General features: G+C 44.8%; 12 protein-coding genes across 17 annotated transcripts; 4 read left to right on the forward strand and 8 right to left on the reverse strand.

Annotated features, from left to right (window-relative positions):
• Nucleotides 1-51,343: 51,343 nt before the first annotated feature.
• LOC139299694 (carbonic anhydrase-related protein 10-like) lies at nt 51,344-115,087 on the reverse strand. Its single transcript, XM_070922546.1, has 9 exons — nt 115,027-115,087; nt 112,231-112,305; nt 82,982-83,124; nt 62,238-62,423; nt 61,278-61,373; nt 60,988-61,060; nt 58,285-58,439; nt 55,959-56,133; nt 51,344-51,366 (listed from the first exon to the last, which is right to left on the reverse strand). The coding sequence occupies exons 1-9, from the start codon at nt 115,085-115,087 to the stop codon at nt 51,344-51,346; spliced, it is 987 nt and encodes a 328-aa protein (XP_070778647.1).
• Nucleotides 115,088-116,707: 1,620 nt separating this feature from the next.
• On the reverse strand, nt 116,708-125,271 carry LOC139299681 (cytosolic phospholipase A2 gamma-like). The gene is made up of 14 exons (XM_070922524.1): nt 125,236-125,271; nt 124,933-125,043; nt 124,660-124,802; nt 123,064-123,250; nt 122,834-122,939; nt 122,603-122,743; nt 121,261-121,326; nt 120,987-121,124; nt 120,579-120,725; nt 120,392-120,475; nt 119,519-119,673; nt 118,557-118,728; nt 117,359-117,529; nt 116,708-117,225 (listed from the first exon to the last, which is right to left on the reverse strand). Exons 1-13 carry the CDS (start codon nt 125,260-125,262, stop codon nt 117,360-117,362), a joined length of 1,647 nt encoding a protein of 548 aa, XP_070778625.1. The 5' UTR covers nt 125,263-125,271; the 3' UTR covers nt 116,708-117,225; nt 117,359.
• Nucleotides 125,272-129,427: 4,156 nt separating this feature from the next.
• Nucleotides 129,428-137,510, forward strand: LOC139299858 (cytosolic phospholipase A2 gamma-like). The gene is made up of 13 exons (XM_070922794.1): nt 129,428-129,622; nt 129,943-130,053; nt 131,047-131,189; nt 131,818-132,004; nt 132,771-132,873; nt 133,067-133,207; nt 134,236-134,301; nt 134,560-134,709; nt 134,816-134,962; nt 136,598-136,681; nt 136,776-136,930; nt 137,063-137,234; nt 137,338-137,510. Exons 1-13 carry the CDS (start codon nt 129,428-129,430, stop codon nt 137,508-137,510), a joined length of 1,827 nt encoding a protein of 608 aa, XP_070778895.1.
• A 14,285-nt stretch (nt 137,511-151,795) lies between these two features.
• On the reverse strand, nt 151,796-154,545 carry timm29 (translocase of inner mitochondrial membrane 29). 2 transcript variants are annotated; one of them, XM_070922549.1, is made up of 2 exons: nt 154,380-154,545; nt 151,796-153,116 (listed from the first exon to the last, which is right to left on the reverse strand). In XM_070922549.1, the coding sequence occupies exons 1-2, from the start codon at nt 154,471-154,473 to the stop codon at nt 152,440-152,442; spliced, it is 771 nt and encodes a 256-aa protein (XP_070778650.1). In that variant the 5' UTR covers nt 154,474-154,545; the 3' UTR covers nt 151,796-152,439. The 2 variants fall into 2 exon arrangements, with proteins under 2 accessions (XP_070778650.1, XP_070778651.1); XM_070922550.1 differs by having other exon boundaries at nt 154,281-154,415.
• Nucleotides 154,546-154,917: 372 nt separating this feature from the next.
• yipf2 (Yip1 domain family, member 2) lies at nt 154,918-159,189 on the forward strand. The gene is made up of 9 exons (XM_070922545.1): nt 154,918-155,093; nt 155,290-155,355; nt 155,707-155,882; nt 155,968-156,048; nt 156,169-156,256; nt 156,649-156,765; nt 156,859-157,025; nt 157,220-157,402; nt 157,493-159,189. Exons 2-9 carry the CDS (start codon nt 155,325-155,327, stop codon nt 157,580-157,582), a joined length of 933 nt encoding a protein of 310 aa, XP_070778646.1. The 5' UTR covers nt 154,918-155,093; nt 155,290-155,324; the 3' UTR covers nt 157,583-159,189.
• A 6,149-nt stretch (nt 159,190-165,338) lies between these two features.
• Nucleotides 165,339-182,245, reverse strand: carm1 (coactivator-associated arginine methyltransferase 1). Its single transcript, XM_070922523.1, has 16 exons — nt 182,104-182,245; nt 178,183-178,308; nt 177,147-177,253; nt 175,937-176,041; nt 174,970-175,080; nt 174,669-174,846; nt 174,451-174,541; nt 171,644-171,725; nt 171,451-171,536; nt 171,250-171,339; nt 170,995-171,132; nt 170,765-170,854; nt 170,514-170,626; nt 168,484-168,561; nt 166,841-166,909; nt 165,339-166,712 (listed from the first exon to the last, which is right to left on the reverse strand). The coding sequence occupies exons 1-16, from the start codon at nt 182,243-182,245 to the stop codon at nt 166,573-166,575; spliced, it is 1,746 nt and encodes a 581-aa protein (XP_070778624.1). The 3' UTR covers nt 165,339-166,572.
• Nucleotides 182,246-184,733: 2,488 nt separating this feature from the next.
• On the reverse strand, nt 184,734-186,652 carry LOC139299704 (guanine nucleotide-binding protein G(I)/G(S)/G(O) subunit gamma-5). Its single transcript, XM_070922558.1, has 3 exons — nt 186,560-186,652; nt 184,912-185,038; nt 184,734-184,792 (listed from the first exon to the last, which is right to left on the reverse strand). The coding sequence occupies exons 1-2, from the start codon at nt 186,650-186,652 to the stop codon at nt 184,913-184,915; spliced, it is 219 nt and encodes a 72-aa protein (XP_070778659.1). The 3' UTR covers nt 184,734-184,792; nt 184,912.
• A 1,556-nt stretch (nt 186,653-188,208) lies between these two features.
• On the forward strand, nt 188,209-191,697 carry clpp (caseinolytic mitochondrial matrix peptidase proteolytic subunit). The gene is made up of 7 exons (XM_070922547.1): nt 188,209-188,285; nt 189,194-189,295; nt 190,105-190,176; nt 190,281-190,377; nt 190,516-190,703; nt 190,795-190,900; nt 191,020-191,697. Exons 1-7 carry the CDS (start codon nt 188,274-188,276, stop codon nt 191,247-191,249), a joined length of 807 nt encoding a protein of 268 aa, XP_070778648.1. The 5' UTR covers nt 188,209-188,273; the 3' UTR covers nt 191,250-191,697.
• A 1,345-nt stretch (nt 191,698-193,042) lies between these two features.
• aldh3b1 (aldehyde dehydrogenase 3 family, member B1) lies at nt 193,043-198,863 on the reverse strand. 4 transcript variants are annotated; one of them, XM_070922532.1, is made up of 10 exons: nt 198,767-198,863; nt 197,788-197,957; nt 197,534-197,644; nt 197,129-197,249; nt 196,329-196,414; nt 195,878-195,959; nt 195,079-195,471; nt 194,501-194,667; nt 194,294-194,393; nt 193,043-193,816 (listed from the first exon to the last, which is right to left on the reverse strand). In XM_070922532.1, exons 2-10 carry the CDS (start codon nt 197,947-197,949, stop codon nt 193,629-193,631), a joined length of 1,410 nt encoding a protein of 469 aa, XP_070778633.1. In that variant the 5' UTR covers nt 197,950-197,957; nt 198,767-198,863; the 3' UTR covers nt 193,043-193,628. The 4 variants fall into 4 exon arrangements, with proteins under 4 accessions (XP_070778633.1, XP_070778634.1, XP_070778635.1 ...); XM_070922533.1 differs by lacking the exon at nt 198,767-198,863 and adding an exon at nt 198,589-198,686; XM_070922534.1 differs by lacking the exons at nt 195,878-195,959; nt 196,329-196,414.
• Nucleotides 198,864-199,456: 593 nt separating this feature from the next.
• LOC139299692 (serine/threonine-protein phosphatase 4 catalytic subunit B) lies at nt 199,457-204,603 on the reverse strand. 2 transcript variants are annotated; one of them, XM_070922542.1, is made up of 9 exons: nt 204,477-204,603; nt 203,477-203,780; nt 202,574-202,625; nt 202,433-202,483; nt 201,926-202,027; nt 201,524-201,697; nt 201,250-201,376; nt 200,932-201,121; nt 199,457-200,408 (listed from the first exon to the last, which is right to left on the reverse strand). In XM_070922542.1, exons 2-9 carry the CDS (start codon nt 203,584-203,586, stop codon nt 200,279-200,281), a joined length of 936 nt encoding a protein of 311 aa, XP_070778643.1. In that variant the 5' UTR covers nt 203,587-203,780; nt 204,477-204,603; the 3' UTR covers nt 199,457-200,278. The 2 variants fall into 2 exon arrangements, with proteins under 2 accessions (XP_070778643.1, XP_070778644.1); XM_070922543.1 differs by lacking the exon at nt 204,477-204,603 and having other exon boundaries at nt 203,477-203,813.
• A 2,647-nt stretch (nt 204,604-207,250) lies between these two features.
• On the reverse strand, nt 207,251-214,585 carry cln3 (CLN3 lysosomal/endosomal transmembrane protein, battenin). The gene is made up of 13 exons (XM_070922553.1): nt 214,502-214,585; nt 214,289-214,372; nt 213,948-214,027; nt 213,029-213,114; nt 212,102-212,174; nt 211,330-211,473; nt 210,717-210,856; nt 210,411-210,466; nt 210,259-210,327; nt 210,073-210,128; nt 209,889-209,982; nt 209,129-209,269; nt 207,251-207,462 (listed from the first exon to the last, which is right to left on the reverse strand). The coding sequence occupies exons 1-13, from the start codon at nt 214,559-214,561 to the stop codon at nt 207,346-207,348; spliced, it is 1,200 nt and encodes a 399-aa protein (XP_070778654.1). The 5' UTR covers nt 214,562-214,585; the 3' UTR covers nt 207,251-207,345.
• Nucleotides 214,586-217,234: 2,649 nt separating this feature from the next.
• On the forward strand, nt 217,235-221,807 carry LOC139299696 (tryptase-2-like). Its single transcript, XM_070922548.1, has 5 exons — nt 217,235-217,286; nt 218,454-218,631; nt 219,449-219,726; nt 220,370-220,509; nt 220,845-221,807. The coding sequence occupies exons 1-5, from the start codon at nt 217,235-217,237 to the stop codon at nt 221,007-221,009; spliced, it is 813 nt and encodes a 270-aa protein (XP_070778649.1). The 3' UTR covers nt 221,010-221,807.
• Nucleotides 221,808-224,039: the final 2,232 nt, after the last annotated feature.

The raw sequence follows: 224,039 nt of genomic DNA on the forward strand, positions 1-224,039 counted from the left end.
AACAGGTAAGTATTCTTGATTTACATTTGTATCAGCACAGTATTTTACATGCTTCCATTTTTTAGGTAATAAATATATCATAATGTATATTAATGTGAAAATTCAGGAATGTGTTTACCATGTGTTATTTCTGGTGTTGACTACTACTATATGATTTTATATTACTTACGCTGGTGTTGTTTCATGTGCTATTACTTGTTTGAAATTGTATACAATCTAATACATGTTGTTTGTTTATCTTTCTCAAAGAATTTAATAAGCACATAAAGCAAGAACTCAACATCACGACACCGCAGATGATCTACAGTTCAAACTTAATTTATTCGGAGGAACAGTTATAGTTACAGTTAACAGGTCTGGGAAACAATCACTTTTCAACATATCTAAAGATTTGGATGGACATATAGACAACCAGTATAACCAATCGAACTGTAGATGGTCGAGCCACTGCATGTATTGAAGACCAGTTTCTGCGCCAAAGGTCTTCCATGCCTCGCACACTGCACGCATGCAGATATCAATATCTAGGAAACCTGAGGAAACCCATTTAAATATAAATAAGTGGAGGCCTCGATTACATCCTTACATCCTGTTGACTAAACTCAGCTCCTGTAGGACCACTGAAGCTCTTCTTAGCTACAAGTGTGGGAGAAATGTATGAAATTCACTGTATTTTTAATAGTCCACCTGATTTAATTTCTAAAAAAGATTAATTTGAGGAAAGTAATCACACATTTAAAAAACTGAATGTTCTTGCATTGAATAATGTCACACTTACGGCTTGTGAATGTTCAGACTGGGTTGGGGGTGCTCTTCCTGCTTATTTAACTGAAATGCATCAACATTTACACAATATGAATTAGAGATGTAATTAATTGTAACTATATAAGTTTCAGCTACCTCGTTTGCGGACATTTTCAGGGTAGTGTCCCGTAAATTAAAGGCTAATCATTAGTAAAAACACTCACTTCACTAAGCAATCCAAATTTAAATTCAATATGAATTCAGGAATAAATCACCAGAATACAAAATTTACTGGTAATTTACCTGAAGTTTAAAGACAAAAATAACGAAATGTACATGGTTTTATGGCACACAGAGGACAAGACAAAGTGATACTTACTTGAAACCTCTTGTTTCTCATCTCTAATACATACAAACACGCACTTGGTTTTATTAGTTTAGAGATTCATCATTAAAAAGGGATAGACTCAGGCTGACTAAAAATATTGAAGAAAATGAGAAGTATCGAGCACAGCATATAAGAGTGTGTTCATAGTAACACCTACCTCAGGAGTTTTGTTGTTCAGAGACCTAGACAAAAGTTAAAATAATCATTTGGAGTCAAAATATAAAACTGTAATTTTTTTTTAACTTTACATGGTACGTGGTTATATAACTGTATCTTTACAAATTCTGAACACATACCTTTGAATTCTTTCCACCAGACTTTTAAAATTATAAATTGTCATTTGCTGTTGTTTGCATCGAAGAAGCAATCCTTGGTTGTCTTCCAGGACCTTATTCATCTACAACAAGGAAATATGACCTTGTAACTTCAAACACAAAGTTTCAGTCTTGTTGATAGAGTACTTTAGGCAAATACTTACCAGTGCCACTGATATGGTTTCCTTCCAATAACCTCCAAAAGCATCAGTCATTTCCTGCTTGAGGTCGTCAGTGTAAACCATTATTCTTCGCTTCTGAAAATGATATAGTACGTCGAACTGTTACTATCATATATATGCCACTTTTAATACCCACCAGTCTACATAGTATATTTTCTATCTATATTTTATTTTGTATACATTATATTCAATTTCTGTATTTTATTCTCTGCACTATTTCAGTCTCAGATTCTCCTTTTTACGTTTCATATATTTTGTATGAACATTGTTGGAGGAGCCTGAGAACAAGAATTGCATTGCCAACAACTGCTTCTATAATTGTTGTGCATGGCAAATGAAGAACTTGAATTTCATTCTTATATGTTATTAACATAATGTTTCAATTGTTGACAGAAAATATTACTTCTGTTGCCATGAACACACCTTTGAACAAATACCATGTTTTCTGGGAACAGTCCGAGGAAGGGGACTTGGAGCCTCCTGTAAAGAGAAACCTGAATTACACTTGACTCAATTAATGACAATAAACAATACACCAATTTTGAAATAAACAATGTGATGTACTGTAACCACTTCCAGTCCTTCCAGTGCATCATCATCTACATGTTGTTCTTCTGTTGTTTTTCCTCCTCACTCAGCATTGTCGCCTTCTATAACCTTTCTCCTTCCTTTAGTACTCATACTTTAGTGCTTTATACCTTAACAAGTTATCCAGTAGACTATTTGTCATGTACTTACGCTTTCTCCAGCAGAATTAACAGCCGGTGCATGGGTCGGAAGTGGGCTTATAAACTGTAATGAAAAGTTAAAGACAACAAGAATTCTAAATGTTTGACTAACATGAAATGTATGACTTTAACTTTGATTATCTAGTGATTTGTAAAAAGCTCAATAAACTCTGGCCTACCACCATAAGCTTTTCCATTATATTATTTGGGCTGTCATCTTCGCTGATTTCCCTCTCACTGTCCTCGATGTATTCAGTATGTTCTGCAGGCCTGGCCTGTTCCATATTACTTGTTGTGTCTAAATATTTTCTCAGCTCTTCAGATAACTCTTTTCTCTCCTGTCTGTCTCCATCTCCAACTCTCTCTCCTGCTGTGTCAGCTTCCATCCCCCTCTCCTCTGAGATTTTTCTTGGTTCTTCAGATAACTATTTTCTCTCCTGTCTGTCTCCATCTCCAACTCCCTCTCCAGCTGTATCAGCTTCCATCCCCCTCTCCTCTGAGATTTTTCTTGGCTCTTCAGATAACTCTTTTCTGTCCTACCATTTCTCTCTCTTCTGAGTCTCTTCTTGGCTCTTCATTCCTTCTCTTCTTTCCACTGTTCCCTTTTGCCCTTCGCCCCTGCCTGTCTCCATTTGGAACTCTCTCTCCACCTATTTCATCTACCATTCCCCTCTTTTCTGAGTCTCTCCTCTGTCCCTCTGTGCTTCTCTTTTCTCTCTCCTTCCCTTTTGCCTTTCTCTTCTGCCTGTGTCCATCTCCAACTCCCTCTCCAGCTAATTTACCTACCATTCCCCTCTTTTCTGAGTCTCTTCTTGGCTGTGATAATTGTTCATTTCCCTTTCTTCTGCCTCCAGGTCTTCTCTCTCTTTCTTGGTCACACTGTGTTGCATTCTTGCCAAACTTTCTTTTAAGCCCTTGAGAAGATCTCCATTTCTTGTGTCTGTCTCCATCTCCAAACTCTTCCTCTGCTGTTTCACTTTCAACACCACTCTTTTTAGTGAGCAGTCTTGGCTGTTCAGATTTCTTCTTTCCTTTTATAAATAGATAAAAATAGCATGATTTACACACCAAAAATATTATTTACATTTCAAATAGTTTGGGTCCCAAAAGAAGGATAGCCTAATTAAGTGAATAAAACAAAATACTGTTGTAACCTTTGATTTTGAATTGTTCTTCCAGTTCAGCATAAGTGACCCGAGATCATTGTTGAACGGTAACAGTGATATTGGGAATTCTGGGGGAACCCATTTTTCTTTGGGCCTTCTACAGTCTATTCAGACTGAGGTCAGACTGAGGTCAAAAAGCTCGAGGTCCTGGGATTTAACAACTGACTGTGCATGTGCATCCATGGCTTCCTCACGGGCAGACCCAAGGTGGTTATGGTGGGTGGAGACACCTCATCACCGGAGTACCGCAGGGCTGCGTTTTGAGCCCCCCACTGTACTCCCCGTCCACACACGACTGTGTAGCCACTTTTAACTGTAACACTATCATCAAGTTTGCTGCTGTGCTGTGGTGGGCCTGATGACAGGTAACAATGAAAAGGCCTACCTGAAGGAAGTAGAGGACCTGTTAGGACAACAACCTACTCCTGAACGTCAGCAAGACCAAGGAGCTGACAGTGGACTTTGGGAAGAAGCAGGGAAGCTACGCCCCCTTCAACAGGTCCTCGGTGGAAAGGGTGGACAGCTTCAAGTACATTCAAGTACAGTGTCTGAGGGCCTGCCCTGGGTGCTGCATACTTACTCAGTGGTGAGAAAAGCAAGGTACAAACTTCACTTCAGAGACTTGAGGAAATTACAGGTATCCACTCAAATACTGAGGAATTTCTACTCCTGCAACATTGAGGTCCGTCCTGACGGGGAACATCACTGCCTGGTAGGGAAACGGCACAGAACAGGACCGCAAGGCCCTGCATAGCATGCTTCGTTCAGCTGAACGTACAACAGGTGGTGCTCTACCCTGCCGAAAGGATATTTACACCAGGCGCTGAAAGAATAAGGCTAGGAGAATCATGAAGGATCCCAACCATCCGGATAACTGCTGCAAAGAAGGTACTGGATATACCAAGCAAGCACTGAGAGGCTCGGGAAGAGCTTCTACCGTCAGGCCACAAGTGAAGTCACAGCCTATCAAAAGTAATAGGGAAAACAATACAGAAAAAAATGGATAAAAATAAACCAAGATTTTTTTAAAAACAAACAGAAAAAAAGAGTAATGTATATGCAATAAATAAATACTTATTTGAATAAAATATATAAAGGAATATACAAAGAAATAAATGATCAAATACATGTAAAAATGAATGAAAATAATTATTCTTTTAAATGTTGTTATTAGTCTCCATACTTCCACATTTATTTTCTTATTTGTTTACAGATGCATTCTTTTTTTTATGGCACTCCTATGACTCCATAGAGTTGGGAGGTTGTCTGAACAGAAATAAGACGAAGAGATGTTTTACTTTTGGAGAAAGCAAATACTAGTTAACTATATTTAAAATGAATGCAGGCCAAAACCAGCTACAAGTTTAAAAGGATACAAATGCAATAATCAGAAATAATGAAGAGTTTAACAACATGTTTATTCTTCTGAAAATGTGGATAGGTGTGAGAGAGTTTTTTTTTTTTGGGGGGGGGGGGGGGGTCTATACAATTAAAACACCTTTCCAATGATATGAAAGAACTGCTACAATATCGGAAATATCTGAGGATGAAATACTACAAACAAATACAGCACAGTGTAAAGCAGGTTTTAGAGCGTTTTGCAGTGAGAATGAACCAAAACTGAAAGATGCTACGAAGCTCTGTAGAGTTGAGGGGAGGATAATGCAGAGGTGTTGATAATTTACAGTGGCTTCATCACTACAAGTGACCCCTGTCATATACAAGTAGTCATGTGATCGCTGGTATGAAAATATTGATTATATTTGCTTTAATTGACAAATGAACTAAACTAATGAACTCAACTCAATAAATCAATTATCATCATCACCATTCATCTAATCAGTCTAATTTGCTCTATTTGCTAATAATAAGAACTTAATCATGAATTTACACATCATTTCCCGAACAACAAAAACAAAAACATAAAAAGTAACAGCCAGAGAAATAAAAGGAAAAAATGACTCACAATATAACAAATTACAATCGGTGAATGAAAGCAGTGGATGTGGTAAATTGGTAAGTGAGTCACATAGTTTATGTGTGTGTGAGATCCATGATGTCACTGTTAAAAAAAGAATGAATATATCTGTTAAAGATATGAAAGATGCACATGAGCTAAATGACGAGAATTTCACCTTCCCCTGACTGTAACATACGCTTTCAGCTGAGAGAACTTGTTGTGTGAGAAATGAATGCGTAGATCATTTACGGCATCATCATTGGAGGGTACAGCTCTTCTTCTTCTTCTTCTCCCTCTTGACTGTGCTTTTCTTGTGGAAGACCTTTCCATCGGTCTGCTCCACCCATCTCAGCTTGACGTCATCACTCAGGCCGCGGTCCTTCACACTCTGATCAAACTGAGACACATAAAAGGGGTGCAGGCAAATGACCAGACTGTCCAAACTCACAGCAACATGTTAGGCTGTGATTCAGATCGCAAGACGGAATAAAGTACGGAGTCACAGAGTAATGTAGAGAGTGCTCTAAACACAGATGGGACTGGGAAACTGGAATTTAAGTGATATTACGAACTATTTTTAGTGCCCTTCCACACAAATGTTGCACCAATCAAATCACCAGCACCAACATAGGTCAGTACCAAAAATCAGTACCCCTGGAGATTTCTATGTAGGGGGGTGCTGTGATGACAATTTTGACCAAATAAGTACAAGAGTCAAAACAAACATCAGGGTGATCCACGATGTACTGATTTCTTATGTTTACAAGCCTTCAGAAAGTCTCTTGGCATCAGGCTCAAACATCATTACCTTCTGCAAGATGTCTTCCCTCAGCTCCTCCATGTCCACAGAGGAGTCCGTTTTCTTCAGCACCAACCGCACCACCTGCTTCTTCATCGTGTGAGCTGTTTCATATGGGGGAACAGAAAAAAAGAATTTGTAAATGTAAAATTAAACTGTAAAAATGAAAGGTAATAATCACAGGGCTTCTGTGGATATTGACAATATGCAAATCTGAACTCACCACTGTAACATACAAAGTACCGCTGGTTCTTGCAATCCTGGTTATACCATTTGCCAAAGTTTGAAACAGCACAAGAGTGTTTGTCTGTGTTGGATGGTGCACTTTGAGCCCAGTTACTGAACGAATTTGCGCTCCCATCCGACCATTTCCATGAGTCTCTGTAGAGGCCGAACCATGTGCGGGGACTCTGGATCATCATCTTCATCTGGTCATTCTCAGCTTGGTTCCTCACACTGGCCAGGTCAGTGTAATGCTCCCTGCAGTAGCTCTGAGCCTCAGTCCAGGTCTTGGACTCATTCACAAGGATGAAGCTCGATGAAGTGCCCTCTGATCCTCCTGTGGCTGAAAACACTGACACAATCAAGAGTTGCAATGTGGGAGGAGCAAATTTGGTCGCCATTGGTTCCGAAAGGAAAAGTCCCATTCATTTTACCAATAGCCAATGTTATGGGACTCACAGTTGGAACACTTCTATGGCTTAGATCGGCATGAAACTCCTGGTTGAATCATGAGTACAAAAGATTAAAGACTAATAAATATCCGGTTCTTTGAAAAAAGAACGAAGGTACATGCTTGTGTACATACAAAGTGTGAGGGAGACGTTAACCATGACTCCCAAGAAACATCCAATTAGCTCAAAAAGCTCAAAATTCTGTAGCGTGCGTCATCCAGGAGAGTCCTGTGTTTCTGTGTTTCTATATTATAATATATTAATATTGAGGAGATCGTTTAAAGAAAACATTTAAATGGGAACACAGAAAGGGAAAAACACTTCCAGAACCAGCGGCCCCTAACTGTATAACCCTATAAAGTCATCCGATTGTAAACATTTGCTCATTTACACATTCATTAGCATTCATTTATGTTTCCGTTCACCTGAAGTCCAATATTCACTCTCCTTTTAGCTCTCTGTTGGTTTCCACCAACCCCCTAGAAAAGTGTCTTTTCACTAGCTGGTTGCTAACTTTGTCTGTCAGCTGTTTGGTGCTGGAAAGGTAGCATATAGTAGGTTTATCAGACCTATCTTGCTGGACTTCCTGCTGCTACTGAAAACGATGCGGCCGAGAGCTGTTAGTCTGAACCAAGGCCGTAAAGTTGTGGGACTTAAAACCAAAACAATGAGCTGAAAGACGCTAAAGCGCTTTGTAGAAATGGCCGTAACTTCAGAGGTTGGTGATAATTCTCTGTGGGTTTGTCCTCTTTCTCATCGCACATTGTCATTTGATCCATTCTAATAAAATACAAATCTTGAGTAGAACTCGATATTGTCTCGATAATGTCCTAATGCTTCTGCTTTGAATGAGGTTTGAATGAGGTCCCCTTTCCAGTACTAACCACATCATTGTTGTTCATTCATCACCTCAACTTAAGGTCACAAAGTCTTATCTAAATTAATAGTAATAATAATCAGAGCAAATTATTGTTATTACTTTTGCTTATGTTGTTGTAGCAGAGGAAGCCTTGTGACTGATGACACACGGCATCAAACCATTTCCCGTCAGTGTTTATTTCCACACAAAGTTTGTGGTATTTTGGACCGCCATTGGGTTCACCAGCACCCCACATCCTGAACCCAGCCTCTCCTTCACCATAGTAATCCTGATTTTCCAGAGACCACCTCCATGCTTCATGGTCAGCGTGCAGTCCGATCCAGACGTTGAGTTTCCCCTCTAAAAGTTTCTTGAGCTCAGCCACGTCTGGCTCATTATGTACAGAGGCCAGGTCGGTGTACTTCCCCCTGCAGTAGCTCTGAGCTTCAGCCCAGGCCTTTGCCTCTTCAACAAGGATGTAGAGACGAGGAAAACACGCAGGCAGGAAACACAGTCCTGTGGTCACAATAAAGAGAATTGTTTTTGATGCGTTCAGTGATAAACTCACTTTACACAGTTTATGATTTAGATTTGAACTCAACTTTTCCTTGACATGTATTCACGGAGACATTTGGATTTCAGAGGTTTGTGGAAATAAATGACTCGTACTGACCTGACAAGACCATCACAGTAACTGTAGTCCCTGTCATGATGTACCAACGGACAGCTCGCTTGCACCTTCAATTGATGAATGCAGGTATGTTTATGTTATGTTCGATGGTGGGGAAAGCAGTCAGTTCCTTTACTTCAGTATGATGGAAATTATAACCAGAGAAACATAACAAGCAGTTTTTCAGGCAGACAATGAAATTTTCGTGTGTTTTCGTTCAAACCGACAACATTGTGCTCCATAGAGCTGTGCCTTACCTTACACTACTGTGGCACAAAATGACGGCCCTATAACAAAGAGGGCCTAAAAATATAAATAAATTCAATTCAATTCAAATTTTATTTGTATAGCACCAGCTCATACAAAAGCAAAACATGCGTCACATAAAACCGTAATAAAAAGATTTCTGGTCGGATTTCTTTTGGTCCTGGTTCGACATCGCTCAGTCGAGTCCCGGGTAAGTTGTATGGATCTATGGATTGCTTTGTTTGGAAGACTGGACAAAAAAAGAGAACTGCAATAGTGCAGCTCATGACAAATGCATGCGTGAGTCTCTCTGAGTCTGACTGGGAAAGATTTTACAAATGTTTCTGAGTTGGAAGAAGGCAACATGGCGATCTTTGGTTATTTTCTGTTTTCAAATATTGTCTAACAATAAACACTATCCCATTAATTCATAGAGTTGATAAACATTACATTTGTTAGTGATTGTAATGTACTTTACAATGTAGCATAATGTTGCTGTAATATTTAAGCACTCTACATTCAAAATTCAGTCACTATGTTGAATGTGTGTTTGTGGACTGACATGCAGCCTCTAGCATAGATCATTTTTTCAAAAAAAAGAAGGTGTGAATATTAAACCAAAGTAAGACATAGATGCAAGACAAAATAAATATCATATAATAAGAGAAATTCTGCACACAAAAAAATGATTTACCATGACATTGTGTAGAAACCTTTGAAACAGCTAAAAACTGCATTACATTTGATACGCGTGTACTCATAAAACCATCTGCAGCTATAACTTACTCATCAAGTAGTCAACACAAAGAAGCGCAGCGAGTGTTTGATCAGTGTCCTCGGACTGCAAAGAAATGTGCCTCTGCAGCTGCGCATCGCACTATATTAGCATGTGGAGAAGTCAGATCAGCGAGCACAACCCCCCCTTCACTCTTTTCTTTAGGTTAAGAGGAAGAGTCGTCCGAGCATATTTGTTTATCTCTTGGTTAGGAGACTATTTGAATAACTTCAAGCTATTTTGAGAGCTGTTGTGTGAGATGACGAGATGTTGTGACAATGTTTGGATGAAAGCACAAAAGAAACCACATGATTTAACATGCAGGACCTGGTCCTGGCTCGACTGTTGTATGTAAATGTGTCGTGAAATGACTATTGTTGAACCCTTAGGTCATCAGAGCGTACACAGTGACATCTGTGTTTTCAATGAATAGTTGGGTTTGGGGTTGCGACCTGCAGTCACCCATAACATCTTTGTCTGCGTGGGTTTCAGCTTAACACTACCACAAACATAGGCTACAGAAACACAGGGCTTAAAGGAGAATATCAGTACCTTCCTGTAGCTGACTTAACAGCCCATTTAATGAGGTTTACGGGGTCTTGGTCTCCTGATGGCTTCATTTTTATCTGTCTTCATATTGAGCTTGGATCCAAGTCCTGCGGCAGCAGCAGATGAAGGCCTGAACTGACGGGCAGGACACCTCCATTTCCAGGACCGGAAACAGAGGGGGCTGGAACCCGTAGGCGCACTGGAAGGGGGAAAGTCCAGTGGCGGAACTGGTCAAAGTGTTATGGGCGTACTCCACCCACAGTAGCTGCTGGGACCAGGACGAGGGGTGTTTGGAAACCATGCTGCGCAGAGCCGTCTCCATCTCCTGGTTGTTGCGCTCGGTCTGGCCGTTGGACTGGGGGTGGAACCCGGATGACAGGCTGACGATGGCCCCAACTAGTGTGCAAAACACAGAGGTAAATTGAGGACCCCAGTCGGAAACCATGTCGTTGGGGAGACCATGAATTCGGAAGACGTGTAGGAGCATGAGCTCAGCTGTTTCCTTGGCCGACGGGAGCTTGGGCAGGGGCACGAAGTGGGCCATCTTGCTGAACCGGTCTACCACCGTCAAGATGGTGGTGTGTCCCTTGGGCGGTGGCAGAACGGAAACAAAGTCGAGGGAGATATGCGAACACGGCCGATGGGGCAACAACAGTGGTAGCAGGAGACCAGCAGGAGCTTGGTGGGAAGACTTGTGCTGGTTGCAGACAGGGCATCGGGCTTCACGTTGCAGGACCCGGGTCAGTAAGACATGGAGAAGTTGGTTTCTGGTTGCTGGCCGACCACTGAGAGAGGACTGTCCCCACCCCTACGTCTGAGGCGTCCACCTCCACCACGAACTGTCTCTCGGGGTCTGGTACTTCGAGGATGGGAGCCGACATGAACCGAGCCTTAAGAGACAGGAAGGCCTCATCAGCAGCGGAGGACCACCGGAACGGAACCTTGGAGGAGGTCAGGGCCGTGAGGGGAGTGGCCACGGTGCGATAACCTCGGATGAATCGGCGGTAGAAATTGGCCAACCCCAGGAAATGCTGTAGCTGCTTGCAGGAGTCAGGAACGGGCCAGGCGGTGACAGCGGACACCTTGGCGGGGTCTATCTGTATGTTCCCTTGACCCACGATGTAACCCAGGAAGGAAACGGATGAAGAGTGGAAATCGCACTTCTCTGCCTTCACAAAGAGGGAGTTCTCCAGGAGCCGCTGAAGAACTGCCTGGACGTGGTGCACATGTTCCTCCTTGGTCCAGGAGAAGATCAGGATGTAGTCCAGGTAGACAAAGACGTGCTTGTTTAGCATGTCTCTGAGCACGTCATTGACCAGAGCCTAGAAGACAGCCGGGGCATTGGTGAGGCCGAAGGGCATAACCAGGTACTCGTAATGACCAGTAGGGGTGTTGAACGCCGGCTCCAGCGTTAAGCGCGTCAACGAACCTCAATGCAAGCTTGCTAAAAGAGCGAGTGTTGGCCTGATCAGTGCTGTCCTCTGACTTCAAAGAAGTACGCATCGCACTATTTTAGCATGTGGAGAAGTTAGATCGAGTTAGAGTCGTCCGTGCATATTTGTTTATCTCTTGGTTAGGAGACTATTTTAATAACTTCAAGCTATTTTGAGAGCTGTTGTGTGAGATGACATGAGATGTTGTGACAATGTTTGGATGAAAGCACAAAAGAAACCACATGATTTAACATGCAGGACCTGGTCCTGGCTCGAATGTTATATGTAAATGTGTCGTGAAATGACTATTGTTGAACCCTCAGGTCATCAGAGCGTACACAGCTAGTGAGGAGCCACTGCCTCTCCCAGTGCAACTGGCAAGACAACTTCTGTCTCACCTCCTACATGGATTTGGTTAAATGTAAATAAGCTTCACAGTTTACAGTTTATCGCAGGACTGCGTCTTGAGCCCCCCCCCCCCGCTGTACTCCCCGTACACACACGACTGTGTAGCCACTTTCAACTCTAACACTATCATCAAGTTTGCTGCTGTGCTGTGGTGGGCCTGATGACAGATAACAATGAAAAGGCCTACCTGAAGGAAATAGAGGACCTGTTAGGAATGTCAGCAAGACCAAGGAGCTGATAGTGGACTTTGGGAAGAAGCAGGGAAGCTACGCCCCCTTCAACAGGTCCTCGGTGGAAAGGGTGGACAGCATCAAGTACATTCAAGTACAGTGTCTGAGGGCCTGCCCTGGGTGCTGCATACTTACTCGGTAGTGAGAAAAGCAAGGTACAAACTGTTTCACTTCAGAGACTTGAGGAAATTACAGGTATCCACTCAAATACTGAGGAATTTCTACTCCTGCAACATTGAGGTCCGTCCTGACGGGGAACATCACTGCCTGGTAGGGAAACGGCACAGAACAGGACCGCAAGGCCCTGCATAACGTGCTTCGTTCAGCTGAACATACAACAGGTGGTGCTGTACCCTGCTGTTGCAAGGTGAGGTGCAGGGAAGCATGGTGAGACTCGAGGAGGACAAAAACATCACACAGGCAGGGAGTTATGCTGAAAAATTAGGTAGACTTTTATTCTCAGTCTCCAAAAACAAAAACAAAAAAAAAAAAAAGAAGAGATTCATCAAAAACACTTCATACTCATTCACAGCTCAAACTATTCTGGTGCTGCTCTTCCTTAACCAGCCCCCCCTCTCTCTCATTGCACTAACATATATTGTATGAGGGCCCGCCTTGCCAGTTCAAACTGGCCTATCAGGTCAGCCCTGCAGAATAGAGAGTTGACATGGTTAATAAAAATATACAATGTTTATCTGAGCTTGCTCACACCAACCAAGCCTCAGTTCATTCTTCAATATGTTTATCATCAATGCTATACCTTCAAAGTAAGCAAATCATTTGAACATCATACAATATTTGTCTTAATTACCTGTCATTCATCACACATCCTTTGACCAATCAAATCGGAGAACCCGCCCACTCATACACCACATAAAAGGGCTACAGAGGTGTGCTTCCTCTTTAAGCACCAGCACAAGATGGCCTCCACAAAGGACTCAAACTCTGACAGGTTATGGCTTTGATAACAGCATGCCTTAATATATTCTTAAGAAAAACTTACATCTAAAGATTTTAATGCTGAGTACAATTGTATGTATTTCTAAATGAATGTTGAAACCATAAATTAAATAAAGAAAAGAAAGAAAATTGTGTGTGAGAATTCTTTCCACCTTTCTTAACCAAAGAGGGGCTTTAGCAAATAGTTGGTGAGGGAGTTGGTGCTTCCTCACACCTGCCTAAAGGATATTTACACCAGGCGCTGAAAGAATAAGGTTAGGAGAAGGTACTGGATATACCAAGCAAGCACTGAGAGGCTCGGGAAGAGCTTCTACCGTCAGGCCACTAGTGAAGTCACAGCCTATCAAAAGTAAGAGGGAAAAGAATAAAGAAAAAAATGTATAAAAAAAAATACAAATAAATAAAGATTTTTTAAAAACATACGGAAAAAAAGAGTAATTTATATGCAATAAATAAATGCTTATTTAAATGGAATATATAAAGAAATATACAAAGAAATAAATGATCAAATACATGTAAAAATAAATGAAAATAATTATTCTTTTAAATGTTATTAGTCTCCATACTTCCACATTTATTTTCTTATTCGTTTACAGATGCATTATTTTTATTTTATTTAAAATGAATGCAGGCCAAAACCAGCTACAAGTTTAAAAGGATACAAATGCAATAATCAGAAATAATAAAGTGTTTAACAACATGTTTATCTTTCTGAAAATGTGTATAGATGTGAGAGAGGTTTTTTTTTTTGGGGGGGGGGGGGGGGGGTCTATACAATTAAAACACCTTTGCAATGATATGAAAGAACTGCTACAATATCAGAAATATCTGAGGATGAAATACTACAAACAAATACAGTACAGTGTAAAGCAAGTTTTAGAGCTTTTTGGACCAAAACTGAAAGATGCTACGAAGCTCTGTAGAGTTGAGGGGAGGATAATGCAGAGGTGTTGATAATTTACAGTGGCTTCATCACTACAAGTGACCCCTGTCATATACCAGTAGTCATGTGATCGCTGGTATGAAAATATTGATTATATTTGCTTTAATTGACAAATGAACTAAACTAATGAACTCAACTCAATAAATCAATTATCATCATCACCATTCATCTAATCAGTCTAATTTGCTCTATTTGCTAATAATAAGAACTTAATCATTTATTTACACATCATTTCCCGAACAACAAAAACAAAAACATAAAAAGTAACAGCCAGAGAAATAAAAGGAAAAAATGACTCACAATATAACAAATTACAATCGGTGAGTGAAAGCAGTGGATGTGGTAAATTGGTAAGTGAGTCACATGAGCTAAATGACGAGGATTTCACCTTCCCCTGACTGTAACATACACTTTCAGCTGAGAGAACTTGTTGTGTGAGAAATGAATGCGTAGATTTACGTCATCATCATTGGAGGGTACAGCTCTTCTTCTTCTCCCTCTTGACTGTGCTTTTCTTGTGGAAGACCTTTCCATCGGTCTGCTCCACCCATCTCACCCTGACGTCACCACTCAGGCCGCGGTCCTTCACACTCTGATCAAACTGAGACACATAAAAGGGGTGCAGGCAAATGACCAGACTGTCCAAACTCACAGCAACATGTTAGGCTGTGATTCAGATCGCAAGACGGAATAAAGTACGGAGTCACAGAGTAATGTAGAGAGTGCTCTAATCACAGATGGGACTGGGAAACTGGAATTTAAGTGATATTACGAACTATTTTAGTGCCCTTCCACACAAATGTTGCACCAATCAAATCACCAGCACCAACATACAGTCATGGAAAAATTATTCGACCACCCTTGTTTTCTTCAATTTCTTGTCCATTTTAATGCCTTGTACCACTAAAGGTACATTTGTTTGGACAAATATAATGATAACAACAAAAATAGCTCATAAGAGTTTAATTTAAGAGCTGATATCCATTTTCAGATTTTTTTTGACAGCCATTTTCCATGGTTTTCTTGATAATAACCAAAATCACTTAAGTTCTTACATCAATAGCTATGGCATTGTACTGCCAAAAACAGTGCTGTTAGGCATTCCATGTTTTCTTTTCTGTCTGTTTTAGTCACATGATACACACAGGAGTTAGTACTTGATTGCATAACCATTGTTTTTGATGACTGCAGCCATGCGTCTTGGCATGCTCTCCACCAGCTTCTGACATTGTTCTGCTGTCACAGCAGCCCATTCCTGTTGCACAAATTCAAACAAATTTGCTTTGTTTTTGGGCTTGTGGTTCTCCATTTTGAGTTTGATGATTTTTAGATCTGGTGATTGAGCAGGCCAAGGCATGGTTCGAATGTTCTGGTTCTCTATCCAGGCTTTAACTGACCTTGCCGTGTGGCAAGGGGCATTGTCTTGTTGGAAAATCCAGTCATTCGAGGCAGGAAAGAGTTTTCCAGCTGACAGTAGCCCTGTACATGACCTGGTTCATTCGCCCTTCACACAATTGCATTTGCCCTGTTCCACCCATACTGAAACAACCCCAGATCATCACTGATCCACCCCCATGTTTTACTGTAGGGGCAAGACAGTCTGGTTTGTAGGCTTCTCCAGGCTTCCTCCTAACCAGTAAGTTGGCTGGAGTGGGCATCAACTCAAAATTGGATTCATCACTGAAGAGAACCTTAGCCCAATCATCAACAGTCCAATCCTTGTGATCCCTAGCAAAGAGTAACCGGGCCTTCCTCTGCCTTTCGTTGATGAAGGGCTTCTTCCGTGCCCTGTGTGACTTCAGACCAGCTTCAAGAAGTCGGTTTCGAACTGTCCTTGCCGAACAAGTCACATTTCTCGACAGTGCCCACTCATTTTTAAGGTCCCTGGAGGTCTGACGACGATTCCTGACACAGGAACGGATGAGTGCACGGTCATCTCGTGGGGTAGAAAGACGTTTCCTGCCTCGACCAGCTAGCAATTTGGTAGTACCATGTTCGGCTTGTTTTTTCTTGGTGTAATGAACGGCTGTCTTGGAGATCTTCAGTTTTTTGGCTACCTGTCTCTCACTCATGCCAATTTCCAGCAGTGCCAAGATGGCTGCCTTTGTGGCTTCACATAATTCTTTTGTTTTAGGCATTATGTGAGAGCTGACAACTTCTGAGTTGTGCTACGGCTTGAATGTAAGCAGGAAACCACTCCAGGCCTTTGCATGTGCAGTGCTGCTTATGACATGAAATGGCCTCTTATATACCCTGGGAATACAATTAAGCTTAAGCATGTCGAATAGGACATAAATTATTATGTAATCAGCTGCATTTTTTGTCGTGTTCATTGTATTCTTCAGGTAATATACCTTTAGTGGTACCAGGCATTAAAATGAACAAGAAATTGAAGAAAACAAGGGTGGTCTAATAATTTTTTCCATGACTGTAGGTCGGTACCAAAAATCTGTACCCCTGGAGATTTCTATGTAGGGGGGTGCTGTAATGACAATTTGGACCAAATAAGTACAAGAGTCAAAACAAACATCAGGGTGATCCACGATGTACTGATTTCTTATGTTTACAAGCCTTCAAAAAGTCTCTTGGCATCAGGCTCAAACATCATTACCTTCTGCAAGATGTCTTCCCTCAGCTCCTCCATGTCCACAGAGGAGTCCGTTTTCTTCAGCACCAACCGCACCACCTGCTTCCACATCGCGTGAGCTGTTTCATATGAGGGAACAGAAAAAAAGAATTTGTAAATGTAAAATTAAACTGTAAAAATGAAAGGTAATAATCACAGGGCTTCTGTGGATATTGACAATATGCAAATCTGAACTCACCACTGTAACATACAAAGTACCGCTGGTTCTTGCAATCCTGGTTATACCATTTGCCAAAGTTTGAAACAGCACAAGAGTGTGTGTTTGTTTTAGATGGTGCACTTTGAGCCGAATGTGCGCTCCCATCCGACCATTTCCACGAGTCTCTGTAGAGGCCGAACCATGTGCGGGGACTCTGGATCATCATCTTCATCTGGTCATTCTCAGCTTGGTTCCTCACACTGGCCAGGTCAGTGTAGTGCTCCCTGCAGTAGCTCTGAGCCTCAGTCCAGGTCTTGGACTCATTCACAAGGATGAAGCTCGATGAAGTGCCCTCTGATCCTCCTGTGGCTGAAAACACTGACACAATCAAGAGTTGCAATGTGGGAGGAGCAAATTTGGTCGCCATTGGTTCCGAAAGGAAAAGTCCCATTCATTTTACCAATAGCCAATGTTATGGGACTCACAGTTGGAACACTTCTATGGCTTAGATCGGCATGAAACTCCTGGTTGAATCATGAGTACAAAAGATTAAAGACTAATAAATATCCGGTTCTTTGAAAAAAGAACAAAGGTACATGCCTGTGTACATACAAAGTGTGAGGGAGACGTTAACCATGACTCCCAAGAAACATCCAATTAGCTCAAAAAGCTCAAAATTCTGTAGCGTGCGTCATCCAGGAGAGTCCTGTGTTTCTGTGTTTCTATATTATAATATATTAATATTGAGGAGATCGTTTAAAGAAAACATTTAAATGGGAACACAGAAAGGGAAAAACACTTCCAGAACCAGCGGCCCCTAACTCTATGACCCTATAAAGTCATCCGATTGTAAACATTTGCTCATTTACACATTCATTAGCATTCATTTATAGTAATGTTTCCGTTCACCTGAAGTCCAATATTCACTCTCCTTTTAGCTCTCTGTTGGTTTCCACCAACCCCCTAGAAAAGTGTCTTTTCACTAGCTGGTTGCTAACTTTGTCTGTCAGCTGTTTGGTGCTGGAAAGGTAGCATATAGTAGGTTTATCAGACCTATCTTGCTGGACTTCCTGCTGCTACTGAAAACGATGCGGCCGAGAGCTGTTAGTCTGAACCAAGGCCGTAAAGTTGTGGGACTTAAAACCAAAACAATGAGCTGAAAGACGCTAAAGCGCTTTGTAGAAATGGCCGTAACTTCAGAGGTTGGTGATAATTCTCTGTGGGTTTGTCCTCTTTCTCATCACACATTGTCATTTGATCCATTCTAATAAAATACAAATCTTGAGTAGAACTCGATATTGTCTCGATAATGTCCTAATGCTTCTGCTTTGAATGAGGTTTGAGTAAGGTCACCTTTCCAGTACTAACCACATCATTGTTGTTCATTCATCACCTCAACTTAAGGTCACAAAGTCTTATCTAAATTAATAGTAATAATAATCAGGGAAAATTGTTGTTATTACTTTTGCTTATGTTGTTGCAGCAGAGGAAGTGATTTATCCCAGTACACCACTCATCTGACCATTGCCCGTCACTACGCATTAACACACAAAGTTTGTGGTATTTTGGACCGCCATTGGGTTCAGCAGCAGCCCACATCCTGAACCCAGCCTCTCCTTCACCATAGTAATCCTGATTTTCCAGAGACCACCTCCATGCTTCATGGTCAGCGTGCAGTCCGATCCAGACGTTGAGTTTCCCCTCTAACAGTTTATTGAGCTCAGCCACGTCTGGCTCATTATGTACAGAGGCCAGGTCGGTGTACTTCCCCCTGCAGTAGCTCTGAGCTTCAGCCCAGGTCTTCGCCTCCTCAACAAGGATGTAGAGACGAGGAAAACACGCAGGCAGGAAACACAGTCCTGTGGTCACAATAAAGAGAATTCTTTTTGATGCGTTCAGTGATAAACTGAGTGTTGGTCTGATCAGTGTCCTCGGACTGCAAAGAAATGTGTCTCTGCAGCTGCGCATCGCACTATATTAGCATGTGGAGAAGTCAGATCAGTGAGCACAACCCCCCCTTCACTCTTTTTTGTTGTGGAAAGGGAAGATGTCAAGGTGAAGGTCAGTCATCAGAATATATTTGCTTATCTCTTGGTTGGGAGACTATTTGAATAACCTCAAGCTGTTTTGGAGAGCTGTCGTGGGAGATGACATGAGATGTTGTGACAATGTTTGGATAAATGAAAGCGCAAAAGAAACATCATTCGACATGCAGGACATTTTCTCCCATGTTTTCAATGAATAGTTGGGTTTGTCCAGCTATTCATTGAAAAGGCAACTCATGCTAACTCCAACATGATCTAAACACGGCAACTGTCTGTAGTGATTATATAATATGGTAATAGCTTGCACGGGGGGGGGGGGGGTCAGTAAACATGCTGGCGATATGCTGGGCGAGGAATTCATATCAGCCAGGTAGGCCACCAGGCACATGTCATCCACGTACTTAAAAAGTGTCAGTTATTTATACATTGCAGATCTGAAACAAAAGACGGTGCCAATGTGGCGTCAAATATGTTACATTCATTCCATATTCCCAGAATTCCATTCAATATTCATTGAATCCTGAACGGCATGTCATTTTATATATTTACATACACACTGTACTTCAGTACGATTTTTAGGTTCCATTTTCACTTTATGCTTCTGCTCCAGTACAACTGAGAGGCAAATACTGTACTTTTAACTCCACTGCATGACTTTTACTTGTATATTTACTTGAGTATTTCTACACCGTGGTATTGGCAATTTTACTGCTTTTCTGTGCAGTTCAATGAATCAGCTTGAGGCCTTATTTCTTGGTCGTGATGTGCGCATTTTACTTTGCACTTTAACTATACACAAGTACTGTAATTGAAGAGTATTTTATTATTGCAAGTGTTGGGGTGAACAAAGAGATCATCCTCAGCAGAGATGAGAAACTAAATGTACAAATTAAAGAAAATCAATATTAATCAATATTCCATAAAATATCTGGACAACAGTTGGAAGGTAATTTAAAACCAAACCAGCCATCATTTTTGATACAAATGCAATACTCTACTTGCTTTATTTTCCATTCTAAGTATTTGCTAATAATAACTTAATAATCTATTTGTATATCATTTCACTAACAAAACATAAAAAGTGATAGAGAATAGCCAAAGAAATAACAGAAAAAAATTATATATGATGAATAAAAATACTTACAATATAACAAATTACAATCGGTGAATGAAAGCAGTGGATGTGGTAAATTGGTAAGTGAGTCACATAGTTTATGTGTGTGTGTGTGAGATCCATGATGTCACCGTTAAAAACAGAATGAATATTTCTGTTAAAGATATGAAAGATGCACATGAGCTAAATGACGAGGACTTCACCTTCCCCTGACTGTAACATACGCTTTCAGCTGAGAGAACTTTGTTATACAGCTGTGTTCACAGGCTGAGCAGAACTCCCTGTGGCCAGTCAACTGATCATCATGTGTAAAATGGGGTGCAGGGACATGGAGGTGATGGATGCCGAGACTACAGCCAAAAGCATCGCTGCAGTTAAATGCAGTGTGGTGTCGTGTGAGAAATGAATGCGTAGATCATTTACGGCATCATCATTGGAGGGTACAGTTCTTCTCCTTCTCCCTCTTGACTGTGCTTTTCTTGTGGAAGACCTTTCTATCGGGCTGCTCCACCCATCTCAGCTTGACGTCATCACTCAGGCCGCGGTCCTTCACACTCTGATCAAACTGAGACACATAAAAGGGGTGCAGGCAAATGACCAGACTGTCCAAACTCACAGCAACGGGTGTAACTGTCTCAGAGACATGGTTCATTGAGTTGTTTATTACAATATATGTATGTGTATATATGTTATAAATTCATGAGAGTTCATACTGTAATGTAAATGTTAAAGTGCAGCTTGAAATGACGGACAGATGTATGTTTGAAACTTTGTCTTGTCTGTTTTTGTAGTTTTCACGGTGTCTGCTGTCGAGTGTGAGAGAGAGAAATAAATCTTCAAAAGACATCTGTATGATGCGTGGCCGTTCTTTCACCGGACCGGTGTAGTTACAACGGGTAGTCCTATAGGGTCGCCCCTTGTCAGGCCAAAACCCCAAACGCTGCCAGACGGGTGAAGTGGTACCTTTTTTAGCGACCAAGTTTGTCGCCGCCGTAATGCAAGATTATTTGCCACGTCGGCTCGGCTGACTGCCGACTATTATTTGAAATATAGCTTAAGCATAGCCTTTAGGGAGGAAACGTGGGGAAAGGCTGCGTGAGTAGGTGAGGATGGGCTGTGATTGGGCTCAAAAGTGCAAAAGAACACGAACAAAAATCTGTACCCTTGGAGGACACTATGTAAAGGGGTGCTGTGATGCCAATTTGGACCAAATAAGTACAAAAGTCAAAACAAACATCAGGGTTATATACTACATACTGATTTCTTATGTTTGCATTTTACAAGTCTTCAAAAAGTCTCTTGGCATCAGGCTCAAACATCATTACCTTCTGCAAGATGTCTTCCCTCAGCTCCTCCATGTCCACAGAGGAGTCTGTTTTCTCCAGCACCACCCGCACCACCTGCTTCTTCATCACGTGAGCTGTTTCATATAAGGGAACAGAAAGAAGTGACATGTTGCAGTTACATTTACATGTAATCACAGGGCTTCTGTGGATATTGGATTGTTAGAATTCGGTAACAACTGACAGTATGCAAATCAGAACTCACCACTGTAACATGCGAAGCTCTGCTGGCTGTTACAATCCCGGTTATACCATTTGCCAGAGTTTGAAACAGCACAAGAGTGTGAAGCTGTGGTTGATGGTGCACTGGGAGCCCAGTTGCTGAACGAATGTGCGCTCCCGTCGGACCATTTCCACGAGTTTCTGTAGAGGCCGATCCATGCGCGGCGATCCAGGGTCATCATCCTTATCTGGTCATTCTCAGCTTGGTTCCTCACACTGGCCAGGTCAGTGTAGTGCTCCCTGCAGTAGCTCTGAGCCTCAGTCCAGGTTGTGAGCTCATTCACAAAGATGAAGCTCGATGAAGTGTCCTCTGTACTATTACCTACCACATACAGACATCAATGTTGTTACTGACATTCCTCAGTTTGAGATTGTAAGATCATGGGGTTACCCAAACTACCCAGACAGCGATGATCGTTACTTTTCAGCCACGCTAGCACTAGCAGCTTTATGGATGGTAATGTTGGTCTGTCGGTCACTTTGGTCCAGACTGAAATATCTCTGAAATATAACTGTTGCATGGATTGGGAATAAATGTAGAATGGATTTCATGAAATTTGAGAGACCAATGCGCCCCTCTGCGGAATTGTGTGAATTGTAATATCTTTTGTGATCCCTTAACTTTCCATATAGTGCCACCAACAGGTCAACATATTCATTTCTAACTAATAACATTCCCATCAGTCTCAATTGTACCTTGTGTTCAGTGCTATTTAGCAACTTTAAGCATGCTAAACTAACGGCCAGTGTACACAGGATCCGGTTGTGTCATGGCTGCCGAAGGCAACCAGAGGCCTGTACTACGAAGCAGGTTCAACATACCCAGGATATCTTTTCCTTATCTGGCTTCACTGAGCCTAACAACCGCGATCCCGCTAGGCGGTCACACGACGGTGGTTATCACCTTGGTGAGTCAACCCAGGGTTTCCCAATCGAGCCATGAGCGAGTTCACATAAAAAGGGGGCGGTGTTTGCAGCATCTGACCAATCGCAAACATGGACAAGTCTACTGGCAGCAGAGCGGCATGTTTCACAAATGAAGAGCAAACACATCAGTGTTTAAACACATCATCCAGGCTGAAAGCAAGACAGCTGCAGCTGACAAATGCAGGAAGGACAGCTGGCAAAAAATCACCACTGTGTGAAGACTTCTAATATCACTGCCCCATCATTAGGGCACGAGATCTGACTATAATTACTGTAATTGTATTCTATTAAATTAATGGGTGACAATTTTAGCTGCAACCCCGGTGTTTCAAACTGGACTGTGGAAAATAAAAAATAAATATACAAACATGATGAACAGCGGTGAGTAGGCTTACTTTCATATCTTACAACAAGTACAAGGCTTTAGTGCTTCAATCAGTCTCTGTTGTACGATGACGATCGGTATACAAAAGCACAATGAAATGGCTTTGGCGTACGACTCAAGAAGCTGACACGGATAAGTCATTCCCTCTGACCAGAATCTATATCTCTCATATCACAAACCGCCAGGGAGAGCCTCAGGGCTTTGCCGGTCTCTGAACACTCTGTTTCCGTCCCGAGCTCCACTGGATCTTCTGTGATGGGTGATGCCATTTTCCAAGAGAATTGATCGGTCAGTAGGCGGTGCTTTTGTACAAGTTGATCCGTTATCTCAAACCTAACCTGCTCCGGAGCAGCACAAGTTACCAAGGCGATGTAGCCCAGCACGAGGCGAACCACCGTCGTAAACCCGGGGTTAACCCTGAAGTTAACTCGCTAACCTCAAATCAAATCAAATCAATGGCTTAGCTGCCACTTGAGCTGGTGTGAAAGATGTTGGCAAAACAACTCTGAACAGTATGCTGCTGAAGAAGCCACATTTATAATATCATGCAAAAAGGTGAACATGGCAGACCCTATACCTAAACATGAGCACGATTGTACTGTCATTGTGAGCATGTTAGTTTGACATTAGCATTCAGCTCAAAGCATCGTGCCCACAGAGGCTGTGACTTGTGTGGCTGTTCTTACCTCTGTAGCAAACGAATCCCAATGACTTTGTGCACAGGAAATCCTTCCATTCACCATAAACTGAAAGTGCAGCACAAACTGTGTAGTATTTTGGACCGTCATTGGGTTCACCAGCTTTCCACAACCTGAACCCAGCCTCTCCTTCACCATAGTAATCTTGATTTTCCAGAGACCACCTCCATGCTTCATGGTCAGCGTGCAGTCCGATCCAGACGTTGAGTTTCCCCTCTAAAAGTTTATTGAGCTCAGCCAAGTCTTGGTCATTATGTACAGAGGCCAGGTCGGTGTACTTCCCCCTGCAGTAGCTCTGAGCTTCAGCCCAGGTCTTCGCCTCTTCAACAAGGATGTAGAAAAGAGGAAAACACGCAGGCAGGAAACACAGTCCTGTGGCAATGATGGAGAATTACTTCGGTGCATTCGGTGATAAACTGACTTTGTACAGTAACTCAGAATGGCTGCATAAATTAATTGAACCACATTTCTAATCAGCTCGCTCACCCTGGATTCAAGTCTTTTTCCTGTCAATTTGACTACATCAGCATCTCCACGGCACAAATGAATGTCAAAATATCTAACTACGACATTTGGATCTCGTAGTTACTCATACTGACCTGATAAGACCATCATTATGACTGCAGTCCCCTTCATGATGGACCACTGGACAGCTTGGTTGCACCTGTAGATGTGTTACTGTTATTTGTTAGTGTTACATGCTAAATCAGTGCCCCTTAAAACACACTTGTATATTGCTGCTTTTAATCCTTGATTCCGATGCTTTTATCTTTGTTCATTTGTCTCTCCTTACTTTTTAAATGAGCTTTTGTTTTATTCATTCCGATCGCTTTCATATTCATATACATAACTGTGCCTGTAATGCTTGCTTTGCCAAATGACACTGTCTTGTCTCCCCGTGTCTTTCATTGCTTTGCTCTGTTTTATGTATGTACAGCACTTTGTAACTCTGCTTTGAAAATTGCTACATAAATTAAGTTATTATTATTATTTATTGAGAGTAAAACCCCGCCCACTAACAGGGCCAGATCACCCCACAGAGTGGAGCAACGATGACATATGGTCCGTATTGACCCCCACGTTTCTCCCACTCTGTGCAAATTGTGTATGTATTAGTTAGTAATTAGCAATTAGTTCATAGTAGATTCATTAAGCACAAACTATATACATACTATGTATTTACATATATAATATGAGGCCTTAAAGGCCCTTATCATTTCAGTTTAGAATGTGCGTTGAGTCGCTAACAGTATTGCAGAGAAAAACACAACAAAAAGACGTTTTAATCAATTAAAGTACCAAAAAGGAATTACTGTGCAGTGACCCTGCAGCCTTTTGGTAATCCAGCCATGTCTAACAATGAATGATTTGACTCCCAGAAATACTACTCATTTGTCCCTATTACCTTTTGAAAGGAAACTTCAGAAATTTCTGCCTTAATTATGTTCCCTGGCAACATTTTTTGTAGTGTAGAAAATGCTACTTTTATGTCTGACGCGAGTTGTAAGGCGGTGGCTGTGCAAAGTGCAAGATTTGGATTCCGGAGACGGGTTTGCATCCCGGCTCCAGATTGTGGTTCTGCTTAGGCAACCAAAGGCCTTTGGTTTGAGTAGATACTGTAGGGGAACACTTAGTAGATACATTCAGTATCAACAATTAAGCAAATCAGCAAATATGTTGAACGTATTTGCTGTTGCAAAGTAGTATATAAACAGTATGTCATTTCTAGCCGACAGGGTTGAGCCCATTGCATGGTTCACGATCTCTAAAATCTATTCAAAAAACCAAAAACCTCTGATTTGTCATCATTAGAGTTATATCAGGTATGAATGTGTTCAGCAGCTGAAAATTACATGACGTTTAATACACGTAAAGCCATCTGAAGGTACTCTATAAGTCATGTCAGACCAATTGTCCTTACCTGAAATAAATGCCACGTGCTTTGTATCCAGAAGATGAAACAAATATTCTGATGTCTCTCTCTGGTTGTGTTTAGAGCCCAAAATGAGGTTTCTTTGGAGCTGCATCTCCAACTATATAGAGACTTTACACCAGTTAGCACAACTCCCCCCTTCACTTTTTTTCTCAGGAAGGCACGACATAAAGAGGATCAGATATCACAGCATGTTTTGTCTAGCTCAAATACTGCTGCTCTGTTGGGATCATCCCTGATTTTCATAGGACATCTTTGTGACAAGAAACAGTCATGTAAAGGTTTTGTGGCTATTTTTCAATTGTTTGGTCATCAGAAAGCACAAAGTAACGCCAGTGAGTTGAGTAGCTGAGTTTGACATTGATCATACTTTATGCATCATCATATTAATATGATCTTAGACTGTCGTCATTAGTGGCTGTGTGGCTTAGTCTAATCTGTAAAGCCAAACACTGCAGAACTGACACACCCGCATGTGTTGTACTTGTTTCCAAGACTACTATATTTTCTGCTTTCAGGCTGAAATAAGATGAAACTCATTTCCTTTCTTTAAAAACATTGTCTCTGAGAATCCCTCACCTTCAATAGTTATTTGAATGTGGGTTCATTTGTAAATGAAAACATTGCCATGTAGTTTGCATACCACAAAGAGTGCGGTTTACTCTCCCTTTTATCATGAGCAGTTCATGCAACCAGTCGCGTACAGACTGGATATTTGAACAAATAAATGAAAATGAGTCAAACTCTGTGACGAAAGTCTTTATGATGATTTTCATGATTTCTTCATTATTGAGAATACTCCTTACATACATCATATGGTATTATCTTGCCAATGAATGACATGAGAAATTAACAAAATAAAACTGGATATAAGAAGCGATTGCAGTGGTTGTGTTTTATACCGTCATAGACACACTCACATGGTAACACACACACACACACACACACACACACTAACGCTATTGTTGATGGTGATGATGGTGCCATGACAATTTGAATGCTTTCGGGACTAAAGTGAACTGTGACATGTTTGTTCATCTCTTGCAGTTTCTGGGACACGTGTGATGAAACCAAGAAGAGTTCTTAAAATTGATGTCAGGGGAGCAGCAGCAGGAGATGCAGCCATCTTTGACTCAAGCCTGTTGATGAACTCTAGACCTAAACGGGATTATAACTAATTCGAAAGCCTTGTTCCGAGTCTCTCACTCCCAACCTGGAAAACACTGAAGCCAGTCTTATTCTATCACGCTCCAGGTCCGTACTCTGAATTTTTATCTGAATTCTCAGAGTTTTTTATCAGGTTTAGTCCTTAAAACAGACAAAGTAATGATTGTAGGTGATTTTAATATTCACGTGGACGTTGACAAGGATAGCCTTGGTACTGCATTTATCTCATTATTGGATTTAATTGGCTTCTGTCAGAGTGTACATGAACCCACTCACTGTTTTAATCACACCCTCGACCTGGTTCTGACATATGGACTTGAAATTGAAGATCTAATTGTCTTTCCACAGAATCCTTTGTTATCCTTATTTTAATAACTTTTGAATTCCTATTACTGGACTACACGCCATTAGGCAAAAAAGCCTACACCAGATATCTATCTGATAGTGCTGTAGCTAAGTTCAAGGAAGTGATTCCATCGGCATTTAATTCAATTCCAAGTCTCAATACAACTGAGGACTAATATGCTAACCTTCGTCCCTCCCAAATGGACGGTCTTGTTGACAGTGCCGCTGGCTCAATGCGACTGACACTCGACTCTACTGCCCCTCTTAAAAAGAAGATAATAAAACAAAGAAAGTCAGCTCCATGGTATAACCCCCAAACCCGCCAATTAAAGCAAACGTCGCAGGAACTTGAAAGGAAATGGCGCTCCACCAAACTGGAAGAATTGCGTTTAATTTGGCAAGATAGTCTTAAAACTTATAGGAAGGCCCTCTGACAGAGAGTCACAGCTCTATTGAGCCATGTATTCCTATAATCCTCAGCAGTAATGATTTCATGCACTTCTTTAATGATAAAATTCTAACTATTAGAGATAGAATTAATCACCTCCTGTCTTCAGGTGGTACCTTACCTTCAAACACAGGAATCTCAGAAACAGCTGTAAAACCTGATATACACTACTCACAAAAAGTTAGGGATATTCGGCTTTCGGATGAAATTTCAGAATGCACCTAAAATGCACTATAACCTTTACAGGTGAACTTAATTTGACCTTTTCTAAACTTTTGAATGCACATGTCCAACTGTTCAATGTTTCAGTACTTCTCTTCTCTAACAAGGTGATTAACCGCAAAAATCACAACAAGTGTCTGATCCATGAATCGACCACTAAATGTTCTGGTTCAACGACAATTTGTGCTGATGACCGCTTCATTGTGAACAGTGCCCTGCGGAACCGGATGGTGAATGCCACTCAACTCCAGGCACGTTTAAGGGAGGTGAGAGGCACCCGAGTGTCACGTCAGACCATTTGAAACCGCTTACATCAGCATGGTCTGCGTGCTAGACGACCTGCAAGGATACCTGACCACACCACCAGGCACAGGCGTCATCGTCTTGCATGGGCCAGGGAGCATTTGCGCTGGACGAGGAAGCAGTGGGCCTCAGTGCTGTTCTCTGATGAGAGTCAATTCACATTGAGCAGAAATGATGGCCGCCAACGCTGTTGGAGACGTCAAGGAGAACGCTATGCATCAGCCACTGTTGTCACCAGACAAGCCCTTGGAGGTGGTGGTGTTACAGTCTGGGCAGGTGTGTCTAGTCAATACAGAACTGCCCTACACCTTGTGAGTGGTACTGTGACAAGCCTATACTACCTGCATAACATCATTAATCCAGTCATTGTGCCTCTGCATGAGCAACACAGGCCTGATTTCATCTTCATGGACGACAATGCCCCAGCTCATCGAGGTCGCATCATCAGGGAATGGCTGCTGGAGGCTGGGGTACCTCGAATGGAGTGGCCTGCACTTTCTCCAGACCTGAATCCCATAGAAAACCTATGGGATCAGCTGAGTCGTCGTGTAGAGGGTCGTAACCCCGCACCCCAGAACCTCAATGACCTGAGGGCAGCCCTTCAAGAAGAGTGGAATGCCATGCCTCAGCAGACAATAAGTCGACTTGTGAACAGCATGAGACGTCGTTGTCAAGCTGTGATTGATGCTCAAGTACACATGACAAGTTATTGAGACATTGACATTTTCTGTTGTGGTATACCCACCACTGTTGTTAGCTTTTGTTTCAATAAATTGTTTGAGATGAAGAAATTACCATTGCATGCTTCTACTTAAATGCCCTACTTTCATGATATAATATCACTGTAGCATGAACGTTTTACATTTTCCATAAATTTCATCCGAACTTTTTGTGAGTAGTGTATCTTGCTTTTCTCCCATCGACCTTCACCAAATAAGTAAAACCATTTCTTCATCTAAGCCATCAACTTGTCTCTTAGACCCCATCCCAACTAGGCTGCTCTTTACTAGACATGATCAATCTGTCTTTATTAACAGGCTACGTACCACAATCCTTTAAAGTAGCTGTAATTAAACCTCTTCTTGAGAAAGCAGTCGTCAACCAGCTGTGTGACTTTCTACATGACAATAAGTTGCTTGAGGACTTTCAGTCAGGTTTCAGAGCTCATCATAGCACAGAGACGGCACTGGTGAAAGTTACAAATGACCTTCTAACTGCATCAGACAAAGGACTTGTCTATGTATTTGTTTTGTTAGATCTTAGTGCTGCATTCGACACCATTGACCATCATATCCTATTACAGAGACTGGAACATTTAATTGGCAACAAAGGAGCCGCACTAAACTGGTTTAAGGCGTATTTATCAGATCGATCTCAGTTTGTACACGCTAACGATTAATCACCCATTTACGCCAAAGTCAGTCATGGAGTTCCACAAGGTTCTGTGCTTGGACCAATATTATTCACCTTATATTTGCTTCCTTTAGGAGACATTATTAGAAAACACTCCATACATTTTCATTGCTATGCGGATGATAACCAGTTATATCTATCAATCAAGCCAGAAGAAACTAATCAGTTAGCTAAGCTCCAAGCATGTCTTAATGACATAAAGACCTGGGTAACCTGGAATTATCTGATGTTGAACTCGGACAAGACAAAAGTTATTGTTCTTGGCCCTGAACACCTCAGAAACAGAGTAAAGATATAGTTACTCTAGATGGCATTGCCCTGGCCTCCAGCGCCACCATGAGGAACCTCGGAGTTGTCTTTGATCAGGACATGTTCTTTAACTCTCATGTAAAACAAACAAGTCAAGGACTGCCTTTTTTCACCTCCATAACATTGCAAACATCAGGAAGATCCTGTCTCAAACAGATGCAGAAAAACTAGTCCATGCATTTGTTACGCTTCGCTGCACTGGCTCCCTGTAAAATCCAGAATAGAGTTTAAAATCCTTCTCCTGACCTACAAAGCACCATCATATCGTAGAGAGCTCATAGTGCCCTATTACCTCATCAGAGAACTGCGCTCCCAGAATGCAGGGTTAGCTTGTGGTTCCTAGAGTCTCCAGAAGTCGAACAGGAGCCAGAGCCTTCAGCTATCAAGCTCCCCTCCTGTGGAATCAGCTCCCAGTTTGGGTCCGGGAGACAGACACACACTCTCTACTTTTAAGACTTTGCTTTTTGATAACTCTTATAGTTAAGGGCTGGCTCAGGCCTGTCTGGACCAGCCCCTAGTTATGCTGCTATAGGCCTAGACTGCTGGGGGACTTCCCATGATGCACCGAGCTTTCCTCCTCTCCTTCTCCATCTTTACACATTCATGTCCCACCAATGCACGTTACTAACTTTATGTCTTCCCCCGGAGTTTCTTTGTGCTTTGTCGTCTCGCAGGTTCCTGTGGATCGTGATCCTGGTACGCCTGGCTGCTGCTGCCGCCATGGGCCCGCTTGACTCTCATCACTACACTTATTATTTTTAGTCGTAGTTCTGTTAATATTAAAGTTCTTATTGCTATTATTAATCATATCAGTTATTATTACAGCTGTAACTACTATTATCAGTCAAATTTGCATTATAATTATAGCTGCTATGGCTACTGCTGGTGCTGCCATACATCTCTGCCTGCCTGCCTGCCAGCCTGCCTGTCTGTCTGTCTCTCTCTCTCTCTCTCTCTCTCTAAAGAGTCGGTCTAGACCTGCTCTATTTGTAAAGTGTCATGAGATGACTTTTGTTGTGGTTTGGCGCTATATGAATAAAATTGAATTGAACTGAACTGAGATGCAGCAGCCCAGGACGTGAGCTGTCACGGCTATTTTTGAGCCAGCAGTTCGTGGTTATTCACACTGTGATGGAGAGGTTGGACAGCTTTTTAAAGACATCAGAAGGTTTTTTAAGGTATAAAAGTACAAACACTGTGTTGTTGTTACTTTTTTTTCCCTGTTATTCATTTATTTGTTAATGTATTGTTTCTCAAAATATAAAAAGTGACATTTAATATTTGTTGAGTGGTGTGAATACATCATTATCAGGCCTCAAGCAAGGAATGACACTTGATTCTTGATTATGATGTTGTATTTGTCTGTAATTAGCTATTTATGGTGACGTACAATAAAACAAATTGACATTTAGGAATTTTGTTGCAAAGTTGAACTGATCTGTTGAAATGATACAGAAATTGGTGAGAATGTAAATGTTTAAAAATGTTCTACTAGGAACTGAAGCTGCAACAACTCACTTCAATTTACAGGTCTGCTCAGCAGAAGTTTGGCATAAACTAGTTGGAAATTAAGCAGTAACAATTCAGATACACGCAGAAGTTACATATCAGGTAAGTGGTGACAATTCATTCCCTGCTGCCCTGACGTGAATAGGCTATCATATATAAATTAGGTCTGTATGTTAAGTCAATGGTATCAGTTAATTAAAAAAATAAAATAAAATTGGATAGAAAATATAAACAAAAGGCACTTGGCAAGTTATTTCTATAAGGTCATGCCATGCTATAATTTCCACGTAAAAGAACGTAGGCCTAATTACAAAGGTGTGTAATTCCCCTATATTTTGAGGCTAATTGTGTCTATCAGTTAACTTGGTAGAACTTTATAAAATAAAATTTTAAATTAAAATTACCAGCTAATTATCAATTGGGAAAGAGAATATAATCATACAATTATTTGGTTGTAATTTCCAAGGAAGTTACTTGCTAATTATCATGGAAATTAACAGACCTGGGAATAAAGCGTTTGTGTTACCTCATGGCAATCCATTAACTTCGCATTACTTTCCTGGAAATGTATTAAATAAATTACCAGCTATTTTTCAATACATTTTTTGGTAAATGTTGGGGTAACTTGGGTGTAATTTCAAAGAAATGTCAAATACGTTGTAATTATCACCTATTTACCATGAAATTTGCGGACCAGCAAAATGAAGCGTTTTAAGAAATGTTTTGGTCCATTTGATTTTGAAGGCGTAGTTCAGGGTAGTAAAATCTAAAAAGTTAAGGCCACCAGAGTCAGTAGTAGTCATCATCAGAATTTTTGATACAATGGGTTATGTTTTTCCAAACAATCTTTATTTAAATAAAGACCGGATGCTGCCGAAAATATTTTATACTGTTCGATTGCAAGAGGAATTTGGTTTGAGGTGTAATGTCATCCGTCACCTGATTTATGGTCATCTGTCTGCCCGCGAGAGAAATACCGTGAATTACTTTCAAGAATGAATGTGGAGAGGAGCTGGGCAGCACGTAAAAAGAAACAAGGAGAGACTGGGCAGCATTGACGAACACCGCGAGATGTCTGACACTGTGAACATTTGTGGTGAAAAGTGACTATGGGATAAATAGAAAATCTAAAACCAGAATAAAGCTATTTTCAGTCCTAAAGTCGGGATAATCCAATCAATCCAGAACCAATATAATATTGCTTGCAATATGCCTATTTGACATAAAGCCAGATTGTGACTTGTCAGTTATGGAGGCACATTGGAATGAGGGTGATAAGGCCTTGTGTAAGTATAGGTGGCAATACTCCAAATTCAATACTTTCAGGAAGGACATTGAAAAGAAAGGGGGCCAGTTCATTGGGAAAGTCCTCATAAAATTCTGCAGTGAGTCCGTCATTGCCCAGGCATTTGTTGTTTTTAAGGTTCAGAATGCCATTCAGAACTTCATCTGGAGATATTTTGCTGTCACAAAGTGCTCTATAATCCTCAGAAAATACTTTAGAGATTTTGAATGGAGTTTAGAAGCTGAGAGGTATTTGCTTCTGACAAATTGGATGTATAAAGTTTACAGTAAAACCCCATGAAAGCATTGTGATCGTTAACAAGATTACCATTAATTTTGAAAGCATCTATCTTTGAATTTTCTTTAAAATTGAGTTTGGAGTTTTCCAAGCAAAAGAAATGACACGGGCTTTGCTCACCTTCCTCCATCCACTTCCTTCTTGACCTCACAAAAGCCCCTAGGGCCTTCTGACTAAACATGTCATCTAACTGAGCTGCAGCAACTCCTCCTCAGAAAGGGTTTCATTAGTCTTGTTAGATAAAGATGCAATTTGAGACGTCAAGTTGTCTAAGTTTTGCTAAACTGCCGCCACAGGATCTCACATATTTGCCAGTTCCAAAACTGTAGGAGCTCCCAATGCTGATCAAATGACTTTTGTCAACAGGCCTCTTCCCAATGAGTCTTGCTTAAATCGGTAATATCATTTCAGGACATAAGGCTCTAGGGAAATGCCAAATAGGAGTAAACGCGATGTTTAAAATAACTGCCTTATGGTCAGATAAGGAAGCAGCATGGATATTGACATGTATGTTGTCCTAGTCAAATTTCCGTGAGACTCAACCTTTAGATCGGTTGTGGCCACGTTTGGAATCTGAGAACTCTTTGTTTGATGAATACAGTGTGCTCGAACATCAGACAGCATAGTAAGTATCCCATATTTCTATCAATTCTGCATTGAATGATTCCTTCTTGGCAGATGCTTCCCTCCACAGTGAAACGGGCAGTCGCCAGCGTGTTTGTAATGACCTTGAATCTACCACCAGATGGCAGCAAATCACCATCAGCCTTTCTTGTAGACTCTCCTTTTCCAGCTTCGAATGAAACAGTGCTGGCAAACGGTAGGCAGACACACAAGTGTTCACTTGTACCCCTGAAGTGCTTAAAAAAACAGACCAGCTGAATACACTGATATACTGTACAGTACACCTGTTGTCAAGCACACGGTGTTGAGAGGGCATCACACGACAACGATACTAGGCTCCAGGTTGGGTGATTCGAAATTAAAAATGTCTCTCGTTTTGAAGAGAAAGTTAAAGACCCATGAGCTGACTGATTAAAACTATGGGGGTTGTTTTCATTGTCACAGCGAGGAGGGTATTTTCCTTCAGTGCATAGATACGCTGCTACAGTTGAGGCAATCATTTCATGATATTGTGGTGGAGCACATGCAAAATCTGCAGGGGGAGAACGAAACGCAGTTCCCATACGACCTGAAGAATTTTTGAATGTCTGGAAACGATGAAATCCAGTCTAAACACAACTCCACATGTAAATACAGAATTTCTGTTTTGAAACCAAATGTTTGTTAATGTAATAAGACAGTATGCATATACTTGAGGTTTTGGTGCAAATGTGCAACACAGCTCTGAACACATTCCTTCAAATCAAATGTTTGACCTTTACTGAAGCACACCAATTTAGGCCGAATATTGTGATTTGTTTTCCGTAGTTTCTGTAAGTTTGCAGCACATCTAGCATTTCTAGATTCCCTGGTGTCGGATTCTGGCTTCATCAAACCTAAAACATGGTGAACATTTCGTCCATTCCAAATTTTTAATTATTTTTTAATCCAGAATGAGACCAACTGTTCCTAAAATATTTCTTTTTTTTTTTTTCGAAATGTAACTTTCAGCCCGGTGTTCCCATTGTGCGACTCACGGTATTATACAGACGCCAGAGCACACTACTCTTAGGTTGGCTATAGTATGAGATATTGGATGGGAGCCATGGGAGGTTTTCTGGAGGATATTTGCAGCCTCAGATATGAAATTGGACAGGGAAGAAAGCAGACTTACAAGAGGGATATTCATTTGGGATAAATGTATTATTGGTTCTTGGTCAAAAGACGTGCACACAAATATTATCAACAACTAGACCTCTTATCTCGACTTCGTGGGCCGGATTGTCATTCTCCCTCATACCCGTTAGGGCAGCACCACTTACACCGTCACACCTGGCTCACCTGGTGAATTCAAGTCAGATATTCTCTCTCTCTCTCTTTTAGCTCTGTCTCCACCAACTCCTGAGGGAAATTTCTGGCTCTTAAGCTGCTAAATGCTCCGCCATGTTGAGGACAATCGATCGATTAATGTAGCTTTAAAGCAATGGTTTAACTTTTCGGGAAATATTTGCTTGTTTGCTTTCTTGCCAAGAGAGTTGGAGACCATTGACACCACTCACATCCGTCTGGCACATATATGGCTACAGCGGAGTTAGCTTAGCTTAGCACGAAGACTGGACACAAATTGTATCATATTAGGCAGGCAGCGTTTTGTCTGGGTGAGTATACAATCTATACAACTCTATATCAGCTTTTACTATTGTTACTGTATCACATCTCCCTCCCCTCTCTCCTACAGGCTACTTCGTCTACTGCACAGCAAGTATCTGTGTTTTATTTTATTTCTTTTAAGTAGGACCTTTACTCTTTGCATTTTAATAGAAAAACATTGTACAGTGAATTTAAGATTGTATATTTGTACACTTCAATTCTAATGAATAATTTGAAATGATACTTCGACTTCTAGCAGAGCAATTACTTGACTCAGAACTTACTTTTACATATTTCAAGAGCACATGGTTCATGAATTGCATTTGTATTTTATCATTATCATCACCACAACACCTTTTTGTTCCCTGTGCCTTATGTTAGACCATTTCTTTCCCAGCTAAAGGCCATTGAAGTAACCATCACGATCCCATAAACTGGCCCATGCATCAAATCCCTTGGGCCCTGGTATGTGTCAAACCCCCCCCCCCCCAAAAAAAAAAAAGGCTGTGAACCTTTTTCCTGTTCGGTCCCAGTAAGTTTTATAGAAAATGAGAGTGGGTCCCAAGGCGAAATGAACTAAATTCCTCATTTCTTAGGTCCCAGACTGAAACAGTATAAAATCCCCTGAGGTGATGATGGCTAACATTTAGTGGAAATATAGCTGGGAAATACTTTTTTTTTATATATAGATGTTTAGCTGAATCTCTTGCATGACGCACAACAAATGTAACCGTAAAAAAGAAAATCCTCAATCCCCATCTGGCAACATAGGTAGTAGATGAAAAAACAAATGCATGTTATTTGGCGTGGAACTGGAAATCAAAGAGGCAACAGCAAAGTACAAAAGGCAGAAGGGGATATTTGGCTCTGATGAAAGGCATGGGCTCTGAACATGTGGAGAATCAAGGGAATGCTGCAAGGAACAGGCTTTCAGTCAAAATGAAAAATCATCATCCAACTTTGGCTGCAACTCGAAATGCCATAATGTCCCCCAAACACATCCTTCCCCTGCAACATCCAAAAGAAAGTCTCCACAGTTGTTTTTACTATTTTTCACCTTTTAAATGATAGTTTGTCAGTATGCGGCAGCCTGTAACTATAGTTTGCTCAAACAAGTTGCTAACGAAACATGTTCCTGACCGGCCAACATCCAGACAGTCTTAACCTCTTAAGCATCCGCTCTTAGTAAAAGGCCTTTGTGCCCTCCACCCCCCCGCCCCTAGCAAGCTCAGTTTTACCTCAGTATTTCTAAAACCCTGTGTACAGCCCTGGTCCAACACCACGTCTGCCACCAGCCACTGCAAACAAAGTGAACCACTCACGTAAATGCTATTATTTCTCTCTCTCAACAACATGGACACGACCTATTTTAAAAGGCTTTAAGCATTTAAAACGTATGAATAGAAAATAACATTTGCCGAGGAATTTTATAAATAGTGGAAATGTAGACTTTGATTTTTATAACTTGTATTTGTAACTGATGTTGCGCAAACTCCACTCGAGCTAAAATCAGAGTAATTACTTGACATTTAATTCATCCTGGGTACATATCATTGTGTTCTATCATAGAGGGGGGTTGTCCATATAAGATGGGCTTCAGGAAATAAGTATCAGCCTATTTTTGCACACAATACACCATATTATGTCACGGGGACTCAAATGGCACTGAATGCTGGGAATGATGTGGCTAGTTGAGCGGCCTTGTAAAGCAAGCTAACAAACTTCTGTCTTTTATTGTCAGTGGCCAGAGACAGACATTTGGGGGATCAGCTGTTTTTTTTCAGAGTTTAGAAAAGATGAGTCATGTAGCAACGGTCACAGGCTGGACTTGTCCACTGCTACATGCACATGATGTGCACTCTGAACCCTGCTGAGCTTCTGTCAGGCAGGCAGAAACAGCAGGAAGAGAGCGTGTTTTTTTCTCCACCACCTTTGATGAGAGAAGAAAAGACACTGTGCAGAGGAAGGACACTGGATGTAAATTATTAAACAACGTCCGACAGCACAGTCTGTGTATTCACTTCATACAGAGACTTTGAAAAAAGGACTACAAGGCCACGCACTCATAAACAAATACCTGCGCGCCCGGACATAGAGTCTTAGGCAAATTTACAGCATTTACACATCCCTCATATCATAACAAATCTATTCTATCTTATCCTTAAGACCACAGTATGTAACTTGTTGTCTGCGCCATAGCCACCATAGAAGACATTGTCCTCTGCATTTTTATCTGGAACTTTTACATTTAAGCAACTTAGGGGCAATTACATTCTACAGTTAGTTTTAGGCTGATTCCATCAATTTTGGATTCAGTATATTTAAATGGTATTACATTTGTGCCAAATAAGTATATGGATCACTATTTCTTGACCAAAATCTTATTAATGCAGCATAGAGATGGCTTTGAAACAGCATTTAGACATTTATATTGGGAAATTAGACAGTTAGTTCCCGACATAAAGGTGCTTTATTTTATGGTTCTGCTAGCCTCCAGCCTGCCTCACCTCGGCCCGTTACTCTCCAGTCAACAGCCCAGCCAACACCTGTCCTTGGTTCCCAGTCCATGGCCTGGTCAACACCAGCCCCCTGTTCCTCCTGGGCTGCAGTGGCCCCCTGTTCCTAAACTGCAGCAGTCCCCAGTTCTCGTGTTGCATCAGTCTCTTGTTCCGAAGCTGCAGCCATCCGCTGTTCCTGAGCTGCCTTAGTCACCAGATCCTGAGGAGCCTCCTGTTACCCTGGCTCCACCAGCTCACCAGTTTCTCTCCCATCCGTCACTGGCCCCTGGTCCTGCAGCCCTCTCGCCAGTCCCTGGTCCTGCAGCCCTGTTGCTGCCCCCCAGTCCTGCACTCCAGCCCCTGGTCCTGAACTCTAATCACTGGCCTCCTGCTCAGCAGAGAGGATCTTCCTTCCTTCAACCTCCAGAGGGGATCACCAGCAGCTGATTGAACAACTGCTAAGCCGCACCCCCCTCTCTCTGCATGACAAGGTATCAGTGGATCTGCAGCACCTCCAGGAGGAGGGTATCATCTAGTCCATCAATGCAGCACCATGGATCTCCAACGTAGTGCCAGCAAGGGGGAAGTCAGGATGGCTTCGTACAGACCTATGAGCAGTAAACAAGGCCATCACATCAGACCAATACCTGCTCCTCACCTCCTTGACCGTCTTGTTCCATGGCTCCACAGTGTTCAGCAAGTTGGATCTTTGACAGGGCTACCTCCAAGTTCTCCTACACTCCAGCAGTTACAATCTCACTGCCTTCATCACTCATGCTGGGGTCTTCTGCTATACACGCTGGGCATTTGGGTTGAGCTCTGCCCCCAGCTGTTTCCAGACAATAATGGTGTCTGATCTTGACAGTGTTCGAAAAAAGCATGAACTAGCGCAACATTCTCCACTGCAGGCAGCGATCTCCCTCCATGAACTCCAAAACACCTCAGCATCAGACCCTGTCCCCCACCAGCTGGTGATCCACCTCAGGGAAGGTTGGCCGACTAAAGTGAATGACTCTTGCATGGCCCATGGCCTTTGCACAGTGATCCCCAACTCACTCTGTGGATGGGTGTTCTTGATGGCTTATGAGGGCCACCTGAGCATTGTATGGGTTAAACAGAGGTGCCGGGACATGGTGTACCGGCCAGGTATTGACAGGGACATAGAGGCACTCAGGAACTGTGACACCTGTCTCATAAGTGGCAAGTCAGGGCCCCCCACCAGACCCCTATTCCAACCACTGGCTTGGCCATCAAACCCCTGGGAACACCTGCAGCTAGACACTAGTGGAAACTCCACTCTAAGTGGCCGAAATCATGCCAGTGGCCTCAGTCATGACCAGGGTGATTGTAAAGACTCTGGAGGCTCACTTGTCCCTTTGGGGTCTCCCAGACACAATCAAAACAGATAGTGGATCCCAATTCCTCTCAGAAGTTTTCGCATCCTACCTGTCCGACAAAGGAATTCGTCATATTCGCACAGCATGCTGCAGTGTCCACCCTGCCTGGTGGATGGCTGGACACTGCAGCAGCGTTTTGTGCTGCTATTGAGTGGTCTGGAGGAAAACACTGTCACTCATGTCAAGTCCCACCCCCACCCCCTGACCACAAATATATCACCCTTCTGAAAGCCCCTGTGGCTGAGCTAAAAATCTAAATGTAAATGCAGCTCCTGTCTAGCACTCTGTCTAAGGGATGAGCATGAATAAAAGCAGTCAGACAGAAGAGATTTAGGGACACTGAAAAGTGGTGACTGACACCAAGCCTTGAACCAATGTTCAAAGGTAGAGATACCACAATCTCAAGGCTGAAAGCCTGATACATCATCCTTTTATTCAAATAGATTGATTATTTGTGTTTGTGTGTGTGTGTCTTTGTGCAATTAAAAACTGTATGCTCTGCCTCCTCCTCATGGCTATATCTTCACAAGTGGGCTTTGAGTAATGGCCATCTACTCCTCCACAGTCTGAGCCCTTGGATAATAACATAGCAATACACTACACACCAATGGCAAACTGATAAATGACAACGATAACAGTAAAAACTAGAGTCTGTGGTTCCTGCAAGTATCAGAGGATCATACAAACAAATACATAGATACAAATGTGATGGGCTAGAATTGGGTTATTCTTGTCTTGATGCTCAGTATTTACCTGCCACCACAGCATTGACATCGTAGACATGTCCAGTCAACAGCACTGCATGTTCTAATGAGAACAATGTTGAGCCTGCAGACAGAACTTGGTGGTAACAGGTGAAAGTTCTTATTTGTGCTGTGAAAACCAAGCAGATGTTGAAAAGTGTGGCATGTATGTCATCCATCTTCTGTTCCTGTCTCCAGTTTCCATGAAGATAAGGTTGTTACATGATTTTTCTTTTCCATTTGGGTTTCTTGCAACAGTGTAAAGGTGCAACTAAGCATTTCCTCCTGGTTCCAAATGGGTTGAGACAGTTAGATAAATAGATGACTTCGGCTTTGTTTCAGTCCTCCCCCTTTAAGTGATATTCCAGTATTTTTAAACCATGATGTTCATTTTGTAAATGATGGTCCCATTTAGAGTTAAATAGGTGATAAAGCAGGGTATGCTTTAGAGTGTGGCTGCCTTGTGATTGACAGGTCGCATGGTCAATCAGGACAGAGGCATTCGTTTGTACTAAAAGACATTCTAAGGAGTCAGCTGTTTTTTCCGGTAAGAACATTTACAGGCTAACCTTGTTAGCTGCTACGTCGCACAGAGGAGCCAGGAGCCAGGTGCAGTCAGGTTGCCGGCATAGGTAGGCGTGCATAGTGTCTTCTGGTTCTCAGATCCCCAGCTCTAAATATGGTAACTTCTGGTTCCAAAAAAACAAGACGGGGACGGCCAAAATGCCAAACTTGAGGCTTCAAAACGGTAGTCCACATCGCCTATGGTTTCTACCGGCGGAGGAATACCGCTAAACTCAGGCGCATTGTGTCCCGAGCTGAGATGGGGGTGATTATGCATGCGTATATTTCCTCACGTCTTAACTGCAACTCCATTTCTACCCGCCTTTGCAAGACTTCAGTGAACCGCTTACAAGTAGTCCAAAATGCTGCCAAGCTTCTGACCAAGTCCTCCAAAAGGTCTCATGTAGCACAAATCCTTATTTCTTTACACTGGCTTCCCATCAAATTCAGAATCCAGTTCGAGGTTCCTTATTGTAACAATGACGACAAATGTCCCCTAACCTTAATGAAGTACTAACTGTTACCCAAACCACTGTTCCCTAAACCTAGGTACAAAAACCACTTAACCACAGCAGGGAAAGACCAGTAAACACTTTATAGGTGTCTTTTTAGAGGGCATAGAAGTTCAATTTGACCAGCTATGTTGTATGGGCAAAAACATACTCCACGCTACAATGCCAGAGCACTTGTCATTACATGCAACCACTATGCACAGTTATGGCTATTAATAGTGTCCATGCTATTATTAATTCATCACAAGCTCCTAAACTTACTTTGACATTTTAGAGTGTTAGCTTGTCTGCTCCCCTACCAGGAGGTGGATGGGACTGATATCAGTTTCGTCTCTGTGCGCTCAGAGGACAGACTGGTTTGGGACCTGTTAGCTTGGCGCAAGGGCTGAGGGAACCACCGGAAGAGCTGAGTTAAGTTAATTAGCAGCAGTCGGTGGTCGCGTTGATGAGATGGAAAACCAGAAAATATTTTCTCCATATAATATGATCCAGCTCCACCAAAATCCGGTAATAACGTTATTATGTTGTGTTTTTGTAGAAGTTATAAAGTTATGTTGTGGTAAAATCATTAGCGAGGCCCGGCTCCCAGAAACACTCCGCTCCATCATTTTTTCAACCTAATTCTCGTCTCATTTGTGGTCTCTTCTTCTTCTTGTTTTACGACGCTTGGCATCCAGCTTATTGGTGCATTGCCGCTCATTTGTGGTCCGATAAACAGTGAATTCATCAAATTCAGGTTAAAAGCAACAACGCGTTCGGTCTTTGCCAACGGAGAAATATTGTGTCACTTGAGACGCATGTGGAGACGCATTCTCATGCCAGAACTGTGTGAACTGGCGTACTTTGAGCTGCCCACTTGATCAATGATCGGATGACCCAGGACGCATGTTGATAGCAGGTGTAAACAGGGCCTTACTGATTGGCACAAAAGGAGGCCGTTTATCATAATTAAGCCTCAAACTTTTCCCTGAATCCACAGATCTTGCTCTGTGGAAAGCCGGAGGAGGGATTATTATGTGTTCTAATTCTGGTGGCCCTTAATTCTGGGGTTCAAATCATACAGTTTGGCCTGGTTGAAGCGCTACAAGTCGGTTTCCAAGCGTATACTCTGATTTAGCTAAAACTTCAAGGGAATATGCTAATGTTGCTGTTCACGGCGTGCATCATTCATGGTGGAGGGGGTGTTCATAGTTAAATAATTAAAAGATGCTGCAACCAAAGCAGGTCAGTTTTCCTCGTGCTTGGACTGATTTGTTGATGTGAGGAGCCATCGACTATTAACCTACAAGAAATCAAACGCAGAGTGCAGAATATTCAATGTGTGCTGAGGAGAGATGCCAGACTGATGTTACTACTACTAGTAAAGTTAGGTTGCTAGGATACAATGGCAGGCTGGAGTGAGATGGAGGGGGAGTGTGGTGGGGGGTACAGAATCAGATGGTACTGCCACTGAATGCTTATCCGACATCTAGGAAAAGAGAGAGTGTAACAGAAGGAGGTAGGAAAAGACAAAAATAGGAAGATGAAGAAGAGGCAGAAAACAGCAAGGGAGGGAGAGCGAGAGCGAGAGAGAGAGAGAGAGAGAGAGAGAGGAGGGCTGTGAAGATTTCTCCTGAGAGAAGAAGAAAAAAGGGAGTATAGGTGAGATAGAAGGGAGAAGAAGAGAGAGTGTGTGTGTGTGTGTGTGTGTGTGTGTGTGTGTGTGTGTGTGTGTGTGCGTGTGTGTGTGTGAAGCAGAGGGCGTGTGGGAAAAAACTCAAGGGAGCGAGGGAGGAAGAGAAATGTGGGAGGAGAGGAGACGAGCAAGCACGAAGCAACTGTGAGAGAGAGAGAGGCGAAGACGCACCACGCGGCCAAAAGTATACGGACACCTGAAGACTGCGCCCTCTGACTGTATGCGGCTGTTGAGCCTGCGATTCCACAACTATGGGCGACAGTGTGCTGCAATAACCGTCTCCAAACCTCCTGCTGGTTTCAGGCTTTCGCGCCGGGATTTATTCCCATTCAGCCACAAGAGCGCTGAAAGAGGGTGAGCACTGATGTTGCAACCCTGGCCGCAAAAAAAAATAACAACAAACAACAACAACAACAACAACAAAAAACATTTGCATCGGATGATTCGGCAAAATGCTAAATAGTGGCACTTTTTTAAACGTCAAATGCCAACCTTAAAAAAAACAACAACAAAAAAAATTTCAACAACAGTTCTTCGTGGCAATTTGCATTAATCTCTTTGCTGCACAGATGAGAAGATCAATACCACCCTCACATCTTGTACGGCAAATGTGAAGCCACTGCCAGCAGCCGGTTAGCTTAGTTTCGCATTAAGACCGGGAAACGGTGAACAGCGAGCCCGGCTCCGTGCAAGCAAAAACAAAATCCGCCTACCAGCACCTCTCAAGTTCATACATTAACGTTATTGGTTATGTGCCGACTACGTCCCGGCCGCCACCCTGAGATTGAACAGTGAAGACTTTATTCCTTTAAAGCTGCACTAATCGATATTTTTATATCAACAATGGAAAATTAGCGACAAACCCACAGGTAATATACACCTGACTTTGCTTTGCAGTTCCCCTCAGCTCTACACACGGTTTTGGTTCACTGCTTCAGTGAAAAGGCTTTCGACACAACTACTGGAGACTACCTGCCTGGCACCAAACAGCAGACAGGCACACTTAGCGACTAGCTGGTGAACGCAGAGGAACATTATGTTCTACTGAAGAAGCAGAATTTCCCTCAGGAGTTGGTGGTGATAGGAAAGAGGAATATTAGACTTATTAGACTCATCAGGTGGCCACAAACATGACTTCGGCGGCATTCAGCCTCAGTCAGGGGTCTCCAGCTAAAAAAAGGTTGTATGTGCTACAGGCCCATCCAAGAACCTGACCTCCGCGCCCCTTAGTTTTGCATTTCTGCAAGGGTACGTCCTGCGAAGGCTCTGAACGCTGGCACTGGACATGAATGGTGAGGTCCAAATCGTCCACAGGGTGCAGCTCAGTCCACACTTCTCAAAGACGTCAGGGGTCAGTATGCTTGTTGGATTGTCCAGCAGCATCTGAAATTCCCCCTGGCCACACCTTTCGCCATTATCCCCATTATTCATTTCATCAAGGCTGCAAAGATGCAGATTGAAGGATTGAAATGAATCCCAAAGTAGTTGTTGTTGGGTGGGGGTTGTGGTCAGCGCTATGTGCGAGCTAGTCGGCTTTTTCCACATCCAAACTGAGCACACAGGAAAGGACCTGCCCCGGACTGTCGCCACGAAGCCGGAATGAGACAACTGTTGCGTTAAGATTTCCCTTAAAAATGGAACTAAGGGATCAAGCCCAAACCATGGACAACAAGCCCAGATCCAAAAGCCATGTAGCGAAAGACAGAGCGACACATACGTTATTTGCTCATCATCTCGGGCACAGCATTGTGTCCGAAGGAAACAAAGTGTGAAACGAGATACAGGGGATGAAAGAGACAGATACAGAGTGAGTGAGTGCCAGAGAGAGAGAGAGAGAGAGAGAGTGGTAGAGAGACCAGGAGACAGAGAGCGGGTGAAATAAGCAGAGGAGCAGCGTGCCTCTAACCTGAGGGCAGAGCAGAGTGTGATATTCCCATGGCTACTATTGTGATAGACACCGAAACCAAACCAGACAGCAGGCTGCTTAACACTCAGCATCAGACCCTCTTTAATCTGACAAAATGCAGCCCAGCCGAGAGCTGGATGGAAGGATATATGCGCATGCACACGCACACACACACACGCACACACACACACACACACACACACACACGCACAGACCCACACAAGAAAACAGGCTGGCCCATGCACGCGCACCCACACACTCCTCTTCGCAGTTACAGCTCTGAATCCAAAATGAGGATAAATATTTGATAAGGAGCCGCCTCGTGAGTTGAATTTGCAGACGAATCACGTCGCTCGCCGTGTCCGTGGAAAAAGGGAAAGAAAAACAAACAAAAAAAAAAAACACACCACACTCTTCTGTCACAGATTATCTAGGTCAAATACAGTGCGGCCAATACAGTGCGGCCTGCTGCAGCTGAGGGTGGACCTCTCGGTTTTTCTTTCATGCCGGGAAACACAGTGAGAGAGGCTGAAAACCCGGTGGCGGTCATTTCCCTGGATGTTCATTCTTGTCTGCGAGATCCTTTACACTCCACGCGTCACCAGTCCTAACAGACGCAGCCACAGCCGGGAGCCTGCAGTCCACTTGTTTTGTGAGTGTTGTTGTGTCGCTTTGCGAACTACACTTGAGGATCGAGCTCTGCAGGTATCCTGCACGCCTGAACGCGTGGCTTCTGGTTTCTGGAAAATTGCTATCTGTGGCCTTAATGCTGTGGTGTACAGTAGTGGGAAAGCCTCCCAGCATGCACTGGGGCAGCAGGTTTACGAACAGCAACCTCTGCTTCTGCATATTTCTGTACCATTGCTAGGTTTCGGAATTTTCTTCCATCTCTCCCTACTTGTCATCTGTGATTATTTCAGTCAGTACTACAAGCAAATATGGTTACACCATTAGTACTGTGTGTGTGTGTGTGTGTGTGTGTGTGTGTGTGTATGTGTTTGGTGACGCTCCCTCAGATATGAGAGCAAAGATGTTCTGTTGCTGTGATGGTTTTCTGCACTGAGAAACTAATAAAGCTCCCTATTGAGTCGGAAAACTTGGACTTGCTGAGTTCCTCTGAGAGAAGACACTCTTTATGTCAACATCACGCATTAAAGCGGCACTAGCGATGTGGTATTGCGCTCCCATAAAGTTGGGGGACTTGGGAGAGACAGAAAAAGAAAAAAAAAAAAAGAACTGTCGAAATTGATGCACCAGAGGCTGCGATATCTGGACTTTTAGTTCAGAACAAGTACAACAAGCTCCAAAAACTACATTTCCCATAATGCCAACCAATAGCATGTTTTCATTCAACCCTGCCTGCCTTGTAAATACCCATGTATTTCAAAACGTCCTCAGTGGTGTGACACAGACTTATTGTTCACTGCGTGCATCCTTGAGGTCTAGTGAATGTGCTGAATGAATTTCCCTCCTGATAAAACAGATTTTCCCTTTATATTTTACACTGTTACGTCCTTTATATCCGTGTTTGCTAGCTCCCAGTCTTTCTTTGCTGCCTTTGTTGGCAGGTGGCTACACTCCTCGGTCCGATACCGCCACCCACTGTCAATCAATGGAATAGCGTGGCTCGATATAAACAAAATCGGGACCCGCTAATGGAAACATTGCTCCATAGCTCCTCTAGTGGTGAAACTCCACAAGGTACCTTTAAGAAAGCTCCTTACACAACACACGAGACATTATACAACTGCTGCCACGGGCTGAGTTTGACAGAGTTAAAGATATATCCTCTATTATGAATACCTACAAAATGGATATGCTTGTATGTATATGTATGTATATTACATATAGAGCCACCTAGCAATGACATGTTGCACTATGTAGGACGATGTTTTAAGACTTTTATAGTGAATGTAAAAGAAAACAGCTCTTATTGCTGAGGTGCTCGTATACAATCACATGTTTGGTTTATACGAGAATGTATAGAAAAAGACTATATATTTATTAATTATATTAGTCTTTTGTACAAAAAAAAAAAGGTAAAAATACTTCCAAGCTGGAGATCTGAGCGCTTGCAGTTGCGTAACACACTGCCGATGACGGAAGCGTGCTTTTGATTTTTCGCACCAGTTCCAGAATAAAAGAGAGAACCAGAGTAGGAGCAAGTCCGTGCCCCCCTCCCTGCACCACAGACATAGACAAGAGTCCACACAGACCCATATATATATATATATATATATATATATATATATATATATACCAGCAATACTCCTCATGACTGCTGAAGTGAACTTGTGTTACTATGTATTAAATCAGTGGCCCTCTGGCATTACTTCCAAGGCAACAAAGTCGGATGGTGGACTGCTGGAGTCGGGACTCTGATCTCTAGACGGCTGGTTCTTTACAATCTTCAACTTAGGTGAAAGAAGAAAAAAAAAAAAAAAGGCTGCCGAGGCATCTGTAAATTGCAAATGCTCAATAAATCTTTTCCTTGGTTTTCAGTTACTGCTATATCACGCTATTTGTTTTTTTTCCCTCCAAATAATACAGCAGACCGTATAAGGAATAGTGGATGGGGCTTTTTAATATATATATAGATATATATAAAACTTTTCTCTCCACACGTCATACTAGAACTACAGCAAAGATGATGCGCTTCTTACATCATCTTGGTATCCGGCCATCACACGGAGTGAAATGTCTTCAGCCAAAACATGTAAGCTGAAGTCGGATGTATTATTTACTTTGCAGGCAGCGTGAACCGGGACAACCTGACAAGCCATCAACAATTTCTCAACAGCAGAGCACGGCGAGCATCATCCAGCCTCAGACCCCCATCCCGGTCTTACAGAACTGCGGGTGTGAGGGATTGTAGGGACCATTATCCGAATCCTGTTTGCTTGCAAGTCCACCCTTCACAGATCGCGAACGGGGCCGGCACATGGAAACGGCCGTGCCCCTCGGCCCCCTTTATATCGGTCTAATTATATCGTATTGATGCAAATTAGGCTGAAGGTTCTGTTGTGTAACGGCCGTGAGTGTGACTCAGCCAGCTCTGTCGGCATACCGGAGCGATTCAGTTACATAATGCGGGTTTTCCTTTGGGTTCACAGTACATAGGTAGCCTTCCGGGGCAGCAGTTCTCACCTGGTGTAATGGGACATGCTTATGTAACCTCGACAAAACTAGCTCCTGCCTTGATATATAGCAGCCGATGTGGCCTGCAATTTTCTATTGCTTCTTTTTTCTTTGTTTCTTTTTCATTTTGGAGTGTTCATACCCTACTAGCCCTTGAAACAGTCTATCTACTTACTCTACCTCTGAATACACATCAATACATCCATCTCCCTATTAGTCTGTCTGTTGGCTACTTCATTTATGTAGTTGTTGTTAAAAAAAAAACATTCAAATCAAAAGCCTTTGGCACAGTTGACTCAATTTTAGTTCCTGGAGTCATCACATGATGGCCATAATGGACAGACTTACACATGGCTTTCAAATGATATTCTTCATCACAAATGGTTTAAAGGTTACTTGTCGTTATCCGTGTCATTAATTTGGTATATTAACTGTATTTTTAATTGCTGCTCCTGCAACCCTAAACCGTTTGCACAATCGGCCGCATTTCATTAATGTGTGCTGATCTGATTATAGCTCTGACTGTAAAAAGATCTAGTCTAGATCTAGTACCTGGGAGCTGCTCTAAAGTCTGGCAGTTTTAATGATATTTATGTTTAAACATCATCCAACTCCCTGGACCGGAGGAAAAAACTGGCGGAGACCCCAGGGAGAAACCAGGACATAAGTCCGGCTCACAAACAAACAAACAAACTTCCGGATTTTTAGCGCCAAAGGAAACTTCGACAGGGGGAGGTGGGGATCGAATCTCAAACCCTGGGAACTCTCTTTCTCCCGGGCCATAATCGACCCCCCCCCCCCCAAAATAATTACGGATGAATCCAGATAACACACACACAAAAAAAACCCTGCAACCTTTTTAGCTTTGACTGAAACTATCATATTGGGTGGCCACGGAGTTCCTACATAGTTATGCTCTTTCTCTCTAAACTGTGTCTAATTTTGGCTATTGTTTTGGTGCATCACTTGGCTGCGCTACTCGAACGGTGTGGGCGGTCCCATAACATCTCCTTGCTTCCCTTTGACCCAGTTTAGCTTCCACTTGCTTCCACTTTGTTCGCCGTTTACAACAAATGCATTTGGAAAGATACTCTGCTGCAGCGTGACAAGAAAGGAGGTTATATAAAAGCTTTTCAACACAAATTCATTTGAAAATGTATCAAAATTCGCTGGTTTTACCAAAGTTTGTGGGGTTTGCTGTTTGAGAGACGTTTTTGTTGAGATTTGTTGAGTTTTACTTACTTCTTGCTCGAGTTAAGTTCTCAGGTTCCACAATTTCGAAGCATACAATTTTTCTCAAAAAAAGGAGCGAATTTCCTCGGAAATCCAACTCATATCCAACTCATACCCACAGTACCACCATGAGTTGTATTTCAGCCAACCCCAAAAGAAGTGAAATGATGTTCATAGTTTGTTGGTATACTTTGGGCGTGTCCCTGCTGAGCTACATGTGACCACACATGATCTCCACCCAGATTACGGTTCCATCTATTTATTACAGTTACATTTTTAAAATCGAAAAAAAACAAAGAAAAAGACCAAGTTTCGTTCCCTTCATGAGATACAACATCACAGCAAACTGAAGAAAACAAGCTCATGACCAATGTTGTGTTGGTGTTGATCCACGACATCCATCCGTAATATATGCATACTGTAGGTCGCCCATTTTGGAATTCCGCATCCTCACTGTGCACTGCGGAGGTCTCCATGGGTCCACTCCGTTCCAGGTAACTGTGACCTGGCCAGGAACCAGTTCAGATTGTATTCTGGGACTCAGTATGTATAATCCCCCCCCCCGGGGGATCAATAAAGTACTTCTGATTCTGTTGTCTGTGCGTCAATGTGTCTGATACCGGAATGGATCCACACAGGACTCTCAGTCAGCTCTTATCACGTGGCGCGTGGACCCATGAAGACCTGTTCCGACCAACTGCTGCTACCTGCGATCTGTAAGTGAAAGGTACCCCGTGGAGTTTCTGACCACTTAGCAGCGCTGTGGAGCAACTTTTTCCACTGGTGGGTCCACTTTTTTTTTTTTTGTGCACTCACATATACGAGCATGAGCGAGCATATGACGGCGGTGCCCATTCCCGCCAATGGGGCGCGCCAAGAAGCAGCAGCAATCGAACCAGCAAAGGCAGTGAAGAGGAAGCAAACACAGATGTAAACAATGCAGGTTTCAAAATTTTATATATATATATATATATATATATATATATATATATATTTTTTTTTTTTTTTTTAATCAACTTTTAAAAAAGGAAGGAAATGCACACGTTTGCTAGAGCTCGAGGGTCAGAAACACTTAACCAAGGAAACTCCACAGGGCATCTTTAATTTTTCAGACATACTGATGTTTGCGTCTTGAACTCGCATGATTGATTTGAGCGCAACCCACTCATGGCTTTTTACGTGGTGCATTATTTCCTTTCAACAACAGCAGTTCCCCTCGCCAACGCCATTTCCTGTGGCTGAAACCTTACGTTGAAACTGGCCATGGAAACCAATTTCACCTGGCTCGGCTCCAGTTAAGTCGGACTCTTCATGTCCAATGACACCGTCCGCAGAGCCCCGGCCCCCTTTAGCTGCCAGTTTGCTGGATGCTCCGGTCCTGAACAGGTGTTTCTTCGAACACAATGTGCAACCGCACAAAACAATGTGGTTAGCTCATGACACGGCCCTCGCCTAGCTCAACACTGGGTCAAGCAAGGTAGCTGGGCATGCTAACAATTGCAGTTTACGCTACAGCAGATACACACACACACACACACATTCTTTAGTCAAATTCTTTACACTTTTCCGTTGTGCTCTTGCGTTTATAGTTCCGTCAGGCTCCGTGTGTGCCACTTCAACAGCCTAGTTATGGTTGCTAAGCTATGATTGGACAATCACGCGCTTAGGGGAGGGGCTTAGCAAGCTGTCAGTTTGGTCAGGAGTGGCTTTGTAGAATTAGTCCTTTAGGCACGACCAATTTCGAATGAACATTTTTGGCAAGTGCGTCAGCTGGGGGGGGGGGGCTGCCTTGTTATGCTGTTGTGCAAACAGTTAGCCGCTGACGCGAGCTGAATTCTGTCGCCACTTTTTAATAAGATACCTTGAAGACAAGTGGACCATTGTAAAATCATGCAAAATGAGTGACCGCTCCCTTTCCCAGTCTCCAGTGACTCCATCTGTTCAGGTGTGTAAAATGTCACCGTTGCGGCCCCCTCCCTCTGCTTCTCCCCCTTCAGCTACGCAACCTAATTCACACATTTCACGTTCTCTTTGAAAATGACCTTCTTTAGTTACCATTTGATATCAGAAGCAGTCTTTTTTTTTTTCTTTTTTTCTATGTCTCTCATCATAACACAGCGGAGTGTTTCTTAGTCGCAGGGTGGGGGGGGGGGGGGTCAGACCATCAATGGTCATAACTGCCCTCTTGAATGTGGACGGGCGGGCGAGCGATCGCCGTTGTCTTTAGATAAACATCCGTCCCTCTGAAAACCAGCCAAACGGAAATGATTGAGAGTCTTCGCATCTCCGGCCTTTGTGAATTAATACAACAGATTAAAAAAAAACAAAAAAAACACACACACACACACACATTACAGAGTACACCAGAGTCCGTACAATCCGTTTCACGCTCTGGACTTAAAGTCTGGCTGGTACCCTGGCACAGAAGATTTGTTTGGAGTTTGGTCAGTTGAGCTTGGCTGTGATAAGTTTTTTTTTGTTGTTTTTTTTTAAAGTTAAACTGTCCATTCAGTTCAGGTCAATCAGCAGCCTCAGTTGGTGGGTTCAGCTCGGGTTTGGCAGTGTGAAATAAGACTTGAATGAATCCCGCCTCTCCTCTCGCGGCGCTGCGGCTCGACATCGTTTTTTTTTTTTTTTTCCATCTTCTACTTCAGGAGCCACTGATTCACTGAGGAAGAGAAGTGAGAGGAGAAGAGAAGAGAAGAGGAGGAGGAGGAGGAGAGGAGATAATTAGTACAGAGAGGATAAGCCGTGTGGAATAAAACAGAACAAAGGGGTGCCTCGGGTTTCAAAAGTTGTGGGGAGAAAGACAAAGCGAGAAGCAGAAAAGTGTGCGCGAGAAGGGATAATGAGAGACAAAGGTAAAGGAGAGAGGAGACTAAAACTGTGTCCCAATTCCATACGATTTACTAACCCGGAGCAGGTTACGGGTATGTGGTGCGTTCACGCGAGAAAAAGTGATCAAGTGGCGTTGACTCCATCCAATCCAATCCAATCAAATCAAATCCAGTCAGTAGTGTTGAACGGACGCTATATCCCCACAGTGCAATGCATTGAAAAAACACATTGAATACTGGGCGGCATGAATTACATGATCAGAGCTTGGAATCCTACCGAGATGTTGCAAGGAAAGCCGAAGCGTGTTATGCTAAGCTATGCTGCCAGTTAGCTTACTATCCGTGTAGGAAATGAGTGAATGACCTTACGTCTTGGAGGTCAATGTAACACACATTTCTAGTTTGCGATAGAACATCATAAAAGAGAGCGTTGCATTCTGTAGCTACACGCGTTACCCGAATAATTATGGAAGATAATAGACACGAAATGAACAATAGGTAATCGCCAAAGCAACTTATCGCCATGCCGCGTTTCGTTTTGCCGCCATTCCGCCAGACTGTTTGTTCGCTTTTTCCCCCCGCGCCGTCCAGAGGGTGTCGTCCGTCTGTCTGAATCCATGTTTAGTTCAGTTTATTTACATTTATTGATTTATTTACGTTCAGGCCGTGCACAAAATGGCGCTGAATTGAAAGTTAAAACTGAAATGAAACGTGTGTTTCTTTTCGCTTAATAACTGGAAGTGTGTACCATTTCATACCACTGGCGCAGCTTGTAATGCGTCATCTTCTGTTATGGAGTCTCTTTGAAGAAACCTCAGGAAGAGCAACAGAGGCGGGGGGCAGGGATCCCTCGCAAGTCAGGGCCCCACAGACCCCGCTGCTAACGACGTAGCTAATAGAGAAAACAAGGCACAACCAGAGGGACTGGAAGTACAGAGAGGAAATCAATGGGTGTGAGTAAGAGAGGAATAAAGCGAGAGGAGAGGAGAGGAGAAATCTTCAGAGTGGATGAGCCCGTGAAGGGAGAGCGATATTGAAAATAACTCGAGCCAAAAGGAGAAATCCATTCGTTTATCTCCCACCAGGGATCCTCTCATCGCCAGCGAGTGTCTCTCTCTCTCTCTCCCTGCATCTTCTCTGAAGAGACACTTCGCTCCTCTGTACCGGGGCTTGCTGCCAAACTTTTGGTTGTACATCAGCCATCATTTTAGTCCCCCCCCCCCGATTAACCTCAGGCAAAATGTATAAGAAGGAGAGTGCAAGACAGTGTTTGTGATGTCGTTTCGTGTCCGAGAAAGTCCACGCACAAGTTATGGGGCAAACTGCCTCGTCGGGATCGCCCCAGCAGCTAGGAACAGGCTTTCCATGCCCATATGTTGCCGAGCGAACGTCAAGAGAGAAAGCCGAGCTGCCCTTCAACATCACCGCATCCACATCCAGGTGACGGAAGCTGATTGGAACCAAGATCACTCCGGAGTAGGCCACCTGCTAACTAAAGCTTGACTTGTCCCAGTCTGGCAGCCCTGAGAGACATCCTCACAACAGACCGCCTGACTCCTGTGATCTTAGTAAAGTCCACTGCGGTCTGGTCTGCATGGAGCACTCCCTTGTTGGTGTTTGGAGGGAAGTTGTTGTTTGTGTACATTTACTCGAGTACTGAACTCAAGTAATTGGTTTTAAGTTATTATATACTTGAGTGTTTATGCGTTTTGCTTGACTACATTTACTTAAAATTTTGCATGCATTTATTATGAGCTTTACGCTAAATTACGCTATACAACAACATGAATACAATTGGCTCCACCTCCACTTACAACAGGTGCATCCTGCCGACTGGGGGGGGGGGGGGCAGACCCCAGAGGTTACTTTTCGTCATATCTCTTATTGACCTCTTCTCGTTGTCTTCAGTTTCTGTTTTAATTAGCGCTTTTTTTCTTTGGAGCACCCAATCCCGCAGTTCTCGTAAAACATCCAACAGCCTTTTTTTTCCCCCCCGGGGGCCTTTAAATGTCACGCCAACAACAGACGTCGCGTCTCACCATCGTCCTCCCTGAATGACATTCGCTCAGATACTTTTTCAGGTCCTTTTTGTTTTTTGTTAAACTACCGTTTCCAACGTCCAAGAATGACCTCACGAGAGCGCGCCACAGATTCGGCATTGCACTCCTTTCACATGGTCGGACTCCCGATGGACAAAAAGAAAAAAAGAAAAAGAAAAGAAAAAAGGATCAAAATCGATGCAGCAGAACCAGAGATATCTTCTACAGCTGCGGCACTGACTAACAGATCTGCTAGCGGACCAGAGAAACCACTTCTTTTTTTTTAAAGGCCTTGAACACAAAAACACAATATGATCCCCTCATTACTCATTACTGTCACATCGCTTATTACATAATCTAATAAAGCTCCAGTTCATTATTATTATTATTTCATATATTATCATCCCCCCCCCCCCCAAGGACTTTTAACGTCAGTTTGGACGCAGGGAGCAGAGAATCAGAGCTTTAATGTGCATGTAAGAATAGATGGACGCTACTGCTGTGGACTGCAGGACATTGCGACAACTGACTTTATGTGGGGGGAGGGGGGGAGGGGGCAATCAATTTACATTTACTTTAGAATGGGCGTGAATTGCTACACCCAAGTCTTGTTCGGCTCACCTTTAATCAGGCCCACATGTTATCACTGCAAGATCGTGTGCTCGTCCTGCACGTGTCTGCCCCTCTTTTCATAAAGCCCAACACTGTCAGGCAACTCTGTGACGCCCCCTGTGTTCTCTCTCCTCTTTGACCGCGAATGCACAAACCCCTGCTGGGGGCCCCTGCATTGTAACGGGCCATTATCAAAAGGGGAAGGCAGAGGCCGCCGAATCCATTTGATGCTGCGGAGAGACGCGCTGGGCTCGGCCGGATCGATAACAAAGATATTTGGAGAGCGCAGAGCGCTGAGAGGAATACGAGGACTCCCACGCACTCTGCGCAGCGCTTCGACGTTTGTTGTGTGTGTGTGTGTGTGTGTGTGTGTGTGTCTGATGTAGCAGCTTTCTCTTCAACGCCAACCAGCTCACCTACGCGCTCCCAGTTTTAAATCCGTACAAACAGACAACGCACTCCCACACAAACACCATCTTTTTTTGTGCTCGTACGCGTCTCACCCTCCTCTCGCTCGCAGGAGATCTCCCCTCTTTCTTTCATTCTCTCTTCTCACATTCTCAAGACACTGCTGACACGGCGCCGCGCTCAGTCAACCTTCCCTCCCCGCTCCGGGGCGGCTTTAATGATCAGCTGTGTCTCTATACTTGCTAGGACCTTCCGCTGACTCCTCTCAGTCGCTGTCGGATTCAGACCTTGAGGATTACACATAAATAGCTATATAATATATAACGGCATGATCTATAAAAGTAATTCTGTTTGATTTGTCTTGTCAGAGACTTCTGTTCCTCCTCACTGTTTCACATCGCTGCAGGTGGTGCTTTTAAGCTTTTAATACATTAGACAGGCGGCTTTTATAACGTGTTTCACAGTGTGCTTTGTGTTTTCTGTGTTCCATTTAACCGCGTATGTTGCATTTGTTTTTCCTGTGATTTGTTCTTATGCATTCTTTATTTTTTATGTATTTATCCACTCTCCTCCCTGCCTTGTACAGCACTTTTTTTTTTTTTTTTTTAGCATTACGCCGAAGAAGAGGAAGATCCATTTTGTGACGCACAAGCAGCATCAACTTTATTTTCAGTTTTAACCTACAGACTTAGTCCGTCTTCGGTTTCTTTGGACTTGATTGTGTCGCCATATACACACTCACTTGTAAAGTGTTGAATTGAAGTAGATTTAATGTGTGCCTTTTTTTATTTTTTATTCCACTGATCTACAGAAAAAGGCCCTTTCATGTCAGAGTGAAAACAGACTCGCCCTGTTTAATAAGACGCACCTAAAGCATCGCTGGTGCCGTCACATAATGAATTCAATGGGGATCACTTGTGTGGAGTCAAGGGGTTGAAATGTGTTGCAGTGAAAACGTATGCAAACATGTGCTTTGTGTTTGCAATTGCAAACAAATTGAAAAACATGGTGAGATATTTCAGATATTTTCCACGAGTTCTAAAAGTAAACGGTCCTTTAATTTGACTAAAGTCTTGGCTATGAGCTTGGTTAGCACATTAGGTATTAGGCTGTGTTTAGACAGACATTATCACTAGGTGCAATAAAAAAAAAAAATGTAGCCCCCTCATTTATATCACAAGCACGTACAAAATGCCCCAATTAGCTTTAAAGGGATAGAAAATGTAAAAACAAAGAAAAAAAGAAAAAAAGAAAAGCAAAATCATACTTGGCATTAATTTCTGGCAGAATAGAATATTTTATTTATTCATGCAGAAACAAGACCACTACTCCCTCTCCCTCTCCCTCCCCAACCTCCATCTTACCTCTGTACTGTGGGCGGAGGGCGCGGTTGTTGGGGCAGTCGCGGCCCTGCTTGCTGAAGTTGATGTTGGTCCGGATGCAGCGCTGCAGCAGAGGCTGAGTGGGCCGGGTGTTGTCGCTCATGCTCAGGAAGATCTTGTAGGGCTCGTTCTGGCTGAGGAGGCGCAGGGAGTGCATCTGGGGGGGACAAGTGGGGGGGGGGGGGGGGGGGGGTGAAGAAGAACAGGTGGCGGTTGAGAGTGGCAGACCTCACTTGAGTTGAGCTTGTGCGCTTTAGTTCGCATTCGCCCGATTCGCAGTTTGGCCGAGCTCAGTTCAGTCCAGTCAGGAGGCAACGACCGCCCCCCCCCCAGCGCCCCCAGAGTTGCGAACGGGGCTTTTTTAATTTAGCCCTCTGAAGCCACTACACTGATTACTATTAAACCCTTGTGTCCAGGCGTCATCCTAATTAGATACCGTACCGCCTCAACTGGCTCCTTTCAATGTGAAGGACATCGGAGCTCATTGGTGCTTTCCTGCAGAGTGCCACACCTTTGGACTTGGTGTTGCCGGTTCTTGTCCCAGCCACTTGACGTTCACTTAGCTTCAAGGCTGCACATGCTGTTACTTTGCCAGCTTCGAGGCTCCGAACTGTTGGTAATGTTTCTTTTTTTTTATGTAGTGAAATGTGTTGAAAATGGCAAACATTTCAAACCTTCAGTAATTCCTGTGATACAGGTCATTTTCTAACGAGCAGTGGAAGAGTGTGGGTTCTAATGACCTAGCATCTAAGGCAGGGATACTCAACTTGCTTTGCCCGGGGGCCACTTTTGCAAGATGACACGAAGCCAGTGGCCAATTAAAACAACAAACATTAATAGGCCTCAGGCCTTTCTGCCAGAAAGCCTCTCGAACATTTGGTTAACTTTGCAAAACAGTCATAGTTTTAGGCACCAAAACTACTTGGTTAGGTTTAGGAAAAGATGGTTTTGGTTAAAATAATACGCTGACTTTTGGTTTCACGTGGGGCACGAACAGCAGTCTTCTAGGTGAAAGTCCTGTCTTTCTGGCAGAAAGCAGTGAAGGTAAACTACTCTCCCATGTTCCCCCGAGCAAATCAGGTGTACATGAACTTTTCGCAGAAATCAAGTGTCACCGCTTCTACACAATAAGCAACTTCCAAGCCAAGGGACTGAACATTTACTAATTGGTATAAACAAACAAATAAAAATTACCAGCGTGAATCCAATTATTTTCAGAGTGAATTAGAAAATGGTCGGGTCACTGAGAACCCCATCGCTGGCCAGATTTGTCCCACGGGACGCAAGTTCAGATCCAGGGGTTAAATGAGTACTCCACAGAGTTAGCACTCCTATAACGTTGTTGGACTCATGATGGACAGTTGAAATAAAACTCCATCACCTGAGGCAATTTATGAAACTTCCCACAGCTCCCCCCTGGAGACACAAAAGCCCCCCCCCCCCCCCCCCCCCCCCCCCAACACACACACACACACACACACACACACACATACACACATATGCAGTAGCACCCCCAAGACCTGTAAACAGACTTGTAAAATGGGTAGTAGACAAAATGAAAACCTGTAGTATATCACTAAAGTGGGTGTAGAAGGAGAGAGGAGAGAAAGGGATGAAGATACGGACGGGGAAAGGGAGGAAGGACAAAGGGCTAAGAGAGGTAAGAGGGTGGGGCAAAAAAAAACTATGATGAAGAAACAAACAAACAGGTAAAACAGAAGTAGAAGAGGGAAGAAAGAGAAACAGCCATGAAGAAGAAAGAGAGAGGGCTGACAGACAAGTGGGAACAAAGCATGGGTGAGTGAGAGCGGGAGTAAATAAAGTGCGAGTACATGGCAGATGGTGTGTGGGAGTTGATTACATTGATGCACGCAGGTGAGTGCCGAGCTGGATTGTAATGTGTTGCACTTTGACGTCGAGCTTCTTGAGTTTTTAAGAGCTGGAGGGGTGGTGGTGGGGTTTTGAATCGGATCTGCCCAGCTGCTCTGCGGCGACACAAAGCAGCTTTCCGGGGAGGGACCCAGCACCGACGATGAAATGTAGATTTATAGCCGCATCACTGTGGCTGCATGCAGATGATGATGATGATGTTTCTGTGGGTTTTTTTTTTTTTTTTTTTTAAACACCACCTACAAAATCTACTCCATTCTTGCCGTTAAAAAACAAAACAAAAAAGAGACACAGATGAAGGAGGACAGAGGTTTTTTTTAGTCGGTGCCCCCCCCCACCCCACACACACACACACACACACACACACACACACTTACACACACACACAATAACGCTCACTCGTCCTGCGCTCGCGTACCTGCATCTGTGTCACGTAGACCGGCTTGTTGATGAGTATCCACGTGGACGTCTCGTAGCAGGGGGGGATGGTGATGGAGCCCTCGTAGGTGATGTAGCGCGTGGTGTCGGGGTAGAGGTCGGCTATGTTCAGCCCCATCAATAGGAACGCATCATCTAGAGAGGGGGGGGGGGGGGGGTGTTAAGGTGATGCAGCGTGTCGGGTGAAAGTGTGTTATGTTCAGACCCCATTAACAGGAACACACTGTCAGAGGACAGGGAGAGGTGTGTGTGTGTGTGTGTGTGCATGTTTTATGTAAAACTGCATCAGGTTATGAATCTATACTGTTTGGACCAATTAAAAGGAATGATTCAAAAACCAAACTCAAACATGTTGGAGCAGACAAAGTGTGTGTGTGTGTGTGTGTGTGTGTTGTATTAATTAGGGCCAAATATCTGTTCCCACAGTCACTCTGGGTTCCCAGAGGCCAAACCGTTTCGTTTTAAAAGGTTAAGCCTCGCCTCGCGGTTTAGGTTAGCGCGCGTCCCCGGAGAACAGAAAACAGGAAAGTCAACGTTATGTCCTCCTGAAGTGACGAGAGAGAGGTTTCCGTGTGAGCGTGAGGTTTGCGGTTACGAGGCTCGGCTATGTTTAGCCCCATTAACGGGAGGGAATCCTCCAGAGGGCCGCGCGTCTTCGCAGCAGAGGTTGGAAAAACAGGTTTTGGCAAGGTTGCGCTGATTTGTATGAAATTAGGAAGGCAGGCAGGCAGGAGGGAAACTGCATGGCGTGTGAGCGTTGTTGTGTTACAGCATGTAGAGCACAGATCTCACATTATCGGGAATGAACTGCTACTAAGCTTTAGACCTCAACATTTTATTTTTAGCGATACTAGCGGCGTGGCTCTAGAGATGTAACAATTTTGGATGGACTTCCAGGACATTTCGCACGGACATTCTGCTGACTTTGGTCATGTCAACAACTACTGGATCGATTGCCGTGAAATTCGGGATGAGTTGTGATAAGTTTGGTGATCCCCTGACTTTTCATCTAGCGCCATCGCCATGTTTAGTGCTAGTTAGCGAACGTCAACATGCTAACGCGCTAAACTAAGACGGTGAACATGGTAAAACACTATACCTGCTCGACATCAGCATGTTAGCGTTGTCGTTGTGAGCACGCCGACGTTAGCATTTAGCTCAAAGCGCCGCTGTGCCTGAGTACTGTAGCCTCACTGCTAGCATGGCTGTAGACTCTAAGGGCCCTATTTTTGTGGCGGAGCAACGACCTGACGTGCAATTAGCCGATCAGCGCCACGGGCAGGAGTAACGCCCTCATCGAGCTATTGCCAAGATCATAGACTGTATATAAAGATGGCCGACGCGTCTCCACCTCATACACCCACCCGACTCAATCACGAGCACACCACAGTCAATCTCAGCTGTCAATCATGGCATTTCACCCCTTTTTATAGCATCAAATAACTGACACTTGAACAAACATCAGGGTGATAAGAACTACCTAAAATGACAGAAACCGTCTTTGGGAAACATGTATTGGACGTGTACTTGGATTTTTTTAGTTTGGCGCATGTCCCATCTGCTAACATGGAGGGGGCGGGGCTTATGACCTATACTGCAGCCAGCCACCAGGAGGCGATGGAGACGTTTTGGCTAGTCTAGTGATTGGCTCGGGAAAATCGATTGAGAGATGAGGCAATGTCAGACTGAAGAAGGAAATGGAGTGAAACGAGCTGACATTTCTGTCTGACATCAGGCTACCAGTTGTTGGTGTTTTGGTGGAAACTGGGTCTTAGACTTGGTGCCGAGGATAGACGTCTCAGAACCACGTCTGTTTCTGGTGCAGTGTCAATCGGCTGTTAATTCGATGATTTTTGAATTTGCCTTTTTTTTTAATCCTTAAAATGCCAATTGACGCATTTCTTTCAACACTCCCCAGCCAGTCGTTCAAATCGCCGTTGTTTCATTTGTTTAAAGCGGGAACGTTGGTCTGCATTGACCTATATACGAATATGCGCGTGACACGGTATCTGTTGCAGCTTTATACAGTGTGAAAAGTTGCTCCTTCAGTTCATCAAAATCCCTGCAGCCATCTCAAGGCAGCGAGATAGACATGCTGATTATCTGCCGCGCTGGAGCCGCAATGCCGTTACACAACCGCCACCTATGTTTACCTTCATCAAGTCACACACACACACACACACACACACACACTGCTATAACTCGGTATTATTCTTGAAATGCAGCTGTGTCATATTTTAAGATATGATGTAACCACTTACAGCATGAAATGCGGCTGGGATTGTTACTAAAACAGCGCCCGATCGATGAGATCATATGAACGGCTTCACCAAGCTCGGCCGCGTCAGGTCTATGAGGTCAGTGGTGCGGCTGGCTGAAGAGTGTATTTATTACTTAAGCAAAAATAGCAGGTGGGGACGTCCACACAGTCCGTGGGCCCGGCCGCTTTGCACTAGTCTCGCTTGCCCTTGCGCGATTGAAATACGGCCCTGTGTGTGTGTGTGTCAAGTTAGGTTACACCACGCTGGTCGGACTGAGGACTTTCAAGAATCATCTCAGATTATGTGGCAGTGTAATAGGTTATTTACAGCAGGACAAGATACAGCTCGTCTGGGGACGAAACACAGGTGAAGGCAGGGTGTGTGTGTGTGTGTGTGTTTGTGTGTGTGTGTGCGTGTCTTACGTCTGTAGTTGATTCTGGTGATGGTGTCTCTATTGAGCATGCGGTTGAGGAAGGTGTTGGAGTTTTCAGAGAGCTGAGAGATGACAAAGAGAGAATATTCATCACACACACACACAATGCAGTAAAAACACATGTGGTGGCCTAAGGACTGACACTGCGATCCTTGAATTAGTCATCATTATCAGTCCACAGCTGAGAAGTTGTGCATGTTACGAGTTCATCGAACCATCCGACGAGCTCTTTGACAGAGTCATTTGTTTCTTGGTTGGTTGCGGAAGGGCAATGCTGACCTTGATGAAGATGGAGACCACAGCGATGCCATGAGGGCTCTTAGCTGCCTCAGTGTAGTTGGCGTACAGATCCTGGTTGTAATGGATCAGCTGGACCTGACAGAGAGACACAATGACACAGAAAACATCACAGGCTAGACTCAAGGAACTCCTGCAGAAGTCCATCTAATGGGATATCTTTTATCTTTGAGTTTGACTCATGGTTACGATTAACGTGTAAATGTGAAATGTTAGAAAAAGGAAACGGCCCACGATGACAGCCCAGAGCTTCAACATTTGCTGCACCCGCTCAATCTTCGGGTGTGTTTCAGCATAAAGGTCTGCCCCCTCCCCCCCCAGAAAGTGGCAGTTACGACATGGCTGCCATCTTTGGGTCTCATTCAGATGTTTTCTGACTGCGTTTGGGTCCCTGGGTCGAGTCGGGGGAACGCCGCTGTTCTATGGAAGGGCATACCCAGAGTAGGTTGCTTTCTAGATTTGGTTTGTTAGACTTCATAAACCTCGTCTCTTTCTCCAGCCGCAGTCCGTCGGCTGGAAAGGGTCCGATGAGTCTGACAGATGTGGGACCACGAACCCAGTCCGCATAACAAGCGTCTCCAACGTTCACAGCTTCCTTTTGAAACATCTCTGCCCGTCTTTCTGGACAGAGCGGATTTACAAAGCAAACGCAACTCTGTGATCACTGACTAGTTAAAGACAGAGAAGCTCTCCACAAACACAAGAAACACACTCGCTCTTCCAATTCTAACAACCCGGTTTGAATTCATTTCAAGGTGGATAACAAGCTTTGAGAACAAGATTTCGCATATGAAACGCTTTCCCCTTAATGAGAGACGACTGTTTCAGAATAGTTTACTTTGTGCGTGCGTCGTTCTGTTTCAATGCGCGCGTTCGCTGTTCTACATGCGTTTATGCGAGACAACATGCATGTCCTACAAATGCTGGTCTCTGGTCTCTTACCTCTCCGGGAAAGCCCTGGCCGTTGAGGAGGTGCTCCGAACCCTGGGAGTCCTCGCTCCCGAAATGGAGGCGGACCTCCTCCAGCCTGTAGCTGTAACCCAGCGGGCCCCCCGAGATGTTCACCAGGTGGGCTTTGTCTGGCCGCAGGGACACGTGCTTCCCCGTGTTGTACATGGTGCCTCCCATCTACAGAGACACAGACAGGAAGAGATGGGCGTCAATGACACGATGGCTGTAACTTCGCTACTACTCTGATACCTCATGCCTTATCTCTTGTGTCTGGTGTACTTTGATGGGAAATGGTGACTTTCGTACAGGCCAACGTAACATACTGAACATCAAAAAAACACTATTATAAGTAGATAGAACAGACAAGTGGAAAACCTGAAACCCGAACCTGACTTAAATAAATGCATTGTCAAAAGTAGAGACCTGATGTGAAAGGGACCTGAGAGAAACCCCCAAAAAGACCCAAGGATGATTAAATCTCATCCAAAATGTTGTCAGAAACTGGGTCAATCTCGGGTTAAACTTGATTGTGGTTTCCCTTGCAGGTCTTAAGTCAAGTCTCACATCAGTCCAAGTCAGGTCTCAAGTCCTTACTTTTCACGACCGGTCCAAGTCATCATGATTATTTATTTCTAAGTCTACGATGTGCTACATGACTCTTTTACCCAAAGTGCTGCAATGAGCCCCCTTTTTTTTTTATTTTTAACACGGGTAATCCCATTGCCTCCAGCCCCAGCAGCATCATGGCCCACTTCTAGAACTATACCAGCTTTGTCTTCTGATAAAACGCAGAGTGGGAAAAGTCAGATGTGCTGTGATGTGCGGCAGAGTTTGCTGTAACCTCTTTTTCTCCCCCCCCACCCCCCGATCTTTTATGGAGGCTTTAGTGAGCAGACTGTCTCAGCCTAATTATGGAACAAGAGGACAGTTGCTGCTTCACTCGTTCACTCCGGGTAGTAATGTTATGTTATGTCGCGTTATATAAAGTCGGCCAGGGGAAATGTATGTATGTAGGCAGGACAAATGAAACTGCAGAGTTCTGTCTGATTTTATAAGCCCATAACATATCTAATCTAGTATTTTATGGGCCTATTGCGCTGTGGCCCTTTTGAAGGGCTTGGTACGCGATCCCACCTCCCGCCCAGCCAACCAACCAATCAAACAAACAAAAACGAAAGAATGACTGTTTCTGTGGCCCGTGACGTTAGGTCAGCTTTTATGTCAAAAATGACTTATTCACAGTCTCAATGTGAGTCAACAGGAAATTGAGATGCTCGGAGGATTTATCTTGAGATTCACCCGCCCACCGAACCCCACCTGGAGACGCACCACAGACCATGGCACACTTCTCGGAGTAAACGGAGATTTGATTTCTTAAATGGCCTGCGATGACTTGGGGAATGGTACATGGAGCGGAAACTCCCGTACGGTGTTAAATAACGAGAATGTATTTATATAATTGTTTTGTAGTTTGTTGTGAGGCCTCAGAACACAGAAATCTATGGATGGCACGGAAGGTGTGAAGCCGATATTTTTTTAAATACTGGCGTGAATGTATCTGCGATGTCTTGTTTACTGTGTCTTCTTCACCTCAACCTTTGCATTCAACGCAGGGTTGTTGTCCTTGTGCCTGGCTTTGTCCTATTATACAGGACAGATTCCTCTATATTTACAGCGTATGACAAATTATTATAAACAGATTGTTTGTGGGGATTAAGACAGCTCTTCCTGTTGCTATATGGCCCAAGAGCCGCATGCTGTCAGCTCCTCACAACGCCCCTGGCAACGCATAAACCATTAATGCTCTTTACCCGCATGCCAACCATATTCATCATACATTATACATTACATGACATTTGCTGCATTCATATATTCACATATTCATTACCGCTGTTTGTATATAATAAATGAGGAGAAAGCACTCAGCCTCAGTTTCATTGTGGCATGCCACTGCCGGGGTAGTACAAAATTAAACCATTACTCACCGGCGAGGAATCTATTCACGGCATAATCCTTAAAGAAAAGCACAACATCGTTTTAAAAGAGGCTAAGGATTTGGGATCTAAAAATGACATGAAATGTATGACTTCCACTCCTCTACGTCGCTCAACCACAGGTTCAGTAACAGGCAGCACAGAGGCTAAGCACTGTCCCCCTAAATACAGAAAGTTGGGAGCCCCAATCATTAGCGCAATCTTCTGGAAAGGTTTACGGACAGTTGTGAGACCAGGAGTCCCTCGCACAAATAGGCCTTTTAATTAACTGTATGTACAATTGTACAATTTTCCCCCCGGGGATCAATAAAGTTTTTCTGATTCTGATTCTGAACTTATTGTCCACTTAGTGACAGAGCTAACAAGCACAAGAACAAAATGCCAGGAGAGGAGAGGGGGTAAACGTTCTTTACAGAGAAAATACTAAAGCTACAGCAGTTCCCCAACTAGCCCCGCGTTACCAAGCCTCTTTCTGGTGGTCTTAATTCTCAAGTTAAAACGGCGCCCCACCCCGTGGAGAAAGCCACATGTGGATTGGTCTCGTGCCTAAGAGAAAATCATGAATACAAGAAAAGTGGTGAAGGGGGCAAGTTGCCTTCACGCTGGCACGTCTCACGTGAGGGCAAATCTGTTGGCACGAGGGGTTCTTGCACGAGGGGGGGCCCCAATGGGGGACCAAAAAGCCCTGAAAACGTCTAAAGCCTAAAAATCAGGACAACGTATGAATAATTATATAGTATTAATAGCAAGCAGCCTCAGCTATAAAAAGGCAAAGAAACATTATTGTGACAACTAAATAAAGACACAGCTGTGTCGTTTTTCCATTTCTAAAACATAGCATGATCTGAAGTTACAGTGGAGGAGCAGCTGTTCCTCCAGATGAGCAACACAGACGCTGAGCCCTCAAAGGATTCCTGCATTTTTTTTTAACAAAACTCCATTAGATGCCCACTTCTCATCAGCACCTCCTTCCCTCACCACCCTTCACTACATATACCAGCCCACTTCCTTTGTTCCTTGCCGGATCGTTAAGTTAAGTTTCCATGCCTTTCCTTTCCAGCCTCGTGTCTGTCATCTGTATTCTGTGTTATTTGGTTCATTCTGATTATTGGTTTTTTGGACTCTTGCCTGCTCCTATTGGATTTGTTTGCCGGCTTTGACCGCCGTCTTCTGGTTTCGACCCTCGCCTGCCTTACCACCCCATGAGCCTTTTGTGCTCTGATTTTTGCAATAAATCATCGAACTGCACCAGCTCTGCCTCAGAAGTCTGCACGTGGGTCCTGTCCCCCCGTGTTCCCGTTACCCTGCTAGCTCCAGCAGTGACAATGTGACACTAATGAACAAAACTATGTGCGATAGCGAAAGAGGGGAACTGCAGGAAAATGGAAATCTGGGGAAGGAAGACGAGGCGTGGATGGAAAATGGACTAATGGAGAAAAGCAGATAGGATGGAGACGGCATTAATAATGGCAAAGATGAAACTGAAGAAAAGGAGAGCTGTGATGGCTGAGTGGTCAAGGCGCTGGACATGAAATCTAATGAGGTCCTCTGAGCAGAAATTCAAGAACACTGAACGTTTGTCTCTCTTTATCTGTAAATGCTCTGAAAGTGCGATTCATATGGAAAAGCACAGCTTTCAGCTTCATCAGACGCTTTTTTTTCTGCATAGCTTTCGCGGGTTTTTCCCCCCCGAGCTGGACCGTCAGAACCATGGATGCATTAAAGGGGCTGCTCCAGCAACTTAGTATTACTATTTAGTATTGCACTTCCACAAAGTTGGGAGAATTGCAAGAGATTAAATCTGAAAAAGAATCAAAGCAGCGCAGGGCTGAGATATCCTGACTTTTTACTCCCTAGTGTGGCTCAACCTCTGAAAAACACTAGATCCTACATTTCCCACAATGCAGCTTCTTTTCATCAGACCCCTCCTTGCCTGGAAAACACCCACATCTTTTAAACCCCACACCAGTTAACATAACCCTGATGACGTCACTGTGACATCACTTGGGTTGCATTCTCAGAATTGAAGAGCCACGGAAGGAAATACACAGCTGTTTTGTATGATGAGTAAACTGACTCACTTCAAGAGAGCTGGATGCAGGACAGAAGTGAGACTTGCCGTAAAACATTATGTCTGCGATCAAACATCAAACTAAAAGCCTGGAGCTAAACCACGACACAATATACCTCCATATGTTGACATGCCCACAGCTGACCGTTGGCTAAAACCCTCTCCCAAACGGTCTGCCCTAGCGTTAGCTGTACACATTAGAATGCCCAGCTAACTAGAAGGTGTCATGCCACACAGTTTTTGTGGGGTGGCAGGTTGCAAAACACGTCTTCGTGATAGTCGATTCACGGCGCAGTATGACCCCGCGCATAGAAGCCGGCCCTTGGTGTTGTCATATCAGTGTAGCGTCACGTTAGCTACATCTTCATTGGATTTGGTTGAAGTTTACACTCGCGCAACTCCAGCCAGACTTGTTTGTAAATGTTACGAGTGAAATATACCGTTGTGAACAACAAGGCATCCATCTAACCTACGCCTTCTTTGTCCATGTATTTAAGCTAAGCGGCCATAGTTAGTCTGAGCTTATGTTTTCAATTAGCTAATTAATTAGCTCTACACTTACAACAGAAGACCAACGTTTCTTTATTTCCATGTCCTCTATGTAGCTTTAGCCTCAGTCATTTAGCATGATATAATGTTCGTAGCCATCGAGTGCATAACGAAGATCCTTCCGCCTGTTGCTGTTTTAAAAAGGGGCCAGCTTGAAACACACAAAGTATGGAGCTAAAGTTAGCTAAATGTGCTAGCGAGCTAGCTACAGCTGCTAGACTGTGCTAGTGACACATGACGATTTCAGCCAGCAAATTGACAGCTAACGGCTAGCAATAAGAAGCCTGCCTTTTGTCTCCCTCTGTCATCAAGAGCCCCACATTAAAAAAAGAAAGGAAGAAAGAAAATTGTCAAATATGCGCAGAAGCATATACTCATCTGGGGGGGGGGGGGGTGTTAAACACATCATAAGGATCATTTATTTTACAGCACATGTACGATATGAAAATGACCGAAGGGCACGTAATAGGAGAAACTGGCAGATGACAAACAATAGAGGGGCGGCGGGAAATACGCCAAAATACGCCATGACGGAGAGAGTCGAGGTTGAGCTTGTGCTTCCCAGAAAAGCCATTAGTCAAGAGAACAAGACACAGGTTACTTTTTTGCTTCTTTGAGAGGTTGAATTTTGCAATTAGTGAAGATGTATAACTCAGTCGCAGACGCAGTCAGTGGGAAATGAGCTGGACGCAAGGACAGAAAGACACCCCTCCCTCACAGAGCCGGACATGGTGTCATCATGATGTGCATACAGCTATGTAGTTACCATTGTGCCATGCATCGTCATAATACATGAAGCTACATAATGCATGGGGCTGCAGCTGCAGAGGGCTGATGGGAGGTAGTAGAATTGCTGTTTATACTTCTATGAATGCCATGAATTATTATTTTTGATTAAAATATCCTGAAGCCCAACACGCCACAACGCCTCACACTCGGAATTAATTGAAAGAGAACTGACAAAAGACGGAGGATCGGGAACCAGTCAGTCAAACAATTACATGTCCAGTCAGGAAGAGACAAAGGGAAATAGAATTAGCAGAACTGACATAGGGAAAGACAGAATAGTAATGAGGAAAAGAGGGGGGGGGGTGGAAAAGGAAATGGACAGAACAAATTAGACAGACTTTAATGATTGTCAGAGAGAAATAGGTTGGAGGGTGAGCTTGAGAGACAGAAAAACACTTTTGGACGGATGGAGAAATGGGTTAGGAAGAGCTTCAGCTCCTCGGAGAAACAGTAAGGGAAATGAAATGCTAATATTTAAAAGAGGAGAAGTGATCGGTCCCACCTGGGCCTGGGCTGTAATAGGCCACTGCATAATGCATGCTACCCAATCAGCACACAGTGAGGGCAGAGGTTTTAATTTAAGTCCTCTGCTCTGTCGGTATCTGTTAGAGACAAGCTCTCTGGCTATCCCTGTGTTGACACTGTGGGCTTAATTATCACGCTAGAGGATGGTGAGTAGAAAGCTCTGCTTTGCTTGCTCTTTCGCAGCGTTATCCTGCTGGAGGATGGTGATTTCCAACCACTCTCCCCATCGGGGGAACCCAGCCACGCACTCATGATAAAGAGGCACGGCGCTACGGGGCTGAGCATCTCTTACCAGACTAATCCACACTTCAAAAAGATGTTTACTGCTTCTTTCTCCAGCAGCGTGGTATGCTGTATTTGTGACGCCAAAGTACCAAAATCTGATTGTGTCTGATGACCCTGTTCATTCAAAATGTACGTATCCTAATTCCAGGTAAAGAAAAGTTCACGGAAGTAGAGTTAAAAGCTTCAGACGGCGAGATATTTTGCAGTGAATCTAACAAATTTGGAAGTTCAAAAGCAACACTAGGAAATATTGTGTAATTCTTTTGCAAGTCACCCATTTACAAACTTAGATATTGGAGGCACTGTGTGTAAATTTGCAAAGGTAGATATTGGATTTGGGAGAGAACATACAGCTCCACAGGTGAAATTTGGAAGTTCCAAATCTGAATTTGGAAGTTTTGCTTCCTTCCGAATCTAAATTTGAACGTTTGTTTTGGAAGATACCATCGTAGATCTGGAAATTAGCACGTTGATTTGAGCAGTTGATTTGGCCTATTAGCTATAAAAGTCACCATGTTGATCTTAAAACTCATACTGGTTTTGGTAGTTATCATTTTTGAGTGTAACGTAGTGGAAATGGAAACTCTTTGTACACAAGACTGTAGGCTATTAAGCCAGCACCGATTTTTGATAAGCCTACATCTAACAGCACGGCTGATGTGGGGGGGGTAAAACGCTCATACTTTTATTCCCACCTCGGAAGTGACTGTAACATAGCTCAAAATGTCGTTTGGTGTAAGGCCAGAAAGAAAGAAGAGCCAATCAAAGGGCTGTCGGAGCGACGGCACGACACCGCTCCACACAGTGTATCCGTATTGGGGGTTGGCGTCGTTCTGGAAGTCAACATGTTGATTTTGGAAGTCAATTTCACGGTCGTAGACCTTCCAAATCCAATATGCAGCTCCACATATTGATTCTGGAAGTTGGCACATTAGTTCTGCAAGTCAACATATTAGTTTTGGAAATAACGACGGCACACTGTATATTCTAACAGCATAGCCTTTGCCAAGAATATTACTGAAATCATACCAAAAAAAAAAAAATGGAACCTCTGTGTTCACATACGGAAGTTCCTTGTTGGTTTGGGAAGTTGGGGTATTAATTCTGGAAGTGCAAATTCTGCCATGAGGCTTTGCGGCTCTCTCGGCAGCACCGCACTACGTATTTGTTGGCTGGCGCGTTGTAAAGTCATAATTCGCACTACCACTAGAGGTCCTTGTTGGGTCAACGTCAACATCCAAACATCGGTTAATGTTTTGGCACTCGAACACGGCGACTGACGCTGTCAAATACGACAGCTCTGTGCCTCGAGTTTGCTTGAGTTGAGGGGACGATGAGACATCTAACAGCAGAAGCGTTTTGCGGTCAAACCCTCAAAGCAACGTGGCAAACCGACACCGGAGCTGCAAGCAGAGGAGGCATTTGCCTTGCCAAGGGGGGCGCCGCATGTGTCATAACCTTCTGTCTCTTCACTAACTGTGGAGCCCTGGACACCTCAACAATGATGTTATGCGCCGCTAATGAAGACACAAGTGTGAGAATCGTCAATCTGATTGATTGCTTTCAGAAGAAGAGCAGTTGTAACCTTCAGCCCGCGTGGGGCTATTCACATCTGCTTATTAGCTTCGAAGGTTATAGCGGTTACCAGTGCTTATTCACATCCACAACAAATTAGCCTCCTTCATTCAAATCCCTCATTAGACAGTAAGTACCTCCGTCTTTTTAATTACGTCTATTTATTTGTTTATATATGTATATATATATATATATATATCCATTGGATGAGTGTACCACTGCAACCATAACAAGCTCTGTTCTTTGTAATTTGCATTTACATAATCAAATGCTGGCCTTCCTTTTATATCCGCCTTTCCATACAACTAACACATCTCTGTGCTCTGAATGCACTGCATGCTGGGTATTCATGGCCTCGAAAAGCTTCAAACGGTTATTTTGTTTTACACCCCCCCGCTCTCTGTTCAAATGTAATTTCTGCTGAAAGTTTATAGGTCAGCAGAATCTCTTCGGTCTTCGGGTCGCACAGCTCCTTTCCCCCCCCCCCGACTCACCTATTGAAAATTGGTGTGTGTTTTTTTGAATGGCAGCAGATGTTCTGACTCCGAGATGATCTTTGAGATCAGAGATTGACCTGCTAATAGCGACTAACCAGCGCGCGGATGAATAATAACTTAAGTCCAATAAAATGGATGTTCTCAGACCTACTTTTGTGCTGAAACTCATCCACTGGCTAATTTGACCTCGATTAGTGTGCAAATAATTCTCATATTTTCCATTAAAATGTTTTTTTTTCCCGAATGTGGATGTCGAGCGTGTTGATCCCATCTTAAATTACTTTTTCTTTTTTTTTCTCTTTTGTGTGTACAAAAAGTCAACAAAGTCAAAATGTGGGGGGAAACAGTCAAGCTACCAGCATGAACACATCGGAGCTGCCTCAGAAAGTGGCTCTGCTGATCGTTTTCTTGAAAGCTGCACCACAGCAGGTAGTTCCACAGTGCCTCCTGCACTCTGCTGCAAACTTTTAATTTGTCACGTCCCGCGAGCAGAACTGATGTCCTGCCAGTGACGGCAGAATTTCATTTGGGCAAAGAGGCCCAATATAGTGCACATCACGCCACGTCTGTTATAGTGAATGGGTGAGCAGGGGGGGCGGGGAAAGGGCTGCTGCTGGTCCCACAGTTTTTGCTGAGAGGCTCCATCGGCTGAAGGTTGTTCTCACACCTTTAGTTTGGTTCATTTGGTCCGGACCGAGGGGGAAAGGAAAAAGAAATTTAAAAAAATGATGCACTGTTTTGTTTTGGTGATGTAATCCTGCGTTATTAGTGGTACACGGACCCACGTGGGGAGATCAAATTGCGGTGACTGACCACAGGTCATACTGCATAATGTAATATCGTGACTACGTGGTCGCTACACTTGTTATTTCCATCGCTTTTTAAATGAGTAACTGCTAAAATACATTGCTGCGACACCGGGGAAAATAAGTCAACCGTACTGATGATGCGGGGTGACATCACCAAGACTCCTTTTTTCTTTTTTTTTTGGTTTGACCCGCTTGGTCTGGACCAAAATGAACCAAACCACAGGTGTGAAATCCAAATAGTCTAGAATCAGAGGGAAGCAGATACACACATATACTGTGTTACCATCACACTCGTACTGATCCATCCATGTCTCTGACTCCTAATGCTGATAAGTGCTTAAGTGTGTGTGTGTGTGTGTGTGTGTGTGTGTGTGTGTGTGTGTGTGAGAGCATGGCAGAGAGAGGGAGACAGATAGGCTGTCAAAATGATTAATTCCCTGTTTGAATGACCGCGTGTTCACCTCTGTCCACTTCCATCCACTCTCCCTCCTTCATCTCCCCTCACTCCCTTACCTCTCTCTCCTCCTCCTGACTTGCTCCCTCTAGTCCCGTCTCCCCCCAAAATCACTTCCTCCTTTCACTCGGTCCTCGCTTGACACCCGTCAAGCTCGAGTCGCGCTGATCTTTAGCTGCCTCTCTCTGCTCTCCCCCCCTGCATCCTCCTCCAGTTTAGAAGTGAAAAGTGGGGAAACAGCTCTCCTGAAGGTTTCTCCAGCACTGATCATTTATAACCAGGCTTCAGTACTCCAGTATCTATGCGGACTCTAGGTGAAGCCTCACCTCCTGCAGTCTCGAAAGGCAGTTCGTCCCTAAAGAACGACAGCTGTAGTTCATATAGCGTAATCCAATCCTCCTATGTCCATTAATATTGCTGGGTATGTTCAAAGCAGTCATCAGTTTGCTAATTTACTGATGAAGATTGCTCCTGGCGGACCTTAGTGGCTCCGTGGGAGTCGGGATGCGCAGGGTATCAGGGTTTAGATTTACAGTAGCAGCTCTGTCCTGCTCGACAGTTATCGTGACATTTTCCAAACTCATCCTCATCATTTCATCCTCAAATCTTTCTGTCTTGCAAAAGTGACGCATCGTGTTTGAAACTGCGAAACACTGAAGCAACAAACAATATTTACATTAGGTTTTATTATTTTAATACTGCACTGAAATACTGGAGACCAACTGTCTTCTAAATGGACCAACAGGACTTTTTGCATCGAACCTCCAGCTTTAGCCCCGACCAACTCCTGGAGTTTGAGCGTTAGCGTCATCTTAAAGTAGGTAGCCACAAGCTGCAGTTGTCATTTCAGCCATGATCGGTGGTTAGGAATAAGACGCTGCTTTGTTTAGTTCTGTGTGAAATTCCCATTGATTTTTCCCAGCGGGGGCACTTCTATGACTTGGATGTTGCGTAAAATATCTGGTTCTCTGATTAAAAAAAAAAAGATACAAGTTCAGGGGTGTGTAACCAACAACTCCCAAGGTGCATTTAGGCAGGAAACATCCAATCACAGAGCTTCAAATTCTGTTGCATGTGCTGTTAAGGCTGGGTGGAAGCTGGAGATGATGTTGTGGAAGCCAGAAACACCATCTGCAGCTTAAAAAACTAATCTATTCCTGTTTTCAACTCTGGGTACATTGTTTTGGGTTAGCTCAGCAACTATGGCGCCGCGTTTGGTTGACAAATTTCACAAAATTTCACTGCAACAGCTCTGATTTGCCCCCTCTATACCTGGCCTCAGAAACGTAGTGACAATTTAAACTGGTGGCCGTAACATAAACCTGTGCGGTCGCTACATAACCCGGGAGAGTCCAGGGCTTCCACACTGAGCAGGAGTGGACTTTAAGTTTAAGACGCTGCCCTGTATGACAGCTCAGACCTCAAAACATTTTACAGCCACCTTCAGAGCTCACAGAATGTGAATATTTAGCATTCAAAACAGGTCACCACACACGAGTGCAGCGCCCTGCTCTGAATTTCCCTTTCCTTATTCATTTGTGAGCTTTGCCAAAGACAACTGCTGCTTTCCTTTTGGGAAGTGATATTCAGTTGTTTTCATTTCAACAGAAGCAACACCCCCCCACCCCACCCCTCGCTGCATTCGTCTGGTTTGTTTTACTCGTGTCGATTAGGCATGAAAAGGATAACGAGATAATGTCATTAGTTGAATACGTTTCGTCCTCCTTTGAAGCGCATGTTATTTGGAGCGCCTCAAGTTCTATAAAGGATGACAGTAATTTATGGAGGAGGTATAATACGGGAGCTGGTAATAACCCTGAACATTTCTGTGACGCTACTGGGAAATGTCTCAATTCATCTCGGCTCTCTGCTTTCAGTTCAGCTACAACCCACCGCAGACTGACGATGTTCCACCATCACGGCGAGCATCAGCGTTGGGTTTGAACATTTCGGTCGAGAATCTGCCTCGAGGTTGACAGTTCGTCAAGGTGAGCGACAAGTGACAAGGGGGGGGGGGGGGGGAGTGGATACATCCTCCGTTTACATTTAGCCAAAAAGGACAAATAAAACACTTTGTTGGGGGGGGGGGGCATTTTGCCTTGATTTGATGGCGAGAGTACGACATAGAGCAAAGGTCCCTTGCTGGAATTATTGAACTGGGGACCTTATGGGACGCGGAATGCTCACTTGGCCGCCAGACACCTTTAACGTGACAAGGACTTCTTGTGGATGTGCAAGCTGTGACTCGAAGGGCGGAACGAGTGCAGCGACACAAAAACCTCGTTTCGAGCAAGTCGGGTGGATCATTTTGTCAGTTTCAGAAGGCAATGTGGTCCTGACAATGGGGGGCGTCCAATCGAAAAAAAAAGCTCACATAGGATCCTTGTGACAGGCAACGACAAGCAACCAATCTGTTTAGTGTATTTATTTGGAGGAGCTCAGCTGAGGAGGAGGAGGAGGGTGGCGCAAACACATGGATGTTGCGGATGTTTTTTTAGCATATGTGCTAGGTGAGCAACAAGAAGCGTCAGGAGGCATCTGTGGTTCAACCAGCACGTACCCATCGGACGGCTGACACATAACCTCTGTTCAAACCATCCACTCCATCATATGGATGACGCAAATGTAACACAGTCGCTAATTACAAAATGCAGGAGAGGGGTGTTGTTTGTCCCTTGGCCTTGAAGATCCTCATCAGAACTCTCTCTGGATGTTATTATTTAATGCCGCATCAAAATGACGTGAAATTTAATAAAGATGTCCAAATCGTCTCGGGGTGAGTTAATGAGAGATTGTCGTCACGGATCAATTACTGTGTGACTGAGTGGGCGTGTGCACGTCTCTCGGTGTGAACGTGTGTGTGTGTGTGTGTGTTTGTGTGTGTGTGAGATAGGATATGACTAATGAACTGTCACTTTCACAACAAACACACGCACACACATGCACGTTCACTGTCCAATCTATTAGTAAAATGTCAGCATGCTGCAGAGCATTCAAAGCCTTCACGAAGACAGTCATTTGTCATATTTGGAGGGGTGGGGGTGGGGGGGCTTATCACACCTTTCCGTAGCATCTCTTTGCGGCGCAGAGTGAAGGTCACTGTCACTGCGTCGGATGGAAACGAAGTTGATGGCCTTTTCAGAGCCGCACGGTCACAAGTTGACACATGTAATAAGCTGCGGGGGGGGGCGATATTGTCGCCAATTGGCTATTAATGAACATCAACCGTTAAAACTGTGTTTATCTACTTGTGCAAAATGACTGATGGCAGTCAATATTGAAAGCATAACGGGGCAGGTGAGTATGTTAAAGTGGAGTTGCCCCCTTCCCCAAAGAGCAAGCCAAAGAAGACGTCCACAGGTCATCCCACCCCGCCCCCCCACCTTACCGGCTGGTTAAGGAAGCGCTCGCACTCTGCCGTCTTGTCTTTCGACTTCCCGCCTACGCTGGACGTGGGGAGCGCGAGCTGCTGCCATGCAAGGTGCTGGTCTCCATCGGGAGCAACTTAGGGTTCAGTGCGCCTTGCTCAAGGACACTTCGGCGTGACGGGGGCAGCAGGGGATCGAGCCCGGGGTATAACCGATTGTAGCGCTGTGAACGTCTTCCAGGAGAGACTGTCTGAAGCCTCTGCTCGGAGCAACAGGCGTGTGAACAGACGCACAGGCGTTCTTTTAGTACATTCGTACTTACGGAGACGCCAAATGTTTGTGCAGCGCTTAATTTATGTGTGCCTGTGCATCTACGGGAATGTGTGACAACGGCGAGGATTACTGTAAAACTGTATGCAAGCGTGGCCCGTGAATTTCCAAGCAACAAAGAAATCTGTCGCTGGCGACGGGAGCCAGAACAGCCAATCTGTCGCGCAACGGCGTTCGCGTACGAGGAGCTGTGGAGCCCGAGAGAGGCCGGCGTGGATCACTGGATAACACACAGGTGCATACACACACACACACACACACACAAAGTCAAAAAGGTGTCCAATTTTATTTTTGACTCCATAACTTACACACACACCCACAAGCAGTCCGCAGTCGCACAAACACATGTGCTCGCATTTGCCCCCCCCCCTTACTCCCCCCGACCCGATCTTTGATATCATTTTCTCACACACAAACACAATCTCAGCGTACACATGCTTTCCATCCCTCTCTCTCCGTCTCCCTCCCTCTCCTCAGCATCCTCCCAAACACACCACACACTCACCCGGACAGATGGCCGTGCTATGTGCTCCCGCTCAGCAGATGCACAAGAGCATTAATCATGAACAAAAAAAAAAAAAAAAAAGACTTGGAGGATTTAACTCTCACTACAGTTGCACCGCTTCCTGTAAAGAGCCCTGATTCATTTGTCTTTTGAAGAACACCGACAGTCCAGGCTTTCTTAAATAGCACACGTGCAGACATTTTCAAGGATTTAAAAGCAAGAAATCGAGTGATACGTGAGACAAAAAAAACTGCAAATTCGGAAAGGCAGATTACAGGGCAATATCTTGCCTGTTGATATTATAGCAATGTATTTCTGTTGGGGTATTACAGCAGTAATAATGACAAATCGCAATGCGCAAATCCTGCGAGGCTCAGGGCGCTGACACTGGCAGAGTTAGCGGTAATCCTCCCACCAGGTGCAGCCGCAGTCAAATGTATGCACACATGGTAATGTGACACTGTTTGGATGAAAACGGCCTGTGATTAGCTCGAGTCTGGCCAGTAGCCTGATCGGTTGGCACTCCCGCTCAGGCGGTTCACTGTGACGGGTCTTGGGCCTGATGAAGTGCTGCAGCTTTAGGTAGTTGGATGCATTGCCATAGTATTTGGTACAGATATGCGTCATCTCGACTTGTCCTCTAGCGCCAGTGAAATTAAAATTTTTATGACCAAAACTAATACCATCATCCTGTAGCTGTAGCCTGCTCGTTTTGGGGTTTTTTTGTGCTAATTAGCGCATGTTAGCATACTAACCCACTGAGCCAAGGTGGCGAACATTGTACCCGCTTAACATCAGCGTGTTAGCAACCTCAATGTGCTCATTTAGCTCAAAACACCACCATGCCAAACAGCCTCACGGAGCCACTAGCATAGCTTAGCTTAGCTAGACTCCAAGTCTTGCTTTAGCATGCATGAGTGGTCCATACATTTATAGCAGCAGTTATCACAAGCTTTAGATGTACTGTATATGGTATGGCACGTGGTATCGTGGTCTTAAAGGGGTGCTCCAGTGATTTCATTTTGTACTTCCATAAAAAATAGGGGACTAACAGGTCAGATTAAAAACAAGAATGGTAGAAAAAGATGCTGCCGAGAGATAGGCAAGATATCTTGATTTTCACCTACATCCATACAGAGTCCTGCCTGATTTCCTTTATTTGGCTCCCGTCCTCCAGTTGATCTGGGTCCAACCAGCGCTCCCCAGTAATTGGCATAGCAACCTCCTGCTCCCTGGAATAATTGGGGCGAGTTCAGGTTTCTCAAGTTACATGAGATGGTGCACTCGCAGTATGTCTTTCCAGCATCACGGAGAAACCAGTGAAAGTGAGAAAGCGGGGGCAGGCGTCGGGACAGCGATTTATCCTATCATTCCTATCATTTTTGAGTCAGTTTTCCGAGTTCCCGAGTTTTACATTTTCACTATAATATTGAATATTCATGACGAAATAAGCAACAAAGTCAAAAGAAAACATCCTCAGTTATTGTTTATTTAACAGTCGACTGGTTTGATTGACAGCAACCAAACAACCCATCAAATTGGATTCAAATGTTGCCAAATTCCGATTGGTGCACGGATGAACCTGACACCTGTTCCTAAGTCCCGCCCCTCTTCAAACCACCGACAAGAGCACAGAGAAATACAGAAATCTCTCCTGGGAAATAACTCCCAACTGTTCCAACTTTGGCAGAAAACGTAGGATCCCATCACTCACAGAAAGAAGCCCATTGAGAAAATAAGTCGTCGGGGGGCCTTTAATCATCGGAAGTGTTCTAGTACTTATATACTTGAGATCGACTTGAAATGCTGCACGTCTTCGCCAAGCCTCCTTTATTCAGGTGTTTACTCTAAACTCCACAGCCCCACCAATAAATAATCAAGCTTCCAACGAGCCCCGTAGCAAGAGAAGGATCTCTTGGATCCGTGACAGCCCGAGCACGTGGTTCCACAGTTCAAAGCAGTTCAGTCCTAAAATCCTAAAAGATTTTCCCGTAATACAGCTTGGCCTGGCTGAAAACAAAACAATTGAAACTCTGACCCACTGTTAAATAAGGAAGCACACATCAGGCAGTAAAACATCTGTGTGCTAAAACCTATAAACCTATGACGAGGGGGTGGGGGGGGGGGGGGGGGCGCTGCGACCTGTGTGATGCTAAAAACCATCCCACAGGTCCGGTTAAGCCTGGTGCGGTAAACAACATGGATTGTGGATTTTATGCATGGCTGGATTAAGCCCCCCCCGGAGCCCGACCGTGAACACACCACTCTGTCCGAAAACCATTTTGGACTGGAACCCCCCCCCCCCCCCCCCCCACCCACTCCCCTCCGCCTGGGTATGGAAAGGTGTTAAGGTGTTTTTTTTACAGCGCTAAGTCGCAGGCTGGTAATGTCTCAATCCCTGATCCGAGCAGAGCGCTGAACTCATGACATCGTCACAACGTATTTCCATTTCATGCCGCTTTACACTTCCACTCCACCGCATGCTGGGAAATATTACAGTTTTTACTCAACTACGATTAATTAACGGCTGTAGCTGCTTCTTACCTTTCAGGTTGAAATTCTGCACACAAAATCATACGGTTAGCTTAGGGGATTCAGCTAGACTCCTTATATACATTACTATATGGAACCATGTTTATCTGTGTGGTCCCACCGTGTAGCAGGTGCCAACTGTAACTCTCCGTGCTGTTAGGTAGTGTACACAGTGGCTTTGTCAGAGCGTTCTCCCTGAACATTGAGGTAACCTATTAATGATGCATTCACCTCGGCAATCATGACACATGGCCCGTAAACGACAGGACACGGGGCCACTTTTAACAACAAACAAAGTGCTGTTATCTGTGATTCTGGCGCTGGCATGTCCTGGTATCCGATGGGAATTACATTTCCGGGTATTGCCCGCCTTTAGTTTCTTGCCCTGGTTGACCTAGACAAAGTAGAAAAAGCTTTATACCTGATAATAAATTAAAAAAATAAGGCCCGACTTTGTTAACTTTCATTTCACACACCAGCCATGCGCACCATCTTGTCCCGTGTGGCGTCTTCCATGTTCGGCTTACCCTGCCCAATCAGAGGAGGCTTTGTGAATGGGGAAGTAAAACCAACAGTTTATTTCATTTTGTTTACATTTAATTATTCATATTTCACATCTATGACCTACATTTGTTTCTGCATTCATCTTTACGAATCGTTGCCACGTTAACGGTGAGTTCACACATGCACACAAAAGAAAATTACAAACACATTAAAAAAGGGGCTCTATTTCTGCACCAAATTAGACCAGGAAGGGACACCGCAGCTCCCTTCCTGGTCTAATTTGGTGCAGAAATAGAGCTGCGGTGTGCATTTGCATGCATGTTAACAACAACAAAAAAAAAAAACTCATACAAACATGCAAATGCATCTCAAATGAGCTCTGGCACAGTGTTTCAGTAATCCAGATATTTCATTAGCCTGGGCGACCTACATTCCCCAGCGGTTTGGATTAGCGGAGCCTGAGCTTCTGCCGCCACTCATCCGATCTGGTGGCATTCTCGTCTGAACTGCAGCGCGCCGCGGCAGCCATGATTAGTGGTTGACACCGTTTGTTTTTGTTGTTTTTTCCCCCCCATGTGGCACTTCCTAGCCCTCGTCACCATGGGCGAGACTTGGGGGAATTACAAGGGTAGGACCTCCTGAAGTGGTCACGGACGGGGGGAGGGGGGGCTAATGTTCCCTCTAGGTTTTCAGTGCGGCCTGTGGGACAGCGTTCGCCACTAGCAATGAAAATAATAGAAGTGTGGAATTAGCGTGTAACGAAAGGAAGGGGCCGGTGGAACTTGAATTTTCTGTAACCCCATTACGTCGACTTTACAGGAAATCATTGATAATCGTAAAAGTCCTATTTTATCCAACGGGAATTATACGTACAACACCTTTCGTCTTTGAGCCGTCAGGAGCTTGAGAGCTTGATTTCAGGATCAAATGTAACTGCTGCTCACAGTCCACCAGAAGCTCAGATGGGAGGCTCGCTAATATGCGAGAGCTAAGTGGATGAGTGGCCTGGCTGTTGGTCATTTGAGAGATGAAGTGGAGGCTTTAAATTACAGTTGTGCTATTAGGAGCGTAATCATCCCTTCCTCCGTCCGCCCTTGCCTGCAATCTTTCAAATGCTTAGGTGGGTGACACATTATGCAACAAACACGTTCAGCACAAATGAGATATATTGTTTTGCATAAGTTTTACTTGTGGTGAATAATCAAACTCCAGCCAGTGGAAACGGATGCATGATGTCTTCTGCGCCTCTGGAGGAGCTTTTGGCGAGACTGAAAAATATAACCCCGGCGATGTCACAGTGATGCCATCAGGGTCGCCTCCGCTCGGGCTGTGTGTCGCAAAGCTCTTGGGGCAGATGTTTAAAAGATGTGGGTATTCAGCAGGCGGGGGAGCTTTAGTGGAAGATGCCAACAAGTTGCATCACGGGAAGATTTCTGCCGCCTCCGCTGCTTCGATCTTGACTTTTTGTCTGTCTCATCCAGCTTTGTGGAAGTGCGATACTAAATTGCCGGAGTGGCCCTTTAAGAAAAGATGGCGACTGCATGCGAGGGGGAAATGATTTGCAACACTGATAAAAGTAAAATTGAAGTCCCAAACCGTGATCCATGACCTTTAATACATAGAAGGTAGCTGCTGCCGCATGGCAGTATGGGTACTTTCTTTGTTGACCAGATGGGAAACATAATATATATTCTTTTATGGGTTGTGGACGTTTTAGCGCTCATGCTTCAATGAAACCCTTACAAAGCAAACGATACGGAGTCCTGAAACTGACAAAAATGCAGTAAAAAGGTTATCAGTCGAGTTGAAACTCAAAACTGAATACATCACTAATTAACATTGCTATTATTGTGTGATAATATGATAGCGTCATATAATATTGTCATATTTTTTAGCATTATTATTGTTATTGATCTGGACAGTTTTTACAGTAAAGTCCATTCTCCTGTAAAATACGTTTAAGGGATCTCAAAGATAACACGAAACCCAAAGTATGTCCACGTACTTCGGTCAAAATAAAACTGGATTAAATCACAGCAATCCACAGCGAGAGTGTGAGGAGTGCGCGGGGGACAAGACTAATGGCAAGGCGGTGATAAGTTAATTGAGAGCACAAATGACACCTTCTGAGCTCCGCATTAAAAGGAACGGAGCTTTATATTTCTTTTTACACTCCATTTTAATTATTTAGCTGACAATATTTTTTATTGGTGTTCATTTTTAATTTTTTTTATTTTCACCACATTTTGTCAGTTTCAGGGCTCCGCGGGGAATTCTTCAATTTGCAAATTAAACCCTCAGGTCTCGACATTTTGTTGGAGAGAGTCTTTAATTCCCATTATGGAGTTAAAAAAAAAAAAAAAAAAAAGCTTCAAGGTGGCTGTCAGTATACAAATAGTCAGTTATGCAACACCTTCAAATTGTCATCATCTCAAACTTAAGCCAACCTTAAACCCATTGAGAGGACAGTGCATCTGGATTTTGGAAATCTCTTAAGGGAATATTAAAATGTAACAGCAAAGCACCACATTGTTCCCGGCCAAGATCAAAGCAACCTGCCGGGGATCAACGTTTGATGAAGTCACGATGTTGTGAGATAATGATTTATGACTCATGTTTTCTTCTAAATCAAAAAGGGAGAAATGTTACTATGGTAACATGTGCCTTCAGTTTGAAGTCGAGCTCAATTTCAGGGCGGATCATTGGAAAATCATTGGAAATAATGGACTCTAACCGCTGTGGTCATTTTAAAAAAAGTCATCATTTTGAAGGATATTTTGACAGTGAACGGCTCTCAAGGGAAAACTAAGGCTGTAGATGCCAAAAAAGGATAGATTCTTTACATTATTCCACATTTTGCGACACCTTCACCATTCACTTATGATTACTTATTAAGGATTTTTAACTCGTTGGCTTTCACACCGTTCCATTTGAATCGCTGAATATTAGCTTTGACTTTTATGCATCAAAATCCTTCTCTGACTTGGTTCTATATAAAAAAAAAAAAAAAAAAAAGCTTCCACCTACAAAGTACCAATCAGTGCTTAGAATGTGAAAAAAGTGGACCAATCAAGTATCGCCTCCTCACCATGTCACCTCACTGCTCTGTGACCGCAGTTAAAAAGGAGCTGAACAAGCAGGAAAAGCTGCTCGACCTTAAGGTTTGAGGATTGTGATTAAAAAAAAAAACGTGATGAATGTAAAATCATAATAGGCTTTTGATATGGATATTATACGAGTAGAGTGTATTAAGGGTACTTGTCATTTAACTTTGTTGTCATCATCAATTTTGCTGTTAAGGATGTGTAAACTTCTGTTCCTCAATTACGAGAAGTTATAAGAAGCTTATAATTCCAAGGTCTCGACGCGTCGGTGGAACTATATTTGGGACTGGGGCTTGTAGGTGCAGCTGCAGCCAGTTGCCCCTGTCCTTCAGCTCAACACCCCCCCCAATCCTAAATATGGCCAATAACTAGAATACACCGCTAAATACCAAAAACTAATCCAGGATGCTGCGCACAGCATCACCAAAAGCTGTGTTTTAACAGTGATTCGGGGGGCTTTTGAGGGGATTTTTTTTTTTCCCTTCACAGATTAACTGTGATTGCTGTGCGAAGGGCTAAAGCTGTAATGCCTCCTGAGCTCGGCGCAGTCAAATGCAGCTAGGAGTTCGAAAGCCTCGGGGATATGGATGGAAAGCTCCTACTCGCAGTCGGACAGAAGTTTCCTCCGCGTCTTGATTTAACAGAACGTGTCCTGTTCTGTTTTCAGCCGCTTTGATGAATTCACGCCCGGCGCTGTCAGAGGGGGGGGGACAGCCCTGCTCGCAACGCAACGCAACGCTTGATGAGTTCTGTCTCCCGAAACCTGTGAAAGTGTCTCTAACAAACCCCCCCCCCGCCCAATCAGAGACACATGTCGGGCCATCTAAACGGCGGCGGTTCTTACCTTGCGCCCTCCGGTGTTGAGCCTCAGAGGGGTCAGGTAGGGGTCAAAGATCATGTGACTGGTCTCGATGTCGATGGGCGACTGCCTCTTCCCTATGGCGCACAGGTTCCAGGCTGAGTGCACCAGACCCCAGAAGGATGGGACTGGTTGGTGGGTGGGATGGAAAAGAGAAAGCAGCAGTAATTAGTGTGTGTGTGTGTGTGTGTGTGTGTGTGTGTGTGTGCTCTGCAAGATCCAACCATAAAAACAGAGAGAAAGTGAGCAGATGAGCTTCATTATGATGGAACAGGAGAAATGGGGAGTTTAGGGAGATTCGAATTTACATATGGCTTCATTAAAATCTGACTAAAAGAAAAAAAAGAAAAAAGAAAGAGCTTTCATTAAAGTCTCCAGGTTATTATCTGGCAGTATAACTAAAGCAGGGAAACAGACTTTATTAAAGCCTGTCCAAAAGTGTAGGTTTCACTGCTTATTATCTGCAGCAGTGGTTCCAAAACCTTTTTGTCTTGTGACCCTTCTTCTTCTTTTTTTTTTTTTTTTTAAAAAGGAAGCAATGTTTGTGAGCCTCATCACAGGTTGTGGCCTCAGTGCGGTCGGAGCTCACGGCTTTGTCTCATTTGACGGATTTCGAGGAGGCATGAGGCGGTGAAAGTAGCCGTTACGTCACGAGAATCGAGCAAAAAAATGATGGAACCCTTAGAACCGCTGAGGAGCTAAACGTATGACTGCCGCCCCAGCCTGAATGACTTTCCTGGACACCAAAAAGGTCACAGGTTCTAGTGGTTGATGTTTTGACTTGCCGAGCAGCGCAGACTTACACAACACTGACGGACTCTCGACGAAAAAGTAAGATCAAAATCGATAGCAGTAGGACCAGCGATCTTGCCGTTTTTCATCCCCCCCGCGGAAAAACCTGGCGCCCACATTACCCCCGCGGACAGTTCAGTCAGAGATTCTGGTGTGCTATGCTACACTAGCCTCAAGCAGAGATGAGGAGTGGGCTCCAGGGGTCTGGCGAGCAGCCCACTTCTATCGAACTCCACCCCACGAAACGATTGCCATTTTCAAACTTGTAGCCTTCAGCCCCGGGCCGACGCACCTCTATCAGACTTCACCCAGCTCCCCCTGGAGCCACAAAAACCCTTTTCACACGTGCAGTCGTACTCCCCAAGAAATAAACTGTGAACGGGCTTTGATGTGCAAAATCAGCGTGCTTCCCCTTTAAGAAACATAATGAAACATAAATAGTCCTTTGCGATCGGCTGAATTTTCTGGCCTCGTTTTGTTATTTGATTTGTTTCCGTTTCCTGCAAAATGCCGTCTTTGAATCTGACATCAGCGCACCAGGGATGGGAATAGGACCCTTCTGAGAAGTAGAGAAACTCATTTTTCATGACTCCTTTTTGTGTAATTATGTTCCAAATATGTGACATGTAAGCGAAAGCCTAATCTTTATGTTTGCCTTCGACACTTTCCCCTCTTACTGGATGTGAACATGTGATGTATGTACATTGATGTTCATATCGTTGGAGGTCATTTGAAAATATGAATAAAGATCCAATCCAAATCACCATGCGGTGTTATAGAAGTCAACATCTACCACAACTTGACGTGGTTTTGCAGAACTAAAAGCAATATATCAATATGGAAAGGCAGTCTTCTGGTTATCCAAATAATATTTAATTTTAATAGCAGGGATTCGTGTGTCAAAGTTCACTGAATTTGAACTCGACCTAAAAAGATTCCTGCAGATATCTGTTGCCCCCGGGAACGGCTCCACTGATTGAAGCGCTTACGTTCAAATAAACTGATTAAGCTCAGACATGTCACTGTTTTAAATGCTGGTGTGACTGGGCCAGAAAGACGGATTGACTGTCACGGATCAGGTATTTGGCAAAGAGGACGAGGAGCCGAATGCAGACGCTCTCGTCGGAGCAATTGAATTAAAAAGGTACTCTACAGGAAGCCGTGACCTACACAGGCTTACAGTCCGCAACTGGAACGCAGGCTGAGCCTACAACATATCCAACAAGGTGAAGGCAGGCAGGATTACAGGGATCAGGGAACAGGCAGACAGGTACAGGAATGGCCTCCTCTCCATGTCTCGTTTGATTATAAAGCTGGTCTGGGTGCTGTATAAATACTGTGAAAGTATCAAAAACGCTCAGTCCACGGAGAAATGAAACACAGCCCGTATTCAGACACTGCCTTTTTAAAACGAGCCATTGGGACTTCCTGTAAGGTTGTGATGTCACAACAATACAGTCACTGCCCTCAGCCCCCCCCCCCCAGTAGGTCATCTGCTCCAGGCACAACACCACCAAGACAAATAAGGCCTTTTTTTGTTTTTAAAACAACAACCTTCTAAAAAAAAAAAAGAGTCTTAAAACATTGACTTGATGGCTACATACATGATGTCATGCTAAAAGACTGAGGCTAATGTCCCAGACAAAAAGTTAGCGTCCTCCCCGGCGCATGATCCATGCAGAAGACACGACAGAAACTGCATTATTCTTGTATCGCGGGGGACGGCGAGTCAGGCGCCGTGTTAGATCATACTGCTCAACGTCATTCTAACATAACCCTGCTAACATCAGGCTGAACTCCGGGCAGCAGGGCCGGCTCCCATACAGTGGGGAAATACTGCACAGCATACATGTTAATCATTTACGTAACTCGTGAGCATGCAAACTAAAGCAGTTCGCTGACGATGTGCTCCTTAGCCCTGGAAGTGACGCTCATTATCGTAGGAAGTGGTTAGGGTTAACTTACTGAAGCACCTGTAACTTTGGCACATGCTCACAAAGAGGCATTCTCTCTCTCTCTTTCCCTCACACACACACACACACACACACACACACACACACACACAGACGAGAGGGCTTATCACCGGCTAAACTGTCATAATGCTTGTCAGAGACGGGCTTAATGACAACTCGCAGTGTAAAACAGCTGTCATTATGATCAAAAAAACTCATCAGCTGTAGTTGGTGTGCTCAGCTGAGGCTCAGCTCAAGGGGGGGGGGGGGGGGGGGTTTAAATGCTTGATGGATGAGAACTTATTTAATGTGATTTTTTTTTTTTTCCAGCTGCATGCTTGTTTTCATATTCATATACACACTGATTCACACCTGGGTGCTACCTGGCTGCCCCCCCCCCTCTCTCTCCTGCCCCCACCCTCTTACTTTCTCTTTCTCCCTCTCTCCATCCCTTCATCCATCCCTCTCGGGCAGTATTCAGCAGAGGAGTGAAGTGACAGATGTGGAGGCCCTGACCTGCAGAGTGCAATCCTGACCCCTGTTCGGCACACAGCCACATGTCAACACAACCAGCTCTGTGTGTGTGTAAGTAGGTCTGAGTGTGAGAGACACACAGAGGCTGTGTGTCAGGGAGCGCATTTAGGTGTGATATCAACCATCTTAGTTTGTGCATTAGCAGGCTAACATTTGCTCAATAGCCGGTTTCAGGTTTTTTTGTATTGTACAAATTCAAATTTTTATTACCGGGAAATGTTATGGGGTCACCAAAGTTCTTACAATTCATCCTGAGGGAAACACGAACATCTCCATCCATCAATCCCTCCACGGCGCTTGCACTGTTTTTTTCTACTCAACTTTATGCAAACATTTGGCATTAAATGTGGCGCTCGCCAGTGTATCATGTGTATCTCTGCAGCATTTCACGCTAAATGCCGACCAAACGACATGCTTGAGGGTTCAAGGGTAATTTTACGACGCAAGGTCGAGCGCAATGTGCGTTTGTAGTCCCTTCACGCTACACACCGACAACACAGGGCAAAGCATAGCGAAAAGCTAGTCCAGCTAGTTTTTGACGGAGTGAGGGGGATGAATTTAAAAAGAAGACGCTGCTCTGGAGCCTGGTGGTGCGGCAGCGGATACCTCTACATCGCTTGCATGTATCCTCCGGGCTTCATGCCGGCACCTCGCCGACATCCCTCATGCTCGGCAGATGGGTACCAGTGATGTTCTGGGCGGTTTTGATCACCCGCTGCAGAGCCCTCCTGTCCTGGTCCGTGCACATCCCATCCCATGTTTGTAAGCCAGGGTGCTTTCTATCTATTAACTTATTGGTACAGGGCATCTGATTTCCCCTCCCATTTTATTTATGGGTTCGTCAATTATAAAACATTTCATTTTAAGTGCATATATATTTTAGCCAATGAAACCGCAGCAGTACAATAATATGCAGTTACAGGTTTGCACAAAAGGCCGTCATAATGACATTACAAAAGTGTCTTGAGCAAATCTGTAGCGGACAGACCACTGGACGCGCTGTGAGGAGAGCTGAAACGTCCCTCAGGTGGAGGGACAGGCGATGCACCATTGCATGAGGGGCACTGAACATTAGCACTGGACGTAAATCGCGAGGTGCGGAATCGTCCAACATGCACGCAGCTCCTGGGGACACGGGGCTGAATGTAGTCGTTGGCTGACTGGCAGTGGGTCGTAGCTGCAGTCACGCCGTGAGATTTTGGTCCTACATACCGTCTTCGGTCTCAGTCAGCCATCAGTGGTCGCGTCTCACAGTGCGATCTAGGGCCACAGATTTCACCACGCTTTTTTCTCAATTGTCACAGTGTACAGGGGCCTTCAGTGCGCATGCATTGCAATGCGTCTGGGTCTGGTGTGCCCATGCTCGCATGTCCTGCGCATCCATCCCAAAGCCGATGGTTTATAAAACACCAGCAGATGTCCGGGAAAGGACCGAAAAAGCTGCCCGACGCAGACGGAGGGGGCGGCAGGAGACAGAAGACGCCCAGAAGTGCCTAAACATTGATAATATTTAACCTTAGCAGGGTAGGAAGTGGCGGAGAAAAGGGTGAGGGACACAGAGACGGAGAGAGGAAGGAGGCAGAGGGATGGAGATAGAGGAAGGAAGCCCGGAGGACCCGCCGTCCTTTTTAATATTAATAAATCTGACTGGGTTCAAATGGTGGGGAAAAGAGAGAGAGAGGGAGACAAAGGCACAGAGAGAATACGGAGATAAAGAGCGAGGGAGGACAGCCGGAGGACCCGCTTCCAAAGGAAAACACTGAGTTTTCAGGAGGAGCGGTGAGTGATGAGAACACACTTAATTCTGCATTTTAGCATACACTGCTGCACGGAGAGTGATAGAAGCCTAATGGAAAGTAATGTTACGTGATATTCCGCATTTGCCTGATGTCAACAAATCTCATGAAAAGACCAAAACCAGCGATGAATTGATCTACGAACGAGTATGTGTGTGTCTTCCTCTGTGCCACAGTGCTCCGTTGTTGTCCAAAAACACATCAGTGAGTCACACTGTTGCACTGGGTGACATGTTCCTTCACTACTACGAACACACACACAATTATTTTGGCTATATTCCACACACACACACACACACACTAACACACCACCCTGCTGCCGGAAATATAAGCTAGAGCACCAAATGTGGATTAATCCGCAGCTGAAAATAGTCCCAGACAAATACGCAGATTTCCTCCTGTTAGTTTGCGAAAACCGACAGCTGCTTCTTTTTTTTTTTTTTCAAAAATGAAACTATATATTTGTGTGCCACAGATGGGGGGGGGGGGTACAAGTCTACAGCTTAGCACAAAGCCTGGAAACGGTCTGTATGCTAAGCTAAGCTATCGGGCCGCTGCCTCCAGCTGTTGAACATACAAATCTGTATAGACTTAAATGTCCAACTGTTCCTTTAAGTTAAATCTGCAACGTTGCGTGATAAACATACTTCATTACAAGTAGTACAAGTGTATTGACAATGTCACATAAGTAAAAGTACATACATATCATTGGTAAAATGTACTGAAAGTATTCATAATGTCGAAAAACGGCCCCCGTTGAGTATATACTGTACTTGTAGTACCTCAAATGTGTACTTACATATAGTGCTGGAGTATATACTCATTCACTTTCTGTTGTAGAGTTAGATACTGTCTGAAAGTGGTATCGATATTCTAGTCTGTTTGATCGTATATACCCAGTGCAGCCAAACCATAGAAATGACACCGATAACAGCTACAGACTGCAGAATACTGGACTCGACTGGACTTTGGACGGCTGATCCACGATCAGGGAGGCCGAGGGTGCAGGCCTGGTGGGTGGATGACTGACAGAGCAGGGCTGAGCAGTTTGTGGCTGGGAATCACAAGCTGGGACGCCGGTGTGTGAGGCTGCGCCGCGGCCGCTTTGCTTCATGGGGATAATGCAGTCACAAAATGAATGCTCCGCCGTGCGTGACGCGCCGCGTGCTTCAAATCAATTCCGAGTGACCCACCTCGCTCCCAGAAAACAATAGCCGTTAAGTGGATTGGTTACTTGTGAAAATGTGAGTTTTTGCCACTTTTGAAATTGATGTGTCACAGCGGGGACACCGTCACAAGGCCTGCAAATGCTCACATTAACCTTTCTTGTTCTTTATAAAAGCTATTTATCCCCTGAAATGATTCCATTATCAGCTCCTGCTTCACCGGAAGCCATAACAGAAGTCCCTTATCAGACATCCATTCTGTGTTAGTACTGCAGCATCCACTGCAGCTCACTGTCTCTTGTCTGTCTGAGACATACACATACACACACACACACACACACACGAAGAGCGCAGCCAGAAGTCTTCCTCAAATTTGGGACGTGCTTGTTCTTCCTCGTCATACTTTTATCTCTATTTACGTCCTTTGTAGCTCCGCACACCGTGTCACAACAGCACTCGCTTCCTGAAAGCGCTTCATAAATAAATGCATTTGACATGACTTGGACAGAATAAAGTTCCTTTCTCGCGGGGCACCGTAAAACATTTATGGATTTCTTAAACGAGTAGTGGCTTGTGATGTCAGAGCGATCTAATCGAATCCAATCTGACAGAAAAGAGAAGCAAAGACTGCCCCCTGAAGCAGGGCCGGAATAACCCACTAGTACAATTTCCCCCCGGGGATCAATAAAGTATTTCTGATTCTGATTCTGACTAGAGGGGCCCCCGGGGAAAAGTTAGGCTAGGGGTCAGTATTCCCTGGAACGTTGTGTATGTATGCGTAGGTAGTCACTAATGATCAATTACTAATGAATGTGTGATTAAGCAACAACAATATTCCATCCGTTTTTTGAATAAACAAATTAGTACATTGTGTAAAAATTGTACATTACGGTATATGTGCCAATGTATGTAGGTTATATGTGTATATGTCAAGAATTATGTGTTGGATTATTTATCAATTGCTGTACGCTTTTTTTTTTAAAGCGTTTTTAAAGTGGAAGATTAGCCAATGAGCTAAAAGAGAGTCCGTTTCCCCATTTTCAGTCTCTGTGCTAAGCTAAGCTAGCCAGCGAGCGTATTTACTGCACATGACGCGGAGAGCGGCGTCAATCTCCATCATCGAACTCTCGGCGAGACGAAACGTCGCCCCCAAAACGTTGAGAGCCCCAGTCATTTGAGAGCTTGTCGGCCACATTTGTCTTCACATTTTTGACCCAACTCTTGCTAAATCCTGATTGGTGCACGGAATTTACTTGACATCACCTTTTCCCAAAAACAAACAAACAAACAAACAGAAATACAGAAATCAACCAAACAACCAAAATTGTTCTAACTTTGGCAGAAGAAAAAAAAAAACTGTTCACGCAAACAAATTGCTACACTGTAAACCTGCAGCCTTCAGGCCTCCCGAGGGTCTGGGGGTCCCCCAGGTGCAGATGAGCTGTATCATCGGTGTTTCCTTTTGGTTTGAGAACATTCGGACACGCGTTGAGCCAAGCAAACCATTTTTAATAAGCTGAAAAATGCACCGTCACAAAGCTGAAAACAGGACCTCCGCTCTTTCTTAGCCCGTGACGAGTTGGCATCACAGTTAGAAACGATTGAAACAGCATTTAGGAAATAAAGCTGAGACACTTCATTTGACAGGTGTATCATTTCATGATTTCTTTGGAAGTTTCCTGGAAGGAGTTGTGTCCTAACTACTACTATCGGAAATGAAGTTCTGTGACAGTCCACAACTGCTCAGAAACTCATCACTAACTAAACTCCAGCTAAGAAACCTGTCAGATACATTTCCTTGAACGGACTACCACAGGAGGGCTTTGACTCACGGCCTCAGTATTTCCAGCTGCAGCACGACTGTCGAGTACAACCGTGTTCACTGGAGTAACTAGTAAAAACAAACAAAAAAAAAAAGGTGGCAAAATGAAATGTGAGCCCTGCATGACGTTTTTGTGTCACTGTGAGCACAGCGTGTGCTTTAAACACAGTGAATCAGCCATCCATTAGCATCCGACTAACCGCGCATTAGGCCAGCTCAAGGCTTAAGAGGCTATTACCCATTCTGACCCATATTGCTTGGGTATTTTACGCACACACACACGTTAACTTTGATGTGCGTAGAGTCACACGTATGCGCAGCGCGTACACATATCCTGCGATGCATGGAAATGCCATATGTTTAAACGGAGAGCATGGATTTCGTTGCGTATGGGATTTCCTCAAGAGCAGTACATTAGCATTCCTGGTAGCAGGACGTCCTGTATGGGCTTTAGGCCACAGGCTATTACTTTTGATGGGACACTGATATCATGGTCGCAGCTCCAGAATACTGCAGAGCATGTGTTTGTGGGGAGTGGATGGCGAGACTACAAGATCACGTTGCTCCATTAAGAAAGACCAAAGGGACTACAACGGAAAGTGGACACAAGGCTTTCAACATCGGTTGAGAGAAATATTGGGATATCATCTGGGAATGGGTGGTGGGCATGTCTCCCACTTCACTTTTCTACCGTGCGCCCGCAGCAATAAGCTTTAGGGAGCAGTAGCCAGTGCTGCACCTCGTGACGGTGAGTTTTTTTTTTAGCCCCGGGGTTCGGGCTTCATACGCTCCCACCCTCCCTTATTGGTGGAGGTGCACGTGGGAGAAGTCAGCCTTCAGGCCTTTCTGCCAGAGAGACTTTCTAAACACATGGTTAGCTCTGTGAAAGTTGTCTATTTGAACTCACGTCATGATCTTTTCCTAGACCTAGCCAAGTAGTTTTTGTGCCGCCTGAACCTAAATCAAACTGCGACTAACTAAACTAATCTAACTAAAATAATAAAGTTAACCAAGTCTAAAAATACATCAAAATTGAGTTTCACACGGGACACGAACCCCGGACTCCTGGGTTTAAGCCCTGCGTTTGACCATTCATCCATCACACCTTCCACCCTGCGTGGACTTTGTCGCTATCTATACTACATCACCTGACTTCCTTTCTGCTTTCTGGCAGAAGGCCCTGAAGTCCCAGCCTGAGAGGACGACTGCAGACACTACTCAGGGCTGAAAAGTAAAGCCATCTCCTGAGAATCGCTGAGAATCAATCAAACATAATGCAGTAAAGGACATTGGTCTTTTTAGTAAGGTTGGAATCAAGTATAAAAAACTAAGCATGATTTTAAGTAGGATCAGAACCTCTGATTTCACTGTGTCTCGCTCACTTATGAAACCAGCCCTTGGCTATAGTTAAGCTTAAAGAGGAGCTAGTAAAGTGCTACTGCTAGTAAATTACATGTACAGTCACTCCCAATTGATCCATTTCTGGTCATCTTGTTCATTGCAACCACAGACTGTATAAAAGAGGACTTGGGTGACGTCACGGTGGTGACGGTTTGGTTGGTTTGTGGACTACCGTTTTGAAGCCTCGAGTTTGGCATTTTGGCCGTCGCCATCTTGGTTTTTTGGATGAGAGGGTGGAGCTGCTGTGCACGCCTATGTATACCTGCAACCTGACTGCACCTGGCTCCTGGTTACGCCGTGAGAAAGTGGCTGCTGACAAAGTTAGCTTGTAAATGTACTTAACGGAAAAAATGAAGTGCAGACTCCTTAGAGTGTACAACCCAACGCCTCTATCCTGATTGACAGGTCATTGTAACAGCGACTTGTGGACTTGGACTTAATTTACAAAATGAACATCATGCTGCATTGAGGAAGACTTGAAACTAGCGATTGAGACCATGAACTCATCAGGAAAATGTTTACTGAGGTAATAAATCAAGTGAGAAGTAGGTTCATTTTCTCATAGACTTCTATACAATCGGACTTCTTTTTGCAACCAGTAGAGCCCTTTTCAGTGCGCACATTTTTGTATATGATATATATATATAGAGAGAGAGAGCTTTTGGACTGCAGTGCAGCCTTTGCAGGATTTTCTCTTCAGGTTGGTCCATTGTGCAAGTGCAGTGCACACAAGAGCCCTCGAATAAATTTAAGATTCCAGATTTTACATGTTACTGACAGCTGTTGTCAGTCGAAAAAAAATAATATTAATGCGGGCCAAATAAAACGCCTTGGTGCTTCCAAACAATGATGCAACTCCACTGTAATCCACTTTGGGTCCCTTCCCCTTAACTGTCTCCCTTTTCATCCGGCTTTCTCTGTTCATCTCTGTCCTCACTCACAGATTTCTACCTCGAACACAGAGTAAGAAATGCAGACATGTGTTTCAGACACTTTTCTGACACATACAGTATACGTGTATCCTGGTTTGTCGTCTGCAGACGGGCTTGTACAAATATTAGATTTTATTCTTGCTTGGTTAGTTAATATTACAAAGTGGTGCTACATCTTGCTCCTCTTCCTCTTCGGCCTTCACCGGTCTGTCTTTAACTTTGCCAGAATTCTTACCGATTATTTCGGTGCGGCCGGGGCACAACAGTTCTTTGGCCTCTTAGTAGCGATGGTGGTGACTTCTGTGCATGATGACATCATATTTATTGTACAGACCGGCATTGAGAGCAAAGGATCAGGGTTAGGGATGGGATCCAATAGCTGGTTGCATGTTGGATCTGGTTCCAAGTAGGCTCATCAAATTTTATATATATTATATCCAAAACATGCTAACTCAGCGACATAGCAATTAACATAGGAAACCGGGGCGATCCAGGACAAACCATGACGATCCCAGACAAACCGGGACGTCTGGTCACCGCATGTTAAGAACACTGACTGATTAGAGGGTTTAAGTTAGAGTGGTCGGCCAAGCTACTGCCAAATGCAATATTTGCATTTGGGAACTCACAACAAAGGGGGGGAGCAACGAGTCCCAGACTGAGGCGGAGAAGGAAACAACCATTCCGTTTTCGGGCAACGTTGAAGGCAACATGCGTGCATAAAAATCTGCAATATATTTAGCAGATATTTGCTGAATGATAAAGAAGAATCAACACTTTGAAAAGGGACCTTGTGCAAAAGCTACTAAAAAGGGTCCCGCAGCCAGTTCGGGTCGCCCGCGGGAGGTCATTGTTCGCATATTCCCGTTTGAATTGATCTAATATAAAAACCACGATAGAGCACTCATTCTTTTTGTAGCTGAAAGCTAAGGCTTGTGTCCGCCGCGTCATCGCGTCGGACGCTTGTGTCGCAAGTTGATGACATCATTGCGTTACGGTGCAAAAGCGCGCGGCGGCGTGGCTGTAATTAATGACAGTTTCAATAATCAGTCATCTGTCATTAGGGTTTATTGACTTACATAGCCTTTTAGCTTAGGTTGCACAGATTTTTGGGATATGGAGCTAACTGATTGCTTCAATCTGTCATGGAAAGAATTGCAAAACCACCAGTGAATTCAGAGTTTGTAAAACTTTCTTTTTCTACAGCCTGAGAAAAAGCAGAAAGGAAGAGCTATCTGGTTGTTGGCCCTTTTCCAGGAACATCCTGACCCCCCCCCCCAACCCCCAACCCCCAACCCCCCCACTCTTCTCTGTTTGTGTTTATTCCTGGACCAGGAGGCAGTGTGTGTGTGTGTGTGTGTGTGGGAGACAGTGTGAAAAGCAGGTGCAGTTCGTTGCATCTCTGACCCAGGTGTGCGTGTTCAGCGTGAACATGACCCAGAAAGTTCCTGTGAGTTATGATTAAACACACACACACACACACACACCAGATAAAATAAATGAGCTTCCATGGAATGCATTATGCAACTTCACAAACAACGGCCACTGATGCCAAAATAAGAGCAGTTCTTGTTTTCATTGCAGTTAACTTGGTGACAATATTCAGCTTCCTGCCGACCAAATTGCACCTACTCGACATTGTTAAGGCTGATTTTGCAGTGGACTCGCTGCGGTTGCTGGATTTACTGGGTGGGACGAAGCCAATCCGGGTGAATTTTCCGCTTCCAGTTCAATGCATCTATACAAATGCATCATCTGAAACATTTTATTGTGCCGTTAGCGACCGAACTACAAGCTTGCTAACTGAGAGTTAGTCAACAGCTCCAATAGCTTTCTTCTCTTTAATGAAACTCTTTCCTGACGACCAAATGCCAGATGGGAGTGGACGGCCCGGTACAGAGAAAATAGAAGGAAGCTCAGGGTGCTACTGTGACTGACAAGAGCTAGCAGATAGCTCGCCAGCTACAGCAGTTCACCAACTAGCCCTGTGCCTAGTCTCCACGTCTAGATCACAAGTGCATAACTTGCAAATGGGCTTCTTAGAACCTGCGTAAGAAAGGTTCTTTACACTCAGCATCTTTTATGAATCTAACGTAAGCACACCGTTGGAAATGATAAGGTATAAATCTCAGAACATTTTTATAAATGAGACCCCAGGCCTTCAGACTGATGTCCTACCTTACAGGCCAGGGCTGTTTAAAGCCTATAAGGGGCCCTAGGCCAGATTTTGCTAGATACCAAAGTCCTAAGACCTACCTAGGATGCCTCAGTAGAGAGTACGCCAAGTACTAACCAAGTACGAACCACGAGGAAAGCAAGTTGAACTTGGGCGCCCTGTCCTTACTTGCATCACCAGCTCAGTTAGACCCCAAGTGATTGTACTTCTTCCTCGCTGTACACCTGTTACACCAGTGTGATGTATATTTACGAAAATCTAATATCTTGCAGTACATCATAAAGGTTTTTATTGACGCGTGGCAAGATCTGTGACATTCATGCCACCATTAGATTAGCAAAGGGCACGCTGAGATAAGATAAGGCAATGATGGCCGGTCGTCTCGTTAGCTGGGCTAGCAGCTAGAGCTAGCTTTCCCCTGATAGCGGGGCCTCACATCTTTCAAAAAGGAATGATTTTGATCATTTGACCACAAATCTGAAATATAAATGATTAAAAAAAAGGTGCCCTGAGGACTAAAGTCGCATCGCCAACTCTACAGTTATATGGCATGCGCTGTAAGAATTCGGCTACCAAGGCGCTCCAACCTTTCAGTTCATCGCCTTAAAACAATCTCAAAACTATTTTTGTGACGCAGTTAACAGCCGTTACAAAAATTGTCCTCCGCACACCCACCCATCAACCAATCATATTATACTGCTGCCTCCCAGACTCGACCACGGTCCAGGTGTTCTCCACCGTAATATTGTACGAGAATCAACATGGATATGCCCGGCACTTGCTAGGCATTTGTACACCTCATTCAAAGTGAACATCCTTTCATGTTCACACAGTTGAGGACGTGTTTTAAAAAGCAAAAAAAACTTGATGCTTTAAAGAATTCTTCACTAGTCATAGATAGCATAAAAACTAATTAGTGTAGAGATGTGTCCATTTCTACTTTGAAGTCTTTCTGAAGATGACTGAGAAGTTGTTGGGTTTTTTTAGAGAAAAAAAATGAAAGATATATAAAAAATTAAGACTTAGAGCAACAACATAGGGTACATAAAAAAAATTAAAGATATATAAAAAATTAGGACTTCACATGGGGTACAGATATTTCTAAGCTTTGTTAATTAATGAACCTTTGTTTTAGTCTGATTTATTTCCAACTTCCCATAGAAATCCACTAGGACTCAGCTGGAAGGATTAAGTTTTTCAATTTTCCAGACAGCAGTCTGAAAAATAGCAGTCGAAACTGGGGCAACCTGCGTCCTTTTGAACCTATGAGTCTGACTGTCAACTCTGCAGACATGTACCAGGGAAAGGGATTTTTTTTTTTGGTCCTAGAGTTTCTATGAAAATATAGGCCGGATAAACCACTTACATATGAGCCCGGGACCCGAATGTTATCAAAGTGACAAGCCGTTCAGGGAGCCAGGCTCCCAAAGAAGCACACTGGGGCTGTTGGCATATGGGAATGCACCACGAAACAGACCTGCAACGCATTTCTATTTTCATAGTTCAGGTTTTTGGGTTTTTTTTTAACGTACCGATGCATACAGTGTGAGGCCTTCTCTATGAGCAATATAGTTTTTATTTTATTTTAAATGACATCACGGTCTTTGTCAATCACGGCAAACAGGGCAGAGTCTACCAGTCAATCCACCAATGAATTAGCTATTTGTTAAATATTATTATATTTTTACCACTTAATATTGAACACTGGGTCTTCATACCACTTGTGCATTAGCCGTTTTGCCCTGCCATCTATGGAGTCCCGAAACTGACAAAATGAGGTTATCAGACAAGTCAAAAATATGACTGAATATATTAATAATTAATACTGTATTTAACTAAAATGGAGTGTAAAAAAGACTCTAATTTTCCCTTACCTCCAATCAGTTGGTAAAAAAAAAAAAAGCCAAAAAGCTTTTATTTTTGCTTTACCTTCTATCGGTTGATAAAATAAATCAGAAAATAATTTATTTTACTCTTCTTACAATTTATCTTTCACTAGTTCAGTTTAATTTTTCCTTTCTTTATCAATCTTAGACAGCTACATGGCTAAAATCACCGCATAAACGCTTGTTAAAGCAGCCAGAGCATTTTTAGCATCATCTCACGCGAACGCAGATACGCTACTTGGAAGTTCACAGACACCATGCTTCCATCTTCACAACATTGTTTTCATCTTCAAGGGCATGTCTCGTGTCTCATGTCTCGTGTTGAGGACCACAATGGAAATAAGGATAAGAATAATTAATTCTGAGAATATAAAAAACCCTTTTGTCCAGCAATATGTTTGCAAAAACATTTTTTTTTAAAAACCCAGAAAAACGGTGCATTTGTTGGGGCATATTTTCAGCCATGGATTAATGCAGATTTGGTGGTCTTGTAGTAAGTATTTAAGTCTGCAGCTAGGTCAGGCTACTCAGAAAATACTTGATAGTAGGATCAATTCATTGTTGGTTTTGGTCTTTTAATGGGATATGTTGGCAATAAATAGAATATGGATTATCATCGGACTTATCCTTAGAGGTTCATGGATTTATAAGCAGTGGACGCTTATAAATCCTTGAACTTCTTAAGATAAGTCTCTTCTTCTAATAACATTACAAGGGACAAAATGAACCCTGAATACGCGTTGCTTTTAAAGAAAAATGCGGTCAAAAATAAAGTGGATATAGATGAAAGATACGGTGAATTTTTAAATGTTAGCCTTACTTGGGTGGGGGGGGTCTTCCTAAACTCTACAACCTGAAACCTTTTTTTAAAATTCCAGCTCCTTTCTTTCCATCACATCTTTGATGCTACCGCCACCAATCCTCTCCCTCTTTATCTCATCTCAAAGCCCATTTCACATCTGACATGACTTGGAGAGACAGACGTTTCTAAATAACGTTGTCTTGGGAGAATCGAGCCGTTCAGGGCGCTGCGTGTCATGCAGTAATCTCGTATTCTTAAGAGGATATAAAAAAAAAAAAAAGAGGCTGGGAGAGTAGTGTGGGTGGCGTGGGTGCTTGGAAGGATTGTTGAGGAATAGCGAAACTGTACATTTAACTGTACTTTACATGAGACTGCCGTCAGCGGCGGATAGCGCCATAAAGGGAGACACAGGTCACAAGCTAATCCTACAATCCTGGGCAAAATAAAATGTAAAGAAGACAAATATGGGGGAGGGTTATACAAAGACGATATCAAAAAAAAAAGGATGACTCGGGACAGGGTTACATTACAGGTTGCATGTCCTGTATTTCTGCTTTATTGAAGCATATGACACCTACTAAACGTTAGCAGAAGACGAAATACTATAAGTACGGTTGAAATATGTATCGGTCAGTCACCACCTGCAATGCTTAAAGCAAGATAAACTTGAGTGTGTAACACTGTTTAAGGTTGTAACGCCTCCTTTTGTAGTTCCTTTAGTAACATATGAAAGCTGAGCACTGCGTAAATCCACTGCTGCTTGAATGCCAGTCCATCACACACACACACACAAACTAAACTATGACACATGCCATTTACTTACAATGTCTCTAAAACCAAAGGGTTTATCAAAATAAACCTCTTAGCTGATGTGCAGTTTAGTCGCAGTGTCACAGGTTCAAGTCCAACTAGATTACACATCCTCTCTTTTCTTCCCTCTTTTCTTTTCCATCCCAAAATCTGCACTATCCAATTAAGCAGAAACACCCCCTCCGAACACGCGAACAAAAAAAAAAAAAAAAAGATCAAGGCAAGGATTATCCTGCGATAACAGTGAGTTGCGAGCTCGAAGCGAGGCGTCGGCGCGCGGGTGAGCTCCCGTTTAAGTGGCATTTCTTGAACTAATTAAGCATCCAAAGTGGCTGTCCCAGGCCAAATTAAAGATCAGCGTGCTGGGGGAGCGTTCAGACTGATGCAATGACCCCAAAAGATCGAGAGTTTTCCTCCCCATCAATCACCGACTTGCATCAGCCTGACTAATGGGAAGAAGTTTCTCCACGACTATGTCGAACTTTTTACTGAAGACCTTTTCTGTAGTCCAAATACTAAGGGTTCACAGACATGAGGCGGATCTTGGCTCATTAACACATTCCCTCCCCCCCCCCCACAGATCTTAGATATTTTTTTACCCACATCTCCATACAGACGGTGCTTTTCACACACTGCCACAGGGTGAGCTTAGACGCGCCTTCACATTTTTCTTGAATGTATAGGAACTCCCCTGACAATGTTAATGCAATTTGCTGGGCCAGCAGCCATTTTTTACATTGACGCGCTTCTTAAAATAACAGCCCTGCGCTTTTGTGTGACATTTCTTGGCAATGTAATATCGGTGTGGATGGAGGAGGCTTCTAAGGTTCAGCTTTAAGGCTTAATAAAGGTTAAGCTAGGTGCGTTAGTTGTATAGCGAAAATGTTTTTCAGCAACCGAAGGAAATGTGTTGGGAAATGCTCGTATTCGCTTTCTCGCCAAGAGTTAGATGAGACGATCGACACCACTCTCATGTCTGTAAAGTACATATGAAGCTGGAGCCGGCAGCTGGTTAGCTTAGCTTAGCACAAGGGCTGGAAAAAAGGGCAACAGCTAGCCTGGCTCTGTCCAAATGTAACACCACCCACCTACCAGCACCCCTAAAGCTCGCTAATTACCACGTTATATCGTTGTTTGTTGAACCCGTACAAAAACCAAAGTGTAAAAATGACAATTCACTGTTTCATTATGTTTTTTTATGAAAGTAAATGGTAAGTTATGTGTCAGTCCCTTAGAAACCAGTGTTCAAAGACCTATTTTTAGCAATGTCACAAACTCCCGAGATCTCAGCAATTCATTTGTTGAGTATACTCATGTTAGTTCTGGCCATTAGCTCTATCGGTTTTGCCAAAAGTGTACCCAAGAAAGTAATAACTGAAATCCCAAAATGTGGTGACATTGCTATAATTAGTTTCAACGGGGCCACAAGCGCAATCGTTAGGACAACAACAAAGGTTGAAAAGAAACTGCCAACTTACACTTCGTGGCCTCTAAATGACGGTGAAATTATTATTATTATCATTATCATTGATGGTGAGTCGCTTACAGTTCTTTCTGTTTTGCCTCCAAAGAAATGGTAGCTAGCTCTAGTTTAATGCAATTGGTTGACATTTGAGGAAATACGGTCATTTGTTCTTTGCCGGGAGTTAGAGGAGACAATTGATGCCACTCATATCTATAAGGCTACAGCCAGCAGCTGGTTAGCTTAGCACAAAGGCCGGAAACAAGGAGAAACACCTAGCCTGGCTCTGTCCTCTAGCGCTCATCAAAAAAACTAGTCGTTTTTGTCTGTTTGTATTATTTCCAGTTTGTTTCCAGTTTTTGAGCTAGGATAAGCTAACCGGATGCTGACATTTAGCGTATACAACAATAAGAAAATGACACCAAAACTGTAATAAACCATATCCCTCCCTTTAACAATGATACTGAGTAGTGTGCGTCTGGTACCGTCGGTGACCTCAGGGAGGGCGGATCTTTCCTCTAAGAGATGAATGGATCCAGAATCTTTGTGACGCAGCATCGACTAATGAGATGGCAGCGAGCATCTGCTCTCAGCTGGAGCAAAAGTAGGTTGAGGTAGTTGAGGGAAATTACTCGGCATACCAGCTGTTCTATCTATCTAGCAATTGCCCCTTACCACGTGAGAGCCCGCTGCCGACTGCCCTAAAGCTTGCAGCAGTACCACGTTGCGAGGAGCCTCTGAGTACTCCAATGATCCTAGAGGTTTCAGGTTTGTGAATGCTTGGTTCTTAAGACTCTTTGGACAGTACTCCGCTGGCCAGCAGCCTTACTGGAGCATGAGGATTGAATGACCGTCAAACAGGGTGATGCTGGAAACCCATAAAAAAGATACAGCCTGCTTCATTACGCCGACTGACGAAAGGACAAGATGGGGCATCTGACCAGGAGTCTGGATGAAGCACGGGTCAACAGACCTGGCTTTACAACACAGAAAGTGTTTTCCAGCCCCCACACAAGACTTCTCTGGTTCAAGGTGGCTTTTTCTAAGCACAGCTCCGACAAACTTTTTTTTTTGCACCCATGAGGGTTACTTGCAGCAAGCTTGGCAAAAAAAAAAAATTGCATCTACAGCCATGCTTAGCTGCTCTGTGAGGCTCCAGGATTGGGTACAAATGCAAAAGTCCCCTGGAAGCCCCTTCCATTTCAGTTCAATGATCAAGTCATCACATTGCATTTGCAGCCATTGCAGCCCGTCTGAGGCGACCTGCTGGACCAATTCCAAACCTTTTGGTAACTATTAGTCAGTTTAGACACCAAAATGTGCAAAACAAAATAGTTTCCAAGTTAAAAAAAAATACTTAAATGCTTAGTTAGTTTTATTATATAGTTATATTTTCCGTTGACTTCTTTTATAGGACAAAGTATCAACTTCTTGGTTTATAATGTTTTCACATTGTTTGGGGTCTCAAACTCCTGCTTCCTGGTTGCCTCACTGCCTGGTCCCTAACATGGATGCAGGAGCCCATCCCAGCATGCAGTGGGCAAGAGTCAGCGAGGACCCTAGGCGGGTCACCAGTCTATCGGACACACACACACACACACACACACACACACAGAGACACATAGACACCTATAGTCAGTTCATGTCTTCCGGTCCACCAGTCTACCCTGCGTGCTGTCTCCAGCACCACTGGACGCAGCATTTACATACATTAGCGTAAGGCTTATGAACATATAGCCTGTCTGGGATCAGCTGAGCTGCGACATCAGCACCACTGCTGCTGCAAAAAAAAGTGATGATATTCCAGGGTCCTGACCTTCCTTTGGTCATCATGGGGGATTTATAGCCATCTGGTGCTGAGCTTCTGTCTTACCCTGCATCTTTATGTGTGTGTGCATGAGTGTGTGTGTGGAGGGGGGGGGTCATTCCTCTCTAACCCCACTTTGTTGTGTATTCTCGTCACTCTTCCATCTTTCCCCACAGCATATTTTTTTCCTCTCTTTCTGTCCAACCTCTGTGACTTCCACTCGCGCTGTGATAACTCCCCACATTAAGACAAAGGTCGTATTTAAAGAGACAGCGAGACTCGGCGACTGTTAAACTGGCCTGCGCCCAGTTGAGTGAAATATCGCCGCTTTATGGCGCCTTCACTTTTGCCAGAATTTATCGTCCGTCAAATATCAAAACAGAACAATGTTCTGTAAATGTAATGCCACATGACGTAATGCCACATTGCGCAAAATAATGACCTGACAACTATAGGATGGCACTGATCTAATATACATGAGAACACCTGCGGGCTTGAACATGAAATACATAACAATGGTTGTAAAAAGAAGAGAAAAAAAAAGGATGAGAGGAAAAAAGACGAACATAACTTGATCATCGGCGTCCTACAGGCGAAGCCTACTTCTACTCCCAGCAGCCTGCATCCGGCGGGTCAGACTAATTCCTGTGCGATCCAAGAACAGTACTTTGCTCGTGGATGCATGCGGTAAAATAAGTCAAGTTAATCAAGCGCTTTCCAGCGCAGGCAAACATTTGAGTTTCTGAACACTAGACTTCCTTGACCTTGAGCGCTCTCTCCCTCTCTCTCTCTCTCTCTCTCTCTCTCTGATTTGCTTTTGAGCAAAGAAACACTTCAGCGATAGAGGAATGAGAGCTGAAACGGGCTCCACCTACATGCTGCATGGAAGCTGCATAACAGTTTGAGAAGAACAGCAGAATGATGTCAGGAACAGGAAAAAAAACAACCCCAGCAAAGAGTAGAAATGCTGTTTAAATGACTGTTTCATGAATGCGCTAACCTTTATAGGCCAGTGTTATAATTACATACCTGTCACCTAATCAAAAGAGAGATTAACATGTTTTTTAATCCCCCTCCCCCTCCACTCCCTCGCAAAACATGCAGAAGAAGACACTATAGTTTGGGGGGGTTTTCCAGCCCTGAGTCATGCCTGCAGACTTCCCCTCAGGTTTCGTAACGGCCCCCCCATGCAAGCTCTGCTAATCACTGGTTAGAGCCGCCTGTGTGTAGCCTGACAGGTGAAACCCACCAAGGGGGAGGGAGGCCTCCTGCAGCAGCTCATCCGAACCCCTAATGTTCGCCCTGACGTGGCTGCCAGAGATGACGATGCCACCCAGCGCCTCAGTGGAGTGCGCCGCCTTTAAAACTTGTGCGTATGTATCAACACATTATATAATAGTAATAATAATAATAATAATAATATATTTCAAGAGTTGATCTTAAACTTGCTGAGCTGTTGTGAGAGTTACTAGTTCAGTTATAACCGAATTTTCAGGTGAACAGGTGGTGGTTCCAGTTCTCTGGGTTTAATGGAACCCAACTGGGGAAAAAGAGGAAAACACTGCATGACGCACACGTGGAACTGTGGAACATTTGCGTTCGCTTCACGTGTCTGTTTGAGCCGACTCTGACGGAGAGGGAGCTTTAGCGCCGTTTTTGTCTGAATGACCGCAGTCACTTGAATCGTCGGGCCCGTTTCCATCGCACTCCGTCACATTTCCACCTCAGCCAAGCATAACGACATTTTGAGGGGGGTTTTCTTCCCCCCTTTCAAATTTCGTGAAAATTGCGGTATGGCGGATAGCATGCCGAGATTGAGTAGCCCCACCTGGTGGAGGAGTCATGCCCCCGCCGCTGGTTAGAAAGGCACTCGTCGACAGTGAGGAAGAGATTTAATATCGCTGTCTGGTTAAATTGAGTTTAAATAAACGAGTGACCTGAAGCTGCTTGAACCTGCGACCAGCTGACTCACAGGCAAGGAGCTGCAGACGACGGCCGTCCTCTCCCTCTCTGCGTCTGGTTGTCAGCACTTCGTACCTGGCGAGGGCCCCTCATCTCATCCCGGCTCTGCTACATTAGAGCCTAATGAATTCACTGGGAGGTTGTTTTTTTTTTTATTATTATTTTAAACCACAGCAAAAACACATCGTCTCGCCGAGCACGCGGCCCGGCCTGTTATGGCGGCCCGTGGGCGGCCCGGGCTAAATAAGAGCAAGCGGCGGCGCTGCCGTAATCACCGCCGGCATTAGCTCTAATGTCGTTACCGCGGTGAGTAATTGCAAGAAATGCAACGGGCGGCCGTCAGGCGTGGAGAATGTGGATGTGTAATGATATCGGGAGATTATTGACATTGAGTATCACAACTTCATTCTCCTCTCTCTCTCTCATCTCGCACTCTCTATCTCTTATGCCCCCCCCCCCCCCCATTGTCCCTCTATCCCTCCTTTAGTCCTGTCTGAAATTGCTCATATCTCCTCTAGTGCGTGGGAGGAAAGTCGTTTCCTCCTCCTCCTCCTCCTCCTCCTCCTCCCGATCTAGCTACTTCTCTCCATTTCTGCCCCCCGCCTCCACCCCCACCCCACTTTGCCTTCTCTCCTGTGGCCCTGTGAGTCTCTGCAAGGGTGTGTGTGTGTGTGTGTGTGTGTGTGAGCGAGAGACAGCGAGAGGCACTGACAGAGAGAGATATTAAGAAGAAAGAGTGGGAAAGAGATAGACAGAAATAGGGAAACTGCATGACAAAGACAAAGAGAGAAAAACATATGGATAAGAGCAGTGTGTGTGTGTGTGTGCATTTGTGAGAGAGAGAGAGAGAGAGAGAGAGAGAGAGAGAGAGAGAGAGAGAGAGAGCAAGGCAGAGGCTCCTCTGATCACTAACTTGGTGTCCTACTTACTCACTCTGCAGCACTCCCAAATAACAACCCTGAGCTGTGATATTATATACCCAAAACACACAGACACCGAAATAACCACTTACATACTCTCACACACACACACACACACAGCAAGGAAATACACAATAAACAACAGCAATGATATTACATCCTGTACAGACGCACGCCCCCATCGCCACAATACACAAATAACACACAACAAGAACACCAAGAGGTGTGACATTAATATAAGTTGCTTTCTCTTCCACAAACACAGTCTGTTTTGCGTCTTATCCCCCCCCCCCCCACAATCATATTTTCTCTCTCTCTCTCTCTCTCTCAAGTGGGCTATCTGCCACCTCGCAGCATCCTCTCTAACAGGGACGGAGGGGGAGACGGAGCAGACGCATTCAAATTCAACTTTCATTTCTCCCTGCTTGGAACGCGCAGCAACGCAAAGCACCCCAGAGGCATCGGCTCCACAAAAGCGCCGGCCTCCACCCGAATTAGGTTCAGCTTTTCACTCGAGACGTGTCGCGTGTCAGTGACGGGTTAGCGGGTGGGGCCCTTTGGCCAGCTGGCATCGACTCATCTGCCGATTATTGTCGCGATTAATCTGCGAATCTTTTAGTCTATAAAATTTCAACAAACAAAAAAAAGACGACATTACATGTGGGGGTCCCGCAGGGGTCAATATTGAGCCCATTGTTGTTCAGTTTGGAAAATGTTGCTTCGATGCCACATTATATGGACATACGACATATGTTAGCATAAATGACAATTTGACAAACTCCAGCAATTGTCCAATCATAGCTTAGCGGGCCTTAACTTGGCACGGCAGGCCTGTCGAGCTGTGGATTTCCGCAAGCATATTTAAGGAGTTTGGAGGGCTGCATCTTCTTGCTTCTTGTGAAGCATAATGTGTGAAAATATGAGCCGTAAAGCATGAATCCGACGACTGTGTAGCTTGTCCAAGTATGTTCTTCCCATCGTTAGCATCCGACCCATGTGAGGGCTGTGTCAGAACATTTACATTTTCATTTAAAAAACTGCGCCACAATACTAAGAGCAGCTAGCTCTACGGTGCAGTAGTTGAACAAAGCTGTTTGCCTGGGACATGCAGCTTTAGAGCCACACCTTCAGCATGACGTCATGTATGCAGCCATGAAAATCATATTTGAGATTTCTTCTTTTAAAACGAGTCAGAGATGGTGCTTTCAAACAACTCATGGAGCCAACGCTAGTGTTAGCTTAATTAGCTACCTAGCGACAGTTGTCATTTTGTAAAAAAAAAAAATAATAATAATAATGTTAAAGTTAACATTGTTACAGTGGCGTGCGTAGCAGTGTGTTTTTGATAGGACCACAAGGGGGCACCAAAGTCAAGAATGTTCTCATTCTACACATAGTGGCTTTAATAAATATGATTTAATGAGAGACGTAAGATTCCTGAAAGTATAAACTTTAAACATAACCAAAAACTCAACTTCACAAGAAGGCCCCCTTCATAAGTTCAGACGATCTGAAAACACATTTCATCTCCATCTTTCTCTCCGTTTGTTAAATGTTTTCTCTAATCATCTCCTGGCTGTAGCTGCTGGAGAGAGCTGAAAGGTAGACTGGTCCGATCCCCTGAGCTCTCCTTTTCCTTCTTATCCCCTCCTTTACCACCCCCCCCCCGCCCGCCCCCCCCACTTCCTTTCTCACTTCAAGCAGCGGACACACACACACACACACATACACACACAAAAGAAACACACACAGCTAGAGCTGGTGTAGAGATCCATCAGGAGGAAAGGGCAGCTCCCAGGAGCTCTCGCTTTTCTTCTCTCTTCTCCTCTTCACCACCAAACCCACTCCTCTTCCTCCTTTCTTTCACCCCCCCCCCCCCCCCCCCCCCCCCCCCCGCGCTCTCAGGGCCAGGCAGCCACCGAAACACATACAACGGCGACGTGAGAGAAACCACACGAACGCGCCGTCTCGCTTGTTCCCTGACGTGTTGCTGTGACATAGCCCAAATGTCCTCAAGATCTCGCTGCGCCTCATTTGCATTTGCTTCCATCTCGATTCTGACCAACTCAGACCACGGTGTGGTGAGAGGAAGCCGGCGAAAACGTGGTCCTGGGAAAAGGTTCTAGCTGAAAGAAAACACCCACAAGCCAGATCGACTGAGAGAGGGACTGCAGAGTTGGCAGGGGAGGCGCGGCGCTCGATTCATTTACCTCACATGTGCTCAAGAAAAGATCAATTATGATTTAAGAAAGGGTCCTCCTTTTGCTCCCACACGCCGCACGTGTGAAACAAAAATTGATTTATTTGGCTTCCACCTCGACATCCCTCTCAGAGGTTGGCAAACGCACACCTCGCTACCTCTGACAACACTGGGCAGACAACTTGTGTGCAGGAGAAAACTCCGGATGAGAGAATGGCAGTTTGACAGTTTATTCAGTCTGCTACACGGGGAGCGCCAAGAAACTCAAACTTTGAAGGGAATACAGAAGCCAGTCTTGCCAGTTTTGCAGCCAAAAAAAAAAAAGTCTGAATTTGTTGCAGAAAAGTGCAAGGCCGCGGGACCAAAACTGAGATTGTTTATAGAACTCACAGATAAACATCATATTCGTAATGTGAATTCCAGTTAAGAGGCAACGCAACTTTTAATTTCGTGCAAATGTTGTTTTAGTTCAGAGGTGTTGCGTAATGAAGCCGTTTATTCAGGTTCGATTGTAATTTCACCTGGGCTAAGAACAGGGTTTTTGAATGTAACGCATACTGTAGCGTGTTAGCATTTGCTAATTAGCACTAAACACTAAAAGTACAGCTGAGGCTGATGGGAATATCACTGGTTTTGCAGGTATTGCGTGTATACAGGTGAGTATTTGACGAATGAAAACGTTAACATGATGATGGCACCAGAGGAAACATTCAATTGCACTTTAGATTAACAAAGTGATTAGAATTCATCCAAATGGGACATGAATGCGTGTACCGAATGTCATGGCACCATTTGTTGTGACATTTCACCGAAAGCCAGAAGCGCTCGCGGTGGTGCTGTCAGAGGACCACCATATTCGACGATTCATCCTCTGAGGACCATGGCGTTGAGATATTTCAGTCTGGATCAAAGCGGCAGACCGACCGAACAAGACACAGACCAACATTGTCACCGCCAGGGCGCTAGCATGGCTAAAAAAGAAATGGTCAAACTTTGAAGCACTGACTTCACCATGGTATAGGAGCATAGGAGGGCCATAAAAATAAAAAAAAGTGGCTAAATGTTGCATAGAAGTTCCGGTTTGCTGTTTCCAATGGCTGTGTTCGAAATCACTCACTCGCTATTCCCTGCACTGTAAACACTCTCTAGGGTACTCTATCAGTAAATTATGATGTCAGACTCTCAGCGTATGAATCATGATTTTTTTGCAGAGTTGCATTACATCCAGCACCTCGTACTCTGCGATTCATGGCAAACAAAAAGCCAGACAAAAAGCTTTACAATTTATTCTCAAGTGAAATGCAGAGAAGTAAATGCAGTTCTGAAATAGCAAAGGATGAGGTGCTATCATTGAAGCTGCACTAATCAGTATAACATATATACACAATGAAACTCAGCTCTAGAGTCGCGTTTTGTTTTGGGGGTTTTTTGCATCTTTCAGCGCATTGATTTGGTTTTATGGTCTCATCAGTCAGCAACAAGCGAGCAAAGAGAGTGAAACGTTCAGCGGTTAACGAACGTCGATGGAGACCTGGCCATAGCCAGACCCGCCTCTGCACTTCGGAGAAAGGTCTGGCTGAACTTCGCTGGTATGGGGGGGGGGGGATTCTGACCAAAATAGTCGCCCAATGGCAGACTTGTCCCAACAGCCTACATCCGGCGAGTCAGACCAGCGGAGGCCTAAAACAGAGCTAAAAAGGTGACAGTGAATATTGGCGTTCATCAGGTGGGCACAAACACCAAACTCCAAATGAATTTTTCATATTTTTTAATTGTCAGTTTTGATCAATAGTCAATGTTTTACTTTCGTCTTGTGCCACTGCTCGCACATGGCAACAAAAACAAATCTCTTCTGGTTCTACCTAGATGAAGATGTTTTTGTTAGAATTGTCCTTGTACAATCCAGATTTCGCTCAGCCACTCTGTGGAGTGTCTTCTGTTAGTTTGTCGCCCTCCCTTTGAAATTTGCTCATGGTTTGTGAGACATCTTAGGTTAGTGTGACCAACAAAGTCCAACCTTCGACTGTGTGTTTTCCACATGTCCAGGTAAATGGTCACGGAGAAGCCGCCCCCCCATCAGAGCCATCTCTGTGCACAGATTTCCTCTGAGGTTTTGGATGGGCCTCAAGTCGTGAGCAAATTCAAAATGAATGATAGCAACCTCTCCCGGCCATTCAGGCTGGAAGGAAGAGCGAGCTGGAGGGAATAGAGCCAGGGAAGAGAAATGAGAGGGATAACAAAGAGAGAGAAGGATGGGCGACTGGGGACGAGGTGAGGAGGAGATGCTGGAGGGAAAGAGAGACGGGGCAAAGGAAAAAAAATGGACCAGCCGCGAACTGCAGGGGGAAAATAGAAGGAATGGAGGAGGAGAAGCTGAAAGGGCAGAGGAGATGAGAGAGAATAAAGGCGAGGGGAGGGAGAAGATAAAAGAGACAGGGAGACAACCAGACACACATGTGATCAAATATACATAAGGACTGTACAGAACTACGGAATGAACCTGACGCCCTTTGCAGCCTGATGCAAAGACAGACGGAGAGACGGGGAGGAGAAAAGACAAGAGGGAGAGGAACGAGAGTGGGTGAGCGGAACACCGGGACCGAAAAAGAAGTAACGCTGTTCACCAGTGGCCTCTGACACGTTCGGCGGCTGCAAACCTCCATCGCGGCTCCCGAGTCCAACACGCGATGTTGCGCGGATCCACGGGAGGACCACGTTTTTTCCACCGTCAATGTTGTCACCAGTGAAAGCGGCGATCGGTGCCGGCTAAAAGTGAGACGCATGCTGAATGTTTTGCACATTGCTAATTAAAAAAAAAAAAAAAAGAGCGGCCCAGAGCGGGCGCCATCATATATCCCCAGCTTTAAATGGCTGACTGTCAAATAGGTTGTTGGTTCATTTTCTGTCCGATGACGTCAGGTGGGATTAGGTTTTGGTAGAGGGGTTCAAATTGCTAGTTTTACACAAACTTCGTGCAGGCATTAAGTTCACCATTTAGGCTAACTGCACAGTTAATTGTTCCGAGCTGTTCTTTGTTTTTTAGGGCAACGAATATAACAAACTTTTTTTCATGTGGGGAAAATGAAAATAAGGGTCCTTAAGAAAAAGGTTGGGAAGCACTGAAGTAGAGGACCGGAGCTGCATGTTGCCATCTATGCCTGCCAAAGACTCTCCATTGTTCCATGGCATCTGTGGTGCATACTGTATTTTGAGTTATATTTAGTTTCACATTTCACGGTGCCAAGGTAATGGCTCACAGGCGAGCCACAGTGGCATTGCCAGACTCCTTCCTCTCTGCCTCCTTTTATCTATCAGTGTTTACTGCAAAGGAGCGTTGAAGTTGCATCATTTGTGCTCAGCAAACCCTGCTGGGGTCACCTCGCAACAGTGATTCCCGTTTCAGGCTCTCAGGCTGGAAGACACCCATCTCTCACTATTCTTTCCTGTGGAAAGCGCCCGCAGCTTTCTCCCCCTCTTATCTCAGCCAATCACCTGTGTGCCTCGCGTGGCTGCAAACAAGGTGACACCCATCACCCATAGTTGTTTTTTTGTTTTTTTTTTGCTGACTGTATTATCACTTAATTTCCAAAAACAGCTTGAAGTAGACATTCCTCCCGTGCTGGCACAGCACAAACACAAAGCCAGGAGGAAGATGTAGTGCGAGAGTAAACTTGGGGGGGGGGGTGGAAGGCTGTAGTCAAAGTCAGGCTGCGCTCGCTGATGTGACGAGCCTACTACTGTCAGTCTCAAACTTCCCAGAAGGCCTATCACACCCTTCAAAAATACACACACACACACACACACACACACGCACACACACTTCTTCATCTGGAAATATTTCAGCCTCGTTCTAAAATGGGAAATGCTGCACTTCAATGAAAGCACAACTCCAAATGAGTTGATTTCAAAGTAATTATAAATAAATTATCTTTGTCCCTTTCCGTTGGTGCGGATCAGTCGCAGCATCCCAGCAACATCGTTACCGTGGCTGGAGTGAATTAATTGCACGCGACAATAGAAGGGAAACGGGGTGGGTGGACGTGTCCGCCCGTCTTCGACATCACCCCCAAACTCATTAACCAACGCGCAAGTCTGGTCGTGCCAGCCTTATCTCTCTCAAGAGACAGAGCCCGTTTGCACCGGACCATTCTGCAAAAACCCTGGACCCTTCGCATTGCATACACAGCATGGCGAGGTGGGGGAAGGATTGCGGTTTTGAAACATTGACCGGACTGTGAAAGACCATAAACGCCGGGCCTGCTGCATGAGCGTCCCTGATCTCCACACCCTTACTTCCTGCCTCACTCCGCTTCCCGCACTGGCACAGAAGCGACAGCGCTCGGCATAAATCACTGAACACGTCGTCCTACATGAATGAAACTGTTAGGGACGCCGAGCTGCTTTTGCAGTTCAGGGCTACATAGAACCCCACCAACTCACAGGAATCAGTAATGCACAATAGGGCCTTCACTGTATTACAGTTATAATCTGTAGGATTTCCATTATATTAAGCCCCGCTGTTGACCCTATTGATGGCCTGCATTTGTTTCCAGCAATATCCATTTAACACATTTCCCATTCAGTTCATTTAAAAATCATTTTTATTAGCACTAATTCCGGACAGATTTTGAGGATTAATGGGATTCATGATAGATTTATTTGAAAAAAAAAAAGGTCAAAAAAAAAAAAAAAAAAAAACTTTAGATACGACGCTTGTGTAATTATAGCTCCCCTCTTCCACAGAATCTCCAAATATTTTGCCATGTGTTGGTTATGACACCATGTTGTGTACGAGGTGGGCGATGGTCCATTACCTGGAACAAAGCTTCCCTGGACGACGTCCTTATACGCCCACCAACTCTCATCAAGCTTGGATGTAATAGGCTGAGCTGCAGGGAGAGAGAAGGAGAGACAGAGGAAACAGTTCTCTGGTAAATGAAATATGCTGTTTGTTTTTTTTTTTGATTTTACATATTCCTTTGGTAGTGTAAAGAAGTCTCTGGCATTGAAGCTCCCATTGAACCACAATGGCAAAGGAAAGGAATAAGAAGAACCCCATCAGGGGTCGCCAAAGCTCCATGGGATGTCGTGAAGCCCTCTTGATTTTAAGGCTGTAAGAATTTTTAGATATATAAAACATAATATATATATATGCATTTCATTCCAGAAACAAACCGACATGCGACTACTGGGACGTACCAGTGACTGAGCAGAGAAACACGGATGTAAGACACTTTGGGAGATTCTCACGTGACTTGGCTAACTCAATATTAGCTTACACTCAAGCGCATATTTACTCTGAACGTGGACTGGATTCTGTCCCCTGCCAAGTCGCTCCATGGGATATGGTCATTTGCAAGTACTGTTGGGCAAGTTACTTAAGAAATAGAAACTGAGCCACTTCAGTTTTAACAAGTTTGAAGGTAGGTACTGACTAGGTACTAGCTTTACTAGCTTGCGTCCTGCCTCCAACTCTGAATAAAACTAGCTTACCAGTGGCTAATGTTAGAAAGCCAGCTACGAACACATGTATATAAGACAACGTTGGAGTTACTGGGAGGCGTACTCCCCCTCTGTTAATAGAGGCTAAGCACCTCAAACCCCTGCACCAAGCTAACCCCCCCCCCCCCAAAACCCGTCTGCCTGTCCACTGAACACACGGACGAAATTGGTATCAACCCAAAGCAGGTTTACAGAACAGGGAACATGCAGGAATGGCTGGACCACAAGGGCAGTAGAAAATAAAGCGTTCCAGTGTTGTTTCACTTGTAAGAAATTGTGCACTGATGTCAGTGTAAATGACGCTGTGCGTTAAACTGCTCATTGAATCATCACTTGCCTTTCAAAGAGTTGCTCTGTTGATTATTTATGTTCCATAAAGCTGGATCAACTTGTAACGGAGCTTTCAAAGTAGGTCAGAATGGAGATGTGTTTATGTGGGATGCGTGGAGTGAGTCCCTCCGGTGGGGCCGCACTGGTGCGCACAACCGCCTGCGGGACACATGACTTCACACTTTGGCTCCTGTGTGCTTCTGGCCTCAGGCTGCCACTAATTGTGCTGTAGCTCCGTCGCCATCCAACCCTGCAGGCTGCAACCAAGCCTGCTTGTCGGCAGCAGCAGCAGCAGCAGCACAATTAAAGCTGCCGGGATCCGACAGGCAGAATGGTCGAGTTTGTGTTGCACCAATTGCAGAACCGGGTCACGTGAACCAAACAGGAACAGCGAGTGGATAGGCAGTGGTGGAGGAATTATTTTGATCCTTTACTTAGGTAAAAGGTACTAATACTACACTGTAAAAAAAAAATACTCTGGTACATGTGACACATCCACGCTCTGAAGGGAGCTTTGTCCAGAGTGAGAAAATGACCCTGATGGCGTCATCACTGGGCATTTAGGCAGGGTGTAACAAAAGGAGTATTTCCAGATTAAAAGATGTGGGAACAAGGCAGGGAGGGTATCATGACAGATGTTATCTAGTTGCATTATGGGAATTGTAGGAACCAGGGCTGGCCCAAAACATAGGCCGCATAGGCAGTCGCCTCGGGCTACTTCTCCCAAAAAGAGGATGGAAGAAGTCCACGTCTTTCATAGGAAGCTAATAAAAAAGGGGGGGGGGGGGGCGGTGTGGAGAGAGCTGGCTGATGTCTTCAGAGAAAAACAGAACTACTTTTGAGTGCTGGTTATTTTTGCGGTTGCTTGTTTTGTTTAGGTTATTCAAGAAATATAACATTTCATTACAGTTTCAGTAAGAAAGGATGATGTGTGTGTGTGTGTGTGTGTGTGTTCTAAAGCGAGGGTTAGGGTGTGCGTGGGAAGGACGGGGGTGTGATGGTTTATGATATATTCCAGTCCGGTAAGAGTCTGAGGCAAGCGGCGTACCAGAACCAGATCAGGATATCTCATTATGGAAGTGCCACACTAAACGGCTGGGGTAACACTGAGACCACCACATCCACACAAATGGACAGCAACATTTGTTCTTAAATATTTGATAAAAAAAACAAAAAACATTTCATTTTCTTTTTACCTTTAGTGTTTAATCACATCGTCCTAATTCAAGCCTCTTTCAATTTCTGGGGCTCACAGTTTTCCCATGTGGCCTGCTGTTGTGGGCCAGTGATCAAGAGCGATGATGTTGCCCAAATTGCCTCTACATCTTGCACACCAGCATGAAATATAAAACATTCACAATACTGAACTCTCTGCGGTGGCGAGTGGGACGTCTCGACTCACGGCCACACTGTGTGTGTGTGTGTGTGTGTGTGTCATATATACACTGTGGGGCTGCTGTATGATCTGCGTCTGATCAAAGTGCTGTGGCCCCGCACATGCCTCTCTGCGCAGAGAGCCTGTTGACACATGAACCACCGCAAGTCCCCGCAAAAGTGAAACGAGCGAGAGGTGAAGGCGTGCGCAATTACGAAGGCTGCATGCGGCCAATTATCCCAAACACTTCGAAATCGAAATGCCAATAAAACGGCTGCTTCTGTGAAGTGGCGGCTTACTGTCAGTGAACGCATCACTGCAACATTGCCATTCATCTTATATATGCACGCACGCGCACGCACACACACACACACACACACACACACACACACACACACCTTACCTGATGACGTGCAGATGAGACATGTTTGCAGAATCACAGATATATCCCAAACGACATGCATTCTTCGTTCAATTCATGCTCATTGACTGCAGCTGTTGCGGGACGGCGCGTTGGCGGGGACGCACTTGTGGACGACACGGCCTAACTTTGAACATTTTTCTTTCTTTTTTTGTTGTTGTTGTTGTTGTTGTTGTTGGTTGGTTGGCCCCCGTACCCCGCAACCCCCCCCACAACCACCACCCTCTTCTTATCCCCCGTCTCGGAGCGCCGAGACGGTTTGAAGCCCGGCACAGGAAATCCCGTCCTCACAGCGTCGCCCCACTCCGCTCGCCGGTTTGGCGTCCGGGCAACATTTCGGCCGTTTTCACCCGCGTCTGCCGCGCACTCATATCTCTGCGTCTATCCGCCCTGGAGACATTTCAGCTGTGACATGTCCTCTCTTTTTTGGGTTTTATTTGTATCCGTCGGAGCGGCCGGACGCAGCGGATCAGGCAACTTCACTGACGACGCAAAGCGCACCGAGTGCGCACAGACTGACGGAGAGAGGCGGCATGTGCATGATGTTGTAGCCGGTGATGACGGGATTCTATCTGTGTAAGGGGGAGGGAGGGGGGGGGCAAAAAGGGGCGGGAGGGTGTGATCCGTGTCTTCCAGACAGCAAGGAGGATAAAAAAAAAAAAACTTAAAAGTTGATCGTGACTGGGAAACCATGCGCTTACAAGAGAAGATAAAGTCCGACTTTAGGTGGAGGCAACTGTAACAGCAACTCGAGCGAGCACCGTCAGCTTCAACCATTTTATTCACATTTCAAAATAAAGATTACAAAAAAAAATAAAAAATCAATCAATCATCGTCTTGCCGTCTGAGCTTGACACACATAAATGAAATCACCCGCCCCTAAAAAAAAAAAAAACCACGGTGGCAAAGCAACCAACTGTGGATGCGGGGAGTTGCACGCCGCTGATGGGCCTCTCGTGTTGTACCGACCTGCATAAAGACTCCGCGGCTCCCTCCTGTGGGTGTTGTGCGACCTCTAGCGTCTGATTCGGTGTACTGCACTGAAAACCAGCATGACACAGAGTATGGAAGATGAAATGCGACATAATGGCACATAGAATATGAGGTCTATATGTATGCAAAGTGTATATATGCCGAGAATGTTTATATATAGGAGCATGATGACACCGAGGTCTCCATGTCTCCTGTTTATTCTGGGTATTTGGGGGGTTTTTTTTACAACACAGTTCTTCGATTAGATTTTTTTTTTTTTGTAGGCTGATGTCAGTAGTTATAGACCCAGGATGTATTTCCTGGCGCAGCATTTTAAACTTTCCCATGGTGAAATAAAACTGTAACGCTTCCTTTACGGGTTCCTGGCGCTGTTGGAGTCAAAGTTCTGGGAGTTCTTTTAGTTACGGATTAGTTTGTTGTGTTGAAATACTTTTAATTTCAACAGTTGAACTGCTGGACACCAGATGTCCGCTACTTCACGATCCAGTCCGTTCTCAGTGCATCATCACACTTGTGTGAGCTGCATACTGGACAAACTGGCCGTGATGTCATAAATCCTGCTTGTAAATCCACACCTTAAAGTGAGGTTCAAGGTGAGCGCGGAGGAGACAAACTCTGCGCAGACATCATTCCGCACAATCCGGGAACAATAAGCAAAAACACATTTCTGATTGGAGAGGGACTTTAATGTTCATAAACTGCAGACGACAGATCATCCATCACCGCGAATGAACACGCCAATAAAGATTATCACTCTTAAACAGTAAATGCCCCTGAAAAATGATTGAGGCGCTCATGTTGGGCTTCAGGGCCCGGCTCACAGATGCCGTTCGAATGTATTCCAAAGGTTTCGGATGGGGGTTGAGCTCCTCCACACCAGAGTTGGAAAACCATTTCTGTATGGACCTCACTGCTTTGGAGCAAAGAGGTCTAACCCATGAGACACCAAGAAGGGGTGTCCACATACTTGTGGCCATATAGCGCACATACAGTAACAATAAGACCGTAAAATGACATGTCACAGATTGAACTGATATATATTCATAGCGCCCGTCCAAAGATGTAGCAACACCAGTTAGTTCAGCAGATATGATTGCATGCAGTGAAGTCTATTGTCTGAAACAGCAGATTCTAGCTCACAACAACAACAAAAAACAAAAAAAGGACAAAAGAATCAGCACAGGCTTCCTGTGGGGGGGGGGGGGGGCAGAGGACAGAGGACAGAGGGGAGATGTTAGATTTCTGATAAGACTCACAGATTACAGGCTGCAAAGAGACGTGAGATACACTACATTGTCAGTGCTTTAAGGCCCGTCCCTACCTCATTTGTCGAGTCGGCGGAGAGCAGCCTTGTTGATCTCCCTCAGCAGAGTCTCCTTGTTGTTCTCTATGTTGGCTTTCGCCGTCTCCAACACAAACTCAATCTTCTCCTGGCTGAACGGAAGCTGGAAGGTGGAGAACTCCTCCATCTTTGCTCTGAACTCCTCCGCGTCTGTAGAAAACCGGCAAAGAACCGTGAAGACCAGTTTATGCTCTCGTCACCGGTTACCCATCTTCTCCTTGAAAGGGTAATTCCGGTAAACTTGTTAGTCGCTAGAGCCCACGTCGGCAGGGGCGGGGGCGCAAATCCTCCCTCGCACAAACAAAGGCGTCACAGGGCATTCAAACATGTGAGAACATTTTGACCAGAAGAAGTTCAACGACTAAGCCGGCGTAACCATTTCTACCTAAACGCAGCACAGGGAAAACGGCAAGCAACGTGTAGCAAAAAGCGGTCTCTGTCTGAGCACGGTGCATGCCCGCAATCACAGTGCTCATTTCACGCCGTGACGCATCAAATGCATACTGAGATTCCACAGACTGCAGCAGTGCAACGGAATGTACCCAAACGGCCAATTTAGAGAATGAAATCTTTCATTTGTGTTCCATCTTCATTTACTCTGACCCGGCAACATCTGTACTGATGCTTACACCTCTGCACACATCTCCCAAGTGTAACCTTTTATTATGATGAGAAACATCAAGCTACTGCTGCAACGCAAAGTAAGCTAGCTACAAGTTGGCTGCCAGCTAGTTATAAACTGGTTTAAGCCGAAGGTCATTTCGTGCCAAAGATGGCCTTTTTGGTCCGATATCTGATGACCTCCGCATGGACGTGGACGCGTGTTCCGCACTTTGAGACACTTATTGTCGGCTATGTGAACCGCTCAGCGCCGAGAGACTGATGGCTTGTGTTTGCTATGTGTTCCCTACAGCCAGAAATGGCGGGCGGAAGAAGACGGAAGCGGAAGTGGAACGCGTGGAATGATTGGGTCAATACAAACAGACTTGCCTGCTGGTCTTTCAAGATAAATATCACAGTCAAAGGATGAACGGAATCATTAGTTTGCTAGTTGCCTAACTTGAATGCCAAACCTCGTGGTTCCTCGGGCTGCCCATTGCAGCTTGAGGAACCATGAGCAGTTCTGCCTCTGAGAAGAGAAGTCGCAAAAAGATCTGCATGTGTGGGTGTGACGGACCTTTGCAGTTGCGCCTGTTGAAGAGCGGCATGTAAACGATGGAGGGCTCCTCCTCTTTTCCCTCGAACACGTAGCAGTCCTTTGGCCAGTCTCTGTCCTCCAGGACTTTGTCGTCTATCTCCGGGAAAGGCTTCTTCACCGCGGCTGCGTAGTCTCGGGCAAGAGTCAGAGTCTGCGAAGTCATTAAAAAGCAGATATCATCCACATATATGCATGAACGGGACAGGGTGAACAACAAAGCTGATATGAACCTGAATCTGAATCAAAATGTGAAACATGACACGTTTGTTGTTGCAATTTGCAGTCAACCCGAAGAGAATGGTTCCATTGTTCTAAAGGGGGAAGAGAGCCAACCATAAAATACAAGGGGCTTGTTGCTAAACTTCACTTCACTGAATTTCTTTTGTCTAGTTTAAACTTGTTACAGAATTTGCCTGAAGGTTTTGTGGGAAAGTTGGCTTGACTTGTGCCAAACAGTCTGTGGGAAGGGCAGGAGGGTGTGGGGAGACGGGAGCGAAGACGTTAAGGTGGTATTCTAAATGAACCTTAGACCTTCCACAATGAAAATGACTGACTACTGAAACAACGGAGCAATAGTAGTAGTGGTATTTCACTGTTACTTGCAATGGCCCATATGTGACTTTGGAGCCATTTCAATGGTGGCCATTGAGTGGCGCCGTGAGTAGCCATGATAGTCTATGTAAGCGTGGGACTAATTTGATACAGGTCTGGCGCACAGCTAGGGCTATGGTTTTTTGGCTTTTTGGAAGGTTTTTGTGTGACAATAGAGCATCCGAAGTCAAGGACGCACGCCATCTACACCAGAGCCACACGTACAAAACTGGCCAACGCCAAACAGAGCGTCAACATATGGCATTAGTACTGTATCGCAGGTATTATCAGTTAGTTTCAGGGTTTAGGCATACTGAAACACACACACACACACACACACTTTGCAATACCTCGAACATGTTTCCAGCGCTGCACTCTGGTGCGATGATGAGGTCGATGTCTCTCTTGTCTCCCAGAAATGAAGGGTAGGCTACGTTGATCAGCAGCCCGGCGTCCACCAGTTGGAAACTTTCTTTCAAGCGGAGGCAAGGTGGGACGGTGGAATCTGCCCGGCAACACATTGATTCACTTCATCATTTTCTTCATTATTGTATTAGTTTTTTTTCTGTGCAACCGTGTCCATGACTCTTGCAAGTTAGCAAAGAGTTATTTATGCGTTAAGTCCAATATTCACTCTGCTTTTAGCTCTGTTTTTAGTCTGCGAGAGAAATATTAGACCCTATCGCAGCTCCACCAGCTAGTCTCTAACAAAAACAAATGAGCTGGAAGACGCTGAGGGGAACGAGTAGGTGGTTATCTGCAGGTCCATCACTGGGATTAACACCTTTCACGTCCACGTGGACATTCGAGGAGGAATACTTCGAGGAAAATTCGAGGAATACTTTTACATTTTGGGAAATATGCCTGTTTTCTTTCTTTCGGGGGAGTTCGATAAGGAGGTCGATATCACTCTTACACCTGTTCGTTAAACACGAAAGTACTACTAGCAGTCAGTTAGCGTAGATTTGTCCAAAGGCTCAACCCATCGCCGTTTTGGGATGGGGGGCATAACTTGATCGTTGGTGTCCTAGAGGTAAAGCCACTGAAATAGTCACCAGACTACATCCGGTGAGTCAGACTAGTCCAAAGGTAACGAAATCCACCTACCAGCTCCTCTAAATCTCACCCTCAAGAGTGGTCTCTCTCGGCAAGAAAGCGAGTAAACGCATTATCCAAAAAAATCTAACTATTCCTATTATTGCTGAAGGGGTCTGTCGTCTCACCTTGGTATTGGTAGAGGAAGTTCCTGGTGGTTCCCCAGTCCCATTTAATGATCAGGGGAAGAACTTGCTTAGCAAGCAGAGAGACTGGAGTTGGGGGGGACACATGGAAAAGAAATACACAGACTGGTTTAAATCTCATTGGTCCACAACTGTGACCGGTCTGGCTGTGTACCTGCCACGCACTGACCGTGTGTTTTGAAAGCGCCATCCTCCAGGCTTTGGCTCCAGGTCTCTACTGCCGCCGCCAGCTCCAGGCTCCACTGCTGAGAGAGATTTTTTCTTTCCTCCAAACTCTTCGACTCCAGCTGCGCGGACTCATTACCATGTACCGTGTCTGGGAAAGATAAGAATCCAATGGACGCTGTGGCATTTCGAAGCCGACATTTGCTTTGTCGTCATTTCATCACAAAAAAAAAGGCGAAACATTAGAACATTGATGGCATTCCTTTTCTGGGTATCAGCTGCAGTCTTGGTGGATTGGCTTGCAGCAACCAAAACAATTGGATATAATGAATAAAGCTGGTAAGAGGTCAGTTTTATAGTAAAATCATCTGAGCAGGGTCATCATCATCATCATCATCATCATCACCACTACCTTCTAGTATTTTATGCAGGTTGTCCAGGTGAGATAGAGCAGTGGGATCCTTAATGGTGCTTCTGGTCAGGACTACTAGTGTATTAAGGGCATTGTATACACGCAGGTACACTTCAATACCACCGTCCTGTATAAGCACTGAAACACACACACACACACACACACACACAGCAAGCATTGATGTTGGAAGTACTTTTCCCCCTCAGCAGGAGATGCATCCTGCAGCTCGTAAAAATACATTTCATACGTACGAAAACGTCAAATTGTGAATTACCATTCAGCCAGGGGGGGACGAACTCTCTGATGGTGTCCTCGTGGGCCAACGCGCAACCTAGAACACCTTCCAACACACACAGTTTGACAATGAGGATTAATACGCAGGTACGATCAACCATCCTACAACATCAGTCCCTGCAGACACATTATGGGTATTTTGTTGTACCTTTTCAGGCCCCCAGAAGCATATTTTCTCAAACAGCTTCTTACTATGAGGGATGAACACACTACTTTCTGCCACAGTTTTGGTTATTCATTTATTTTCGGTTAAACTCTTGTTTTCTCGTGAGTTTATGTTAAGAGTATACATACTTAAGATTTGGGGTTTCAGGGGCTTTAAAATGAACCTCGTCGGGTTCATCAGTTCTGATTCCAGCTTTTGATGTTGAGCTTTATTTTGATCTTTGAGTGTACGTAAGTGCTCAAAATAATAAATCAGATCGTACAAATGACCAGTTATGACCACCATAAATTCTCCCATGTTACTACATGTTGCTTTCATCTGTGTATCTGGAAGATTATCACAAAATCAGAAAATAAACTTGACACATGAACCTGTTGAAGATGTAAGGGCTAACGCGTTAGCAAACAGTCGCTAACAACGCATTGCGCAGACACGGCGCAACATTTGCATTCAACTTGTAGTTGTGTTCCCAGCGACATGACATATGCAAGTCCAATATACATACTGCTCTTTTAGCTCTGGTTTTGGTCTCCACCAGCTCCTGGCTCTGAAACTATCTGGCTCTTTAGCTGCTAAATGCGTCGCAATGTTCCGCTGTTTCGGAAGCTGCCTTTTGTGGCCCGAAAACGAGGTTAATGACAGGCCAGAAAACCAAAACAATGAGCTAAAAGAGGCCAAGACGCTCCTTAGAGTTGGGTGATAATTCTCTGTGGGCTCCTTACCACCCCTATCGTAATATAGATATATTCTACATTTTTAGACACATTATTTCCACAACGTTAGAATCAATCAAGTCACCAAATTTGAATGCCTGCACTAGTGGGTACTCGATGGTCCGATTTGTTAATAATTCTCACGGCTCTCTTTTGGATTTGACCTCATAAATACGACACATAAGTGACTTCAAAATAAAAGCACCACTGATGCAGTGGTTTCCAGGTGTTTAGTTACTGTGTGTCTATACTACTCAACTTGCTCAGCCTGTGAAAACACACCTTTTCACAAGGGGCTTTTGCCTTTAATAGATAGGTACAGATGAGAGAAACAGGAAAGGTGGGAGATAGAGAGGAATCGAACCTCGAGCCTCAATCGAGCCTTTGTACGTGGGACGCCCACTCTACCAGGCGAGCTACCAGGGCGCCCCAATAAAACACACCTTGTAGTTTGACCATGTCCATCTCTGGCGTCTCCTCCAGCAGCTCTCCGCTCTGGAATTGGCTGCCCAGGAGAGAAGTTTCAAGGAAGAGGCCCAGCTCCGTAAAACCAGCCTCGTGAGGGCTCATCTCGAACCATCTCCCTGAGTGACACAGAGTCTATTTTACACTTCATACAACCAAGTCAACAACTCACTCGCTGTACAGTACGGACTGTGTGTGTGTTTGTGTACCTTCTATGGGCCCCTCTGAAAAGCAGTGCATCTCTATGGCGCAGTAGATGGGGTAAGGGTTGGTGGCATTTCTGCTGGCCTCATCTGAAAGATGCCGTAGGTCCATCTGATGAAACACAAGATACATATATTTTTTACTGCACATAAAACCTTTATAGCAGCGTGTTGCATTTCTGTTCTGATGGGGAACTATCAGGAGTAAAAGTGTGTGTGTATCTTTGCCCTGGGACCTGTTTCATGATCCCAGCCGAGGTCATGGCCCCCCAGATGTCAGTGAGAGAGAACTGCTCCTCCTTCGCCCTCTCGTCCAACCAGGCCAGAGCCTCCGGCAGACCGGCCCCCGGATCCGACAGCCTGGACACCGCCCTGTCCATGTTAGTGCTCCACTGTGGGTCGCTGTACAGGGACGACATGGACCTATCGAAGGAGACATGGGTCAAGAGAGACTGTCACGTTTAAACAAATGTTAATGTGTTAAAACACCCATTCTAGGCTCTAAGAAACCAAGAGCAGCCATGTTTGCAATTATGCTCCAGCCACACCAGGGATAGGGAGTCAGTAGGGCGATTGGTCAGCTGGTCCACCGCTGTGGTCCACATGAAAATACTGTTATCACACTAAACTAAGATGGCGAGCATGGTGTTATACACAGCTGGAGTGAAACCATGACCTCGGGTGTCAATTCCAGGAGTTAGAAAACCTCATCCAAGCTCCCGCTGACATTTGTAATGTAATGCAAATGACCAAAAACACAGCCCTGGAGCAGAGACTTTCTTCTGGTCCTACGTAAGGACGGTACATTTCAAATTATTTTAGCAGTCTTCATGCTGTTTTCATTTTCACTACACGAGTCACCATTTCCCAAAGGTTAAAGGTCATGAGCCAGACAATATGAGGCGAGTCCATGGGCGAGTTGAGACATGCCAGCAGGACACAGAGGACTGAATAGTACAGGACATTTTCAGACAGCAGAGATTACAGCCAAAAGTGGGGGAAATGACATCAGAAGAGAATATCGGCGGCCGTCGCGGCTCGTGGAAGAAACCACGCAACAGCGACGGGAGGTACCTACACCGCAGCGCTGGCAGAGGTTCGTGGGAGCCGTAGCTTTTCGTATGCTGTTTTAACTCTCTTAAAATCGCAAAAGGGCGTAACTCGCGATAACAAGCGCTGTGGTAGATGCTCAATAATCTTAGAATATGGACAGTAAACCTCAGTAAATTTTGGAATAATGGGAGAAAAAAACTGCTAGGGACACCAGCTGTCTAAACCGGCTCGACTTCAGCATGTCAGCATTTAGATCTTCTTGTCGTCTCGGTTTTTAATCTCATTATCTCAAGACACAATGTATGTATGATGGGCTGATTATCTTGCTGTCGCACAGAAAACGTGATTATCCCAAGATAAATGAGGTAAGCAGCTTGTGACTGGAGGTGGTACAGGATGAGACAGGTAACTGCGGCAGTGGCCACTCCTCCCAGATTCCAACCTGCGTCGATGCAAATGCAGTGTTTGATCACGGCATGCAAACGGCTCCGTCGTTGATCCATTTGCGTTCCACGGGCCAGGGAGTCCCGAGTATTCCACGTCAAGCTCTTCTCTGCTCAACTCACAATTACACAGAAATGCTGCTCAATAAACCGCAGAATTTAACACTAATATGAGACTGACGCAACTCCAGCCAAAGCTGCAGGTCAAGGGCCACTTAATTCAACATGCCCCCCCCCCCCCCCCCCCCCCTCCCCCCACCATGCCCTGTCTATCTGCTCAGCTCTCATTCACACACATACACACAAATTCCTGTTCATTTGCGGGAAGCACGTTACCATGTTGACCCAGACACTCCCCCCAAGTAGAGCAGAGTGTCCACCAGACCTTCCTTCGCCATCTGATAGAGGGAGCCCACCACGCCCACAGCTGCCCTCTGACCCCCGCCCGACGCCAACAGAGCGATGTGGGGGACCGAGTCCTGGTTGGAGAGATGATGGAGAGGCGTGCATTGGAACCACTGGGGTGCACTGACGGACACTGAGAAAGCAACTGACAAACCATCATTCTTATTCTTAACACACCATAACCAGAAAGTCTTTCTTTCTTACCGCCGTGCAGTTGATTCCCAGGCCGTTGAGCGACTCCAGCACTACCTGCTTCCTATTGTGAACGTACTCCCGCTCGCCGGCACACAGAGACTGCGACTGACGGATGGGTTTCTGGAAAGGACAGTCGAGGACAGCTCAGCCCTGAATGAGTTACAGAGCGCTTCCCAAAAGGGAGAGTCAAGCGAAATGAAATGAAAAGGCGCCCAATGATGGAACAACATCAAGAGACAACAAGAACAACAACAACAACAAGAAAGTGCACAGCCAAAGGATTTGAGAATTTCAGCGTTTGTGTTCGCTCACCTCGGAGGCGGTTGCGTTGCCCTCCATGCTGCCCGCCGCCCTCGTCCGCGCTCCTGAAATCACAAGCCAGAGGCAAATTGCTGAGACAGAACATCTCACTTTCCCAGTCCCCATGTTGTGGCACGGAAACGACGTTCGGCTTTCAGATGTTAATGCTGCAAGAAGATCCGAGCTGGTGGCGAAAAGTTCTGCTGCCTTCGCTCAGATGTTGCAGGGTGTTTGTTTTTTGTTTTTTAAAAAAAAAAGGGGGCTTCTTCTCTTTGGAGGAGCCTGCCGAGGCTACAGTCACGCCTAACAGGCGCAGGCCGGGGCATGTAACTCATCCCTCAAGCACAAATACACCTTAACTCACACGCACACACACGCACACACACACACACACACACACACACATTCTTGATATCTACCTTGTGTTGGCTGCTGAGGAGAAGATTTCTCAATACACACCGGAGGTCAAACTCAAACCAGGTTGATAGAGAAGTGAAGTGGTAAATGCTTCAACTTGCATCACTGAACTGCCAAACAATCACACACACACACACACACACACACACTTCCTCTTTCTTCTCACAATGCCGTTATCTCTAGAGGATGTTGGAGGCCTCTGTGGCTTACTTTAGTACTTATGTCTAATCAATCACGTCGTCATTTGGAGGGTTAGGGTTGGGGGGGGGGGGGGGGGGGTCTTTGGAATCAACAGGCAATTAATCAGTGATTGATTGTGTCAGTGACATGAAAGATATTTCATTTCCATGTGGGATGAGAGCTGTTACGGCAGATTTAGGAGCTGACTTCACATGAAAAAGATGGTACTGGTCGGCGGCGGAGGAAACATCCTCCTTCGCTTAAGTAAATGTACTAATTCAAAAATGTAACGACTCCATTTAAAAGTCCTGCATTAGACGGACAACATGCGCCTCATGAGGTGACCTCCATGCTGTGGTGATGTCAGCCACACAGCTGTGGGTCAAGTGGTCAGCATTTCAAAGGTTCGAGGGTTTGTTTCATGGTCATTTTACAACACAATGGTCGTATAATGAAATGTACGTTCGTAGTCCCTTTATGCTACACACACACACACACACACACACACACAAATGACACACAAAAAAAAAAAACTATTCATTTTGATTTTTACTCTCTTCGGTTTTCTTAAGAAATACTTTCTTAACCAGGGCGGAGATGTGAGATGACGATGGCTGGTTCTTTGTGATTCCCAGGAACCTGAAACTGTGACTGTGGCCTCGCCGTTGTTTGTGACCCGGCCGATGATGGTGGTGTCGTCCGCAAACCTTCTCTCTCGCCACGCCAGGGGGGCTGCAGTTGTGGTGGGCGTGCGGCGTGAACAATGAAGAGGGCTGAGCACGTGGCCCTGCGACGCTCCGGTGTTGAGCACTAGAGTGGAGGAGCTGTGGCCGCCGATCTGAGGAGATCCAATATCCATTTGCAGAGGTTGCCGATCAGTTTTATGGAGGGGGGGGGGTGGTCGAGTGTTGAATGCTGAGCTGAAATCAACAAACAGCATTCTGATGCAGGTCTTGTTATTTTCAAGGCGTGCGAGGGCTGAGTGGGGCGGCGGCAGAGACGGCATCCTCTGTGGGTCTGGTGGTTCTGTCACTGGTGAGGGATCCGGGCTGGCTGGGATGTTTGTTTTTGATGTGTCAGAGAACCAGTTTCTCAAAGTCGTTTCGACGAGACACGGCAGACCTTTTTTCGGTGCAGGGACGATGGTGGGTGTCAGTGATGACATCAACCAGCCGGCAGGCACGTGTTCTTAGTACACAGCCAGGGATGTTATCAGCTACACAATGCCGCCACAATGTGTCTCTCCCGATGCCAGCTTTCAAATCTCGATCTGCATGGGGCCCCCGCCTCTCCATTCAACACATTTGCTGATGCACGACGTGACTGATGATGTATATTCCTCAAGTTTGATGTGGTTCTCCTGGGTGGCGGCATCATCTCTGAACATGTTTCAGTCTATGCTCTCAAAACAGTCCTTTAGAGCTGCTGCAGCTTCATCTGTCCACACTTTGACTGTTTTGTTTTGTTTTTCTGATGGTTTGACCCTTTTAATCGGCTGGGTGTAAGTCAGTGCTATTGAAAATGATGCGGGGAAGCAATCAGCTTTCAGAATTGCAGAATTTGTTTTCCCGTGGTGTTCTTTTCCAACTCTGCTTTTCATCAGCAATTCTTCGTGGGACAAACGCACAAGGCTACCAGGCTACCATTAAAATTAAGGGATGTTTGATGCTTTATAATCACTGGGCGACTTATTCCCTTGGGATTTTCTGTGGCCTTAAAGGTCCCATATGGTAGAAAGTGAGATCTCCATGTCTTGTTTGGTTATAAAGCAGCTCTAGGTGCTGTATAAATACTGTGGAAGTATCAAAACACACTGTGCCTTAAACCAAGCCATCCGGACTTCCTGTAAGGTTATGATGTCACAACTATACAGTCACTCAGCCACGCCCCCAGCAGGTCATCTGCTCCTGGTACAATACCGCCCACCAAGTACAGGGACGCTCATCCACCTGCTCAGTCGAAGTTATTGGACCTCTCTGCTCAGGAACTACTCTTCAAGAGTTTGGGAGGTTGTTCCGTTTGTCTAACACGGCTTGTTTCTTGAGGATTCACAACTTCTGGATCCCAGAAATGACATTCACAATCTTCCAAAATTCCAACAAGCCTGGCGCACTTTGAGACGGCCCGGAAACATCCACACTTTGCACACGGAGAACAACTGAACACCCTACTCAAGGCATGCTCTCAACTTCGACATGTGCACAGGTGCACTTCAGCCTCTTGTGGCCGAAATGAAATATTACAACAAACAAACGCTTTTTTCTTACATGTTCCTTCACCTGCCAAAACTGCTTTTCTCATCCGTTCTCACGAATGAAATTCAAAAAAAAAAGTACCTTGGAAAAGTGATCCTGGAGTTTTTTTCCCCCACCTGTTTCACAGATTAAAGGAACATGTAAGGGTTTTAAAAAGATTATCCTGGCATTATCCTTTTTTTCTCACCTGTTCTTAAGACACATCAGAGAAAACAATTCAGATCAGACTTACAAATGGATCGCCAGATTTCTTTTTTCTCACTTGCCTCTCGGGGCTTCCGTAAAGATCAAACGTACGAATCACAAATACCATCAGCTGACATATTGAGTTAGTCAAAATGGATTACACCGCCACTCTATTGAACTGTGTTACTCTCGGATGTGTTCATCGAAAGCTCATTGTCTTTTAAACAAATGAGTTTCAGCATTCTAGCGTCGCCACAAAAAGATGAGGTGGACATTTCAGTTCAAGTGGTAAACATTTGCGCACTCTGGTTTATGTGGGTGCCACAGTTAGGGAGTATGGAGGCAGGCAGATGCTCAAAGTGTTCTGTTTTGTTTTGTTTTTTTTGCGATGTGCTTGGTGAGAGGACAGAGGCAGGACGTCATAGCAGGGACGCGTGTGCTGTAAAAGTTAAACGTCTGATTGACGAGATGCTGTAACCAGATGGACAGGAGTCTGTGGATGGCCCGATGAGGTGCTGGGAGGCAAACGTTGCCCGTGTTCTGAGAACTGTGCGTCACCAAATCGCAAAATAAAAAGTTAGCCTCGACGAGAGACACAGCTTCAGCGTCTTCTGTCTCACCGTCTTTGGCTGTCTTGACCTCAGCAATGATAGGAGGAACATGTCACTTCGGCGGCAGCGATGAACTTGCTGATAAAGTTATACACTTCTGACGCATTGGGCTCACGGCGGCCTTTTTTGCGGGGACAAATTTTATTGCCGTGATTGCTGATAATGTTCTGGGTAGAGGTGGAGTAGAGAAGACAGACTGTGCTCAAGTAGAAGTAAAAGCAGTCCTCGAGATAATGCGACAACAGGTCCCCGTCTGGAGCCGAACCGGGGACGCTGCAGTCCCTCATTCACCCGTGGGAACTGACGTTTCCTCCCTGTGCCTGGGACGTTTACAATCTTGTTGTTGTGCTTTGCTGTGCAGATAACTGGCACTGTCGGACTGTACGTTCTTCTGACGCATCCGTCTGACATCAGCGTGATTAGTCATGAAGGTGCGGGATATAAGATGGACAGGGAGCTCAAGTCATCACCTCTGTGAGCCTTTCCACCCCCCCCCCCCCAGTTTCTTTGTGCACACCATCCAGAATCCTTTCCGTACTCTGTCCACCTCCAGCCATGTTGTTTGGAGACGCCAGCTGGGTCGCCGGGCTGCTCTGCGCTTGTGCTGTGATGTCGGGTCCCATGGGGCAACCTGTGGACGACAGGGAGGACATGTCAACGGCCGCTCCTCCGGCGGACGAGGCGCCGAGGGGAGAGGGGACGCCAGCTCCCGCGCCCAACGCGGAGGTGGACCCAACGTTTGATCGCAAGGTAAGGGGAATGACGGAAATGCTGTATGCTTATCATCATTTAGAGCGTAATATTGTTCCCCAGGTTTGCCTTCATGACCAAAGACTGTAAAACAAACAGGTTGAATGTATGTTTTTCATGTGTGTTTTTATATCAAAATGTTTCTCAAGTGTGTAATTAGAATATTGTTTCTCAGGCATGCAAAAGTATAATGTAATTGTCTTTTGTGGAAAGGTTTAATGTCATGGGGTATCTCTTTTTTTACTGTATGCACACCTCATAATATGTGTGTGTGTGTGTGTGTGTGTGTGTGTGTGTGTGTGTGTGTGTGTGTGTTGCAGCTGTATGTGTCTCAGACCCTGTCTTTGTCTGCTGGGGAGCAGGAGTTTGTCCTGAAGAGGAAACAAGTCGCTCTGAAGTCACTCAACGGGCTGGGAATCAAGTGTACACTGGTGCGACTGAGGAGACGTTAAATTCATTTTCTTAAACACACGTCAGAAGTCAGCTTTCTTTTTCTGTCTTTCTCACAGTTTTTACCCCCCCCCCCCCCCCCCCCATCTGTGCAGAATGTCATGGCCATCCTTTTGCCGAGATATTTCACTCTGTAGACCAAAGTTGGCAGATAACCAACAGACAGTAGCCATCGCTAGCACGGCAAAAAAGATAGTGTATAAATGGGACTGCTACTGATAAGACTAGTGGCCTTCGGGCCTCTGTTATATACACAATGGCTCTATTCAAAACCCCCAGTACATACTGCATATTTTGCTTTTGTTTGCATGCTACATGCTAGATTTTGGCCAAATCAGTACGTGCTGCTAGTATAGCAGGCTGTTTTTTTTCCTTCATAACACAAAACAGGGAGAAGTTCTTGTTCCTGTTTCTTGCGGGTACAAACTAAGACCAGTTATGAATCCTCCCAGGATTATGGATTATAGATAAGACAGTGAACTGACTGACCAGCCAAACAGGAAAGTTATAGGTTAGGACTTAAGATTCCAGCAGCAATGCGAGCTGCTCAGTACCTGGGTTGCCTTTGGGTATGAAATGTGCTATATAAATACATTTGCATTGCCTTAGGCACAGCGGTGCTGGGAGCTAGTGTTGGCACGCTAACAATGAAGTTCGAGGACTGAACCAGGTTTCACGGCAATTCCAGCGAATATTTGTGGAGACATGGCAGGGTGGCGCCACAGGGAAAGGTCAGGGGACTGGGGGTCACTAAAGTCAGATACATCCTGTGGGCATCTTGAACGTCGGTGCAAACTTTCACAGGATCCAGTAGTTAGTTAGTTATTTCGAGCTAGCAATCACTGGAAATTTGCTTTGGGCAAGAATCTGCAGGGGGCTTCGGCCTCTGCTGATGGAGGAAATACGCTTTCTTTCCATGCCTCTCTCTCTCTCTCTCTCTCTCTCTCTCTCTCTCTCTCTCTCTCTCCTCCCAGGATTGGGTCCCCCACGTCGCACTCCTGGGGTCAGGCGGGGGTCAGCGGGCAGCCGTGGGCCTGCTGGGTTCCCTCCATCAGATGGAAAAGGACGGCCTGTTGGACACTCTGCTCTACCTGGGAGGAGTCTCTTCCTCTGCCTGGTAAACGCGCACTAATCGATGTATACGTGCACCGCACTGACATGGAACACTTGAAACACGGAAACTCTGCTCGGCCTGACTTGGTCCCGCGTCTGCGCGAGGCCTCTTGGCGGGTCCATTGGGGAGTACTGGACCTGATAGTTAAAAGTGAGCAAAGTTTCAGGCTTGAGTCTGAGTTGGCCACTGTTACAAGTGATCACCTCGAACAGTCAGTTGACTTTCTACCGAGCATATTCAGCATATTCAAGCAAAAGCCAATCACCGATCACCCCCCCGTGCACACTCATCAGATGTTTGTTTTGTCTTTCATCTAAGCATTTGTCATATTGGCCCGATTGATGGTATTTGTAGCCCGTAATTAAATGCATTATTGCCAAAAGCAGGTCGCATAAGGTTTACAGTGTAAATATAATCATTTAGAACGTAAGAAAAAGACAAACAAATGCTTTGTACATTACTACACTATATACACCACTGTGTGCACTATATAACGCCCACTATGCTACACTCCATTACTATACTACACATGATGAAAGGAAACAAATCACTGAAAATATCAAATATTTTAAAGAATATATATGACAAGATGAGAGAATGTTGCTGGTTTCTCTCTCTCTCTCTCTCTCAGGTCCATGTCCTCCCTGTACAGCGACCCGCGGTGGAGCGCCAACATGGACGAGGCGGTGTCCAGGCTGTCCGGTCCTATGGTCGGTGTGGAGGAGGCTCTGGCCTGGTTGGGCGAGAGGGAAAAGGAGGAGCACTTCTCTCTCACCGACGTCTGGGGGGTCATGACCTCGGCTGGGATCATGAAACGGGTACGGTGCCGTGCTCAAATGCCCCCCAAAAATGTCTGTGCAATTCTGCCAATCTGGTCCCTACAGGACAACGAAGGATGCACAAGTATCATCAGCTCCAAACATCGCCCTAATGTCTAAGTCTTCAAACCCACATCAACAGAATGACAAAATCAGCCTACGACCACCTTGAACATATAGCAAGACTTAAAGGACCCATGTCTCGACAAGACTTGTAGAAACTTGTACATGCTTTCGTTTTTAGTTTGGTTATTGTAGGCTTGATTATTGCAATAGTCTCTTTACAGGTCTCTGTTAAAATGAGCTGCAGCTCATTCAGAGCGCTTCTGCCCTGAAACTGGAACACATCATTCTCTTTCCAGATGTTATGCCCAGTTTTCCTTAGAAATCCTTGTTTATTTGTTTTATGGGGCTATATGCGCGTCATCGCAGGTTTACAATTTTGCTCCCCAGATCAGATCATCCCATCTGCCGTACCATGACTATTTCTTCTTCTTCCATCCATTGATGCACATCAGATGACACAATGCTTCGTGCACTTCGGTAGCTCTTGGGTTATTAGAAGTGAAGCAGGTCACAGCGATGATCAATGCCGCAGTGCGTGCAAGAACTGGAGAAACAAGGGGTTGATGAAAATATCAATACTGATTTGGGCGAGTTAAGAATAATCAGTCCCAGTAATTTTGACTTTCGGAGTTTGAAAGTTTCTTGACCAACATGACCTATCTTCTTCACCATTTACTGACCGGATGCATTTTTTTGGCAGTTGGACCTCCGACGTCTTTCTGAGGATGGCATGAACGCCTTCAATCCGTACCCCATCTACAACGCAGTAAACAAAAACTGCCTGCAACACGGCCCTGAGGAAGGTACACAACACAACTATGCAGACAAATATACACGCACGACTCAAAACGTCTCAAACTGTGAAAAGATGCAACATCCTGCTAACCAGTGCAGACGCTACATTCTGTCTTGAGAATCAGGTTTATGACCGTGGAGAGTTTTCTAATACTTACAGTCTCAGTCTTTACTGACTCCGTCTCCCTGTCTTTGACTCAGGTAAATGGTTTGAGATGACTCCCCATGAGGCTGGCTTCACAGATCTGGGTCTCTTCATTAACACCTCTCACCTGGGCAGCAGAATCCATGAGGCAGATCCTGACGATAGAGTGTCGGAGATGGACATGGTCAAGCTGCAAGGTGTGTCTGGCTCCTCCGTCTGCTACGAGCACAACATTCTGAAAACAAGGAAATCTGTCCATAGCCAATTGTACGGAAGCCTTGAAAGGCCAGGGTAGTGCTTCATTTTGAAGTTATGTCAGAAGTCAAAAGCGGTTGTGAGAGCAATAATATTTTCCATCGTGTTCTCTTGCGATCACAAGTATCTTGTTGTTCTCTCGTGATAACAGATTAAATGAGGTCAGTTTCGGAAGATAATGACATAATTGTTCGGTTGTGTTGTCAACATAGTTCCTTTAGCCCAACGTAACAAGATACTTAACTAAATATTTCAACCACGTTCTCAACTTCTGGCTAGTTTTTAGTAATGAATTATTAATTTACTTTATTTCTGTTGTTATATGTGAAATACAAAAATAGTTTCCTCGTGTTCATGATTTACATATTTTTTTACATAAATGTTTTGATTAGATCTAATCCCATCAGGCTGTTTTTTCCCCCTGACAGAATAGCACAGGATCAGGATCACACTTAATCAGGCAATTAGCTTAGCTTAGCATAAAAACTGGAAACAGGGGGAAACCACTGGCTTGGCTCTGTTCAAAGGCAACAAAATCCACCTACCAGTATCTCTAAAATGTTTTAATTTGTGAGCTTCAGAGGTGCTGGTAGGTGGATCTTGTTCACTTTAGAGCCACAGCCAGGCTAGCTGTTTATCCCAGTTTATAGACTTTGTGCTAAGCTAAACTAACCGACTGCTTGCAGTAGCTTCATTTTTACCATACAGACATACGAGTGGTCTCACTCTTCTCACCCACACTTTTGGCAAGAGAGCCAATAAGCGCGCTCCCCAGAATATCTAACTATTCTTTTAAGGTGTCACAAGTTAAGGTTGAGCCCCAGTAGGGAGTCCTCTGTTCAAATAGTCCAATTTCCCAAGTTTGCCCTTAATCGGTAACATATTATACTGGAAGCTAGAAGGTGTTATTGTCAGCATAAGTGCCATTTTTACAGTGTGTTGTCCTGTATGCGTCTGCTTTGTCATACAGGTATAGTGGGCAGCGCTCTGGCAGATGAGGAAAGTCTGGTAAACTATCAGCCTGACTGGCTGAAAGGTAAAAAAAATTGTCACAATGGGCAAAGACGTAGACAAACATTTTTAAATGTGCAGCAGCAGAAATGACCCTGACTGTGTTGTAAACTCAGGTCTGGTGGGTACATCAGCTGATGAAAAGAACTTACTGGATGTGGTGTTTCTCTGGACAGAAGGTACCAGGTTTATAGAAGAGTTTCTTGTGAAATACACTCGACATAAATACGCTGGTGCATGTTATGTGTATACAGGCATGTACATTTATATTTCCATGCATCAGTACCACAGCAGGTCAACAGTTTCTGGGACGTCTTAGACCGCTACATGCGCGGGTACCACAGTCTTTTGAAGATAACAGAGCTGATCAGGAAAAACACAGAGGATCCCACTGTTTTATCTGGGCTGGACAACCTGCAGAAAACACTGACCGGTACTAATGATAGCGATGATGGCGATAAATCACCTGAAACTTGACATGTCCAGAAAAGGGTCATCACAATGTTCACTCAACAAAGAAAGCTCTTCCTGTTTTCCAGAAAGTCTTAACTTAAACCCTACCGCATCATTTGGGAAGAAGAGCCCGGAACAACAAAAGCTGGTCCTCGAGCAGTGGCTTCAGAAAATGTTGGCACCCTTACAGACCTGGAACAAGAGTCTGGATGAAGGACCAATCAAAGAGAATGGTCAGTGCCAGAGTCATAACGTCCTTTAACTATTGTCTGTGCTGCTACGCTCTGCAACCTGTTGACCAAAGCAAGAGCTTTTTTAAACATCTGTCCCGCTGCTTTATCGCCGAGAAAATTGTCTCACTAAATGGGGGACCGTGCCGCCATTTTTAAAAACTAAGGGCATAAAAATAAATAGGCAAGAAAAAAAATAAACAACCACATTGAACTACAGTACCCATGAAGGCATCATCCTGTATTTATTTATTTATTTATTTATAGCGGAACAAGCTGTGAACACAACGTTTACATTTTGTCACCATATAACGTTGTCATGGCTAAGCTGTTAGCCAACAGTTGCCTATTTACATATCCACACATGGAGCAACATCATCACAGCCATGCTAGCAGCACTGTGAGGCTGGACTTTGAGGTAAATGCTAACGTCAGCATGCTCACAATGACAATGCTAACGTGCTGATGTTAAGCAGGCATAATGTTTACCACGTTTAGCGCGTTACCGTGCTAAAAATCTGCCGATTAGCACTGAACACAAAGTTCAGCTGAAGTCGATGAGTTTTGCAGGTATTTGGTCACAAACAAAAATAGTGGACACATTTTGACCTGGTGATGGCGCTAGATTAAAGTTGTAACGATTTCATCTCGAGGGGGCTTCAATGTGTGAAGAAAATTGAATGGCAATCCATCTAATAGTTGATTTCATTTCACTCAAAACCTCAAACCTCATGATGAGGCTAGAAGAAAAGTCAGGTGCTCACTGAAGTAAAGAGGATACATCCTCTGGGAACCATGAATGTCTGTACAACATTTTGTGCCAATCCATCAAGTAGATGTGATGGTTAAGTGAAAAATGACATGCTGTTTGCACTTGAGGAAAAGCCAGGGGATCACCAGTAGATCAGTAAAATTCATCCTCTGGGGACCCTGAGTGTTTGCACAAAATGTCATGGCAATCCATCCAATAGTTGTTGAGATATTCAATTCTAGACCGAAGTGGTGGACCTACTTGCCAACATTGCCATCCACTAGCATGTCGCTAGCATGGCTAAAAAAATATTGATTAATGCAACTTTAACTAATATTGCAATTGAATAATTAACTGATGTAGTGACGTTTATTACATGTATTCAATTCTCATATTCAAAACATTTACATTTTGCAACGTTGTGGATTTTTGGTACATTGGGTTGGCTTGTTACAAAACACTAGGTTTTAAACAATATTCTTAGATTTGATCCTAAACATAATTCAAATGCTAAGATACTCCTACAACACTTTCTGCTGGATATCAATATATATACACTTTTAAAAACTTTTAGTTTAAGGCACTATAACTGGGAGGTTCATAGCATCCTCAAAACACTGGTGAGGTCACTGTGGTGCCTTAATTGACTGATTAAAGCTGCACGACCGCACACAAACATGACTCCAAATGAATACTAATGTTTAAATGCTAACCCTGCCTGGTGAAGCAAGGCTGGCAAGTTCCCCATAACAACTGATAATTGGTCGATGTTGTGCTTACAGCTTGTTTTGCTGCCCCCAAGTGGCAAAAAAAAATGAATAATGCAGCTTTAAGTTCTTCCTCATGTACAGTAACTTGCTTCATTTGGGTGTGCTGTGTTTCCCCAGTCTCTTGGATGATCCAAAAAATTGTCCCCCTGATTGCGAAATGGGAATGGGGAACAACTGAAAACTTCCTCTACCAATACCCAGGTAAGTCACTGTCACCACGCTTGATGCCTGTTTTATTTAAACAGCTGAATGAGAACAAACAAGTCGCTATATTGTGATTTGTGTTGCGGCGAAGGTGCCGGGGTGCCGTCTTGCATCAGACTTAAGAAGCACCTGCAGCTGATAGACGCTGGTGTGATGCTCAACGTGCCCTACCCTCCCTTCCTGGGAGACAAGAGAGATGTAGATCTCCTTATTGCTCTGGACTACGGGGCTGGTGACACCTTCGAGGTGAGGCGCTCGTGGTAACTGTTGTGTTGTTGTAGATATATCAGTGGAGACCCAGGAGCGACAACTGTCACAAGGCCAGCTGATGTGTTAAAATATAATGAAATAAATGATCTGAAACGGTCGTCTGCACAGACTCTGACTCTTGCCAGAGACTACGCAGCCGCGGTGAAGAAGCCTTTCCCAGAGATCGACGACAAAGTCCTGCAGGAGAGGGACTGGCCAAAGGACGTCTACGTGTTCGAGGGAAAGGGGGAGGAGCCCTCCATCGTTTACATGCCGCTCTTCAACAGGCGCAACTGCAAAGGTCCATTACACCCAAGCTCCCAACACAACACAACACAACACAACACAACACATGCCAAACCGTTTTCATGTTCGTGATCATCAATGGTCTCATCCCGGTCCAGATGCGAGGGAGCTCAGGGCAAAGACGGAGGAGTTCTCCACCTTCCAGCTTCCGTACAGCCAGGAGAAGATTGGGTTTGTGCTGGAGACGGCGAAAGCCAACGTGAAGAACAACAAGGAGACCCTGCTGAGGGAGATTTCCAAGGCCGCTCTCCGCCGACACGACAAGAAGTAGGACGCGTCCGACGGATACGTGGGCAGACGTCAAATTCTTTTTTTTTAAATGAATGAACTAGCAATGCTTCACATCCACGCTTCTTCTCATTCTTTATGTCCTCCTCTCTTCTTTTTTCCTCCTTCTTCTTCTTCTAATTCTTCCTCTTTTTCTCCAGCAGTTAGAAGAGGTCTTCACCAAAGTCTGACATCTGAACTTCACAAGAGTCCGTGTCACGCAGGCATTGAGAGAACCATCGGTATATATATGTTTTCACTGATTTGTGTTTCATCTCTCCTTTACTTTACATTCCTATTACTGTAATGTATCATTAGGATGCAGTAACTTAAATGAAACACTAGAGGTCTGTCTATGTTCAGGTTTTCATATTTGCAGCCATCCATGCTGTGTTCCTGCTCATCTTACGAGAGCTCTCTGTCTACCATCGAGTATTCAAATTCAATAAAGCTTGCTTTAAAAAGGAAGAGTTCAACAATATGCTTATTCGTAGGGGTTGACCAATGTGGTTTTTTCAGGGCAGTTTCCGACAGCGATTGTTAGCAATCAAGCAGAGCTTGTTTGCTCGCAGCTTTTTTTTTCTTTCTTTTTTTTTTAAGGGGCGGGGTTTATTACGTCTATCTGCCAAATAATCACTAGTTTGAATCAGATTCAAACTTAGACATCCCGCCAATATAACTTCATTTCGCGTGCCTGGACTCTGTTTAGCAGCACTAAATGCCTCATATTGCCAGACCTGATTTCAGTGATCTGGTGTTCATTCAAAGCAATTCTGCACACATGTATGGTCTGAAATATCTGTTTTCAAACTGACCACAGCTGAATTAGAGTTCAGCTCTTAATAAAGTTAAACTCGGGGGCTATTTGTCAGGCGGCTGCAGTAGTAATCTACTTGAGGGGGCTGTATATTCCATCACGTCCTTTACGTTCTCTTGATGCTGGTTATTTAACTGTTCCTCAATTGAACAAACACTTTTGCTGGTGGTGAGCCCTTCCAAACAGGAAGGGTTGGAGGGATTACACGTTGGAGGGATTACCTATCTCATCTGGCCTGGGAACGCCTCAGGATCCCCTCAGGAGGAGCTGGATATACGTTGCTGGGGAGAGGGACATCTGGACTACCTTGATTAGCCTGCTTATGTAAAAATACATAATAAACCGAAGTACTAATAAACTTAACAAAAAACCCTCTTCCCTCCCTCTTCCTTGACCACTTGGTACAGCCTAACAAGGTAATTGGTATCTGCTGGAAGCAGGACCTGAAAGAGAGAGTGACAGAGAGAGTAGGGGTTCCCAAAATAAAAGTGCAACTACCAAAAATGAGCATCCTGCTCGTGTGCATGTGTCTTCTGGGTTTTTTTTTTTTTTTGGGGGGGGGGGGGGGGGGGTTACCTTTTCCAGCCCCCTCACACACACACACCTTTCCTTCGCCTGTCATGGCCTCTCTCCTCATTTCACCGGCAGGGGGAAGTCAAATCAACTGACTTCGTCCTTCCCCAATCCTGTTTGTGCTGCTGTGTGCGAACCTTATCTTTAATTTCCTAACCTCAATCTGGGTGACTGGGTACGAGGCACCCCCTTTCACTTGATGGGATAGAAAAATAATGCTGGCTAATATAAGCATTCATTCAATTTTAGCTGCATGCCCTTTAGGAAGGCGCTATAATTGTTACATAACATCCAGCGTCCAGAGGTCTGTTCTTGAGTAACTCATTATCTCGCGGTCTTGTTCCTTTGATTTGCTCCCGCTCAGGACGTTTCCTGCAGTCCGCTCACATGAATGACTTCCCAATGCCCAAACAGTAACACATAGAGATGCTCGACTGCCGTCTCTCTCCTGTCCGAGTGACGCCAGTGGCTCGAGATGACATGAAGATAAGCTAGTGAGGTCCTGGGGGGGGGGTGGGGGGGGGGCAAAGGTCAGAATCTAAACCGCCATCTGCCTCCTGCAGGAAGTGACTCAAGCCTACACCTGACCCCAAAGCTATTATGTGGTATTGTGTATCTCTATCTCTATCTCCGTCCCTGTGGGTCTGTCTGATGTACCATTACAAAAAGCTTCTTTGTGTTTTCTTCCTTAGCTTTCAGCTAGCCAAGGACTGTGGAAACTGCAAGGGAGGACCTGAATGATGCTTCGACTGACGAATGGATACAGGATGATTCATTCCTGGGTGATGTGGTTCGATGGGGGGACTTTCCCCCACCTGTCCAGGGCATTATCAGATCCATGCTTAGCTAAATGCTTTCCGTCGTAACACAGTACTTGCTGAGATATTTTAACATTTTAAGATAAGTGAATTAATGAATCACGTTTTGGAAGACAAGAACCTTTGTTTCGTCATAGTAAACATGGAGAAAATGATGTCACATATCCGTATATCAATCGAATAAGATATCAAAACAATGAATTTATAGCCCAGGGGGGAGCATGCTTCGGGCCTACTTTATACTAAAGGGCCCGGACAAGGAAAAGATCATTTAGCATTGTAGCTACATTATACGCTTCATAATACCCCTAATGTTCTTTCACACAGCCTGCACAGCTATGCTACCCGTAAATCCCTCATACGTCCATGTCCATCATATGTCAGTTCACGTGCCGTGGCACTACTGGTTATTCCACCACTTCCAACACTCCTTATATCATGACGTGCATTAACTATTTCATCCTGTAGGGGTCAGGAGCGGGCTTTAGACTGTGGATAAGTCAGGATTCCAATGGCTTTTTAATAGTTCATCTATTCAGTTCACTGACACCAAAAAAGAAACGCTGTATGATCATGTTTTCTGTACAGTTTTTATTTCCCTGCATGAAGGTCCAAATGATGTTTCAGGCCGTTATCACGTAGGAACAAAACTCGGGTGTATTAATGTATTACTTTTGGCCATTCAGTGTAGTCTAGAAATACTGGAACCAGATCCCCAAAGGTCCTTAAAAGCAACAAATCCCCAAAGTGGACAAGGTCTTCAGTTAGCTATATGGCCCTTGATTGGGACGCAAAAGCTATTCCTAAAACAGCGGCGACCCAAGAAATGTTTCATTGGGGTGGCCATGATGGGGGCCAATAAAAATCTTGGGATAGCGCAGCAAAACTCAAAACCCTTATTGAATTTCAGGGATTCTATAATGCCGTTGTTATGGGCACCTAGTTATAGTTGAAAGCTGGGGGGGAGTGCAAGATTAGTGACAGGTGTGGCAGGAAACATCTCATTTAATCAACACCCAAAAGTGCTATTTCCTGCAATATAGAGCCTTCAGTCGCAACCAATAACACTGCTCTGACAGGTAGGATAGGATGCTAATATTTCGCGGTTTGTCGAGACTAAATGCATTTCACTTTCCAATCCACAACAAAAAGAAAGAAGAAAAAAAAAACTCAAGCACATCATGTTTAATTAGGAAAGTCGTCTTAAAAGAAAAGATGAAAATAATCAATGGTTTGCGGCCCTAGGTTACACACATCTCAGCGTGTCACAGCTCAATACCGATGAACCAGGACTTAATGTCTTACTCTTGCCCGCTCTTGTGACTCAGGTCCACGGTGGGAGTCTTCCTTTGTTGCACGCCAGTGTGTGAAGGCACCTAACTCAGTGACCTCGTTACAGAGAGCCTGGAGGCGATACACTCGCACACACTCGCGTCCGCAACTCGGAGTCATGTTGCCTTATGTCATCTCTGATCTCCGCGTTCCCCTAATGTGTTTTTCTATTTCATCCTCCACCAAACATCCCCCCCCCCCACCTCGGCTGTCTCTTTGTATCACTGATTCTCTGTCAGTTTTGACTCGTTTTTCTCTCCAGCCTCCAGTTTGTCACGTTTTTGGGTTGTTGGTTTTTTTTTGCTGGTTTGAGCACATTCCTATCACTTCTTATGCAATATTTATATTGTTTGTTTTTTTCACCCTCTTCAGTAGCTTCGATACACAAATGACCAATTTTAAATTGGCTCACCACCAAAAAAAACAAAGAAATGGCCCTCACAGGCACAACACAAAGCACACAACAATTTCCACGCGTTCATGCATCTTTTATTTCTTCATCTCCCCAACGATACACCTCCTACGAGAAAAGCGCGATCATTTCACAGGTGACCAGCTGCAAACAGCCGCCAGAGGCGATCAGGGCGGCGCCTCAGGAAGCGCGGGCCGCGCACGGGCGCGGTCGCCATTCATCGGCCGGCGAGTTGACAGCGTCACCAACCCACCGACAGCGATGAATGTGAACCGGAACCCTGCACTGGTAGAGGCATATTCCACGAGGGTAAGGAACCACGGATTTAAGGAAGGAATAACAGGTGAATGAAGAAGGGAACCACTTTCGCACTAAGATTTCTGAAAAAACGTACACAATCACAAGACATATTGTACAAAATACAGCAGAAAAATAAAGCTTTTTACAGTACTGCATGCTCTCCCATTTCTGCGATACGATACGAGTGACACTCATTAAACACATTAAATATTCTCTCGCCGCCATGAGGGAAGAGTTTCCTCGTTATGAAAGCGTTTTTCCCGCCGTAACGAGGAAGCCCAACTTAGCGTGCGCCACTTTGTTGTTAACGTTGTTGGGCGAAAGCCTCCCGGCGACGAGGAAAGCGGCGCCAGGGTGTGAGAAAGGTTTCGTTTAATGGTGATCAGTCAAGAGGCAGCTTGAACTTGACCTTCATTTTTCAATTTGGGATTATTTCATATCTTTTCAACATCAGAAGTGCTTGCCTTTTTGCCACTGTGGACGTTTTGATTTGTCATAACATTAAGCAGGCCAAGGCGGTGAGCCAGTTTGCACAATTCCAGGTTCTTGAACTGGAGCGTCTAAATGGGACGCAGCCATAAGTTCATGCTGGTAGTCCCGCCTGTGCGAGTCAAAATATCCCCCTGTACGATATCTGTGAGATGTGGACGGTCACGTGCAATGCACCGTCCAGGTGCGGAACATGGACGGACTGATGTGAGCTCAAGTGTGAGGGTACACTCAACGCTCGATGGTTTCCCTGAGTCACAAACTCACCGACAGCGTTGAATGTTTCCCCAAGACTTGAAAAACTCGGGCTGACAGCGGGCGAACAAAACAGCCTGTCCTCCAGCGCTGCAAGCAGTGGACAGCCGTGACAGGGCGGGCCCAGGGGGACGCTGAACAAGAAGAGACAGGGGCTCTGCAGGTGCACGCACACATTTGAAAAAAAAAACAGGGACGTAGCGGACAGCCAAACCCACTGAAACCAGCTGGCACATCGTTCTTTTCCCCGTGGAAAAGAGTATGCTTATATTTGTCAGGCTGATATTTTCCTCAGGTCATCAGTGATGTTCTGAAACTCCACCATGAACCACGTTCCGGTGGTGTCCGAATTGAATTATCGGGGGGCTGTTAAAGGACGGTGATTTCCTCCGTTTGTTGCGGGTATTTTGTAGGGCAATGGAAGCCCTCACAAGTAATGCAGGCAACGGTTGAATTTCAGTGTGTTATTATAAATGCAAAGGGACTGTCTTGATGCTTAATACTTCAGGTACCTGCAGCGTTCAGTTTGAATTTAATACCACTGAAATAGCATTTTCCAGTGCTAATCAGCTAATTAAAGGTCCCATATCATGCTCATTTCAGCTCTATGTTTTTATTCTGGGACTCGATTGGAGCAGCTTTGCATGATCCACAGTTCAGAAAAGTCCTTATCTATCTTCTCCTGGCCCTTCATGCAGCCCCCCAGTCCCCCCCCCCCCCTGTCTGAAACAAGCCGTTTTAGACAAACTGAACCACCTCCAAAAACTTGGAGTAGTTCCTGAGCAGAGCGCTCCAATAACTCAGACAGACTGAGCAGGTGGATGACTGTCCCTGTACTTGGTGGGTGGTGCTGTGACTGGAGCAGACGACCTGCTGGGGGGGGCAACTGTATAGTTGTGACATCACAACCTTACAGGAAGTCCCAACGGCTCATTTAAAGGCGCAGTGTCTGAATACGGGCTGTGTGTTTTTGATTCTTTCGCAGTATTTACACAGCACCCAGACCTGCTTTATAATCAAACAAGACATGGAGATCTCACTTTCTACAATGTGGGACCTTTAAGATTTAAGGCCATTTTAAAAACCCTAATAAAAAAAAAACCCAAAGCTGTCAAAACTAGGCAAGTTCTGACCTCACACTCAAGCGATGCGAACACAGGACAGAATAAGAAATACTACCAGCGCTGCTCTGGATTCATCTCAGAGTGGACGTGTCGTGCCGGGGAGCCTCACCCTCATAACTGGATTGAGGACTCTGGTTTTTCTCAGCCTCTGATATTTTGAACGTCTCTTTGGGAAACTGGAGACCACATCACATGGTTGTGGGACTTACCCGCACTTCACAGTTGACATCATGACAGCGCGGCGCTCCGTGCGTTAGTTGCAGCTGAAACACTGTGCCAAAGACATGACATGATATTTGGTCACAACAGGCGGAAATCAGCCAGACATGCAGTATCAGTCAATTACTGCCCAGCACATGCAAAGGCAGCTCCTTGCTTGCTGGACAAGGTTTTATTTATTTAATCTATGTGTCATCCGCAGTTGCTCCTTTAGGGGTGAAAACCCAGCGAACACGGCGCATTTTAGCATTTTTATGAAACGCTAATGGGCTAATAAAAAACAACAATTAAAAAAATAGTTGTACATTTTTGGGATGCACCTTCAAATTTTCATTCTGCTGAAATGCGTGTGTGTGTGTGTGTGTGTGTGTGTGTGTGTGTGAGGTCATACAGTAGAACCTAAAAGCTGCTACAAGCTCATAGTAGCTGTGGGGTTCATTGTGTGATGGTGGAGGAGGAGGAGGAGGAGGGGGGTGAGAGGTGGTAGGGAAGGAGGAAGGGGAGTCAAGGGTGAGTGGAGAGAATAGGAAGGGCGGGTGGGGATGGTGGTGGTGGTGGTGGTGGTGGTGGCGGGGGGGGGTCGTCTGGGTGAGAGGAGTGTTGATCGATTCCAGGCTTGGTATTTTCCAGACAGGCTGAATGGTAAAGGTCAAAGGTTAGCTGCTCTTGTTTCCTATGAAAGAGGGGCTGTGTGTGTAGGTGTGTACGTGTGTGTGTGTGTGTGTGTCTGTGTGTGTTTTCATGCTTTTGTGCAGGGGGCAAATATGCATGCGTGTTGTCGTGCACAACATTGTGTTAAAATCGTGCAAGTGAAAGGATCCATCTCAGAATACTTGTGTGGAAGCGTGTGTGTGTGTGTGTGTGTGTGTGCGCATAGGTCTATAGTTTTATCGTGACTAAATTTGGTATTTAAGATTTTGGTTATTTACATTATTTACCAGTTGCAGATCAAATTATCTTTAATTTCAGTATTTACTTGTGATTGAAGACTTTGGAGCAACATAATCAGAACTCCTTGGCGTTTTCTCTCGGTTTTTCTTTTCTTTTTCTACAGTGGAAGCACATATTCTGTGCCGTCCTCACCTCCAGTGGACATTCTGCTGTTGATTACTATAAACTTTCGACAGCATCTTCTGTTGAATTCCTGGGAACATCAGACGTGGCTGGAAAAAAAAAAAAAAACGATCAGTTTGAACCTCTCAGCTGCTTTAACGAAAATCCAGGTATTTGTCAGTTAAGTTCTGAACTGCTGGACACTTTGAACTCCAACAACGGCTAACACTGATTGTGCAGGCAGGTGGTGGGGTGTCTTGCTCAAGGGCACATGGGGGGGAGAGGGGGGGTCTAAAAATAGTCCCAGCCGCTGCTGCTGCTGGGACAAAATCTGACACACTGGCTCTACAATACCGTGCGTCTGCGTGACGGTTTGGCTGTCTGTTTGTATTCAGCTCCACATAACTACATTGCAATGACATGGTGATGACATCACACACACACACACACACACACACACACACAAACAATGTCTCTTCAAACAAGAGATGCGTGCTTGCACCTGTGTGGCTGTACTTTTCATTCATGGAGCATTTTGTCATCACACATAAGACACACACACACACACACACAGATCTCGACAGGTAGAAATGCTAATTGCGGCCACACAGACAGTGATGTCTTAACACACACGGCTCAGGCAACCGCAGCCAAAATAAACATTTAACACAGCTGACCTCCACACACACACACACACACACACACACACACACAAGGAAGAGAGACATGCCACACATGCATGCATAAATACACATCTCACACGAACACACACACAGCCGTACAGTGCTGAGTGTTATGTCAAGGTCGCATCTATTGAATCTGCACTACTTCCCGTGTATGTCTGTGTGTGCATGCATGGCTGCGTGTGAATGCATGTGTGTCTGAATGAGAAGACAGATTGTGCCGGCTGGACTGTGAGGTAAATAAAAAGGCGGTGGGGGTAAGGGGAGACACAGAGACTTAGAGTGGGTGGTGGGGGGGCGCGAGTAAGTGAGTGAGTGGCGGTCTAACCCCCCCCCCCCCCTCGCTCAATCTCCCACTCACTTGCTCCCCCTCCCCCACCTGGGACTTGAACCCGTGACCCCCCCCGGTGAATGAGTTCAAGGGAGGCACCGCCATTACTGGGGAAACTGCTGGTCTGTGTGTGTGAGTGTGTGTGTTTTTGAGAGTGTGTTTACGGACAGAATTCCAGTGTTTCTTAAAAGTAGATTTTTTTTTACAATAGGAGTTCTGAATGAGAGGTTTGCCTCACATAAGGCTAAAATTATGAATGCAAATGGATTAGCGCGTGTGTGCATGTGCGAATGAGAGTGTATTTCGAGGTGACCTGAGTTGAGCTCGCCAGCGTGTGTGTGAGTGAGAGTGTGTTTTTGTAAGTGCGTGTAGAAGTGTGTTTACGGACAGAATTCCTTTGTTGTTGTTTTTCTAAAAGTGTTTTTTTTTCAATGGGAGTTCTGAATTAGAGTTATGATTTGCTTATCAATAACATTATCAATGCTTATGGATATTTGTGTGTGTGTGTGTGTGTGTGTATGTGTGTGTAATGCCCCCCCCCCCCCCCCCCTCCCCCCTTTGCTGCTGGGTGTGTGACCAAGTCTACCTGGCCCAGACTGGATCAATACTTTAATCTAATTGTCATTCACTGCCATTGGGACAGCCAAACACACACACACACACACACACACACACACACACTCCTAAAAACAAATGCAGTTGTAAAAAAATAAAACGTGCACATCCTTCACACTAAAACAGCCAATCACATGAGAAATCATGAATGAACCCCCCCCCCCCCCCCTTGCGTTCATGCACCCGCCGCTATGTTGGCTGGCGTGCAACCTCGGCGTCCTTTACTACGTCCGCCACTTCCGCGCTCCACTCTGCACTCCGTCCCTGCCTCCCTGGGCGTTCCTCCTTCGGCGTTGCATCATGCGCGCACATCAGTGTCGGCAAACACCCGATGACACGCTGTCACAACGCATTCACGTCTGCCGGCGAGCAGCCTCTCCCGCAGAGCGACAATGGAAAGTGGATGCCAGGGCCGCTCTGGGATCAGAGCCCCGCCGCATGCGTACGCAACAAAACAGGCTGTGGACAGTGGAAATAAAAGGTGCAAACTGACTTACCCAACATCCTCCTCTGCGGGAGCAGTAGTGTCTCCGTCCGTTCCTCCTCTGCATTCCTCTATCGCTACACCTCCTTCTTTACCCCTCCCATTGAAAAGCCGAGCCACCACTCTCTCTCTCTCTCTCCCTTTCATCCTCTGTTCCCATCTTTCACTCATCACCCTCTCCTCCAAATCCTCACTTCCTTCCTTCTCCTTGTTTCTCTTCCTCCTCCTCCTCCTCCTCCTCGTCTGCCGTTGATCACACTCTTCCTCTTTCTTTCTTCCTCTCCGGTGGCTCTCCGGTGTCTTCTTCTTCTTCTTCCTGCTGCTGTAAACTGCAGACTGTCTGGCGAGAGAGAGAGAGAGAGAGAGAGAGAGAGAGAGAGAGAGAGGAGCAATGGGAAGTGCAAACCAGGACACACACACACACACAGCCTCTGTCAGTTTGAATGAATACTGTGCACACTCGGCTTGTCTCTCCTCCCCCCCTTCCTCTCTTTCTCCCTCCCTCTGTCTACCAGACACCCCTCCTCCACTCCTCTCTCGCTTTGCCCTCCTTCGCTATCTCCTCCTCCTCCTCCTCCTCCCTCGCTGCTGCCTTCAAACATGTTCACACTCCAAGGCTGACTGACATTATAGAGCTGCACTTACTGACCCCCCCCCCCCCCCAGACACACACACACTTCTCACTCTAATGGACCCAGACAGTTAACCCTTCTGATGCAACTGCACATCCTGTCTGTTTGCATTTATTATCATCTTCTTAGTAGACGCTGTCTTCCGAGCGCCTGTCAGTGCATTTTTATATAGACAACTGAATTTATTCTATTTATTTATTTTAATAGTATAGTGTCCTGAAATATACTAACTACTGAAGTTCATAGTCTTATCGGCCATTTTGTCACCATCTATCAGAAAAATGTATATTTTCACCTGTGAAACATATTTCACATGTACCAATATGTGAATTTACCACCATGTGAAACTCAACACGTAGAATTACACGCCAAGTTCACGTCTTGTGGCGCGTGTCCGTCATGTGAATCCATCATGTGTGAAATGTGGGGGCGGGGTTTTCCCCCCGCGCCCTCGTTCAAGCGCAACAATGGCGTTTCGCATTTGACTCACCAAGTGCGAAATGCGCACCACCTTTTCCAATACGCGAAAATTGCGCGATGTGACGCGTCGCATGCTGTATTTTTACGCGAGGCGTGTGTTTTGACATGCAGTCCCTTACGTTTCACACGCCGGCGGCGCATTGAACGCGCGTTTTATATCGGAAAAGCCACGCGCGCTTACTCTACCGTGCGAATCGCATGCGCCAATGTCTGACAATCCCGAGCGCTTGTGTCATGTGAAGTCGTCACGCGTGAAATGTGGCTCAGTCTCTACATGTTCAACATTCAGGGCGGCGGCGTACAATGACGTGAATTTGTCCCTTGCGAAATGTGTTTCCCCCGGAAATGTGCAATTCATGTCATATTTATATTTGGAAATCACACATTGAGCGTTAAGGGCTCCGTAGAAGTTGGTTTCACGCGTGTGGTTTGTGGAGGCGGAGGCGACATTTGCGTTAGGACATCTTTCAAATTTCACCTGCTCACATAACGTGAATTTATCACTGGCACTCGCGTCAGATAAATATGTGAAATGCGCTCCACGCGTGAAGTCTTTCAGTCGGGAGGAAAGTACTCAATACATAAAGAAACACAAGGAACAGCTTTCTTCTCATTTCCCTTAAAGACAAGTGGGCGTGGAGCTCGTTTTACCAACACGTGGCAGCCGTCGCATCCCATTCTGACACTTCTGTTTTCAGTTTCACTTGGCATGCTTGTTTCCAGGCACATGCCGGTGTTTGAGGCTACAGGAACTGTTCTCTGTACGTCACAGTCTGCGGCTGATCCCCCCCCACACCCCGAGTATGTCTCCGTTTGTGCGCGTTGCGTCCGTCAACACGTCTCCACACAGAGCCCTCTTTACTTGTGTTTTCATTTACACTGTTCCTTTACCCTCCTCCATCTCCTGCAACTTATCCCCCGCCCTCTCCATCGTCCTCCCCTCCTTCCTTAGTTACATATTGATTAGGCCGCCGTGTGTGTGTGTGTGTGCATACGAGCCTGGCCCTGCTGTGGTCAATGAGGTCAACGTGGTGGCCAGACAGACATCCCTACCCCCTTCGTTGTTGTTTTTTTTTTTTTTTTCAGGGGGGGGGGGGGGGGCTGCCTCCTCCATCACCTCCTGCTCTCCATTCTCAGGGTTAGTGAGTGTAGTCGAGGTAAAGGAAAGAAGCGTTGAACTACAACGTCGGCATTCCTTCATGCGCTCACCTAACAGCTCAGTTGACAGCAGCTGACAGAAGGCGAATGCGCTGGTTTGCAGTGTGTACCGCAGCGTCACATCACGGGCTCCATGTGTTCATGTGGCGAGAGGAAGTCACGATCTGACCGTTTTTATTTTATATACCGTGTGTGTGTGTGGACATACACGTTCCCTGATTTTTGTTGTCATGCCCAGCTGAATCCCTCCAAATTCCCCAAATCTCAGGAAAGTCGACAGATTATTGTTTGAAGGCGATCAGGTGACGTCCCTCCGCCTCGACAATCTCGTCTTCGCCTCGTCTACGCCACCTGACAGCGGCCGCCCTCGCTGACCCCTATATGGCCGACAGTCTCGCTGTCTGCGTGGAGGAGGGGGCAGGATGGATGTGTGTGAGCGCAAGGGTCGATAGAGGTCATAAGGCAAAGATTGAGGGAGATGCACACAGTGGAAGCCTGAAAGGGTGCAACACGGGGGGGGGGGATCACGAAGCAAAACACCATAGATTAAGCTGTATTTGTGGATTTTCAAATTGCTGCGGTACATAAAGCCAAACATAAGCTAAAAATACGAAACGGCCATTGTTAGAGAATCCATCTTTTGTTTCGATTTCAAGGCGTTAATGCTGAATCTTGACGGTCATAGTGCTGTTTAGCCGTGCAAGCAGCTTGGCTGTAGGGGCGGCGCTAATGTTAGCATGCTAACGCGCTAAACACCAGCACGTTAGCTTGCTTATGTTAGCATTTAGATCAAAGCGCCAATGTGCTTACGTCCAATCCCAAAAAGCAGCGTAGCATAGCATGCAGACCCCCGGTCCTGCTTCTAGAATTGGGAAATTGGAATAATGAATAAAGGTCCCCGGCTGGAATTCTGTTCATTATCTATTAATCTGCTCGTTTAATTGATAACCATTTTGACCACAAAACGTCAGAAAATTGTGAAAATGCCCATCACAACAAGTCCAATTTGATGTTATGAAATTGCTTGTTTTGGCACTCCGAAATCCAAAGACAGTCACTTTATCGTCACATTTTTTTGTTGCATTAAAATGACAAAAATGCTATTATTTAAATAGTCTGCCCTTATTTTTCAGTCAACCAGGTAATCTGTTCAGCTCCAATCTTGACTGCAGACTCTGCACAATTTTCAAAACTTTGTACAGCTACACGATTTAGAACTACAAAAGTTTTTATTTCAAGGTTTGTTAAAAGATTTTGTTGCACTAAAACAACTCACATGGCATACGTACGTTACCAGGGTTATTGGTCTCCTTCCGTGCAAAAATGGTAGTTGGACAAAATTATCTCACCAGGGGTCTTCTAGCCTTTTTTTTTTTCCATAGCTGTCGACCAAATCTCATGGTCTTCATTTGTGGATGAAGATGCTCAGTCAGTCGGTAAAGGTTGATGGCTACTAGATGGAGGTGAGCTTTTGTTTCAGGTCAACAATAAACTTTGAAGGCTCAACCTTATTCGCCCACATGGACAAAAGTCCTCGAAGAAACAGTTGGACGTTTTGAGCGATACCCTTGTTCGCTTTCTCGCCGAGAGTTTAACGAGACAAGATCGACAAAAACTCTCGCGTCTGTACAGTCCTGGTCAGTCCGGGTCAGTCAGCCTGGCTCGGTCCAAAGGTTAACAAAACCTGCCCACCAGCATCTCCAAAGCTCACCGAGTCACATGTTACATACAAAGACATGGTGGTCCTAGACTGCATCGCCCAGTTCAGTTCAATTAACAGCGCTGGGGTTGGGCTCTTTTTGCACTAGAGCTCCCTCTGGTGGCTAAATCCTAAAAACACCACCAGTCCCTGGACGGACCAAACAGAAATCCAGTGGCAGTTAACCCAGCTCACTACTGACAACCACCAGGCGGGCCCGCTGACCCATGACTTCGTCCAAGTGACACCCGATAGCCCCTTCCAGTGAGCCGGGTTAGTGACATCGTGAGTCCCCTTTGACCCCATTATAGCTTGCGTAGAGCTGAGTGAACGGTTCATGAATCTATAATGGAGGTGGCACGTGACACATCGTACCTGCAATCACCACACAACCCTCCGATAGTGAAGGCAGCAGCGGCGCACACCTCACAAAGCCCAGTCCTGGGTAGGAATATTATCTACAAAAAAAAGCAGTCTAGCTGAAGCCCCTCGTCTTGTTTCAGATGTCTGAGTTGTTAGCGGTTCCACCCTAAACCATATATAATATAATAATGTCATATATAATAACATATCAGTCACAGGGGTTATTTTACTGCAGAACAAATATTTCAATTTGCTATTCATACTTACTTATTTTCACTTGCATATCATTTTAAATGAAAACCTTTTCCTGGTAATGGAGTATTTTGACATTGTTGTAGATTTCCTTTTGTCAATCAGCAAAGATGGGCAGACAATAAAATGTATCCTCTAAAAATACGACAACATTTTTTTTTTTAATCTATGCACTGAAATAATAAGTGAAAAGTCTGAAATGTTGGTTATGTAGTTTTATTGACAAACTACTAAATAACTCTGAGGAAGCGCCTGGCCACATGACACACAAAGTGACCTCGAACGAGGCGTTTAAACACCACAGAGTGCTGGTTTCTCTCCGATCGCGCGTCGATATCTAACACAGGAGGCTTTTTAATTGGAGCTGCTCCAAATCAAAGAGTAGAGCGGCCTCCTTTCAGCAGGAGGGGCGTATTTTCACACCCGCAGGTGCAGAAAATAGAGCAAAACACAGTGAAGGAAAAAAAAAAAAGAAGAAAATGTAGAAGTCAAGAACAAGAACAATCTGGAGATAACTGACAGATTTATTGACACATGGGTCGTGGCATGAATGATTTGCAATACTTTCTGTGAAACAAAAAATAAAAACATGTTGGAATAAATAACAACTTAATTGAGGATTTTTCAAGGGCTGCTTTTACTTTGACGAGACACGGGTGGCTCCTCTTTCCTTGGCGGTTTTGTGGCGGCAGTGAACTCTTCAGTTCGCTGCTGAAAAACGTGCGCTAAAAAGTTGGTTTGTTGAATCCAACGCTGCATGGCAAATGAGGATAACTACCCTGGTAAGGTTTTGTATCCAGCGTGTTTTTGCCCGGCGGTGTGAAATGTCCGGTCCACACTGCACTTAGGCTGGGGTCTGTTCCTCTTTCAGTGCTTTTATTGGGCTCTCTTCACTGATACTCTCCTCCTTTCTGTCCACCGCCTTCGTTTCTTTCTCCTCCTCCTCCACTGTCACGGCAAACCAGGACTCTTTGTGCAACCGCTCGCTTCTCTCCACCTCCTGAATGCTGGGTGGCGAAGTTACCTGCATGTGTGCTGGCAGGTGCTTGAACTCGTCCTCGTTCACGTCATAGTCCTTCATCTTTGAGTTCAGGATCCACCAGTGGCCGGCGAAGCCCACATCTAGCATCCGCTGCGGGAGCTCCCTCCAGCGTGCCGACAGATTGGAGCACTGGGCTTCGTATAGAGTGGCGTCCGGGTCGTAGTCGGTGCGGTAAACCACAGAGAGAAGGCCCAGGCTGGCGTGGTGGAGCTGGCCGTCGTTGCGAAGCTTCACTAGATTCTGCACGTGGCCGTCGGCGGTCGCGCTGCGGATCCACGGCGACAGCAAGCCCAGCTGGTTGGAGCGTTCCAGCAGGGCGGCCTCGAAGGACGCCTGGTCAGGGTTTGTGTGGAAACAGGCCCAGGCCCCGCCCAGCAAAGTCACATATACAGAGGCTTTGACCGGTCGCTCCCACGCACCAACGAACATCTCCCGACATGCCTCTTTGTAGTCTGAGACCAGGCCGCGACACCAGACACCTACAGACAGAAGGAAGGGTGCAGCACAAGAAAGCACACTTAGTCCTGCCTGGTGTCCAATTCACTGTATTACTAAGTCCTTTCTAAGTTCTTAGTAACTACTAGCTAGTTTTAAACTGGTGATTTACTAGATTTACGAGAGTTAGACGATTAAAACTTAAGAAACGCCTTAGCTAGTTAGTTAAAGGTCCCATATTGTGCTCACTTCAGCTCTATATCTTTATTCTGGCACTCCACTAGAGTAGCTTTGGATGATTCACAGTTCAGAAAAGTCCTTATCTATCTTCTCCTGGCCCTTCATGCAGCCTCTCAGTTCCCCCCTCTCTGTCTGAAACAAGCCGTTTTAGACAAACTGAACCACCTCCAAAAACCCTGAAGAGTAGTTCCTGAGCAGAGCGCTCCAAAAACTCAGATAGACTGAGCAGGTGGATGAGCGTCCCTGTACTTGGTGGGCGGTGCTGTGCCTGGAGCAGGCGACCTGCTGGAGGGGCGTGGCAGAGTGCAGTGACATCACAACCTTATGGAAGTCCCGACGGCTCACTTAAAAAGGCAGTGTCCGAATACGGGCAGTGTGCATTTCTCCGAGGACTGAGCGTTCTGATACTTTCACAGTATTTATACAGCACCCAGATCAGCTTTATAACCAAACAAGACATGGAGATCTCACTTTCTACGACGTGGGACCTTTAAGTCAGCTCGGACGGAGTTTTATGACGGCCTTCGCTTCGCTATCCTCATGTCTTTCTGCTGGGCAGTTTTGCAGAAGATTCAACAAAGTTTGGCATGTCATTTTTTTTGGCCTGCACCAACTGACTGACGTCGGCCATGACTCGTCCGAGACATCAGAGACAATTCTCTGGCTGTAAGCGACTCGGTGCGGAAGCAAGAGGACGTCTGTAGTGTCCAATCACACGCCACAGCAGCAGTTTCAGGGGTTAATATTAAACTCAACTACACCAACACGCAGTTATAGCAACATTATGAAGGAAAACATATTTCACCTCAGTATGGGAAGTCATCTTCATCTGCTAATGTCTGCAGATAACAATGATACAGAAGCTACTTCGGTGATGACAATAAGTGAGGACATATCTCTCATCATGTCTCCCTTCTACAAACACCACAGTGCCATTGAACTGGGCAGCAGGGTGAACTCATGTTTACCTTAATGTTACGGTGACCATGAGTTAGTGGTGCTAGTGGTGTCCCCGTAGCCTTCCACTAACTAGCTGACGTGCGTGGCTCGTGTGCTCAGTCTCTCACCCGCTTTGCTGTTTTTCAGCCTCCCCCATCTGCCGGTTGCGGCCGGAGCCGCCGCCGCGCAGAGCATCCTCCTCACTACGCGCGACGAAGCCATTTTGACAGGTTTTATTCACCAGTGCGGTCACCTTCAGGCGGACGAGGCATCCCGTTCGTCAAGAGGGGAAGGGCTCACATGGATCCAAAATGGCGCCCGGGAGGTGAACCGGGTTTAATCTTCCGACAGAAATCTCTCGCCACGCTGGAGTTCCGCTTGCTGCCACTTGAACAGATAACGCAAGCTAGGTAATGTATTGGCAACACAATTATGAAAGTATGTATTTTGCTGTAATTTTTTTATGCCGCATAACTGCGCATTACACAGCACGCTATATTTTAATCCACAAACCACCTAATAAGAAGAAGATGGCTCACGTGACCGCTTTGTTTACGTGGTGACGTGTACCGGAAGACATGCCAGCTACACTGCTTGACAGCAGTTGCGCTTGAAAGGCAGGCGTACGCAGCACATTATTATTATTATTATTCTCGGTCCGTTTATTTAAAACCACATTGGCCGTGTTGTCATACGCTTACGTTAGCTACCCTCACAGCTTCAAACACACGCGAAAGCAAGAGTGCTAGTGCGCATTTAGCCTCGCTAGCAACGCCGTTAGCTGTCACAGCTTTGTGCCAACTGTCACGCCATCGTCACCGGGGGCATCCTGCTGCGGACAGGTGGGTTTAAACACATGCTCCTCTGGTCACGACACATGATGTAGGTTTGTTGCGACTTGTCTTGAGAACGACTGCACACTTAGATATGTTAGCTCGCTGCGTGGTAAATTAACAGCTGTTTGATCTGTAGAGAGACGCCACACAAGCCATAGCGTGTGAGCGCATCTGAACTCAAGTCTCCTCCGTCTTCTCCTAGGTCTCGCATGAGGTTGCCTTTTGTTCACAGAAGCGATGGCCAGTCCAAATGACCTACAGTTCCAAGGTGAGGGCTGTTTAATTCAAAATCCACATTTTACCTCTGCCCCCTCCCTCCTCAAATCCTGTGTTCCAGGTCCATGGTGTGTCATTCCCAGACTGATTTTGGCCACATTGTAAGTGTTTCTAACAGGATTCCTCACGGGCGTCAATGCTTTTACATTCTTATTTCGTGGCTGCAGCTCAGGGCAGCACGAGGCCACTGTGTGGTGATAATTGTTTATAAAAACCAAACCCTCTGTTGTCTTCTATTATTTAAAGAAGAAGAATCCACACTGTCAATTAGCTCCCATGATTCAGGTAGACCTCACCTGGGTGTTTGTCACAACTCCCTGTGTTTCCCGATGTATGCCTGCAGAGTTTGAAGAGGCTGCAGAGCTGCTGTCTGCAGACCCGGGGGCCTCCACGCTCAGCATGTCCGCCTCAAACACCACCACTGCAGCAGGAGCCGGGGGAGGAGGAGGAGGAGGAGGAGGAGAGGACGTGAAACTAGACCTTTCAGAGGATGAGGAGGGTCAGGAGGAGAGTTCAGAGGTGCGTTGGCTTATGTCACCATGACACAGGTGAAGAGTTGTGATGTTTTGAGTGGACAGCAGCTGAAATATGTCTGTGCTTCCAGCTGTTAGGAGGACAGAAAGCAACTGGTGGATTCTGGACCTTTGAGTACTATCAGTCTTTCTTCAATGTGGACACAATGCAGGTATGATATATATATATATATATATATATATATATATGTAAATAAATATGCATATCTTATCATGACAGTTACTTTCAGTTTGCCTTGTTCTTTTGTCTGACACCCCATCATGTGATGCAGGTACTGGACCGAGTTAAGGGGTCGGTGATGCCATTACCTGGACGGAACTTCATCAAACACCACCTCAGGAGTAACCCGGATCTCTATGGTAAGCCGTGTTCACCTGCAGAGCACCGCTCTGCACTCTGATTTGGGGACAGCCTGTCTAATTAAGCCACTTGTCCAGCTGTCGGCATAGTTTCATTTGCAGAGTTTGTACTCGCCCCCCCCCCCCTTCATCTACCCATTCGAAAACGCGTTTTGAACACGCAGCTGAGCTATGAGCTGCCATTTTGGCACGAAAAGTTGACCGAGTATTGGTCTTTAAAGGGCCAGTTTCGGACTCTGGTTTAGGCTGGAGTACGACTTTAAGTTTAGATTTAGGCTGGGGAAACTGTTGCTGGGTTAGGGTGCTGTAGGTTGGTGGGAAGTTAGGAAATAAAAGGAGTTGCTGAAAGTTTTCATGTATAGTAACGTAGATGTGTGTGTTTGTTTCTGTAGGTCCATTCTGGATCTGTGTGACACTGGTGTTCTCAGTAGCGATCAGTGGGAACTTGTCCACCTTCCTCAGTGAGATGGGAAACCCTATCTACCACTACAGGCCGCAGTTCCACAGAGGTCAGTCCTCCACGGGGCCTTTGGTGAAACCCAAATCAGTTAGCTGTGGTTTGGCTGAGTCATGCCGAGTCCGCTTTGTGTCTCTTCTTGCAGTGACGATAGCCGCAGTGGTGATCTTCATGTACGCCTGGCTGGTGCCGGTTGGTTTGTGGGGTTTCCTGACCTGGCGGCAAGGGACTGAGAGGCAGGTCGGAGGCTATTCCTTCCTGGAGACTGTGTGCGTCTACGGCTACTCCCTCTTCATCTACATCCCCACCTCGGTGAGTCCACCGTAAAGATAGATTTGATTTCATTCCATCCATCATTTTCCCTCTCTTCTTCTTCTTCTTCTTTACCATCTGCTCAGAAAAATTCACATTTAAACATCTACAATTCCACGCCAAAGTCATTTTGGGAGCTTAGTCCAGGTCTGAAAGCGCCCTCCGCAAACAAAATGTAACCCTGTCATCTCCAGGTTCTGTGGATCATACCGTTTGAGTGGTTGCGCTGGACGCTGATCCTGGTCGCCATGGTGATCTCTGGCTCAGTCCTGGTCCTCACCTTCTGGCCCGCTGTCCGCGACGACACCAAGGTGATGGCAGTGGCCACGGTCGCGACCATAGTGGTTTTGCACACGCTGCTGGCTATCGGCTGTAAGGTCAGTGAGCTTTGGGAACCTCGCCGCATATCAGCTGCACATAGTTAACTTGGACTGAACAGCTCTTTCTTTCCCCCTCTTTTCTTTCAGCTGTACTTCTTCCAGACAGCAGTCCACGTGCCGACACTGGCCCCTACGACCCCCCCAGTTCACATAACACTGGCCACCCAACCCCACTGACCAATGGGAAGGAGGAGGAGTTTACAGGGAGAGAGGAAATGAAGGACGTCTCTGTTGTGTTCGGAATAACATGCAGATATAAAACCATGTACAGACAGGCTGGATGAGGCAATGTTGATTATTGCCAATGTGTGATTTTGTTCAATGCTCGTGTGATGAAGCGCTGGGATGGGTGGATGGGTGGATAGGTGTGTGTGTGTGTGTGTGTGTGTGTGGTGGCTGTTTGACTAATTTATCCCGAGGTGGTTCTACTGTGAGTGAAGTAGCACTTGATCACTGCAATAATTGTACATTTCTACTGTGACGTTTCAGGATGTAGTGCTCCGTACCAGTCTAGCATGGCTTCCTTAACACTGTGATTTCCCTCATTTCATCAGCGAGACTCAAACACAAGAAGACGACATGTGTAACTCACCAATAGAAGAGCGGCGCAGTAAGACTTCTAAACCAAATACAATCGTAAAACCATGCTGATATCGGATGGACAACAACGGAGCTCTTCTTCTTCGGCTGTTTAGCTTAGAAAGGATCGGGACGTTGACAAGAAATGCCCAAAAGATGTAGAATTTACAATCTTATAAATCAGAGAACAGCACGCAACGGCAGACAATTGCCACGACAGGAAAAGCACAGGTGTTGACCAACAATTAGCAATGGCTCCGTTCTATTCGGGTGGTCCCAGTAAGCGAGCCAGCGTGAACAATACCAGGACCCTGAAACCGAGGCAGCCAAATGCAATTAGCCGGCGTCCTTTTTGTTAGTTACACCCGCGCTGCATTCACACCATATATCGAAGCAATTGCGGGCAGTCGAAAGTCACAAACCCCTCAAGATAAAATTGTAATAACTGGTTCAGCTAAGTCAAAATTTCAATTTGTTCAATAATATGGTTTTTGCAACGTCCCACCGGCCTTAGCGTACTTTGTGTTTATTGCTAATTAGCGAACGTTAGCATGTGAATAAGCTAAGCTAAGATGATGAAAATACCAGTTGTTAATGCCTGCGAAGCATCAGCACGTCAGCATTGTCTTTCAAAACATTTTTTTGTCAGTATGCTGATTGCGTTAGCCCAGTCGTCCGCGTAGAGCTGCTAGCATAGCAGTAGACTCTTAAGTCTTGTTTAATAATTTTCTTAGTTAATCAGCTACTTTACGTGTCATTTCAGCGTCAATTTCACGTGAAACTTTTTGTCAGTACTGCGCCTCAAACTCAAAGACATTTGAATGCTGTAAAATGCAAATGGGGAATGGAGGGAAGAAAAAAAAAATCAAAATTTCAAGAACCTCCAGAACGTTACCGCGAAGCAGCCTGCTTCAGTCGCAGACGCGGTAAAGGAAGCCATTCCAGAAGGGGGTTATGAATGTGTTTTCGATGAACCCACGACTGGAGAGGGACCCCTGCTGATGCGCCTCTCCACCTCCACCTCCACCTGTAAGAAACGCGAAGAGCTCAGCCTCTCAACCTTCACTTTACAAAGTGACTTCAGTTTCTTTCATTGCATCCACGACTTCCTGTAAATTGAGGAATAGGTTTGTGTCTGCAGAACTATTTATTCCCTGCTGTGATGCTGTTTTGGGGTTTTTTGTTAATAAAGAGTCTTAATTGTTTGTCCGTAATTATTAACAGTACTTCGCCCAGTATTTCATGCATTATTGAAACTACAGTCGCAGTTATCCACGGGTTGCGGCGTGTGCTGAGGAGGCTTTTGCTGACTCGTGTCGGCCCGGTGAACATCAGCCTACCAACATCTGAGTCAGAGATCTGAGAGAAAACAAGCGGAAATAGCCGTCCTGTTCATGTTGAACAGGCTGATAATGGGACCCTGGGGGGTGCCTAGTTTTATTTCAGTGCTGTACACTCAAGTTACACCTATGTCACAAAAAGGAGGTCAAGTCTTGAGACTGGACTCCCTAAGGGGGACTTGAAAGCAACAACGTTCAAGTCAAGTCAATTCTATGTTTGCCTTGGGGGGGCTTTACAATCTGTACAGCATACAACACACTCTATCCTCAGACCACCCCCACAATACAAAATACATATAGTGTAAAGAAAAAACTTAACCAGATGCCTCACATGTTTCATTATTTGCTCTGTGCATTGAGGGGACTTGGTGTCAGCTGGGTAAAAACATTATATCTCATTTCGATGGTCGGCAATTAGAAAACCTGAAAGACTGACCTGCTTTTTGCTTATGACGTTGTTACTTGACTTTACTTTGGACAAGACTTGGACACAGAGAGGGACTTGACACGTGACATTGTTGTCTCAACCGACTTGGACTCGTCTTCCCACTCGTAAAGCACGTACAGACCAGCCTTGATCTTTCGTGGGCCTAGATATAGACACGGTAGCGGCAGCGGCGGAGTGGGGGGGTTATCTGGGTTGTGGAGTTAGGTCTTGAGCTCTGAGGAATTCACCTGGGCCTCGATACGAGCACAAGGATTTTGAAGGTTAGCTCTCCGGGGGCTTACTGTCCGAAAGAGCTGCCGGGCCTGTTTGAGCTGAGCACAGCGGACGGGGGTGACCTCCTTGAGACTATCTGGGCTACATTTATAGCTCCTGGTACCAAGTGACCCAAAAGCCAATTCTCTTTGCACTTATTATATTCTGAACATAAAAAAAAAGGTGAGAAAGTTGATGATGCGCTCATTTTATAAGCTTGGCATGAAAATTTGTAATCTGAAACGTAACTAAAGAAATGTGGTGGAGTAAAAAGTACATTTGCCTCTGAGATGTAGCATAAAATGGAAATACTCAAGTAAAGTACAAGTACCTCAAATTTGTGCTCAAGTACAGTACTTGAGTAAATGTACTTAGTTACACGCCATCGCCAAAATATCTTACATGAACATTGTCTCTTCTGTGCATGATTAGAATACATCTCTTAGCATCCAGAAGACCTTGTTGGTAACCTAACAGAAGCTTTTTTTTTTTGTTCAGAACCCGAACCGAACAGTTTTTCTCTCGGTCCTGGACCATGGAGGTGACATATACCGGCACACTGCTGACTCCATTTACCAAGCTGCCCTGAGGTCCATTACTGTGATAACAGAGCGCTGCAGGAATGAGTCCTAAAACCCGTAAATGAGTCTTACACATCCGGTTCCCTCGTCTCAAAGTCAATGGGTTCTTTGAATGGGTTTTTGGTTAGATATCTGAAATGAGGTCTGTGGTTAACACAAGCTCGAGAGATTTACATGCTTTGTTCTACAACATAAAACACGTCAGTAGACTCGTGAATTTTGAAGCTTTTACGCGTCTTAAAAAAGGTGGTTGCTAACAAGCGGCTAAATGAGACTACAAAGGTTGTCGCGGACGTTAATGTCTTCATGTCGAACACGGAAACTAATCTAGTATCTTTTTCCTTTTAACATTTATTTTGAAAATCTATCTTTACCTACAATTATAAGAATTTTTGTCTCAGATTTACATTTTGCAAATATGTTTAAAATCTGAAGAAAACCCCCCCACAATAGGAGTCGTGTTTTGGACAAGTTATATTACCACCAAACACATATTGCGAGCTCTTTCTGAGCATATAGGCTGTCGGACAGGAAATGTCCCGGACGGTCGGACCTTTCCAAGTGATAAAACCAAACCTTATACTGATCAGAATTACGGTGAATAACATGGACAGAGAATCAAAGCGGCGTGCATCCTGAATATGTCGAATTTGAGTCATCCGCGGTGATGATTCTGTGATCTTGGATGTTTCAGCGCCTTCCTCGGCTCTATACAACGGGAGTCATCGCCCAACACAATGTTACTGTGTTACTAGGCTGAAAGTCATTTAAGAGACATTAGGTACCTTATTTCAGTCCATAGCACTGAGTGTCAATAACCGTGAAATACTGAAAACTGGCATCGGTCAGATTTGTAATCTTGTTGACGTGTTCTTTGATCAGACCGTTCCTGATTTAAATCAGAAATGCGTCAACTTTAGCCTGTAACTTTAACTTCTTGTATGCCTTCACCGCACGCCATGTGATCCTTTAATTTAATGTAATCTAAATTCATTCATTCAATGGTTTGGCTCATTGTTATATCCCCATTTCTGCCAGATTCGTAAGACTCTCGTGGTACACCTTTTTGTTTTGAGCTAGTGGGGTGGCTCCAGAGATCTAGGGCCCTCTTTGGTCGAGACTGAAACATCTCAACAAATATCGGACGAATTGCTGTGAAATCTGGGATCAGACATTCATGTTCTTCATGGAGCAAATTGTGATCAGGCCAGGGGTTTCTTCAAATCGCGCCATCATCAGGTCAACGTTTTCATTTGTAAAACCTTTGGTTTCTGACCAACTATTTGAAAAACTAACGCCATTCTCAGTAGCCTCTGCTGTACTTTGTGTTGAGTGCTAAGGTGGACATGGTAAACAATATACCTGCTAAACACCAGCATGTTAGCATTGCCATTTGAACATGTTCCCTGTACCATTAGCATTTAGCTAAAAGCACTGCTGTATTTATGTACAGCCTCACACAGGTGCTAGCGTGGCTGTAGACTCTTCTGTATTGGAAACCGCCTACTATACTAGCAGTGCTTACTGATTTGGCCAAAATGTAGCATGTAGCATGCAAGTAGGCAAACAAAGTACGCAGTATGTCAAAAACACCCGGATGTCGTACTGATTCAGAAAAAAATCTCTGGTATGCATCGGAACCAGTCCACCTCGCACACCGTGTCCCACAATGCAAAGCGCTGGCGGTGGTTTGCCACTAGCGTTGCGTAAACTTTCACGTATTTCACCTCAGCGGTCCACCGAAATCTGCTCCTGAACACATTTGAGGCGAGAAACAAGCGACCCGGCGGCTGAATCTTCATCCATATTAGATCCACAAGGCCTCATTTAAAAGTTTGTTCAGACTTCCGAGTACCTGCATGATTATTACTTCCGCTTTCCAAAACCAGAAACCGGCTAAGCCTGGCCGGGCATACTGCAAAATACATCGATTTGACGGTTTTCATACTGCATACTGATATGAAAAGCAGTATGCGGGTTCTGAATGCAGCCTGAAGTCTTCTTTAAGTAGTGGTAGCCCTGAGGGGTGCACTACAAAGCTTAATAGGTTTAACCAGGTGGTGTCGAGCCTGCAGCCAGTTTCCAATGTCACAAAGGTGGCTCTCTTTTCGGCTAATAGAACACCGATTTATCACAGATAACATTCAACCAATAAAATCTATTTCACTTTGATTTGGTGCCAGAGGGTGATTTCCATGCATCCTTCATTGTGGGACCGTGTCGGGCCTAAATGCAACCCTTCAGTCTCCTCAGGCTGAAGTGCTCTAAAACGTGCAGTTAGAAGTAAACAGGAGGCAGAAATGCATTAACTGTCAAATGTGCAATCTGCTAGCATTCCGTTCTTGACCTTATTTGCAACGGGTTGTCTTTTGCTGGAATGTTTTTATATTCTTCGTATTCTTCACTATCCCGTATATTCACTTTATTTGTACAGTGCACATTTCATTTATTTTTGTATTGCTTGTTGGGATTCTGAGCCTGATGAAGCAAAACCCAGGTTAGCAAAGAAAGTTGATTCCCACCATTGTGACACCCATTACCTCCGATTGTTTTGTTTTTTTACCTTTAGCAACGTGGAGTTTGCTTCGTAGTACACCCCCTGTGGTGCCAACGGTCCATATATGTCACGATCCACAGCACACTGTCGGCACCCCTACAGTACCTGAACTAACCTCCTGAGCACTGCCCAAACGTAGTGTCAAGACCTCGTCTTTCCAAAGCAAATGGGGAAAAACAGTGGAAAGCCCGTTATTGGCTACACGTTATGTTCAGTTCAGTTCCTGCCGCGTTTTCGGGGTCTGTTTTGGGGGGGAAATATGACACTGCAAGATCCCCGTGTGGACCTAAAAAGCAACTCAAAAACCTGTTGTTCTATTACTAGTCCCATCTATTTTACTTGGACACTATTAGTTTCCACTTGTTCCTTGATATTTAACGGCATATAATTCAAAGAGTTAAGAGCTGTTGGCTCTGACATATCGAGAGATGGTGAGTTGAAGCCCCCGGCCACTGAAGGATGCGACTCCGCTGATGTACGGAGTCTCGCTTTTGACTGAGGTTAAGGCTCAAGAATTGTTGCAGAAGCTTTTAAGTTCTGGGCTGGGGGGGGGGGGGGGGGGGGGGGAAGGCTCACCACAGTATTCAGGACAGAGACTTTCTCTGGCCGAGCCTGGAGCAGACGAGTCGATGGCAGACAGTGAGAAAGGTGTTATTACTGGTTGGTCAACACACAGAAATGACAGAACATGACACACAGTCTTCCTCATACACTTTTCCATGATAAAAAAGTGGATGCCACTATTGACTACACAGAGCAATGATTCCATGACAAAAGGGGACATGATCGCTATAGGCTAGCTACCACATGGGAAACATCTGGTGTGTGTCCACAGTCTAATTCAACAAACTAGAGGGAACAAATTAAAAAGTACTGCAACGCCTGATTCCAGGATGGTTTTGGAACATCTCCACCACATTTAATTTGCTCTCTTTTTTTCATTGTTTGTTGTTTTTTGTGAAAGAAAAAAAAACAAAAACAAAAAAACAACAGAAAATAAAAAGGTAACAAAAAAAAGGTTAATCCTACAAAGAGACTTTTTCTTTTCCTTTCTCAGCTCTCTTAAAACCTTCTAACTCAAATTCCAAATAAACAGAGTCCAATAGATGTGACACTGGAGGCAATGCATACATGTGTCAGTCTTTCTCTCCTTGACTGATAAAAGGGGATGAGGGCATCGGGTGTGTTTTGGGGAGGGGGAGGGGGTGTTTGGGGGGCCATGATATGTTGGAGGTCATACATAGTGAACGGACGTCTCCCACGCCTCAACACTGAAGTCTCTTTGCGACAGTCTCTCAGTCTCAAAAGGAGGTTGGGAGGAGAAGCATGGGGAAGAAAGCGAGGATGTAAACTAGGACGCTGCCAATCCAGCAGCCAGCTGGCTGCCACCTGGGTCATTGGTCCTTAGCGGTGCGTTCTCAGAATCTTCCTCTTCCAACGTTGCCCGAGCAATCTGGCTCAACAAATGGCTGGCTGGGGAGGAGCTGCTGCAATGTCCTCTCGGCTAAATCCTGTTGGGTGTTGGGCGAAGAGAGGGGGCGGTGGGAGCAGCGGAGTGCGTGTTTCAGGTTTACAGGACTAGCTTTTTTGTTGTTGTTGTTTTTTGCCAGAATGTCCCATTGGTCACCTTCCGTGTTGGGTATCGGGAGCACACAGTGAAGTCATTCACAAGCGCCTAATAGGTCATACGTCATATGACCCGGTCGAAGCATTCTGGGGCCTTAGCCCTACGTGAAAAGTGAGAGAATTATAACCTGTAGCAGCTCTTAAACCGTCAAACATTTTCGGAAACACTCTTGCTTGCTATGAAACCCACAGTCAGATTAAAACACCCATTCGTTTCAATTTCAGTGAGACATCTATCTCGGTGCTAAGGTTTATGGCAAAACAAAAGGCTAGCCTAGCTCAGTCAAAAATCAGACAAAAACACACCTTCCAGCAACTCCTTTCATGAATTGGCTGTAAGATTAAAAAAAGAAGAAAAAGTGTCTCCTGGTTTCTTGTTCACTTTAGACGGTGCTCAAACCTGGAAAGCCCACTACGAGACCAGGACTTTCGAGATGCTGCGCGCAGAAATTGCACCCGGCTGCCGTTATATTCCAACTTTAGCAGTCTCTCCCCCCCCCCCCCCCCCCCTTCTTGTAGCAATTGAGCTAAGCTAGGCTAACCACGTCACAGGTACAAGGGTAAGATGTACGAACATCTTTAAAGCTGCTCTAATCAATGTTTTTAACAACGTGTAACGGGAAAAGGTGTCACTCAAAGTAATGGGCCCACAGAGAATTTTGCCGTTTTGGTTTGGTTTCTCAGGGGCTCATGTTTACACCTTGTTCTTCTGCCTGCCCGCCCACCCCTACCCGTGCAGACACACAGGCGACCACGGTCCCCGTTCATCTCGTTACTCAGCTCGGAAGGTGACCGGGCAAGCCATTCTGCCAGCACTTGATGTTTAAGTGAATCTTAGGGGCGTCGACACACCGCTGCTTTTACGTAGAACCACAAATTGGGTAACGACCGTAACTTAAGAGGGTCAGTTTGTCCAAGTCACAAAAAAAAAAAAGAAAGCATATTTTCCGCATACTCCTTAGGGTGCCTAGGCATGTAGATGGCTTTAGGTTTCTGATATATCTGCGTCTGCCAAAAACCAAAACTATCTGCATGAGCCAGCTGGCAAGTGGGGAAAAATATGTCGTTTTGCGATTCGAAGGAAACCGTCTCGTCTGGCAGGAGTCAGTCTCTTGAGAGAAGTGCGGAGATTGGATCAGATATGAAAAGCCAAGATGGCAGCCCAAAGATGAGTGTCAATGATGATGATGATGATGATACCGGTGTCCTACTGTACACATGAAAAGCTCCAGTCTGATAAAGAGTGTGTGGAGAATTGTAGGAACGGACTGATGCTGGTATCTGGCAGCGAGCTGATTCTTAGGGAAGGAAGGGTTTGAAGAAACACTTTGGGGTCATCATGACACATTTAAAAAAAACAAAACGAAACGGCCAAAAGGAAGGGGAGAGGAGGGACTGAGATACATGTTGAGGGAGGAGGGTGGAAACCCAGGAAGGGGACAGATGATAACTGCAGTGCATCTCAGCTCTGTGTTACAATCCCAATGGATCAAAGACGGGGGGGGGGTTCGTCTATTAGCAAGACAAGAGTCTGGACGGATACGGGGGTGTTCGACCGTTCATATAGTGATGGACTGAACAGAGTAGAATGGGGATGGGGAACAACAGGAGGGAGTGCCAGCACTGGCACTGGTTTTGGTATATTGGTTTTGGCTGCGGTCGGTGGGTCAAGTCAGGGTTTGGAGGGCGAGGGGCGGACTGTGGGGTTCCGCTGGGGAGGGCGAGGGGTATCTCTTGTCATGCAGGGGCGGGGAGGACGAAGAGGTCTTTGCGAGGTCTTCGTCTTAACTGCCGTAATGCATGGTGTTGCTGGGGATGACCATAGGCGAGGCCATGGAGATGGCGGCACCCCCCATGGTGAACTGGTTGGTGACGGGATAGTAAGTACCGCTGCTGCTGGGGCCCGACTGGCCTGTAGTGGCTCCTAGAAGGAAGAACAAGGCGTTACATTCAAACATTCCCACTGAAGATGCTTCCCGTCAGCAATATAAATTGACTTCATTGTCGGCGTTTCTGTGCCGTGGCGTCTTTATGAAAGGCGACAGGACATACCCTGGACAATTCCTGTGCTCATGATGGAGCCCATCCTGGAGTGAGTGTGGTTTACAATTCCCGTGTTCACTGCAACCAATCAGAGAGAGGAGAGCACAGTTAATGATATGCGCAGCACTGCGACAGACTTAAGCCTGTCGCTTCCCGTTTGTGGCTACAAAACACAAGGTAGGTGCCGTAAGAGTCACACTACAGGCACGCTCACACGTCACTCACAACTGTAGTACAACCTGTAACTGTCAGACGACAGAAAGACGATGTGGACAATCTTTTCTTGCGGAAATCTGCACTTTCAGGAAGTCCTTGAGGCGTGCACGGACTTAAGTTTAAGTCCATTCAAGAAACCACACAGGAGTGTGGCTTGACCTCAAGGGAGCATCGACGCTTCCTCCGGTGCAAGGTGCCGTGTGGAGGCCCGAACAGTTTCCCCACGTCGACGTCGATCATGCTTGTGTTCCCAATGTTAGCTTTCTTGCGGTGTCAGCGTGGCCTCATGAACGAATAATGGAACGCTGAACCCTCTCCCCCGCATCTCTACCCATGGCCCAGAGGTAAAAGACTATGATGCGGAGACGGCGGAGTGGCATCAGAAGACGACGACCAATGTTTGAAAGATGGCGCGAGTGTGTGAGAGGCGTGGACTGATGGATTGGGGAGGGCGGCAGTAAGGAGATAATGACGAGAATGACGTAAATGTGAACTCAAAACAGGTTGAACTGAAGGTGAAACTGGGAAGCGTTTACTCTGAGGTCACGTCCAGAGTGTGTGTATGTGAATTTCCAATCAGAAACAGGTTTGCATTTGCACTGCAGTGATGCATTTATTGATCGAACAGTTATGAACTAAAAAAGAAACAGTAACTCAACCAATGGCTAGAAGAATAAGTTGTTGTGGTCAAACACTTAAGATATAAGCGCAGGGGACAATGAGCAGAACTTCCATGGCGGACCAGAGCGATGATCAGTGAAGTGATGCGAGTTACAGAAACAGAAGTTATTAAACTTTTTAAAATGTTTATTATGTAGAATAATTTGGGACAATGGTTGTTGAGTCAGGGACAGTTGGAAGTAAAGTTCAGGACAGTTGCGGGACACTGAGGAAAAAAAGCCCAGCCTGAAAGGAGCTGAAACGTCAGTTGAAGCGTTGGCTGAAGTGTAAGCGCCGGAAAGCAGTAGGAACGCATTGTGCATTAACAGTGGGCGTTGGAGGAGCAGAAGGAGTGTTTTCCTTGTTCAAGGGTGAAGACGTGAAGTGTCGCTTGCGGATGATCAAATCATGAACCTTATCAAGTACGGAGTTACATTAAGGTCCTATGAAATTGTTGATTGGGAACATAAGCATGTCACTTACATTTACGTATCTGACACTCTCAAAATCAAGTTACTAAACAAGTTACTTAAAACATTTCAACATTCAAAATCCTGCAGAATATGTTGCTTTGGCTTTGTGATGAGTATTTAGCCGAGCAACCACGCAGTGCTGCAGAGCTCACTGGAGAGCAGAAAAGGGACCTTTCTGTTCAAACATCATGCCTGCAACCTCATGCTGCACTGCAGACTCTCTCTCTCTGCCGCTCTGCTATTTGTACCCCACTACATTCAAGTTCCATGAGATGTTGGGAGGTCAGGAGAAGTGATTCGTACCCAGGGGGATGAGGTTGTTGTGAGACACTGACGGGCCGCTGCCGATGACTGTACTGAGGTCATAAGCTGCAGGCATCCCTGGAGGGGAGAGACAGAACACAAACTCAACATTTACTACAAGGAAAACATGCCGACTTTCATCACATCTCAGCTCTCTCATTATATACATCTCGTCTCGGCGTAGGGCCTGGTGACACCACGTGACGCGCAGCGTTAGCAGCGACAAGGAGGGAGTTGGGCGCTGGGAGAAAACGGGGGTGGACACCTCCGCACAAAAAAAAGAAAAAAGAAAAATTCTGCCTTTTACTCACCAGCCCATTATGATGGTATGATGGATGACAATAAACTGGCAGCTGCATAAAAGATGGATTCAATATCAGTAAACAAAGAGGAAGACGTAGGTCTGTCGCTTTGTATTCCAAACTATCGTTTGATTGTGATTAAACTGAATATTCCAACAGGCCCTCATTTATCCTTCAGCTTGGGGCGATTGTAAAATGTTCTATTGTAATGAAGTTATTTGACACATACTTTGATTTCTATAATTGTTAGTTAATGTGGTTGATGGGAGAGACGATCAGGATTGGGGGGCATAAAAATAAAAGAGTGGAAGATCGTCATGAACCAACATGGCGGCCCCTGTGGGTCTCTCATGGAAGGGTCGTAGAGGCGCTTATGAAAAGACGTACCTGCTCGGCCGGTCTAGTTTCGCAGGCGTTCCGTGTTGAAATGAAACGCTCAGATCGCGTGGGCTAGTTGCGAGAATTCAGAGCGGCGCGGCGACGTCAGTTTGGGAGCACGGACACTTTGCGCCAGGGACACTGTGCCGGCCATGAATCCAGCTTAAAAGCTTCATCCTTGGCGTCTCCAGAACGTCTGGATCAGAGTCTCACTACAGGTGCACACATTTCTCCCATCAAGTTTGTTTGGCTAAACCTCTCCGTGGGGTGCGGACGAATCTTTCGAGCCCCGTTTTGTGTGCATGCAACGGCTATAAATGAGGTCCTAAGTGTGTGTCATACACACACATATACATATTATAGGTTTGTTCCACGACAGGAACTTGATGACCTGTAACTTCGAAGTGGAGCCGTTGTTAAGGGTTTCTTTCCCCTGTGCTCCGAATGACCGCACTTAAATTTCAGTACAGCTCGGCAGGTGATACTAAATCCAAGTTCCAGGTACTATTGGGGCGGTGGACATATCAATAGCCAGGCGATATTGTGATTCATTCAGCGGGTGCGTTTTGTTACACTCTGTGTAAATTATAGATTGTCCCAGATATAGATGGATATAGATATAGATTTCCCAGTAACGTTCGGGAAGCGTTGGTATTTTAAAAATCAATTTTTCTGGTCAGCTAGCTATTTGTTGACGGTGATGGAGCAGAGAGAGAGCGGCACCGGCTGCACTTTTTCCCGTTGTTGTTACATTCCGCACACTTGCGTCACCAAATGGCACATAAAAATGACAGCGGTGTGCCTTTTCAATGACGTGTCCAGTCGGACAAACAATGCGGAACCGAAACCCAAGACCTTACAAGGGGTTTACAAGTTCCCGTAGTGGAAAAGAGCTATCAGACATGTGAGAAAAGAAAAAACGTTATTGGTCAGTATGATATAAACACACAGAACACCGCTTTAGGAGTGCTGGGGGGGAGGAAACACTCGTGGACACGAGACTGTGGGTCCTTTCCACAGCTCCAGGCTCGCACCCATCTTCAGTGAAGGTTACACTATGCGCCAGTTGGTTGACATGTGAAAAGCAGAACCATAAAAGTTCTTACCTGAAAAATGCCCTTCCTTTCTGGTTTATCAATGCTGTTGTTTTGCGGTGTTTAAAAGGTTACCTCATGCAACTAATGTATGAAAGCAACTGGAAAATCAGATCACGCTGTATCCCTGTAAAGGGAACCAAGTTGGCTAATACTCGGCCTCTTACACTTCCATGATATTACTGAAAAGAATGGGTGCCCCTTGTGAACACATGGGGGATGCGTTTCATCTGCCAGTGTTTATGTGTGTGTTCACCTGATACAGGCATCCCCTGACTCATGCTGTAGCCCGAACCCGTGTTCCACATGTTCTCGGACGGGGAGGTGTAGTGTGAGCCAGGAGGGGGGTTTGGGGTGGAGCCTGTGTACCTGCAAACACACACATGCGCAAACGTTGGAAATTAGAGAAAGAGAAAGGGAGAGAGAGAGACGGTGCTCCCCACCTCCACCGTTAAATGGTGCCGTCCAAATCCAGGTGTGTTACTGGGGGTCCAGACACCCACTCACCTGAAAAAGGGGTTCTTCAAGTCCAGGAGATTGCTGGACTTTGATCCTGTCTGATCCACCTGGGCAACAATACTGATGTCGTAGCTTTGTCTGTTGAGAAGGGGATCAGATTTGTATTAACTGTTTGTTTGTTTGTTTTTTTGCCTTGACCAAAGACCACAATATGAAGCCAGTGACAAGTGCTGGCTGTACCGCCATGCTACAGAGGACTGAGCTTAAAAGCATCATACCTCTTGTTGGCCACCAGCAGCGCAGTGCCGGACAGCGTGTCCCCAGCCTTGGTGAAGAGGGGGGACTGCAGCAGACAGCGCACCTGGTACCAGTGGGTGAGAGGCTCTGTGGGCGCTGTGGACAGCCATACTGTCATCCTGCAGAGAGGGCGCAAGGGGAGCACCGGTGTAAGGCCGAGACAAGTGTGTCGGACTGATTCAAAACACTATAAAACGGAGGTATCATGCGTCTTATCGCTGACTGGGCGGACTTACGCTGATCCCATGAATGCCACGTCAAACCAGAAAGCCAGGCCGTGCACCAGGCCTGAGTGCATCATGTGGAACTTAAAGGGGATCTCTATCCTGGGACCCAAAAGAAAACGGCAAGGAAAGAGACGTATTAAAGAAACTGGGTATGACGCATACATTTAATATACCATATACACACACAGAAGCATTCGCGCACACACACACCTGTAGAGATCCTCTTCTTTGGTCTCCAGGAAGTTGACCGTGTGTTTGACCGACTTGGCCATCAGAATACGGATATCAAACGTGTCCTGTGGGGGAGGGAGAGAGATCGGAACTCATCTTGTGAGCCAGACCAGACTTTGGTGAAACTGTAAAAATCGGTGTGTGTGTGTGTCTGGGGTGGCGGATAACGTACCACGATTGGCTGACGGAAATACTCGTCCACTGCTGCCCCCCGCAGGGCAGAGAGGTCGACGCCGTGGAAGGAGGGCTGGTACCTGAGGACCAAAGACAAATCATGTTGAGATGTTAAAAAGCTGTAAAAGTTCCACGTCTATCATAGAAACCAAGGAGGTTATTTATGCATAAAGACGTCAAATATTTCACTTATTCCATTCCCATTTCAGTAACGTCAGACCCAAAGTAATGGCATCGAACTTTCACACTAAGATGATCGTGGCCACAAATTTCAAGGCAAAAGCGGCACCATCATGACATTCATGAAAAGCCCGTCAAAAACAGAAATACTACGTAGAGCTGAAACACAGTAAAAACACTTTACAGCATATTTACTTTGCATTTATCAACTCAGGCAAAAGCATGAACATAAAAACACACTTAACATCACAACACGACAAACACCAGCAGGTTGGTTATTAACGGTCTTGGACATGCGTCTATTAACGTTTTCATAACTGTGGGACGGCCGCTGAGCCGTATGACAGTACCGGTTTTGGCCTGCCTCTGCTCCCCTCTTTCAGGTCCTCCCTGACTGCCTGGCCCCTCCGTCCCACATTGAGGGGATTTGCCCTCCCCCTGCTTGCTATGGAGTGCTGCAGGAATGAGTCCTAAAACCCGGATATGAGTGAGCATTTTTACACTTCCTGTTCCCTCGTCTGGAAGTCAATGGGTTTTTTGGTTAGTTGCCTGACACAAGGTCTGTGGTTAAGCACAAGCTTAAGAGAATTTAACGTTTTATTCTACGACATAAAATACGTCAGTAGATACCCCCCACTCGTGAATTTTGAAGGTTTTACGTGTCTTAAAAAAGGCGGTTGCTAACAAGCGGCTAAATGAGACTACAGAGTTTGCCGTGGACATTAAATGTCTTCATGCCAAACATAGAAAGTCATCCACTCACTAGTCTGCCTTTACAGCCTCGTTGTGTTTACACTCTATATCTATCTATATTCTCTTAAAAGTTAAGCCTAGTGGTGGTGACGTGGAAGGGATGCGACCGTGGTGTAGTTTGTTTATAGCCTAACGTTAGCTTTTTACTTCTGGAGATTCCATTTATGCTTCAGAAATCATTAAAGTGGTGTTCACTAGTGAAGATTATCTCGCTGGACAAAACGTGCGAGTATCATAAACTTTTGTTTTGCCACAGAGAATAGTTTCTGCAATAATCCAGATGCCATGGAAAAAATCCCATTGGCTTTTTGTCAAGGGAAACCAGGGTGATGCTAACTTCACGTCATCCCTGCAGCGCTCTACATGAGCCCTGTTTGCTTCCAAGGTGGCTGGTGCCTGTCAGGGACCCGACTTGGTCTTGTTTGGTATGATTGCCTTCAGTTTCTCCTTTGATCGTGCCGCATGTAGTCTAAGGTTAGCGCCTACAGTTTTGTGGCACCCAGCGCCCACACACCCGCACCACGGCCTGCCGACTTCACACAGCATGCTGTGTGTCCATTAACAGCGATAGCCGCGGAGTTACCCACAAACTGGCCGTGCTTCACTAGGTCAACTGGCTAATGTTAGCGTGAGAAGCTAGGGCCTTGAAACTATGGTTATTAATGGTGGTAATAAGAATTGCTGGCGCCGTTGTTAACCTGGTATACAGGCACACCTCTGACTGGCTACTGTGAGCGGGAAAAACGCCAACCGCTTGTTGCATTACAGAACCAGTCAGTCCACCAAACGCAAACAAACTGAACCAGTTTGAAATGTAACAGAGGAACTTGTATCTGCTAACAACGTGAAGTGACTATAAGAACAACTGCTGAACACTATACAGAGCACTGCAGAGTGGGGTTTAAGGGTGGGGGGGGTGTTTCTTCATTTATTCATCTTCTGCGGGTGCGTGCTTATTCTGTGAACCCCTTGATCACGTAATTCAGCTCAAATCAAGAATGCAGTTTAGAATGTGAAAGTCAGTGATAAGAAACAAAAAGATTTCTAGCATCCGGCAAGATGGAGATACAATACACAACCAAACAGTGCAGGGAGAAAAAGAAAAACTTGGTGTCGGCCCCAGCACGAACGTGACAAAATAAACAAACAAAAGAAAACAAACTCCACCTCCTTCCATTGTCGTCTGCTCTGCAACTGCTTACTTCCCTCTCATACCAGACAGCACATGACAAGACTGAGAGCCTACGGCCATGCTAGCGGCTGTGCACAGTGGTGCTTTGAACTATTGTATATCCAAACACAGGGAAGAACATCATCCCAAAACCTCACAGGGTTCTTAAAAAGAATAGGTTAAAGCAGGTGTAATTACGAAGTTAGACTTTGTGCTTCCCTGGACAGTGTTTCTGTGCTGAGGGATAGTAACAGCAATTACAACTGTTGAAGATAAATGGTAAATGATCTCACTTATATAGCGCCTTTCAACCTTCACGGTTCCCAAAGCGCTTTACAGCTAAGTCTCATTCACCCACTCACTCACACATTCACACACCGATGGCGACCGAGCTGCCATGCAAGGTGCTGGTCTCCATCGGGAGAAGCTTAGGGTTCAGTGACACTTCGACATGACGGGGGCAGCCGGGGATCGAACCCCCAACCCGCTCTAACCAGCTTTACCTCCCGTGCGACAGTGCTAACCACTGCGCCACCATGCCGCAGATACCTTCATATTTGCAGTTTAAACGTTAAAACCTGCTTCAACGTTCATATGGCCTGACTAAAGGTTTTAAGGCAGGCTTGAAAAACGGTGGCCCTGTCGTCGTCGTCATTGTCTTCTTCCCCACCCTCCCTTTTGCGGCCTCCTTCCCTACTCACCAGAAGTTGGCCTTGGTGAACTGCTCCATGTAGAGCTGCTCGTCTGTGAACGGGGCCAGGTGGACGTCGCCGATAGTTGGGAACATTTTGCCTGAAGAAAAAAAAAAAACCCACAAAAAAAAGGAAGCCAGTCAATAAACTGACACAGAATCGTTTGGAGGCATTAACACATGGCCGCCCTGCATTCTGCCATTGCACATAAAAGCCCCCCCCCTCACCGTTGGGTTTGAGGAACTTTTTGGCATGAAGGTAGCTCTCCAGCATGCGCTCATTGAACAACATGTAGCCCATGGGCTCTGAGATGATGATGTCCACTTGCTCAGGCAGCGTCACCTCCTCCACCTTCCCCGGGATGACCACCACGCGCTCCCCTAGGCGGTTGCTGTTCACCAGAACCTGTAAAAGGCAGAGCACGTGTTTACTCGGGCCATTGGGGGATTGGTCAGAACAGAGCGACCCCAACAACCAGGTCAGGGAACTGATATTAGTATTAATCTGTGTGTGTGTGTGTGTGTGTACCTCGGCATGCTGTGCCATGGTGCTGGCCTCCACAGCATAGACCTTCCTGGCTCCTGCCTGGGCCGCGAAGAAAGAGAGGATCCCCGAGCCACAACCGACATCCAGCACCACCTGGAGAAGAGAGAAGGGGAAACATGCCGCACCCCATCGGTTACTGTTTGGTAGCTTTCTGTTCTCGGGGGGCAAAAATGCAGTTTACAGTAATTTACGTGGCAGGTTTACCATCGAAATGCTCAATCACTTTTGAAACAGTGGGTGCTTGGTTTCGGACAGAAGCAGATTTTCTACCTCGTCAGCTGAAACGACAGCCGTCTCCGTCGACTGTGGCTAGCTAGCCAACTAACTAAGCTAACGTTAGCTCCATGACTTGGTGGAAAGCTCTCCTGTTGGCTCGTTTAAGCAACAACCACCCTGTAAAACTGCCTTACATGTGAAAAAGATGGCTGCGTACCCGATATCGCGCTAAAAGACTCTCAGGATGAGGCCTAACCGACGTGTTTGGCGAACACAGTGCCATCTTCGTTAATGTTGCAAACGTCCCCAAATCCATTAAAGCTCAGGACAGGGCCGCTTATGTTAGCATTTAGGACCCAGCTTCCACACAGTGGAGAAATACTAAACGGCGGAGGCGCTAGTCCCCCACAAAATCAATGTGGTATGAAATGCTCCTTGGCTTCAGGCAACGCTCGATTACCACTGCAGGCCGTAAGCTAGTTAGCCGGACATGCTAACTATGATTGGACAACGAGGGGTGTAGCGAACTATCAATTGTTTAGCACTAATTAGCATTCATATTAGCCGGCCTTTAGCATCAGTTGATGTTGGTCAGTCTGAAGAATAAAACAAACAAAAAAAAAACCCATGGGTTTTTATCTCTGCAATCTGTCCAACATCGTCAAGCTAGTAATCAAGCTAGCAATTAGTATCTAGCTACTAATTTCAAGATCTATAATCTATATAAGGTTACCTTATCCTTGAAGTCGGTGTGGTTCTGGAGAATAGCCCGTTGGTAAGTTCCTGTCCGGACATAGTCCTGCATCATGTTCTGTTGCTGGGAGAGGTAGCCATAAAACTGTAGAGAGATGAGAAAACAAAAACATGAATACCTTGATGAATCTTTTCATTTATTTATATGTCAATATCATACAAGCCGACTGAGTCAGGACATACAAATATGTGGACAGTAAAATATAAAGACTTTGCAAAAGGCATCTGGTCACAAATTAGGTCATGGTGATTTTCACATTTGCTGTTAATCATTTTTATTAATAAAAAACACATCTCGGGCGATATCCTCCAAGTCCTCTGAGTGGGCGGGCCTGTGTTTGATTGACAGCTCGGCCAGCATGGGGCACAGAGACGCAAAGTGAGCAAAACCTTCTGGGAACTGTAGTTTGTACGCCGAAGACATTAGCAGTGGTGTTGAAGAATAAGTCATGCCACACGCCAGTTAGCAGTCTGTTTGGTTTTTTTTGATCAACATATAAAAAATACAACAAAAATAATAGAAAATAGAAATATACACATTCACAATATTTAAGTGAAAAATAAAAGTACAAAATATATACAGTAGCAATGTATATATGTATTGCACTATTGTGTATGACTATATATGTACTGCACTGACATTTAAAGAATAAATAATAATGAGGTAGTATATGTAGAAGCAGGTCCAGATTTTCAGTCTGTTTCTTCTGAGTGTCTGACACAGGGAGGAGTTGAACAGTTTGATGGCCACAGGCAGGAATGACTTCCTGTGGCGCTTTAGCAATTCAATATGCAGGACAAGACGTGTCCATGTGGAATAGACACGAGCTAGACGGCTAATGTTGTTGTTGCGTTCAAAGTCTGAGGCTCTTTTTGTGTTGGGTGGCAGGTCGCTGTCTGACAGCCGCATTATTGACACTGTAAACTGCGCTATCTGACGTGCTCTATGCAAAGAATTTCTCTGTTTAGGACAGAGGAACGCCACATGCCCAGCTGGTGTGCACGGACGGGGACATGTCTTTATGGGACAAATGAGAACAGAGGACGTGTAATTCACAGATCAGGTCTGTGTGCTGCGCCAGAAATGGATGTTTGAGACAGCCTCTACTGTATATGCATCATCGTTTCACCGACCTTTTTTGAGAGCCCCAAAGAAAGTTGGGGGTGGTGTGTGTGTGTGTTCCTCTCACCTGGAAGTACTGTACAGCAGAGGACTCCTCTGTTCTGTCGCTGAAGACTGAGCGCTCACCGAGATGCCCGCGACTGTTCTTCAGGACATTATAAAAGGACTGAAAGTCTAAAGCAAGACATACAACAACAAAAAAACACACACAAACAATTACAGGTCACACTTAGACAAACGACAGAAATATATACATACAGTGAAGTTAACTTGCATTGTGCCATTTGTTTGGCAAACTTAACGTTATCGCAGGTAGCATTGCTGGAGCATACATTTCCCCCAAATCCAATAATAAGAGTGGGGCCGAGCTGCTAACATTAGCATAAAGTTAGCCTTGGTAGTTATGCTGACTTGCTACTGCAGGTGGTAAGCTACTTAGCCGGGCGTGCTAACATTCGCAGCTTATGTTAGAGTGGATAAACGCACTGTTTAATCCGTTCCTGACACACTTTTGCTCTTTGAGCGCTTAGTGGGTTGGGAGAGGATATAAAAATAAATTAAATAAACCAGTATCTGAACTCGTTATACACCGAGTGTCTCTGTTACTACAGCCCCCATGTCCACCACTTCAACATATGGAGGCAGGGCTGCAGAGGCTAGCGACGGTTGCTGAGTTATGATTGGACGGTCGCTGTTTGGGGGCGGGTGTTCGGCAGACGGCCGAGACATTCATTGGGACTAAAGGGTGTTTGTGTACGCTGGTGTGGGTTGAGACTCAATACGCCCGCTGTGCACTCCATGGAGAGTGTACCGAGTGTGTGGGAAGCATGGGATCACTGCTTACATAAACTCTGGTACATTGGCTCTCTCTGAGGCTATAAACGGAGAAAACACAGCCAATGTGATGCTGGAGCGGGTTATTTAAAAATGGCCGCCGGGAGTTACATATTTAACAACTTACATATGTTTGACGTAAAATTGTGACGTTTCCAGCCGACACTACAGTGGCAAGACTCATCTGGGCTCATGCGCGGGATGTGCGTGTTGCTTGCGTGCAGCACATAACAGTCTTATTGTGTTGGTGTGTGTGTATGTGTGTGTACCTGCAGGCGAGGAGAACTGCAGCAGGACGCTGTTGCAGCCCAGTGTGATGATGAATGACTGCTTCCCCACGCGGCTGCACTCCGTCTCCCTGGAAACCGAACACTTGAACACACTGGCCTCCTCTCCTGGAAAAGAAAAGGGAGAGGATGGAAAGTGTCAGGACAATATGAGACACGCTTGCGTACAGCCACTGAAAGTCTTATAAAACAAATCCTGGTTCCAACTGAAGTAGTAAATCTTTAAAAGATTAGTTTTCTGGAGATAATTTTCTAAAAAAAAAAAAAAGGAAACAGCTGGGCACTGCTGTTTCTGGCAAATGTTACTAAATTAGGAGGAAATGGTGCGTTTGCTTGGGACTATTTTCAGGGGCGGATTAATACACAATTATTTACAAGTATTTTCGGCAGCAGGGCAATGTGTGTGTGCGGATGAAGGGACATGTCACCCAGTGCACCAGTGGCGGCTCACTGGTGTGTTTTTTAAACAAGTTTCTGGACAACAACGGAGCGCTGTGGCACTGAGTAAGAAGAAGATATATCAGGCTTTGGATACATGTACATGTACATGTACACACACACACACACACACACACACACACACACACACACACACACACAATACTTAGATCAGTGGATCAATTCACTGTTTAAGAATGGATAGAATACAGCCAAACCTATCCTTCAACCATCCGTCTATTTGTTTGCCACAGTTGATGATGAAGTCTCTATCTCTGTGCTGTGAGTGTGTGTGTTTGCTCAAAGATCCCGCTGCTTATGATGAAACCGCGGGCCGAGTGCAAGCAACAATGACTGATTTCAGCCCTGAATCACGGCACACCACGGCTGTGTCTTGCCCGACTATCGCCTTTATTCTGTGCGCTCGTCAAAGCGTCATAAGTTGGTCGCCATTGTGGACTAGTTAGTGAGTGGGTTTTGGGTACGCATTTTTAAATTAAGAGCCAAAGTATCAAAAATGGAAACCCCATTGGCAAATGTATTTTGCCAAACCCGTCTTGAACTGCTTAATAAAGACGGCCTAAATAACGAGACACTGGTGGGACAAAAATAAACGTTAGTATGGTGACATGTTGATTTTCTGACAGTGTAATGCAAAGCAGCCACTGATATGAAAGCACATAACTCCCTCCCAATAAAACAATGATAAAGCAGGACGACTGGGGGTTTAGTGTGCTGACGGCAGCAGAGGGAACAACTGGTGCGCCGCTTAAAAACGATCAGTGCCATTATGGCAGCCATCACCATCATGTACGTTGAGATTCTAATTTCGAAAAATGCTAATTTTAAGCGACTAAACACACCTTTTCAGGATTCCTTGTGGAATACCGGCCCGTGCGCAAATGCTTCCCCTGGCCGTGCAGCAGGCCCAGCTCAAGACTCATAGAGCGGGCCGAGCTAATCCAGCAGATATTAAGGGATTACGAAGAGCAGCACTTCGGATTTAGAGCGATGCATCTTCTGGGAAGGGAGCCAGCCTCGCACCTCAGTTCTCCGATCAACCACTTACGCTGCTCAGTGCAAACACAGACGACCCGCGACTACTGGCGTTTAGTTCTATTTTGGGTAGATGTTAACGAAACTAAAACCAAACTTAAAAGAAACTAAGAGGAGAGGAGCGATGTCAAATTAGGGCTGGGCGATACAGCTGCAAAAACGCCAGATCCTACATTTCCCATAATGCAACCATTACTATATTTTCGTCAGAGCCTCCCCCATTAGATCACATGCTGAGTAGAAGTGACCTGTGTGTGTCAAATCGGGGGACTTCCCCTTTGATGACTACGCAGGATATAATCTCTTCAAGTAAAGAAACAAACAAAAAACTCCTCTGTTAAATAAAAATGAGAAGAAGCCAACGTTTTACAGCTTTCGCACACACCCCCTCTTCCTCTGCTTACTTCTGCAATTCGGAGAGAAATGAGCCCTCTGAAAATCAGCAGTTTTAGCCTATGTCGTGTTGATATGTGATAAATAATAGACTTAAAATAAACAATTAATAAAAATTAAAGTATGCTCATGAGTTAATTTATTTTTTAATAAATAAGTGCCCTCTCCTGTTAAATGAGCACTTCACCGATTAAGCATTGCACTGCTATAACATTGTTCGACGCAGCAGAACCAGCCATATTGTTTTCACGCATTCTTCCTCCTTGGCAAAACCTGGCGCCTACATTACCCACGATGCAACTCCACCGCCAACAGTTGGGTCAGTGATTCGGATGTGTTACTGCAAGTGGCGGCCAATGTAGCATCGAGTCGCTAGCCTCAAGCAGAGATGAGGAGCAGGCTACAGGAGGTCTGGTAAGCTCACTTCTTTCCAACTCCACAGACCCCCAGATTTTCTTTTTCTCTCTCCCCTCAAACTTGTAGTCTTCAGCCCCGACCGACGCAATTCACCGGACTTCACACAAGCTTCCTCTGGAGCCACAAAAGGGCTTGTCTCCACAGTAATATTCCCAAGACCTGTAAACAGACCTTGATGTGTAAAATCATAAGATCAGCCCCCCCTTTAATGCAAATAATAAGTTGTGTGCTATACTTAGTGACTTCCTTTACTAGATGATTCCAGAGACAGCTGACGCAACAAAATACAAAACTGAATGGCTGGACAGCTTAATGAGCTTATATGTTGATATATTATTATTATTATTGAACCTGAATGTTGTTGATTTATGCAGTTTGGCCATCACTCCAATACAAGAGAAAAATCTTTTCACTTCTCATCCTCAGCATACAAATACATTTTTAAGAGTGTAACTCTTAGTGGCTACTTTACACTATACTTTGCCCTATCAAATCATATTACTTTTATTTTTTCCAGGGCCTCAATTCCCACAGGGGTAAATCACACTTCGCCTTTGAAAATGTGTTAATGCAGCGTTGCTCAAAAGCGGGTCTACAATGGATTTTTTTTGTGTGTTCCCTGCGCGTTTCTTCCACTTCAGCATCACAGCAGAGAGGAGGCCCGCGCGGCGGTTCCTCCTTTTCAGCGGGACATCCCGTTGAATAAGAAAAGCTGCCGAGGAGCGGAGCGGCTCTGGCGCTGCCTCCACACGGGGGGGGGGCTATTGTTCCAATGAGAACAAAGATGAATGCATAAGTAATGAGGGCCCGGTCTCGCTACGCCACCCCAAAAAAAAAAAAGCCAAGACCGCTTCCCCCCCTCCAAAAAAAAAGAAGTAAAAGCTTCAAAAGTTTAGGCGTTTAGCCGTGCTGTTGCGGGACGTGCTAGCTGGCTAAATGCGGTGCTGTGGCAGCGGTAGCCGCCTGGACGGCGAGAGCGCAGTGGCGGGTCAGGAGTGATGCCCTCCGCTCTCGGCTCCAGGCGGGCTAATTCACAAGCTAAAACAGACAAATAACATTACCCGAGTCTCTGGGGGAGTAACTGGAAGAGGTTCATTTACAAACCCAATGGGGCATATTTATGTGGCAAAAGAACCGTAAGTTAAACATCAAGGGCAAAAGACGTAAGACGCAAGCGGGTCGGATGCACGTTGGCGCATCATTGCCGAGACCGGGCTAGAGGCATTGTTTAACTAGCATTAAACTACACACTACTTAGCTGCCCTGCTTATAGCTGCGACTAAACACGCTGCGTTATGTGCGTTGCGCTATGTTTTTGTCGAGGTCTCCAAAGAGGTGAACTTATGGAGAAGCTGAGAGCCCGAGTTTTAGCAACCCCAAAGACCCCGTCGGACGACGGAACATTTAGACTTTTTTAAGGGCTCCCTCGTGATATGCAGGGGGGAGGCGACGTGGTCTCCCAAGATGGGCTAGCTTCTTGGTGGCTAACGCTACATATGGCCAGATTAGCTGTATAAGCATTAGCACTGCGTAGCATTAGCACTGGCAGTCAAGACAGGCCGAACATCCGAGAAGCAGCCGCAGAAAAGGTCAACTCACCATTGGAGAGATTGATGAGGGCAGCGTCTGGTGTGCTTTTGACTTCTAACCGCAGGGGCTGCTGCTCTGAGTGCCGCTGTATGTCTCCATTCGCGTCTCCGATGGAGAGGAGCCGCACGCCGGGGAACACCGAGACCGCCATCTTCGATCTGGAAGTAGAGACAGGTCGGTGGCGCTCACATCCAACCACGCACTGCTCTCTGCTGGAGGCAGACCGGGCATCAGCGTGATAAGCCGCGCCAACAGCGACGCCTGGCGGTTGAAGCCGGGTACTGTGTAAACACGCTTGGCAATACGTCATGACTTCATATAATCCAGGCGCTCTCGAAGGCGTCCATCCTGCACAGTCCCCCACCACAAATTACACTCAGTTCACTTCCAATGAATTGGGGGTGGAGGAAATCTCGGAAATGTGTACAACCCCCAAAAAAGAAAATTCCTTAGAGTAATACAACAGCCTAACACATGAGAAAAAAACATAAATACTATGCATATCCACCATATGTCCACATATACTGTGTGTATAGCTATACATGTACTGTACAACCACTGCCCAAGACTGGAGATATTGAAAACAGGACGCAATTATTGTATTCATTTAATGTGTTAAAATGGTATACCATTGGAGAGACCACCCTCATCGGACTCATCTCTGGAGAGGATGAGTCTGCCTACAGGTGGGAGATTGACCACCTGGTGACCTGGTGCAACAGCAACAACCTGGAGCTTAACGCTTCAAAGACAGTGGAGATGGTTGTTGACTTTAGGAAGAGCGCAGCCCCATCCGCCCCCATCACCCTGTGTGACTCTCCAGTGGACACTGTGGAGTCCTTCCGTTTCCTGGGCTCCATCATCAGCCAGGACCTCCGGTGGGAGCTGAACATCAGCTCCCTCATCAAGAAAGCCCAACAGAGGATGTACTTCCTGAGGCAGCTGAGGAAGTTCAACCTGCCACAAAAAATGCTGGTTCACTTCTACACTGCCATCATAGAGTCCATCCTCACCTCCTCCATCACCATCTGGTACGCTGCAGCCTTCACCAAGGACAGGTGCAGACTGCAGCGTATCATCCGCTCTGCAGAGAGGGTGATCGGCTGCAACCTCCCATCTCTTCAGGACCTGTACTCCTCCAGGACCCTGAGGAGAGCAGGGAAGATCGCTGCCGACCCCTCCCACCCCGGACACCATCTGTTCGACCCCCTCCCCTCTGGCAGGAGGCTGCGGTCCATCAGGACCAAAACCTCCCGCCACAAAAACAGTTCCTTCCCCTCTGCAGTCAACCTGACAAACTCTCACTGACACCACCCCCCCCAGAACACAAACACAAGTTATACGTTATATTAACGTACATCACCCCTGTCCCCACTGCGTTACATTAATGCACCCACCCCCTACTGGACACTTTATCTGGACACTTTACTTTATTCTGGTCACTGCACTGTTGTTATTTATCTTATTTTTATTTTTATTCTTATTTTACCTTTTATATTCTACTTATTTGTTATCGAAACAATAGCACCATCAGACCACAGCAAATTCCTTGTAATGTATGTTACTTGGCAATAAACAGTTTCTGATTCTGATCTCAAACAACAGTGTGCTACAGATGCAAGTAAAGCTAAGTGAAATCATGACATATACAATAAGGGTCAACAGTTGGTAGGTTTGATATCATTAGTATTATTAGGCTCACGCCTTTTATGTTTCAAACGCAGGCCACGCAAAGGTGCGGCATCAGACAAGTGACCTCTGTGAAAGCGGAGCGCTGAAAAAGTCGCCACCTAAAAGTACGATTTATTAGCTCTCATTGTACCAGAAAGTCAGAAACACATTATTTGAACCTCTATTTACAGTGAAACAGTTTTTTTTTCTTCATCAGTGAAAGTGAATACTGTTGGCACTGGTGTTCATGCCAGAAACGGCTTCACAGACAGATGACAAAAACAAACACGTGGCAACTTTTAATGGTGAATAACAGCAGTGCACATAAGATGGGATCAGTTATTACCCATCAACTTACAACAGCTTATGGGGTTCTCCTGTTTTCCCAACCAAAGGTTTCTTTTGTTTTATGAATCACGTTTGACTAGCGAGTACGAAATGAAATGATTACAGACATTTAAAGGCTCCTGTTTCTCCAAAAATGAATCAATATCTCAAAAGCAGCGGAAAGGAAATGCCAAAAAGATTTGGGGGGGGGATGCTCCTAAATGGGAAGGAATCTGGCTAATCAATGTGACTTTCATTGGATCTTTTCTCTCCGGGGGAAAACATTCCCCCCCCCACCCAATAACAACCACTGTAAAACGTGTAGTTCTACTGTAAAAACAAGTGGTCAAAAAATAGATACGGTCATAAAAAAAAAAACGAACTTGCATTAAGGCCTGTTGTGTAAAGCTACCGTAGTATAGACCTCTGAAAAGAGCAAGACATGAGACCAGTGGCACAGCCTGTCAAAATCAGTACAATACATCTACTGCATTTTTCAGCTGAAATCTGTCAGCGTCATTCCTTAACTGCTCCAGTAACAATCTGTGTGTGTGTGTGTGTGTGTGTGTGTGTGTGTGTGTGTGTGCGGTCTTGTCTTCGTTATCTTCAGAGGCAGTGGGTCACATGACAGTAATCCACGTCTCGGAATGATCAGGCGTCTTGTGTGAGTGTTTCAGCTTGAAGGGATGTGTCTTGCGCTCTAAAATACAAGCGGGGCCATTGAAAAGGATTATTAGAGGGGGCAGAAAATCCAATAATTTAAGAGCATAAAATAAATAAATGACTGATCAATTCAAGCAAAGAGAAGAGACCTCACACCTCAGAGGAGGACACATGACTTGGGAGGCCTGAACGGGTTATCGCTGGAGGGCACCCCGGTGAGGAGGGGGTCTTTGTGGGCATTTTGCAAACAGAAGGTCTTCAGTTCTGCGGCTGCTTGAGAAACCTGTGTAATATTCCACATGTCACATCCTTCGGGTTAAGGGGAGGGTGGTGATCAGTCACAAAGTCAGCCACGGTTACATAACACAGAGAAGGTTGTCCTCATGCTGCTGATTATGGTTAATATATCCTGCAGAGACCCGGTTTTTAAAATCACAATTCAACTTACCTCCGAACGGGCTTTCTTTTACGCCCTGCCCTGACCTTTATCACCCAATTAGGTATTTTCTCCACTTTATGGAGTCCCGTTTCACAATGTCACAAAGTGTGAAACCTCATGGCTCCTAAAAACTACTGCGCTGCCATCTCTCTATGGGAAAAAACATATCTGGTTCAAAGGACTCAAGGATGATATATGTATATATTATATATATATGTATATATATATACTGCACTCATCAAACAACATGTCCAGATAACACTGGGTGAGGTTTTTTTTTGTTTTTTATAGCTACCAGCTGACCAACCAGTTGTTTATTTGTACTTGTTTAAATTACTTTCTGTTCACGTGATGTTATAACGGTGAACGTAAACGCGTTCCGAAAAACTAGCTTAGAGCCGACGGGTGCGACTTTTGCTCAACACTGGCCACGGCGACCACGAGTGACAATTAAATGGTGAATGCTAAAATGCAGCGTAACCGTAGCACGCATGGCTAACTTCAGGCACCGTAGGCTACTGGTCATGCCAGAGAAGAAGGAAGCTTGTGTTATCTCCTTTTTCAAAAGTTGCATGGACCTCGCTTTAAGGTTGGGTCAACATTATCAATCAGCGACAGAGAGCACCACAGGTTATATGTATATATATATATATATTAAATATCTCCTTGGCTCACACCACAGCAATCAATTGAACATTTCTTCAACATTCTATATATATATATATATATATATATATATATATATATATATATATACTATACTTTGGACTGTAACTAATTGCAGTCTCGTGGCGCTGCTGCTGGGGTGGTCAACACAGACACACTTGAAACCAGTCCGACTTCTGTTCTGAAATAAGTAGCCGCCCCAACAATCACTGCAGTCACACTGCAGCACAATCGACAAAGCTAGCACTGTGCCGCCATCTCACTGCGCTTACACTGCACACCAGGAAAATCCCACTTTCCCGCCTTCGAACGACTTCTAACATAAACCTAAATGTAAAACACGCATTTAGTTTTAAGTTGAAACGGGAGATGTTTTCAATTTAAGCTAGTTTGTCGTAACCACACAAATTTTCACGCTTTTGACTTAGGAACTTAAGAGGGTCCATTTTCCTCAACTTTACAGATGTTTTACCCCATATAGTTAGGCTATATATGTGTAACTCAAACACATTCTCAAAGTTTTGAGTTCACACAAACGTGGAAAAATGCTAACTCTTAATTGACAGCGGTAGGTGGACAGGAATGACTCGCAGCGCGCGGCGCATCAGAGCCCATGGCGCGCCTCAGAGCGGGACTCGCGCGCACAGGAGCGGTTCGGCGTGCAGTTTGACGGCAGTGTCCCGGGCCGTGTGTACGCACCTTGATCCGACGGACGCTGGCCTCGAGTCGAAGCTGTTTCACTGCCTTCTGGGCGATGACCAAGCTGCTGTTGGCGGCGCTGTTGTTCGACATGACTGAGTCCAAGTGACGGCGGAAAAAGTGGGCAAGTAGTAGTCGGTCACGCCAGCGTTTCGGTTCAGTTGCTGTGATAAAGCACATCTTCCGGCGAGAGCCTTCAAAATAAAGAGCCTGTTCACTCACCCACAGCCCAAACACAGACGCACGTTAAAGGGCATGGCCAGTGCTTTATAGTTGCTTGTTAATTAAACTCTATTAAATTGGGATAACCTTCTTATGATGGTGGAGGAAGTATTCAGATTCTTTACTTAAGTAAAAATAGCAACACTGCAATATAAATTAGCTCCATTGTACAATACAAAACACTCACATCACTTAGTAAGTACTCATAATGCAGAAGAATGGTCCCCTATGTGTGTTAATGATATTATTGGATTACGATTAGTGATGCATTGATGTGTAAGTAGCATTTTACTGGTCAAGGTGGAGCTAATTTCAACGATTTTAATTTCTGTTGAGTAGTTAAAGATGTAATTGTATATTATCAAATATATCATTATATGTTTTCTATGTAGAATCTTAATCTGTAAGGTAACTAGTGACTATAGCTGTCAGATAAATGTATTGGAGTGAAGAATACAGTACTTGCCTCTGAACTGTAGAAGTATACAGTAGCATAAAATGGATATACTCAGCAAAGTACAAGCACCTCAAATTTGTCAAGTAAATATAGGTTACTTACATCACTACCTACTGCTGTGCACAAATACTCACAACTAACAACCAAACCACCAATATCAACAGAAATGTCTATAAGTGCAAAGTTGGTATGCCACCTTATGATTTATCCCAATTTTTTAATTATTATAATTATTTTTATAATACAAAATGTTATTTCTATATATTTTCAGTTCAGTAGAAAAGGAGAAAAGATGTCAAGTCTACAGTGTCATAAATGTATATTGGAGGTTTAAAGGTCCAAAAAAAATATTATTTCTAGACTAAAGTCTAGTTATTCTTTCTTCTTTTAAATCCCTCCCACTGCCAGGTTTAAACTGCAGCCGCAGATTCAGGGGAAAATGTAATATCATTATTATACATTTATTTCCGATTTATAAAAAAAATAACTGCTTTTGTCTGACGCACATTTAATCATTCATCTATTCACTATTTTCCCCAAGCATCACTTCCCGAAACTCCGTATTGTTTTTCCAACAAGCAGGAAGTACTACATTTTGTCAGTTTCAGGGCTCCATAGAAACCAGCTAGGACCCAATTGGCTAAGACAATCATTACAAGATTACACACCAAAATAATAATACACTGAATTTGATACAACAATCATTGTAGGGTTTAGTTTGTGCAACACAACATTTGAGGGTAGGGTCCAATTGCCTAGATGATTATGTGTAGTAGTGTAGCATATATAATTGGCCGTGTATTCATATATAGGGTAATTATATACAGTACAATGTGATAATGTAGTATTTAGTGGGGAAAGGATTTGAAGGAGCAGCAGAAAAGGCACCGACAACCGGAACATAGAGGGCGCTACTGAGATACATTACACCCCAAACGCCAAGAAGAAGAAAGCGGTTCATGAGTCGAGCCAGAATTGCTTCCGGCGTGTTTCGGGGTCACGCAGAGGAGGGGTGAAACCTGAAAGACTTCAAAAATGCTGTTACGAGTGAGTACAACCAACAGTTTCGGGGGAACCCTCCTGTCGGCGCGCCTCACGCCGTCAATTAAAGTCGAAATAAAATCGGCGCTCACTGTTGTTACGGCTCGTCGCGTTGAGCGCCATAGCTAGCAGCTTGTGTAACGTTGCTTCACGGCATCACCTCTAAACCTGTCAGGTCCATAATGCAACGATACTGACATGCTTTGTGTTACAAAGACATAGAATGTAGTGCCCCCACCCCCACCCCTAAAAAGCCAACAAACTTAACAAGTCGAAAATAAATCCGCGTCTTTTCCCACTCTTCGTTCCTTTTTTTTGGATGACATAACAGCTAACTGTTAGGCATGTTGTGTTTGGGTGACGTGATGGCCACTTGCGGAGGTGTATGTGGCCTGATATTACGGAAACCACAAAATATTAATCGCTTTAATGGGACCAAAAGTAAGTCGACTAAAACGGTAGTGCATTCCAACACATTTGTTGGGTTTTATCAGTTAGTGATTTTTTAACATTGATAAACTCCCCACCACGCTGTCAGAACTCTATAAGCAAATTCTCTTATTTTAAGAGAGAGATACAAAGATATCTTTATTACCAACTTCGCATGATGTGTTGTTATTTGTCAATACTAAAAAAGCAAAATGCACACAGAAACTGCATTCGCTTTGAACTTAAATTTATTGTGACAAAGCTTTGCTTTAGATTTAAGTTAGCTGTATTCTTCTTTTTTTAAGGATGTATCACTCCCATATTATTTTTTGGAAATGTTTTACCATTGTGGGGTTGTTATAATGACATGTATTCCTTTTTCTTACATGGAAAAGATGGCGTAATTGTAGAATCAAACTTGGAACAAAAGTATGGAGGAAAACCAAGCATAGAAATGTGTTTTCTGCCTTGTCTGTGTCTTTCAGAGGGCGCTGCACATCGGAGGCTTGACACTGAAACACAGCAGGTCCGTCCACCACAGTCCCGCATGGAGGAGTCCTCTTATACCCATAGTTGTGGAGCAGACGGTGAGTGTGTTAATGCTGCACTGTGCGTGAATTCTCTATTCATTCCTAAATCGCATTTGTGGGAAATCTACACATAAACACCCAACTGTGTCCTCAAATCCCAACAGGCTTTTGCATGATGCTGGTCTGGGTTTGTAATGGGGGGGGGGGCATGCTCTGGTAAACAAGAAGGGATGAGTTATGAGTTTATATTTTGTTGTTTGCTTGGAACAAACAGAAGGGCTTGTTTAGAGGGTGTGTATTCAGAATGAAAAGCACTTTACAAAGAAAAGGGGGGGGGGTAAAGAAAAGAATACACCCCACAGAATCCTCCAGTTCAGCCGATTTTGAGTATTAAAAATAGGAACTGACAGCATGTCACAGCGTTGTTTCCTGTTGAAGTATCACTGTAAAGAGGCATGGCGAAATAACCTCCATAACTTTAAAGGATAGTTTAAGTACTTCCAAAAGTGTACCAAAAGGTTTTAGATTGATTCACAGCCCTCTAGTCTTTTCATTGGTGGAAGTTCATTCCATAACACTATGGAAAACCAACTTGTAGAGGCAACGTACTCGGTGCTGACGGCTAATCTACACCACCACCGTCTCCTGTGTCCCAGGAAACAACACAAACCAACAGCAATTAACTGCTTGTTAAAACTGCTAGGTTTAACGTCTCTGCAAGGTGATTTCATTGATGCACAGAAGTGAACTGAACACAGAGGCTTGGAGAGCAGGAAGTCTATAAACTTGCAGGTGTGCTGTTTGGTTTGTCACAGCACGAGAGAAAATACTAATAACAATCCTGCCTTCTTGTTTTTTCTCCCCAGGGGAGAGGAGAGCGAGCGTATGACATCTACTCTCGCCTCCTGAGAGAGAGGATCATTTGCGTGATGGGCCCTGTAAGTGTCCGCCGGGATGTTTTGAGATTCTTTTTAAACATGTTTTCAAAAGTGTTTTAATTTATTTTTTCTTCTTTTCTGTCCTTCTTTTCTGCTCCGCTCAGATCGACGACTCTGTAGCCAGCCTGGTTATTGCCCAGCTGCTCTTCCTACAGTCCGAGAGCAACAACAAACCCATTCACATGTACATCAACAGTCCCGGTAAGACGAGCAGAGCCATGTGCGCACCAGTTTCTCTTTTAATTATCCATTCCCCTTTTTAATTTTGATTCTGGGTAAATTAAATCCTGCCCAAGCCCTTCAAATGAGTCAATCCATGCCTATTCTCCCCCCACCCAGGCGGCGTGGTGACAGCAGGCCTGGCCATTTACGACACCATGCAGTACATCCTTAATCCCATCTCCACCTGGTGTGTTGGCCAGGCAGCCAGCATGGGCAGCTTGCTCCTTACGGCGGGAACGTCTGGCATGAGGCATTCGCTGCCCAACGCCCGCATCATGGTTCACCAGCCTTCGGGAGGGGCCAGGGTAAGGTGGTCTCCTCAGGTTCCTTCCAGAAAGTCTGAAAGTTAGGCCTGTAAAGGTGACCGTTTCACTGATCACAGTGCTGTGTGTCCAGGGTCAGGCCACAGACATCGCCATCCAGGCCGAGGAGATCCTGAAGCTCAAGAGACAGATCAACAACATCTACGCCAAACACACGGGCCAGCCGCTGGAAACCATCGGTAGGTTTGCTCAGCTCAAAGGAATATTGAGGTATAGAAGTGAAAAGTAAATGATTTGCATGTCTCCGTAAGCTGGTTCTCATTTCTCTCTGCCTCTCCTCCTTTTTTTTTTTTTTAAGAGGGTGTGATGGAACGGGACCGCTACATGAGTCCCATGGAGGCGCAGGACTTCGGTCTCATTGACCGCGTCCTGGTCCACCCACCCCAGGCGGGCCAGGATGAGCCTGAGCTGGTGCAGAAAGAGCCAGCAGCGACGGCCAGCCCCTCCCCACCGCCGGAGTCTTCGGCCCCCGTGCAGACCTCCCCAGGGGGGACTCATCCCCCCTCCTCATACAAACCTGAGCCGTGAACCCACCACAGCAGAGCTGTCCGAATTTGATCAGGCATCATGTACAGTGATCAGGAAGTCTTCGTATGAAGTGAATACAATGTTTGGTATAGATTTTTTTTAAAAATCATTCTTGACATGTCGATTCCTTTGGTCTATGAAATAAAAGTCAAAGAGGTGATGGCTGTTAGCCGCATCTTCATCTTCTTCTTGACTCCACACACACAAATTTCTCACCTCTGAAGGAAACTGGGCTCAGTGTTTCAGCTGAGATGATGTTGGCGCTTGCAGGGTGATGATGCGCTACTGCAGATGAGTTGATGTAGGGGAGGGGAGGCCTGTAAAGACTATGCAGCCATCTTGTTCTGTACCTCCTCGGTGCAGAGACGCCCACTGAAGAGTGGAGAGGACCTGTATGACCTGTATTTCAACACTCACATTTGTAATAAATATGACCATTTTGACCGGACTGCTTGTTGTTCTTGAGCCGTAATCCACCCCCAGTGAACTGAATATCTGCGTGGTTGCAGGTTTTAGGCCGCAGCTGTTTTTTTTTTTTAAAAATGCGTTTAAATTTTCACACTATCTGGTGTCAGCGGTCACGCCTTCCGAACTACATGCCTTCCGTTCTACCGACTGAACTCATGTTAGCACCCGGACCACCTCCTGTACTGTGGATGTTCCAGAGGGCTTCACAAGGGAGAAAGACATACAACTAGCAACATGTCTAGTTGTAACGTGGGGTCCATATTTGTTCATTTCAACTAGTGACATTTTTTTGGTATGTCAGGTATACCTGTTCCAGCATTAAGAACTGATTTGGAGTCAGAGAGGGTGACGCTCAGTCCACGGTGCCCCTAAACAAGCCGTCGGGACTTCCTGTAAGGTTGTGACGTCACAACTGTACAGTCACCGCACTCGGCCACGCCCCCCGCCCCCAGCAGGTCATCTGTTCCAGGCACAGCACCACCCACCAAGTACAGGGACGTACTCATCCACCCGCTCAGTCTGTCTGAGTTATTGGACAAGTTTTTGAAGGTTGTTCAGTTTGTCTAAAAAGGGTTTGTTCCAGACAGAAGGGGGAACTGAGGGGGTGTATAAAGGGCCAACATAAGATAAATAAGGACTTTTCTGGACCGTGAATCACGCAAAGCTACTCCAGTGGAGTCCCAGAATAAAGATATAGAGCAGTAAATACGCATAATATGGGACACACAATGTGTTTTGGTAAGAAAGGCGGAATGCAAACAGAGCGGTGAAAGTCATATCAACCTCTCATTTTCTGTCACTTTAGGGACCCGTGTTACTGATTAGATACGATGCTTTAATGAACTGTGATCCCCATGAAGTCGGAAAAGTGACTCTGAGCAAAACCCTTGTTGTTATGCCTTATGAAATTTTCACCTGTTCATTTATTAGTAATATGGACGTTGTAAGCTCAAAGTTCCCGTCCCGTCCTCTACATACATGTGCAGTAAAATCCGTTGACTGTCAAATAGATAAATTCATTTTCAAACCATCCCCGTTATGCTGAGGTTATTATTAATTTGACATACCTTAACTTACAAAACGACTTCGAATAATTATATTATATATATATATATAATATAATTAATTCATAGTAATAATACCTGCCAGTGTCTGCTGGAAACGTATCTACCGCCGTGCTGCACGCCTCTTCCCCACATCTGACCTGCGTGTAAAATGAGATTCTGCTTATAGAGCGTCCAGTGCAGGAGATGTTTTGCGAATGAGCACATTGGGTTGCCGCCCGAGAATGTGACCACATAAGGGCGGACAGCAACTTTGTTTGGCAATAAAAGCAAAAAAGAACTCAAGTTTATTTACAGCATTTCATGGAAAACGGTATAAAATAAACACATCTGAGTCTCCTCCAACACCACAAGAGAATAGACTGTTAATTAATAATAATACTAATAATAATAATAATGTGTGTGTTAATTGACCAAAACAATGACAAATCAAATGGGAGGTTATTAAAAGCAGTAACACTGTAAACACCATTCTCACCGTGTAAAGATTTCAGTGCAAGATGATAAAGAATACATGGGTGTGAAGTCCATGGCGTTAAATATAATAGATATCAGAGCCAGTTTAAATGATTTCATCAGTAAAAACGACAGTAAAAGTACGTACGAAGAACTCACTGGGAAAGGGAAGGGGAGGATATCCCTCTGAAAACCCTGCAGAGTGACGCGGAGGTCTAGTGCGCTAACGTAAACAAGCGCACAGGCACAACCCTTGCAACACATTTAAAAATAAAAGGATTTGCATACAGTATAAAAAGCTTCGCAGTCTTCACACACACACACACACACACACACACACACACACACACACACACACACACACACACACACACACACTCCCTGCCTGTCATCACATGAGCGAGCAGCTGCCCTTGGACGAGGTGGTCCAGCGCAGCCAGGCCAGTTTGTCGTCTCGGTACGGCGGGTAGCGCAGGCCGTTGAGTCTCTCCAAAGCCCAGCCGCGCAGCATGCAGGCCCGCCGGTGGCTGAGCGTCTCGAAGGTCCAGCGGCCGTGGTAACTGCCCCAACCGCTGGCTCCTGGAAGGGAGTGGTAAAAACCATAAACACCAGTCAAAAAAAAAAAAAAACAAGCATACAACGGTGTACACCTTCCAGCCTCTCTTCATAATATTAAATCAGGCGACAAATAACTTAAACCGGCTACTCTGAAGACATTCTCTGACGTGTCTTCACCCAAAAGAAACTCGCTACACTTCAGGAGTTCAACACATCGGCACAGTTTTTAGTAATTAAAATAAAGTCGGCACACACTTTGTCATCTGTTCTCTAATCCGTTTCCTGAAATCCAGACTCCAAGTCCAGATGTGTATATGGATGAAGTATTCAAATATGAACAAAATTAGCATTATTCATTCGTTTTTTTGCCTTTGGTAGCTTATTAAAAAAAAAAAAAGGAGCAAAGGGATCACATCAGGAGGTGGCAATACTGTCAAAGAACCAGGGCTCTAAAATGACATGAGCGTGGGACAAGCTTTAGACCGAGTTCACACCTACCTACGCCTCCAAAGGGCAAGCTCGGCAGGGTCATGTGGATGATCCCGTCATTAGAGCAGAATCCTCCGCTGCTGGTGTTTTCCAGCACCGTGTTTACCACCTTCGAAACAAAGGAAAGGACAACGTGGTGTAAAAACATGGGGACAACACGTCCGCAGATACCACACGGGGGGGGGGGGGGGGGACTGCGGAGTTCGGTGCACTCACAGAGGATTCGTCAGAGAAAACGTAGAGGGCCAGTGGCTTCTCCTTGCGGTTGATGAAGTCGATGCCTTCCTCCAGGGACTCCACGGTGAGGATGGGCAGGATGGGGCCGAAGATCTCCTCCTCCATCAGAGCGTCGTCTTCGGCCACATCCACCACCACTGTGGGGGCTGAGGAGAGCACGACGACATAAGACAGTATAATAATGTGTGTATCATCAAACTGGGAAACGTTATCAGATGCGCATGTGCCCAGCTGCTGCGTCCTGTGGGAACCACCTCTGAAGTTCAAGTTAAACTGGCTACAACAGGTTTAAGGTCCTCAGAGTTCAATTAAAATGCAGACTTCTACAGCCCAGATCACGTTAGAAAACTGTTCCAAATCAAACTAATGCGGTCTCATGGTCTCACAGTCATGCAATAAATTCTACCTTCATGAAGGCTGTAATGTTCCGTTTAGCGAGGTGTTGGTTCAGTTCAGTTTGTGGTGCTGTTGGACGGCAGCGCACTATTATGTAGCCTATCGTCAACCTGGTTTTGTTCAGATGCCACAAGACTGCACTCTCCTGCTTCTTAACCCACCTATGTACTTGTCCTCCTGGTCGCTCTCTCCTCCCACGACAACCTTGCCACCGGACCTCTCGAGCAGTTTCATCAGCCGAGTCCAGTGTCGGGGCGTCACGATGCGGGACAGGTCGGGGCAGGTCTGAGGCTCCTTGCCATAGAAGTCTTCCAGGGCCTGGCGCAGCTCGGGTAGCAGGGCGTCCCGGGTGGCTGGAGAGCACAGCACGTAGTCCGGGGCCACGCAGCTCTGGCCGACGTTAAAAAACTTGGCCCAGGCCAAGCGGCGAGCGGCCGCCGCCATGTTCACCCGTCCGTATATGAAGCACGGGCACTTGCCGCCCAGCTCCAAGGTCACCGGGGTCAGGTGGACCGAGGCTGCCTGCAGGATGCTGCGTGCCACGGACTGAGAGCCTAAAAAAAGACAGAGCCGAAGGCAAAGTCAGTGTCCAAAGCGGAGAGGATTCCTCCTCTGGTGAGCGTGGACGTGCTTTCTACATTATATGACAAAGGCTGGTCACACTCAAGATATCTCGTTATGGACGGACGCTGGACTGACCAACATCAGCATCCTTTAGTCCGGTCTAATGTCGGTAACTAATATTAGCTAACGTTATAGTTATAGTCTACTGTTACGCTACATTTTAGCATGTCCCACAGGCGTTTCAATGTTTTTAAATCAACTTGGGAAGTGAAATTCAAGCGGTGTCCGAGACAAGTTCCTGATATTTTGGTCTTGCAGCCAGGGTAAAGGGCGATACACATCAACAATTGAAACACTGTGGCATGCAGTGATCTGATCCATCCCGGAGGCATTTACCTGTGTAGAAGATGTGGTCAAAGCGATTCTGCAGAAGGGCCTTGGTCTCCTCCGCTCCACCACGAACGACTGCGTAACAGTCCTGCCACAACGATGAGATCGGTCAGATTCACTGCGACGAGCTCCGGGTCTCGGTCGCAATTCTTCACAACGCCAAGTCAACCAGAATTAAGCATGTGACTTGGTTCATGAAATGTTTTAGGCTTCCTTGCCTTGCCTTCACAACATTGCTACGAAAGGTTTGATGAATATAGCGCGGTGCGCTGAGGAAGAGTCGCACAACATGTTTGATTTTGATGGACTCGCAGTGGGGTCTGCATTCATGCAGCCTACATTTATTTGGCTGGTTTCAAGTTTCCCGCGATTGCTCACAAATATCATCAAGAACTCTGGACTGTAACCGAATGTGGAGATTTAAAAAAAATCTTGGGGGGGGGGGGGGTGGCTTTACCTGAGACAAGTATTTGGGGATGAGCTCTGCTATCAGACTCTCCGTGGCGGCGCTGACCTCTGAAGGCTTGAGGACCACGCAGTTTCCTAGTGCAAGACACCAACATCATCCAGTTAGTACAGACAGCAGTGATTGGCTTGACGAAAAACGTACGCTTGCACGTGACCAGTCCGCCTTCAGCTCCTTAGTGTTTACGATGAATGAATTTCCTACGAACGCTCGCTGTAAGGTTTTTGTGGAAACAGCCGGACTGTATTGAACTGGAACAGTTGCACCAAATGTAGCTGCTGATTCAAAAGTGACCAATGAAAGCCAATGACAACATTTACAATCTGACTATGCTGTTCGCCCCTGTTGGCTTTGTCGTTTCGCTGCAATGTCCTCGCTCCGAAAAGTCTTTACACGTCGAACACGTGACAGTCAGCGGCACAACAGCGGCTTCCAAGAAGCTGCCAGGCTTGCATGCCGTGACTTTCATGTCTGCTTGTCATTTACAGTATCTTCTGGGTTTGATCAGACAGCTTGTGAATGCAATGCAGTTTGTCAGGAAGCCCTTGTAAAAAATGTACCAACTGGACTTCCCCCTGAACAATACAACGATTTATTTAGATAAAAGAAAAAAACAAAAACAAATGAGCAAACTTTGTTGCACTTCAAGTTGAAGATGCACCAATAAATACTTTTATATTAACAAAGGATCACATGAGTACTGATTTATTGTAATGTAAAAAAATATATATATATAGTGCAGCTTTAAGTCAGTGTACTGTATATTCTGGTGACATGGGTGTGGACGATACCTGCAGCTATGGCTCCAACCATAGGTAAGAGGAGGAGTTGCAGGGGGTAGTTCCATGGCCCAATGATTAACACAACTCCCAATGGTTCCCTCCGTACGAAACAGCTATCTAGCTTTGTGGCCTGGAAATTGGCGGATATCAAATATAAATTCTACAGCGACACAAGCGTTCTGAAAACACAATATGTACACACACACAATTCTTAGTGAAAAGAGCAACTTAAAAAAAGGGGGGGGGCCCTCCCACAGATTTTAAACATGAAGGACAGCTTATTTGTCATGAGGAGTGCTACGCAGCTTGTGAAAACAGTTGCATAATATCAACTTGTCAGACAAGATACTTTACATAATAACGCATAATGTACACCTTCATCAGCCAGTATTCATAAATCACTGTTAAACCTACCAGGTTTTTGCCAACGTACTCCGGCTGCATCCAGCTTGTGAGGTTGGTGATGGCGTGGTGCAGGTCATTGATCACTATATCAACCTCAGAAATGATGGCCTCAAACTTCGGCTGAGAAAAGGGAAGTTAATGCTTATTGGATTGTAGCAGACAAACAAAATCACGTGCTGGGCTCCTTAGGGTTTGCTTGCGTAATCATGTGTTGAGGAAGTGTGTGTGTGTGTGTGTGTGTGTGTGTGAGCACGGCCTTGTACCTTGGCGAGGTCTTTGTGCAGTGCATTGACGATCAGCTCCTCGTTATCTTTGATCATGGACATGAACTTGGTCAGCTGAGTTCGACGAAAGTGCTCTGGCACTGGGATGCCTGAACAGGACGCTGCCCGCAGCCTGTCCACAACCTGGCTCTGGGTGTCCATCCTGTCACCTGGAACACACACACACACACACACACACACAAACGCAGACAAAGAAACAAATCTCAGACCCCCACATTAGATAAGACGTAGGCTTAATGGCCGGTGTCGAAAGGTCATTTCAGCAATTCAGAGTTTTTGTGTCAGTCACTGACTGTGAAAGGCACTTAAAAGAACAAGAACTTCTAGCTATGGAACGGTTTATTCAAGAAGACTGTTACCGCTGGATACTGTGGATTTTAGGGATGCGTGTGAAGTCATTACGCGATATTTCGCAACGGAGAGTGAGCATTTGTAAAAAATAAAAAATAAAAAATCTGTACGCCGAAGTTACTGGGAGTTTTTAATGTTTTATCAGATGTATTCAAGTGCGTGGCTCCTCTCATTCACTTTCGCGGAAAAGCAGCGGAATATTAACTGTGATATTTCCCAATGGAGTTTCGCGCACCGCTGTGCGTGACGACAGCGTCAGTGGCACGCGTCCAACTGAAGCGAGTGCAGACAAGCGGTAAATTGGCGACTTTTAACCTCATTATGTTTAACACGGACGAGTGCAGCCGTACGGTGGCGGTGTGTGGCCAGAAATATGGGGTAGAACAAACTAAACGCCCGTGTAATATTAGCAAAGCAATTTCCGATTACCTGAGGGACTGTCGGCAAAGTTGCAGGTTCATCTCAGAACACATCAACTTCCTTTTATCTGGACTTTACAGGAATTCCCTGCGAATACGTTTTACGCGGCGATACCCTTCCACAGGAACTATTACGTATTTAGCAAACCGAACGGAAAGTTGGAGTCGAGAAGCAGCGTTCAGCCTACCTGTGAAGTTTGCGTTTCGTCTGCTCCCGTGCCGGTGAAATTCTGGAAACGGGGAGTTGCTCCTGTCTTTCCGGCTGTTGGCTCCCTTCTTCTCAACTGTCGCCCCCCCCTTTGGTGCACTTATTAGGAACGGCAGGCGTGGCGGTTTCGTTTGAGCTTGAAAACTTGTCGGGCGAGAGACGAGTCCTCGCGCGACGACGCACGCTCGTGCCGCCGTCACATTCTTGTCGTCCGGTGGTCCAATCAGTGGGCTCTCGCCCTCACCTTCAAAGTAGCTCCAGGTGCAGGGATACACACACACACACACACACACACCTGGCCGTTGTGCTTTTAAAAAAAATAAAAATATATACATATATATTTTTACATACGTACAACGTTTCCTCCAACGTTCATTTACACAAAGTAGTTTGACTGAAAGCAATGCACTCTCGAAGGGTACGTCCATAGCATTTTACTCCGGAAACTTCCATTATATTATGCCACATACTGGCAAACAGAGTTCACTGAAACATCACCTTCATAACCCCCCCCCCCGCCCCCCCCTCAAGTACAGTCCAGGTTCCAGTGTGACTAAAACACCATCCGTTAGCTACTGAGCTAGTTGCTGCCAACCAGGGATTCAACTAGAGTGTATATGTAACCGTGCTAAGTATGCATGGGTCATGAAACCACACCTGCAAAATAAAATCGGCATTGATACAAAAACTTTATTCTCACAATATCAAAATTGACAGACCTACAGAGATTTGTAGATTAAAAGGAATTAAGAGAAAACAATGGTGAATATAGTGACTCCTGCTGGCCAGTCATTATATTTCTGGTATTTATTTGTGATGGTGCTGAGCAGCAGCACTGGGTATGTTAAATAGTGACACACATGACAGATGACAGTTAAACAGAAACAGCAAAAAAAAAAAAAGAGGGGGGGGGGGTAGATCATTTTGCATTAAATCCTGCCAGCAACAATTATACAAAAATCAAAAACAAAAGACAACATATGCATTGAAGGAATCCCTTAAATGATGAAATTTCCTACATCTGCATATTTTTTGAAAAAAAAAAAAAAAAAAAAAAAGATATCCAACTCCTTCCACATATTTCTAAAACTAGACAATGTTCGTCATGAAAAAAATACTACAAGAGTGGTGGAGGTTAAGTGGGGGAGGGAGAGCGTCGTATCTACAGAGAGTGAGAGAGAGGGGGAGAACAGACGGGGATGGAAGGAGACTTGGGGGGGGGGGGGGGGGCATCTTATATAGCTGAGGAGAAGTGACAACAGTCAAGGGCCCCAGTATCCACTTCGCCCCCCTACACCTTTCACAGTGACTGCTCTGTCAGCCTCGGGCAGTGCGGCAAAAAAAAATTTGCGAGGGGAGTTTTGGCAGGTTTTCTGTCTAACTGCTCTGAGTTCAGATTGACAGAACCGTCCAGCAGCAGGATGGAGGGGTGTGGCTGGTGTGAAATGGTACCAGAGATTTCGACGCTATCGTGGCTGCCTGCTCGAAGACTTCACAGGAAATAGTCGGCTACGGGCTTCTTGGAGGGGATGCCTCTGGTCTCTTGCGGAGCGGCCTCAAATATGATGAACTCCCGCTGTAGATGCTCATCCAGCTCCAAGATGGCCGCCACGTTGCCACATCTGATTGTCCAGGGAAAGACAAAGAGCTGGTTAGGACACTCACGTATTTGTATTTGCATCAGGTTTTTTTTTTAGCACATCACAAAAGAACAATGTGTTTTGTGATGCATACACTCAATCCGCTGACAATCTATGGCACAATGTACATCATTCACACTGCATGTCAGGCTCATCTGCAGCGGCTACAGTGCTTTGTCTTGCGTCTGCACGGGATGCGTTCAGGCACAGTATAGAGCGTAGGTCACCAGCGTTCTGGCAGCACTCAGATACCAACACACACAATTGCGGGCTTAATAAAAAATGCTTGTGAAAAGAGAGGCGTCATGCGTGGAATGATTAAAAGAAGAGCGTTCCTGCATTTGAAAAAAAAAAACCAAATCGCTGCAAAATGGTAATGTAATAAGATTTCACAACTGACCCTCACGTGATCCATCTTTTAAATAGCTCAAAGGCCTTTACTATGGAGGTGTTGACATTGTCCATTCAAACAGGGACTACTGGGAGCTTTACTGCATCTACACACCTGTAGCAGTAGTTGGGCGCCGACCACACAGTGAGCACAGTCTCATTGAAGTGCCACTTGTAGCCCTCCATGACCAGCTGGTGAGCTCGACAGATCATGTGGATGTCGTTGGCGGCGTTGAACTGGGCCACCACGTCGCTCCCAAACAAATAGCCGGCACCCCTGGGACTCACCCCCCACCCTGTGGTGTCTGAGGGGAGAGAAGAGAGAGAAGTCAGGTCAAGATCTGCTTCTGAACATATTCAACTACACATGTCGAACAGCGAGAATATTCCAGAGCGTGTAGGTTAACAATGACAGGACAGGATGCCTGTATACCTTCAGGGTCTGACCACAGGAGGTCACACATGGGCCCATCGTGGGGCACTTCCTGTTTTCTGTCAATGGTCCGGATCTGGTCCAGTGTCTGGATGGACGGAGACAAGCCACCGTGCACGCAGAAGATCTGAAGGGCAAAAGAGAAGAGTGCGTCAACCCAACCGACGGAGGACCTTTTTATAGTGGCAGAAACCGATAAGTTACTCAACCAGCTATTAGCTATTAGCATTTTCGTTGCTGAAGCCGAAGGAAATGGCTGTATAGTGTATCTCACCTTGCCATCGATGATCGCAGAGAGGGACAAGTAGTCAAATATCTCGGTGCAGTATCTCCAGACGGTGACTGAGCCGTACTTGCGGAGGCACTCGTCGTAGAAGCCGTAGACCTGGGTGATTTGCCGGGACTCGTGGTTTCCCCGGATCAATGTTATCCTGTCTGGATAACGCACCTGAGGAGCACAGCAGAAGCAAGGAGATGAAGGAAAGTGGGGTTTCATGAGCCCTGTGCTTGAACCTAAAGGCCTCAAGAGATTCAAAAATACATATGTATGAATTTAGAGGCAACACACACACAGCTGCTTCTCCTGTTAGGCGGCAAAAACCAACTGTGACCATTTCATTTTTTTTAAAAAAGAAAAACATGCAGTAGAGGGAAAGGGATCTTGGTTCATGTGTACCTTAAGAGCTAGCAGAAGGAGGAACGTCTCCACGCTGTAGAAGCCTCTGTCCACAAAGTCGCCCATGAAGAGATAATTTGTCTCTGGGACATCACCGCCAACCTGTCAACGTGGCAAGATTCAAAATGTAAAACACACATCAGTTGCCATTGCCAGTGTGATTGGACCTGCATCAGTCTTGACCTGGCATCAGTTTCCTGTACAGCTTCCACTGTGTTTAATGTGATTTAGACGCGTGAACAACGTCACTCAAGTATCAAATGGGCTATTAAAATTGAATGCAGCTGTAAAATATGTCAACTGCGGTTAATTTCTGCATTAAAATGGTGTTTTGAACCCTTTTTGGACATGTATGCGTCTATTTTAGGGAAGTGCTGATGGTACACATAAGTGCCCACTGCAGTGAAGTAAGGGACGGTATTTCAAACACAATTATGACAGGAAACCACTAACAATATAACACTGACAAAAATGTGATAACCAAGTCTGTATTGAATACAAACTTACTCTAAACAGCTCTTTCAAGTCATAGAACTGACCATGTATATCACCACACACCTACAAGAGAAAAAAAAAAACAATTATTACCACTTTAAGTCAAATTCTGAGCAAAAAAAAACCCCATTACCATTAGAAAATGGTACTTACTGTGACAGGAGAGTCCACTCTCTGGACATTGCTCTCTTCAACCAGAATCTCTCTGAAAACACATACAGGTAGATTTAAAATCATGATTTCATGTTCTACTAGCAACAAGACTTCAGCAGCTAGTCGTAAAGGAACTTAAGACGATAGACACTCAGTTACAGAGCCACTGTTCAATAAAAGGTTTATGGCCCAACGAGTTACTTAATCATCACTATCTACAAATACATAGTTCCAACCCAATCCAATCTTTCCTAAATACTCCAATACTCCAGAGGACACACCTCAAGTACATTGTAAAAGTGAAACATGCCTCTGTACTAAACAAATGTGGCCTGCATCACAGCTTTTGTCTCATAGTATTATGTATAGACACTTATTTTGTAATAGACAACACTACAGAATCGTTCCAGCTTTTGGCAACTTCCTGTTTGTAACTGTCTTTCATGCGTTTAAAAAAAAAACGACAACAAACTAAAGTAACTGTTAAGAAGAATATAAAGCCATACTCCACACTCACTCTAAGCAGGTTTTGGGATGAAAATGTAAATTAATTTGGGGGTGGAGATGAAAGGGTTCTTGGAAAACAAAACAAAAATAAAGTATTACATTGGTTGTTGGGTTTTTTTTTTTGGAATAAAGCATTTTGCTTTCCCATTGTGAAATATGAAAAATGTGACGTCCCAAAGTCACAATGTACCATGAAGGTTAGTATTTAAATGATGCTGCCAACAATTAGTCCTGTCCTAAATGTCCTATGCCATTTGCTACCCAGACCAATGGGTGTATCTAGTATAAGTCAAGAAACTCTCCTGGAGGTGATGTTAAGTATTTAGCTACTAAGTATTTAGCATCACTAACATCAGTTTGGCCGTGTCTGTATTACGGGAGGTGTTCATCCATTACCTGGCTTTGGCACACAGTGCTTTGACTTCGTTTTCTTTAATGAGCTCACAGCGTCTGAGCTGCTCTATCTGTCGGTCCAGGTCACTGATGTCCCCCATTGTGACACACATAGGGAGAGCCGCTCACACACACACACACTCCCTCCCTCTCCCTCGCACACCGGGGTCGCTGAAATAAACAGGCTCTTTCTAACCCCCGGGCAGTGGAGCGGGCGGCCGTGACAGTCTCCCTTCCTCGGAGATAGGCAGGGCTCTTCAACACTTGAACGTCGGGCTCTTGCTATGAGGATGTTCGGAATAAGGACCTGTGGAGGGAGGGGGGAATACAATGAGGCAGTTCAACATCAATCCTGAATAAAAAAGCGAAACAACGCAACAATGTTCACGTAACAAGTTAACAGGAGAAACATTGTTAGTTGACGTTTGTTGCCTGATAACTTGGACGTAAGTTTTCTCAAACTGGTCCCCAACCAAACGATAATTTGATCAAAAAGAAGTAGAAAACACATTATGTTATTCGTTTATCTACACAGAATGCAGATTAACAAAATGCACCACAGAAAACTGACGTTATTCGTCAAGGAATGTCAGGCCTTTGGGCGTAGCTAAACAGTAAGCTAACCATTAGCACGTTAGCTTACATCACTGCTAACGACGTCAGCGAACAACTCATTATTTGATAACTAAGCCAACCATTTTGTTTTGGAAATGTGTCCCGAAGGTTAATCCTCATGCCTGCCGACTGCTACTGAACAACTATACATACTTGTTGTGCTAAAAAAAAAAAGAAACGTGTTTAGCCAGGATAGCTGACAAAATGCTGTATGTTAGCAGGCTAACCGCGGCTGTCGGGGCACCGGGCTAACTTGAACAGACGGCTTCAACGCTGGCTAGCGCCTCTCGGCTAATTTCACGCGCAGGCTAGCGAATGCTAGCGAGACGTATCAAAGCGATTAGACACAACGCCGCTGATTCGACGGAATGCGAGCGAGAGCAGTTACCGTTTAGTGAGTGGAAGCAGCAGAACTCGGAGAAACAAACATCAGCGCGTCTCATTCCGTGGATCGAGTGTCCTTTCGCCGTCCACCGGCTCCTCTTCGTTCCCCCGGTGTAGCCTTTGCCGGTTCCCTCCTGCCGTGCTCATGAACACTAGCGGCTTGACTGGGACTTCCGGTTTAGGGAACGCGCATTGCTCAGTCCGAAGCTCCGAAACAACTGGAGAGGTATGGCTTTGCATTCAGCGTTATATAGTTTAATCCATTTTGTGAGAAGACGTCCATCAACTGGGAATAAAATGAAGGCTGAGGGAGGACATTCGAAAATAAATGATATAGGAAAATGGTAAATTGAAGTCCAAAAGTATTTTGCTATCGTTGTGTCCAAGCGGGAAATGAAGAGTTTATTCTGGATTTATCAATTATGTAAGGAAGACATATTATATATTTATATAGTATTTTTATATGTAAAACATGTCTGGTGGGGATCTCCAATTCCTACAACCCAACACATGGAGCAGTACAACCACATCATTCAGCAAAATAGCTCAACTATTAGTCTAACAGCATGTAAACTTGATCCGGAAAAGATTACTCAATTAGTTGATCGACAGAAAACTATTCAGCAATTTCAAGCCAAAACTAAAACACAACATTCCTTTAATTGCGAGGATTTGCTGCTTTTCTGAGAGTTGACCGAATGTTTTTGTGTTTTGTGACTGTTGGTCGAACAAAACAGGCAATGTGAAGATGTTTTCTGGGCCGAGCGGAGAGCCGATTAATCGGGAAAATAATAGTTTTTTCGTTAATTAAAATAGTCGCAGCCCCAATGACAGCAGCCGTCCCCACTTGTATTTGAGAGCAGAATGGATTTGAGCGATACCTAAATTCTAATAATTCAAACGGTGTCAGGCAGATACGCTGTGTTTGAGGGGCTCACTCACAGGTGGTCCTGTCACCTCATGGGCGAAACACCATGCTTTGATTTCAAATCACCAGAGGCAATAATCACGCTACAATCACAGTATCCTGTCGGCTAACTTCACAACAAAGACCACATTTTTTGAATTGCACTTCAAAATGTATTTACCTTTTTATTTTCCATGACAATTACCCATTTGAATGCATGCAGGCCAATTTTTCCACACACACAAAAAAACCACCACTATATGCAAGTTGTAGCCAAGTTATGACAATTCAACAGCAGCAGCAAAACACAACAACGTAGGTGGTTAAAATTTCAGTAGGAATGTGCACATCGGTACGCGTTTGAGACATGTTAAAGAGAAAACAGTGTGCATATGTGTGTAATTTGTACAATCACATTTTTACTTACATTACTTTCAGAAAACAGGAAAACAAAAAAAGGGTGCACACACAAAGGCTGAATGTTTTCATGATGTTAACAATGATGACAGGCACACCCAAAAAACATTTTCCCACTGACTTTTGTTGACTTAGTCTCAATTAAAAAAAACAAAAAACGATTAACATTTAAAAGCTCTGGACATGGTCCTGTTTACCAGATTATTAAAGTATATAAAATATAAAATGTTAAACCTTTGTTATCTTTGGTAGCAACGTACAGTAAAAAGACATTTTTGGTCACTTCAATCATGACGCGCTTGAACTTGTTGTACCGGTGACTGAAAAGCAACGACATATGTCAGTTGATTAAGTAATAAACCTGATTCTACTTGGGTCTAAGAATCTTGAAGGCACCACAAAACAATTTAATCTACTTTTAAATGAAGCAGAGTCTTCAGTTTAGAGGAGCAACTCTGTTGCAATTACTTAAAATGTGTTGAGCCAAAAATGATGTTGTAGTGGGCTGGGCTCCTCGGTTGTGTTGCCGATATTGAGTACACCACATCAATATGTAATAATGGCATAGCAGATGTGCAATATCTCACACCATCAGAGGTAAATATAAATCCAAATTCAAGCTTGAAGGCCTTTCACTCCCGATCATTTCATTATACCATTATTAGCTTTTGGCATGTTGTACGTTGCCAGCTCTAAATAGCAGCAAGAGGTTGACATTTTTCATTTTGAAGACTTCATTATTGTGAAAAAAGGATAAATAATTCGTGAGAGGTCAGTAAAATGAAGCTCAACTCCTGTGTAGTCTGGTGTTTGGTCAGCCGTCCACTAATAGGAAGCTCCTCAGGCTGTACGGCGAGACAAAGATACCATAGGTGTTTTTTTTTTTTTTTCAAAAATGAGATGCTCTACTCTGTCCGGTCACTCAAAAACACTTCTGTTCCGTAAACACTGTTAAAATCAACTGTGGATGTAATAAAAAAAAATAGTCTGGTTATGTTATATGCTATAAACTACGGCCGCTGTCCTGCCCTGCTTTAGCGCCTTCACATTAGAAGCAGCTACAGGAAGCACATTATTTGCCAGCGAGGTTTGCGCGCAAATAACATTGGGCCGAAAAACGAGCCATGGGATCAGTTTTTCTCAGCAGGCGGCGGACTCTTGGAGCAGAAGAACGCCTTCTTGTCGAAATCCACGTTTCTTGTGGGCTCTGATCGCGGTTGCTCGCAGCATGGCCCGGCGTGTGTACACCATAAAAATGAGCATTGGCCGATCAGTTCAAGTTGGTAAAAAAAAAAAAAAGGATAAGTCAGTAAGAGAGTCCACGTCTTTCTGGATGGCTAACTGGTGGTTAATAGGAAACCGCATTGAATACAGCATGTGGAGTCATAGTTTCGGGGGGGGGGGGGGGTATGTAGGAGTATAGTCTGCTTTTGTCAGATGGTCTCTAGCTCATATCAGATTTTAAAAAATAAATAAATAAAAAAAATCCCTCGATGGAACACACCCACGTCTTGCTTATTCATCCTGCTGGCCGGTGTGTGGGTCGAGGTCATAGGGAACAGAAGTATCTGTGGATGGGGAAAGCAGTGAGTCCGGCCAGAGCTATGCCCAGACTGTCTCCCACGCTGGCAGCGGCCATGGCGAACTCCCTCTGTCTGTCTGCGCTCTGTGGGAGAAAAGGAAGAAGTCAGACATGTCACGTGGAATGGCAAACACCACAGCGGGAGCTCAGCTGTATATGGAGCACGGTGATATGGCAAAGCATCATATCAAAATACTCAACATATATTGTGGGGGTGTGTGTGTATATATATGTATATATATATATATATATATATATATACACATATAGGTATATACACACCGATCAGGCATAACATTATGACCACCTGCCTAATATTGTGTTGGTCCCCCTTTTGCTGCCAAAACAGCCCTGACCCGTCGAGGCATGGACTCCACTAGACCCCTGAAGGTGTGCTGTGGTATCTGGCACCAAGAATGTCCTGTAAGTTGCGAGGTGGGGCCTCCATGGATCGGACTTGTTTGTCCAGCACATCCCGCAGATGCTCGATTGGATTGAGAGTCAACACCTCAAACTCGTTGTTGTGCTCCTCAAACCATTCCTGAACCATTTTTTGCTTTGTGGCAGGGCGCATTATCCTGCTGAAAGAGGCCACAGCCATCAGACCAGGCCACCTTCTTCCATTGCTCCGTGGTCCAGTTCTGATGCTCACGTGCCCATTGTTGGCGCTTTCAGCGGTGGACAGGGGTCAGCATGGGCACCCTGACTGGTCTGCGGCTACGCAGCCCCATACGCATCAAACTGCAATGCACTGTGTATTCTGACACCTTTCTATCAGAACCAGCATGAACTTCTTTGGCAGTTTGAGCTACAGTAGGTCGTCTGTTGGATCGGACCACCCGGGCCAGCCTTCGCTCCCCACGTGCATCAGTGAGCCTTGGCCACCCGTGACCCTGTCGCCGGTTCACCGCTGTCCCTTCCTTGGACCACTTTTGATAGATACTGACCACTACAGACCGGTAACACCCCACAAGAGCTGCAGTTTTGGAGATGCTCTGACCCAGTCATCCAGCCATCACAATTTGGCCCTTGTCAAACTCGCTCAAATCCTTTACGCTTGCCCATTTTTCCTTGCTTCTAACACATCAACTTTGAGGACAAAGTGTTCATTTGTTGCCTAATATAACCCAGGTGCCATGATGAAGAGATAGTCAGTGGTCATAATGTTATGCCTGATCGGTGTATATATGTATATATATTCACCACCACCCACTATAGCCCTAATAAGAAACATTTATACTGTGGACAGAATTAAACTGTACATTTCCAGGAATTTCATCAGTGCAACAACACGTCATGTCATACTCAACACTCTGCTGCTCTCTCCCTCTCCCTCCTCTCAACAGAAATATTGTTTTATATAGGCTAAATATGTCCGATTCCGTTCACTTTGTCCTTCTTTTCCCGTGATGTTAAGCTCCTATCAATGACTCAACGCCTCGTGCAGTTGTTTCTTCCCCGCGGCTCAAAAGGAGAGACTACGTTCAGGCTGTCTACAGTGGCTTGAAAGCGATCACGTAGAAGCAGCTGGGCGAAAAAATAGTGAATGAAAACAGTATTTCCGCGCGAGAGAGGGTGGCGAGTTACATGCGACGCCGCTGCTCTGATGGAATGAAGTGCTGGGGAAATGTACTTTGTGGTAGGTTTTGTGACGACACAGGAAGAGTTGCATTTATCAGCAAACGGCTGCTCTCAATGCCCCGTGGATGACCCCGGATGACAAGCAGACCGACAGAAAGTTTGACCTGACCTCCTCGCTGATGAAGTAGAAGGTGTTGACGTACGCAGCTCCACCCAGCAGACCCTCATAGAGGACAATAGCAAACACCAGCCAGGCGCTGGGCAGGAACTGGTACTGCACCGCGAACAGGAGCAGCACTGCATTCACCACCTGTGGTGTGTGATTAAAAAAAATAAACAAAACAAACAAGCTTTGTCATCCCAACCTGGCCATTTCAAGTGTATCTTTTACTGCTCTTGATGACGCAGCATTGAATTTGCAGCAGTCAGTTAAGTACAAATATCGGACTGAACATGAGCTTAACGTAGTAAAGCGGTCCTAAAGCAAAATACAGTCAATTTACTCCACAAATGAAATATCAATGTACATGAAAAGACAAAGGAAAGGTGAGTAAAAAGTGGAGAGTGACTACATAAACACCCCGAACAAGAAACGACCTACAGTTCATCTTTCGCACATTCATTCGTACATCTGTACATGGTCATTTGTTTGGGCTTTTTTTGTTGTTGCAATTCTGCGCTGTAATCTAATGTTTATATATAATACGGCAACTAAACAATGGTTAAGATCAAGCAACATATATAATGCACATTTACCCAATAAACTGTGGGTAATTACTGCACCTGTCAACTAACTACTAACTTTTAATATTCAGTCATCATCCAACCTTATTTAGCTGCCACATGTGGGAATTTACAGACTATCCAACTAAAACATGTTGGCAATACGAACTTTACCCTTTTTCTGCTGGTATGCACTTCATGCTCACCTGCAGCAAAGAGAGAGCCCACACTCTCCTGATCTTCACGCAGCACAGGGACGATCGAGACACCAACACACCGACCTGGTACAGCGTCTGGTACCTGAGCACATGCACACAGTTAATAACCAAATTTGGCTCTGCGTCGTCGGAGTGGTTCCTTTGGAATAATATTGTAGCGAGGCTGACTGACCAGCGGTACTGCTCTGCGTGGGACAGGAAAAAGTTGGGGAAAAACAGGAGCTCCATCTGGAAAAGAAAATACTATCACAAAGCCTGCTGTATTTTGAAAATGGCCGCCACATACATGAACATCGTATCTCATGCAGCCTGCGCCAGAAGGGAGCTGGGTGCGGCTTAACAGCACCGGAGAGCTTACCAAGCCCTGGTTGATGAAGTACTCGGCAAAGTAGACCAGTCCCAGGGGAAACACGAACCTCAGCAGGCCCTGAGGAGAGGAGCAACAGCATAACCAGACAAACAGGCAAATCAATAAAGTCTGACGGAAAGCGAAGAGTGCCGCGCACTTACTTTGATGACGTGCAGTTTCTCCGTGAAGCTGAGAGGTCCAGCGGTCCTGATCTCGGCTACATTCAGGGGGAAGAGAACACGGCCTGTGTAGTTATTCAGTAACAAACAAAAATGCAAAGGATGAATGAATGAATGCTAGTTAGATTAGCTGACTAGCTTCAGATGCATTTCTAAAAGTCCTGCTTCTACTGGATTCGTTCACTGTGTCTTAATGACAAATCGTTTTTAATTCTATCAGTTTTAATCAGTTTATTGTGCTTTCTTCCCCTCCATCATTAGCGGAGTTACGCCAAGTTTGCGACATACCCGGGGTTGACTTCTCCCTCTCCTCTTCCTCTGATCCGTCCATCAGCCGCCGTCTCTCCTCTGAGCCCGCGGCTGCGTATTCCGTCTCCTTGCTTTTCCACTGCGGCAATGACGGTGGAGGAACCAGCAGGAAGAAATAGCTGGTGGTGGTGGTGGTGTTCGGGATAAGCACAGCAAAATCAGAGCCAGGAAGAATGATTTTCATTTTCTCTCGTTTTATGAGTAAAATGAGAAAAAAAAAGCTCAAACGTGTGAAGGTTTAATCAGGTTTAACTGATTGTGGAGTCCAAAATAAAGTTAGTAATGTATAGGATATAGTCTATGAAGAGTAGCCACTCTCTTTGGATGTTTTCATAGTCACTGTTTTAACCTGTCTGTTGATCAATTTCAGAAAATCCCAATTACATCCACTGTGATGCAGTGAGAAGTTGGAAAACAAAGCCTTCTGCAGGCCGTCGAACATCAGCTGAAGCTGTAATCTGTAGAAATCACCATCATTACCAACTACGTTTTCACATACAAGGAAATGTAAATAAAACACATGAAAAATGTACATTACGAAATGCTTCTATAATGCAGAAGTTGTTTCTTATCTTTGCATTTCCACACTTACCTGATCAGCATAGCGAACGGGATCACCAGCATGATGAGAAGCGTGATCTTGGGCGACAGGCCGACCTGGGTGAGGCCCGAGTAGAGGAGGGCTCCACCGACACCAGCGCCACCGGTACCCGAGCCCCACCCTCCCAGTACATCCCTGAGGCAGGAGGGAAACCACCGTTTACAATCCAGCCTGAATATGTTCAGAGGTGCATTTATAGTGTACTTAATGGCCGATACATGTGGTTGCAAAGAGGGACTGTTCTGAAGCTTCTCCCTTGAAGGGTCATGTAAGGAAGGGATTTGAAGTGCCAAAAATAAAACCTGCATTCACTAGCACAAATGAAGGAAATGAAGGATGTCAGATTTTCCTCAAAGTTTCCATAAAGAGAGACTTCATAAAGCAGCCTCTGTTCACACCAGGGAGGGAAAGAAAAGGGGCGAAAAGTCAGGAATAGCAAAAAACAAACACTTATAGTAAATCAGATTTATAGGAAACTAAGCTTTCCTTTTCACAATGTTTTTGTCATTGCATATCACTTATACTTTTTTTAAATGTAGGTCTTTACAAACATTTAACCTATTTTATTTCTTTCCGGGCACAAATGGGCTTCCATACAACTGCGTCACAAAGAAATAACAAAACATTGTCATGATGGCAGGACGTTTTGCAATTACATGTTTTACAGTTTGTAGTAAAACAACAACAAGGCCGTCTTTAACAGACTACACCTTACACTTTTGTCAACTTATATGGATTAGACAAAGTGATGTGAGTGTTTTACCTGCTGAAGAAGACGGTGAGAGAGAGGAAGGACAGTTCTCCCAGTCCAGAGCTGATACTGGCAAAGATCACTCCTAGAAACACGGGGGGGGGGGGGGGGGGGGGGGTTATTCCTTTGTTTCTCGAGTTTCATTCTTGAGTGTTTGAAACAGTGTAATTAACAAAATTAGCTGTGAAGTGATACCTGAATCATTTACATCCAATCACGCTTGACTTGTCTCTACAGTTTGGGAATTTCCTCTTTGATCCGGTCACTCAAAATGACAACAATTTACTTACTGATGACCTTGTTGTTATTGTCTTTTTTTATTTCCAGGTACAATGCGCATTGATCTACATCACCGTAAGCGTGCCAGTGCTAATTTTCAACTGTTGCCCCGTTTCAAGATAAATCTCATCAGTACAGTTTAAACTCCAAAAAGATCCACTCAGTGTCAGGCTTACTGTCTAGTGAAGAACCTTTGTCAGTATCTAAGAACGTCACTAATGGCTGCATTCCATTTAGGTGTGCCAGTTCCAGGGCTCCAGTATTGTGTATGCTGGGGCACTTTCACGGCTGACAGAAACATTCATGTCCTTAGTTCCACCTGTGCTTTTCCTGCAACAACAACTCCTAATATCCAAAATGAAAAAAAAAGGTCTACGGTGGGTGGTAAGGTCCATTTCCAGAGCATTAGCTCACTCTGTAAATTTACAGATGAACAGTAAACACGCCAACTTGAACTTAAACGCCAGCTCACTGATCAGTGTTAGCACGGCGATAAGTATTGCTAGCGGCAGGTCCTGATAAGGCTAAAATGGTATCACATTTCTGCGGAGGAACCGCAGCTGATCCCATCGAGATAAGATGACGGTAAACAAACTGGATGTGAGAAGCTGTATCTGACTGAAATGAACACTAGCTCTGTAAAGAAAATGGCAGCTTTACCTAGAATGCTCATCCACACCGCTGAGGAGAAGGACACCAGGAGGAAACTCATTGCCGCCATGATGGCACAGAACAACACTCGGACACTAGAAGGACAAGGAATTAAGCAGGAAATTTACAATACAACACAATACTCCAGTCGTACAAAATTAAAGGACCATGCTTTTATTCGTACAATATTACTTTTGCTGTAATAACAAGTCACCGTCCAATTACTTACAGACTGCATGGCATACAGGCCACATAAAGTGACAAAATAAAAGCTGGTATTCACAAAAATGGCCAATTTCAAAAAGTAGCCTGCACCACCTGCACTGAACTACTGTAAATGAAATTGAACAATTCCCGCGCATTTTCTTAAATAAAAGCCCATCAGGAAAGGAAGGCCAAATTATAGCCACAGAACAGCCCGGAAATATCTTTTGGAAGTGGAAGCGACGGGAAAGAATCCGTGTATGAAAGGTTACATTATGCTAAATTTGTTTTGATCCATTTAAGTTTGCATTAACCAGGGAACAGTATAAAGTCCTGTCTCTAATATAAGCCTGTCCCAAATAAAGGCCTGGCCTTGGCCACTATTTGAAGATTTGCAGCCACAAAAAGTCATGTGAGGCGCCAAAGTAATCACCACCTTTAAACATCTAGTGCCAAAATGAGTGCCCCTGAATGATGGGATGATGACGGTTGGATATTCAATACGTGGAATGGCTTTAACCTGCAGTTATAACTGTCTACGTGGCTAGGTACAGTAACACTGCAAGTGAGAAAACCTGTAGCAAAACTGTAATTATTAATTGGCGGTGCGTTGAAATAGGCCGTTCCCATTTAAATAATTTAGTAAATAATCAGGTTGAGGTTTGAAAGAATTGAAAGACAAACATTTTACAAGCACCTTTACAAGCGATAACCATCGTCTTACCCATAAGGCAGTTTGTGGATCACAAAGGGAGCAAGCAGCTTGATGATGAGCGTTGGGAGGATGTCAGCCAACAGCACAGCCTGAGGAGGAAGAGTAACAGCCAATGTTTGCCCCCGAAGAGTGTGATTGTCCTCTTTTGAATCACAAGTGTTTATATTTCAAATACGATGTGCCGAGTGACGGGAATATACTGTGGAATATTTTGCATCGTTGCCGAAAGCAAGGGTTCCCAAAGTGGCTGCTGGGGCAATATGTATGTTACAATATATGTCTGTGTACTTTTGCGTCGTCTCTGGCGAAACCTCACAGTGACAAACGAAGAGTAGTGAGTCTCCATTTACCGCAGTAGAGACAGGATTGCAGTCATAGCGGCTGCTGTTGCTACCGTTCCTGCCTTGGACATCCACGGCCAATGTGGCTGAAGTCTAAAAATAAAAAAGGGGAATAAGTCAAAAGTGGCTTTATATCTACACAGTCTTTACAGCCTCAAGCCCTTACCAATAACGAGGGCCGCGGCTAATACAAAACCTTTAAACACAAGTGTGTCTTCTTACAGATAATGTGGCGTTTCCTGACTCTTGTTTTCTGAGGATATCGTGGGCGGCGCTCAGCATAACCACATAAGCAAAGTTGTTGCACAATCCGAGGAGCCTGGGGAGGCAATCAGAAGACAGATAATAGATGACACGGGGGCCGGCGGGACTCGGATGCATCAATAACTGACAGGGAGGCTTCACTTTGAGAAAACAAAAGAACTGCAGATTTACAATCGCACGTTTCAGGAAGCTTTGATATTTTAATGTTGCCCTCGCGAACTTTCCCTGACTGAAAATAGAAATAAAAAAAAATATTATGTAGATGAGAAAATATATGACAAAAATTTAGGTAAACAAGGCTTGGAATTCAAAGCCATTTTTGTGACAATTTGACTGACCTATTTCAGTTCAGGTACTCAAAAAAGCATTGGAATATGAATGGTTTTCCCTTTCCTACATGTAGCACTTGGATTTCACCAACTATCTGTGGCAAATAAAGGCAATGACATTTATGGTTTTGTGCTTACTGTTGTTATATATTTCCTTACCATGACGTTTGAGTTGAAAATGATCTGAGACTGTTTTGGGAACGACAATTCTTTTATTTCATTCTTTAATGATTGAAGTTGTCGGGGTGCAAGGAGGCGAACATTTCTTAAACCTGAGTGACATCAAACAGAGGTTCTCTTTTTTTATATATAGTTTTATATATATATGTATATATATATATATATATATATATATATATATATATATATATATATATATATATACACATATAACAGCGGGGCAACACTGAGAGGAAGCTGTGGCCTTCATTGGTTTCGACCTCTGGTGCATAAAATGGTGGCATTCATTTCAAGAGTATGTCTGAGGAAACGTCGCTGTACTTGGACTTTAAAAACACCGGTGTTTCGGTTCAACGAGTGACCCTGTTAACTGGCGACTTTCGGCCGAATGCGTCTGTTGTTGTCGTAGTTAGTTATAATGTGGTCGCTCGTGAAACCGAAAAACCGGTGTTTTTAAAGTCTAATTTTCAAAAACAATTGCTGAAGTACAGCGAAGCTTCCCAAGACATACTCTTTAAATGAATGCCGCCTTTTCATTTAAAGCGTTACATAACATAAGGTGGCAAATGCACCAGAGGTCGAAACCAATGAAGCCCACAGCTTCCGCTCAGTGTTGCCTTGGGTCACAGGGTCACTCCTTAAACCGTAACACTGGACACTCACCAAAATCCACTCCAGTTGCGCCATTGTGTGCTATGCCCTGTAAATAACAGATAAACAAGTCCTTTAGCGACTCATATGACAATAATGTTTGTAATTTGGTATGTATCAGTCGAGTCCAGCACACTGCTGACAGATGACAGGCCCACCGTTGTTGTCAGAGCGCCGAGGTGCATCTGCGTTGACGCTGGCAGCCTGCTCCATGTTGACAAACACGACCAAGGGACTACGACCGAACTTCCGGGCTAACAGCTAGCTAAAACCGCGACCGTGACAGGGGACATTGTAGACTGGATGTTAAGTGTCCCAGGCAGCTTCCACAAACGCAGACGGCAAATTCTCTGGTAAATTCTTGTCAAAACTTCGACGGCGTCACGTGAAACGCGGTGTCTCACAAAAACAAGCTCCCGCGGAAACAAAAGGCCAACCCTGGACGTTCCCGTTCGGCGTCGCTATTTGGAATAGGTCACAAACTTCGCTGGGAGCTTTCACAGTTATTATTCTCGCGATATCGTAACGTAACATTTTAAAGTGTTTGTTAATGTATTCGTTGACAAGAATAACTCATCTTATACATGCGTCCATTACTGGTGTGTAGACTGTCAATACATGCACATGACATGATATAATATAGTTATTTTTTATATACAATGATATATCTTCGCGGGTTTATATACAGCTTTAAACCCGCCTGTGAATAATTTGACAGACACACACGCATTTATAACACACCGGAAGGATTTGGTCAAGTGTAATCATGCAGCTACATCACACTGTGTTATCAAGCTCGCATGAACTTTTTTTTTTTGATAATCTTTTTTATTTCAACAAAAATGGGGGGGGGGGGGGGGGGGGGTTATCTCAGTAGTCACAATATATTTTGCAGTTTTCCCAACATCACAGGGATTTGTACACAAATACAATAGAAGTAACAAAAGTAAATAACAGTAACATTCACAACAAAAGTTACAATATATAAGTAATACATATGTATAAGTGCAAAATAAATGGATTCGCATGAACTATTCAAACATCGTCGCAGATGGTTCCTATGAAGAGTTATAATTGTTGACTAATCCGCCAATAAGCAGTAAAAATGTATGTGAAAACCAACTCAAACGTGGCATTAAAATAATATGACACGCAATCTTACCACCAGGCCATTAAAGGTGTACAAAAAAGAAGAAGAGAGAATTCTGCTGCTACTTTAGACCAGAATATTCAATTTTATCTTGTTTAAACTTGGAGGATCATATTTTAAGTGCTAATACACTGCTCTGGGTTTGTATGCATCTTAAGTTAAAAAGTACATGATTGCAACAATACAAAGCCTTACAAAGTGGAAATACTCTAATAGTATATACTGGAATAGCATAGCAGCATGTGTTCCGCAGTCTGTGAGTGAATGCACTTGTGGTTTGGGAGGAAGAGGAGGGCTGAGTCCCCCCCCCCCCCCCCCCCCCTGCAGCGGCGTATATAAAGCCGCAGCCTGCAGGAGCCACTGCTTCACTCCTGCACGGCCATGGCTGTCTGCAAACTTCTCGCTGCGCTGGCACTGGTCATCAGCGCTGGAGGTGAGGAAGGGAAGGGGGGGGGGGAAGCATCCTTGCAGTCATCTTATGTCTTAGAACATTATTTGAGTGTCCAGACGAGCGTGTGGATTCATCTGTTCTGTTTGTGGATGTTAATTTGCCGACTCTTACTACATCATGGGTCTTTTATGGCAAAACCAGTCAAAATTGCTCTGCTGTTTTTTTTTTTATTTATCATATTTGACTAACAGCGATGACTGGCCACCTTAAAATGACTGCCAGTTGTGTGCCTATTGTAGATTGAAAGAAAATGTTTGACATTTAGCAAATACGCTTATTTGCTTTCTTGCCAAGAGTTAGATGGTAACATTGATACCGTCCGTCCGAAATCTGTCCGTTAAATATGAAGCCGCGGCCAGCAGCCGGTTAGCTTAGCTTAGCATGAAATAATAATGCATAACAGCGCCTTTAAAGCGCACTAATTAACACATAATATGTTGTTTGTGTAATCCGTACCAAAACTGAACGGTAAATGTCAGCGTCACAGTGACCACCCCCGGCCAGGACATAGTCTGGGACATGACGCCTGTAAAAAAAATAATAAAAAAAATAAACGCTACCTTTTTACACTTGACACAGTTTTTGTGGGGATTAAACAAACAAACTCGCGAACTAAATAGTTGGTAAACTTTAGAAGTGAAAGTGGTATCCATTCTTCTCGTCTAACTCTCGGCAAGAAAGCAAATAAGCCTATTTCCCCAAAATGTTAAACTCTTACTTTAACCCAAGATAATATTTGAACTTGTCAACTCTAAATTGTGTGTGTGTGTGTGTGTGTGGTGGTGGGGGGGGTGTTAACCCTTTGAACTCTGCAATAGAAATGGTCCGCCAGTGCCCATATTGGAATTTTAGCCTATTGTGATGTCATTTCTTTGGAGTATCTTCAAATGCTTCATGTCCCTAAAATCTGTACAACCTAAGCTAAAAGCTAATGTCAGCCAATACGTCGTAATATTTGCTAAAAGTGTTGAAAGAAAATACTGAAAATAACAGCGGACATGTTTTTTTTCCCCATCACATTTTGCAAAATAACGCTGATCCAAAAGATCTCTAAATGTGGAAACATGATCCCAAATATGAACGCTCCATGAGTTTTTTGAAGAGAATCCTGAGCGTAGATTTGATGACGTTTCATTATTGCTTTTCCAGGTTTGCTCGAGGGTGAGGTGAGGAGCTCCATCGTCGGGGGGGAGGAAGCCCCACAGGGCAGATGGCCGTGGGTGGTCCACCTGAACATCACAACTGATGACAGGTTGTTGCGGTGGCGCTGCGGTGCTGCCATCCTCAACGACCAATGGTTGCTCACTTCTGCAAGCTGCTGGGACAAGTAAGTGTGTGGTTGTCTGTGGTTTTTCACATTGTTTTTTTGTTTTTTTTCCCACATGACCCTTATCATCTTCCGTAGCAGTGAGCCCATTGATTATCATAGGCGTCTAAGTTTGTCAAAACCACTATACTGCCTTCAATGGGGGTAACCCGTGTGCAAGAATGGGTGGGTTCGGCAAAAGTGGGCCCACTTTTTAGAAAATGCACAATAATTCACTCACACCAATCATGTTTTAGTGAAATGGTACAACTCTTCTTAACAAACTCATTGTTTTTGTAGGGAACTGATCAGTCTAAAAGCCACGGACTCCAACAAGAACCCCTCTTCCTCGCTCACGTTTATTAAGGTTTAATGGGACAGCTTGTCCTCCAAGAAAAAAATACCAGTACATACCATTGAAGATGTTAATACCATTCAAATAAAAACAAAACTCATTCAAAGTACAAGTGTGCTGTTAATGCAGAAAATAAATACATGACATGAACCGTTAGATCCATAGTTAACATGAAAATACTGATGGGTGCAGCTTTAAACACACACAATGTTGAACTGCACCCATGTTCAGTATATTAAAGAGAGCCTGATATCAGGGCAACCTACCAAAACGTGACGCACATATTATATATGCATATTTGAACCAGTGCTATTATAAAATTCATGATCATAGCCCTCGTGATTTTAAGGCCCACATTCCCTGAACACACGGTCCCACTTCTGCGGAACCTACCTACATGTTAGAATATACAGAAAGAGTAGCGTGTGTCAGCGGAGGGCCATTCATAAATGCAGACAAACTAACACGTGTTTGTGTTGCCAGGCGGCGTAAGCCTAGTTTGGCTAGAACGATTGTTTGGCTCGGCGCACACAATCTGCGGCAGGGGTCGGCGCGTTTCATGGCTGTACTTTTCGTCATATCTCACCCCGGGTACCGGGCCCTGGGAGGGGGCTACATGAACAACATCGCCCTGGTGAAGCTGAGAAAAAAGGTGAAGTTCTCGCCACTCATCGCCCCGGTGAGTCTGCCCAGCGTCAACACCATCTTCGGCCTGTTGTCCGAGTGCTGGATCGCCGGCTGGGGGAGCATTGGGGATGGTGGTAAGTTCTGCATATAAAAGCAGCCTATAAGGCGCACACAGTGTCGAAGCACCCTAACCCTCCCCCGTGAATGCTCATATTGTATTTGTTGAATTAGATACATATACATATATAATTATGTATATTCATTCATTACTTAAGCGTTCTTTCAAGGGAATATCTCTGAAAATCAACAACTTCTTTAAACCCAAACGAACAAAAACTTATATATAAAAGCGGTACATTGTGGGGGGGGTTTTAAGTCGGACTACTTCCTGACTACTTACCTGAAGTCCTCAAAGTTTTTACGCTTCGGTTTTTGTACGGATTAAAGACCACCAAGACATAAAAATACCCTGCTTTGAGTAACAATTTGTTACCATAAATTCTCTAACAGCCGGGGGGGCGTGGCCAGCACGCACAAGCCTACTACAACCGCTCACATGGTGAATTTAGAAAATTTACAGTAGCAACATAAAATGATATGCACTCAGGGACCAGTTAGCCAAACAGGAAGGATCTCAACACAAAAACATCCAGCCGCGAATATAGGCCCAACCTCGGTCGCTAAACTACACTCCAAAATCCGAAAAATATCCCGTCCTCCTCCTCTGCACTTATTCTGAGAGTGTGTGTGTGTGTGTGTGTGTGTGTGTGTGTGCAGATCCACTGCTGCTTCTTGACACCCTTCAGCAGCAGAAGATTCCCATCCTCCCTCGGAGTGTGTGCGAGGTGGACTATCCCGAGCTGACCTCTGACATGCTGTGTGCGGGGGGCGTGGCCGCAGGGAAGAACGTCTGGAAAGTGAGTTTTACCATTGAAGGATAAATTCATTTCTCTCTGGGGGGGGGGCACCACCACCGGGCTGGGAAGCACTGGCCTACACGTCTTACCTCTATATATGAATAGAGCAGTTAAAGCTAGCTCCACCTGGACCAACAAAAAGTAAAATGGCCGCCGTGACGCCTTTTTCGCGATGGCTCCATTTTCTGAAAATGATTGCGCTGTTCCAAGTTTCACGCCTTAATGAAAAAGTTATCGGCTGTGTGTCAACTCTACAAGTTAAAATAAGGAAGGGACAACGCAAAGTGGAAAGACTTGAGTGTGTGTGTGTGTGTGTGTGTGTTTTTTGTGTGCAGGGGGATTATGGCGGCCCGCTGGTGTGCTGCACAGGCAGTGACTTCGTGCTGGTGGGCATCATGAGCTATCGGAGTGTCGAAGGTTGCGGCCTCATGGGCCGACCTAGCGTCTACACCCAGGTGTCCAAGTATCTGAGCTTCATCAACGACTACATCCACAGCTAGGAAGCCTCCGCTGAGGTCTAACCTTCCTGTTCGGTCTAGTGCCCCCCCGGCAACTCGGCTTAACTCTTTTGGCTTCTCTCCTGCGTTGACCCATGCTTCCTGTACGCTGGTTTGACACAATTCTTGGCATAAAGCTTAAAGCTTTGAAGCATCAATTCTGGTGTCGCGATATGTTTTGGAGAGAGGACGGAAGCCACGCGGAGTGAACATCGGGCATTAGAGTCCACGTTTCAGGCACACAAAGAAAAACGCTGTTCATAAACGCAGAATAAACCCCAAACCAAAGCACTAACCCTTCCTCTTACACATTGCCTCGCCGTTTGAAGAATCCATTTCTGCTGCCTTCAAAAGGTCAAATTTGAATTTGTTCAGCTTGACATTAAGAAATAACCTCATATACTGTAACCGCGTTGGATATACAGTAGTTTCAGCACTCAGTGGGCAGTTCGGTGCAGTCTTGGATGTGTTTGGGGAGAGAGTTCCAGAGGGAGGGGGGGGAAGCTATGGAGAATGCTCTGTCGCCCCAGGTCCAGGGGCTGGTTCCCAACCTTTTTCTTAAGGGACCCCTATTTTACCATTGGATACACACGGACGACCCCCACCCATGTAAAAAGGGGGGAAAACTAGCCTACTTCTTCTTCTGCAGGAAGTTTGTGTAAAACCAGCAATTTGTATCGAATTCTGAATCGACTGTTTCCTGGGGACATTGCAATGTATCAGATGATTTTTCCTTATATATCCATATTTTGATTTTCTTTTCATTTCACTATCATACATAGGTTTTAATAGTCCAAGCAGCCTGGCTTTATAATAAATCAAGATATAAACTTGTCTTTTTGGTGTCTTCTTCACAGAAATGTATGTGTACGCAATGCATGTATATTATATATATATATATTTATATATATATATATTTATATATACACATATATACAGTGCTTAACAAACTTATTAGACCACCTGTCATAATAATGAGAAAACACAAATATTTTCGAAATCTGTCAAATTAAAAAAATTGTATTGTTATTTATTAGGCAAATAACAAACTGGAACAACTAAATAGTAATTATTCACATATATTAACCAAAAATCTTAATATTTTGTACGACCTCCTTTGGCCCTGATAACAGCTTGCATTCTTTGCAACCACAAAACAAATGTTTCTGTTCAGGAATGCAAGTAAATAACTGTCATTTGGCATCTCAATCAAAAAATAAGAACGTGCTTTACTATTTTTTTCTGCTTTTTTTGTAAAACAGTAAATTTGAGAATTCATGGATAACAACAATAATTATATTTTAGCATTAAAGATTAACCATTACAGAGACATCAGATATTTTGGTCATCAGCAATACTGTTCATTTAGGGCAGCGGTGGCAAACACCTTACACTGGGTGGTGGGCTAATACATTTGTTAAGCACTGTATGTATTCTTACACCCTTACAATCAAGAGGGCTTCACGACCCCTGATGGGGGTTAGGAGCCCCAGGTCGGGAACCACTGCCATAAAGAATGCCATTGCAGTGGTAACTATTGGATGGATTGCCATCTGTTTAACCAGATTGCTGGGAATACTTGCCCTCCACTCGTCAACATTTTATCATGCAGACAAAAATGTATCATTTAGAAATGCCTTAGAAAATGTGTAGCCGATTCAGCTTCAACTACATGCTACTTATCTTACAAACAAAAAGTGAAAGAGTTTCAACCAAGATCCACTTCCCATTCTGTGTGTGTTGCTCTGGTTAACTCTCTGAAAACAAGTAGAGGACTGATTTGTTAAATCTGACGACGTCTTAAAAACAGTAAGCTTTTACTTTGACACTCTGCCACAGCCGCTAATAAAGCGAGTGGAAATCCAAAGACCGTTCCACACGTATCTGTAGCTCTTGTTTTATCGTTACAATTGTCTATAAATATAAGGTGTATTTAGGTCTGTTTCTAAGGTTTATGAATTTCTATTACGAACGTACATTAAATAGTCGGACTTTTATGGCTTAATTCCTTCAAAATGTTGTGACTTATCATGTTTTCTGGTTCCATCGGTACAAAGTGATCCCTTTACGGAGGAATTGTTCTGTATTAGCCATATTACTCTTTTCTACGAAATTGATACAATCACTAATTGCGTCACGCCAACACAATCTTCGCTGACGTGGTCTGGTCTGAAAACCCCAAAATCCTCTGCAGAAGCGCCTCTGCAAAAAAAAAAAAAAAGCTGACATAATTAAGTCACGCAGATTTCATTTAATCTCATCTCGTCATCAGTTGAGCCACACTCATTAAAATACAAGACAATTGCAACGTGAATTAGCACCTCTGCTCGTTTTAAAAATCGTATTCACTGTTTATGATGTTGGCAGAGCGAGGCCGTTGTTTCAGGTGAGGTGACCGACCCGACTGTTGAGGGATGGACGTTAAAACAAACTCGAAAGAGGTGAAAAATCCGGGCTCATGTTTTCGGTATTGGTCGTCAACAAAAACAAGATAACTCGTCGGAACCCGTCGGCCTCTAATTCCACCTAGAAAGACGCTGAGAGGAGGTTGGTAGAGGCTACAAGAGGTTCCTTTTCTAGTTAAAATGAAACCATAAAACTATGGTAACAACAATTTGCTGATAAAGGACATTTTGGGAAACATGTCAAACACTAGTTTGACGTTTCACTTTAAAAGAACCTGGAAATGTTAAAGCAGTTCTGGTTACTTCACACAAGAGATTTCGGTATTTGCGTTTAACAGAGGCGGGGCCACGTTGACAAGCAGGTGATGTCACCCACATCCGCACACCAATCAGGATTGTCAGTATTTGAAGTATCTGATGACAGTATCTGTTGTTTATGTTACCAGGTCACTGTAATACCCAAAGATGATTTTCTTACAAACTTTAACTTCCGATTGTGGCTTATTTAGTCAGGAATATTTTAGAAAAAGTTTTCAGGGGCTTTAAAATCAATAGCGATGTCTGTGGATAGCTTAGCACGAAGGCTAGAATCACAGGAAACAGCTAGCCATCATCAAAAGTTTGAAAA

This window comes from Enoplosus armatus, chromosome 17, assembly GCF_043641665.1.
Source record: "Enoplosus armatus isolate fEnoArm2 chromosome 17, fEnoArm2.hap1, whole genome shotgun sequence".
Lineage (NCBI taxonomy): Eukaryota > Metazoa > Chordata > Actinopteri > Centrarchiformes > Enoplosidae > Enoplosus > Enoplosus armatus.

Bases quoted from the DNA above. Each gene is read 5' to 3' on its own strand.
- LOC139299694 (XM_070922546.1), bottom strand. From the start codon at position 115,087: ATGCATGTCGTTTGGGATATATCTGTGATTCTGCAAACATGTCTCATC. The intron at 58,440-60,987 runs GTAAGACACGCA...CCCCCTCTCTAG, and splicing joins CACCAGAATCAACTACAGAC to ATGATGCGTTCCTATTGATG. The intron at 51,367-55,958 runs GTAAGATGGAGG...TCTCTTCCTCAG, and splicing joins CCTCCGCCCACAGTACAGAG to TGAATCAGTGGCTCCTGAAG.
- LOC139299681 (XM_070922524.1), bottom strand. From the start codon at position 125,262: ATGGAGGGCAACGCAACCGCCTCCGAG. The intron at 121,125-121,260 runs GTAATTCACAAT...TGTGTGTTTCAG, and splicing joins CGTCCCCCCCTGGCTGAATG to TGCTTATACAGGACGGTGGT. The intron at 120,476-120,578 runs GTCAGTGCGTGG...CCCCAACTCCAG, and splicing joins TGGCGCTTTCAAAACACACG to TCTCTCTGCTTGCTAAGCAA.
- LOC139299858 (XM_070922794.1), top strand. From the start codon at position 129,428: ATGTTGTTTGGAGACGCCAGCTGGGTCGCCGGGCTGCTCTGCGCTTGT. The intron at 134,302-134,559 runs GTAAAAAAAATT...TCCATGCATCAG, and splicing joins TCAGCCTGACTGGCTGAAAG to TACCACAGCAGGTCAACAGT. The intron at 134,710-134,815 runs GTACTAATGATA...CCTGTTTTCCAG, and splicing joins CCTGCAGAAAACACTGACCG to AAAGTCTTAACTTAAACCCT.
- timm29 (XM_070922549.1), bottom strand. From the start codon at position 154,473: ATGGCTTCGTCGCGCGTAGTGAGGAGGATGCTCTGCGCGGCGGCGGCT. The intron at 153,117-154,379 runs GTGAGAGACTGA...TTCTGTCTGTAG, and splicing joins GCTGAAAAACAGCAAAGCGG to GTGTCTGGTGTCGCGGCCTG.
- yipf2 (XM_070922545.1), top strand. From the start codon at position 155,325: ATGGCCAGTCCAAATGACCTACAGTTCCAAG. The intron at 156,049-156,168 runs GTATGATATATA...CATGTGATGCAG, and splicing joins TCAATGTGGACACAATGCAG to GTACTGGACCGAGTTAAGGG. The intron at 157,403-157,492 runs GTCAGTGAGCTT...CTTTTCTTTCAG, and splicing joins TGCTGGCTATCGGCTGTAAG to CTGTACTTCTTCCAGACAGC.
- carm1 (XM_070922523.1), bottom strand. From the start codon at position 182,245: ATGGCGGTCTCGGTGTTCCCCGGCGTGCGGCTCCTCTCCATCGGAGAC. The intron at 178,309-182,103 runs GTGAGTTGACCT...TTTCTTTTCCAG, and splicing joins CCTCATCAATCTCTCCAATG to GAGAGGAGGCCAGTGTGTTC. The intron at 170,627-170,764 runs GTGAGTGGGTGT...GTGTGTTTGCAG, and splicing joins TTGAAGAACCCCTTTTTCAG to GTACACAGGCTCCACCCCAA.
- LOC139299704 (XM_070922558.1), bottom strand. From the start codon at position 186,652: ATGTCGAACAACAGCGCCGCCAACAGCAGCTTGGTCATCGCCCAGAAG. The intron at 185,039-186,559 runs GTGCGTACACAC...AATATTACACAG, and splicing joins CCAGCGTCCGTCGGATCAAG to GTTTCTCAAGCAGCCGCAGA.
- clpp (XM_070922547.1), top strand. The intron at 190,177-190,280 runs GTAAGTGTCCGC...TGCTCCGCTCAG, and splicing joins TCATTTGCGTGATGGGCCCT to ATCGACGACTCTGTAGCCAG. The intron at 190,901-191,019 runs GTAGGTTTGCTC...TTTTTTTTTAAG, and splicing joins CCAGCCGCTGGAAACCATCG to AGGGTGTGATGGAACGGGAC.
- aldh3b1 (XM_070922532.1), bottom strand. From the start codon at position 197,949: ATGGACACCCAGAGCCAGGTTGTGGACAGGCTGCGGGCAGCGTCCTGT. The intron at 194,394-194,500 runs GTGAGTGCACCG...TTTGTTTCGAAG, and splicing joins TTTTCTCTGACGAATCCTCT to GTGGTAAACACGGTGCTGGA. The intron at 193,817-194,293 runs GTAGGTGTGAAC...ACTCCCTTCCAG, and splicing joins CTTGCCCTTTGGAGGCGTAG to GAGCCAGCGGTTGGGGCAGT.
- LOC139299692 (XM_070922542.1), bottom strand. From the start codon at position 203,586: ATGTGTGTCACAATGGGGGACATCAGTGACCTGGACCGACAGATAGAG. The intron at 201,122-201,249 runs GTATACAGGCAT...CTCTCCCCTCAG, and splicing joins CCTGTGGTCAGACCCTGAAG to ACACCACAGGGTGGGGGGTG. The intron at 200,409-200,931 runs GTGTGTAGATGC...CTGGACAATCAG, and splicing joins GCGCCCAACTACTGCTACAG to ATGTGGCAACGTGGCGGCCA.
- cln3 (XM_070922553.1), bottom strand. From the start codon at position 214,561: ATGCTGAGCGCCGCCCACGATATCCTCAGAAAACAAGAGTCAGGAAAC. The intron at 212,175-213,028 runs GTAAAGCTGCCA...CCGTGTTTCTAG, and splicing joins GGTGTGGATGAGCATTCTAG to GAGTGATCTTTGCCAGTATC. The intron at 210,129-210,258 runs GTAAGCTCTCCG...TTTCTTTTCCAG, and splicing joins ACTTCATCAACCAGGGCTTG to ATGGAGCTCCTGTTTTTCCC.
- LOC139299696 (XM_070922548.1), top strand. From the start codon at position 217,235: ATGGCTGTCTGCAAACTTCTCGCTGCGCTGGCACTGGTCATCAGCGCT. The intron at 217,287-218,453 runs GTGAGGAAGGGA...TTGCTTTTCCAG, and splicing joins ACTGGTCATCAGCGCTGGAG to GTTTGCTCGAGGGTGAGGTG. The intron at 219,727-220,369 runs GTAAGTTCTGCA...GTGTGTGTGCAG, and splicing joins GGGGAGCATTGGGGATGGTG to ATCCACTGCTGCTTCTTGAC.